The sequence below is a fragment of the Argiope bruennichi genome, chromosome 11 (assembly GCF_947563725.1).
Source record: "Argiope bruennichi chromosome 11, qqArgBrue1.1, whole genome shotgun sequence".
In the NCBI taxonomy this organism is placed as follows: domain Eukaryota; kingdom Metazoa; phylum Arthropoda; class Arachnida; order Araneae; family Araneidae; genus Argiope; species Argiope bruennichi.
This window is the reverse complement of record NC_079161.1, coordinates 56,306,666-56,570,262: the sequence shown is the minus strand read 5'-3', so window position 1 is coordinate 56,570,262 and position 263,597 is coordinate 56,306,666. Positions and strand designations below refer to the sequence as shown.

Sequence of the window (263,597 nt, the reverse complement as noted above, 5' to 3'; positions counted from 1 at the left end):
TAACAAAAATTATAAATACGAAAACTATGTAACTACAATTCACTGCTGCTCGAATTTAAATAAATGTACAAAAATTGTGCATTTATGATCATCAAAATCGATGAAGAGAGCTTTCAAAGATGTGAAAAACTAACTGCTCGACAAAATTTCTATTCTTTAAAAACTGAACCAATCATTTTCGACTTGCATAGTGATCATAAATTGCACAATCATTTGTTAAAAAAAAATTCAAAGTTGCAATGATCATTAAGATAAACATGTTGTATTCGGAAAGTGACTCCGCTCTGATGGATTTGATTTCTGCTTATATTCGGATTCGAATCCAAGTGACTATACACCTGTTATCCACAAGCATACCAACTGGAATTTGCATGCCCATGCCTTAGCTGTGAGCAGTATATCATGGCAGTAACTGTAATATGTATATGTACATATATAAAAGCTAATATTGTCAATATCTTTCAGTAACCCATTTCTCATGTCTACAGGAAATAAAAGCCTATGTTTTTAAAGTCCTGTTCGTCTTGTCTTTTATATTATCCTCCAGATTAAAAAACAGCATGTCAAAAACTTTCGAGACCTATTAATAATATTTACAAAGGAAAAAAAAGACATTCACGAGAATGCTCAAGAGAAGTGATCAGAATTCGCTAACGTTTTAATTGCAATTGGCTATACTGTGATTTTTTTTAAATCATTTTCTCATGGAAATGAATAAGTCTCTTATTTGTTCAATTGGATGCAATTACTTTTATACAAAATCGTTTTGCTCCAATAATTGTAATAACTAATTTAAACAAAAATAAATCAGTATGCAACAAGAATTATATAATCCTATTTATAGATATTATGTTTATGAGCAAGTGAAAAAATTTAAAAAAATTCCTTTAAATTTCATTGAAATTCAAAATTTACTTTTATTAATTCAATCTCTCCATTCAAACCCCTTGTATACTCCATCTCATGATTGTTGGCATTCGTCTTCGGACGAGTCCACTTCAAAATCGGTTGAAAAGAAGTGCCAGCTTCGTTATAATCATGCATTGGCGAAAGCGAGAATCATCATTGTTTGTTTACAATTTTCTGAGTGGGCTTGCGTTTATACGAAATAATTCATTTTTGATGCTTTTCTGACTTTTTAGATTTATATTTATCTAAACATCAGTGTCATAATGCCTGAGTATACCATCAACTCCGAAGAAAGGAAAAGATTCAGGAAAGTTTACAGATATTTTGAAAATGAAGAATTTTCGGAAGAAAGTACTTGAGTATTTTACTGACTGCTTTCTTTCAACACTATAATAGTATTCGATATGCAGATTAAACCATCGATATGCAGATTAAACCATCGATATGCAGATTAAAATATCACGTTCCAATATCACTTCAAATATTGCCGACGTAAAAGAAAATCTAGTAGGAGGGGTATCACACCTTAGCGATAATTAGCTCCCCCACTAATGCGGCTGTCCCATGACCTGCCACCTCGCGCATTTGGTCATAAATCTGACATCGGACGCACTGGGGGAACACACGTTCCCGTCGACCGTGGTACGTGGGGAGCTTCCTGCAAAATGCCGGTAAAATGGACAAACGTCAAAGAGCCGGAAAATCTGTTTGGGCTACGAGGGGTGGAGTTCAAAGAAACTGAGGGTCAGTTTGAGCAACCATCCGAAGCAGTTGCGTCCATCGATTTTCTAGCGGTTCATTACAATGGAGTGGAGCAATGAAACTGTAATTGAATTTTTGGATCTATATGAATCAGAATCCATATTATGGAATCCACACCATCAACGTTACAAAGTTTGTACCTAGGTACATGATGCCTGGAGGCGAATTCAGAGCAGCATAAGCATTGAATGCTCTTTAAATTTATTTAAAAAAAGAAAGAAAATTTAATGTCAACTTTCAGAAAGCTGAAGATGAAAAAAAGAGACAGTGTTAGAACAGGTTCTGCAATTGATGAAATTTATAAGCCGGAATGGTTTGCGTACCAACAAATGCAATCGAGAAAAAATTATGTGACAGCTAAATTAGTATAACAGAAAATATGGCATTTTCCTTCACTATTAGTATAAATTTTTCAAGTAATTATTCAAAATTTTCTAACAGTATTAGCATACTTTAATGTCTAAGAAAATAAATTGTAATTTAACACTTTCAGAGACGGTCATTAAAATTTTGTACAAATTTCTGATGATAATTGCTGTAACTATGAATATTTTAGGTTAATAAAGATTTTTATTAATGTTTAATGTAATTTGAATTCTGCAACGGCAGAATATGGACACCGCAGTAGTGAGCTTTCGGAAGCACATTTATTTAGTAGAGAAAAAGACATTGATAAGATGACGCAATATCATTATCTGCCCAAGTTCAACAAGAAAAAATTGCGCGAAATTGCAGAGACCGAAAGTGCTGTTATCGGAATTTCAGAAATATATCTCAGAAACAAAGTTAGATGTACAGAACATTGCTGGTAATAAAAAAAAAAAAAAAATCCCTTGAAAACACGCGACGAACTGAATGGTGCACAATCTACGGAAATGAAAGGCTTCAATGTGCCTTCGAATTCACAGACGGACTACAACGCCTCTTAAAGGGAATGGCCTTCGATGTATGAAATTATTAGCGGTGACATGAAAGGATTCTGCTATAGCCAGAGAAGTTGATCCGAATTCAGCCTGTGGGCCACCATGTAAAGAACTAATCGAAACGCGAAGAAATGATGAGTCTCCTGAAAAGATAGAGACAGTTGCCGACAAAAGCTTTGACGCTAACATCGGATTGTCCGAATCAAAAACTATGTTGAAATCGGTCGATCAGACCAATATATCCAAAAATAAAGGAGCATCAAAGGAAGAATAAATTTTGAAAAAGAAGTGTTCCAACTTGAGGCTAAGAATTGCAACTGTCGAGATGCAAAATTGACCATTTCTCCGACTTCAGATGAAACTCGGGGCTATTCACCAAAGAAAGTTAGACCTTATATAGTGTTAAGAAATACGCAGAAAGAGGCAAAAAAGCAACGGCATAATAGTTACACCCCACAAGGATATTTCGGAAGCACATTTACTTAGTAGAGAACAAGACATCGATAAGATGAAGCGATGTCATTATCTGCCCACTTTCAATGAGAAAAAATTGCGAGAACTTGTAGAGACCGAAAGTGCTGCTACCGGATGACAGAAATATAGCTCAGAAACAAAGTTAGATGTACAGAACACTGCTGGTAGTAAAAAAAAATCCCTTGCAAACCAGCGACGAACTGCATGGTAAAGAATTTACGGAAATGAAAGGCTTCAATGGGCCTTCGAATTCACAGACGGACTAGAAAGCGTCTCAAAAGTGCCATGGTCTTCGATGTATGCAACTATTAGCTTTGACATCAAAGGATTCTGATGTAGCCGAAGAAGTTGATCGAAATTCAGCCTGTGAGCCACCATGTCACGAACTAATCGAAACGAGGAGAAATGATGAGTCTGCTGAAAAGATAGCGAAAGTAGCCGACGAAAGATTTGCCGCTAACATCGATTATCCGAATCAAAAACTATGGTGAAATCGGACGATCAGACCAATATATCCAAAAATGAAGGAGCATCAAATTAAGAATAAACTTTGAAGAAGGTGTTAAAATTGAGTCTAAGAAATGCAATTGTCCAGATGGAAAATTTACCATTTCTCCGACTTCAGATGAAACTCCGGGCTATTCACCAAAGAAAGTGAGACCTTATATAGTGTTTCGAAAAATACGCAGAAAGAGGCATAAAAGCAAAGGCAGAATATGTACACCCCACAAGGAGATTTCGGAAGCACATTTATTTAGTAAAGAACAAGTTATCGAAAAGTGACGGAATATCATTTTCTGCAAAAGTTCAACGAGAAAAAATTGCGCGAACTTGCAGAGACCGAAAGTGCTGCTATCGGATGACAGAAATATATCTCAGAAACAAAGTTAGATGTACAGAACACTGCTGGTATTAAAAAAAAATCCCTTCCTAACCAGCGACGAACTGCATCGTAAAGAATTTACGGAAATGAAAGTCTTCAATGTGCCTCCCAATTCACAGACGAACAAGAACGGATCTTAAAGGGAATGGCCTTCGATGTATGCAACTATTAGCGGTGACATCAAAGGATTCTGCTATAGAAGGAGAAGTTGATCGGAATACAGCCTGTGAGCCACCATATCACGAACTAATGGAAACGCGAAGAAAAGATGATTCTCCTAAAAAGTAGAGACAGTTGCCGAAGAAAGATTTGCCGCTAACATCGGATTATCCGAATCAGAAACAGGCATAAAAGCAAAGGCAGAATATGTACACCCCACTAGGAGATTTCGGAAGCACATTTATTTAGTAAAGAACAAGTTATCGATAAGTTGACGGAATGTCATTTTCTGCCCAAGTTCAACGAGAAAAAATTGCGCGAATTTGCAGAGACCGAAAGTGCTGCTATCGGATGACAGAAATATATCTCCGAAACAAAGTAAGATGTACAGAACACTGCTGGTAGTAAAAAAAAATCCCTTCCTAACCAGCGAAGAACTGCATGGTAAAGAATTTACGGAAATGAAAGTCTCCAATGTGCCTCCCAATTCACAGACGAACAAGAACGCCTCTTAAAGGGAATGGCCTTTGATGTATGCAACTATTAGCGGTGACATCAAAGGATCTGCTATAGCCGGAGAAGTTGATCGGAATTCAGCCTGTGAGCCACCATGTCACGAACTAATAGAAACGCGAAGAAAAGATGAGTCTCCTAAAAAGATAGAGCCAGTTGCCGAAGAAAGATTTGCCGCTAACATCGGATTATCCGAAACAAAAACTATGTTGAAATCGGACGATCAGACCAATATATCCAAAAATGAAGGAGCATCAAAGGAAGAATAAACTTTGAAAAAGATGTTCCAAATTTAGGCTAAGAAATGATATTGTCCAGATGGAAAATTTACCATTTCTCCGACTTCAGATGAAACTCAGGGCTATTCACCAAAGAAAGTGAGATCTTATATAGTGTTCCGAAAAATACGCAGAAAGAGGCAGAAAAACAAAGTCAGAATATGTACACCCCACAAGGAGATTTCGGAAGCACATTTATTTAGTAAAGAACAAGTTATCGATAAGTTGACGGAATGTCATTTACTGCCCAAGTTCAACGAGAAAAAATTGCGCGAACTTGCAGAGACCGAAAGTGCTGCTATCGGATGACAGAAATATATCTCAGAAACAAAGTTAGATGTACAGAACACTGCTGGTAGTAAAAAAAAATCCCTTGCAAACCAGCGACGAACTGCATGGTGAAGAATTTACGGAAATGAAAGTCTTCAATGCGCCTCCAAATTCACAGACGGACTAGAACGCCTCTTAAAGGGAATATGGTCTTCGATGTATGCAGCTATTAGCTTTGACATCAAAGGATTCTGATGAAGCCGAAGAAATTGATCGGAATTCAGCCTGTGAGCCACCATGTCACGAATTAATTGAAACGAGGAGAAATGATGAGTCTCCTGAAAAGATAGAGACAGTTGCCGACGAAAGATTTGCCGCTAAAATTGATTATACGAATCAAAAACTATGTTGAAATCGGACGATCAGACCAATATATCCAAAAATGAAGGAGCATCAAAGGAAGAATAAACTTTGAAAAAGGTGTTCCAAATTTAGGCTAAGAAATGCAATTGTCCAGATGGAAAATTTACCATTTCTCCGACTTCAGATGAAACTCAGGGCAATTCACCAAAGGAAGTGAGATCTTATATAGTGTTCCGAAAAATACGCAGAAAGAGGCAGAAAAACTAAGGTAGAATATGTACACTCCACCTGGAGATTTCGGAAGTACATTTATTTAGTAAAGAACAAGTTATCGATAAGTTGACGGAATGTCATTTTCTGCCCAAGTTCAACGAGAAAAAATTGCGCGAACTTGCAGAGACCGAAAGTGCTGCTATCGGATGACAGAAATATATCTCAGAAACAAAGTTAGATGTACAGAACACTGCTGGTAGTAAAAAAAAATCCCTTGCAAACCAGCGACGAACTGCATGGTAAAGAATTTACGGAAATGAAAGTCTTCAATGTGCCTCCAAATTCACAGACGGACTAAAACGCCTCTTAAAGGGAATATGGTCTTCGATGTATGCAACTATTAGCTTTGACATCAAAGGATTCTGATGTAGCCGAAGAAGTTGATCGGAATTCATCCTGTGAGCCACCATGTCACGAACTAATTGAAACGAGGAGAAATGATGAGTCTCCTGAAAAGATAGAGACAGTTGCCGACGAAAGATTTGCCGCTAAAATCGATTATCCGAATCAAAAACTATGTTGAAATCGGACGATCAGACCAATATATCCAAAAATGAAGGAGCATCAAAGGAAGAATAAACTTTGAAAAAGGTGTTCCAAATTTAGGCTAAGAAATGCAATTGTCCAGATGGAAAATTTACCATTTCTCCGACTTCAGATGAAACTCAGGGCAATTCACCAAAGGAAGTGAGATCTTATATAGTGTTCCGAAAAATACGCAGAAAGAGGCAGAAAAACTAAGGCAGAATATGTAAACCCCACAAGGAGCTTTCGGAAGCACATTTATTTAGTAAAGAACAAGTTATCGATAAGTTGACGGAATGTCATTTTCTGCAAAAGTTTAACGAGAAAAAATTGCGCGAACTTGCAGAGACCGAAAGTGCTGCTATCGGATGACAGAAATATATCTCAGAAACAAAGTTAGATGTACAGAACACTGCTGGTAGTAAAAAAAATCCCTTGCAAACCAGCGACGAACTGCATGGTAAAGAATTTACGGAAATGAAAGTCTTCAATGTGCCTCCAAATTCACAGACGGACTAGAACGCCTCTTAAAGGGAATATGGTCTTCGATGTATGCAACTATTAGCTTTGACATCAAAGGATTCTGATGTAGCCGAAGAAGTTGATCGGAATTCAGCCTGTGAGCCACCATGTCACGAACTAATTGAAACGAGGAGAAATGATGAGTCTCCTGAAAAGATAGAGACAGTTGCCGACGAAAGATTTGCCGCTAAAATCGATTATCCGAATCAAAAACTATGTTGAAATCGGACGATCAGACCAATATATCCAAAAATGAAGGAGCATCAAAGGAAGAATAAACTTTGAAAAAGGTGTTCCAAATTTAGGCTAAGAAATGCAATTGTCCAGATGGAAAATTTACCATTTCTCCGACTTCAGATGAAACTCAGGGCAATTCACCAAAGGAAGTGAGATCTTATATAGTGTTCCGAAAAATACGCAGAAAGAGGCAGAAAAACTAAGGCAGAATATGTACACTCCACTAGGAGATTTCGGAAGTACATTTATTTAGTAAAGAACAAGTTATCGATAAGTTGACGGAATGTCATTTTCTGCCCAAATTCAACGAGAAAAAATTGCGCGAATTTGCAGAGACCGAAAGTGCTGCTATCGGATGACAGAAATATATCTCAGAACAAAGTTAGATGTACAGAACACTGCTGGTAGTAAAAAAGAATCCCTTGCAAACCAGCGACGAACTGCATGGTAAAGAATTTACGGAAATGAAAGTCTTCAATGTGCCTCCAAATTCACAGACGGACTAGAACGCCTCTTAAAGGGAATATGGTCTTCGATGTATGCAACTATTAGCTTTGACATCAAAGGATTCTGATGTAGCCGAAGAAGTTGATCGGAATTCAGCCTGTGAGCCACCATGTCACGAACTAATTGAAACGAGGAGAAATGATGAGTCTCCTGAAAAGATAGAGACAGTTGCCGACGAAAGATTTGCCGCTAAAATCAATTATCCGAATCAAAAACTATGTTGAAATCGGACGATCAGACCAATATATCCAAAAATGAAGGAGCATCAAAGGAAGAATAAACTTTGAAAAAGGTGTTCCAAATTTAGGCTAAGAAATGATTTTGTCCAGATGGAAAATTTACCATTTCTCCGACTTCAGATGAAACTCAGGGCTATTAACCAAAGAAAGTGAGATCTTATATAGTGTTCCGAAAAATACGCAGAAAGAGGCAGAATATGTACACCCCACAAGGAGATTTCGGAAGCACATTTATTTAGTAAAGAACAAGTTATCGATAAGTTGACGGAATGTCATTTACTGCCCAAGTTCAACGAGAAAAAATTGCGCGAACTTGCAGAGACCGAAAGTGCTGCTATCGGATGACAGAAATATATCTCAGAAACAAAGTTAGATGTACAGAACACTGCTGGTAGTAAAAAAAAATCCCTTGCAAACCAGCGACGAACTGCATGGTAAAGAATTTACGGAAATGAAAGTCTTCAATGTGCCTCCAAATTCACAGACGGACTAAAACGCCTCTTAAAGGGAATATGGTCTTCGATGTATGCAACTATTAGCTTTGACATCAAAGGATTCTGATGTAGCCGAAGAAGTTGATCGGAATTCATCCTGTGAGCCACCATGTCACGAACTAATTGAAACGAGGAGAAATGATGAGTCTCCTGAAAAGATAGAGACAGTTGCCGACGAAAGATTTGCCGCTAAAATCGATTATCCGAATCAAAAACTATGTTGAAATCGGACGATCAGACCAATATATCCAAAAATGAAGGAGCATCAAAGGAAGAATAAACTTTGAAAAAGGTGTTCCAAATTTAGGCTAAGAAATGCAATTGTCCAGATGGAAAATTTACCATTTCTCCGACTTCAGATGAAACTCAGGGCAATTCACCAAAGGAAGTGAGATCTTATATAGTGTTCCGAAAAATACGCAGAAAGAGGCAGAAAAACTAAGGCAGAATATGTACACCCCACAAGGAGCTTTCGGAAGCACATTTATTTAGTAAAGAACAAGTTATCGATAAGTTGACGGAATGTCATTTTCTGCAAAAGTTTAACGAGAAAAAATTGCGCGAACTTGCAGAGACCGAAAGTGCTGCTATCGGATGACAGAAATATATCTCAGAAACAAAGTTAGATGTACAGAACACTGCTGGTAGTAAAAAAAATCCCTTGCAAACCAGCGACGAACTGCATGGTAAAGAATTTACGGAAATGAAAGTCTTCAATGTGCCTCCAAATTCACAGACGGACTAGAACGCCTCTTAAAGGGAATATGGTCTTCGATGTATGCAACTATTAGCTTTGACATCAAAGGATTCTGATGTAGCCGAAGAAGTTGATCGGAATTCAGCCTGTGAGCCACCATGTCACGAACTAATTGAAACGAGGAGAAATGATGAGTCTCCTGAAAAGATAGAGACAGTTGCCGACGAAAGATTTGCCGCTAAAATCGATTATCCAAATCAAAAACTATGTTGAAATCGGACGATCAGACCAATATATCCAAAAATGAAGGAGCATCAAAGGAAGAATAAACTTTGAAAAAGGTGTTCCAAATTTAGGCTAAGAAATGATTTTGTCCAGATGGAAAATTTACCATTTCTCCGACTTCAGATGAAACTCAGGGCTATTAACCAAAGAAAGTGAGATCTTATATAGTGTTCCGAAAAATACGCAGAAAGAGGCAGAAAAACAAAGGCAGAATATGTACACTCCACTAGGAGATTTCGGAAGTACATTTATTTTGTAAAGAACAAGTTATCGATAAGTTGACGGAATGTCATTTTCTGCCCAAATTCAACGAGAAAAAATTGCGCGAATTTGCAGAGACCGAAAGTGCTGCTATCGGATGACAGAAATATATCTCAGAACAAAGTTAGATGTACAGAACACTGCTGGTAGTAAAAAAAAATCCCTTGCAAACCAGCGACGAACTGCATGGTAAAGAATTTACGGAAATGAAAGTCTTCAATGTGCCTCCAAATTCACAGACGGAACTAGAACGCCTCTTAAAGGGAATATGGTCTTCGATGTATGCAACTATTAGCTTTGACATCAAAGGATTCTGATGTAGCCGAAGAAGTTGATCGGAATTCATCCTGTGAGCCACCATGTCACGAATTAATTGAAACGAGGAGAAATGATGAGTCTCCTGAAAAGATAGAGACAGTTGCCGACGAAAGATTTGCCGCTAAAATCGATTATCCGAATCAAAAACTATGTTGAAATCGGACGATCAGACCAATATATCCAAAAATGAAGGAGCATCAAAGGAAGAATAAACTTTGAAAAAGGTGTTCCAAATTTAGAATAAGAAATGATATTGTCCAGATGGAAAATTTACCATTTCTCCGACTTCAGATGAAACTCAGGGCTATTCACCAAAGAAAGTGAGATCTTATATAGTGTTCCGAAAAATACGCAGAAAGAGGCAGAAAAACAAAGGCAGAATATGTACACTCCACTAGGAGATTTCGGAAGCACATTTATTTAGTAACGAACAAGTTATCGATAAGTTGACGGAATGTCATTTTCTGCCCAAGTTCAACGAGAAAAAATTGCGCGAATTTGCAGAGACCGAAAGTGCTGCTATCTGATGACAGAAATATATCTCAGAAACAAAATTAGATGTACAGAACATTGCTGGTAGTAAAAAAAAAAAATCCCTTCCTAACCAGTGAAGAACTGCATGGTAAAGAATTTACGCAAATGAAAGTCTTCAATGTGCCTCCCAATTCACAGACGAACAAGAACGCCTCTTAAAGGGAATGGCCTTCGATGTATGGAACTATTAGCGGTGACATCAAAGGATTCTGCTATAGCCGGAGAAGTTGATCGGAATTCAGCCTGTGAGCCACCATGTCACGAACTAATAGAAACGCGAAGAAAAAATGAGTCTCCTAAAAAGATAGAGACAGTTGCCGATGAAAGATTTGCCGCTAACATCGGATTATCCGAAACAAAAACTATGTTGAAATCGGTCGGTCAGACCAATATATCCAAAAATGAAGGAGCATCAAAGGAAGAATAAACATTGAATAAAGTGTTCCAATCTGATGCTAAGAAACGATATTGTCCAGATGGAAAATTTACCATTTCTCCGACTTCAGATGAAACTCAGGGCTATTCACCAAAGAAAGTGAGACCTTATATAGTGTTCCGAAAAATACGCAGAAAGAGGCATAAAAGCAACGGTAGAATATGTACACCCCACAAGGAGATTTCGGAAGCACATTCATTTAGTAAAGAAGAAGTTATCGATAAGTTGACGGAATGTGATTTACTGCCCAAGTTCAACGAGAAAAAATTGCGCGAATTTGCAGAGACCGAAAGTGCTGCTATCGGATGACAGAAATATATCTCCGAAACAAAGTAAGATGTACAGAACACTGCTGGTAGTAAAAAAAAATCCCTTCCTAACCAGCGAAGAACTGCATGGTAAAGAATTTACGGAAATGAAAGTCTCCAATGTGCCTCCCAATTCACAGACGAACAAGAACGCCTCTTAAAGGGAATGGCCTTTGATGTATGCAACTATTAGCGGTGACATCAAAGGATCTGCTATAGCCGGAGAAGTTGATCGGAATTCAGCCTGTGAGCCACCATGTCACGAACTAATAGAAACGCGAAGAAAAGATGAGTCTCCTAAAAAGATAGAGCCAGTTGCCGAAGAAAGATTTGCCGCTAACATCGGATTATCCGAAACAAAAACTATGTTGAAATCGGACGATCAGACCAATATATCCAAAAATGAAGGAGCATCAAAGGAAGAATAAACTTTGAAAAAGATGTTCCAAATTTAGGCTAAGAAATGATATTGTCCAGATGGAAAATTTACCATTTCTCCGACTTCAGATGAAACTCAGGGCTATTCACCAAAGAAAGTGAGATCTTATATAGTGTTCCGAAAAATACGCAGAAAGAGGCAGAAAAACAAAGTCAGAATATGTACACCCCACAAGGAGATTTCGGAAGCACATTTATTTAGTAAAGAACAAGTTATCGATAAGTTGACGGAATGTCATTTACTGCCCAAGTTCAACGAGAAAAAATTGCGCGAACTTGCAGAGACCGAAAGTGCTGCTATCGGATGACAGAAATATATCTCAGAAACAAAGTTAGATGTACAGAACACTGCTGGTAGTAAAAAAAAATCCCTTGCAAACCAGCGACGAACTGCATGGTGAAGAATTTACGGAAATGAAAGTCTTCAATGCGCCTCCAAATTCACAGACGGACTAGAACGCCTCTTAAAGGGAATATGGTCTTCGATGTATGCAGCTATTAGCTTTGACATCAAAGGATTCTGATGAAGCCGAAGAAATTGATCGGAATTCAGCCTGTGAGCCACCATGTCACGAATTAATTGAAACGAGGAGAAATGATGAGTCTCCTGAAAAGATAGAGACAGTTGCCGACGAAAGATTTGCCGCTAAAATTGATTATACGAATCAAAAACTATGTTGAAATCGGACGATCAGACCAATATATCCAAAAATGAAGGAGCATCAAAGGAAGAATAAACTTTGAAAAAGGTGTTCCAAATTTAGGCTAAGAAATGCAATTGTCCAGATGGAAAATTTACCATTTCTCCGACTTCAGATGAAACTCAGGGCAATTCACCAAAGGAAGTGAGATCTTATATAGTGTTCCGAAAAATACGCAGAAAGAGGCAGAAAAACTAAGGTAGAATATGTACACTCCACCTGGAGATTTCGGAAGTACATTTATTTAGTAAAGAACAAGTTATCGATAAGTTGACGGAATGTCATTTTCTGCCCAAGTTCAACGAGAAAAAATTGCGCGAACTTGCAGAGACCGAAAGTGCTGCTATCGGATGACAGAAATATATCTCAGAAACAAAGTTAGATGTACAGAACACTGCTGGTAGTAAAAAAAAATCCCTTGCAAACCAGCGACGAACTGCATGGTAAAGAATTTACGGAAATGAAAGTCTTCAATGTGCCTCCAAATTCACAGACGGACTAAAACGCCTCTTAAAGGGAATATGGTCTTCGATGTATGCAACTATTAGCTTTGACATCAAAGGATTCTGATGTAGCCGAAGAAGTTGATCGGAATTCATCCTGTGAGCCACCATGTCACGAACTAATTGAAACGAGGAGAAATGATGAGTCTCCTGAAAAGATAGAGACAGTTGCCGACGAAAGATTTGCCGCTAAAATCGATTATCCGAATCAAAAACTATGTTGAAATCGGACGATCAGACCAATATATCCAAAAATGAAGGAGCATCAAAGGAAGAATAAACTTTGAAAAAGGTGTTCCAAATTTAGGCTAAGAAATGCAATTGTCCAGATGGAAAATTTACCATTTCTCCGACTTCAGATGAAACTCAGGGCAATTCACCAAAGGAAGTGAGATCTTATATAGTGTTCCGAAAAATACGCAGAAAGAGGCAGAAAAACTAAGGCAGAATATGTAAACCCCACAAGGAGCTTTCGGAAGCACATTTATTTAGTAAAGAACAAGTTATCGATAAGTTGACGGAATGTCATTTTCTGCAAAAGTTTAACGAGAAAAAATTGCGCGAACTTGCAGAGACCGAAAGTGCTGCTATCGGATGACAGAAATATATCTCAGAAACAAAGTTAGATGTACAGAACACTGCTGGTAGTAAAAAAAATCCCTTGCAAACCAGCGACGAACTGCATGGTAAAGAATTTACGGAAATGAAAGTCTTCAATGTGCCTCCAAATTCACAGACGGACTAGAACGCCTCTTAAAGGGAATATGGTCTTCGATGTATGCAACTATTAGCTTTGACATCAAAGGATTCTGATGTAGCCGAAGAAGTTGATCGGAATTCAGCCTGTGAGCCACCATGTCACGAACTAATTGAAACGAGGAGAAATGATGAGTCTCCTGAAAAGATAGAGACAGTTGCCGACGAAAGATTTGCCGCTAAAATCGATTATCCGAATCAAAAACTATGTTGAAATCGGACGATCAGACCAATATATCCAAAAATGAAGGAGCATCAAAGGAAGAATAAACTTTGAAAAAGGTGTTCCAAATTTAGGCTAAGAAATGCAATTGTCCAGATGGAAAATTTACCATTTCTCCGACTTCAGATGAAACTCAGGGCAATTCACCAAAGGAAGTGAGATCTTATATAGTGTTCCGAAAAATACGCAGAAAGAGGCAGAAAAACTAAGGCAGAATATGTACACTCCACTAGGAGATTTCGGAAGTACATTTATTTAGTAAAGAACAAGTTATCGATAAGTTGACGGAATGTCATTTTCTGCCCAAATTCAACGAGAAAAAATTGCGCGAATTTGCAGAGACCGAAAGTGCTGCTATCGGATTACAGAAATATATCTCAGAACAAAGTTAGATGTACAGAACACTGCTGGTAGTAAAAAAGAATCCCTTGCAAACCAGCGACGAACTGCATGGTAAAGAATTTACGGAAATGAAAGTCTTCAATGTGCCTCCAAATTCACAGACGGACTAGAACGCCTCTTAAAGGGAATATGGTCTTCGATGTATGCAACTATTAGCTTTGACATCAAAGGATTCTGATGTAGCCGAAGAAGTTGATCGGAATTCAGCCTGTGAGCCACCATGTCACGAACTAATTGAAACGAGGAGAAATGATGAGTCTCCTGAAAAGATAGAGACAGTTGCCGACGAAAGATTTGCCGCTAAAATCGATTATCCGAATCAAAAACTATGTTGAAATCGGACGATCAGACCAATATATCCAAAAATGAAGGAGCATCAAAGGAAGAATAAACTTTGAAAAAGGTGTTCCAAATTTAGGCTAAGAAATGATTTTGTCCAGATGGAAAATTTACCATTTCTCCGACTTCAGATGAAACTCAGGGCTATTAACCAAAGAAAGTGAGATCTTATATAGTGTTCCGAAAAATACGCAGAAAGAGGCAGAATATGTACACCCCACAAGGAGATTTCGGAAGCACATTTATTTAGTAAAGAACAAGTTATCGATAAGTTGACGGAATGTCATTTACTGCCCAAGTTCAACGAGAAAAAATTGCGCGAACTTGCAGAGACCGAAAGTGCTGCTATCGGATGACAGAAATATATCTCAGAAACAAAGTTAGATGTACAGAACACTGCTGGTAGTAAAAAAAAATCCCTTGCAAACCAGCGACGAACTGCATGGTAAAGAATTTACGGAAATGAAAGTCTTCAATGTGCCTCCAAATTCACAGACGGACTAAAACGCCTCTTAAAGGGAATATGGTCTTCGATGTATGCAACTATTAGCTTTGACATCAAAGGATTCTGATGTAGCCGAAGAAGTTGATCGGAATTCATCCTGTGAGCCACCATGTCACGAACTAATTGAAACGAGGAGAAATGATGAGTCTCCTGAAAAGATAGAGACAGTTGCCGACGAAAGATTTGCCGCTAAAATCGATTATCCGAATCAAAAACTATGTTGAAATCGGACGATCAGACCAATATATCCAAAAATGAAGGAGCATCAAAGGAAGAATAAACTTTGAAAAAGGTGTTCCAAATTTAGGCTAAGAAATGCAATTGTCCAGATGGAAAATTTACCATTTCTCCGACTTCAGATGAAACTCAGGGCAATTCACCAAAGGAAGTGAGATCTTATATAGTGTTCCGAAAAATACGCAGAAAGAGGCAGAAAAACTAAGGCAGAATATGTACACCCCACAAGGAGCTTTCGGAAGCACATTTATTTAGTAAAGAACAAGTTATCGATAAGTTGACGGAATGTCATTTTCTGCAAAAGTTTAACGAGAAAAAATTGCGCGAACTTGCAGAGACCGAAAGTGCTGCTATCGGATGACAGAAATATATCTCAGAAACAAAGTTAGATGTACAGAACACTGCTGGTAGTAAAAAAAATCCCTTGCAAACCAGCGACGAACTGCATGGTAAAGAATTTACGGAAATGAAAGTCTTCAATGTGCCTCCAAATTCACAGACGGACTAGAACGCCTCTTAAAGGGAATATGGTCTTCGATGTATGCAACTATTAGCTTTGACATCAAAGGATTCTGATGTAGCCGAAGAAGTTGATCGGAATTCAGCCTGTGAGCCACCATGTCACGAACTAATTGAAACGAGGAGAAATGATGAGTCTCCTGAAAAGATAGAGACAGTTGCCGACGAAAGATTTGCCGCTAAAATCGATTATCCAAATCAAAAACTATGTTGAAATCGGACGATCAGACCAATATATCCAAAAATGAAGGAGCATCAAAGGAAGAATAAACTTTGAAAAAGGTGTTCCAAATTTAGGCTAAGAAATGATTTTGTCCAGATGGAAAATTTACCATTTCTCCGACTTCAGATGAAACTCAGGGCTATTAACCAAAGAAAGTGAGATCTTATATAGTGTTCCGAAAAATACGCAGAAAGAGGCAGAAAAACAAAGGCAGAATATGTACACTCCACTAGGAGATTTCGGAAGTACATTTATTTTGTAAAGAACAAGTTATCGATAAGTTGACGGAATGTCATTTTCTGCCCAAATTCAACGAGAAAAAATTGCGCGAATTTGCAGAGACCGAAAGTGCTGCTATCGGATGACAGAAATATATCTCAGAACAAAGTTAGATGTACAGAACACTGCTGGTAGTAAAAAAAAATCCCTTGCAAACCAGCGACGAACTGCATGGTAAAGAATTTACGGAAATGAAAGTCTTCAATGTGCCTCCAAATTCACAGACGGAACTAGAACGCCTCTTAAAGGGAATATGGTCTTCGATGTATGCAACTATTAGCTTTGACATCAAAGGATTCTGATGTAGCCGAAGAAGTTGATCGGAATTCATCCTGTGAGCCACCATGTCACGAATTAATTGAAACGAGGAGAAATGATGAGTCTCCTGAAAAGATAGAGACAGTTGCCGACGAAAGATTTGCCGCTAAAATCGATTATCCGAATCAAAAACTATGTTGAAATCGGACGATCAGACCAATATATCCAAAAATGAAGGAGCATCAAAGGAAGAATAAACTTTGAAAAAGGTGTTCCAAATTTAGAATAAGAAATGATATTGTCCAGATGGAAAATTTACCATTTCTCCGACTTCAGATGAAACTCAGGGCTATTCACCAAAGAAAGTGAGATCTTATATAGTGTTCCGAAAAATACGCAGAAAGAGGCAGAAAAACAAAGGCAGAATATGTACACTCCACTAGGAGATTTCGGAAGCACATTTATTTAGTAACGAACAAGTTATCGATAAGTTGACGGAATGTCATTTTCTGCCCAAGTTCAACGAGAAAAAATTGCGCGAATTTGCAGAGACCGAAAGTGCTGCTATCTGATGACAGAAATATATCTCAGAAACAAAATTAGATGTACAGAACATTGCTGGTAGTAAAAAAAAAAAATCCCTTCCTAACCAGTGAAGAACTGCATGGTAAAGAATTTACGCAAATGAAAGTCTTCAATGTGCCTCCCAATTCACAGACGAACAAGAACGCCTCTTAAAGGGAATGGCCTTCGATGTATGGAACTATTAGCGGTGACATCAAAGGATTCTGCTATAGCCGGAGAAGTTGATCGGAATTCAGCCTGTGAGCCACCATGTCACGAACTAATAGAAACGCGAAGAAAAAATGAGTCTCCTAAAAAGATAGAGACAGTTGCCGATGAAAGATTTGCCGCTAACATCGGATTATCCGAAACAAAAACTATGTTGAAATCGGTCGGTCAGACCAATATATCCAAAAATGAAGGAGCATCAAAGGAAGAATAAACATTGAATAAAGTGTTCCAATCTGATGCTAAGAAACGATATTGTCCAGATGGAAAATTTACCATTTCTCCGACTTCAGATGAAACTCAGGGCTATTCACCAAAGAAAGTGAGACCTTATATAGTGTTCCGAAAAATACGCAGAAAGAGGCATAAAAGCAACGGTAGAATATGTACACCCCACAAGGAGATTTCGGAAGCACATTCATTTAGTAAAGAAGAAGTTATCGATAAGTTGACGGAATGTGATTTACTGCCCAAGTTCAACGAGAAAAAATTGCGCGAATTTGCAGAGACCGAAAGTGCTGCTATCGGATGACAGAAATATATCTCAGAAACAAAGTTAGATGTACAGAACATTGCTGGTAGTAAAAAAAAAAATCCCTTCCTAACCAGCGAAGAACTGCATGGTAAAGAATTTACGGAAATGAAAGTCTTCAATGTGCCTCCAAATTCACAGACGGACTAGAACGCCTCTTAAAGGGAATATGGTCTTCGATGTATGCAACTATTAGCTTTGACATCAAAGGATTCTGATGTAGCCGAAGAAGTTGATCGGAATTCAGCCTGTGAGCCACCATGTCACGAATTAGTTGAAACGAGGAGAAATGATGAGTTTCCTGAAAATATAGAGACAGTTGCCGACGAAAGATTTGCCGCCAAAATCGATTATCCGAATCAAAAACTATGTTGAAATCGGACGATCAGACCAATATATCCAAAAATGAAGGAGCATCAAAGGAAGAATAAACTTTGAAAAAGGTGTTCCAAATTTAGGCTAAGAAATAATTTTGTCCAGATGGAAAATTTACCATTTCTCCGACTTCAGATGAAACTCAGGGCTATTAACCAAAGAAAGTGAGATCTTATATAGTGTTCCGAAAAATACGCAGAAAGAGGCAGAAAAACAAAGGCAGAATATGTACACTCCACTAGGAGATTTCGGAAGTACATTTATTTAGTAAAGAACAAGTTATCGATAAGTTGACGGAATGTCATTTACTGCCCAAGTTCAACGAGAAAAAATTGCGCGAATTTGCAGAGACCGAAAGTGCTGCTATCGGATGACAGAAATATATCTCAGAAACAAAGTTAGATGTACAGAACACTGCTGGTAGTAAAAAAAAATCCCTTGCAAACCAGCGACAAACTGCATGGTAAAGAATTTACGGAAATGAAAGTCTTCAATGCGCCTCCAAATTCACAGACGGACTAGAACGCCTCTTAAAGGGAATATGGTCTTCGATGTATGCAACTATTAGCTTTGACATCAAAGGATTCTGATGTAGCCGAAGAAGTTGATCGGAATTCAGCCTGTGAGCCACCATATCACGAATTAATTGAAACGAGGAGAATTGATGAGTCTCCTGAAAAGATAGAGACAGTTGGCGACGAAAGATTTGACGCTAAAATCGATTATCCGAATTAAAAACTATGTTGAAATCGTACGATCAGACCAATATATCCAAAAATGAAGGAGCATCAAAGGAAGAATAAACTTTGAAAAAAGTGTTCCAAATTGAGGCTAAGAAATGATATTGTCCAGATGGAAAATTTACCATTTCTCCAACTTCAGATGAAACTCAGGGCTATTCACCAAAGAAAATGAGACCTTTTATAGTGTTCCGAAAAATACGCAGAAAGAGGCATAAAAACAAAGGCAGAATAATGTACACCCCACAAGGAGATTTCGGAAGCACATTTATTTAGTAGAGAACAAGACATCGATAAGAAGACGAATATCATTATCTGCCCAAGTTCAATGAGAAAAAATTGCGCGAACTTGCAGAGACCGAAAGTGCTGCTATCGGATGGCAGAAATATAGCTCAGAAAAAAAGTTAGATGTACAGAATATTGAAGGCAGTAAAACAAGTGATCCCTTGCTAACCAGCGACGAACTTCATCGTAAAGAATTTATGGAAATGAAAGTCTTCAATGTGCAGAAAAGAAACGGCCGAATATGTAAAACCCAGAAGGAGCTTTCGGAAGATAGACAAAATATAACGAAGCTTTCTTTGTCTCTAGAACTTCTAGTGAGAGTCCTAGAAAACAATTGCCATTCTTTGATACATTCTAAGAAGCTTTTGAACCGACAAATACAGGAACTCAAACTTTCTCCTATAGTAAAGAATCGGTAAAATATTGTGAAAAAACCGTAAGTCTTTACCGTATAGTTGAAAGTGACTAAAAGATTATTGCTACAAATAAAGAATTTGTAATGGAACGTGCTTCAAGACAATTCTTATCCAGACATTTACGTTTTCATACGAAAGAAAAGCCTTATTCCTGTGAAGTCTGTGGCAGAGCATTTTCGGACGGAAGCTGTTTGAAAAAACATTTACTCATTCATTCAAAACAAAAACCTCATATATGCGAAGTTTATGCCAAATCGTTTTCGCGCAGATATTCTTTAAAAATATATTTACGGTCTCATACGAAAGAGCATGAAGCGGCCTTGAAGTCAAAGAAAAATATAAAAGACTTGATGAGAGAAAATCTATTTCAGTGCGATTGCAAACGATTAGAATCGAGTAGAAAAAAAAATATGTGCCAAGGCTGAAGCTACGGTAATTCTTAAAAATGGTAAGCGAGAAATTTTACTAGAAACATGATCTGATTTTGAATGTTTAATAAAAATTTCAACAAATTTCAAATTATTACGGAAATTTTCCAGTCTCCTCTAATGGCAGTATCTGAAGGTATGGAAGAAAAATTACTTCCATTACTTCTTGAAGATAAAATAAAACGCATTAAGTAAATAAAACCCATTAATTTTCCCTCGTAGTCTATAAGAAATCCTCTGGCAACTTTGTCGAGAAATGTTTTATGAAGGACTGATTGTACACTTGAGATGTTTAAGATATATGCTGATGAATATTATGGGCTTTCCTCTCGTGAGATTATACAGAATCTGACAGAAGATAACGAAGCTGTGTTTGTCTCTAGAACTTCTAGTGGGAGTCCAAGAAAACAATTGCCATTCGTTGATACGCCGAAAGAAGCTTCCGAACCTCCAAATACAGAAACTCAATCTCTCTCCGATAGTCAAGAGTCGGTAAAATATTGTCAAAAAGCCGTGAGTCTTAACCGTTCAGTTGAAGGTGACTCAACGGTAATTGCTACAACAAAAGAATTTATAATGGAACTTGCTTCAAAACATTACTTATCAAGGCATTTACGTTTTCATACGAAAGAAAAACCGTATTCCTTTGAACTCTGTGGCAGAGCATTTTCGGACGTACGCTCTTTGTAAAGACATTTACGTATTCATACAAAACAAAAACCTTATATTTACGAAGTTTGTTCCAAACTGTTTTCGCGCAGATGTTCTTTAAAATCACATTTACGTTCTCATACGAAAGAGCATGAAGCGGCAGTGAAGTCAAAGAAAAATATAAAAAACTTGATGAGAGAAAATCTAGTACAGATTAAATCAGTCAATAATTAGACAATAAGGAAAAATAGAAGTAGAAATTAGCATTGATTTGCTTCATTAGCTCTTCACAAACTTATTCAAAGAAGCTAAAGAAGATTCTGGTTCCACTAATCGCCCAATATAATCGATATAATTGTTTTGAAAAGTTCAAAAAAGATGTAAAGGACTTTTCTAACACTATGTTGGACTTGATTTTCGTTGTAGAGACGCTTTAAATCGTACAAAAGAAGTACTTTAATGAAGATCTTAAAAAAACTGCGCAGTAATCTAATAAATGAAGCTCAAAAGATGCATCTGAAAGTCGAGTAGTTAATGATGGAAGCGGGTAACGACATGGATATTTGGAAAATGTGTATAAATAAAATTTAAAACCTTGAATACGATTGTGGCCTACTTCTTTCCTCAAAGTGTGAGTCAATTCTAAATTATCCTGATAACTTCGAGATGAAATGCTCTCACACAAAAATCTTCCCCTCAAACTTTATTCTTGAGGACATAATTTCCTTAAAACAAGAATGCCAACCTACAAACAAGACGGATATTTTCACAGATGGGTCCAAAATCGAGGGAAAAACCAGCTTTGCCTACTGTGTATTCCAAACGAACAAATTACTTATCAGTGGCTCAGCAAACTGAACGAAAAGAATTCTGTCTTTCAGGCAGAGCTGCTGGCCATTAAGGAAGCATGTAAATGGGCTAGCAAATACGATCATAACGCTAAAATATGGAGTGATAGCGAGTCCAGCTTAAAAGCGATCAGTTTATTCTCCACCTCAAGCCCAATTGTTCAGAAAATTCAAGCCATTCTGCTCCCCCAACCTTCTATTAAGTTAGGATGGGTTAAAGCACATGTAGGCCACAACGGAAACGAGGTTGCAGATTCCCTAGCCAAACAGGCCATTTCTGCAGGTACGCCCGTTCAATACCTAGCTCCTAGCAGCTATCTGAAAAGTATTCTAAATGTATTGAGCCTACAGCGATGGCAAGAAGAATGGGACAATGGCTCAACTGGCAGAAACATCCATCAAATCATCTCGAAAGTGTCCTTTAACCCATCATCTTGGAATAGGCTTGACATTATCATTGCAACTGGCCATGGCTCTTTCCCTTCATATTTCATGATATTCCGTATTAAACGATCTGATCAATGTGGCGGCGGCGAAGTAGGCGATCCCCTTCATTTTGCCACTAGCTGCCCTCTCACCACATCTTTTCATCTCAAAAAACCCATCCACGACCTAGAAAATATCTGGTGGACCAACGTTATGAGAAACAAGATGTCCAAGGTTAAAATTAGAAATCTTGTGCGGTTCCTACAAGAGAACGAGGAATTGATTTCTCCAGACCCAAGCCCAGTATAAATTTTCGTTTCATTTCTCAACCAAGCTCTTCTCCAGAATATATTACCTTCAATAGATTTCATCTCCTCATACTCCCCACCGAACACCTCCTTGATCATTATAATATTGTATATAGTTACTTTTTATGTGTATTGATGATATTTTGGTTTTTTTTTAAGTATATATTAATATTTTATGTCTTTTTATGTGTATTTCTTTTATCTTAATAAATACTCCCACTTATATCCTTTCAATTGACCTGGAATCCTAGAGATTCCAAGTTCGGGGATATTCTGTGGCAAAAGAAAGAAAGAAAGTCAATTCTAAATTTGAGCGAGAAGAAACGATTAAAATCGAGTAGGAAAAAAATATGTGCCAAGGCTGAAGCTACGGTAATTCTGTAAGATAGTAGGCGAGAAATTTTACTAGAAATGTCATCCGATTTTGAATGTTTAATAAAAAATGTAGGCAAGTTTCTAATAATTTTGGAAATGTTGCAGCCTCCTCTAATGGCAGAATGTGAAGGTACGGAAGAAAAATGACTTCCATTACTTCTTGAAGATCAAATAAAAAGCATGAAGTAAATAAAACCCATTAATTTTCCCACGTGGTCTATAAGAAATCCTCTGGCAACTTTGTCGAAAAATGTTTTACGAAGGACTCATTGTATATTTGAGATGTTTAAGATATATGCTGATGAATATTATGGGCCTTCTCTTCGAAAGATGATACCGAATCTGACGCAAGATAACTAAGCTGTCTTTGTCTCTAGAACTTCTAGAGGGAGTAAAAGAAAACAATTGCCATTCGTTGACACGCTGAAAGAAGCTTCCGAACCTCCAAATACAGAAACTCAAACTCTCTCCGATAGTCAAGAATCGATAAAATATTGTGAAAAAGCCGTAAGTCTTAACCGTTCAGTTGAAGGTGACTCAACGGTTATTGCTGCAACTAAAGAATTTGTAATGGAACTTGCTTCCAGACATTACTTATCAAGGCATTTGCGTTTTTATACGAAAGAAAAACCTTATTCCTTTGAACTATGTGGCAGAGCATTTTCGGACGGACGCTCTGAGTAAAGACATTTACGTATTCATACAAAACAAAAACCTTATATTTACGAAGTTTTGTTCCAAACTGTTTTCGCGCAGATATTCTTTAAAATCACATTTACGTTCTCATACGAAAGAGCATGAAGCGGCAGTGAAGTCAAAGAAAAATATAAAAAACTTGATGAGAGAAAATCTAGTACAGATTAAATCAATGTCAATAATTAGACAATCAGCAAAAATAGAAGTAGAAATTAGCATTGATTTGCTTCATTAGCTCGTCACAAACTTATTGAAGGAAGCTCAACAATATTCTGGTTCTACTAGAATAACTAGCAGCCCAATATAATTGTTATAATTGTTTTGAAAAGTTCAAAAAAGATGTAAAGAATTTTTCTAACACTTGTTTGGACTTGATTTTCGTTTTAGAGACGCTTCAAATGGTAAAAAAGAAGGACTTTAATGAAGATCTTAAAAAACTGAGCAGTTATCTACTAAATGAAGCTGAGAAGATGCAGCTTAAAGCCGAGTCATCAATGACGGAACTAGGTAACGACATTGCTTTTTGGAAAGATTGCATACATCAAATTGAAAAACAAGATTGTGGACTACTTCTTTCCTCAAAATGTGAGTCAATTCGAAATTTGAGTAATCTGAAAAGATTAGAATCGTGTAAAAAAGTGTGCTAAGGCCGATGCTCCGGTTATTCTGAAAGATGGCGGGCAAGAAATTTTACTAGAAACGTCATCCGATTTTGAATGTTTAATAAAAAATTTCGTCATATTTCTAGTAATTACGGAAATGTTGTAGCCCTCCTCTGATAGCAGGATATTAATTATATCCTTTTTAAGTGCATTTTCCCTGTAGCTCTTATTTGATCAAATATTTCCATCAATAAAATGTGATATTTTTTAAAAGATACTTTTTCTTTATTCGTCTTTTCTAAAAGCTAATTTATCCAGCAAAGAATAATTGCTAACGTGTTTACTGACTTAATTCGTACCACTATCTAATAAGGTTCTTATTTCTTTGTGATACCTTAATTGTAGTAGACAAGAAAATCTTATAAGATGCTCGGTATTAACTCTTAACTGGGGAGTACGGTATCTCAGACCGCTAAGGATGGACTTTTAATCACCCCTATTTTATTTTTAGCTCAATCGAATGGATTGATGCTGTAGCTTCTTGTTTCGTGGCCTTCTCTACACGATCACTTTTTAACCGGTTTCAGCGGTTGCTTTTATAAATACAGCAGCTATTTCTTTGCTTGACATCTGTGAGACCGCACCTCCCTTATAGTGTTCTAGTATTATTCATGGGTTAGCAGTTCGCTTTAAAACTTGGTCCTCGAAATATCATGCAACCTACAGATGCTCTTATGAAGTGGAGCTCCGGAGACTTAAATGAAGCAGAAAGTGATTTTAGTGTTGTGGATAATTGTACGGAAGATTTCTTTGATGAACGTTCTCATTAGAGTAATTCTAATATTTATGTCGAAATGTATTTAATTTTTCTACTTATAATGTATTTTGAAAACTTTTCAAAATATATTAATATACCAAGAAAAATATCTACAGAATTTACAGGCAGATTTTTATACTTGTACTTAACTTGTATGTTTAAAAGACCCTCGGAATCCGTTCTATAAATGTTCCCAAGTTTCTTCGTAGAAATGTTGCCGGTAAAAGAGGGTCAGTTATACCCTTGTCAATTTTAATTTTTTATGTAATTATTGAATTTTACATTATATTGTTTTCCATATACCTTTGGAACTGGAAACATACTGGAAAAATAAATGTGATTTGAAAAGAAAAAAGTAATGTTTTTTCAAGAATATTATTTGTTGTAACTTGTAATTTGAGGATGAAAGCGTATATTCTGACGCAATTACTTTTTTCAATGATAATATATTTTGAAAAATTTCTAAAACATATTTACATATCAGAAAAATACCTGCAGAATATATTGACAGATTTTCATACTAATACTTTTAATAGAAAATTTAATTTGAATGTAACGAAAATGGAGTCTCCTAGAACGCACCTCCGCAGTTAAGTCCAAAATTTTCACCTCCCCATTAAAGGGTTAAAAGTTCAAAAGAAATGAATACTGATTAAAATTGTATTGGAAATTATATTATATCATGTGTTCTATATATGCATAATACCATTTTAAAATATTTGAGATAAAAAGACGTGAATGTGAATTTTGCATTAAAGATCTTGACGCATCTAGATTGCAACCAAATCATTAAAATATAGTTTTAAAAAATTCAATCTATGGCTTTAATACAGCCAATGAAAAGAATACTGAATGCCAAATATCATTATAAATAATCTCAGGTCCATTTTACCACACACACACACACACACACACACACACACATATATATATATATATATATATATATATATATATATATATATATATATATATATATATATACGATATAGCATCTTAAAATATCTTTGACAGTATCTGCTTTTTTTAAGATCAAACAGAAATGAATGTGAATTACAAGGCAAATTTGAATCATCTAGATTGCATTCGAATCATTGAGTTATACTTTAAAAAAAAAATTCAATCCATGCCTTTAATATTAATGTGAATTCTGAATACCAGATCATACTGAGATTATATTATGCTCAGTAAACACTATAACATTTTCAAACATTTGCATCAAAAGAAATGTGAATTTTGAATTAAAACACTTGGCATATCTATATTGCATCCGAAAAATTAAATTAGCTTTAAAAAATCAGTTGGTCTTTAATAACACCAATTAATTGAATCCTAACAGTCAAACTTCATTATAAGATATATTAGGCCCGTTTTATTATATGATCGCCATAACATCTTAAAATATCTTTGACAGTATCTTCTTTTCTTTAGATCAAACAGAAATGAATGTGATTATTGTGTTAACACCCTTGAAACATCTAATTTACGTACGAATATCTGAAATAGATTTTTTTTTTTTAATTTAATCGATTTTTTTAAAAACGAATTTTGACTACCAAATTACATTGCAAATTACATTATGCTCGATTTTTACATATGCGCTGTAATTTATCAAAATATTTTCAGCAATATCCATTTTTCTATGAATCAGCGAAAAGTTAATTCACATATAGAAGAGATTTCGAGATATTTAGCTATTTAGAACTATCAGGAAATCAATAAATTCTTTACCAACTGCAGTCTATGTCAATAAACAGGCCAAAAGATTGGACTATCATTGCAAAATTAGTCTCATTATAAATTAAATTATGAACATTTTTTTTTTTTTTTCATATTTGTGCTACATATATTCGCATCGTTGTAGCATTATCCACTTTTTTTAAAATCCAAACTGAATTTCAAGATTTTGGAAAACTCTTGACATATCTCACCTATACAAATATAAGGTCACTAAATTATATTTAAATAACGAGTTTTCAATATAATGCGCTATACGTTATTTAAATATTTATAGCACTATATATATATTTTTCATATTAACCAAAAGTGTCTGTGAATATTGTAGAAAAACTCTTCATGCATTTAGATTGTATCAGAAAATATGAAGTCGTAAAAATATATTTTAACTCTTTAGAACGTTATAGAAACGAATTTATACATTGAAATTCAAAGCTTTGTCAATTATACTAAGCACATTTTTTCAATGTATGGCTGGCGAATGGCAGAAAAGTTTCATTTTTATATTGTGTTCAGAGGATTCTACAAAATTAAATATTTAATGTAGTGCAGAATACAAGAATAAAATGAAATAATAAAAAACCAATCATAACAATCACAAGAAGGCCTTTCGCTGGATTAAAATGATTGAGGAACCGGTCAAGCCAAACTGCATAATGGTTAAAGAATCACAATCTTACAAACCCTGAATTCGAATCTTGGAAAAAGATGAACTTAAAAATGAACTGTCTTCCGGGCTTTCATGAGAATGGCTCCAATAATATAATACTAAATATTTTCACCAATTAAATCATAATAACATATATAATAAGTTAGATAAGCCGAAAAAAATCATTTGAGCATATTTCAGTTTTTAACAATGTAAATGAAAAATAAAAATTACAGCTCCGCTCCGATAAAGGGTGTGTTCGAAATATAAACCGCAGTTAATCTTAATTACTTTTCACTCGACTTTGTGTAAAGGTGTGTGGGCGCGCAAATTCTGTAAACGTGTAGTCTAATTAGTTAAAAGATTTTGAATAGTTCTACCTGTCATAATATGGAAGATACCACGAATATTAGAGATTCCGCAGATAATGAACAAGAAAATTCAGAAAAGCAAGATTTTAATAATAAAAACGATAATGGAAATGCAAAGCAGGCATCCAAGATTGAAGTATCTGATGATCCAGACACCGAATCTTCGAAAATCGATCCAAGGGCGAAATCCATTGATGAACCGGAAAACAAGTCTCCAAAAAGTGACATTGTTCAGACAGAAATTAAGAAGAATCCCAATGAGAATCCTCCAAATAATAAAATACAGTCACCGGAGTCAGTTGAGGACTCTGAATCTCCAAATATCGAAAATAAGGATAGTATTTCAACGGAATCCATTCGAGACGATTCACTAGAAAATCTATACAATGCTTCAACGGAAGTTTCAGAAGATTCACTGCAAAGCCAGGATAAAGAGCCAGGCAATGATTCTTTGAGTGCTGAAGACACTCAACGAAGTCCGAGAGCTGGATCATCAAAAAAGCGGAACCTAGATGATGATGACACGGATACTTCACCTTTGACAGAGGAGAACTATAGACCACGCACAAGTCAAACAGACTTCGCCGATGTTTCAGAAGCAACAAGTGATATAGTAGACACCACACTACGAGTACAGAGAAAGAAAAAGAAAAAACAGAAAATGAATGAAACGAATGAAAGCGAAAACGAATCTATTGAGGAAGGTCCTGTCCGGAATTCTAATCTGTTCTTCCCCATTCGGAATGAGAGTACTACAAAAGAAGCTGAATCAACAACTACCGATGAGTTGAGACTCACCCCATTTGAGGATACTGGATCAGAACAAAATCAGCAAATATCTTCACGGTCTTCAAGTGAAAATCCTTCCTCCGCGGGTGAAAATCGAGATTCAGCAAATCCAGAAACTCCTGATGATGGATCTACGTCTCATAAATCGGAAGAACCGAACACCCCAGATGACGGATCTACGTCTCATAAATCGGAAGAACCGAACACCCCAGATGACGGATCTACGTCTCATAAATCGGAAGAACCGAACACCCCAGATGACGGATCTACGTCTCATAAATCGGAAGAACCGAACACCCCAGATGACGGATCTACGTCTCATAAATCGGAAGAACCGAACACCCCAGATGATGGATCTACGTCTCATAAATCGGAAGAACCGAACACCCCAGATGATGGATCTACGTCTCATAAATCGGAAGAACCGAACACCCCAGATGATGGATCTACGTCTCATAAATCGGAAGAACCGAACACCCCAGATGATGGATCTACGTCTAATAAATCGGAAGAACCGAACACCCCAGGTGATCAATTCCCGATGAACAAATCTGACAATTCAGAAGCACCCGGTGATCATTTTGAGTCATCAAATTTGTTCTGTGGGGAAACACTAGAAGATTCTATAAACAAATCAAATTCAAATCCAGAAACACCTGATGGATCTATGCCCAATAAATCAGATAATCCAAAAACGACAGACGATCAGTTTTCGACGAACATATCTGATGCTTCAAAAGAAACGGATGACCAATTCTCACCGAAAAAATATGATAATCCGGAAACACCAGATGGATCTACAAATAAATCAAAATCAAATCCAGAAACGTCTGATGGATCTATGACCAGTAAATCAAAAAATTCAAACAAGCCAGATGATGAATTCTCGACGAACAAATCTGATACTTCAGAAGGACAGGATGACAAATGTGATGACCCAGAAACATCAGAAGAATCTTCAACGAGCACATCAAAATCATCTCCCAGTCCTGAAAATCGGGATAATGAATCAATAATGAACGAAACATCTGATGACTCTGAAAAGTCTGTTGATGAATCTACAAAGAAAGACCAAGAAACTTCTGATAATGAATCTCCAATGGATATATCTGATGAAGGAGAAAAATCCTGTAATCCTGAGAGTGAATCGGAAATTTCGCTACCTGATGTGGAAGAGAAATCTCCAAATTCACAAAAAAGGAAGCTGAGTACTATATATGAAGAAACTGAAGAATCTAGAAGTGCAAAGCGACAGCGATCATTCAAAAGTGATGAAGAACCAGACATGACTGGTTAATATAGTGTATTGCGAAAAAGAAAGGATTTAAATGTGAAAGACGAAGACGGCAATTCGGTCGACTAATCTTTTAAACTTAAACGTAATTTATTTTATTGGAGTTATTTGAAGTGGTTATTTCTTTTATTAACTCTTAGTAATATACCATTTGTAGGAAATTGTAGCCTTGTTGCATTTCACCTTCAGCAAGCAATTGTATTGTTCTTTTCTGATAGATTTACTAAAATGATATCGAACCAAAAACTTTGTTCCTTTTTGAAATTAACAGCTGCTTTCCTAATTTTTAAAGTATCCTTTAAATTGTATTTTAATATATAACTTTTATGCATATTTTTTTTTCTCGTTATATCCATTTTATATTTTACAACTAATTTTTAAGAAATGTATTTTCGTAATTTGCAAAACAGGAGTGAATAAGTTCAGTGATATTCATGAATTCTATCCAGAAATCCTATGGTATATTTTTCTAAGATTATGCTCTTTGTGTTTGTATATTTTATAAACGATTGACTGAGTCTTTTTAGGCAAATATTGTTTTCTATTTGAATGCATATTTACATCGATGATATTAAAATTGATTTTTAAACTGAATATTTTATTTTTAGTGTAGTATACATTCACTTGATTCTTATTCTGATAGAAATTGAAATGTCATATTTCGATGTTGGACATATTAGTTAATCATTTATATGTAATATTTTATTCATTTAGAGAACTGCGTTATTAAATTTGCATAATACTTCTATACGCGCTAAGTTTGACTGAAATTCAATATAATTTTAAGACAAATTTTAACTAAGATAATAAATACCACTATAATTTTCTCAACATACATATTAAAAGATTCGAAATCTTGGGATGAAAAAGAGTTGAATCTTATTTATTGTTCATATGTTTTTAGCATTTAGTCGAAAGTATGTATAGCTTACTTATTTCAACCTTATGTTAGTTTTCCCTGAATCATTGTAAAGCATCGAATCTGATATTTCTGTTGCAAAATATTAATAAAAATTTAAAGCTGCGATTTCGAAACTTGCAACCCTTTCAGTGAATGGGAATTAACAAATTAAAATTCAAAAATTTGACAGATTACGTGCGTACTAAATATCATCTTGATAAAAATTTATTGCAACGAATTCACTAACATTGGATTCAAGAACAAAATCCAATTGCCATAAAAATAGTGATTGCAACAAGATGCAGTCACTATTTTTATGGCAATTGGATGAATCTCTAAATAAACACGATTACCCCATTGCACTCGTATGGCGATTTTTCAATCACCATTCAAGACGGTGAACCATTTAAGCTTTATTTATTTAATTTTGATTGATAAAAACACCAGCAGAGTCGTAAGAAGTTGCAAATTAATTAAAAAGAATTCAGCTCAAAACAATTATACTTAGTTTTCGGAGCAATAAACAAGCCCTTGTATTAGGTGATTTTGCATCGAATTACTTTTACGAGTGCTAAGGGTTAATATACTAACTTAAAAGTTTCTATAACTCACTTTAGCAAGAGAGACAATTCAATGCAAGTTCAGTAAATGCATATCTATATATTTTAAAGCGCCAGGAAAGAGAAATTAGTTATAAATTGAATATTTTGCGATCAATCAAAACAAATCTACTGAAAATAAATTGTGTGACATCATGGTTGCATGACATATGCTATTTTAAACAACCGAATTTTCATTTTTTATCCGATCATGAGTTGATACCATTCTTGGGTGTCTTGGATTTTATTCCTTTAATACATTAATTAGGGGTTTCTTTATATATTAGTTACAATTGGCGCTCAAATACAATATGTACTGATATAAGTATTTATGGTAATATTTACTAGCAATCGCTCCAATATCAAAAAAATTAATTTCCATTATCTGAATATATTCCATACCTCCTTTAAGAAGTAGGTAAACCATTGACCGAAAGGTATTCATGAGAATATTGATATTCATATGTATATATCGAGAATAATATTGTAGATTATTAAAAATTTTATTTATCTTATATATTGCAAATTTAAAAAATGGAATTTCAATCACCTCCCCATCCCTTTTATAATGCTGAATAACTTCTATTGAATTTTGATGCATGAAAATTAAATATATTGATGTAAGTTATAAAGAAGTTCTCGAACTTTATTCGTCAATGATTCTTTATGAAGACTGCCGTTTCCTCAAATATATACTAGAGTGCCATTGTATTCATGAAATTGCATACAATCGAACTGAAATTATATGGTTCGTGCTTTCTGTGCTTTCCTATCAAAGATCAAAAAGATTGAAACTTTTCCAGTTTGAAAGAATTTTTCCCCATTTCATGCTTGATCTTGTTTATCTAGCATGTGCTTGGCGCAGTGTAGTCAAACATGGCTCTTGCACCAATAAAATCAAATTAACCAACCAACCCCCATTTCATGCCACAATAAGATTTGCTTGAGCAAAACCCAGACATTTTAATTTATAATATAGCTTCGATGTTAAACCAATCAGACAATGCAAAGCACTTAACAATAAGATAAATATTTATCACTTCAATCTTCATTGCTTTACTTTTAAAGAATTACCATTTTTACTTTCTTTTATACCAAGTATAGAGAAGGCATTATAATCGTCAAAAGATTTGACATCGAGCTTTCGATGAATCCCTGCGTTTCAAACATACCCGAGTCCACATTTTTGGCATTATGTCTGTCTAAGTCAAAAAGCTTTAAGCTAGACGGTTGAAATTTGGTATATGGTAATAAGACATAATTTGTAGATATCTATTAATTTTTCAAAGAAGAATTTTCACAAGAAGTCTGTCCGAGTCAAGTGAATTCATTAACCAACACATAAGTAAGAAAACAAAATTTGGAATGCAAGTTTAGCATTTAAAAAACAGATGTTTGTCAAATTTTGAGCCAAACCAATCAAAGAGTTGCCTGTTTGTACTTTGGCATGCATGTAAATGCGGAAAAAAAAGAAAAAAAAAACACCCGCAATGACTTAAATCAATGAAATTCGGTACTTTTTTCCTGAGATTGCAACTTTAGTTTCGAATCAAACTTTGGCTTTAATAGGCCAGCGAAAAGGGTTCAAAATATATATTCTCGAAATACTGTTCACACCAGAAACCTATATTTTGTAACGATACTCCAATTCTGCACCCCAAAAGTACTCATGGCATTACCTGAGGTCAGCAATTATATGCAGAGGAAACATGAAATATATAAATTGAAAAGTTTGCGAGAAAGTTTCAAGGAGACCACTCCAATCTCATTAGTTTCAATGCAGAAATAACCGAATTCTGCTGTTCTAGTAAACGAATCCTTTATCATAGGTAGATTTCAATGTAAAGTGTTTTTTAAGTTTGGGAGTTCTTTTTATAAGCCCTAAGAACGATACTTAATCCAGCAATGATTTTTTTTTCTTTTTTTTTTTTTTTTTTGCATTTGTAGAAATAATGAACCGAATCCATGAATAATCGATGGCCAAAGATAGCTCTTGTGCCATAAAACTAAACCAAACCATAAACAATCGGCTTTATAACTCTAGATTGACCCATATCATCATGATAAAAATCGTAATCTTAATCGACAGTCTTAAGTTTGCTCAGTACATACACTCAAGATTAAGAGAAGGAAACTCGACAGTTAAGCCCTTTTATCGTATTTTAAGGTACTTTCATCAATCCTGATTTTAAGATAACGTTACTATTACTTTTTTTACCAGTTCTTATTGAATAATTTATATAAAGGCGAGATATAGTAAGATAGTGATGATACTTGTATAGACTGAATATTAAATGGATCTATTATTATATTGACCAATATTATTTTCATAGACTATCATTGCAATACAATTTATTTTTAATGTGTAACGAGAAGGTAAAAGTTCATTGTCATTGATACTATCTTGAAGCATGGAAAGCTTTTCACCAGACAATTCAAATCAAGACACATCGTCTTCGAGCATTGAAATCATCGACGTGCCTAAGGTCTGTCCTCCACTTATTGACATGGCAAGTTCTGACTCTGATCCAATAAATGGGAAAGAAGACACCTGTGACAGTACAGAGGGTGAAGCGTCTTCTCAAGCAGTGCAGGACTCACGTTTACAATATCCTTCATATATAACTGAATCGTCCGATTCTGAATCGATTTCAAGCCCTGAAAAAATAACAAATGAAAAGAAATCGAACGCCACAGCCTATGAAAAAGATATTACAAAAAAGAAAAAGGCTGCAAATAAAACTGCAAAAGAACTACAAAAAGATAAATCAACCATTTCAAATCAAGACACATCGTCTTCGAGCATTGAAATCATCGACGTGCCTAAGGTCTGTCCTCCACTTATTGACATGGCAAGTTCTGACTCTGATCCAATCAATGGGAAACAAAACACCTGTGGCAGTACAGAGGGTGAATCGTCTTCTCAAGCAGTGCAAGACTCACGTTTACAATATCCTTCATATATAAGTGAATCGTCCGATTCTGAATCGATTTCAAGCCCTGAAAAAATAACAAATGAAAAGAAATCGAACGTCACAGCCTATGAAAAAGATATTACAAAAAAGAAAAAGGCTACAAATAAAACTGCAAAAGAAGTACAAAAAAATAAATCAGTCATTTCTAAGGATGCCGATCCAGTCAAAACGAGAATTTTCAGATCTAAAATATGTTCAAAATTAGGTAAAAATGAAAGAAAATCTAAAATATCTGACAACAAAACCAATTTCAGGAAGAAGAAAAAGCATGTCAGTGAAAAAGCAAAAAAGATGAAAGAAAACGGAATTTTACGAAAGTCAGAAGTGCAGAAAGTTTATCAGCGTACTACCACTGAAATGCCATTTCCAGAAGAGGCAAACGACAAATCGGGTGCATCTGATAAACGTTCTCGAGCAACGAAGATTCATAAAATAGAACCTCCCAAATATCCAGTTTCAGCAAATCCTTCAAGATCAAAATCTTCCCAAATTGAAAATTCAAGTAATAATGTATTATTGGGCCTGACTAATAGAAGTAAAAAGCGTAGTGTCCAAAGAAATTCTACACATGAGAAAAAGAAAATGGCAAAATCAAAAGGAAACTGCAGTGGAAAAGCAGAAAGCTTTTCAAAGAAGACAAAGTCATCGAAAACCAAGAACTATTCTAATGAAAGTCTAGTTTTACAAAACTGTGATAACATTTCGGATATTCCAGAAACCGGGAGTAAGTCTAATATTGTATGTGGAAAAAAGATGAAAGCAAACCGGATTTCACGGAAGTCAGAAGAGTCCACATACTATCAGCATACTTCCATTGAAATGCCACGTCCGGAAGACGAAAACGACAAATCAGATACATCTGATAAACGTTCTCGAGTTTCGAAGATTCATATAAAAGAATCTCCCAAATATCCAGTTTTAAGAAATCCTTCAAAATCAAAATCTTCCCTAAATAAAAATTCGAGCAATAATGTGTTATCGGAAATGGCTAATAGAACTGAAAAGCAAATTATCCAAAAATCTACAAAGATACGAAAGAAAATGGCAAAATCAATAGGAAACATCTCAAAGAAGACAAAGTCATCGAAAACCAAGAACTATTCTAATGACAGTCTAGTTTTACAAAACCGTGATAACATTTTGGATATCCAAGAAGCCAGGAATAAGTCTAATATTGTATGTGGAAAAAAGATGACAGAAAATCGGATTTTACAGAAGTCGGAAAAGTCCCAATTTTATCGCTGTACTTCCACTAAAATGCCATTTTCAGAACAGGTAATCCAAAGTAATTCTGCAAAAGTGCAAAAGAAAACGGCAGAATCAACAGAAAAATTTAGTGGAAAGACAAAACACATTTCAAGGAACACAAAGACGTCAAATGCCAAGAAATATTATAAAAACAAGTTAGTTTCACAAAACTGTGATAACAATTTACGAAAGTCAGAACAGCCACAAATTTATCAGATTATTTCCACTAAAATGCCCTTTCCACAAAAGGAAAGCGACAAATCAGATGCATCTGATAAACATTCTCAAGGATCGAAGTTTCATAAAAAAGAATATCTCAAACACCCAGTTTCAGCAAATCCTACAAAATCAAAATCATTCCTAAATAAAAATTCAACCAATAATGTGTTATTGGGAATGACCAATTGTAGGAAAAAGCAGAGTATCCAAAAACATTCCCCAAAGATGCAAAAGAAAATGACAGAATTAACTGAAAACAGTAGTCGAAAAACAAAGATTGCAAAGAAGACAAAGACGTCGAAGACCAAGAAATATTGTAGAAACAGGTTAGTTTTACAAAACTGGGATAACATTTTGGATATTCCAGAAGCCGGGGATAACTATGATATTATGTGTGGAAAAACGATGAAAGGAAACCGGATTTTACAGAGGTCAGCAGTGCCAAAAGTGTATCAACGTATTTCCGCCGAAATGCCACTTCCAAAAAACAGCAAGTCCTATGTAACTGATAAACGTTCCCCAGCATCAAACATTCATGAAATAGAACCTCCCAAATATCCAGTTTCAGCAAATCCTTTAAAATCAAAACCTTCCGAAACTAAAGATTCAAGCAATATTGAATTATTGGGACTGGCTATTATAAGAAAAAAGCATAATATCGAAAGAAATTCCATACATGAGAAAAAGAAAAAGCCAAAATCAGCAGGAAACTTTTGTGTGGGAACAAAAAACATTTCAAAGAAGTCAAAGAGGTCGAAAACCAAGAAAAGTTGTAAAAATAGACTACTTTTACAAAACTGTGATAACGTTTTGGATATTCCAGAAGCTGGGGATAAGTCCAATTCAGAATATAAAATTCTAGACCATGAACATCCATTTTATCTGGAAACACCGTTAGAAGTGTCCAAGAAGCTACATACACATGGCAAAAGTTTGAAAGAATATGAAAAGAAAAGTGGCTTTCACAAAAAATATAGTGAAAAGAAGACTTTTCAAAAATATAAAATTAAGAAAAATGAATGAAATGCAAACAAAATCTGAAACCAATAGAAATCGTCAATTCGAGAGGACCAGCATGATTGTGACTCTTTTGCAGGAACAAATCGCATCACACCAGATTCATAAAAAATAGAAATTTCGAAAATACAAGAATTCTGTATAGTCCCAGCTAATACACATATGTAATCAAAGAATAATAAAGAAAAGTAAGATGTACTAGAACTGAAAAAGTTTAAAAATATAGAAAACAATTCATTCCACGAAAATACTATAAACATTCCTAAATTCGAAAAAAAAAATAAAATCGGAATTGCATCACACCATTCTGGAAATTATAAGGTATCTTTAAAAATAGAATTGCTTGATAGTCAATTTTTGATTATCACAGATTGAAAGTAATGACTGGTGTTGAAATCTTAAATCATAAAATATTTTCTGGCATCATAAACTGTTTTTATTTTTTGTTGTTTGCATTTTGCATTTTAATAAATGTTTTTATTGAAATCTATAGCTTTAGAGCAAGAAAGCAAATATTTGAATCAATGTCATGCAGTAAGTCCCATGATTTGTAGATAAAATTTATTGAAATGGTAAATATTATTAATATTTGTGAATGGATTTATTTAATTTACAATATTTTTGTAACCATCATCATAAATGTCAATTGTAACAAATTTGTTCTATAATTCGGAATGTCAGGATAGGAATTATTGTAGTCTTAATTTCCTCTATTAAATTATATTCATAAAATAACTCATTTAAGTCTAAAAGTTTTCGAAGATTGTTTTGTCAATGAAAATACATTTTATTAAGAATGAATAAAAATCGCACAATAATGGAGTGTAAAATGAAATAATATGAAAGGTCCTGTTTTGAAAGGGGGGGGATAGCAGTTTTGCTACGCACAAAATATCAGATATATATCCGAAAATATAAAATTTGGTAACTGAGAAATCAGACGAGGCTGATAATGATTGTAATGGTGATAAATCCCAATATGGACAAATTGATTCATGGAATCGTAAAGAGCGAAACAGATGCTTGTAAATTCATTAATAAGGGCCAATACTGGTAGTTCGTTTTCTCTGCATTATAATCACGGCCCAAATACAAAACTTTAATCAGAATATATTTAAGTGGAAAATGTGTTTTCCCATTAATGTCGTTAAACGACTTTTATTTTAAGATCACTAAAATGTAAGACCAGTATTTTTACCAGTAGATAATTTATTTGGCTGTAGCGAAAGTGGGAATAAATTTGATGTACACCCTGGAAATGAGCCGAAAGTTTTAGAGCAAACACATATTGTTGCTAGGAAAAAATAACATAATCGGAAATACCAAATTAGTAATCAGATGTTATCCAGATACTAATTATACGTATTTTACTCATCATCATTTACTTAACTCAGAGCCAGTCCTAGTTAGCTCCAAATATAATGTAGATTTTACAGTCCGTCATATTTTAACCGAGTGTGACAATTTTAAAAATCGTAGAAGCAAAAGGTTTGGAGATTCCCATTTTCATTTGCTTCAATTATTAGAGTATACACCTCATCCTCGTCTTTTTTTATCCATAAAACGGATTTATGAAAATCATCTAATCAGGTGCCCTTTTGGTTCACAAGTGCATTGAATATTTCCTTTATTATTTTTATTTTTAAAATCATAAGCACTTCTTTTAGGTTCATACATTTTGGGGAGGGGGGGCATATGGCGTATCATGAACCTTATGCACTAAAACAATAACTCAGTCATAAACTAGATATTAAATGTGAAATATAAATACGATAAAAGGAAAAAAATATGAAAAGTCTTGTTAACTTCTAGACAGAAAAAAAAAGGAAGTAGTAATTTGATATACATGGAGAAATATAGAATTTGGTGACTGAAACATCAGATAGCAATAATTTCAAACTCCATTATGGTCAAAAATCGATACATGGAATTATGCAATGATGAAGAAGAAGGGGTTAAAAAACAGGTGGGCATATAAAACCCTCCGTCAATCTTGCAAAATCATGTTCCTTAATGTATAATTATCAAAATACAAAACTTTGTTCAAAATCAGTTGCTCTTTCCTTGAGTTTTGAATAATGAATTTTTCCATGATTAGTAAAATGTTCCAAAGTGATTCGTTTATTTGGATGCGGCAAAGATGGCAACAAAAATTATGTACATGGTAAGATAACCCAGGCGACAATACAATACTTTACTGTATAAATTCGTCTGATGTAGTATGTTTAAAGAAGAACTAAATTAAAACAATGCACGAAAAGACTGTGTGCGCTGATTCATTAAGTTGAATTTTGTTTCGCTGAATGTTTTGCTGTAAAGATGGTTTCTCAATACTAATAAAGATTAAACCAGAATTATGTTCCATCTACTTATCCCAATAACAGTCATTTGGAAGAAAATAGTGAAGCAGCATTTCCTCTTACTGTGCCATCATTGAACAAAAACGGCACTAGTGAAGCAGCATTTCCTCTTACTGTGCCATCATAAAACAAAGACGGCACTAGTGAAGCAGCGCTTACTCTTACTGTGCAATCATTGAAAAAAGACGACCGATAGGTAACCATATACTTCGGAAGCAAATAAAACAAATTCTTTTTGTCTTGCAATTAGTAATATTGGTGTTACTAATATTTAGTATATTTATCTTGGGATTAGTAATATGTTCCTAATCATCAGTACAGGAATAATAGATTTGGTGTTTAAATTCGTTAATTCAAGATTACTCCTGTTCCAGATAATTTATGATCAAGATACGGATGAAGCAAAGAATAGTTCTTACTCTTCAGCCAGATATATCCCTAAACTAATCGTAATGCCATTTATCGATGCATTAATATACAGCATCCGGTAACATACCTATTAACGCACGCTTCTCATGGATCATTCGAAGTTTCGAATTTTGAACCTAGAATCTTTTCCCGAAACCGATAACTGGTGGAAAAAGAAAAATCACACTGAAGGTACATAGCATCTTACTACCAATACTTGTTCTGTCGAAAATGCATCCTTTATCAAATTCCATCATGAATATTTGAACAGTATTGAAAGCAGAACAAGAATATGTACAGAAAAGGTTAATAAATTGATGCGATAAGATATCTTGCCACACAGAGTTCAAGGCTTTTGACTTACGACAATCTATTTCATATAACTAAAATGGGCATTATTTAGTGATATTAAGCGTAACTGAAAATTAGGAATTTCATTTCAAATACAGGATTCGAATTCTGGTGGCACAATAATATTCTTTAAGATCGAGCTGATTTGAGGTAAGAACGTCAATTTTAATTATTTCGTTGTTTAAAACCAATTGATAATTATAGACAAGACTCCCAAATTCAGCATTTGACTAACATGATATAATACGCTATGTTTGCAGGACTTGTTCAGTTGTCAGATAAATTATATGATTTGATGTCTTAAGATCCTTTCTATAAAATCGTCTGGTCGAGTCATTAATGCTTTGCGACACACAAAGATTCGTTCATAAATTTTTGTCATTGTGAAACGCAAAATAAAAATAACTTTTACTCAATGACAGGATTTTTATTTTTACAGTAGCAAAAATTTACTACTTCCATTACATATAAAAACGCAATTTTTTTATTGCTAACTAATATGCATAATATATGTAAACAAAGCTTATATAAAATATATATTCTTACGCGAAAATTCCGATGTTTTTTTTTTATTTTATTATTTTTTCCCTCATAATGTAAAAAAAAAACAATGCTCTCAGTACAACTAATATAAATTAATTACTACATAGAATTATAATATATGTTTCGATATTTTTATTCGATAATCGCTTTTAAAAAGTAGAACTATTTTTTGTATAGCCAGTTTCGGATGAGCAGTGGTTTTTCAACCATATAAAAGGAAAGATACATTCCAACTTGTCACTTTTTGGTGGCTGTTGATTTCTATGACATATCAAAAAACGATTTTAGCCTAATAGCTACTTCAGAATGAGTTCCCACGATAATGATCCATTTAAGAAACAAGATACTCCATCCGAATCCAGTGAATCGCATTCCGATAGTGAAATAGATCAGACTGAAGAAAATCTGGAACATTTGAAGATACAGGAGCATCGAACAAAGAGGGAAATTCAAGATGAATCTAAACCATTAGTATCACGAAATAAAGAAGGGATCTTAACTAGTGAATACAATCCACTGAGGGAACCGATTGCAGGACCAAGTGGACTTCAAAAACCCAGCTTGGCGAGTTCTGATAGCAGCTCAGATCCAATATGTGAGAAAGTCCCTCACTTTATTCCTGAAAAAAATGCCGAGCTGCAAGGTATTGATGAAAACCAACTTAAAATGGTACAAGATACAGATACTACAGACAGCCTGCCACAAAGTAGCCTGTCTTCTAGAGCAGTATTTCCCTTCGAAAAGAAAAGATTGGATGTCTCACCGAGCGAATTCCAACATGAGAAAAAATTGGGACACGACATACAAAAGCCTATTCGGAGGGAGATTTTGAGACCTTACTTCGGCTCTTCACAAACAAGTTCCAGTTCAAGACGTTATACATATGCAGCTGATAGCGCGAACACATCCTCGGATCTTTCCGAAATGCCTTCTGAAATAGCGGACGTCTCCAGAGAAGGCAGTGTGTATCATGATGCATTAGAAACCTTCGAGAGAGAGGAAACTCCCAGCTACAGGTCTGCCTTAGAAACGCAAAGTTCTGAAGCTTCAGATACAAATTTCAGTGAAATTCTAGAAGATAGTTCTCCTCCAATCCCGCTAGGTTCAAGTGCCTCCATTTCTACTTCTGGTGAAGGTTATGACTTTATAGCGGAGTGCCTTAGAGAAGCTGAAGAACGAAGTGAACCACCGAGTACATCGTCTGGAATCGGATCAACGGATCAGTCCGAACTCGCAAATTTGCAACAGTGGGGATTAGCTGGAGAAATGGGAATCCATAGGCACAATGTCGATAACATGAGAGATTCTCCGATTGAAGAAATCGCCGAACATGAAGGGCAGGTAGAGCAGCCACTTACCGCATCCGAATCCGAGAGTGATCATCCCATTCCTGAACATCAAGAAATGCAAGAATTTGACAGATTGTTTCAAAGAAATGAGGAAATTGGGGAGGAATTAAATCTGCCTGAACACGGTGCAAGTGGAGATGCAGCATGCGGATTAAAAAAATTCGAGGACGGAATGCAGGCTTCAAATACAGGAACAGGATCTTTTCGAAGAAAACCAGCGAGTTCAAGCGATTCTAGCAGCGCACCAAAAGAGGCGGCAGTTCGATTGAGGCCAAGAATTAGACCAATTCTGGGAAAGAAAACGAAGATGGTTGCCAAGAAACCGATAAATCCCATGCATTCGTCCAGTTCAAGCTCCACAGAACCCAAAAGCACATCCAGTGAGGATTCGCATCGTAAGGAATCTCCAGAAATAAAAAGTTCGAGTGAATCTTCCAGTATTGAGATTGATAAAAAACCATGGCAAAAACCTGGTCTTCTTCGTAGACAAGTTTCAACTATGTCATCAAAAGACTCTGTTATAGCTGAAGAAGACGAATATCAGATGCCACCTGAAATTCCGGGAACTACAGACGAATCTCCAGAGAAAATGGAGACAACTCCTGAAAAAAACGAGGAATCTAGTACAGGAAATGTGGAACTACCAGAAGCCAAGCATCTTGTTCTGGTATCCAGCGAGCAAATCCCTCTATCCGAGATTGAAGGAGTGTCAAAGAACGAAGAACAGAGTTTTGAAATTGAGGAACCCGGACGGAAGGCTGGGAAGTCGAAGCGTACAGACGCCAGATTGAGTAACTCGCCGCCATCGGATGAAATAGTGGCCTCTTCACCAAATGCGGCAAGACGCAGGCCGTCGAAAAAAGCAAGACCTGATAAAGAACCAGGGGAAACGCATGGAACTAGAAGCCACGATTCTCTTTCAAAAGTGGCTTGCCCCGATTCAGCGAAGCAAAATAATTCTAGCACATCTTCAGAGAGCGAGTACGAATCGTCTGATGAAAAACGAACTAGATTTTAATTTCTAGAATTAATGAATCTATTGCAACGACTACAGCCACTAAAGAGTTCAACGAGAGATTAGCCAATGTCTGTTTAAACCAGTTTTCAAAGAAAATCCTCAATTGTTGAGATCGAAATTTTTAAAGACACGACTTTTTCTAAGACTCTATATACTGCAATCGAATCTTACTAGTACAGAATTTACTTGAGTAAATCTAGTATGGATCTTCTGCAGGATTGTTAAATTTATTCAATTAAGTTTTTATGTTGACTATTCGACAACTTCGTGTGGACGTAAACTGTTTTTAATCTTATAAAATTTTATAGAAATGCTACAGAAACCTGATGTGCATCTTACTGAAACGCGCGAATTTTTATTGACGCTTCTATTGTATATCTCATGCACGAAATTGTTAAAATTTAAAACTGCAATATTCAACTTTTTATTCTTTTGACATGAACTTGAACAACTGAAATAAATTATTTTTAAATGTTGCCATGTCTGATTTTGTTTATACTCGACACACACCCTTTGAAAAAATTCAGATATTTGAATTTTCATTAATTCAAATTCAGCAATAATTCTTTTTAAGATGAACCTACTACCTTGATATATCTTGGAGTAATATAATATTTAAAGCTCTTAATAACGTGCAGTATAAATAAAAAATATAATTAGACTGCAAAAATACATAATTAAGAGTGTAATACTTAGTCGCTACATATAAGATAAGTTACTGAATACGTGCTGACATGTGAAAATGATCTGCCCTATCAGATAATTTCCAGGTTAGTTCAGAGACAGACGTCGCCTAGTTATTGTTTTTCATTCAGTTGGTAGCCGATTACTAAATTAGGCTTCTGATTATATCATTGTGCTTTTCTTCGGCCGTTGTTATAAAAACCTACAATATTTAGATTATTTAAATTTCTGGCATAATATCTTAAATATTCATGTACTCTCAGGTTCCGAAGGATGACTGATCGTATCTCTTGATACAATTTGAGCTCAGTCTGTTGCTATTTATAAAGGGAGATGCGTAACTTCTACCTATAAAGAGAGATGCATAATTTCTACCTTTCTGTTTGGAATTATTCTATTTAATGGTTACATTTTAGTTTCTTTAACCCTGATAGTGAAATAAATACCCGCATTCCTGTTTGATAATACAAAAAGATCCTATTGGTCATGACGACAATCAATTTGGGTACAATTTAATAACTAGCATACGCTTTCAAGAAAAAAAAAGGGAACGTGGCGGTTTTGATGTTAAGAGTACCCTTGATTTAAGTAGTTATGTTGGTTTTGACAATTTTAGAAATCAAATCGATTTTCTTCAATGGACAATTATCAAATTACACAAACGTAATTCCTCTTTTCACAACGGTTTTCAATGAAAATCGCTGAAAAGTCGTGCAGCTGCTTTAAAAACGCGAAATTTGTATTCAGAAAAATTCCTCCCTGGTTTTTTTTTTTTTTTTGCAGGACGTCTTTCATCCCCTAGAATTCATGAACCAGTAAGGATGACTAGGTTTATCCTTGATCAAAATTGAGCATTAGACCTCCCTCATATGATCTTCTAAATTGATCGGCTTCTGCAGAAGTGACTACAGTTTTTGTATAAGAATCGTGTATTTGAACCATCCAAACAAATTCTACTTGCTTTCAATCCCCCCCCCCCTCTCATAAATACTGTAGTTCTTTAATGGATTTTATTATCAAGCAAGAAATCTCCCTCCCTAAAGTCAACAACTAAAAAAAAGACAACCATATAATTGGAAAGCAAATAAAACAAATTCTTTTTCTCTTGGATTTATAATATTGGTATTAGTAATATTTAGTATATTTGTCTTGGTATTAGTAATATGTTCATAATCATCAGCACAGGAATAACAGTTTTGGTGTTTAAATTCGTAAATTCTAGATTATTCCTGTTCCAAATAATTTATGGTCAAGATACGGATGAAGCAAAGAATAGTTCTTCCTCTTCAGCCAGATATGTCACCAAACTATGCTTAACGATATTTAGCGATGCATTAATACAGCAACCGGTAACATTCCTATTAATGCACGCTTGTGATGGATCGTTCGAAGGTTCGAATTTTGAACCTAAAATCTTTTCCCAAAAACGATAACTGATAGATGAAAAATCACACTCAAGATGCATATGATCGTACTACCAATACTTGTTCTATCAGAATTGCAGTATTTATCAAATTCATCATTAGTGTTTTAACAGTATTGAAAGAAGAACAAGAATATGTACAGAAAGCTTAATAAATTGATGCGATAAGATATCTTGCCACACAGAGTTCAAGGCTTTTGACTAACGACAATCTATTTCATATAACTAAAGTGGGCATTATTTAGTGATATTAAGCGAAACTGAAAATTAGGAATTTCATTTCAAATACAGGATTCGAATTCTAGTGGCACAAGATCGAGCAGATTTGAGGTAAGAACGTCAATTTTAATTATTTTGTTGTTTAAAACCAATTGATAATTATAGACAAGACCCTCAAATTCAGCATTTGACTAACATTATATAATACTCTATGTTTATAGGACTTGTTCAATTGTCAGAGGAATTATATGATTTGATGTCTTAAGATCTTTTCTATAAAATAATCTGGTCGAGTCATTTGTTTTTTTCGACCCAAAATGCACCGTTTATAAAATTTTGCCATTGTGAAACGTATAATAAGAATAATTTTTACTTCATGACAGAATTTTTATTTTTATAGTAGCAGAAATTAACTGTTTTCATAATATATAAAAACACAATATTTTTATTGCTAAGCTATATGCATAATATACGCAAACAAAGCTTGTATAAAATATGTATTTTTACTCAAAAATTTCAATTTTTTTTTGTTATTATTTCTACCTACACAGAATTATAATATATATTTTTATTCGTTAATCGTTTTTTTAAAGGTAGAACTGTTTTTTTTTTTTTTTTTTTTTTTTTTTGTATAGCTAGTTTTGGATGAGCAGAGGTTTTTCAATGCATATAAAAGGGAAGATGCATTCCGGCTTAACACTTTTTGGTGGCTGTTGATTTTCATGATACATCATAAAACACTTTTAGCGTAATATCTTCGTCAGAATGAGTTCCCGTGATAAGGATCCACTTAAGAAACAAGATACTTCTTCGGAGTCCAGTGAAACGCATTCGGATAGTGAAATAGATCAGACTGAAGAAAATCTAGAGCATTTGGAGATACAGGAGCATCGAACAAAGGAGGAACTGAAAGATGAATCTAACCCATTGGTATCACCAAATAAAGAAGAGACTTTAACTAGTAAATGCGATCTACTGAGCGAACAAATTGCAGGACCAAGTGGCCTTCAAAAACCCAGCCTGGGGAGTTCTGATAGCAGCTCGGATCCAATATCCAAGAAAATAACTCATTCTATTCTTGAAAAGGATGCGGAGGGGCAAGATATTGATGAAAGCAAAGTTAAAATGGCAGGAGCCGATACCGATACTACGGACAGCCTGCCACAAAGTAGCCTATCTTCTAGAGCAGTATTTCCCTTCAAAAAGACAACATCAACTGTCTTATCGAGCAGATTCCAACACGAGAAGAAATTGGGGCATGATATACAAAAACCTACTCGGAGGGAGATTATGAAACCTTTCTTCGGCTCTTCACAAACAAGCTGCAGTTCCAGACGTCGTACATATGCGGCTGATAGCGCGAACACATCCTCGGATGTTTCCGAAATGCCTTCTGAAATAGCGGACGTCTCCAGAGAAGGCAGTGTGTATTATGATGCATTAGAAACCTTCGAGAGAGAGCAGACTCCCAGCTACAGGTCTGCTTTAGAAACGCACAGTTCTGAAGCTTCAGATACAAACATTAGTGAAATTCTAGAAGAAAATTATCCTCTAACATCGCTTGATTCCAGTGCATCGATTTCCACTCCTTCTGGAGAAGGAGGTAACAGGGCCTTTATAGAGGCGTGCCTTAGAGAAGCGGCAGAACGAGAAGAGCCACCGAGTTCATCTGGAATACGAGTAACGGATCGGTCTGACCTCGCAAATTTACAACTGTGGGGATTAGCTGGAGAAATGGGAATTGATTGGGACAATGTCGATAACGCGAGCGATTCTCAGAATCGAGAAATCGCTGAACATGGAGATCAGGCAGAGCAGTCGTATACCACATCAGAATCCGAGAGTGATCGCCTAGTTTCAAAACTTCAAGAATTCGACACATTGTTTCAGAGAAACGATGAAATTTTGGAAGAATCGAATATGCCTGGACACAATGTAAGTGCAGATGCAGCATGCCGAATAAAAAAATTCGAGGAAAGAATGCAAGTTTCTAATATAAGAACGAGAATTTCATCTCTTCAAAGAAAACCATCGAGTTCGAGCGACTCGGGCAGCGCGGCAGATCCATTGAGGTCCAGAAATAGACCCGATCCGAGGAAGAAAACCAAGGTGGTTGCCAAGAAACCGAAAATTACCACTCAATCATCCAGTTCAGGCTCCACAGAACCCAAAAGCACAACTAGTGACGATTCGCATCGTAAGGATTCTCCAGAAATAAAAAGTTCGAGTGAATCTTCCAGTATTGAGATTGAAAAAAAGCCATGGCAAAAACCTGGTCTTCTCCTTAGTAGGCAAGTTCCAACTACGTCATCAAAAGACTCTGTTATAGCTGAAGAAGACGAATATCGGATGGCTCCCCCAAGTCCTGAGATTCCGGAAATTAAAGCCGAATCTCCAGGAAAAATGGAGACAACTTCTGAAAAAAACAATGAATCTGATGCAGGAAATGTTGAACTATTCGAAGCCAAATCTCTTGATCTGGTATGCAGCCATCAGATCCCTCTATCCGAGATTGAAGGAGTATCCAAGGACGAAGAACAGAGTTTTGATATTCAGGAGCCCGGACGGAAGGCTGGTAAGTCGAAGCGTACAGACGCCAGATTGAGTGGTTCGCCACCATCGGATGAAATAGTGCCCTCTTCACCAAATGCGGCAAGACCTAGGCCACCGAAAATAGCAAGACCCGACAAAGAATCGGGAGAAAAGCATAGAGCTAGATTCGAAAGCAATGATTCGCTTTCAAAAGTTGCTTGTCCCGATTCTCCGAAGCAAGGTGATTCTAGCACATCGGAAAACGATTACGAATCGTCTGATGAAACACGTAACTAGATTTTATTACGATTAAAAAACATCTAGATTTTAATCTCTAGAATTATTGAATCTATTGCAATGGATACAGCCATTAAGAAGTTCAACGAAAGAGTAACTGATGTCTCTGTTTCGCCAGTTTTCAAAGAAAATCTTCGATTGTTGAGATATCCAAATTATTGAAGATATCACTTTTTCTAAGATTCTATATACTGCAATCGGATCTTACTAGTACAGAATTTACTTGAGTAAATCTAGTATAGATCTTCTGCAGAATTGTTAATTTCATTCAATTAAGTTTTTAAATGTTGACTCTTCGACAATTTCGTGTGGACGTAAACTGTTTTTAATGTAGATCTAAAATTTTACAGAAATCGGATTTGCATCTTATTGAAATGCACGAATTTTTATTGACTCTTCTATTGCATATCTCGTGAACGCAGTTGTTTAAATTTTAAACTGCAATGTTAAATTTTATCCTTTTGAAATGAACTGGAACAATTGTAATAAACTACCTTTGAAATGTTGCTGTGTTCTGATTTTGTTTATACTACACCCCCCCATATGAATAAATTTGGATATTTATCAATTCAAATCCGGCAATAATTGTTTTAAGATGAACCTACCTTAATTTATCTTCCGGGGTAATGAAAGTAATATAAAGGTATAATATTTATAGCTCTTAACTAGGTGCAATCTAAGTCAAAAATAAGAAATCAATAATCAACCTGCAAAAATATATAATTAAGAGTCCAATGCTTAGTCGCTACATATATGATTAGTTACTATTTGGATGTGAAAAAGGTATGTTCTATAAGAGAATTTTTAAGTATTCAAACTTAGTTGAGAGACAGGCGCCGCCAAGTTTTTGTTTTTCTTTCAGTAAGTACCAGATTACTAAATTACATTTCTGATTGCATCGTTGAGCTTTTTCTTCCGAGTTATTAAAAGAGTTCTACAATATTGAAATTACTGGCATAATATTGGAAATATTCATGCAGTGTCGGGCTCGGAAGGATGACTGATCGTATCTCCTGATACAATTTGAGCTCAACCTATTGCTATCTAAAAGGGACTCGGTTTCTGGAAAATCGATTTTCGGTTTTTAGTGAATAATGATCTTTGGACCTTTTGACTTATTAATCTGAAATATTTCAAAACAATCCGACAATTATTTAATGATATTTGGAGTTATTTTTCTGTGTTTACATCAAACATATTTCATGTGCGAGTAGCCAATCCATTTAATTTTTTCCATGAAATAAAAAGTAGGGAAGTTGTTTGTAACGGTTAAATCCTTGTTTGTTTATGGTTTTACCGTTTCGTTGTTCTTTCCGATTGAATTTCTCACTGATTGTTGCAAATTTACAATGCATAGAGAAAAAAAATAAACGCAATGAAATCGGGCATCCTGCCTATGTCTACGACTTTTTAAATTGTAATAGAAACTTGGAAGATTGATATAAAATTATAAATTTTGAAAATGGCGTGGAATGTTTTGGAGATTCCTGATATAAGTTTGATTGAAATAAATGACTTTTACTGACAACAAGCTAGCATTAATAGTTAGTGAACATCATTACAACGATAAATGATTACGAAACTAATAACAAACAATACGCCGATCTACGCTGAAGAACACGTAAAAAAAATGACCGTAACTATGGCTGAGCCCCAAGTTAGACAAAGCAGAAGGTAAATGGCTTTACTGTTACTATTATTTATTCTATACTATATTGTGTACCTGCTATGTAATGAGTATTTGTAATGTTTAAAATACTTTGTTTAAACAAATATTTAATTTAATGTATTACCACTGCATATCAAAATAATGGAAACTCTGTAGTTACTGAACAACCCACTGATTCCAAATCTGAAGAAAGAAATATGATACATATGAATGAGAAATGTATAAGGATTCCAATTTGAGATTTATAAATTATATTTCCCCAATTAAACAATTATCAATAATTTCCCTATTTCTTCAAAACGAGACAAAGTAGAAAGGAAATAATTATATATGGGAAGTATTCTTATAAAATGATTGAATATTGCAAAGTTTTCATTTAATACTGAGCAAATGTTACAGTACTGTGTTAATCCAATTCTATAGAATGAAATAATGCCGCATTGAAAAGAGGTAGTGGACTCTCCATGGCCGAATGGTCATAGCACTGGTCTCTTAATGAAGAGATCGTAAGTTCGAATCCTGCTAGAGACAATGCGATTCACAGTCTGTGTAAATATTTAATTCCTTGATTTTATGTTTTCCTTTATTTCATGTTCCAGAAGATACTGGACATTTCTTTAGTTTACCAGACAAGAGTTCTGGACTTTTCTTGCTGTCTCCGGAAAAGTATTCTAGAGCCTTCCCTGCTAGTATAAAAGCAGATCTGTCACTCACTGTGTTCTGAGTTGAGTTAATAAACTGGTTTAGCTCTACTTCTTGTATGTATCATTGAGTTCCACACTAAAGTACCCACGTGACAATATGTATGCATATACACATATATATGTACTTGTAATATACAGTGAATAAATAAAAAAATTCGTCAGCAAAAATAATCCATTTTGTTGCTCAATATTTTTAAGTTTTGCTTTCAAAATGAAAAACATCTTTTTTTAAAGAAGTTAATTTCTTCTCAAATTAAAATGGCTTTTATCTAATTCAATAAATTATTGCATTTAATTGTAAGAGAATGTAAAGAAGAAATTTTGAGGTTTTCACTGCCAAAGAAAAACGAATCCTTGGAAATTTATTTTATTTGCACTGTATGTTCGTTCCTATATGTAAAATTTGTGCAAAGTTTAAAGACGCAAAGAGTATTTTTTGGACTCGTACCAAAAATTTGTATTTTGGGGGGCACGAGTCCACATCAAAGATTTGAACTGGATTTGTTTTGTTTGATTTAAATTTGTGGATTGTGAGGTTTAGTGGCGCAAGAGCCATACCTGACCATACTGCTCCAGGCCTATGATTAAAATATTAAATACTTGTGCGTCGAAAATAAAATTGAATAGCAGTGAAAATTTATTTTCGGAAGATGTGGAGAATAGCGGTGATTTATGCTATGAACAAAATACAAATGTCATAGTAGACATAAATATTTTGAGAACACTTTTGAATGCAATTTCAAAATGTAAGCAGTGTAATAGTTCAAATTGCTTTGATGTTCTTGAGGAAGTAAACAATCGCAAAGGACTTGTTACTTCTTTACATTATATTTGCAAATCATGTGGTTATTCCACTAGTGCAATGACTTCCAATATATCTAAGACTGGGTATGACATATATACTCGCTTAGCATATGCATTTAGATGTATTGGAAAGTGTAAAACTGCTGCTCGTGCATTTTGTGCAGTAATGAATCTGCCTCCACCACCTGCAAAATTTGAACGCTTCAATTCCTTGTCTACTGCACTTGAAAAGGTTTGTTCCAAATCAATGATGAAAGCTGTTGAAGGGGCTGTGTCATTAAATGATAATGTTAGAGATATATAGGTGACATTAGATGGTACTTGGCAAAAAAGAGGCATTCATCTATGAATGGTGTCATCACAACTACATCATTGGATACAGGGAAAGTGATTGACTTTGAATGTTTATCAAAGCACGTGCATAAACAAATCAAGTAATTGTGAAAACTGCCAAAAAAATTATGAAGGTTTCAGTGGTGGAATGGAAAGCAAAGATGCTATGAAAATATTTCAGCGTTCTGTTTCTACGAGAAATATTCGCTATGTGAAATATCTAGGGGATGGCGATTCTAAAGGATACCAAAAAATTAGTGATTCTAAAGTGTAAGGGGTGGAAATAATGGTCGAGAAGTTGGAGTGTATTGGTCATGTCCAGAAAAGAATTGGAGCAAGGTTAAAAACCTTAAAAAATAAGCTCAAATCAACTAAGTTAGCAGATGGAAAAAAAATTGCAGGACGTGGTCGACTTACAGATGCAGAAATTCTGCTAATTCATAAATATTCTGGACTAGCAATAAGAAGGAATGCTTCCAAGTCAGTGACTGAAATGTCCAAATCAATTTGGGCAATATATTTCCACAAGCTTTCAACCAATGCCAAGCCCCAACACGGTTTGTGTCCTAGAAGCTAGAACACTTAAAAGACATAAAAAAAAGGGTATCTGAAGCTCAAGAAATGCTACAGCAAGATGAGTATGGGCTGCGGAAACCGTGTAGAACTGTTAATCGTATAAAGCGGGAAGTAAAGAATACTGGCAATGCAAAGTCTCCCTCGAAACGAAGACACATCGGAAAATTAATTTGTTCAACCAGTTTTTAGACTACCAGACTTTTATGTTATAAGACAAACTGTCAGCGAATTTTATGCCAGAAATGAAGTGTCTTCTTTACGAACTCTTCTGTCAGCTGTTAAGGAAAAGACCAAATTTCCCTGGAAAGTGGAAACACTAAGATGTGTTCTACAGAAAATTGGATTCAAATGGAAGCGATCTGTAGATAAAAGGAAAATTGTCATGGAAAGGCCCGACATCGTGCAATGGAGGTACAGGTATTTAAGAGATATTAAAAAATACAGGGATAGCAAACGAGCTATTATCTATTTAGACGAAACTTGGATAGATAGCAACTTGTCATTTGGAAAGTGTTGGCAGCTCGAAAAGATTGGAGCTGTCACCAAACTGCTGGGAAACGCTTGATAGTTGTCATCCAAGAAACCAGGACGGTTATATAGAAGGAGCAAGCTTAGTTTTTCAGTCCGGAACAGCCAAAGGAGATAATCATGGCCAAATGAACTATAATAACTTTTCCAAGTGGCTGCAAGAAAAGCTTCTTCCTAATATTCCTCCACATTGTGTGATTTGCATGGACAACGCTTCTTATCCCACAAAAGTGTTAAATCCTGTACCTTCAAAATATTCCACAAAGAAAAAGTTATCAGAATGGCTAGAAGAACATAATATTCCATTTGATGTTAATATGCGTAAGCCTGACTTATATGATTTAGTTGTATCCGACGTCCCTCCATCCAAGATGTTTTGTGTGGATGAAATTTTAAAAGCAAATGGACATGACGTCTTAAGAATTCCGCCATATCATTGTGATTTAAATGCCATCGAAATGGCATGGGCATCCACAAAAAGGTATGTGCGGAATAGAAATGTGAATGGCGAGCTCAATATAACAACGCTAAGAGATCCGACCATAAATGGACTTTTAAATGTGACAAAAAATGAATGGAAGAGTTTTTGAGACCAATGTAAAAAGGTTGAAAAGAAATATTGGGAGATTGGCAATCTAGTTGAACAAACTATCGATGAGATTAATTTCGTTGTAAGGGATGATTCAGACGATTCAGAAGCAACTGTCTCAGAATTGTTTCGAATATGACAGCGAATCCACCTTAATCGGCACTGAAATAATATTCTAGACACAATTTCTTTTAGAGCTTCAGTAATCTTGTCGGTAAGGAATCCGACTAGTCATGAATTCACATTCCATGACAGGTTTCAAGAACACTATGGGATCTTTCCTCTTAATTTCAGGATTAACATTTCATTGCATTCGTAACTTACATTGAATCAGCGAATCTAATATTAGTATTATTTTCTAGCCGACGTTTAATAATCGAAAATTTGTCCAATTTTTCGTATTTTGATGCAATTAATTTAAGCTTATACAAATCGAAAATTTGTATAGTTTAAAGACAATAGAAACTACATTTATGTAATAAATTGGAGAAGCAACAGCTTTTTCTTTCGATTAAATGATTTCAATAAAGTTGCAAAACATATTTCTTAAAAAAAAGAAAGAAAAAAAAAAAGACTTGAATTACTTTTCGGAAGGAAGTACTTGAGTATTTTACTGTTTTCTCTTAACAATGTAATCGTATTTATCCAAATGTCATCGATATTGCAGAATAAAATATCGCGTTCGAGTTCCTTTCAAACATTACCGATTTGAAACCAAATCTAGGGGGAGCGGTGTCACCCCTCATCGCTATCCTGATGATTGTGTCAAAACTTTATCAGCCAGTGTCAAACAAAAGTATTCTTACAAAACATCAAAAAGGCTGCTTCGGCGAAACTTACCGTGTAACTGAAAATGTACAACACAACAGTAATGAAATTAACTGAAATTTCCTTATTTTCATCAAACCGAGACTAAGTAGAAAATAAATACTTATATATTGGAGGTATAGTAGAAATATTAAATGCTGCAGTTTTCATTTATTACTGTGCAAATGTGAAATAAGCATTAAAAATGCAAAAGTGAATTTAGCAAGCCATCAAAAGTATCGTCTTGATCTGAGTGAATAATCATATACAGAAATGCAAAACCCGGTTGCATAAGACTAATGTTTCACTAAGCATCAACATCCTTAGCAGCAAACCAATATTTCCCTTAGAATCAGGTCTGCTTTCGGAGCCATCCATATTAACAGTGCTGTTTATATGGGATAATGGTGTTCGTTGCATGCCAGCCCCTTCTAGTTGTCGTGGGTTCCTCTTAGTCTGGTATCTCCCCCTCGACCTGTCCGGCTTGGGTGACCCTGCCAGTAGCTAAGCTACCGCCGGCATAGCTCTCGGGATCGACAATACACGCAAACCACAACACCTCGATAAGGTGGGAACACCAACGTTGTGGGAAAACTTCATATTATTACAAACATGTATTTCTCTCATATAATTTTAGAGTTAGAAGATAAAGAAAACACACTTGTGCATGTTTGAGATGATAAAAGCAAGTGCAAGTTAAAAGAAAGTTGACAAGGTTTTTAATTGTGCAAGTTACAAGATATATAAAAATGGCAGGAAAGAAGGAAAAAAAAAGATCCTAGGTACCTCGGGGTTGTCCTTGAGGTGTCTCCACATCTCATTTAGTGTGACATCAGAATAGTAAGCAATTTTAATGATGACTTTACCAAAAATATAAATTTATTATAATTATAAAAACACTTGAGTATTTCTTTTTGAGTTTGCAAAATAAATTAGAATTAGTTATTAAATTTTACTTTTTATCCAATTTAATCAGTTTATTCTATCAATAACAGCAAAGTAAATAAAAATGTGTATGAAATACCTTTGCGAGAACTCTCCTATTTCAGATGCAGAGCACGCTGCAAACTACTTTTTTACAATAAAGTTATAATACACAAAAAGGAACACGGGAGAAACAAATCAATTGGATTTAATTTTATTGGAGCTAAAATTTACAGAGTTCACTTCTTTTTGGCGGCCTTTTCAGCAGCTTTGGTGACTTTACCACCAGACAAATCCTTGGGTTTTACAGATTTGATGACACCAACTGCAACAGTTTGCCTCATGTCACGAACTGCAAACCTTCCAAGGGGTGGGAAGTCAGTAAAAGTTTCGACGCACATAGGTTTAGTAGGGGTAAGGTCGACTATGGCGGCATCTCCAGATTTGATGAATTTTGGCTCATCTGAAAAGATTCAATTATATTCAAGCCAACTTAAAATAAAGGCAGTTAGAAAAAATGGGTAGGGTAAATATAAACAATTACCTGTCAAAAAATAATAACTACATTAAAAACAGTGGGCATTTTTTTAAAATTTGTACGTTATGTCTAAAAAACATCCCAAAATTGTGTAACAATTCTTTTGAAGAGGAAAATAATTGTTTGCAGTGAAAATTAATCTACAGTAACTGTATCTGCAAAATTTGAAAAAAAAAAAAAGCTGGCCGTTTTTATTATTATTATTCATAGGAAATTTGGAATTTTAGAATTTTTATATTTAAATTTATGCTAGGTGCAATCTTAATAATAGCAATCCTTTCTTATTTTATTTATGAAAGTTTAAGGATGGAAACAGTTCAATGTTCTGAATACAGAAGAAGAAATTGAATTGAAATATTTAAGATAAAAATAGAAAACTCTCATGCTCCTTCATGCTCTTACTAATGTTTTCATCTGAAACCAAATCATTTTGAAATATTGCAGTCATTTTCTTTCTTTCAGGAAAGTATTGCAATCAATACCTAAAAATTTTAGAGCGAAATGCAACAAGATGTAAATAAAAATTATAAATGCATAATTCAAAATCTGCCAGCAAAAGCTTCTTTAGCAATTTATTCGTGAAATTTAACACTTGCATATGAGACTACTAGCGATATAATTTTGCATTCATTCGCCTTCTAATCAATGAATATTAATCTATCTCTTTTAAATTATATTAAAAAAACATCAAAATTACACTGAAATAAGATTTAATTATTAAAAACAAAGAATTTTTTAAAGAAAAACTAGTAGGTTAGAAGTAGTAGGAAAAAAAGAAGAAAGAAGATAAGATAGAAGTAGTAGGAAAAAAAGAAAGTATAAGATAGAAGTAGTAGGAAAGAGGAAAGTAGAAGAGAGTAGTGGGAAAGAAGAAAGTAGCAGACAGAAGTAATTAAAAAGAAGAAAGTAGAAAATAGAAGTAGTAGGAAAGAAGCAAATATAGGAAAGAAGTAGTAGGAAAATAGGAAAGAAAGTAGAAGACAGGAATAATAGGAAAACTAGTAAGATAAGAAGTAGGATATCATTCAACAAAATTGAGGTGTACATTAAAAGTATTTAAAATAATTTTCAATATATAAAATAAATAATGATGCCTTTTCAGAATCTATTTTTATTCCAAAATGAAATAAAAAAATAAGGATGTCACAAAACATCACAAAAGGTTAGTGGTATATGCCAAACGAAAATTGTTTAGTAGATATTTTGGTTGCCTCAGATGGAGGGGGGAGGGCTAACAGTGGCCACATAAAAGAAATACAACTGTTATAAATAGGACATTAGGCGTAAACTGTTAGCACGAAATATTCTACAGGGAAATTTATTTTCAAATAAACTTTTTTCCCGAAACGCCCAAATCTTTTGTTTACAAACAAAATATTATGAAATGGTCAGTCCAATTTTAAGTTGTTTTTTTTTAATAAATCATGTAAAAATTTACATTTCCTAATTTCAATCTCATTTTGGAATAAGAAATAACCTACATAAAATTTCTTAAGATGACTTACGGTTGAACAAATAAAATCTTTATTTGCTAATTTATCAATATTTTATAGATTCTTACATTCGACGCTATGAAGCAACTTTTTGAGCACTTCATTTTTAAAAATCTCTCCGAAATTTGATGCAAGTTGGAATTTTTTTCACCTTATAATAAAACATAAATCGAAATGCATAATACGCCTTATCAGATAAGAAGAACATACCTTCCAATTTCTTTCCACTACGTCTATCACACTTTTCCTTGATCTTACTAAACTTGCAGGCAATGTGGGCGGTGTGGCAATCCAAAACGGGGGTGTATCCATTGGAGATCTGACCAGGGTGGTTCAATACGATGACCTGTGCTGTAAATTCTTCGGTGGCCTTGGGTGGGTGATCTTTGCTGTCTCCGGCCACATATCCTCTCCTCAATTCTTTAACGGATACGTTCTTCACGTTGAATCCGACGTTGTCTCCTGGGACGGCTTCGGTCAAGGCTTCGTGGTGCATTTCAACGGACTTAACCTCAGTGGTAAGGTTGCATGGGGCAAAAGTAACAACCATTCCTGGTTTGATGATACCTGTTTCAACCCTTCCGACAGGCACAGTTCCGATTCCTAATGAATAGGGCGAAAGAAAATATTATGAATGGGCAAATGTTTTCCTTTTCGCAATATAAATCAAACTAAGTGTATAAATAATAAAAAGTTTAATAATATAATTAAAAATAAATTCGTAATATTCAAACTAAGTTTAAGCAATTTTTGGTAACGTTATTCTTTAAAAAAATTGAGTAATAAACAATTTTTTAGAAGAAGCAAAACATTTTAATCGATAAATTGAATATTATTTACAATGGGTAAAAGAAAGCAAATGATTTTAATTGGCGAATTAAATGAATTTATTATTTACAGCAGGCGAAAGAAGAACGCAAACGATTTTAATAGATGAATTAAAGGCATTTATTATTTACAGTAGGTGAAAGAATATAGTAAAGGATTTTAATCCGATGAATTAAAGGCATTTATTATTTACTGTAGGCGAAAGAAGAAAGCAAATGATTTTAATCGATGAACTCAAGGAACTTATTATTTACAGTAGGAAAAAGAAAAAATATTTTGTAAAAACTAAGAATTGCGCATTGAATATAAAAGATAAAAAAATTAAACGAAAGCAAACTTTTAATTGATGACCAGAAAACATTATTACCTCCGATTTTGTAGACATCTTGAAGAGGTAGACGTAGAGGTTTATCCGTTGGCCGAGTTGGTGGCTCCATGGCATCTAAGGCTTGGAGAAGGGTTTTACCTTCAAATTTGGTTCCCTTCTTTTCGATGGACCAGCCCTTATACCAAGGCATGTTGGAACTGGGCTCCAACATGTTATCACCGTTCCATCCTGATATAGGAACAAACGGAACTGTGGTAGGGTTGTATCCGATCTTCTTAATGTAGGTGGATACTTCTTTCTTGATTTCTTCAAATCGAGACTAAGTAGAAAGAAATTTATTATAGATTTGAGATATTCTTGTAAAATTATTAAACCATAAACAATTTACTGTGTATCCGCCAGGAGAATGCTTTCCTTATATGTTTATGGTAGTCCCCTAAGAAACAGGTAACTGTAGGAAGAGTTCATTTCAGGTAGAAGTTTCTTACATTGGCATGTTTAACGCCAATCTGGCGATATCTCGAATTATTACATCTAATTTTTGAAAATAAATTCAAAAAATGATTCCACTTAACTCAAAGTTAATTGAGTTCTCGTAATCTTGAAAATATCTGCCATATGTATAAAAAGAATAATAGAAATCAAATGGAGAAACTGAATAATACGTATCTAACGGTTGCACAATAAGAAAACAATCAATTAAGAAATCTAAAGTAAAATCATACGTGACAAAAAAATTAATCGTTTTTATTTCATTTGTTTTAAATTTACGTAAGTAATATCAAATTCTCCGGAGCAACCGCGAGGTAATCTATCTAATTTAAATAAAAATAGTAAGCTATTTTCAATATGCACAAGTTTTCTAGAAACATAATTAAATTCAAAATGTTTATATGTAAACTTGTTCTCAATTTGAAAATAATTCAAATATCCTCTCAGGTGCTCAGATTTTAAAGTCTCCCCTTTCTTAAATTGAAAGGGCATTTTAAAGGGTGTCAAAATTTAAGACATGAAAAAAAATTTAAAATAATGAAATGCGGCTAATGTAAATTAAAGAAAAGGCCAATAAAATATAAAAGAAGCATGATAAGCGAAAAGACATGTGCAATTGCGATTAAACCGAGAAGACGAATGATCAGCAGTTTTTCCCCCTTTCTTTTCTCTTTAAATTGACGCCATGAGAAAAAAAAAAACCCTAGACTTCCATCCAATTCCACCAATTCGAAATGGATCTACATACTGAAACCTGTTTCTATAACAACCGTCATAAACACAGAAATTTGGCGAGAAGTGTTCTCCTGGCGGACACACATTACTAAACATTCAACATTATACCAAGGGATAAAAATAAATATCTGGGAAATGAGTTTCTTACTTCACTGAAAGGTGGTTCAGTGGTGTCCATCTTGTTGACTCCCACAATCATCTGCTTAACACCCAAAGTGTACGCCAACAAGGCATGTTCTCTGGTTTGGCCGTTCTTGGAAATACCAGCTTCAAATTCACCAGTTCCTGCTGCTACAATGAGTACGGCAACATCAGCCTACATAAAAGAAAGATAAAAATGCGAAATTAAATTTATGCGTTGAAATTTTTTTTAAAAATCTTAAATGCGAAAAAAAAATGGAATTTTGCAGATAATATTCATTCTAACCGTTTCCAACAACCATTGTGGGCCTTTGTGATTTTAGTATTTTAAATTTTTCTAAGTTAAAAAAACACAATCAAAATTTTCATTCATTATTAAGAAATGTTGTGTCAAAGAAAATAAAAATAATGTTTTTAAATTTTAAAAAATCAAAATTTTAGAAATCAACCCATGTGTTAATTTTTTTAACATTTTTTTCACTTTAATTTGTGAGAAAAGATGCATTATTGCAAAAATATTTAACTTTAAAAAAATGATTTTTAACGGAAAGCCCCCCCCCCTCCCTCTCCTTTCAATTCTTAAGTTTTTAAGGCTAAGAAGGGGAAAGCTAATTATTGACTTATGACCGACTAGGTATAGAATTTAGAAAAGCATTTGAACACTAATACAACTTCAGTTTGCGATGAAATTAAACATTTAAAAATAAAAATGGAAAATATTATTAAAAAGGATGAACGGAAGCTTCCGGTTATCTTTAAGGAACTAAATATATCATAAAGCTTATCAAGAGAAAGCTGTTACTTAATGTTAAAATAACAGATTATCACTTTAATTATCTGCAAGTTAATAATTATTAATTTTATAACTTAGAAAAGAGAAACTCACCTGCGATGTTCCCGTGATCATGTTCTTGATGAAATCCCTGTGACCAGGAGCGTCGATGACAGTGGCGTAATATTTGGAAGTTTCAAACTTCCACAAAGTAATGTCAATGGTGATACCACGTTCTCGTTCTGCTTTAAGTTTATCCAAAACCCAAGCGTACTTGAAGGAACCTTTACCCATCTAATAAAAATAAAAAAAATACTTGATCTTATTAATATCTGCAAGTTTAAGTGATTTATAGGAATTGAAAGTAATATTAAATACTTTTTATAAATTAATGAAAATTCATGAATTTTTACGTATTTGAGCCAATGATAAAAAAATTTTCAAATTTAATTAAATCGTGCGTTTGTGTAAGAATAAATGGACCAAAACATTAAAGCGACAAATAATTAAAAAAATTTACAAGACCTAAAATTTATCTTGTTTCTGTTTTAGTGAATAATTACAATTAGTTATAACAGCTTAATGTTAAGAAAATTTGTGTTATTGACCAGACCTTCAATATAAGCACAACAGAAATTTTTTTAAAATAACAAAATAAATATCCTTCGAAAATAATCGCTTTGACACCAAAACAGGTATAATTTGTGAAAGTGATGCATCATTATTCAGATTTTCGTTGTTTTTTTTTCCCCTAAACATATTAAGTTCAAAAATATTGTCTCCAGTTTGTATCAATAAAAGTTGAATTAATACCATTAAGAGAGACAGAAACAGAAAAACTGTCAAATAAAAATGAAATGAATAATTTTAATTTTTAATTATGAAATGTACATTTTTGATTTATTCAAAAATTGCCTATCATTTTGTTTGGATTCTTGCATTTGAACACTAAATTACGAATACTTTTAAGAAACTAAAAATAATTACCATATTTAATGATTATGAAATTTCATACTTAAATATTAATTACCTCTTGGGCTTCAATTTTTAAAATTTTTCATTAGTTCTTTTGTATTTAAAAAGTATTGCCATATTCAATAATTATAGCAATATTTATTATCTCTTGGGCTTCAATTAAAATTTTTCATTAGTACTTTTGTATTTAAAAAGTATTGCCATATTCAATAATTATAGCAATATTTATTACCTCTTGGGCCTTTTCTTTTCGAAACTCATCGATTCTTTTATAAAATTAACACTTTTAAATATTAATTACCTCTTGGGCTTCCTTTTAAAACTTTTCATTAAATCCTTTTGTATTTAAAAAGTATTGCCATATTTAATGATTGTGAAAATTAACACTTAAATATTAATTACCTCTTGGGCTTCCTTTTCGAATTTTTCGATGGTTCTTTTGTCGATTCCACCGCATTTGTAGATGAGATGTCCTGTGGTGGTAGATTTTCCAGAATCTACGTGGCCGATGACCACAATATTGATATGGGTCTTATCTTTAGGCATGATTTATTCTGGAGAGAGAGAGAAAAAAAAATGGCAATGTTACTCTTTTTTTTTTTTTGAAAAATAGGATTTAAATTGAAAGCAATTACAAAATTGGCTTAAATAAGTTGACAAGTTTTACCACTATCCACAAAAATACAAGCTGGAAATAACTAAGCTAACTATCGTTTGCTTTTAAAATTACATTCCTGGTGAAAAGGAATCAAATGTTCTTTATATTTCAATTAACTGATATTTATTCAAAAATAGAATAGAATAGAATTCTTTCTTTAACTCTACTGATGCAAAGAATATTCACTGAATCAAACTTAATCAAATAAATTGATGGAAAATATTTGTGTCATTTACAGATCGATTTGATTAAAAGCTAAATGGTATAGATTATTCTTGAGTTCTGAACTACAAATTGCAATGAGCTTGCAGTTTAATATTACAAATCGATACCAATGACCTATATATCATGTTGAAGGGAAATCCTGGAAGGGTAAATGGATAATAAATTCGTAACAAATCATAAATCTGTTATCCAACAACGAAGCATTTCAAGACTGGCGCCAAAGGCGTTTAAAGACCTCATTTATGCTACGCCATTTCTAATTCCTGATTTTTAATTTCATATTTCGAAGATTGAAGTCAGCAATGCACATTTACATATCTAAGAATTCATAAATTAATTTAATGCAAAGAATTTAATTTCGACAAAATAATTCTTAATTCGTTAGAAATACTTAAATGAACATATTTTGAATGAGGGCTCAAGGAAAATTTCGAAAAAAATTGGAAATTAAAAATATTTACAAAGTGTTTGCATGATTTTATTTGCGCTTAAACCCTTGATTATATACAATATTTTTTGAAAGTAATGTTTACGAATTATTTGAGGGCAATGCTAATGAATTACTTGAGGGCAAAATTAATGAATTACTTGAGGGTAAAATTAATGAATTACTTGAGGGTAAAATTAATGAATTACTTGAGGGTAAAATTAATGAATTATTTGAGGGTAAAATTAATGAATTACTTGAGGGTAAAATTAATGAATTATTTGAGAGTAAAATTAATGAATTATTTGAGGGTAATGTTAATAGAGGAAATATTAATATTGAGGAAAATATTAATATAAATTTAAGGATTAATATATTATTTAAATTATGCAACTTGAATTATGCTTTTAATTATGCATTCGGAAAAAATTTCATTACATATATTGTACATATATCATTCAGTTATTTTATCTGTGCGCCTTTGGGAGGGTCGGAGTGTCAGTGATATTACTTGCATATATTGTACCAAATAGAATTATAATTGATTCTGCCGTATTCAAGCTCATGTTTTTATGACTATATATTGATAAGTTGTTTAAATTCAAGTATAATATCCAATGTCAAAGTGAAAAATAAACTAAGAAAAATGTGAAAATGCCTAGTAATTTTTTAATGAACGACTAGTCATAATGAAACGACTGAGAATAAAATTCATATAAAATATTTATAAAGCACAAATTGTTTTTAAAATTAAAAAAAATGGTCAATTCAATTTGTAAAAAAGTAAAAAATGGCTCTCAATAAACTAAGGTCGAAATTAAAATATCCTTATATTGGTGAAAAAATAAAAGCAACAACCAGAAATCTCCAAAAATGCCAAGTAAATAAATAGAATATTAAAACAAAATTTTACTGAAATTCTATAAGAAAATACTAGTGGCGATAAAATTGTTAATAGCATTGTGCTCCAAATTGAAAGTTTCAAAACGGAAAAATCTAAAATTTTAATTTAATTTATGTAAATGAATACATGATTTTTTAAAATCATAAATGAAGCTTTCATACAAAAGGATACTGGGATTAAAGGTTTAATATATTAAACTAAACATTAAAATTTAATTATAAAATAAATCATATTGAAAATAAAATTAACTTAAGCATTTTTGAAATACCAGTAAGCTTTTTAATGAAGATTCCTTTGTTGTTTGGAAGAATTAAAAGTTGTATTTAAAAATCAAACGTATGAAAAACAATATTTTTTTTCATATAATCATTCAAATAATCAATCAAAAAATTATCGTTTATCGTTATGAAAAATTATTTTCTCAAAAGTCTTTAAGCACCACATGTGTTTAAGGGTCAGTGTCAATGATTAATTTTAACTTTTTCACATTGCTTGCCTTTTTATTAGGAAGATTCATAATAAGGATTTTCTGATTGTGATTAAAAACATCAACAAAAACTGAAAGCGGTATATTTAAAGATAATCGGCCGTACTTTTATAAAAAAATATTAGATCTATAAATAAATTTATATTAATGTAATAGGTGTTTCGATACTTGTATTGTATTAAGTATTTGCTATTGAAAATAGTTAATTTGATTAAGAAAATGGAATTATACTTGAAATGTGGGCTTTATTTTTAGAAAATTACCAATTGCGAGATTTAAGGCATCTTATGCACTTATAACTCATGTTAAAAAAGGGGAAAATTGAAATAATATGAGTCACTTTTCTATTAATCATATAAAAATATAGTAATTAGATAAAAATAAACCTTTACAAAAAAAATTTAATTTCTTGGGTTCTGTGATACACTTAATAATTTTATTAGTTTTTTTTTTTCAAATCATACAAAAAAGCAAAAGGATCACTGATACCAGTCACTGCCAAGAACCACATTAATCTTAATTAAGCACTAGCACAGCAAATACACATTAACATATCAAGTATTTATAAAATAAATTGTATAAAAAAATGCACTAAAACTGTTGTATCAAGATGTTACTCATCTGTTCTAAATTGAAGGGTTTTTTTTATTATTGATTTCTATACTTAGCATCAACTAAAAGTCATAGTTTCATGGGAAAATGATGAGTCATAGTCTGGTGTCAGAGTTAATTTAATAATATTTAATGACTTCAAGGCATGTAAAAAATGTTGTATAAAATATGCTTATTTAAATTATAAACGTTTAACAACACGTGGGAAGATTAAATTACCTATACAATATAATTAACTTTTAGGCAGTTTTAAAAGTAAAATAAAAGGGCAAAAATAAAATATTATCTGAAAATTGAAACGATTAATTATAGCTTATATTCAATACTTTATTCAAATAAATAAATTTGAAAAAATTATTATTCGTAGGAATTTAAAAACGACTTTAAATCTTAAAATAAAATTATTTCTGTGCCAGAGAAGTAAAGAATTATAACAACCTACCATTATTAAATTATAAACGGTTAAATTCCAAGTGGGAAGATTAAATTACTGTGGAATATTCAGGTAATTCAGGTAATTTTAAAAATAAAATAAAATGACAAAAATTTAATATTCAATTAAAACTGAATGGGTTAATTATAGCTAATTATGTTGCGACAAATTCCATTATTAAATTATAAACGTTTAAACACCACGTGGGGAGATTAAATTACCTATACATTATAGTTAATTTTTACAGTTTTAAAAGTAAAATAAAGGGACAAAAATATAATATTCACATAAAATTCAATAGATTAATTATAGCTTATATTCAAAATTCAATACTTCATTCAAATAAATAAATTTGAAAAAAAAAATATTATTCACAAGATCAAAAAAAAACCATGATTTTAAATCTAACTAATTTTTTTTTCTGCGCAAGGCATTTAAAAAATTGTAGCATAAACTAGCATTATTAAATTATAAACGTTTAAACGCCACATGAGAAGATTAAATTACCTGTACAATATAATTAACTTTTAGACAGTTTTAAAAGTAAAATAAAGTAACAAAAATTTTCATATTCACTGAAAGTTGCATCGATTAATTATAACTTTTATTCAGCTTTTTTAAACAGATTATTTTAAATTTTAATAATCCACATAAAACGATTTAGAAAGACTATTTATACACTATAACAACTTCACGATTAAAAAAAATATAGAAATATAAATTATGGGGGTTTATATATTTTAAAATTAAATCAATAAGGAATTTTTAAATAAAATAAACTATGCGATAAAAATTATTAAAAGACTGCAAAATAAAAAAAAATGAGAAAAAATCAAATGGCTAAATTAAAAATTATTTCAAATTCAGAAGCATCCAATTTTAAGATTAATACTAATTCCGATTTATTATTTTTAAACCGCACATATCTAAAGAACAGTTCTTAAAATTAACCCTAGCTTTAGTAAATGTAGTACGTGGGCTCGTGTATAATTTAAATATGCTAAAATATCAAATTAAAATGTTTAAATTAAGCAAAAAAATTATATAAGGAATTGCCTAAATTATTTTAAATAACTTACAATAAGAAAAAACATCTCTTATGAGTGTATTTCACATGCGCAGAAATGTGAACAATTTTTTTTCAAAAAACTTATTGAATCAATAGAAGACTTCGATATATAGAATGGAAATGGGTTACCACGTTGTCAAAGTTCCCTAACAAAGAAAAAATACTAAGAATTGAAAATTATTCCAAATTAATATCGTGACTTCACATTAAATGATAAATTCTACTTATTATTTTTATAAATACAACTCGGTGTATTATTAAATTAAATAACATAAAAGGAAGAAAACTATTATAACTAACCCTAGCATCTACAAATGCACCACGTGGGTTCAAATACAACTTAAATAAATTATAACTACCAATTTAAACATAAAATGACGATTTACCTCAAAAGAAATGTGTAATCGGCGATCATAAGTTTAATTTAAATTGATGTCAAACAATGATCCAACTAAAAATTAGGGCTAACACGCCAGCATTCAAAAAAGTGCCACGCCACGGCCGGCAAAAGCGGATAACTTTACATTAGCTTATAAAATCACTCTTAAATAAGAATATTAATAAAATAATTGTTTTAATCTATAAGTGTAAATTAAAACTATACTTTTACACATTGATTAGATTACGAATACTGCTGAAATATCATTAGAAGTATACTCACATGGCAAAATGGCGAATTATCCCTGACACGTCTCACACTCACAGTAGACCAGCAAAGAACGAAATGAGACGATCAGCTGAAAGTTGAACTGACCCCAAACCCCTGAAGTTGCAAGACAGGTTTCAAGGTCGGCGGGGAAGGAGAGGGGGGGGGAGGTGTAGAAGGATCGTCTCTTTTCATAGCGCAGCGCTCAGTGAAGCGTGAGCTTCGACCTGTCTTCCTCATATTAACCGGCGAAAAAATCAGAAAACTATTCGAATTTTGATTTTTATTATAAGATATTTTCAGCTCCGGAAGTCCAATGTGTCTTTGAAAATTTCTTGAATGAGAAATCGAACGATTTTAAATTGTTCATATAAAAAAAATTCTCACATTTTTGATCGTGAATATACTAGTAGATTCTCTGGCGGCGCATTTCATTAAGTCTGACATTCGGTTGAATGTCTTAAAAAAACAATAGACATTCAAGTTTTATTTTAAGCAATGCATTTCCTTTGACCGGAACATTTTTTTTTTTTTTTTTTGCCTTCTAATATTCTTTACCGCATTTTGAGACTTTTTACGTTTTTTGTTCTTTAACTGAAGGAATACAAGTTTTCTTTTCTTTCTTTTTTTGTTAAATATAGGATTACAGTTTTGTTCACTAATTTTGAATTATTTTTTTAAATAATGCTTCAGGAAACGCGCGTTAGTTTTATTTTCCTTTCATAATGCAAATTACGAAATTTTTAAATAAAAAAATTGTATTAGTCTTCAAATAAACTTCTCGTATTTTAATATGTGAAAAATTGTACATCCAATGAATTAATATAGAAATTTCAAATGATACAATATATTAAATTTTTTTAATTTAACTCCCAAGAAATTTTCCTCTAGCAAGCAGTTTAAAAGGTAGGTGCTTTTTATTTGAATTTTTTTATTTCGTTTCAAAATATATATTTATTTACAGATATAGATTTATAGATTGGTTTCAAAAATAGAAAAATTCTTATTGTCGCTTAGTTTACATGAAATTAGCAAAAAAAAAAAAAAAAAAAAAAAAATCAAAACAGCAAACCTAGTTTGGTACTTAAAATACTCATTAGCAGGTGAATAGTTGTAGAGTTTTTATTGTGAACTCACTTTTAGAATAATAGATTTAATTTCACTTTTTTTTTTATAATTTCCATGTTATCTCTAAAAATTTCTGATTTTTTTTGGTGTATTATCTGAAGTTGAACTTATTTATTAAGTTTTCGTTTAATGAAAAATAATTCTTAAAAACCAAAGCTTTACACCAGAGCTTTTTTTCGTTTTTTTCTTTAATATAAAGCTTTTTTTTTAAATAAAGTTTGTTTACTAGTTCTAGAGTAAATTTTTAACATTTTTTTTAGAAAAACGAGTTATTTTTATATTCTATTCATAATAAAATTTACCATTTCTTTAACCCTTTCTAGGGCCGTGTTAAGTATGCTTCCCACCAAATATATCACTCTTTGTATGAAATTATGTAGGTTGGCCTAAGTTTTGAAAAAAAATTTTTAGTAAATCAGAAACTTAGATGCTTTAGTTCTTTATATCAGAGAAAATGATGTGTCTTGATTTGTTACTTAATTATTAATTAATCAAAATAAATTTATCTAATAAGCTAAATGAATCCCTTTTCTTATTCTAATTTCAAGCCTAAAAATATTTTAACGTAATATGACTAGAAAAAAATGGCCCTTTAAAGGGTTAAATAAAAACAATGTATTCATCCTCCAATGAATTTTTCATGTTCTCAATCTTATGTGAATAATTTTACATCCAATGAATAAAAATAGCAGAAAATTTTAAATTCTCCCTGAAATTAATTTTTTATTAAATTTCTTATGATACAATATACCAAAAATTTATAATTTAAATTTCTTACATTTTCCACTATAAAGCAACGTGAAATTAATCTTAATCTTATTTGAATCTTGAAATTTTTATTTGAATTCATTATTTCGTTTTAAAATATTGAGATTTTGATTCCACTTTCTTTACATGAATTTAGCAAAAATGTTTAAAAAAAAAACTTATTTGGTTCCTAAACCATTCATACAAACGAAAAAGCAGATGTCTAGGTTTTAATTTTTTTGTTGTAAACCCATTGTTTTGGAATTACAGATTAATTTCAAAGGCATTTTATAATTAATATAAATTTTACTAGTAAAAATTGTTATTATTATCACTATGTTATTATTAAAAATTTTGCCTTTTTTATTATTATCTGAAGTTTAGACTTTATTTATTCAATTTTTGTTTAATGAAAAGTAATTTTTAAAAACCGAAGCTTTACAACTTATAAAAAGGTTCTTTATTCCTATATGCATTTATATAAATTACATTATGAAATCTATATTTATTGTTACTTACTTAAATTATAAACTTACAAATTTTAATTTAATTGAAAACAATTATTTAAGAATGTAAATTAGGAGAGCAATAAATTTTCTAGCAGTATTTGAATCGGTTAAGAAGTATTTTTCTATTCTGTTTTGGAATAAACCTCTCAAAATCTGAAAAGCCTAATAGATTTATAATTCCGTTAAAAATTGCTTAATTTAAAAAAAAACGAAAAAAAAATATTAAGTAGTTAAAATTTAAGATTTGAATATCTATTTATTCTTATATTTTTATGAATCTAAAGCGCAATTGGTATTTGACTTATTATTTCTAATCTTAAAATTATAGCCATAGAATATTTAGTGCAAATTTTTATTATTTTGTTTTCGCAAATAAGTAATTTAGATATTTCAGTTTTATACAATTTTATATATAAAATAAATTAGATTTTCCACAAAAATCTAAAACTGCCATCCAGTGCAAGATTTTTATCATTTGTATTAGTTTCAAACCCACAAAAGCAAGATTATAATTCTGAATTCAATTATTTATTACGCAATTTTTAAAAAAAAATCAAGAAAAAGAAAAGTTCGAAAAGCAAATTTTCTTTAAATCATTAATTTAGAATTTACTTTTGGCACATACAACACTGTTATCTATTGATATATCTATCTCTACTTATAATAAAACCCAATGGCACATCTGGTGATTTTTTTAAATTTTTAATTAGAATTTTAATTAATTAAAAATTAAGGGAATTTTCGGTATTTTTTCGCGATAACTTCCGAAAATATAATCGTACGAAAATGATTTTTACATCATATTGAAGATAAAAAAAATCTTTTCAGTAATTCTAATGTTTTAACGAACAAATTAAATTTCTATTTTTAATTAATTAAAAAAAATTTTAATCACATTTTTCAATAATTTATTTTGCGCAAAATAAAAGTAAAATTTGAGCTGCATGAGCACTTTAAGCGTCAATCACAAAGAATTAGCTCTTACCAATGTGGTGCCATTACATTGACAAAATATCAAATTGAAAAATAAATTAATTATAATTGCAAATTAAACATATAAAAGTGTAATTTTCAGCACGCGTCTGCATGGAATGAAATAAATATAAAATATATTTTCTAAAAAGTATATGTAAGAAAACGTTTTCTATGATAATGTCTATATTACTGATTCAATAAAGCAGTTTAATTTATGGTTTAATATTTACCATATATCCACTATTCTGGGCCCAATGTTAATTTGCAAACCTTTAATAATAAACGTACATCTGCTGGCAAAATGGTCTAAATGAAATAAATAATCCTATTTCATATAATCTGAGTCAATAAAGGATCAATTTTCAAATTTTTACATATATTATCTGCCCTACGAAGCTCATTTAACAAAATATTCTTGAGACGCTTATATTTTTAATAAAAAAAGTTGCCAATGCAATCACTAAAGCTGGCTGATTTATGAAAATTTTAATATCACTATTTTATTAAACACGGGTAATTTTAAACCACATCATTGACCGTCTCAAAAAAGGAAATTATCACCCATGATCTCTCAAGTGATTCGTCTAAATTATGAAAATGATGATTATTCTAAAATTTTAATAATTAAAACTTAATAAATCGGGCCGATTTGATATCAAAAGATTTTAGTTTATTTAGTTATTTAAAAGTTTAAGTGTCAAAGGAATAAATCATTATTTCATTTTAATACTTTTGAAAGTAAAACAAAAAAAAATGGACTTTGTGATTAATCTGATAATTATTTTAGTAATTCTTAGAGATACATAAATTATGAAAATAATTATGTAGTTCACGTAAGACATCACTATCGAAAGATTCTTCTTCCAGTTCTCATATTTAAAAGAAGACATGTTTCATTAAAAAATGTTTTATATTAATTCCAGTTTAAGATTTCTACTTAAATTTAAAGTTGAATTTTCAAGGAACGCTGATTGAAAATTAGAGTGAGATCCGTAGTACATGAACAGAACGGTTTAAGGTTTACATAATAATACGAATGAAATATACGCCTATCAAAATTTTTAGCTTAAAAATATTTAGCTGATAAAGAAATTAAGAGACCAAGTCATATAAAGTATTTACTTGAAAATTTTGGCAACATTAATGTTGGCTAACTAGCTTGTCGCTAAAAGCGACTAGTAAAAAATAACTTCAGACATTGATTCCGTTTGTTTCAAATATACTAAATTAATCATTAATCGGCAATTATCATTTTACTTAAGCATACTAATTGCTAGAAATGTCTATTGCATTTTTATGAGCATTAAGTTTTATATTATCTTTAAATTTACTTCGCTTTTCAAATATTGCCACATAAGCCTAAAGTTTTTTATCAATTAAGACTTATTATTTATAAAAATATCTTATATAGGCTTAAAAAGTCTTGAAATAATTTTTAAATTCAAAGAGAGGGTTGCCAACGATTTAGCTCAAGATTGATCTTATACGAAAGTTGTTCAAAATAATAATTTAGAACATTTTGAATGTCTATTCTACATATATACAAAATTATATAATATGTATTCAAAAGGCTTTCTAAAAGTAAAGCTACTGATAGACCCACCAAGGAATCGGCTCAAGATTAATGTTACTTTTCCTTGCATAAATTCGATAAAATAATTATTTAATATATATAGAAACTCAAGAAATACTATTTCAATACAAATGCAATTTTTGAGATGTAATCTTATATTCAGAACACTTTTCTAAAAATGAAATGGCGCTAATATTAGTGACTAAATTAACTCATTGATTTTAAATTAAGATTTATTTGGGTAAGGAAAATAACCAACTACTTATATTAAAATTGGCAATACAACCTACCCTATGCAAGAGTTAAAATTTGCAAAGAAATAGCAGAAAAAAAAAATAGAAAATTTTCAAATATTACAGAGCACGTGGTCAGAAAACTATTTATTCAAAATTTAGCACTCTCAAGTTAATTTCATTTAGAAAATAAATAGAATTTAGTCTAAAATCAAATTTAAAAGCAATAATAATCTAACTTAGCAGTTTTAAATATAAATTTTACTTACCTTAGAAATTTGAGCAGTTAAGAAGCAATGAAAAATGGCTCAATGGTACGTCTCAACAGGACGCTGCTAGAAGTGCAAAGAAAAAGATCTTTCCCGAAGTTGCACTGTGCCTATAAAGGGGGGGGGAACCGGTTTGAAGATGGCAAGTCACGAACTACGTTTTTGATAGGTGGGTCGGCTTCATGTGAACTCTGCCCCCCTCCCCCCTGCAATTCCCCTTTCGCAGGATGGGTTCAAATGCGAACTTCCGTAGTGTTTAGAATATTAGAAAAGTTTAATAATTTTGTATCGAGTGACTTGTCATTAAATTAAAAATGACTTTTTTAATATACATTTTCTTCTTTTTTTTAAATGAAAAGAAATTATGAGCTACGTTTTTTTGACCTTCATCTTTATTTTTTCAAATAATTGTTATTAAATACAAATTCTTTTTATACAAATACAATTTTTTATACATTTTTTTGCTAACATGAAACCTTGTATTAAAAAAAGCCTTTGATTTTATATAACGAAACGATTTTTTTCTTATTTTTGTTATTTAATTTTAAAATAATTTGAATATATATATATATATATAATATTTTGTGGAATGATTTGTTCCTTATTATTTTGTTTTCTTAAATAAGGAAATAAACTGATAACTGCTGCATTAGGTGAAAACTAAGCCAACATCCCCACCCCCATTATTCTTTATTATTTTATTGAAAAATATGTCAGTGTGCCTTATTTGAAATGTGTGCCTTATCCTTTTTTTTTATCTGAAGGGAAATATTATACCAGCCTGATAACTATTTCTTAACTCAGTAACTTTAATGGTTGCTTTAAATTTCTAAAAAATCTTACTAAATTACTTTTAATTTTTAGAAAAGCGGTTTTATTATTATTATTTTCTCCCATTCATTTCTAAAAATCCTTTATTTTATTCTGTTATTTTTACCTTAATTTTGCTATTCTTTATATATCATAGAACCATTTCAATGTTTTTCCTCTTTTTTTATCAATTAATTATGTCAAATATTTGAAATTTAATAAATAAAAAGATATTCTACTAAAATGACGCATGACAGGGTTTTAATTCAATTCCAGAAGAATTTCTGAAAATATATTTTTTGAATGTATTTGTGCATATAAAATTGAGATTCCTAAAAATGCAATAGTAATATGTCAAAATTATCGCATTCCAAAATACGGCAACTCCAAACGCAGTGAATTAGTTATTTCCATATGGTTTTTTTAAGAGTTAGTTTAGTTCAGATATATTAAAGAAAAGTCTATAGCTGTTTTGAGAGGGATCTTGTAATTTTGAACGCTGGCCACAGGATGAGGACGACACATGAGCTGACACCCCCATCTGATAACTACTGCACCACACCAAGGGCCTTTTATAAAGAAAGTTATAGAAACGAGCCAACGTTTTAGTCAAAGTAGTCAACGGGGTGATTGCTTATCAATGAGCGAGCATATGAATGTGGTAGCTCAAAGCCGTAGTATGATTATAAATATGAAATAGAATTCGTATTCTTGACATTATGCATAAGCTATCGAATTTCGAGTTCAATTCAATCTTTTTCATCTTGCTTCTTAATATTATTATTATTATTATTATTATTTTTTTTTTACTTTCTTGTCTGTGTAATTTCCATGCGTGCTTATAATAGGTGTAAACAATATGTAACTAATCTCATAACAATTTGAATTTGTTATGTCTTGTCCGAAAAAAATCATTTTCAGAAGTATATTCGCCTGTGTGCATGTAAATATGATAGTTGTAAATAGAAAAGAATTATATAAATGAAATTTGCATAGTTTTTATTGATAAAATTTTAGACATAGGCCAGATATTTCATAAAGGCCGACAACAAATCGATTGCATGACAATGTATGAATTCAGCAATATACGAACGCGAGTACTGAATAGCACAATTCTTAAGATAAATAAAATTTAGTATAAGCTCTTGAATCTATGTATAAGCAATATCGAATTTTGAAGCCAACCGGTTAACCCTTCAACGCACACACTCGTTTTTTATACATTAGAACATGCTCGGGATCATTTTAACTAGAAATTGTCAGGTTATATATATATATATATATATAATCTTTTGAACAAAAGTTATTTTTGGGTTCTAGAGACCATGATCGGTAAAAAAACTGAATTTTTTCCCCCCCCAAAGTCTTGTTATGCGAACATGCAAAACCAAGTCTTCTTATAGGAATGTACCTAAGAATGACTCTTTGCTTACTTTTTACTTTCATTTATCAATTTCTGGGTTTAAACACGACAAACACATGAAAAATATTGCTTTCATGGCTTTTCTATAGACCACTGCTTATATCTCTCTTGTCATCCCCCTCTTATATCGCTATCACGTATGAATAAATTTTGAAGAGATCTGAAAATGGATTCATAATTTTGATGCTTAGGACAGTGAGACATCTCATACACTGAGGATATCTTACATACAATTAAGAGTAATTTTATTATTTATGCTGACAATATGAGTACTTTAGAAACAATATCTCGTTTCCACAATCATATATACCTGACTTTAATGGGGTTTTTTTTTTTTTTTTTTTTTTTTACCTTTCTAATTTTACAAAATAGGTATATCGTTGTCATTTTTGTTGTTGGGTTCCGAGTCATGCAGGCATTTCTAACAATGAAAGGGAGATTTTGCTGCGTAATCTGCATCTGAAATAATCATTTGTTTGACTTGACAGAATCACATGCAATTTGCGACGAAACATCTTTTGTTTGTATGTGAGAATACGATGACTTAAAAACACTTTCAGCCAGAAGAATGAAATTTACTATGTGATCGCTATTATAAATTTATAAATTTCTACAGTTTTAAGGAAATACATTCACAGAAAGTCTGCTTCTCCGGATGTCCGAATACAAGTGAAAACGATGACTACAAACGATACAAAGAGCTGAATGTATCAAATTTGATATACAACTTTAGCAATTATATTGTAGATAAAAATCAAATTTGCAAACCAAATTCGTCAAAGGGTGGATAATCTGTCTGTTTATATTTTTTTATTCATGCAATGAAATTTGTTTCACAGTCTTAAAAATTAAATTATTGGCCTCAATCAAGTTTTGAACAAAATTTATTGGAGGATTGACCGTCTGTCTATTTGTAATAAACTCATGCATGCAAATGCGGGATACCGAAATCCAATGACGTAAGTAATTTAAATTTGGTACCAGATCTTTTGACTACAATTGTAGGGAATATCTTTAAGGGGTTAAATTTTGCTTTCAGTAGGTTTGAAAAAGGTTTTCGAAATATATAATCGGTTTTTAGATATTTATGAATTAATTATATATCGGCGATTAATCGCCGAAAATCGTATGCTGAGGTCAAAAATTGACATTTTGTAAAATTTTTCATCAATAATATGCATTTAATACACAAGTCCTGGTTTTATTTACTATACAATAAAGGATATGCCTTCTCATGAGGGGGACTCTGAAAATAAAAATCTGAGCACTCATTTCCTTCAAGGCCTTGCCCAAGGTCCACTATTTTAACCGAAAGGTGGCGTTGGATAACATATTTATTAATGCTGGAATTACTCCACCTTGTTAACTACATACTGTAATATAGTAAAGTAAAGTTTCATGATTAAAAATTGATAAATATGGTTTATTGTATAAATTTGACAGGATTTTAGTAACTGAAGCATTTATTCTTACTCATAGTGCACTTCTGACACAATTTTCTAAATATAAAATCCACTAGTAAATTACTTTTTTTTTCACACTTCTTCCCATTTTTACAAAACTATTTTGTAAACATTTTTAGTTATTTTTTTTATCTTAAATAATAAATTAAAGAACCATATTTCAAGTGCTTTATTTAATAAATTGTTAAATGAAAAATTCTCTAAAAATATTTACATATCATTAGTCCGATTTAAAATATAGTGTGTTCATTAATTATTGTCGGGGTTTCCGTACCTCATAACTTTCGAATAAAAAATATTACGCAAAAACCGATTACGTATTCGTAAATTACAACTCAAAGAATTTTATTAATGATATGAAAGTGTAAAGCTTGCACAATTTGTACTTTGTAGGCCTTCAGCGGAAGGCGATTATGTATTCGTAAATTCGCTGAACAAATTTTGACTCGAATTGAGGATGATGAAAATTACCTTCGAAAATGGTTTGTCAGTGACGATTAAACTTTTCATGTGCCAGAAAAAGTGAATAAACATAACTGTAGAATATGGGGCTCAGAGAACCCGCACGATTATCAAAAGTCAAAATTTGTTCAGCGAATTTACGAATGCATAATCGCCTTCCGCTGAATGCCTACAAAGTGCAAATTGTGCAAGCTTTACACTTTAATATCATTAATGAAATTCTTTGAGTTGTAATTAAAGAATACGTAATCGGTTTTTGCGTAATATTTTTTATTCGAAAGTTATGAGGTACGGAAACCCCGACAATAATTACTGAACACCCTATATATTCTTGATGCATTTTAAAAGCAATTTCCTGTCTTTGTAAATTCCTACAAATGAAACAGAGAAAAAGAAGGGGAAAAAAATCAAGATATCTTGATCTTCGGAAAAAGCGAGTCAAATAGCAATCCATTTGTTGGAGTATAAAAATAAAATGCTTCCCATTATTCAAGAGAGAAATTGAATCTATAACGTTTATCTATTTGGCAATCAAGCAAAAATTATTACTGGAAAGAAAATGATTTTGCCATTGTTCTAAACGGAAATTGTGAAATAAGGAAATATCCCATACTAATGATTCTATATGGCACGTTACACACTATCTAACTCCGTGGAATTTATTTTAATAGAATAGGTATTACGTTGAATATTTATTTCTTTATTCCGCGCGCATCTTTTTGAACTCCTGCCTCATTTTTATGCTTATTTTTTTTAAAGAGTCATAATACAATTTTATTTTATTTTACTAAATAGTTTTTAACATTGCATTATTTTTAACGCTTGCATAAAACATGGCAATCACACTTCTTTTTTTCTTGTGAGATTCAGTGAAACCTCGCTGTGATTACGTTGGGAAAAAATTTTTTTTTTAGAAATTATGAATTTATTTTATTTCATATTCCTAATCTTTGAACACATTTCTTAATAAAACTATTAGAATTTTCTTTCTAAGTCTATTTTTTGGGAAGTTATACTGATTTTTATCTTTCCATTTATATATGCTTTAATGCTATTATATGTGTATAGATGTTATTTAATTAAATTCCAATCTCTGATAGAATTCCCTTACGAAAATCTTATAAATTAAAATCTATACTCTGTTTCACCCTAACTTGGCAGTAGTGTATATTCTAGGCATGCCGAATCGCAGTCGTTGTCAGGGGAACTGGGTTACTTTAAAGTACAAAGTTACTAGAAATGCAGATCGCTGGCGAAACTTTATCTCGCAAATTTTTCGCCAAATAGTAAATATATATTTACTTTATTATATTATCATTTTAAATCGGAGAATTAATTTTTTCCTTATTTTCATTATTTTTTACATATTATTGATACATTATTTTAATAAATCATTAAAGTTATTTCATTTCGTTTCATCGTTTTTCAAAAGAAAACCCTAAATCTTTCAATATTCTGTAAAGGGTAGTTCGGCTAATGTTTCTCGAAAAGATATCTGTATCATCATTCACATCTTTTAAAACTTTTTCTAATGTTGGAATCTCATTTCTACGAAAAAATGCACGGATTTTTCGTCAAATACAGGATAATGTAAAATCATCATATTTTACAAGACCTGAATATTTACCTACTGAGCCTGGTCGCTTCTTTCCAGAGGTACTTAAAGGACTGGCTGCCTTTATTTCTTTTTTCAAAAGGATAACTGCTCATTGCGAAACACCTGTAGGATGCGAAACTTTATCGAAGATTTGATTGACAGAATCTTGAGGGTCTTCTCGGAGTCGAGAATAAACATTTAATATGTTTCTGCATGCTGCACTTTTTGTTGGTTTCGCTCGTCTTGAAGGTGTGCACAGCGTAGTCGGTGATAACACTTTTTCTTTTTCAGACATTTTAGAAGTGAATAGAAATGACGAATCGAATAAATATTCAACAATCAAAAATAATATCTACTAATGTGATTAATAGTATCAAAAATATCAGCTGGTAAAAAAGCGAGAATAAAAAAGTGCGAAATATGATAATGGTGGCGAACTGAATGAAGCTGAGTTGGCGGAAACGTAAAAGAAAAGCGCGCCAAATATTTGACCTTGAAGACCGGTTCTAGCCAAAGTGGAATTCATTATGTCAATCTTTTAGTTTTATTCGTTCGCTTTATTTACAACATACTTAACAGATAAGCACTTCTAACTTGAGAATAATTTTAAATACATACTGATAAAAAAAGGATTTCAGTAATTTATAATATTATTTGATAAATTTCTGCGCATTTTAACTATTTTAAAGTCGGAATTGATGGGGAACTCTTTCCGAAAGCGGAGCGTCACATTTTCTGCCTTTTACAATACTGCCAAGTTAGGGTGAAACAGAGTATAATACATACATATATATATTTTTCGAATTTGGTCTAGTAATTTCGCAATATATTCTAGAGTTCTTGAATTGAAGAATAAGTAATTTAATCATTTGGAAATATTTTATAGTTGTTTTAATGCTTCACAACGTGAAAAAAATTAAAAATTTCGCATTATTCATCAGTCAAATCCTGATATTTTAAGAATGAATGGAAATACAGCTTATTTTTTTAGTTCATGAACTAGATAATATACTTCTTATCTTATTTATCTTATCTTATTTTATTTTATCTTATTTATCTTATCTTATTTTAAGCTAACATCCTCTAAACTAGAAGATTTTTGCTTAAAGGTGGGTTCACACGAGGCTAACAGTTGCGCGCAATTGTTGTGTATCTGCTATTGTCCCTGTATTGTCCCCGTGTGAACAGTTGAGACAACGTCGATGGGACAATGGCTAATAGTTGTCCCGACTGGACAACCATTTGCCATTGTCCTGTTGCAGTCACGTGTTTTTCTGAAGTAGGCGTGATCTTCTGTTGCGCGCAATAGTTGGCTTCGTGTGAACCCACCTTTATACCTCTTTTTTGGTCGAAAAAAAGCCATTTTTTTTTTCATTTATTAAAAACTTTTTCCACTTAACTGGTATATTTTGTTTTCATAGATGTTTTTTCAATCTCTTCTCTAAAAATATTTAAGAATATAATCATTTTCAAATGACCTCACATATTTTAAAGAAATAATTCGATCCCGTATTCTTATTCATAATACCAAACATTTTTCAAATGAAATAACTTTTTCAAAGGAATCCATGCAAAATAGTGTAATACGTTCAACTGCGAAAAAATACTCAAACTGATTTTATAATAAAGCAATTTATTATTTACAATTCATGTGTTTTTTAAAAAGAAATAAAGACATTTTTGTAAAGAGACATTCCTCTTAAATTAAGATTACAAATTTGGCGGTAATGATACGCAGAATTATCGCTAAATACATTTGTAGTGTGCATAGGTACTACCTATTGACTCAGGATAGTTATAATTATTTCTTACTCGATCAAAATGGCAAACTTTTCTATTGCATTTAAAATTACGTAGAAAGTTAAAACTAATTTAAAAGATTCAATAATAATAGATTATATTATTATAATTTAACAGACAGTATAGATACAGAATTTTAATGAAATGAGACACAGCATTATCGTAAAATAAATTTGTAGCTCGCATGTATCTCTGCCTTATCAGCCCAGGATAGCTATAATTATTTCTTACTCGATCAATATTGCAAATATTTTTATTGCGTTTAAAATTGTATAGAAAGCTAAAAATAAGATTCAATAATAATAGATTATATAATTTATGTTACTATATAGGTTATATTATTATAGTTTAACAGACAGTATAGATAGATAATTGTATTATACTCTGTTTCACCCTAACTTGGCAGTATTGTAAAAGGCAGAAAATGTGACGCTCCGCGTTCGGAAAGAGTTCCCCATCAATTCCGACTTTAAAATAGTTAAAATGCGCAGAAATTTATCAAATAATATTATAAATTACTGAAATCCTTTTTTTATCAGTATGTATTTAAAATTATTCTCAAGTTAGAAGTGCTTATCTGTTTAAGTAAGTTGTAAATAAAGCGAACGAATAAAACTAAAAGATTGACATAATGAATTCCACTTTGGCTAGAACCGGTCTTCAAGGTCAAATATTTGGCGCGCTTTTCTTTTACGTCTCCGCCAACTCAGCTTCATTCAGTTCGCAACCATTATCATATTTCGTACTTTTTTATTCTCGCTTTTTTACCAGCTGATATTTTTGATACTATTAATCACATTAGTAGTTATTATTTTTGATTGTTGAATATTTATTCGATTTGTCATTTCTATTCACTTCTAAAATGTCTGAAAAAGAAAAAGTGTTATCACCGACTACGCTGTGCACACCTTCAAGACGAGCGAAACCAACAAAAAGTGCAGCATGCAGAAACATATTAAATGTTTATTCTCGACTCCGAGAAAACCCTCAAGATTCTGTCAATCAAATCTTCGATAAAGTTTCACATCCTACAGGTGTTTCGCAATGAGCAGTTGTCCTTTTGAAAAAAGAAATAAAGGCAGCCAGTCCTTTAAGTACCTCTGGAAAGAAGCGACCAGGCTCAGTAGGTAAATATTCAGGTCTTGTAAAATATGATGATTTTACATTATCCTGTATTTGACGAAAAATCCGTGCATTTTTTCGTAGAAATGAGATTCCAACATTAGAAAAAGTTTTAAAAGATGTGAATGATGATACAGATATCTTTTCGAGAAACATTAGCCGAACTACCCTTTACAGAATATTGAAAGATTTAGGGTTTTCTTTTGAAAAACGATGAAACGAAATGAAATAACTTTAATGATTTATTAAAATAATGTATCAATAATATGTAAAAAATAATGAAAATAAGGAAAAAATTAATTCTCCGATTTAAAATGATAATATAATAAAGTAAATATATATTTACTATTTGGCGAAAAATTTGCGAGATAAAGTTTCGCCAGCGATCTGCATTTCTAGTAACTTTGTACTTTAAAGTAACCCAGTTCCCCTGACAACGACTGCGATTCGGCATGCCTAGAATATACACTACTGCCAAGTTAGGGTGAAACAGAGTACAATATCATTTCGCAAAATTTGCAGAAACATGGACATCCCCTTAAAAACATGGACAGGAAAATTCCCATAAAATATTTCCAAATATTTCATATTTTTCACTAGTGCTAAAAGTAAAGCTCTGTCCTTTCATGTTCAAATCCTAGCAAATCACCCCCTTTAAAACCCCAGCTGGACGTTTCGGCCCATTGAATTTCCCTTTTCAAGGCCACACCCGTCAATCAGTCTATTGAGGAGGGAGCATTACAATACGTATAGCATGGGTATCTGAATCAACAGATTGTAGCTACTCAACAGAATTCGGACAGGCGTATGCCTTGTCCCTTTTCCTTACAAGGGCTAGCTGTTTTTCCTGGCCACCACCTGACACAGTTCTAGGAAAGCAAGAAGGGGAATTTTCTTCCCATGCTTGACAATAAAGAACAGGAAATTGTTCGAACATAAAGGGATAGAGGGATCTTGTTTGAGAATTTTCGTGAAAAAATTGGCTGTATTGCGGTTGGAAGTGAGGAAAAAAAAATGTGTTTTTCCTTATTTCAGGATTTTAAGTTTAAAAAGTCATTTAATTAAAGGAAATAATTTTCAAAAAATAAAATATTTTCTGAATTTTTTTTAATTTTACATTTTAGTCATTTTCAAAAATGTTACTTCATTTAAAAGTAATATTTGAATGAAAGAAGCCGATTTTTTTTTCTTTCAAGATTGAGTTTTAACCTTTATATCACTTAATTAAATGAAATAATTTTCAAAGAAAGATATTTTCAGAAAGTTTTAAGACATTTAAAAAAAAAATATTCCTTTGTTCAAACAGAAATCTATTTTTTTTTTTTTTTTTTCAGAATTTGGCTTTAACCTTTATATCTTTTAATAAATGAAATAGTTTTCACGGTAAGATATTTTTTGAAATTTTTAAGACATTATAAAAAATGTTCCCGCATTCAAATAGAAGCCGATTTTTTTTCTTCTTTTCTTCAGGATTTTGTTTTAACCTTTTTATCACTTAATTAAATGAAATAATCTTCAAAGAAAGATCTTTTCTGAAATTTTTAAGACATTTTCAAAAATGTTTCTTTCATTCAAATTAAAACCAATCTTTTTTTTTTCTTTTTTTTTCTTTTTCCTTCTGCTATTTTTCCAGGAAGGAAAGACATTTTTATTATTGCTCACAAACCATTATAAATCCAAATTGCTGGTTAATACGGTTTCTACAAATGATATTTTGCTCCTTCTTTTCAATAAATTTTTAATTTGAAAAATCCTGAGGAAATTTTAAAAAAATAAATAAATAAAGAGCATGCAATGTTTTAATGAACTAATTTCAATTTAAAAATATATCCTAGAATTTATTTCTGCTACTATTTATTGTTCCTCATTAGCATTCGTTGCTATTTTTTTTTTTTTTTTTTTTTTTTTGAAATCAGTGTTAGTAAAAAAAAGGGGGAGGGGGACAGAAGCAGTTTCCAAGAAATATTCTCCCACTCTCTTTAAAAAAATATGTTATAACCCCCCCCCCACACACACACACACACTCATATACATTAAACTGTGGATCTTGGTGAAAGTGAACAGCTCCCTGAGTGACCAAATTTTTATTTTCAGAGTCCAACACAAGCGAGTTTCTTGTATTTATTATTGTATCAAAGAAAGTCAAATGTGCATTTGGAATGCCCCCCCCCTCCCCTTTTTTTTGCCGGTTGATTTTAAAATTTACCACAGGAGTGAAATTTTAATAACATGATTACTGACCTATTTTCATTGATTTAATACAAAAAAATCAAAAATTTGGTGTTCATTCCGTGCGCCAAATTTCACCCATCTTTCTGTCTGAGTCAATTTCATGTTTGAGTTACCGTGTTTACGGATGATCCGAACAAGAGATAGCCATTTTTGGTAAAATTTACTATTTAGACTCAGAGAAATTTGCAACGAGGAGACCTGTCAAAATCTCGGCTTCTTCTATGCAAGAAATTAAAAAGGTATATGCTCTCATAACAAAATGAAAATATTCTCACATATAAACAATTCAACTCATCTAGGTAATACAAAAGATTACTTAGACAATAACTATTTCAATCCTTGAAATTCATTTGTAAAAGAGCGATTAAAACTTTATGGACAGAAGCAGTATAACATTTAAGCCATATTGCTTGATGCTGCACTGCTTTTGTCAACTATTCCTGCCTTTCAAAACTCCTAAATCTGTCATTATAAATAATATCAAGTTTAGGAATTGTTGCCACTTCTTTTTTTCCCCAAAAAATCTTTACTTGAGAATTTTTAATTTATTTCTCATCAAGAATTTTGAAATTTTGGAAATAAATTATAGAATTTTTACAGAACCTTATTTCATTTTAAGCCATGAAATGAAATATGTTCATTACCAGAAGGCCACTAATTAGTTTCGTAAGATATCTAAAATTGAAACGAAGAAATAATTTTAAAAAAAAAAGAAAAGAGAGGTAATTTAGTCTTTTATCAAAAGTATAGAATCTACAGTTGTTTTTTCATATTTTTTTTTATCATTAGTTATTCATTTCCAATGCAAAATTATAATTTAGACGTAAAAAATAAATAAAAAAAAATATACAGCATAATAAATATGAATTTTGTACCATTTTATTTAACACAGACTAGAATAGAATTTCATTTAAATTATTAATTAATGGAGGAGTTTTAAATTTAACTTCATAGTCTATAATTTATATTTATGTTCTTAGTGTGATTCATATTCATGAATTAATAACTTATCAAACGATAAATAAACGGTAATTAAATACTTGCACCAAAAAAGCAACATTTTACTCTTTCTTGTTTGTTTTATTTTTAGGTAAATTTCGTTCTATTTTACAGTTGTTGATTCTAAGGAGGTTAAAGGAATAGAAGACTTTAATGTTTAAAGGAAACACTGCAAGGGCAAATAATAATAGAAATATTTTTATCTCGGTTTTTAGAGCGAATTAAAAAAACAACAACACATTGTTGTTTCCTGTGTTTTTAAGAAGCAACAATATGAAGTTGTGTTTTTTAACATAATATCACAACTTGTTTTTTAAAATAACTTGTTATCAGTTCTGTTACTCTTGAAGCAACACTAGATTCTGAAAGTTATAAGAAGGATTCAGAACAAACATTGTACCTTAATTATTATTAAATTACTTTAATATTAAGACATTGCGAGATTTCTCCTTTTTACTGGCCGAATGTTGTGTCCAGATCACGAGATATCTCGTTTCATGTTTTTCAGCAAAATCGATGCATAATCAATCAGAGATAATTATTTAACACATTGAGGACCGTAAAGAAATCTGTAAGACATAGCCTAGGACAGTACGTTTTTATCAAACTTGTACATTATAAAATCATCCTAATTTTGTTATTTATGAAGCAATAAACAGACGGGACGCGAAACACGAGAAAATTCATGAGCGGTCCACTGCTCAAATCGTGCCGAAAGCCATTGCCAAAGGGAATAAATAATAGTTAAAATAAAAATAATAAAAATCTTATATGATAAATGCATGTATAAAATATATGGCAATATTTAAGAATACTTTATGTAAATATAATACCAAATACAAATTAAAAATGTGCATATATGCATCCTATTGCTTGCCAAGCATGCTTCTAGAGCGTACAAAAATGTGCGCAAACTGAGCGCCGTACGCAGTGTGTTAAAATTCGAAATGCTAAAATGTTGCTAAGTATTTAGTTAAAAAATAGATTGTTTGTAAAAGGTTAGGAAAACAATTTTATTTTCTACTTTCTTTAATATTTTCTATTCGCATGTTTAATTCAAGCCTAAAATCTTATAATGATTCCTACAAAATACTTAAAATAACTATGGCTGCTTATCGCCCTATTTAATGATGCCTGTACTGAAATGCTTTTCAGTTGAAAACACGTGCATTCGTACCAGCATGAGTTCCATTGCCTTCAGCTTACAATTGAACATCCTAATTCTCCCTGGAGCACCATGACCGAGGCAGCCATCTGTCAATTTAACGACTTCAACTACAATGGAATGAGGAGGCAGTGAATCCGTTTCCTGGCATTCGAATACCACCCCTTCTGTTGTGATCAGAGACAGCTGACCGTCCCCCTTCATAGTTAAGGAAGCGAATGTCTAATAGCTAAGCAATGTCTTGATTCAAAGGCAATGGCACTTAAAGCGGAAGGGGTGGACAAACGACATACGAGGGCAATTAAAATAAGTTTCCTATTTCGGGTTTTGGGGATTGACGATTTCGAGGCTATTAAAATGCAATGAGGTGGGTTTTATAATAGATAGGGTCTTCCTCAAGAATAGGATTGTAAATTGGTTGTCGATTGCAAAAGGAAAAATAATAATACCTCCTTTTTTAATCTAACTTCAGACGACCAGTTGGGATTAAGGATTGCTACGTATTTCAATTAAATGTTTTGCATAATTTAGTCTTAAGGCTTCTTCAGCGAAGTATTTAAAATTTCAACTTTTGATGTATAATTTATATTATTTTAGGAGCCTTATACATAAAATATTATTTTATGTTCAGTGCATTTTCCAGATTTGAAGACAACAACTTTATATTCCAATTATATTAAAAGGAAAAACGACATTGTAAAAAATGATGCATTTAATTTTTTTTTTCACTTAGTATGAGTGTATGTTAAATTTTTATTATAACTACAATAAAATTTCGGAAATTTTATGAAAGACATATCTTATATTAAAAATTATTCAACGTAGAAAAATGGGTCGAATTTCAATATCTTGAATAAACTGTACATAAAAAAAAATTACCAAAATAGAATATTACTAGCAAAATTAAAAAAAATATGAATTTTTCTTCAGTAGTAATATTGTATAATGTATTCAAAGTGTTTTAAAAAATTAATGAAAAATAGAAAATTTTTAATAGTAAAATTGGTATCATTAAACATATAATTTTTTGAAATTTAAATTCAAGTAAAATTTATTTATTTCGATAAAATGCCAAATTTTATCGAAATTTCTTAAAACTTAAATTACTTAAAACTCTATTAATTACTTAAAACTCTAAATCGAATTTCAAATATATATATATATATATATATATATATTGCTTTTAGGGGCACATCCCACTTTTTAAAAAAAATATGCTCGAAATATGGTATCTGTAGATTAAACAGTTTAGCATAAACATATAATGATTAATTCTTCATTATTAACAGAGATACATATTAATATGACATTTTATTAAGCACATTGCTATCTGAGACATATTCGAGATTAATTATCAATTTTAACAAATTAAGTTGTTAATGCGAAAAGAAACAATTTTTGTTAATCATTGCTCTTTCTTAAGAAATAATGAACCTGATTTTTTTTCGGAGGTGTCAAATCAACGGTATATCTTTGCAGTCCAATAAACATTATAAAACATAAACAAAAATAATAAAAAAAAACCTTTTCATTAAGTTAAAATTTTAATAAAATAGTTATATTGACACAATTTAAAAAAATAGTAATTGTAAATATTAATACCATTATTCTCGACAATATTGATAATGGAATGGAACATATGCTGATATATATGAAAATAATTATCAATTGATAATTTAATAATGACAGATCATATGATTTATACTAATAAATTTTTCTGCTTTCTTTAATGAATTAGATACTGAATGTTCAAATTTGTCTTACTATAACGAGTGCATTGACTATCCTGCTCTTAGGTTCTAATTCAGTTCTACGAATTGAAAGAAGAAATATGCCTATATCTACTAATAATAAAGGTGAATCTGTGATTGCCTGTGTTTGTTGACGCTTTACAAGCTTGAATATTTGACCTCTAGCAATCAAATTTGCTATAGGTCATGCACGTATTATGAAAGCTATAAATTTGCACACAGCTTTTTAAAATTTTTAATAGAACTTTAATTAATTAAATGTTAAGCTGAAATGGGACTTTTTTCGCGATAACTCCAGACTAATATTGTACATAAATGAATTTTATATAATTTCCAAATTTATAAAATTGTCTATTTAATGCCAGTTTAAGAGTCGTGCAATTTTTTGTGAATTTTGGCATTTTTTTTTTTTTTTTTTTTTTTTTTTTTTTATGTGTGTGTGTGTTTAGTTTCCAACAACAGAATACACTGTTCTATGAAGTTCAAATCATTTTCATTGTTCTATTAAATATTTAATTTCGTGTTTTTTTCTTTCTTTTATTATTATTGAAAGCTAAGGAAGACGGATTATGTTTAATATGTGTGAAAAAACGAATTTTCAAAACGAATAAAATAATGAAGTTACAATACCGTGAAAGTTAACAGATAGATGAACTGGCTATTTAAGTTTTAATTTTGCGTTACTATTTAAGGATATAATTGGATAAGATTGGTCTTAATCACAATGGTTCTTGTGTATAGCGAGGGAAAAAAAAAAAAAAAAAAAAAAAAAAAAACCATCTTTTTAAGTCAATGAAAACAGTGCGACTTTTAACTTTTGATCATTAGACTCAGCTATTTAACTGAAATTTCAAATTTCATGATCCGCCCATATAATTGCTAAAGGGGAATAAATAGTATTTACTAATCATCTGTTGATTTCTCTTTAACTTTTTGTGTCTTTTCTTTTAATTCTATACAGGGATAATTGCAATTTCATTTTAAATATCCAGGAAACTAAAATGATGTAAAAGTACAGGGAGAACGTCCAATAATTCAGATTGTTAAGATATAAAGAAGCATGCATAATTTAGCAAAACAATTGAATTCTCATTAACTTACATAGACAAATTACTCCTATAAACTTGCTATATTTTCTTATAATTATATTAAATATATTTATTTTAAAACAAAATTTAAAATAGATACTGAATGAGAACACCAAATCCTATTATTCCGTACCACGAAATGCAATAATAATAATAATATAGATTATTATTAAGATAACCATTATAAAAAAATAATAGTAATAATAATAATTTACGAGTTGCTATGACATAAAAATCGAAATAATAAGTAAGCTATCGGTGGCTAATTAATAGCCTTAGAAATCATTTAAATCAAAATTTATTAACATTAAAATTAAAATAAATCTATACATCATTTTAATAAACCCTTTTGTTCAGTAGTGAAATTAATGCTGGAAGTTAACAAAGTAGAGGAGGTATGCTGTTGTTTTTGGAAGGAAAAGTCTTAAAATCTTTTGGTTAATAAGATAAAATAACGCGTTGCGTAGCCGCATAGAAAATATTTATGAAATTTTAAATTCACTTTATTTCATTCCGGGATGCATAATTGATACAGATAAAAAAAAAAAAAAGTTAAAGGTCAGTCTATATTGCGACATAAGAGCAGAAGAGAAATAATTTCTTCTCCTCAGTAAATTTACTATGTGATTTTGATTGGGATTTCTTTGCCATTTAGGAAAGGGAATCTTAGGTATTTTTAAAAGGTATGTTTAAGCATTAGGAATTTTTATCCCTTCGCTCGGAGCTTGTGAAAATAATGGAGCCATCAGTGTTCTAGATAGCGTGTAAAATTAATTAAATAAAAAGTAAGTGGAATTATCAAGGAAACAAGAGAAAATCTTAGAATGAAATTAATATGAGCTAAATTAAGATAAAAATTAGAAAATTAATTAAATTAATTAGATTTTAAAATATAATTTTACACACACACATATAGCTAACATGATATTTTTTTTAAAAAAATACTGAAAGCATCTCTATCAAATGGTTGAGTCATACATCTAGATATGATCAATTCCCAACTGAAAAAAAACAACATTTTCATCCAGAATAGAGGAAAAAAAAAAAAAGGAAGAAGTTTATGACCACCCACTCGGTAGTTGTACAGTATTGAATAAGATTTGAAACAGAGAACTTCTATGTAGTATAGATTCAAATAGGATTAATTTGGACCGGCCTAAAAGACAATCTTTGGCTGTAACAAGCTATAGTGTTTTAGAAGAAGATTAATGAAAGTTAATTGTTCATTTCATTTTAATTTTTTACATCTTAAGATCAAATATATGTGCGATTTGATCAACACCTTTTCAATACAAATCTAATCTTTAGGCATTGGTTCAACCCATTCAGAATTCAGGAAAAACTGAAAAAACCCGACGCGCCTTACCATATAAAACCCTCAAGCGAATGTCGAACGACAAGACCACTTATACTTCTAGTGACGGTTATAAACAACAGTACTAGTTGAAAAGGATAATACTTGACAAAAATATAGATGGCGAGTATGGGACATCCCTACCAATATTGTGCTTTTCATATGGGCAAGATATACAAATGTCTCTCAGGTGCATGCATTTGAGGTTTTATGTTACTTGCAAAGCTTCGGACAGAAATTTTAAGTAGATTCACATAGGAAGACTACCTATTGCAATGGTTCTCATGACAATACTTGCAGAGAATTTGTTCAGTTCTCCACCGATCATGGTCACTAGAACCCAAAACTCATTCAAAAGTTTATATATATATTTATAGAAAGAGTTAAGTCACTTTTCTTTTGGATTGCTGATTGCAGAGCGAACTATCGACCTGCAATCTGAGACATATTTTGTTGGGTTGCTATCTAATTAGCGATTAGATGCTTATGCACTGTTATTTTCTACATGTAGTATCTTTGCGCTCGTTTCTCCTATGTTTTACTACCTGTGTTTCTTGCAGATTAAAGCGTTGATATATGTTATCTATCTCGTTGGAATCTCCGGGCCGGCCATCTAGGGGGAGGGGGGTGCGGCAGCTGCTATGCACGGGCCCCCAATACGATCAAGAACTAAAATAATGTTCTGAATGGTAATAGCGGGATGGAAAAAAAAAAGGAAGAAATTTAACTGGAACAATAGATGGGTTTTGAAATATAAGAAGTTTCCACATATATTACAGTTTAGTGCAAGTGTACAACAAATTATAAAGTACGGTCATTTACCTCACCTACTAGGTTAAATTGCATTTATAAATTTGATAATTCACACAATAAAATATTTAATATTGTTAGATATAATCATGTCCATGCCAAGGAAGTATCCCTCTAGGTGTCGAGACTTGACTTTAAAAAAAAAAAAAAAGCTAAATTTCGGAAAGTCATGAGTGTGCCTCTTTTCTTATCTACGAAGTAATTCTGGCAATGAAATAGCGTCGACTTCAGAAGTTACAATTCAAGCTTCAACTGGCGAAGAATGTTTCTCACAAACTACACAATCTTGCGATGAAAGAGTAGAAACTGTGAAAACCTTTCAAGAACCATATGTTTATACAAATATGATCAGAAAATAACGACGAAAATGGCATTAACAAATGTGATCAAGTGCCTATAAGTGATTTAGATTTATGATCAAGCATTATAACTGTAAAGTTTAAAATGTTTTCTGTTAAAAAAAATCTGTGTGATGCAAAGGAGTTTTTGCTAAGAATACTGAAAGTAGAATATTTTCAACTACCTGCTACTTTTTTTTTTAAGTTCCAAATGGTTCCACCACCAAATCCACCAGCAGCTTTGCAGCTGGTGGATTTATTCAAAAACGCAAGACTCGGTATTTTGTTTTTGCTGTACATTATTTTCCAGGGGAAATGAAATTTCTCTATTTATAGGTTCTACGATTTATAAGTGTCTATAATAATTGGAGATAGCTATCAATTGTAATTAAAGATCATAAGCGTTCCATTTATCACTTAATTCATTTATTGCTTGAAAATAATTACTGAAACGACTAAATTTACGCTCGACTATTGATAAAACAAATCAAGTTAATATAAATAAGAAAACGAAACGACTTAAATTGTTATCTCAAAGAATTGTAGATGTGATTCTATTTTTAGCATATAATAATCTTCCAGGAAACCAGGAAATAATAGATACGTCTAATAATGGAAAATTTTTATTCGAATTATTAAGTAAATACGACTCTGTGCTTATGGATTATATTCAAAAACAACAAAAAATTCCAAAAATAGAATTGTGCATGATTTAGCACATACATTACAAGAACAAATTATTCATACGTTAGGAAATGAAGATCTTAACAAAATTAAAGACTATGCAAAAGTAGCCACATATTGCAGTATTCAGATGTATTCTACAGTGGATTTTTCCTGTAAAAAACAAACTTCCGGTTTTATTAGGTATGTAAATTTTGAAGAGAAAAGATTAAGTATAAATGAGACATTTATAAGGTTTATTGAAGTTACTGATGTGACTGGGGAAGGACTAGCAAAAGCTATATTAGAAATATTAAGTGAGCTTTAAATTATGGATTGTAGTGGACAGGTATACGACAACGGTAGCAACATGAAAAGGAAATATAAAAGTGTACAATCTAGAATAATTGCTCTAAACCCTCTTGTAATTTATGAGCCTTGCCAATGACATTCTTTTAATTTATTAATTTGCGATACCACTTTCAGCAGTAAATATTGTAATTTTTTTCGGATATTGCAGCTTTTATATTGCTTATTTTCTGCTTCAACAAAAGGATGGGAAATTCTACAAAAGATTTAAATATTACTCTTAAGCCATTATGTGACACTCGTTAGAAAGCCAAAATAGATTTGGTTAAAGCAGCGTATATACAGTTTGAACAAACTTGTAATGGATTTATTGATGCAAAGGACAATAATACAGTGGTATCCGAAGATAAAAGTATAATCAATTCAAATACAAGAAATGACATTTATTTTATGTTTAATAGTATGGGTTGCTATATTTTCCAAAATAGCACTATCAGTAAACTATTTCAAGTAAAGACAATTGCTCTCGACTTGGCTTTTAATTTAACCAATAAAATTAAAACTAAAATACAAGATTTAAGAACAAAATTTAACTCATTTTTAGACGAAGCAAAAACGATAGGACGTAAATTCAATCTTTCAGAATATTTTTCTGAAAAACGAATCTGAAAAAGTGAAAAATTATATTTTGAAATAGCAGAAAATGAAATTATAGCAAACCCGGTTGAGGAATTTAGATGTTTTTCTAAACTCTGTAAATGATACTGCTGTTGTATAGATTAAAGATAGATTTTAAGGTATTTCCAGTTATCACTGATATAAACACTCTAGAAAAACATGAATTAGAAAAATGTTCCAAAAAACTTTGTAACGTTTTATGATATCAATGTAGAAGAAAACCTAATCCAAATCATTGTTTTGCTACGGGATTTGATTTTGAATGAAAGATATTTAAATAACGCTCAACACGTTTTGCAATATAGACTAATTAATAGTTATAATAATTTATTTCTAAATGTATTAACTGTGTTAAAACTTTTTTTTACATTGTCAGTTACTATAATAAATGTTGCGTGCTTTTTCAACAAATTAAAATTAAGAATTGTCTTCAATCAAGCATGTGTGTATAACGCTTAAATGAACTTGCCACACTAAGCATCCAAAAAGAAATTGTAAAAAATGTAATTTTCTGGAAATAATAGCAAAAACAAAATCACGAATTAAATAAACATGCAATAGTAATATGTGTTCGTATTTGTAGTTTTTTTTTCCCCAAAAAATTTAGGGCTCCAAATGGTTTCTTGTACCTGGGCTCCTTCGTAGAGAAGGCCGACTCTGTTTCAGAACTGCATCTAGAGAAGGAACAAATAGTTTCTGAACAATCATTTCTCTTACCACCCTGGAAATCTTATGGTAGCCAATACTGGAATTCCTTCCAATATTTTTATAAACAAAATACTTCAGATATCATTTATCAGCAAATCTTTGCTGATCATCGTCAAAAATATCGTCAATTTAAACCTATTTTTACAGATGGCTGTAGAGGTTACGATCATATTTCTTTCGCTTGTATTATTTGAAATTCTACAATAGCTTATATAATTGATTCATTTTGTTCCATTTTTTTTTTTTTTACAGCAGAAGTAACTGCTATTTTAAAAGCTTTATCGTTTATTTCAGATTGTTCTGCAGATAGCTATAAAATACTCAATGATTTACTGAGCACTCTGGAATTTGTATCATCTTTACAAGCTCGCAGTCGTCTTTTGCTTTTCAACATTTTAAACTTGTATGACAAACCTATCTAGAAGGGCTTTCAGATTATTTTATGATGCGTCCTCGTACAAGTGGGAATTTCGAGAAATGACAAGGCTGATATAAAAGGCTGGCTAAATTGGCTACTACTTTCTTGACAACCCAGATTCCTCTTTCTGATTATAAGAATACTATGTCATATACTATGCCACATTTTGCATTCCAAATGGCAAACTGAATGGCACGTACAGATTCGTAATAAGCTCCATACAATTAAGCATATAATAAATCTCTGGCCCATTTTACACAACAGAAAACTGGACACAATTTTAACTAAGTTGAGGATTGGGCACACTCGATTTCCCCCACCGACATTTGTTGATGGAGAACCCAACACCATTTTGCTCAATTTGTATCAGTGCTATGTCTCTTTTAAACATTCTTGTAGAATGTCTATGGTTTTCTTTTCAGTGTCTTACATATTTTCAGAAATTTCACCAAGATTTGGGAGAGTTGCTTTCCAAAACTTCCCATGTTAACCGTTTTAGTTTTCTAAAAAAAATATTGGTTTTTCTAATCATTTATCAACATTAGCCGTTCTTTTTAGTGCAGTACCATTTCTTACATCATTGTTACGTTTTTTCATGGCTCACATATTTACGCGTTTATACATTTGGATTTTGTAGTGATTCCATGTTTAGAATTTATTATAAATTAATACAAATATTTTAATTTCATGAATGGGACACAGCTTAGGCAAAGATGGCTTTTGGGCCATAAAAATAAAATCCAACTCAAAGCTACTAACAGGTAAGAAAAAGGCTAATTCTCATAGATGTTCTATTAGTTGAAAAACCATTTCGTACTGACTGCTTAACGCTGATCGTACCATAGTAGACAACAGATAATCCCCGACCAAAACTATTCCCATTTGTCTTACTGTTCATTCAGCTCCATACCCTTCAGGAAGGCAACATATTGACCATAAGGCCTTTAATCTGTTTTGTCATAACCGGCTATAAATATATGGCGACGAATTATGTTATGATTTTGCAAATTTTTGTCACTATAATTTTTCAAATTCAAGTCATTATAAGATTCCTCCATCAGATTTATTTATGATTGTCAACGCTACTGACTTTCTGTATGTGTAAGTTCTGCAACAATTCTTTGTCAAATACATATTTTAAATTCCTTTTTATTTCATTTTTTGTGATAAAAAATATATAATTCTTATGTATATCTAAAAAACATTGTAGTTGTTGCTACCATAAATACACGTTTTGCATGTTCTGAATTTGATGCTTGTAATGAAATTTTGTGGTATTTAAACGCAAGATCAAAAATTAGGTGTGCAGTTTTGTCAAATTAAATAATAAGCTCATTGTTTATTTGTTTTCACTCTTAAGTAGCCTCTTAGCCGATGCAATTCCAGAGAACTGCACCGTTGCCCAGGGAACACCACGTGGAGGTGGGCTACTTTCGTTCCCCGCCCACCCACCCTCCATCGCTGCATCCGAAGACAGTTCTGATCTGAAAACTGCATCGGGCAGCCGACGACAGTTTTGATGTTAAACTGCGTCCTTCTGCGACCGGTATCTCACTGGAATATCCTAAATCCAAATCCTAAATACCGTGTAGGAGCGAACCACTGGGACGGATTCTACTCTAGTCGCAGGTGGATCAGATGATGTAACAACATCTTGATCCGAATCGGGATCGAAAAACAGATCTCCGATTGAGGGTAAGTGAGGGAACATGTAATATTTCAACAGTTCCAAGATCGTCCATAGGACGATCCATCCAATGATGGCCGTAGCCTCATTGAAATGTTCAAAAAACGCACTAAGCATAGCTCAGCAAAAAAAGTCACACAACGATCAGTTGCAAAAAGAGAAATGATTCTTAACAGAGCAGCAGAAGGTGGATTCATTGTTTCATCTATTATATTGTTTGTATTTTGTGCGTTTGTTTAACATTAAACAGTAATATTTCTGCTAACAACAATAATAAAGAATGATTGTTGAAACCTTCTGCATCCAATAACAACTGAAATATAACCAATGATTATTACCAAGTTAACAATGGAATAAATCTAATAATCAAGCATCGAATTCTAGAGGGGGGGGGGGAGGTAAAGAGGGCAGTTAATATTTAAATAAATTATGTGGGGTTTAATTTATATATATTTTTTTCGAATGTTAACTAGATTTTTCATGAGGAATTTAAAACGAATACTATCGGTCGAGATTGAAAATGAATAAAATTTGTAAAAAAATGTACTGAGTAAAATTTGAGAACAATATTTCCTTTTCACTTAATAAGTTGCGAAATAATTTTCTGCTCTATGCTGTTTTTCTATACTTTTAATATGAATTATCATCTCATATTAAAAGTATAGTAATTAGTTAGGTAAAAGAAAAGTGAAAGTAAAAAGAAGAAACACAAATATATATACTGAAAAATAAAATACACACGAAACTAAAACACAAAACGCTGCAAATTTTTAAAGTCTCGTACATGAGCGTTTAGTGCTTCGTTGTATAATGGAGAAAAAAGAGTATGCATTTTGGACACACACTTGTCAAGCAAATGAAACTCAAAACTCAACACCAAACTATTTTATTAATAAGATCAATTATGGGATTTAATTTATCTAAGTGGATGTTACCACGCTTAGACACTTATGAACGTGCAGACCGACAGACGGCCAACCCTTTAGCGGATTTGGCTCCAAATTTGAAACATATCTATACTTTAGATGTTAAATCTGTGCACCAAATATTACTCATTTAGCGTTCTTCGTTTTGTTGTAATCGTGTAAATTATATTCGGACCACGGGGTTGACAAATTTCCTCTGAATGCATTTCTTTCAAAATTTGATAGAAATTTAAAAATCTGAAGTAGAGACCATATACAAAATTTCACTCATCAAGCTGAAAACGCTTTTGAATAATTGGGTTCACTCATAGGAGTAATTTTTTTAGAAAAATTTGATTCTCGGATTTTGAGAGATCTAAAACGTAATAAAATATGGAGTTAGATTTTTTTAAAAAGAAACTATTATAAATGATTGCTATATTAACACCTATTATTACTACTATATTATTACTACTATAAAATTATATTTAAACTATTATATATAAATTGTATTTTTTAACTATTATAAGTGTGGGCTAGACACCCCGTCCACCCATTTTTATTTGATTGGCTGTTGACTTTTCAATAAGTTGGCACGATTCTGTCGTGTTTGACAAGCAACTGTACATTTATCTTAAGTCTTACCGAATCTATAACTACTGTGTCTTAGTATAAACAGTACGAGGCCAGTATAGCCTGATTGAACGGGTGTTGGATTCGCATCCGCACGGTTATGAGTTCGAATCCTGCCTGCCGAAGACCCTCCGTGTGATTGGTGTAACTATGTAATCCATGTGCAAACTGATATCCATGTAACTCTGTGTGCATGGCATAAATTTTTCATAGTCACAAAGTTCTCCAAGTCGAGTCAATACCACTGGAGGTCTTCACTGATCAGAGGTGATTATTCTCTAATGCAGGTCTAAATTACGGTCTGAGAATGAAATGTATGACCCATGGAATGGGCTGTGATGCATGAATAGCTCAGACGTATTCTTTGCCCTAGATGGCGCTACTCAAACAAGAGACGCTAAAACTCGGCTTAAAATCGTTGACTTCGTCAGCTGGCTTACCTATGACACGTGCCATACACAACAACACTGTAAAAAGTATCCAGAAGCTAAATTGAATTTTCAAGTATTAAAGTATTTCAAGAATTCAAAACCTGGAAAATGAAATGTAATTATCCATTTTATTAATATTTAATAATATCGAATGTATTAATTTAATATAATTAGTATTTTGTAACCTTTTCTGTCAAACTAATCTTTAATTAGAAATCTATTTTATACGTTAAAAATTAATATTTTGAAAAATGCTGATATAAATAATTTATATACCTTCTTCCTACAATTACCCTTTAAGCTTTATACATGAATTCAGTCTTAAACCCTTGAAACCACAAAGACGTCAGAAAAATTGAAATTTCTTCTAAGTAAGAGATTGAGAGGTATGGAAGGTGTTTGTATAGCTGTTGTCAGGCTTTGTCACAAGAGTTTTAATCACTGACTTTGTGAAATGTTTCTTGAATTTCTTTACCTACGAAATATAATCTTCATGATCCATTTTACCAGAATTCGTATTTGGCGATTTTTCTCTGTTTGTAAAGACATGTGCAAGCACATTCTTTGGCGTTATATATCCGATTTTCCACGTGATATGAATGGCGAGGCATACTTCGTGTTTGGCGATTTTTCTCTGTTTGTAAAGACATGTGCAAGCACATTCTTTGGCGTTATATATCCGATTTTCCACGTGATATGAATGGCGAGGCATACTTCGTGTTTGGCGATTTTTCTCTGTTTGTAAAGACATGTGCAAGCACATTCTTTGGCGTTATATATCCGATTTTCCACGTGATATGAATGGCGAGGCATACTTCGTGTTTGGCGATTTTTCTCTGTTTGTAAAGACATGTGCAAGCACATTCTTTGGCGTTATATATCCGATTTTCCACGTGATATGAATGGCGAGGCATACTTCGTGTTTGGCGATTTTTCTCTGTTTGTAAAGACATGTGCAAGCACATTCTTTGGCGTTATATATCCGATTTTCCACGTGATATGAATGGCGAGGCATACTTCGTGTTTGGCGATTTTTCTCTGTTTGTAAAGACATGTGCAAGCACATTCTTTGGCGTTATATATCCGATTTTCCACGTGATATGAATGGCGAGGCATACTTCGTGTTTGGCGATTTTTCTCTGTTTGTAAAGACATGTGCAAGCACATTCTTTGGCGTTATATATCCGATTTTCCACGTGATATGAATGGCGAGGCATACTTCGTGTTTGGCGATTTTTCTCTGTTTGTAAAGACATGTGCAAGCACATTCTTTGGCGTTATATATCCGATTTTCCACGTGATATGAATGGCGAGGCATACTTCGTGTTTGGCGATTTTTCTCTGTTTGTAAAGACATGTGCAAGCACATTCTTTGGCGTTATATATCCGATTTTCCACGTGATATGAATGGCGAGGCATACTTCGTGTTTGGCGATTTTTCTCTGTTTGTAAAGACATGTGCAAGCACATTCTTTGGCGTTATATATCCGATTTTCCACGTGATATGAATGGCGAGGCATACTTCGTGTTTGGCGATTTTTCTCTGTTTGTAAAGACATGTGCAAGCACATTCTTTGGCGTTATATATCCGATTTTCCACGTGATATGAATGGCGAGGCATACTTCGTGTTTGGCGATTTTTCTCTGTTTGTAAAGACATGTGCAAGCACATTCTTTGGCGTTATATATCCGATTTTCCACGTGATATGAATGGCGAGGCATACTTCGTGTTTGGCGATTTTTCTCCTTGCTTAACACTTTCATCGCGAGACACGAGATAACTTCTCCTCTGCTCAAGGTTTTTATATATTATTGCAGAGTTTTGTACATTATATAGAATTATTATATATAAGAAAGGACGGCGCCGACTCTTAGCGCAGATGGTGGGTTAAAGGCAAGGCATTGCCGAGATAAAAGTGTTAAAAATATATACTTGCACAGTTTTTTTTTTTTTCAGCATTTCGATTGGTCCTATGATACACGACAGTGTAATAGAATTTTGTATTTAGCCAATTATTCTCTAGCATGTGTAAAAGCATATGCATGCACATTTCTTGGCTGCAGATTGTTAGCTGGCCATGCGATAACGGTAGGGTTACATGATAAGTGCATGATAACTTGAAAGTTATTCCAATGTGATAATATAAGAAATAGATATTGAATACGGTCCACATATAAGCAAACAGAATGCACTCGAAGCTTAATGATCGACAGCATTGTAACATGGTATTGTTTTTTTTTGTTTCCTTTATTGTTCCTTAATTTAATAATTACATTGTAAATGCGTATATTTGTAAAGGATTATTGTAAAGGTATTTTTAAAGGATTTCTTGTTTCATTTTAGTCAATTGACTACAAGGATTTAAAATATTTTTTTCCCCTGCAAGAATTTCGTCTTATTAGCAAGAAATGACAAACAAATATAGTTAATCTCTAAAAGAAGTTTTGATTTTCAAGATTTAGCAACTAATAAATATTAGAGAAGTATTATTTTCTAAATATTGAAACGTTTCCATTCAGAGACTCAAAATACTAATTAAAAAGAAGACTCCTTTTTCGATTCATTCAATGAAAACTATTTTGAACTTCAAATAAATCAAGAAGTACAAGAGTTATAAAGGCTGACGAAAAACAAATGACTGTCGAAATGGCAAGTCTTTGCTTGTAAAATTTGATCTTTCATGTGTTATTTCCATAAAAATGGTGTTTATTTCAGAAAATAATATGATCTTTAGTTAACATAGTCAGGGCCGGCCATCTGGGGGGGGGGGTGAGCAGATGCAATACATCGGGGCTCACGATTGAGGGGGGGGGGCTTCATGATCAAGAACCAAAATAATGTTCTGAACAGTAACAGCGGGATGAAAAGAATAGAGGAAGAAATTTAATTGGGACAATCGATGGATTTGTAAATATCCGAATTTTACAGATATATTACAGTTTAGTGCAAGTGTGCAACATATTTTAAACATAAAATACCGTCATTTACCTCACCTACTAGATTAAATTGCATGTATTATCTTGATAATTTATACTATAAAATGTTTAATTTTGTTAGATCTAATCATGTTTATGCCAAGGAAATATGTCTCTTGGTGTCAAGACTCTAGAATAATTGCTCGAAACCCTCATGCATTTTATGTGCCTTGTCTATGACACTCTTTTAATTTATTGTTTCACCACTTCCAGCAGTATGTATTGTAATTTTGTTTGGACATTTCAACGTTATTATTTTCTGTGACTACAAAAAGGTTGAGAAATTCTACAAAAGCGTTTAAACATTACTCTTAAATCATTTTGCGACACTCGTTGGGAAGCCAAAATAGATACGGTTAAAGCAGTGTATAACAGTTTAAACAAACTTGTTACCCTAGAATTTATTGATGCAAAAATTGGCGGTATTTGAAGCTCAGACTCTATTGGATTCAATAGAAGAAATGACATTTTATGTTTAACAGTATACAACCATACCGTTAAACATACAATATTGTCAGAAATTAACACTATCAATAAACTATTTCAAATGAAAATAGTTGTTCTCGACTGGGCTTTTATCTTGATCAATAAAATTAAAACTGAAATCAAAAATTTAGGAACAAAATTTAACTCATTTTTAGTGGAAGCAAACGCGATAGCATGTAATTTGAATTTTTTCAGAACATTTTCCTCAAAAACAAATACGAAAAAAAAAAAAAAATTAAAAAGAGAGAGAGAGAGAAATTATATTTCGAAACAGCAGCAGAAGAAATTATAGAAAACCCGGTTGAGGAATTTAAATGCTATTTTTTTTTAACTCTGTAGCTGATATTGTTATTCTACAGTTAGAAGATAAATTTAAAAGTATTTCAAATTCATCGCCGATATAAAAACTTTACAGAAACATGAATTAGAAAAAAAAATACCAAAAAATTGATAAAATTTATATTAACGATGGCGATGAAAATCAAATCCAAATAAATGTTTTTGCGATGGGATTTGAGTTTTAATAAAAGGTATGTAAATAACTCTGAACACCTATTGCAATATATATAAATTAATAATTATAAATACATTAACTGTGTTAAAACTTTTTCTTATACTGTCAGTTACTATAATAAATACTGAGAGTGCTTTCAGCAAATTAAAATTAGTAAAGAATTGTCTTCGGTCAAGGATGTGTACATAACGCTTAAATGCGCTCGTTATACTAAGAATCAAAATAAAATTTCAAAAAATTGTAATTTTCGTGAAGTAATTAATAGCGAAAACAAAGTCATGCATTAAATAAACATGCAGTAATAGTATTTGTTCATATTTTTTTTTTACTTTTCAAAAAATTTAAGGCCCCAAATGGTTTTTAGCGCCTGGGCCCCTTCATAGAGAAGGCCGGCTCCGGGACTTCTCACTGTAAGTCACCTGGGCAAATTTTCCGCAGCAATTTTTTTTTAAATCTTTTCTGTTAAAAATATACCTTAATACTTTCAGTTTTTTTTTTTTTTTTTTTTTTTAAGAATGTTTGATTTTTAAAACTGATTAAGAGTTTTAACTCATTTTATCTAAAGTAAATGTTTAGAGAATAGCTATTCCTTCAAATAGTTGCATTTCGTTTTGATTTATCGATAACTCATTCTAGAACTATTTCGATATTGAGACAACGAGCTGATTAACTTTACCAGATTTGAAATTATGACGTAATAAAAATGTCACGTGAATCACATGCATCTGATAATATTCTATTGTCATGTGATAATAGTGTTTTGCATAAAAGGTCAGTGATTTCTACTAAAATGGGTAGGGAAACAAAGTTTTGAAATAAGGAACTAACTCCAAAGTAACATTCTAAGATATAGTTGTTATCATAAAGAAAATTAGAGAAAAAATTCTAACGCTTTATTTTTGCAAACATTTAATTCTATCACATTCAAATAATTTTGTGTGCAACAAATTATTGCTCTTTCGACTTGGTGCAAATACGCGATGATTGATACGCTTATGAACAGTGAATCGGAGATATCTAAAAAGTTAGGTAGTTCTTAATCGTGGAATAACTTCAAAACTTGAACCAGACTGAAGCGCTTTGAAACAAATGAGGTCGAGAAAGAAATTCTATGAATTCTACGGTTTTATAATATTAAGACTTTGTCAAGTATAATTAATCAGGTTTCTATGTGGTTTAGTTTAATTTAGTTACATTAACATCCTGTTTTGTTGCAACGCTAGGGCTATTTTGGGACAGATCTCGTTATTTTGAACCGCGATCAGAAGACGAGAACAACACTTGAATTGGAACCCCCTCGCCTGCATCACACCAGCGGGGGGATATTTGGCCCCGATGAATTTACCGTTCACCAGACTCACTTATACGATGGCTCTTCGGTGGAATTGAGTCTCGAATCTGAAGCCCTCTGGTTCCGAAGCCGAGACCTTACTACCAGGCCACTACGGCCCAGATTTCTGTGTGTTAACTTAATTTTTACAGTATTTAGTAACATGATATGTTTGTTTAATTTTAATTGTGTACAAATGTGGATACCGCTTAAGTAATAATAAAATAATAAATAAAAACCTATACAACTTAATAAGTCTCGGAAAAAAAAATTGATGAAGCCAAAATTTTATTGTGATATGAAACTTAATTGAAGAGTTCATTTAAAGAGGCGCCTTATAGTTCATTCCTAGTATCGCAATATGCCTGAATCCCTCACTTTTTTTTATCCGACGAATAATTGTTCCTCATTTACTAAGAAGTACTCTGTTCATAAAAAACAAAATCCTCTCTGCAAGATAGAAAACAAAGGTACATTTCTTTTCATCGGAGTTAATATTTCCCAATTTATTTATTTTTCCTTAGGAAAGAGCAATGAAATATTGCATATTGAAGTAACCATATATAATGATTATGTTCACTTGCACTACTTCTTCTTCTTCAGGAGCACAACAGATCCTTGCAAACTTTATCTGCCTCAACCACGCGCAGTTTCTATCCTCCGCAACTCCCTTCCAGTTCTTTTCCACGTCCTTCAGCCATCTAGTTGGAAATCTTCCTCTGGTCCGGGATCCTATAGGATTTTTAAGAGTGGATATTTTGAGGGCGCTGTTTTCAGGACTTTTCCAGATATGGTCGTGTCATCTTAACCTATTTCTCTGGATAACCAGTGTTATCTGTGGTTGCCTATAGAGTTTGTATAATTCAAAATAGAATCTAGTTCCCCAACAATCTATCTCTATAGTCTGTGTATTTTCTGTAGGCGGTTCAAGGTCACATTTTCTACCTCGTTGCTGGTTGTCTGCCTCGCAACGCTGAGGCAGATAACAGTGTCACTCTTTTTTTTTTACACAGCTGTTAAGGTATTCCAGAGGTAAGGTATTCCCGAAACGTACTGGCGTGGAAAAAAAACAACAAGCTTTTTCGAAACCATAGCAACGGAGAAGGAGAAAGAGTGAAGAGTAGAAAAAACGAGTCTCCTTGAAATGCCTACAGACTATAGTACTGGGCCAAATATAGTTCTAAGGATCTTTCTCTCGAACATGTTCAGAGAACGCTGAGTGTCCAAGTTTCACTTGCAAAGAGTAGAACAGGTATAATAAGAGTCTTATAAATTCTTAGTTTAGTTTGTTGACTGATTAATTTGGATCTTAGTTGTTTTTTCATTCCAAAGAAACATTTATTAGCTCTGAGTTTAGTATTATCATTAATCATAATGCCAAGGTATGGTGATGTACGCAATGAATAAATATTTAACAAGATTTGTATTACTACATTTAAATTAATAAATGTTTATAATCAAGTACATTCAGAAGTACATTTCAACTTCTGAAATATTCTTAAGCTGATCATTTTTACATAATATTGCTAACAAATATTTCAGTACCTTTATATTTTTAATTATGCAATCTTCTTCTAGCTATTAAATATTAATTCACGTATATTTAAATTATTTTAAATTAAAAAAAAAGTAATCATAGAATTATTTTCATTTATTTAGATGCGAGAAAAGCATCAAGTTAAAAATAATCTAGGTTAGGGATCGGAAATTACTTTTAAAGTCCCAATCTCTAAGAAATTGCAGCTATCGAAAAAATTAATACATAAAATTTTTATCTTAATAAGACATTAATTCATCTAATTTTATTTGCTTTTCTATCTCCGATAATAAAAAAAGTTGTGATTTTTTTTTCACTCTATTTGCCATTTCTTTTCTATATTCTCAAATTTAGGTATGTTCATCTTTTTTTTTTTTTTTTTTTTTTTTTTTTTTTTTATCTGGCCATGTTTTTTTGTATAAATATTCTTCATTTTAATACGATACGCAGTGAAAAAGAAAAAATCGGGGACGCCAAAATGGCAATTTATAGCCAAGCATGGAATATCGGAATCTATCTTATGAAATTGTGGCAAACATGAATGTGTCCCTTACTGCGCATGCGCTACCTACTGGCCATCTTATAACTGCCCGAGTGTAAACCTGGCATAAAATCTAGTTCTGTATTTGGGATTTAAAGAAAGAAAACGGTATGGAAGATTTTATCAAGAAAAAGGAAAAGGAGTTGTCTCTTTGTAAAATGCTGTTAAAAGTTAGAAGCGCAACCAAGAAGCTGAAGGGAGAAGAGTTTAATGTGAACCATGGATTAATTCAATCCGCTGACGCAGCAATCGCAGAATGCAAACAACTGTGGGCCGCATACATTGCTGAACAGAGTTCTGGTACTAATTTTTTGTTGAGACTTAATAACAAAGGAAAGATTCTTAATAAATTGATTGAGGATTTAAAAAAGCAGACTAATTTTTTCAATAGCAAAGTATACGAAGAAGATATTTCAGCAGTTCTTGAAAAAGCTGCAATCAAATTCAAAGAAATTGCTGGCTAAATAAACTACAATGGTTTCATGCAAGCCAAGCAGAAATTCCGTTTTAACCCACCGGTACTTTTAATTTCTTGTAGATGTTTAAATAACAAGTCACAGATGTAGTGTTAAAATTTTTGGAAATTCCGAATCGTCAGCAAAGAGACGTTTCTTTTCGCCGATGAGTCCATTGAATACTTTTCATGTATTAACATTTCGAAGCATACAGATATGAATCTGTGGTATATATGTGATTTGTTTTCGGATATTTTAAAGGACACTAAATGACGAATCGCCGATGAATCATGAAAAAGCTACTAATAAATTCAAAGAAACTGCTGAACAATTAAGCTACAATTGTTTCATGCAAACCAAGCAGAAACTTCATTTTACCCCACAAAATTTTTTTAATTTCGTATAAATGTTTAAATGACGAGTCATTGACGAAGTGATAAAATTTTTAGTAATCCTTAACTATTAGCAATGAATCATTTCTTTTCGCCAGCGAGTTCATTCGAAATCTTTCACTAGCTTAGTTAACATTTTGAAGCATATGTAGATGAATCATGGTACGTAACTGATTTATTTTTGGATATTTTAAATGACGATTCACTGATGAACTAAATTATATTTTTGGAAATCACTGTAATGTCATCTATAAGATTACTTTTAATGTGTTCAGTTCTATTGGATCCTTAGTGTGTTTTTATTATAACAAAATTATTCAGATATCCAAATTATAACTCGCTTATTTTAAATTGCATTATGAGATTAGTCTTCATTTTTATCCCAGAATTGCATTTATAACGATAAATTGACAGAAATGTGTCATGAGCATTTTATGTTTTTCTTGAATTTTGATTGGATTCTGTATATATTGTTACTGATTAATAAAACTGCAATCATTTTAAGGAAATCTTGCAGATATCTCTAATTATTTATATTTATATATGATTTTATGAACTTGCTTAAGCGAAAAATCATTCTTGGGTTTTATTTATTTTGGATAACTTTCGATGACATGTTCGGATAAATTTAGATTTTATTTCAGTGACATATTTGAATAATCTACTTATCAGTGATCTCTTTGAAAATTCTTTCATAATATCCAATACTCATAAATATATTGTCTATAATGTTTGTGATTTAATTTTTATTCCATGGGTTTTATTTAATCTAGTATTGCACTTTTTCTTCATTACTTTATCATATCCGTAGTATAGAGAAAACTTAGTAATCGTCGAAAAATTCGAACTCGAGATTTCGACGAATCTCCATGTTCCACAATGAGTTCGAAAAACACATTTTTGGAAAATGCCCATCTGTCTATCTGTAACACAAAAATGATTTGAGCTTGAAATTTGGTACACGATCGTTACATCGAATTTGCAGAATTTTTCTCGATTATTGAATAAAATCTGTTTAGAGGAAATCCGTCTGTTTGGCTGTTCGAATATAAATTAACTCAAAAATAACTAAATGAAGAGAACCAGATAGATAAAATTCGGTACGCAGATCTAACATCTATAATACAGACACTTGTTAAATTGTGAGCCAAATCTAACCAAGGGTTGTTTGTCTGTCGCTCTTTACTTTCAGAAATAAATAAACGAGATGATTTAAAAACGAAATGACTTAAATATATCAAATTAGGTTTGAGATTTTGTGATTATAAGTGCAGGTATGTGTCAGTTTTAACCCTTAACTGGGAACGTGCGGTCTGTGAGACCGCTAGCGATGGATTTTCTGTCACCCCTATTCTATTTTTAGCTCAATTGAATGGATTGACCCTGTAGCTTCCTATTTTGTGACCTTCAATACACGTGCATTTTTTCAACCGATTTCAGCAGATGCTTTTTAAAATAATTCAGTTATCTCTTCGAGCGCGGTCTCTAAGACCGCATCTCCCTGTTGGTGTCCCAGTGATAAACAAGGCTTAGCAGATGGCTCTAAAACTTGGGCTCCGAAATATCATCCAATTTACTGATCCTATTATGAAGCAGTGCTCCAGACACTTTAAATGAAGTAGAAAGTGATTTTAGTGATAAGGATAAGTGTACAGAAGAGTTTTTCGATGAGAGTTCGCATTCAACTGATTCTGATATGTATGTTCAAACATAATTAATATTTCTAGTGATAATGTATTTTGAAAAAATTATAAAATATATTATATATTAAGAGATATATATACAGAATTTATAGGTTGATTTTTATATTAGTACTTAACCTATATGTTTAAAATGCCCTAGAAAACCGTGCTGTGAAAGTCACACAAGCCAATAAAAAAAGGGCCAATTTTACATATTGTAATTATTTTTATTTTTCATGTAATTGTTGAATTTTACATTATATTGTCTTCTATATACCTTCATATACTGTAAAAATAAATATGATTTAAAAAGTAAAAAGTAATATACTTTTTCAGTAATATTATTTATTGTACCATGTAATTTGAGAAGAAAATGTATGTTCCAACGCATTTAGTTTTTTCAATGATAAAGTAATTTGAAAAATTTCTACAACATATCTATATATCAAGAAAAATATCTGAAAAATATATTGGCATTTTTTCATACTAATACATTCATTAGAAAATTTAATTTGAGTGTAAATGAAATGCGGTCTCGAAGACCGCACCTCCCCAGTTAAGGGTTAAACAATTGATGGAATGTTGATAATGATTAATTATTAATTAATTGGGTTGACCAATTAATGATTAGCAATCTGATTAATCAGAAATTCGATTATCTGATATTATTATCCATATGCCAGGAATTAATCGCCAAATAATTCGCCAAGGATGAAAAGATCGATTCAGTAAAAATACTAAATTCGTGCCAAAAGTTAATATTTAACAACTATTGCACGCCAATATTATGCAAGGCGTTTTCTGGCATGACAAGTTTATTAAAGAGTATAGAAAAAAGTTTTGGGGAGGCCATTCCCCCCTCCCTGGTTTTATCTAATGCCGATTAAAATTACAATAATTTTTCATCAATCTTTTATATGCCCTATGCATTATTTTAAATTTACCAAAAAAAATCTTGTATTTATTCTATGTATTATATATTATTATTATATATATTTAGTAGTTTTAATTTTAAGCTTGACATTAAAGCTTCTTAAAGGCCGCGGTGGTAGTAAGGTCTCGGCTTCGGAACCGGAGGGTTTCAGGTTCGAGACCCGATTCCACCAAAGAACCGTCGTGGAAGGGGGTCTGTTGCACGTTAAATCCGTCCTGACCAAACGTCCTCCCGTTGGTGTGTCTGGAGAGGGGGGTACCAGCTCAGGTGTCGTCCTCGTCATCTGACCGCGGTTCAGAAGTACGAGGTCTGTCCCAAAATAGCCGTAGTGTTCCTTCAAATGGGACGTTAATCTAACTAAACTAAACTAAACTAAAGCGTCTTAAGTTGTTCCGCCTTTGCTCTGTATTTTAATGGTAAATTTTCTGATTCCATGTCTGTCTGGAAATTTTGTCACATGCTATAAATGAATTGATTTAACAATTAAGATGATTTAAAATGAAAATGAATAAAAAATTTAATTCGAAAATTAAAATAATTCTTTGAAACGACGAAAATTTTATTTACAAAATCGAAGAATATGTACAAAAATATTTTATGAACGTTTCTTGATCCTCAATATGTTTCTGTGTGACCCCACTTAGTCATGATTTACGTTTTAGGAAACTTTATATATAAATTTAACTTAAATCCTACTTGATTATTGCTCAACCGATTGCAAATTCTTTCTGCCTGATATATTTATAGCTAGGAACAAGAAGTCCCGTCTTTCTGGCATGTTCAATGCTAACTAGAATTTGATTTGCATGTCAGTTTAGATAAATTTATCATTTTAATAATTGTTTGCACAGTTCATTTGATATAGAAATTGTTTGGAGCAAGTACACTTACTATTTTTCTAGAACTTGCATCTAATTCGTGCACTGTAGGTAATGTGTGCAGTCAGAAATTCGTAATTTATATATTATAATGGCAATGTTTTTACTGAAGAATACTTGCTATAAAATAATTTATTAAATGAAACCTATCTTTTAAAACGTTGAGTAAATAAAGAATAAATTCCTCAGGTTTAATTACAGAACATTCGACAACTATTCCTTACTAAAGTAAGTAAAGTTGTCGCGTAAAGCAGCAAAAGGACGTAAAAACGCATAACAGAATTAAAAAAAATATATATCTTAAGATTTTGTTGGCTATCCAAAACAATCCTCTAAACTTGCACCCGAATATTGTTTGCCAGGGGATTCTAAAACCCTCCGAGTTTTTGCACATGCATTAGGATGGTTTAATTTGACAAAATAAGGGTGAGAGGAAAAAGAAAAGGAGATGTTTATGTTTAACAATAAAGCAAACTCCGGAAATAGCGCTCATTCTTTCGTGTGTCATCACTTAGTGAGATAGAACCATCGAAAATTGGTCGTCTCAAAATACTGAAGCGAGCAGTATGTTATGGATAACGGAAGGGAAGGGGAAGTTGAATCACCAATGAATTAGCTCGTGTAGCGTAGTTAACAGCTACACCACACGAGCAATTGCTTTTGTATTGTGGTTATGTTACTGGGCTGAGAACCACAAGGTCCCAGGTTCTATTCTAGCTCATACCAATTCGCCACAAGTTTAAATAGAGACCTGATAAGAAAAATTTAGATCAAAAATTTTTTGCTATTCAAATATTTATAAAAATGGGTTAAAGAATATTATAATAGCTTTATTAACCCGTCTTTGTATGATTTTTTTTGTGTGAAATAAATCTAAGCGATATAATTCATGCTCAAAATTAAAGGAAAAAAAAACGTGTTAAAAAAATTCCTATTATAATATAATATATATAATATAAATTAAGAAACAGCATGTTGGGAATATCAATCATCATACAAATTTACATGCTCCCCAGCTCGGTGTTCCCCAGTTCAATGTCTCTCTCTTCTCATTATCGCTTTTGTTAGCAAAAAAACAGATTATTTATAAAAATATATTCAAGAAGTCGTACGTTTCTTCCAATCACAACAAACAGCGGAATGGCAAGTTCAAAACCGCTACAATGATTGGGACATTTGATTTTTTTTTTTTTTTTCACAGCTACATTCCTTATTACGCAATAATTGTGAAAAAAGTTGCCAACAACAGCAATTTACAGTACACCTGTTTTGAGTACAATTTTTTGTTCATTAAATGTCATGATGGAAATTTCCATCGTCTTGCAAAAAAGGGTTAAATTACGTATAATTTTTTTAAATAAGGGAAATTTTGAAAAATATTTTTAATTTTTAATGCAAAAAATTTATTCGAAAATTTGGAATTTTGCTTAAGTGCATGTTATATCGAAGGAAATAGATGATAAATATTTCAACAGCAGTATAAATTTTTGAAAATTTCGAATTAGTTTTAGGAAATAAGGTCATCTGAAAATACCTCTAAAAATTTTATCACGCAGAATTTGAAGACCGAATACATTTTATTCTAAAAATGCGTTTATACGATATCAAAAAGTTTCATCATAATAAATTTTCCAGAAAGAAAATTGGTAATTAAATTTGAAAAAATAATCTTCATTTTTGGCATTATTTATCGAAAAACAATAAAAACTAGGATTTACGAACGTAACGTCTTCGTAAAATGAATTTGAGCTTTATAATTGACACAACATTTATTTTTACTTCATTTACTTAGTTTTACTTAATTTGCAATTCTACTTCAAATTTAATTTTCATTAATTTTTGAAAACTACAAAACAAATTACTTTTCGATTTCAAATCGTAGAGCATTTTTTTTAGAATATTTTTTTTGGTTCAATTTTTGAATTCTAATTGATAAATATCTAAAGATGTATACGCAGTATATGTATATTAATGCATACGTAGATGGAGAACGTGAAAAATCATGGGGATAAAGTTGGATATATACTCAGCCAATTATAAAATTTTAGTATGATCGCGGATGCACTGAAAATGTAGATAATAGCCTCAATGTGACAAGCATTTGCTGCTGTACCAATATCTCTGTTTTTTCCTGATCTTACTGGATTGACAGAAGCTGACTTAATGTAAACCTTACTTAAATACTTCTCATTGTTGAAAGACCCCCGAGTTTACTCATTATAACAACTATTTGCCATTGTCCCGATCACGTTATCACAATTTCTCGGTATCAATTTTTGAGAGTTCAATATTGTATGTCCCTCTAAGGCTTTTGATTTTTGCATTTCATTGTGTCAGGATTCCAATCCTGATGACCCATTTCTGTCGAAATGGCTTCAGAAATTGCCTCAAGGACATTTCTTTTCAAGTTTTTATTTGTGTAGGAAGTAGTATCTGTGTTCCACAGAAATTTATGTTCCCGATATAGGGACACAATTTTGTAGGTTTCGTTATCCGACAACTTCATTTTTAGAAATCTGAAATGACGAAAAAAAAATTCTGAAAGTTAATTACAATCTGAATAAAATATAACAAAAATCCAATAAAATAATTACACATTAAAATATTACTTTATATTCCTATTATATTACTAAATTTTTTTTCTCACGTAATTATTAAAAGAATTTGAGTTGGTGGTAAAATTTGAGACTCTAAATTTTTACTTTCTTGCATGAAATAAGAAAAAGCGCATTTAATTTTGTATATTTTATTTGTAAGCATATATTTTTAAACTAAGCTTATTCATAAAATTAAAATTGCAGGTGGTAAAATGAGTTTAAAGTTAATAAATAAGGAATCATTTCTACAAAACTAATTTGAATTCAATTGAAAATATTTATTATACTAAATAATTTATAAACACATGGAATGAGCCACCTTATGATTGTACAAACTTTTATAGTTTTCATTGCTATTTTTATAAATGTGTTTAAGAAAAAATTCACAAGGGATGGAATTAAATATTTAATTCAACAAACATTATTATTAAATTATTGTAAACAAATAGTTAAAAAAAAAAAAAGAGCTGCACATTCAAAACCTTTCTCCTAATTTTATTACCAAAATCTAAATCTACAATTATTGCTAACAACAAATGTAAAAGCCCATATTTCATTAAACTATTTAATAAGAATAGAAATGCATTAGTTTATTAAAAAAATGTAAATATTTTAATCAATACAATTTAGTCTATCTCAAAATTTTAGCAATTTCAAATTTTATAAAATAATGACCATGCCAAAATATGGTAAACATTAATTGCAGAAAGCATTAAATATTTGATTTAGTGCAAGTTATATTAAATGACTAAAGAAATATGGTAAAATGACCATTTACATGCAAGACAACAATCTGAAAAAAATCTAGAAATATTGATTGAGGGGCTGTCTCATGCCTCTACCACATCTGACAAAATAGATCGATTATATATTTTATAACAAACATTTTTAATAGCATTGGAATATTTTTTTCATAAAAAATAGGCCAAAATAAAATTTACGTAATAAAGAAACAAAAAGATAAAATGAAAGCTTAGGGAAAGCTAAAATAAATTTTGATTGGGGGGGGGATCAAATTAACGAAAATTGAATAGCGGAAAAAAGAAACGTTTAAAAACAATCGAAGTGTAAGGAATGGCAGAGAAAAAAAAAACCCTCCATGTTGTTTGGAGATTAAGGGCCTGTGCACTTCTTCATTTCTATTATGCCAAATAAATTTTGTTTTCACGCCAAAAAATTTAATTTTTTAAGCCAATATCTACAAACGCTTGTGCAAATAGAGGAAATGTTGGGACAATGGCAAATAATTATCCCGTAGAGACAATTGTTTGCCATTGTCTCAACTGTTCACACGGGAAAAATACAGGTACAACAGCAGAGGAATAGCATTTGCGCGCAATAGTTGGCCTCGTGTGGACGCTGTTTCAGGACAACAGAAGAACAACGACAAGGAGACAACCATTCGGCGGAAAAGAAGGCTACCCCATCACAATGAAATCGCGAAAAGCCGTCAAACAAGTAATCATTTTCGCACTCTTCACTGCTCTTACTGTTTGCACTCTACCTCCATTTTTAAAACATCCTCTTCTCTCTGAGGGATCGAAATGCCACCTGTTCGAAGAAAACATCTCACCAGACGTCAAAAGGCTGTACTAAAGAAATGTCTTCTTTTCCTTGTTAGAACTGTTGCTGAAGAAATTGAAAAGGAAATAGAGTTTGAAGGAAAACATTCGATGTCAATACGCGCAAAAAAGGAATAGGCTGAACAGGTCATTGTGGTATCTTTAATCTCCAAAGAATTTTTTTCGTCTGGATGCAGTTAATAGCATACATTTTTTTTTTAATTTTGTCGTCAAAACAATGTAATAATTATTTTCCTAAAGATTAAATGAAATGATGCAATTCTGTAAGTAGATTGCATGAAAGTTTAGAAATATATTTTAATGGAATAAGAGATCTAATCATTCTTATATTTAATTTGTTCAAAGTATTTTGTGAATGATTCCACAATTAATGTTTTAAAGAGAACTTTTTTTTTTTCATTTCTTTAAAATGAACCATATCCGTTTTTTTTAACCAGTTATTTAAGGGATATTAAAAGTATATCTATTTGAATATAAAAATGTATTGCGTTATAATCATTTTTACTAGCTCTTTTGCAGTTAAAAAATTAAATTCATTAATCTCATTGAATGAATGCTTTAAAAGTTATAAATAACCTTTTATAAATAATATTTCAAGCCACATTTTGCATCCTGATATTATAAGCAAAATTAATATATTTATATGTGTATGTATATTCAACAAAATAAACATATTTAAAATTCAATTTTGCTTCTAAGAATTTTGTATTTTCATCACTTGACATTTTTTTGATAAGGTTACTTTATGTACAAATAAAAGGTGTGAGCGGCAATGTTTGCTTACAAAACTGGGTGGCGACGTTTTGACGAAAAAACAGTCATAAAATTTCTTTTGTGATTGTAGTAAATGCTTGCATTAACCCAAACTTTTTTTTAATATTAGATTCGTTTACTTATTTTGTATTTATTCTAAATCACAAAGAGTGATATTTTTTGCTGTCCTTTATTCCAATTACCTTTTGATTTATTAAAAAAAAAAAAAAAAAATTGAGGGATAAAATTTTACAATTTCATTTCTGTAAATACTGACTTTACAATATCTTAAAAATACTTTTTTTTCTATAATAAACGTTTTTTGATGTTGTCATATTCTCTGAAGAAACAAATTTACAGATCTCATTTTCAAATTTCTGATAAAAAAATAATTTTTAACTTCCTGAAAGTAAGAAATTATAATTTTAAAAAAATGAAATGGATATAATAATAGATTTAACGTATTCTTTTGTAATTTTTTTTTTTTGAAAATGCTTAAAAAAAAAAGATCTGTTTGATAATGTGGAGAGAAAGAGTTTTGTTTTCTTAATATGAATGAGTTCTATTGCATATGGAAAGAATATTACAACATAACTTGAAAAGTTCTTAAGAATAAAATATGCTTCAAATAAATACCACAAAAAAAAGATCTTTGATTACATCTTGTAAAATAAAAATTTTATTTAATTTCTGATATAGACGACATCTCTCAGAATTGAAATGTTTTCAAATTTTTTAATAATATTAAAGAGCTTTATTTATATCATATTTCCTGTCAGCGAAATTTGAAATATTTAAAACCTATCAAATACATATAATTTAATGAACGCCACAATTATTTTGTATTAGAAAAGGTGACAGTAATATAATATGAATATCTAATACGAGCTTATTGGTATATTTAATAATGGCTCACAACAAAATATTGATCTGTATTTTTTAACACATAATTACAAAAAACATTTTTAAATAAAATAATGATTTCGAATAATACGCTAATTCATTTTGTTATTTAAAAGTTTAATTTCAAATAAAAAACAAAAATATCGTTTGCACAAATGATTTTAAATCGCACTCAGAAAAATACAGATTGTTCCAAACGATTCTTAAAACAAGGATTCTTCTCTAGCTTATTATTGTACAAACTGTCAGTTTCATTTTATTAACATTTTTTAGAAACATTTTGTTATAAAGTAGATGAGGGGAAAAATATTTTAATTACATTAATAATCATACAGACGTTATGTTAATGAATGCAAATAGACAAAAATATTCTGTTCATTCAAAAAATTAAAAAAAAATTTTCTATTTATTTTATTATTATAGTATAAAGACAAAAAAAAATATTACAAATAGTAAAAACAAATCTATGAAGTAAATATATCGTATATGAATGAATACAAATAGATTTAAATAATATGAAACTGCATAAGCATATTTGAAATCATAAATAATTTTTAATGCTTATGAATGATAAAATTATCTTTTAATTATTAAAAATGATAAAATATTGGTATTTCAGCTCAATTTAGGAATAAAGTAAGAATTTTGAAGATATAATTATTTTTCGATTTCTTGCGAAATGTGATTATTCCAACATGTTGCAAAGCATGATATCCTCGGAAGTCTTATGAAAAGATAGATTATCGGCCAGCCGCGAAAAAGACACCTAATTCTTGAGTCTTATCATTATTTTACATATTATAATCATAAACATGACAAATTAATGGCTGAGATTAAAAGCAAATGTAAATAGCATAAAATATTTCATTTATCGAATAATTTATCAAAGAATTATGCCAGAAAGATCTTTAGGATGTAGGAAAATTAGAAGCAAGTAATAAGAATGTAAATTGAAAGATATAGAAGTCAGATATAACACTACGTTATGCTCCAGCTCCTAACATATAAAGGATATATTATGTCAGTTGATATTATATACTTCAAATTTTTACCTCAATTAATCAATACTCTTTAATGAATATTAACCTTTAGCACTTGGATGGTGACTTTCACTCACCATTCAAGAAGGTGCATCATTTTGAGGTTTTATTTATTTATTTAATTTTGATTGTTAAAAATACCTGCAGAAGAAGATGCAAATTAATTAAATGGAAGTTTTTAACTTATATATATATATATATATATATATATATATATATATATATATATATATATATATACTTTTCGGAGCAATGAATTATTGCGAATTACTTTTTCAAATTCAATGGGTTAAGAATAAGTAAAGCAAAACTAAATGTCAAGTAAGAAGAAATTGAACAGCAGAATAAAAAGTAGACATCATACGCAAAATAGAAGAAAATTATTTAATGTCAGGTAGCTTTTTGGAATACAGGTTATTTTTTAATTCATTTCTTTTAAGTCAGAAAGAAAAATCATGACTTTCCAGCCAAAGAAAGAAGGCTCATTTTTAACTCCAAATTTTACAAACGCATAGGTTGAGAGAGAAAAAAAAGTTGCATTGTTATGTAATTGTCTCATTGGGCCACTATTTGCCATTATACAATTGTTTTATTCCAAGTTTTTACATTGAGACAATAAGAAGAAAGAGAGATCAAGATTTTGTCTAATAGTTACTTAATGCAAAAATGCTCATGCCTTTATGTTCATTAATCACTAAATCTTCATTATCGTCGACTTTTTTCTTATCCTTTTATTCTACATGCAAAATAAAATAGATATGCTTGCACACATTCTAATTGATGGTGGGATCAACACAGCTACGAAAATTAAATATGAATACAAGGATGATAATTCTTGCATCGAATTGGGGAGTAATAATTTCAGCTTTTCTTTTGAAATTGTTCATGATGAAATTGATTTCAAATTCCTTATGTTATTTTCGTTAGCATAAACTTTTTTTTAATTTATATCTTCCTAAGTATATATGTCTGTAATGACATTTTTTAATTTAAATTCAAATTGGTTCCCTAATTTTTATCTTAAATTAGTCCATGTTAATTTAATTCTATTCGAGTATTCTCACATTTTTGTTATCCAATTCTTCCCACCTTTTATTTAATTATTATTAACACGCGCTCCAGAAAAGTGATGACTTATGCATTTTCTGACCTCCCCCCTCCCAAGGGAAGGGACAAAAATCCCTATAACTCACCCATACTTTTCAAAAATACCTTTTTTTTTTTTTTTTTTTTTTTTTTGCCTCATAGCGGCTTTGGCTTAGAAAAGACCAAACACATTATTAGTATAATTCCTTTTTCTTTTATTTTTTATTGTCAAAATTTAAGCTACCAATTTCTAAAGTCTTTAGAAAGCATAGATTCAGACTATTTTCCACAAATGAAATAAGAAAAAAAAGTTCCACTTTTGTATTGTTTTCGTCTTCTTCCTATGATTTAAAATTTCGAGGTCAGTTCCGAAATACCCTTTGCGATGCCTCGAAACGGGGTGCTAAAATTGTTGAAGTTGTACAGTAGGTACATAATCTTTCTAAATAGACAGATGAAGAAACATATTAAAATTTTAATCGAGTTTACTGTAAAACATTGAAGGCTTATTTCCGAGTATATCGGAAAAAATAAACACCATTTAATATTAACTTTATCTTAAGCAATTTCAGTAAACATTTCAATCTTCTTACATATTAGAGTCCCTTGGGGTGGGGCATCTCGTAATTGTGGATAAGAAGCTTCCAGTATAGTTTCGTATACCCTTGAGGGTATACGAAAGGGTGGGGGTGGTTACATCCCATCGATGATGGGACGTACTTCCTTAGGGAAGGGTTGTACCGTGGCCGGTGATGGAGCCCTTAGGACTCACCCTCAGTTCCCACCAATGTTACTGTCCCGGCGGTCCGGTCTTTCAATTTTTCCGTGTGCTTTCGGACAGGTTGGAGTAGTCAGTCTATGATTCTTACATATTCGAAGATCATCGAAATCACGAATTTCAAAGACTTGCCTCACATATAAATCTAATTCAACGTAAATCTGTCAGCAAATATTTTCATCTTTGTATGGTGTAATAATTTGAAGAGGTAAATGACCCCTTGAGTGCCATATAAGCTATTCGGCAACAGATTCAAGTCTTGAGTTTTGTCAGTATTATTTTCATAGAAAAGCAAATCAAGATATTTTTTATGGTTTTATTTTACTATAAAACCAAATCAAAGATTGACTGATCCTCGATTGGTGTTGAAAATCAGGGATCAGTCATCTAATTACATTGAAAATTGATTTTAGTAATGATCTGTTTGTTAAATTCGCTTGTTGTAAAGTGGGTTAAAATTACTATAGAAAAAGAACAGATTGCAAACATCGAGGTCTTTCAGTGATTAATTAACTGTTTAAATTAAGTTTTGTAACTATCTTTCGGTCTCAACAATATCCACCCTATCTTGAAGCTCTTGAGACGGATTTCATAAATTTGTATCATGATTAAATGTCGATGACGCCAGTCCAGATACATTCCTCATTATCTGATCATGGTTCGAAATTACGAAATTCATTTTCAAAGAGCTCTCAAGCTGTTTCGAAACAGGAATTATTATAAATATAGCTAACTCATTCAAATTATCAGCGCTATTCAAAAAAAAAAAAAAAAAAAAAAAAAAAAAATCGCTAGATCCCGAAATAGCTCTAATGTTTTTTTTTTTTTTTTCAAATGAGAAGTTATTATAATTAAACTGAACCTAAACGTTGAAGATTTCTAACAGAATCGAGGTTTTAACAACAGAAGAACACTGATTGCAGACAAAATTCCATCAAAAATCTGTTGTGTATACCCACCACTGGGTGTCTAACATTTTAAAAGCGCTGTCCTAAAATAGCCCTCATTTAACTAAAACATAATTCCTGCTTTGGTTTGGTTTAGTTATATCAACGTCCTGTTTTTAAGCAACACTAGGGCTATTTTGGGACGGAATTTTGAACGTGGTCATATGACGAGGAAGATACCTGAGCTGGCTTCCCTATCAACTAGCTTCCACATCACGCCACACCAGAGGGAGGACGTTTGGCCCCGACGAATTTAGCGGGAAGCCAGGCCCGCTTACACGTTCTTCGGTAGAATCGACTTTCGAACCTGAAACTCTCTAGTTCCGAAGCCAGGCCTTACCACCTTACCACCAGGCCACCGCAGCTCCCTTAACATGATACCTACAAACAAAGAACTGAAAGACACTGCATAGTTTTAGCGCATTTGCAAACATTTGAAAGTGACTACCACCTTCCTATGTAAAATACTTTATAATTTACTTATAAATTCAAATAAACTGGATGTTTTATTTGTCAGTAATTAATATTTGTTTGGTACTTCTTTTCTACGCATGCATTATCTATTAAGGTCACATTATTATTATTATTTTTTTTTGGTCATAAAGTCCGTGAGTTCAGAAGTGACCACTTTAAAATTATGTATGAAACGTTCAGTTCATATTTATGATAAAAAATTATCTATATAATGAATTGAAAAGAATTTTTTTTTTGTCCACATTATTGGTGAAGAACACATTTTGTCCTGCACTCTTTTGACATTAGGGGGTAACGGCTTTTGTTGCCAAAAATCCATTCTCATCCCATTTCAATCAATCAATCACATTTTGTCCACATTGTTTTGCTCTGTTTGCAGATCCAGAAAATGGAGCAAAAGCTTGAACTTGGCTAAACTGCGCCAAATGTTAAGGAATAACATAGACGCACGGGAGTAACATTCATCAATAGAGTATCAAATTAATGACATTGGCTTCGTAAAATGATTCACTTTTAAAGCCAATTAGTTACAGATTATGCTGATTATGATATTTAATAGAACTGGAATCTTCCTTAGTATGTGTGATAAGTGTATACCATCTACTTAGTTAAATGTTGAATTGCATAAGTTTATTTAATATTGTAAGATAGTGAAAGAACATTAAACAAGAATTTCAGGGGAAGTTGAAAATATAATAATTTTAATTGGAATTGTAAGTACAAAAGTAAACGCAACAAGATTATAGATTGTGCATGTCTTAGGTATTTGATGTTTTATACAGTGTTTTATTCGTAAAAAAGACTGAACTAACATACTCTGAATTTCGTAGAAAAGATTTAAACAGACTCAATGGCATCAGTAGTGAAAAAGCCTTTGCCCAAAAGCCTCAGCAACTATATTACATTCATCAAAGAAATGACAGATTACATTAGAGCATTGCAGCAATTCGTTTCCGAACTTCTGCCAAAACTTGACGAAATTAAACGAACGCTGCTGGAGAAGAAGTCCGCCGTGGAAGAGCTCCAAAAGTATTTGAAACCAAGAAAATCCAAAAATAAATTTAAAGCCAAAACTTTTCGTTCCTCACGTGCAAGAAAAGGACCAATGGAAGACTTAAAACAACTTGGACTCAGTGTGTTTGCTGCCATTCAGATGAAAAGGAGATCGGAATTTTTGATACGCCGAATTCTGGGACTTATTGGCACATGGAGTTCTCCAGGTATTGTTACAGATTTGCTTAATAATTCTTAATGGAACATTGACTATCGCTTGAATCTTATTCCTTGAAATAGATTCAATTTTAAGCTGCAAAATAATTGTTTATTACTGTGTATAAAATTATCCTTTGTTATGCTTGCGATTTAGGTTGTTACGATATTTCATTCCTACATTATTGAGTTTTGCTATTTATTACATTATATAGCTATATATAAATTTTCATTTTCCATCCTATTCTGTAATATTATTGCCCCTGTTAAATTTGCAGTAGTACATATGTGTATGAACATGCATGTGTTATTTACTTATAGAACGATTAAGTTAACAATTTCTGATCAATGAGGCTTTATAATTATTTTAAAAGAGAAAATGCTAACAACAACTGAAAAGTTTTAAAGGTATTTTTAAGATTATTTACATTTATTATACAAATCAATTAATTAATTTCGAGTATTTGAGAATTATTGTAGGAAATTTAGTTGCTTATTCTTGATAATTGTCAAACCAGGAATAAATCTGTGAGTTTTAATAAATGTCTATAGTAAAAACAACCCAACGAATTCAAAAATTGTTTTCCTTCATGTGTGTAAATGTTTTATCAAAGTTCAATGATACTGTATTTTAGCCATTAAAGCAAAGAATTTTAGAAAATAAAAAGGCTTAGATTGAACTTAAATTTTATTTATTTTTAAATTATTTGATTAGAATATTAGCTCCTCGTATTGAAAGAGGAAGTTTTGCAACTGTCAAAAAACAAATTGAGGTCAAGATTTTAACGAATTTTCTCGTTTTAGATCTTCTTGACTCCGAAAATTAAATTTTGGAATTGTCTATCTGTTAATAAGATAATTCAAAGCCTTTTTGATGATTAAAATTTGGATCTTTACACCAAATTTGCACTTTCTATCAAATTTTGAACGAAATCATTAAAAGGAAACTGCCTTTCCAGCTTATTACTAATCAAAAAGAGCTTAATAGATAAAAATTGGTGCATAAATTTAACATTTAAAGTGCACTGAATTTGAAACCAAATCCTTGAAGAGTTTTATACTTTTGTATAAAAGTTTAAAAGTCGGTTTATACTTTTGTATGGATATAAACCGATAATTAAAAAGCTCAAAAATTATGGTAAATTAAATTTGGTTCTCAATTTTAGCATCTGAAATGTATATCTATCAAATTTTGGAACGCATCTATCAAAGGGTTGTTATGATTCTATCGGTCTTTATTTTCACAAATAGGAAAGAGCGAGGATTGAAAAATGCAAGGATTTAATTATATGGATTTAGTATGAGATTTTATGCCATCAATTATGTTATATCAAATTTTCATTCCCACTATTTGAAGGAAAGGCGTCCTAAAACCAAATAGCACAAAATGCCGAACAACATGGTTGCGAGATCTACATGATGTTGTCGGACTTTCAGAATATCGGACAACATCGTGAAGATAATATATTGATTTAATGGAGAATCTTTAATATCTTGATTTAATGGAGAATACGTATTCGATTATCTTGCACTTCTGTTTTAATCGCAGCAGCAGTTAATGTTTCAATCGCATACCAGCAATTAATAGTCAATTATCTCACGCTATAACGCTCTTTCGTAATTATTATTCGTCAGTGGAATGCGGTTAAGAACATTTCGAGAATACCACACTTGCTAGTTGCATTTTGAGCGCAAAAATCTTGCACGATATTTCAAATAATGAATAACGTAGTAAGGATAATTGGCGCCTGTAGTATTAGAATTTTTCATTCCATTTTCGCGATAGCTGTTGATTCGAGTCGAAAGAAAATTTTCTATATTTTTTTCATCTGAATCAACTTTATTTAGACAAGTGCCCGAGCACCAATTATCCCTTAGCATTTTATTACTTGGAAGATGGAAGCCAGTGGCATAATGACTGAAAGACAAGGGAGGAAAGAGGGGGGGGGGAGAGTATCCCTGGGAGCTACAACGATAGAGTGCCGTAGGGACGAATTTCAATTTTTAAAATGAAATAGCATGCAGAGGCTAAAGAAAAATCATGTCCTGGGAATCTATCTATATGTATTAAATTGTTAATTTGTGAAAACATTTTGCTATTGTATGAATAATAGGCATCTATTATTTTTGTTATTCTTTTAATGGACTCCTAGCTATATCTTGTCTTCGGGATCGGATGCTCATATTCAACACTCGATTTCTGCTTCCATGAAATCTAAGGTAAAATCTAGTCGATGGTCCAATATCTTTTCACTTGAATGGTAGGGAAGTACGTTAACACTTTCAACGCTACCAACGAGATATCTCGTCTTTCAGATACTTCCAATTACAGGTTTCTGTGGGCTAAAATTTATCTCTTATGCCAGTTTGAAAAAAGTAAAGGCATTCTTCAGATATGTATTAGAAATTTTGATCTATCTAAACTGGCATAAGAGACAAATTTTAGCCCACAGAAACCTGTAATTGGAAGTATCTGAAAGACGAGATATCTCGCCGGAAGAGTGGAAAGTGTTAAAGAGGGCATCATCCAATCTGTCTGGAATTATGAGATCTGTATGAAAATCGCCATCTTGGTTGGTTTTTCAAAAAGAAACTTGAATTCAATTTAAGAATATTTTATAAGCTTTCCTATCTCTCCACGTTTTTTGATCCGATTACACAACATCACAAATGAATTTATTTTATTGCAAATTACTACGAAGACTGATCTCAGAAATTTATAGAATAATAATTGCTTTTAAATACATACTTTTATTAGTAAATAAAAATAAGTTTTAAGAAATATTTTCAACTATCAATTCTTAATATTTAACTTAATCTAATGCAATTTAAAAATATTTCTACCATCAGACCCTGAAATGAAGTTTAAAAAAGTTGTAATCAAACCTTAAAATTTAGTCGTAATTGAAGTTTAAGTTCGTTGATTAAAAGTTAATGAAATTTTGAAAATGTTAAAATTCTCTATCGAAGCGTATTGTTGTGGAAGACATAAGTGTACGAAATTCCGAAACTCCAGCATATAAGGAATTGAGTAGAAAATCATTTAAGTAATTTCCTTCTTAGGAACCTTAAACAAGCCAAATTAAATAAAAGTGGAAGATATTACTTTCTAAAATATCACTCATTTTTGGAAAATTAACAAATGTGTATGGTCATTTCGATCTAAAATTATTAAATATATACTACTTGTTTTATTAAATCTTTTAACAATAACAAAAGAAAATGCCTTTAATGTCTGATTATTTAATTTTTTCATGTAAATAGATTTTATTTCATAAATAATTATGAGTTTGATTATTTAAATTTTCCCATCATTGGAACGCTTGCGAGATCTCTTCACTTTCATATATCGTGAGCTATAACATAAAAAGTTTGGAACATTCATAAGAATAGGACGGTAAATATCTACCCCTATCTTCAATAACAATGAATCACTACATTCTTCTTAAATCTGCTTCTTTCCTTCCTTTCTTTCTAGACCACCCATGAAGCTACAGGAAGCAACAGGTGCAGATTTTAGAAATTCCGAGGATTTCTCAACAAAGGCGGTACAGTGGTGTTCTGAACACCTCTTGCGCATGCTTCATAATTAAGGCGGGTTTCATAGTTGCAAGCGAATATTTTCACTATATTTTTCCGTTTAAAAATAATTCTTCATAATACTGCAACCTATTTGCTATCCAAAATAGGCTCGAAACAAAAGTATAAAGCAATAGAAATAATTATTTCTAGTGATAATTGACGGTGATATCCAGCGCTTACCTATCTAAATATTGGTTGAAAATATTTTCTAAGATTTTTTGCTGGCGCCATCTATCGACAAAATAATTCATATTTCAACATTGTATTGTATCTGGAAACAGATTTATTTGATTATCTGGAATTTGAATCGCTCTCAAAATATGAAATTTTCTTTTCATAAGAATTGATAAACTAACTGATAAGTCACTTTTATATTACTTTTTGATTTTTGAAAATATACGCCTCCAGAAATAACCGAAAATATTAGACAATAAAGGTAACAGGGTTTGTTGTGACCAAATTAGAATTTTTTTATTGTTTACGGTGTTATTTGTATTGGTACTATATATTTTCAATAATTAATAAAGTGCGTATTTTAATTATGAATTTAACTTAAATTAAATAACCATTAGTAGGATCGATTCTTTATGCTAATCTGATATATGAATTAATGCCAGTATACAAATGAATATTTTGGGAAAACTATTGACAGATAATTTGCAATTATATTACATATGTTAATAATTGATAATAGAAGTTAATTGACAAGGATTAACTTAATGTCTATATTATTAACATTGAAACAAGACAAATTTCACTTCGTTGTAATTCTATTTTCAGATTTCCTAAAAATTTAAAAATAATTTGTAGCAAAATCTCAAGCTTTGTTTTATAATCAGATATTCCAAGAAAAATAAATGTATAATCCAATCTTAACCCTTCCTAGGGCTGTAGGAAGTATGCCTCCCACCAAATTTATCAATCTTTGTATGAATTTATGTAGGTTAGCATAAGTTCTGGCAAATTTTTTTAGAAAGACATAAACTTAGATGCTTTAGTCCTTTATTTTACACAAAAGGATGTCTTTATTTGATACTTAATTATTAATTAATCAAATTAAATTTATCTAATAAGCTAAATAAATCCCTTTTCTTATTCTAATTTCAAGCCTAAAAATATTTTAATATGACTAGAAAAAAAGGGCAATTTAAAGGGTTAAAATTTAGAAATCAGCTTGTTAGTCATAATATTTTCCCCCAACTTAAAAATACGTTAAAATTTATTTTAAAAAAATACCCCAATAACCTTTTTCTTTTATAATGAACTGAAATGATTCTCATAGTTCAGTTAATGTTTTTGACTAAGAATATTTTCGTCTATAAGATAGAACTCTTTTATAGAAGTCCCGTAGCAAGGCTTAACTGATTTTATATTTTTTTAAAGCTTCAAAATATCCTGATGCATATTTGTATAAATAACTTAAAAAAATCAATTTAAAAAATTTAATGTCATTATTGAATTAATTTATTAATTATTAATTTGAATAAATAAAATTTATATATAGCACCTAATTTTGTATTAAACCAAAGCAAAACATGTTAAATATTGATATGTCAGAAATTTCTTAATTTGGCTAATTTTGATATATACAAAAGAGGATAGAGAAAAAAATTTGTCTCTTAAGTTGTATTATTTACTAGATTAATATTTACTAATTTAATATTATTAATATTTACTAGTTTAAATAAATGTAATATTTATATTTATTACTTTCAATGTTTATTAATATTTATTAGTTTCAAAGTTTATTAATATTTACTATTTTAAATAAATATTAATAAAGGAAACTGAATGGCATAATGACTTAGAAAATTGATCCATTCTTTGAATTCAAAAGAAAAATCGTTATTGTAAAAAAGTTATATGGATTGAAATAGGTACAACTTAACAACTTAGGGAAATGTTGACAATATGCGCAATTTAGTGAGTTTAAAAAAAAATAAAGAATAACTTTAGGTAGAAATTAAAATTTTAAAAATCATTTTTCATTTTTATTTTATTAAAAGAAACATAATATTATATCAAACATTATAAACTCTTCATAAAACGCATTTTTGTAAATTTTTTAAATGTAGTATTCCAGTAAGTATAGCATTCATGTAAACATTATAAACTCTTCATAATGCTCAATTCTTCAAGTAAAATATTCATTTTTTTTTCTTCCGGGAAAAATTTCGATGTTAAGGTAGATAAAAACAGACCATTATATTTTACTATCTAAATGGATCCATATTGCAAAAAATCTGACATTTTTTACGAAAATTTTTTAGCATTAGATGAATACATTCAAATTTTCCCTCTCATCTTCTAAGTCTTTATTTTCACAAACAAAATCTATATAAGTTCAGCATCGATATGTTGTAGTCCGAGGTATAGTGTATATTTCGTCGAAAGTATCGTAGTAGAATATTGCTTTAAAGATCTTATATTTTTATGCAAGAACAGGGATCACATCTCCATGCATATCTGATCACTTGGTATCCCCTTCTCCTATCATTTTCAGTTTGTATTATAAAATATTCAATAACTGTTGGACTTAGTTCCCCTTTCAATTTGGTAGGGCTATTTTGTTATGTACAAAGTGCAGGCTAAAGCTTCTTCGATAACGGAGTTTCCAAGGTAAAAAAAAGGACTTTGAAAACTTCAAGTAAAATATTCTTAGTACGCATTTCTTATCCGAGGAAAAGAAAAATAGTTTTTTGCTTACCTAAAAGTGGATGATTCTTTATGATAGATATCTCTTAAACCATTGAAACTTTGAACGTAAATAATAGATCCTGGATGAGAGTTAGAAGAGCAAGTTTCTTGAACTATTTTTTTGCCAAGCATAACACTCTTGGGAGATAATTTTCGTATAGGCTTACACTATCAAAAAATGGGTTGCAATAATAGTATTGTGTCGGCAAGGTTGCCAGATTTGGCATGAAATGAGCTTTGTAAATATTCCACTTTTGGCCATTTTAAATAATATTTTCAAGCAAGTTTGAATTTAGAAGATATGTAATTCAACATATGAATTGCATAAGAAGCATACATAAATAATACTATATATAAATAAAAATTAGTATATTGGCCTTAACATTAAAGTTTGACCAATATCAAATATTGAAAACAATCGATCCTTCCTTTGTTCGATTCCTTTCATTATAGTACGAAGTTAAATTTAAAACATACCATCTGATGTAAGCACATAAAAAAGTAATGGCGAGAATGCTTTATTAATTAACCATCATCTATTTGTTTGTATGGAAACTTGAAAAACTGGAATAAAGGTGTATAATTTCTCGTAAGTACAAAATAAAAATCAAAGTTAAAAAGTAGAAATATGCTCCACTTTAAGTATTTTCTACTGTGTATATTAATCAATAATACATTGGAAACCAAGACTATGAAATTGTGCAATCAACCTTTCTCAGATTCATTAACAGATGGCACCACTCACATTGAACCAAAATTTATATTTTTTTATTGTTATATGATAATTAAATTATGAAAACTTTATAATATTACAATGTAAATCAAAATATAGAAATATACAAAATTCAAATTTTTTAATTCATCAGGAAGTGAGTATAATTTAGAGAAAATAATTCAATTACTATAAACAGGAAACTAATCAAATTAAAGTATTCATCTATAATAATTTTTCAGCGCTCTTTTAATAGACCAACAATACATTTATAGAATTATTTTGCACTAGTTCTCTTGCCATTTTTTTTTGTTTTAATTAGAATACTTGTAAAATAAATATAATTATTTAGTGTATGGTGTATAATGAATGTGCAAGGGGAATATGATGGATATACAGAGGCCATATGATTGTTATACAAGGGCGGACTAATGAATACAAAAAAAGCATTTCTTTTTCCAATAATACAAAAAAAAAAAAAAAAACATGCATATGGAAACCATTTTTTTTGTTGCTATTTTTAGATTGAAAGCAAATGGTGCTAAAGAATATATAAGAAGGAAACAAACATTTGGTAAAAATGTTCATTTACTTTAATACTCATAATCTTAAAAGTAATGCTTATCAGAATTTTGTTTCTTAAACATTTTTGTATTCCGTTTTTACATATATATTTTCTAAATCCAATTCCTTTGAGCTATTGTTTTTTATTAAGACTGTTTTTATTCCTGCTAAGACGTTTTTAATTTGATATATCTATAGATTTTAGTACCTATATTTCAATGACTATTTAATTTTCTCTTTGGTTTAGGGTTAATGATATTATATCTAATACTTTTTATCTGCTTCATACAAGACTGCACACATTAAGAGTATCAAATATTCGGTATCAGTTTTTGGATTCGATTGATAATTCCATGATCTCATTTGTTTTCGAGCAGATTGATGTAGTATCAGCTGGTCGAAAACAAAAGAAATTCTGGAATTATCAATTGTTAACTCAACTAATTATATTGATTAACAATTATTACTCAATTAATTGTACTGATTTAATACATTGCTGTCATGTACATCAGATTGATATATAGGTCAGCAATGTATTAATTCAGTATAATCTAGCCACCGCTCTGCCTCGGCGATGATATTAGCATGCGAGATTTTTTTTTTAATTATGTATATTTTATCACCAGTCATCAGTGCCCTTTACTGTGTTTAATGCACATACCACCTGAAGAATCTCTACTTTCCTAATCTCTCTGTATACTAATTGCGTCAAGAAAGCATTTTCTTTCCTCACCTAATCCATCCGTCATTCATTGTCAAAACCAATGCCACCGGCACTTTGTAATTAATCCCAAGATAGAATCATTTTCATTTCGTATTAGTTAAGAGTCTCGGCGCAAATGCAAGAACACAACTCATTGAATACTTCGTTTCATTCGGAAGGGAAAAGAATCGATTATCAGGATCAACAAGTACCTGATACAGCAAAACCGGTTATCAACCCATCCTTACTTGGACAACAATTCCGTCAGTAAAGGAATAAAATGAAAATATTTCTATCAGCTATACAAAACTTTTTTACGTAAACATTGCGTTTTATTAGCTTCGTGATTGGTAGATAGCGAGTCATCTGACCGATGGCATTTCAGGTTTGTTATGCCAGTATTATTTGATGAAAATTGTTATTACGTTGTAATAAGTATTTATATATTGCACTTCATGGTTAAATGGTGACAAAAAAGGAAAAACAAAGCTTTAACCAACACCAAATTGATAGCAAGTGAGTTTAAAATATTATTTATTAATTCTTTTAGGTACACCGTTTGTGGCAACACAAAGGAATAGCCTTCTGGTTTGTTCCTTTTTTTGGAAAGTAAATTTTTCATCAAATTTAAATTTTTAAGCAATCATCAAATACCTTAGAAATACATGCTCTAACCCTTCATTGATTTTTAAAATAGTAATAGGGCATCCAGCGATATCAAATGAAGAAAAAATGCAAAAAAAGACCGAGAGAGAAAATTTGGAAATTTGAAAAGAAAAGCTTATCGTGTAGCTACTAAGTTGGCAGCAAAATATGGGAAAATTGATTCAATATTTAGATAGTGGAGGAGTGCAAAAAAATGCTCTCAGTGGGGGGTGGGGGGTGCTTCCAGTTCTGAATCGGAAGTAGGTCGATTGGAAAAGGTTCTCATCATGGAAAGATTCCAAAATTGCACGAATAGCCAATGGAGTTTAAAAAATCTGCTAATTGGAACTGATGAATATCAGGTACAGTGTTTGGACAACATCGGGATTGACGAGCGAAAGCGAACAGGGATCGAATCCTCCAAGTCTCCATTATATAGCATGCATTATCGCTTTACGTGATATATTATCCAGATAGACTCCCTGATTTAAAATAGACATTTGTGTTTTTATGACGATGCTTGTATTGTAATGAATTCTTACGCTCTTTATAACTCTTAATATGAATCAGATTTTAGTGCAAAAACTGCATATTAAATTTCATTCGTCTAATTGGCTCTGCTGTTGGTCAGATGTTTTGTTGATTCCACAGCATTGTTTCATGCCCCTCCAACTATAACTTACTTGTTATTTAAACAGTGTAATGAGCATAAAGGAGGAGAGACATACAAAGACGTGCATGTGCTATCCATCGCTGTGACTGTCATCCAAATTGTTTGGCGTCTGACATTTATTGATCAAAATTTGGTAAGGGGATTTTGATGTTGGATAAAAAAAAAAAAAAAAAAAAAAAACCGAGAGCAATACCGCTGGGGGTACTGGATTAGGAGTGATCGTTCTCTGATTCAGGTCTAAATTATGATCTGTGGATGAGTGAATGAAATGCGTGAACGAAATCCGCCCCGTAAAAAGGATTGTGACGTGTGCGTAGCTAAGTCGTACTTTTGGCTCTAGATGGCGCTATTGAAAAAACAAGTGACGCACACTTGGTTTAAAATGACTGACTTCTAATTTGAGTGGGCTTGTCTATGACAAGTGCCATCAGAGAAAAGAACAACAAAAAGCCGGGAATAATGAGCTGGTTGAAATCCAAATGGGAAATAGTATTCGATTAGTAAGAAAACTATCAAAGAGAAACCGAAAACTTATGCTAATCTACATAAACCGACTTAACTTTGTTTGTGATTACAAAATTCAGAATAATAATAATAAACTTTACAAAAAAAAACACAAAAAAAAGTCGCTAGAAATGAGGACATAAATAATAAATAAAAAAAAATGAAATCTACGATCTAAAATTTCAAGTTATCATGCGAGAACATTATTATTTTTTAAGTCATTATTTGTTTTAATTAATTTAAGTCATTAACCAGTTCAAACCGGTTTACGAGAGCTCAAAACTTTTTTGCCTGTCAAGAAAAAATTGAAAATGAAAATTGCCATTTATGCTTTATTCATTGCTTCCGCGATTTCGAGCTACAACCCCCTAACCAAAACATCATGTTCTCACATGATAAAAATAAGAACAGGACAAATAAATAAATAAAAAAAAATACAAATACGAATAATCGCTATGTGCAAACACGAAAATAATAGAAAATAAATTTATATGTGTATATTACTACTCTTGGAAAGAACGTTCTTTAAATCTGAGCAGATCTTGATATTCTTCGAGATGCCAAATCATTCTCTAAATTTTCATCCTGGATTTTTGTGAAGAGACAACACTATGAAACCAAACTTGTTCTAGTTCAGATGTTTGCTTGATCATGTGAAAAGAGGAAGTCAGGATATATTCTGTTGCGTAGTGGATTGAAGTGGCATCAAGACTTCCACAAGGGTAGAATGCATTTGGTATCAGATTAAAACGGCGAAGATATGAGAGGAATGGACCATGGAATGTTAAGAAAAGAATATCTTTTCTTTTCCAGTCATTTGAAGATTACAACACTTACTCTCTATATGTTGCGTAAAAGATTTTAAGTTATGAAACTTTGATTCATGAAATAATTGATCCATTTAATGTTTGAGATTGATAGTTTCAGATGTCATTTGAAAGAAAATGCACTAACTATTGAAACAATCAATCCTTTTTGTATATCTATGAGAGCAGGTAGCCAGATTTGGCTCTTGTGCCACAAAATCCAAAACTAACTAACTAACTAACTAACTATGAGAGCAGGATAAAAATTCCTTATTTATAAAGCACTACTTGAAGTGAATTGCTTAACCTTTTAAAGGGCCATTTTTTTTTCTAGTCATATTATGTTAAAGTATTTTTAGGCTTGAAATTAGAATAAGAAAAGGGATTCATTTAGTTTATTAGATAAATTTAATTTGATTGATTAATTAATTTGGTTAATTAATAACAAATCTAGACACATCATTTATTGTGAGATAAAGAACTGAAGTATCTTAGTTTCTTTTTACTAAAAAATTTGTCAGAACTTATGCCAAATTAAATAAATTCATACTAAGATTGATAAATTTGGTGGGAAGCATACTTCCTACGACCCTAGCAAGGGTTAACTCCTTTCATACTCTATCAATTTGATATCTTTCGATCTTATCAATGCTACACCAACTTCGAAGACTACTTACGGATTTTAAATCGACAATTTCACTCCCTGGTGGATTCTACCTCGGAATTCTGGATCTAATCTCATAATGCCTTCTTGTGGCCGACCTTAATTCTCTTAATTAACGCCTGCAGACTTAATCAAAGTTTGAGAAGATTTCCCCTCTCTCCACACAGGAAGGATTACATCACCGGTTCTCTCGCAATTTCGCCAAGTTGCGTCTCAAGACAGGACTCTTCTTTGCTTTCACGCAATTTCCGGTTCCGGACGTGATCAGAAAACTTCCTGTTCTCTAGCGCTTGTTAACCGTAAACATATACATTACGTAAATTAGATAAAGTTTGAAAGTGATTGCAAAATGTTACGTGCGAGGGATCAATCGCTCGAATGATATGCTAATAGATTCAGCTGTTTTTAATTAATTTGAATACTTTGTTGGGGGTAATTATTATGTAACAGATTAATAGTTAATTCTTATCAAGAAAACTTTCAGAGTGAAATTTTTATTTTTATAAGATTGTTTTCTGCCACTATCTACTGTAAACGTTTCTTAAAAGCTGAAATTTAATATTTAAACAGAAAACAATCTTATCTCACTAATTTTTAATGTTGTATAGACTCATTCAAATACAGAAATTTTAAAAGTGGAGTTTTTACTTATGAGTATTTAGTCATTTAGATTACTGATATAGAATATTTTGAAATTTATTTTAATAGTATTGTCATTTTTATTATATAAATATATATCTTTTATAAAGTATATATATCTTTGATCTATAATATAAAGTATTTGATCTAAAGTATATATATCTTTGATCTATAATATAAAGTATTTGATCTAAAGTATATATATCTTTGATCTATAATATAAAGTATTTGATCTAAAGTATATATATCTTTGATCTATAATATAAAGTATTTGATCTAAAGTATATATATCTTTGATCTATAATATAAAGTATTTGATCTAAAGTATATATATCTTTGATCTATAATATAAAGTATTTGATCTAAAGTATATATATCTTTGATCTATAATATAAAGTATTTGATCTAAAGTATATATATCTTTGATCTATAATATAAAGTATTTGATCTAAAGTATATATATCTTTGATCTATAATATAAAGTATTTGATCTAAAGTATATATATCTTTGATCTATAATATAAAGTATTTGATCTTAAGTATATATATCTTTGATCTATAATATAAAGTATTTGATCTTAAGTATATATATCTTTGATCTATAATATAAAGTATTTGATCTAAAGTATATCTAACATTTGGGTATAGCAGTCTTTGTTGTTGCACATCCCATACTGTTTACATTCAGTTCTTACCTTTGGGAATACTTAAACTGTAATGCAAGTATGATTAATGGTTCATTGCATTAATTTAGGAGGTATAATTTTCATCCAAAAGATTTAAAATGTGTAAAAAGGGAAGTCTTTTAAAGTTCTTGTTGAATTTCTTGAAAAATGCTATAAAATACTTATTTTTAAAACTACGTAAAATAGACAAAAAAAAAAAAAATCAATGTAATGAAAATATACCCTGTTAAACTTGAAAAAAAAAAATGTGTTGTTAAAAAGATGTATAAAGCAAGACGCTTCTTGTTTAGAAATTTATCAAACAATTAATTCAGAAATTTGCAGATAATTTAATAAATATATATATGTAATGATATTTTAATATCTAATTTAATCCAAATTTCCTAAATTTTTTTTGCCTAATTCAGCCCATGTCGAGGTCATTCCAAAGTGTTCTCTTGTTTCCCGATTCCATTTCACGTATGAAGCTATGTAAAAATTACTGCGCTATCAGTTTCACTTGTCAAGCGAAAACGATCCCTCCGTTGCCCTTGTCAAAGGTCAACACGTGTATTCAATCGCTACGTGGCCGGAAATCCCATGTTATATAAGAATAGTGATTATTTGTTTCTGCCCTTCCTTACTTCTATTTTTGTGCTGCGCTGTGGCGGACTTACTTTGCCCACGTCTCTGCTTGTAAATAATTCTGCCTTCCCGGTATGGATATTAAAGAGAATTAAAAAATCCGAATCGTCTTCCATGTCTTCAAACCTGCCTTCTACTTTTCAGAAATATGCTTACATATATTTCCCAATTCTTGACTTAAAAATGAAGGTCTCCTTCAATCCAGTCTTGAAATAGTAGAAATTTATCAAATAATTCGTTTAGAAACTTGTGGATTGCTAATAAATATATTTCCAAATTCCTGAAATAAAAACATAGCCCACCTTGAAGCCAGTCTTTAAATAATAAAGTTCGACTGATAAATGACATGGAATTAAAATTTTTTGGTATGTGGAACATTAAAACCTCTATAGAATATTTCTAAATGAATAGAATATTTCAAATTCATTCAATTAAGAACCTCTGAACATATTGAAAAATTATGATACCAAATTTGAATAAAAAATGTATTAGATTTTAATTTGCAATATTTATCGTAAGAAAATTCCACCAAAATTTGGAATTCGTGAAAATCGGAATTAAAGATGTAACATAGTATTAAAATATGTATCATGTAAATTTAAAAACAACTATAACTTCCCAAAGAATAAGCTTTGATTCAAAATTTAAACGGTTTCGTGAAGAAGACTATTCATAAATGAATGGTATTAATAAAAAAAATATTTTTTTTTGTTAAAAAATCGACTTTTTAATGTGCGTTTCTATCTTAAATTGGTGTAGTTTACATATTGAATAAGAGAGTAACGCTACAATACTGCGAGTTACACGACTGATGAGCTAGGTAGATGTGTTTTTAATAATTTTATAATATGGTAATTGACTTTATTAGATTGGTTCATATACAAGGGGTACATAATAGATATAAGGCTATTAAAATAACATAACTTGAATGACTATCACAATTTAATATTTAGAATATTTTTCCTATCAGAAGTCACAAATATCAAATTGTGTATAAGAAATTTAAATGAAAGCAAACATAATGGCATTTCCAGCTAGCAACTAGTCCCCAAAGACGACTACATAGATCGCTATCAACCAAGAGTTTAACTCAGATAAGTCAGAATTTTAACCTAGTGAATTCAAAATTAAAAATTCTTTAAGAATCATCATAATAATTAACAGAATTTCCTTCAACAAAGATCTGAATTGCTTACAAAAATATTGATTGGAATTTTCACTGATATTAACCCTCTGGCTGCGTAATATTTTAAAATTACACTATTTAGATGCGATGTTTGCAAATAAGTTCAAATATTTTTCAAACAAAGTGAACTGATATTATATGTTACATGATAATAATGTGATATAATAAAAATCTGTAATCATAAAAATAAACATACTAAACTGCAAAAAAACGCGGGTTTAGTTAGTTTAGTTATATTAATGTCCCGTTCTAAAGCAAAACTTGGGCTAATTTGGGACGAATCTCGTAATTTTGAACTTCAGCCAGATGACGAGGACTACACCTAAGCTGGCACTACCCTCGTCACACCACACCAGCGGGAGGACGTTTGGCCCGGAAGGATTTAACGTGCACCAGACCCGCTTGCATGAAGGTTCTTCAGTGAAATCGGGTAACGAACCTGAAACCCTCCGATTCCGCAGAAAGAGCATTATAAGCAGCCGGAGGGTTTATTTCGAAATAATAGGAGTCATACAACAGAAACAATTCAAGACTAATGATTTCACTTCAATATGGTTGATCATGAAATCTTATAGGCATGAATTTTATGAATGGTATTTAGAAAATTGTTATTCAAAAATTTTACTTTTTAACAGGTTTTAATATTTTGTTGGATTTCCTTTTACTTTTAAAACATGATTTAATCTTCTTGGGATGGGTTCGACTAATTTTTTTGTGATTTCTGGAGTGATTTTACCCTATTCTTCTTGAAGCACCGATTTTAATTGTTGTTTTGAAGAAATGGTGTGTTTGCGAATTCTTGATTCCAATTCTTGTCAAATATTCTCTATGGGATATAAGTCTGGAGATTGTGGTGGTGTTTTTATTATTTCAGGACAGTTATACAGCAGCCAGAGTCTAACGTTCAAAGCAGTGTGCTTGGGGTCATTGTCCTGGTAGAATTTAAAATCGTTATGAAGGTTCAATTTTCGTCCTGAAGATTTCAAATTTTGCTATAAAATGTCAATATACTTGTACTGATCCATTATACTGTCAATAAAAACAATATTACCAACTCCAGCGGACGACATACACCCCCATACCATAACTCCTCCTCCACCATGTTTTACTGTTGGCACCAAGTTCTGTTTGCGAAATTCTTTCCTGGGTTTTCTCCAGACCAAGATTCTACCATCAGAACCAAATATATTAAATTTACTCGCATCAGCAAATATAACTTTATTCCAGTAATCAGAATTCTTTTTTATGTTGGATTTTGCGAAAGCTAGTCTGAGTTTTCTATTCTTTTCACTTACGAAGAATTTTTTCCTGGCTACTCTACCGTGATATCCAGCAGATCGAATTACTCTTCTAATAGTCTCAGGATTAACAATTATTCCATATAATGCTTGTAAATCCACAGCAACTTTAGGAGCACTCTTTCTTGGATTTTTTTTTTTAATATTTCGAACGATAATTCGCTTTATTCCATTGATGATCGGCCAGGTCTTCTTTTATCCTGAATAATATGATTCTTTTTATATCGTTTAACGATATTGAAAACTGTTGAATGACTCAAGTTAATTGTTTCAGCAGTTTTTCTAATAGATTTTCTACGTTCAATATGCAAATTAATAACTAATTTTCGAATTTCAGGTGAAGTTTCTTTTCGTTTAGCATTCATGACTGCACAGAGATAAAAAACACAAAAATTCCAAAACAAACTGGAGAGAAATACTGCAGACGATTTTATAAATTATTGCCAATTGCTTTTGAGTAAAAATAAAACCACCAAAAATATTTTTATTGCTTATTTCAGACGATTTTTGTTGCATATCTAATGGTGTCCCATCACTTATGTGAGCCATTTTTTGCACCGTTCTAAACAATTGTATTTTTATTAAATTAATATTTTAATATTTTGACAAAATGTATTTTATGCAATAATTGTTACTAAATTTAAGTATGAAACACACACCCAAAAAATTTTTAAACATGTTTTTTTAATTTATTTTATTACAGTTTCCTTTTGTAAAGCACAAGTGTCCCATCACTTTTGTGAGACACTGTATATATAAACAACCATAGAAATTTCTAAAAAACATTTTGAGCATATACTATTTTTCAAAATATAGCTTTTGCAACTTAATTCGAAGAATCTGTAATTAACGCCAATTATTGAAATTCTTCTAATTTAAAAAGAAACATATTACTCGTACGAAATTGCGATAAACCGATAATTACGACAATTAAATTCAGTATGATTATTTAAGGAATGGTTAATTAAGTTGACATATCAAAAATGATATTGAATTTCTACAGTTAATAGAATAAATGAGCTATGATTCAATAAAAACAACTTTTATTCATCCACGGAATACCAAAAAGGCTTACCATAAATTTTATTAAAAGATTGTCTGGAATCTCTTGCCTATGGTTAGATTAAATTACTGTTGTGACCCTGTAATTTCTGAAAATGAAATTGAGCGTTAACATCTAAACTCTGTAATAAATAAATTCCTGTAATCCGTTAATTACAAAGCCTAATCGAGTCAAACCTTCCTTCAAGAAAAATGCACACGACCAGGACATCGCAATCCTCAAATTATCGGGGGCGCGTCTTTCCCGGGCTCGTTTATCCGGAAATCTCTTAATCCACTCAGAGGCGGGTCGACCCGTCTATTAAATTCACTTCCTTCCGCCCCTCCTATCTCGGATTAATTCAATTTCTATGAATTAATGGAATAGCCCGGGAAGTTCTCAGGCGCCGGATTCATGGCCAAGGAAATGGAGAAGCTGAGATGGAGGCTGATAAACATCGATATTACGCTGAATCGATGATTGATGGTGAATCGTTTTTCCGTCCATTCTATCGTTTCCATGAAGGGTAATGGAATTTATCTTTTTTGATTTATTCATTGGTTGTTTTGTTCAGTCAGGTGTGGGATATGGGACTTGATTTGCGCTATTAGGGTTAAAAGAAGTGATTGGTTTTAGGAATGCTGATGCTCATACGTAGACAGATATTCTAAGATACAATAAGTAAAAGAATTAAGGCTTACAATAATTTACTTTTATTACGAAAGTGGACTTTAGTACAATATTAATGGATCTTACCCCATTTATCTTATGCTCATTTAGACTTACTGGGCAATTTAGTTTCTATTTGTATTTCCATATATATTCTAAAGAAAAACTGTTAATGAAAAAATAATATCATATGTTTTAACCCGGAGCTGCAGACACGAATTTCCTCAGCAGGTCAGGGACATGTAGTCAAAATAATCCCATTGTTATTTTTCTTTTCGTTTTTTTTTTTTTTTTCAAACAGCATTGGAATTTATTTTGGAAATATAATACGTTCTGGAAATCATGTAATTACCAGAAATATTAAAAATATTAATATCAAAACTGTTAAATGTTAAATATCAAATGTTGGAAAGATGTTATAAGAAAAACCTAAATAATCTTTTAATGAGCATCTACTTCATTTATATATTACTGAATTAATAACTGTTAGAATTTAGCAAGCAAAAAATGAAGATTAAAATATTTTAAAATATTATTTTAAGAATATTTCTTTAATCTTTTTGCATTATTCAAATTAAGGGCAATTTCAAAGAATGGAGTCAATGACTCCAGAAATAGCAACGAAAACTTTGAAAAAGAATAACTCGGTTATACACAAGTGTTCATACTTAGATTTTTGCCAACATACTGCTGAAAGAACAACTTGAAAGTACTGAGGAGATGATTGTATTCAAGGATAAAAAAAAAAAAAAAAAAAAAAAAAAATGTTATAACCAGAGCTAATGAACAACGCGGAGTCATTTTAATTCCAGTATCCAATTACAGATTAATAAATAATTTATTTTTATCTGTTTTAAAGCAATTTAGGTTTTTAAAGAAGAATTATCGTTTGGCTATAAGCCCAAAATCCTAATATCACTAATTATATCTTGCTATTAAAATTTATCTGCAAAGAATCACTTAAGATCTTGTTATATTTCCACCAAACATTTTTTTTTTACTCAGGGTAAATTTATCATCACAAATGTCAACCTATAAGATTTTTTAAATTATTATCTCCACCTGTATTTTTTTATAATCATTCAAAAAGATGTTTTTACTTTGCACATGCATATTGTGAAGGTTCAATTGGATATGGACAGCTGCAATAGGAGGCATGATTCTGTCAGAATTTCATCGACTGTCGACAATCTTGCGAAAAAGATAGTGTTACGAATCTGTAATGCGGCTTCCCAGCATAGTTGGTTCCATAGGAGGTCCCAGAGCTTGGCGACAAACTTGGCGACCATTTGGAGATTTTGGCGCCAAAATAGATTATACCCGAAACATCGAGAATTTTCCCGATCCGTCCAGTAGGAACGGAGATACGCCTCGAACGTTCCTGATTGGTTGAGAGGCTTCTAGCCCCGCCTCCTGAGACCTATAAAAGAAAGCAGCTGCCGGGGTCGTGAATTGAGTCGCGAACCAGTGGAGTCGAAGAGTAGTCGGAAGCGACGGTGAAGAACTCGTCTTCCAGGGACTAGCGGAGCAGCGATGGAGTAGAGCTGCTGTGTATTCTGTTGTGTGCTGCACGTCTCGGCTGAAGATAATCGTCTTCTGTGCTGTATATAGTTGTCGTCTTTGTTCTGTCCTGTGTGTCTTCGTGTAAATAAACGCCGTTGTTTATTTTCTACTGCCGTCTGGTGATTGAGCGTTCTTCACACCATATAACCCCCACTATCCAAACGAACCCCGGGAAAATTTCGTAACAATAGATTCATGAATAGGAAGGGAAGATGAAGAAACAATTGATAATATACATTTTTGGGGTCTATTGTCCCAAAGATATATGCTTTCTTGAATTTTTCCCTTTCGACGAAGGACAACATTCATTGCTGATTACGAAATTTAGCTGGATCACGTGAACACCATTTGGGACTAGCGGCTATTTTGATATTATTACAGTATAAATCGTTAGTTTCGAATATCACAGAATAAATTGCTAGTCGCAACAACCTATCGAGTTGTTTTGGAAAAGTTTCATGATGTTGATAAAATACACAAAAACAATTTTGCTTTCTGGCATTGCAATCTTCCAAAAATTCGATCTCAAGATTTTTACGAATATCTTCACTTTCAAATCTCACCGAGTCTGAAAAACAGTTTTTTCGGAATTATATGTGTTGCTATATCTGACAGTGAATACAATAATTCGAATATGCTTTGAGACGGACAGACGAAATGAAAATCAGTATATGTGTAATAGATATATCGATTTCTAACAAATTTTGAAGGAAATTGTGGCGAATTGTGATACGTGAGGATGGAACCTGGGACCTTGTGGTTCGCAGCCCAGTAACATAACCACAATACAAAAGCAATTGCTCGGGTAGCGTCGCTGTTAACTGGCCTTCACCACAAAATCCAGTCAAATGAAATCTGTCCATGCGGCTTTCCTAATACAAATAAATAAAATAGCTGAAAAATACAAAGAACTAGATGGATAAACATTGATATATAGATTTAGAGTTTAAAATATAGATCCATATGAGGTTGGAACTGAATGGCGTTAATGAGTTGCACATTTGTCTGTTTGAATTTTCCAATGCATGTAGATGCGACATTTTAATAACGAAATGACTTAAGATCACACAACAAATTTCATTTTATTGCGATTACGATTTTAGTTTTGTGCCAAATTTTGTTTTTAATTTGTTGTTAAAATTTCATCCAAAGTACTTATTCGATTTTTAAGTACTTTTGTGTCAGTCGCATTCCAGTGATTAATAGCCACCCTCTCCACCACCAAAGAAAGCCAATGATCGATATTTCGTAGTTATTTACCGGCAATTAGACTAGAAATAACAGTTTTCTTAATTACGCTACGAAGTATACAACTCTCATGAGTCTGATCTGACACATGAGACAACTCTGATCATGTGTCTGATCTCATGTGTCAAATCTGAGCCTTCTGTTGGCATTGTCAAGAACACAAAATTATATGCTAAAGAAGGAACCAAACACATTGGAGAATTTGTTAGAATGTTTTCGGGGAGACGATTTCTATTAGTTATTGACTGAATTTATTGAGCTCACCATTTGAAACATATTGCCATCACGATCTCTGATATCAGATCGGATAAGTGAATACTATTTTTTTTGTATTTAAATAAAATATCATTAATCTGAAAGGAAAGTTTGTAAATAAATAATTGGTGGTATTAAAAATGAGCCGTGGAACATTACGATAGTTTAATTTGATCAGCAGCAAATTTAGTTAAGTTATTTTTAGATCAATATATAATCTGAACAAAACTTTTGCATTTCTTCTTAATTACAACTTATAAAGAATAGTATATCTGGTAAAAATTTCAGCTGAATATCTGAATTATTTTTAAAGCAAATCAACTTTGTAGAGAATCAAATATTGTCAAAAACTGAAAATAAATATTTTTTTTATTGAAAAACTATTCTTATTGAATGAGCGAAATATAAAAGCAGCCAAAACAGATTTTTCTACATTTTCAAATAATTTCAAATTCTTCTACTTTTTTTTTTTTTTTTTTGAAATAATTTTTTAAGGTAGTCAGTTCTACATTTTCTCGATGAAATTTTGCATTTTGTCAATAGAGTTATGAGTATAAAAATATTTTCAGTCAATTAACTTTGCATTTTTTTACAGCTACAAAGAACTATTTAAATTTCATAAGACTAAATTTTTTTAGTCTTATGTAACTCTTCAGAAATGGAAATTTGATATATTTTTTTTTTCTGCAACTGGAAGTACTGAATGATAGTAATAATGTTGGAATACAAATATATTGTTTTTTGTGAATTAAGTCTAATGAAATGCAAAGAAGAGTGGAAATCAAGAACATATCGCATGCACCCGATGAATTGTGAAAAAAGTTTCGCTAAGTGACATTCATATTTCTTATAATTGACTTATAAATAATATCAAGTGCAAAATAAATATTTCCAAAATTCTTTCAAAAATTTTATAAAAAAAAAAAAAACATCCCTCCTCATCTGCATCTGCTCTCGGCCTGGTTGCACACCAAGAATTCCTGCTGTTTCAAATCTTTCTTCGTAAGTTAGTTATGGTCATGGGTCTTTTACGTAACTGTTTTAACCGCCGGTATTCACGAAGAGCAGCACTGGCATTTTCATTCCGCTGATAAAACAGCTTGACTAATAAGGCACGTTCACGTAACGACAACGCCATCTACGGGCGAATTCTTGCAGAATGACATAAATTCCCGCAACCCTTCTTTTTATCTTCGATGTCATGTCACAAAGTACCTGTATGAGCAAATTACATAATAAAGTTTTTATCGCAGCGCCAGGTTTCCCCTAATTGGCATTTTTTGGTACTAATTTTGTTTCTTGATAAATTGAAACCGCATATATTAATATGTAAATTTTGTTATATTTCGTCCAGTACATACACAACCTCGGGGGTTGTCTATCGGGGATTGTGGTACATAGCACGCTACAGGGCTTCGAACACCTCTTGCTATTTTTTGATCACCCTGTATATATCTGCAATTGCTACAGATTTGTCAGGTTTCTTCGTCTTGAATATATAAACTTTAATATATTCTATATATTTACGCTCATTTATTAAAGTAAGCTTTTCATTAATTTCCACTTTTTATTCTTTAAAATTTTGAATAATTTATCATAAAATGTTTTCAGTATTTCTCAAATTTACCACCAGATGGGGCATGTTGTGCTGAAACAAATCTAAATAAAGTAAACGAATAATTAATAATTAAATGTTGTAATAAAATCAAGAAATTATTTTGATAAAAAAAATTAAACATTGTGTTCAATCAAGGACAGAAGAGGTCAATAATAGTAGCAATAAAAAAAATGTCTTCTTGTTTCATTAAAAAAAATCTAATATTTTTATAAAGCAGTAAGTCTTGTACTTAAAGTGATTCTGAAAGCTATCTTATCTCACAATATTATTTGTTTGATATATAAAAGCTATAAAAAAAGATAGGCGAACGAAAAGGACTTAGCGTGCCTAACCAGAATATTAACAAAGTAGCTATAGAAAGTACAGAATATTTTATCAGCAACATTCTTTTTGGCTTTATGCCCGAAAGATCACCAAAAGTTTTGTGCCGATGTTTTTGACGTAAATGATTTAGATGTATCGTTTCCGAGGGAAAGATAAACAGCAAAACATGATCTGCAAGCCTAAAAAAAATCACCAAATCAAATAAGTATGAGTTAAAGATGTGTGTTTTTTCCTTCGTCCATTAGTTTTTTTTTGTTTTTTTAAATTAGTTGACGTTGTTTGCCTTCCACTGGAGTCAAGTTACTGCTGTTATATAACAGATATCAATCTGTTCATTTGAATGATATTGAAATAATGTTGTATATATCAGATGTGATTCTTTTAGTAAATCTCGTATTTTTCAAATTTAAATTCAGATTTCTTGAATTACATTATTGTTCTCTAATAAAAGATTTTTTGCTGTGAGTTTCTATAACTTCTGTTTTTTTTTTGTGTACGCCTTGGCTGTAGAGTATCCATCTGCTCCTCGTGTTTTCTGATATAAAATATTCTATTTTTCATTATTCATTTCATTTTACTTCGCTCACACACCTACACATCGAACGATTTTCCTACTAATATATGAGCGATAAATGGTTATGTTTGGTTGCACAGTTTTTTTTCTTTTGTCTTTTTTGCAAACGATTTTTTAACTGCGTATTATTTTTTGGTTACTCTGTGTAAGAGATTCTAATTATCAATTCTAAAGAAATAATTTATAAAAATCATTGAAAATATAATTTTGGATGAACGTTTTAATAATTTTAAGGAATAGAATTAATTTTTTTCTAGCATGTAAAAGCTATTACGATAAATTTAATAAAGATTAAATGTAAAGATGAAAAGTATTACGATACATTAGCAAAGATTTTGAATTAGTAATTTAACCCTTTCTAGGGCCGTGGGAAGTATGCTTCCCACAAATTTATCAATCTTTGTATGAAATTATGTAGGTTGGCATAAGTTCTGACCAATTTTTTTAGTAAGTCAGAAACTTAGATGCTTCAGTTCTTCATCTCAGACAAAATCATGTGTCTTGATTTGTTACTTAATTATTAATCAACCAAATTAATTAATTAATCAAATTAAATTTATCTAATAAGCTAAACGAATCCTTTTTCTTATTCTAATTTCAAGCCTAAAAATATTTTAACATAATATGACTAAAAAAAATGGCCCTTTAAAGGGTTAAAATTCTGTTGAATTTAAATGAATGCTCTTTATACAAGTTTTATTTATAATAGAGATTGATTTTAACAATAAATAGCCTTTAAAATAAGCACAATAATAATATTCGAAACTCTAATATTCCACCTCCATTTTAATATGCGTTTCTAAAATCAACGTTATTCTAGAATCATCTTTCACTTAAAAAAAATAAATAGGAAATGCGAACCGGCTTTTTCGTTTTTCATTAACACACACACACAAGCTCATGCATAAATATAGGAGAAAAAAAATAATAAATAAAAATTCCCGAGCTCCAATGGGAATTTATCCTCGAATTTACCCGCTTAAGCTTTTAATGGCATCCTAAAGAATCATCTGAATTCATTAAATGTGAAAAAGGATTATTGATATATCGATTGGGCTGAAGTAATCGGACCACAAGAGGATACTCCGTGCAAAACTTTTCTTCAAGTTAATGCGCTAAATAAGCATACATAATGGGGCCGAATATCACGGTAATGTGCTCATGAATATGTAAATATACCTCGATAGCAAATGCTTTGTCGCTGTCTTTAATGCATTTTGCTTCTCTAAATCTTTATGTTTCGGTCGGTTTGTATTGAATGCGGCAAAGGCTTATTCATATTATTATTTGCTTTGGCTGCCCCCCTCCCTTCTCAATATTAAACATGCATTCGCTTGTCTGCAAAGGGCCTCTGCTCAAACATATTACAAGCTCCAGGCTGTCAGGATACTATTTCCAGTTGCATAATAGAGATTAACAGGATGGCGTGTAATTAGAATAAATTGGATATGAATGGTCGGCAAACACTGGAGCTTGGAGTGTTACCCCTCTTGCATTCATTAACCACTATTTGAGGTAACGGCTTCGCGATCGTGGGTTTCCCATTACGCTGAATGGATTAGTTATTTAGTCTGCGGTGGTTACCGAGACGGCGTTTCGGTAACAAAGAAAAGAGATGTTTAAACAGCTCTTAGCTAATCAGCCCATCACTCTTTGAGGGAAGGAGAAGTCAATGAGAGGGAATTGATGGCTACCTCTTTATGGTGTCTATAAGAAGTCTGCCCCGAACGGCGGGGTTTAATTTCAGAACACATGGAGATCATTAGCCAAGAGTCTTAAAAATAATATTATTTTCACTTAATATTTAAATATTTGTCATCGGAGCCACTGATTTTCATAGAATGCCTTGCTGTTTCAGCCATTAGTTTCAATATCTCTGTTCTTACATATTTGACCCAACATTAATGTAGGTATGTTAGTAATAATTTATTTCAAGTAACAGGATATTAAGAAAGAGGATAATTATAATGACAATACGAAGGGAAGTAATGCTAATCGTTAAGGTTATTTGCAGCAGTTTTCATAAGATTTAGTTTTGGATATCAATAATGTAACTCTTTATTATTGACTTAGCCGATGAAGGCGTATAAATTTTTTAAAAGCAACATCCATTTTTCTTTTATTAACCTCTTAGTTATACAAAGGGGCATTTTATTCGTTCGCCTTATTTCAGATATTTAGATTTGTTATTAAAGTAATACAAGCAGAAATTAAAAATACTACTATTTTCTTACTATTTAATACTAATTTATACTAATTAATTAATTTTTAATAATTTATACTTCTTAATATTTAAATATTTTTCATTGGAGCCCTGATTTTCACAAAATGAATTGTTATTTCAGTCATCAGTTTTAATATCTCTGTACTTACATATTTCACGCAACATTAATTTTGGTATATTAATAAAAATTTATTTCTGAGATTAGGATGAAAACATAGTTCTAATAACACTATGAAGCGAAGTAATGGTAAATGTTCAGAATATTTGCAGCAGTTTTCTTAAGATTTAGTTTTGGATACTAATAATGTAGCTCTTTTTTAGTAACTTAGCCGATGAAAGAGTGTAATTCTTTTAAAAAACAATATTAATTTTTTTATAAATCTATTAGCATATAGTGGGGGATTTGATTCTGGCACCTTATTTCTGATATTTACATTTTCTATAACAGTAATCTGGTAGAAACTATTGTTATAATGACACTATGGCGAAGTAATGCTAATCGTTAAGGTTATTTTCATTTTTCATAAGATATAGTTTTGGATATTAATGATGTAGCTCTTTATTATTGAAGAAGCCGATGAAGCCTATATTTACATTTGTTATTATAGTAATCTGGCAGAAATGAATTACCGATTTAATAGAAATGCCGGATGAGGTGAAACTCTTTAAAAATTAATTTAAAACAAGCTTTACACAAATTATTAATATTAGCAAAAATTCAAATACATATAGTAAGTATTATGAAATATAATTCCAAATTTCAATAACAGTTAAATATTTTTTTTTTGATTCACGGTCATTGAAATGAGCATGTAGTGATTACTTCTTCTTTTAATACGCCCTCCCCAATTCTGCAAAATGCCGGACAACGTTGATGCAATACCGGAATACCAAAATTCTACTTTAAATAGAAATAGCAATTAATTAAAATGATAAAAATCACTTGTATACGCTTTATCTGAGGTATCCATATCCGAGATAGATCAAGACACATAATTAGGCGATTAATTAAATTCACATATCTAGAGTGTAAGCAGTAATTTTGTTAAATTATGTATATTAATTAGTTTGGTATAATAATATTTATTTTGATTTTCAATCCACTTGGAAAATGAATATAAGTGATCGAAAAATGAATACATGAAATGAGTGATTTGAATACTTTTAAAGCTTAGATATTATCCACATTTTCTGAGTACTTTTCTATGATACATAATATTTTTAAATTTTTGCACTGTTCCGAATGGGGAATAAATTAATAATTCAATTTCAATGTTAAATTCAGAACGTGGTCTACAACTCTCTTATTACAGAAAAAAAATAAAGCAATGGGATAAATAATCATTACTTCTTTATTTAGTACTGTATGAAATAGAAATAGAATGCAATACCTTCATAATCCAGGGTGTTCATTAATTATTGTCGGGGTTTCCGTACCTTATAACTTTCGAATAAAAAATATTACGCAAAAACCGATTACGTATATTCGTAAATTACAACTCAAAAAATTTTATTAATGATATTAAAGTGTAAAGCAAATGCGCTAAGATCGCATTGTTGCCAAGTAAAATTCTTTGAGTTCTAATTTACGAATACATAATCGCCTTCAGCTGAATGCCTACAAAGTGCAAATGGTGCAAGCTTTACACTTTAATATCATTAATAAAATTCTTTGACTTGTAATTTACGAATACGTAATCGGTTTTTGCGTAATATTTTTTATTCGAAAGTTATGAGGTACGGAAACCCCGACAATAATTAATGAACACCCTATATTGAAGACATAGATCTTTAATTTCCAAAACAGTTGAATTTACTTGACGGGGCAGAAATCGAGTGGCAAAATAGTCCAATAGGCAAATAGTCCAACTATTTAGGACTTCAGAAAAATGATGCCGTGGACTTCTGTATTTTGGAAAATGGTGACTAATGACACTAGCTAAATGCTAATGGAAAGTTCTTATCAGTAGACCATTCTAACTACTAAGAGTAATAAGCATTCTGAAACCTTGGACAAAAGAGGAGGAAGTAATTTTGACCTGTGTATTGTCGAGTGTTGAAATGAATTACTGGAACGTGAATTAGTATGATCCAAGGATTGTGCTGAAATTAATGCCTGGTTATGGTAACGAGAAATCAATAAGAGAAGAGATTATGTACTGGATACAGTGAGAACCAGACAAGTGTCGAATTATCGAAGAGTGAGTGGTTTTTTTTTTCCAGTATTGTGGCAGTATTTCCTCAGAGTATTCTCCAAATCTGCAGGTCATTACGTACGCTTAGAAATCTCCAAGAGAGAGTAGGTTTGATACACCTAATGATAATGTTGCGAGAAAATGAGCCCACTTCTTTGCATTGCGTGAATAAAACGTTTTTTTTTTCTTTGAAAGAAAGACTGCTTCTAAAATTCTAGGAAATTTTATTTTTCAATTTCTTTTATATTACTCAGGATCATGATCTACTCAGCCCAATTTAGTAAATCTGTTAAAAACCTTAGAACAAATTAAAAAAATAAAGAACACCTTTATATGGAATTGTATGTGACACAGTTACTGAGTTATTGCTTTAAGAAGAAATCGTTTTATGGAAAAAACAAAAATTCCTCGTTGTTTAATTTCTTTTGTATGCACTTTTAAAAGAAGTTATCAAAGAAAGGGAAACATAATAAAATAGATGACCTCGAAATAACTTTTTCCGCACCAAGACATATTTTGAATTAAAATTTTGATTATTACTCGAAAAAATTTAATTGGGATATTAATCAAGGAATCAGTAATTAACATCACAATGTAATTGAAATATCACATACTTAATGTCATAGTCATTTATATATTTTATTTATCATATTATATTGAACGTTAATGGCATAGTTAAATGTATTAATGTACACAGAAGAGAAGCATAGATGCACATAGAAGAGAGCAAAGCAAATTTAGCATTTTAAAATAGATAACTTCATTTTAATTGCTTTCAACACTATTATACATCCAGCATCTAGTCTTTTCTCTCTAACCTTTTATAAACCAAGAAATAATAGAATTCTAAACACTACACCGAAAAATATATATTATCACTCTAAATGAAGAAATTCTTTTATTTCATTATATTTTAAAAGTAATTTAATCGTGAGTAAGCCACAATTCATAGGACAAAATGCAACGGGAACTTGAATCTACAATTGCAGATATATTTCGATAATCAGACAGATGTTATGCCCTTGATTTTAGGATGTTTCCTCCGATCCATCATGACCTGAAGATGGCATCTTAGTTTGAAAATGGAAATTAAGATTTCGAGTCCGGGTACAACCAGATATCCATTGTATGCATACGTGACAGACAATGAATTCATGAGTCAAATTTGCACATTATATAATGGCATTGGAACATTTGAGTGACTCATATCGAACGCATGCTGTAGTTAAAATTTTTTTGATTTTAAATTTGTTTCTATCTCTTTAATCCTAACATTTTTTTTTAATTGGCTCAGATAAGGAGGTGGAAGTCTGTGCTGCAGCAGCTGATTCTTCATTTTTTTTTTCACTTGCCGCGGTGGCTGGTAGTAAGATCCCGGCTTCAGAGCCGGAGGGTTTTAGTTTCGAGACCCGATCCCACAGAAGAGCCATCGTGTAAGCGGGTCTAATACATTTTAAATCCATCTGGATGAACGTCCTAAAGCTGGTGTGGTATGGAAATTTGGAGAGGTGCCAGCTCATGTGTCGTCCTCGTCATCTGACCGCGGTTCAAAATTACGAGGTCCGTCCCCAAATAGCCCTAGTGTTGATTAACAACGGGACGTTAATATAACTAAACTTAAACTTAAATTCACAAGACCTCCCATAATGTGATGCGAAGAATTTCTTTGTTATTTTAATTTCACTTGGCAGGCAAAAGGGAATGAGCTAATTTATATCAAATTGCATACCATCGAATTTTTCATTGGAGTATGGCCTGTAATTCCTATACGGGAACTGGATGTTGAATTCACACGCCTCCGTATAGGATATACAAGTTTCACGTATAAACCTCTCATTTGTGGAGAGAGGAACCCATGTGTCCTACATCCTGTATTGAGTTTTCTGTTAAGCACATTTTTATTGAATGCCCAACTTTTAAATCTCATCGTGAGGGTTTTTTCCAATCATCGTCTCTAACCGGCCACGACTTAGTGAGCGAGAAACACCACCCAAATATTTTTAATATCTTAAAAGATATTTGCTTTTTTATTGTATTTGTGTGTATATCACCCTTTTTGTCGCAATTCTGTTCTGATATTCTCTAATTGCGTTTCTTTTTTTGGTTTTGTTTCAAATTGTATACTTTGTTTTATAAGTTTTGATATAATACTGTCTTGATTAACATGCGGTTTTAATTTTTAAATTTTCTTTCCTGATGGTCTATATTTTTAATTTTTTAATTTAATAAATTTTTTCTCATGGTCTATATAACATTTATAACAAATGTCAATATACATACATATATAAATATTTATAATATTAGCAGTAGCGTGGCTAAATAGAACAAACCTTAGAAATTTTAACTTTGATTTATTTCACCACGGGAGACATAATTTATCTACAAGGAATAATTGGTCTGAAATATGTCAATTTACATCACCACACAAGAGCAGAAGAGACAGAAAGGTTTCCCTTCAATCATTTTACTACGAGATTTTGTAGAGATTTATTTTCCACCTGTCGATTTAGGAAGCGAATTTTAGGTATCATTAAAAGAAAGTTGTGAGCATTTAAGGTTTTTATCCCTTCACTCAGAGCGTGAGAAACTGTTGAAGTGAGAAGTTTTATAGAGCGTATGTAGACAACACATACAAAACATTAAATAAACACACACACACACACACACACACACACACACACACACACACACACACACACACACACACACACACACACACACACACACACACACACACACACACACACACACACACACACACACACACACACACACACACACACACACACACACACTTCAACAGAAAGGATTTGAATAAAGTTCTTTTAGATATAACCGCCCTGCTTCTCGTTTTCAATTTTTTTTTTATTTTTTTCAGTTTTCAAACGATAATTTTTGAAGTGAACGTACAGAAAAAAAAAGGCCTCATAGATTAAAAGGCTTTTAATCTTTTTATGATAGAATAATCATCAATCTTGAAACTATTATATAATCGAAAAAAAAAGCATATTCTTAAGAAAAGATCAAAGATTTAATATTACAAAAATAAAACAGTGTTTCTATAATAGATACTAATAATTTATCTTCTTATATATATAAAATAAAAATAATAAATCCATTATTCAAATATTCTTCAGCTAAAAAAAATCCTTTGCTTCCAGTTTAGTAAATATCAAAGAAACAGATATGAAAAAAAAAAAAAAAAAAAAAAATTATCTTATATCCCCTCCATAATCCCGCTACGGCTAAAGTAATAAAATTCTTCTACCGAGATTTGGCTCTCGTGAGGTTTTCGCTGGATCTTTCGTTTTTATTCGTCTTTTCTCTCCAGCCCCAAATCCAAACACACAAAAGACGCCGGAGTCACGCTGGAACTCTTTATAAGAAAGACTAATATTGGAGCGAGGACCGAAATATAATGACCGCAACATCGCTAATAGAATTAGGGCTGAAGATTTTACGTCAGCAGTTCGTCCTCCTCTTTCTGCCAGACTAACAGATTCGTCTTCTATGAAGGGCTTTGATCGTACGACTTTGGGGGACAGGGGGTCGGCTACAAATTAAAAACATTCCAAAGTGTTTGGTTGTTATTTTATTAGTCGCCTTGTTTTAATAGTTTTATGGGATAATTAAACTTGGAAAGGTTTTAACCCTTTAACGGGCCATTTTTTTTCTAGTCATATTATGTTAAAATATTTTTAGGCTTGAAATTAGAATAAGAAAAGGGATTCATTTAGCTTATTAGATAAATTTAATTTGATTAATTAATAATTAAGTAACAAATCAAGACACATAATTTCGTCTGAGATAAAGAACTGAAGCATTTAAGTGTCTGACTTACTAAAAAAATTTGTCAGAACTGATGCCAATCTACATAATTTCATGCAAAGATTGATAAATTTGGTGAGAAGCATACTTCCCACGGCCATAGAAAGGGTTAAATCATATTTATTAGTGTGAATTCGTATAAGTGAAATAGTTTTAAATACTCCGCTATTAAATATAAAACAAATATTTGTTTGTATAAAACGGTAGAGATATTATTTACAGTTTCCAGGTATGCATTTTCCATCAGGGACCAATTATGAATAAAGAAAGACAGCAATTGCCTAGGGGGCCACATAACTTCATGCCCGCCCTCGAATATTCAAGAATTTTTGCCGTGTTTTGTACATTATGTAATTGTGCTTTCATTTAATTATTTAATTATGCTTATATATAACTGTATATAATTCTGTAAAAAAAGTTATGAAGTCAAATGTACAAAAGCGATAAGATAATACGCACATTTTCGATGGAAAAGTTACTAATCGGTTATTTGACCGGTTATGAACATAGCCTTTCATTTCAAGAAATTAGTTTTGGATTAGAATAGGATTTTTCATCAGTGTTCGACCATTTCATTGTTACAAATAGAGAACTTGTACCAAAGCCACAATTATTTTGGTTGACACTTGCTGCTTTATTTTGAAATTTTTATACTGATATCCGAAGCAAGAAACAAACGGTAAATTTGAATGATAATGCGCATAATATTGGTCTAAATTTGAGGATTTTTTTCTCATATTTATTGAAGTATTCTTTCGGAGAAATCAAAACCAAGTCTATTCCTTGTAAAAGAAACTAGGAAGAATAAAGTTTAACCTGTTAACTGGGTATGACGAAATATTTCACAACAAAACGAATTAAATATAAGTTAATTACCCTGTTAACAGGTAAAGAAGTTCTTGTTGTTTTTTGTTGAAATTTTCATGCTTTGCAATCCTTTAAAAGAAAAATGATTTAAAATAACAAATAAGAATAACAAAAACAAGAATATTTATATGAAATGAATCAATCGATTCTTGTAGTTACTTTGCCCTCACTTATGATAAAAAAAAACTATTCTCATAAGAAATGTGTTTGCATATGAAATATTTATTTGTAACCTTATTTGTTACAATAATACAGGCGCTCTATCAGCTAAGTTTTTACTTTCTCGAGCACAAAGTATACAGAGAGAAAGAATTGTAATCGTCAAAAAATTCGAACTCAAGGTTTTAACAAATTTCTCTGAGAACTAAAAAAACACATTTTTGGAAAGAAATTATGCCTGTTTGTGAGCACGACTAAGTCTTATGTTCTTATACTATGTCTTATGCCTTATGTTCTTATGCTAAGTCTTTATGCCTTATGTTCTTATGCTAAGTCTTTATGCCTTATGTTCTTATGCTAAGTCTTTATGCCTTATGTTCTTATGCTAAGTCTTTATGCCTTATGTTCTTATGCTAAGTCTTTATGCCTTATGTTCTTATGCTAAGTCTTTATGCCTTATGTTCTTATGCTAAGTCTTTATGCCTTATGTTCTTATGCTAAGTCTTTATGTCTTATGTTTTTATACTGTCTTTATGTCGTATGTCCTTATACTAAGTCTTTAAGTCGTATGTCTTTATACTAAGTTTTTATGTCTTGTGTTTTTATAGTAAATCTTACATTTTTTATCAAAAATTAAGCGAAATCCATTCCATGGAAATCTTTTTGTTTGGCTGTTTCAGTAAAAGTGAACACGATTATTAAAGAAAGTAAAAAAGCTAGTTAGATAAAATTTGGTGCACAGATTTAGCATCTGAAATGCAGATCTGAAGCAAATTTGTAATTTAATCCGCCAGAGATCCGTCGAGCTGTACTTTACAGGCATATATTCGCAATAATTCAGGAACTTAACAACTTACGTAAATGAAATTTGGTTCGCTATTTTAGCACATAAATTAGAGATTTTCATCAAATTTTAAATTAAATTTCTCAAGGTGTTGATCGTCTATCCGTACATTCTCATGAATGTAAAAATGATGATTCAAAAACGAACTGACTTAAATAATTGAAATTATATATGTGATCCTGTGACTACAATTGCAAAATTATGTTAAATTTTAGTACACATCGGGGAAGAGGAATATATATGATATTTTAATTCTAATTTCAATTTAATTAATTTCCAAAACTTTAATTTACCCATACTAACTTCATTCTTACATATTCTCTTATTTCGTGATCCAATTCCACTTTCAGTTTAATTAATTCCTTTGTAAAACTAATGCGCCATCAGTAGTACGTATCAAATGAAAGTGATAATTTTGCCCTTGTCAAAGGTCATTCCATCGTCACGTGGCTGGAAATCCTATCTAATATAATACTAGTGATCATTTGTTTGTCCCTTTCTGCCTTCTGCTTTGTGCAGCACTGAGCCTTCTTGTGAATAATCATGCCTGCCGCTCGGAATAGAATAAAACGAAATTAAAAATACGAAATCTCTTCATTACTTCGAACATGCATTCTACTTCAATCAAAATAATGTTACATATTATTTAGTCGACAGGATTAGAAAAATGCATTAAATATATAATATAGATTTTTATCTAAAAGATTTATTATTATTATTTTTATTATTTAAGGGAATTAATGTTATCTAAATACATATTCGATATGCTGCTGCTTGTGTTTTAGAAGTCTGTCAGAAATTAATCGCCAAAAATCGCCAGAAATTAATCGGCAGTAAAAATCTTAAATTTTCCATATTTCCTAATTATTATTCATCGATGGTACGCATATAAGATTCATATACTATTTTTTATTATACCATGACGCACATAACTCTCACGTGTGAAAATGAAAGCCTGAGCGCTCATAGTTTCGATGACCTTGCTCAAGATCAGGCTTTTCTATGAGGGATAATTGGAAACCATTTCCTCTGGTTTCCTTTGCAATCTGAATGATTTAAAAGCTTTAGGAACAGTGCTTAAGAATTTCATTCATTCCGCATATTTAATTAATTTTCTATTTCCTTTGCAGACGCTTTTACTTTTCTTCCTTATTTAATTCTCAATGTGTGAAATCTGAAACTACCACTAGGAAAGGAATATAAAAATAGGGGTGAACCACAAATTTATTTTCAGACTGCTTATAAAGAATGGTAAATTATTTAATGTTTTTCAGTTTATATGTCATAGCTCGGTATTCAAAACCCAGTTTTTAGGGTTGTTTGAATATTTCATTCATCGACATTATCAGTTATTTAAATATTAATAAAGCAGGGAAGACATATTCAATTTACAGCACATTCTAGATAGATAACATAGTTTCAGATAGCTAATAAGGCAAGGTAAATTATTTACTGCTTCTCGCCCAATTTATATATCCAAGTTCAATACTGAAACAGTCCAGTTTTAAGGGCTATTTGAATATTTCATTCATCGACACTATCAATTATTTAAACATAAATAACACAGAGAAGATATATTCTATATAGATTATACTGCTTCAGATCATTAGGTTTTATTTATGATATTCATCAATATATTACTATGTTTAATATGTTCCTAACTAATTTAGCAAAGATGAAATTTAATAATTTCACGATTGGTTTACTACTAAAAATGACAAAAAACTGTGAAAATCTATTATTGCTTTACTTACATTACTATCAAATTATCAAGTATGGAATGTTTATTCAATATTATTGAAGTTACATTCCTTTAATCTTTCTTGTAATCGCTAGAAAAGAAATTTTTTAAAGAAAATGATTTTCTGGTTCCCACCAAGATGCAGATGCTTCTTCCAGATTTAATTTGATCTACGTTTTATTCAAAATATTCTTTTTTGAATAAAATAATATTATTTAACTGTACATCAAGTTAATAAAGCAATATTTTTTTTTTAAAAAATTATTTTTAGATTTTACCAATTTGAGAATTTTTTACCTTTCACAGAAACAGATGTGATCCATTCATGTAATGAAAAAACATTTTATATAAAAACGAAGGGCGACATAGACTTTTGATTATATTAGTTTTATATAAAAACATGCATTAAATAGGAAGATAATTGCAGACGCAAAGCAAAAGTGACAGATATCAAAATCGCAGTTGAAGCCTTTTCTCAAGAAAACTTTTTGGGAAAAATTACTTAAATCCCCAAAATTATCCAAATTCATTGGATTTCAAATAACATCCATATGTCTTATGTTCGTTGAATTCTAATGTGTAGAAGCAAAATTGAAATTCTCATTCGTGAGTGCATGTTTCAAGAAACATTGACGCAGCACAAGATTTTAAAAAAAAAAAAAACCCTCTATTAGTCAGTTGAAGGAAATTCTTATTCATTTATAAATTTGATAAACTGGAGAATGTTTTATATCAATAAAATGTATGAGATTTTGCACGAGGATTATGGAAAGAATCTTTAATAAATGGCTTCAATGGCAATATTGGATTAAAAGAATTATTGAATTTTAATTAATATTCCTTCACATCATTTCCATGATAACAAATTCTGAATTACAAAGATGAACTATGATTCTTATTTCTGTAGCTTCAATAAATATTGATTCGACACAAGATTCGTCAAAGAATGTTATTGCCTTTATTACTTGTCAAGTTTAAAAAAAGCTTGACATGTATTGACTCTATGTATTCCAATCCCTATAATCTGATTTATGATGCAATGAGCGAGAGTAGTCTCTTCAAAACTTTCTCGCTAACTCTCTAATAAATTTATCATGCTAGAGATCGCCTTACATGGACTGGCGTATGATAGTTAGAAACCATTAATTTTTGGCGTGAATTTAACACTTTTATTGAATTTATAGTGTCATCCTTGGCGAGTTATTTGGCGATTAATCCCTAGCACGTGGTTAATAACATCTTAAAATTGAATTACGGTTATAAACATGTTTTCCTCATCAGATTGAGACAAAAATTTGACACAAAATTGCACTTGTAATTACAAAATCCTATACCAAATTTGATATATTTAAGTCATTGCGAATTTTAATTATCTCGTTCAAATATGTCTGAAAATATAGACCGACAGACTTTCAACCCGTAGTTGGATTTGGTTTACGATTTAATTGCAAACCAAACAATTTTTTACAATGGCTTTCTACACTGTAGACTTTAAATCTGTGTTCCGAATTTTATCAATCCAGATCTCTTCCTTTCCTAATTATCGAGATAATTTATATTCGAACAGCCAGACAGGCAGACTTCTTGTGAACAAATTTTCTCAAAATTTTAAGAAATCTTCGAATTTGGTGAAAAACCACATACCAAATTTCAACCAATTGGTTCAAAGCGTTTTTGAGTTATCTTTGTCACAAACAGAGGACCTTTTCTAAAAATGTGTTTTTCGAAATCATAGAGGTCTAAAGCATGGAGATTCGTCAAAATCTCGATTTAGAATTTTTGACAATTGCTAAGTATATGAGAAAGTAAAAAAATGTCATCTATTGCAACAATTATCAATCTACGAAAACCAAATAAAAAAAAATTCCATTTCAAAAACACACATTCGGGAATGCTTTCGAATCCATTTTAAATACGTATTCGTTACGTAGAATGCATTCATCATATTTCTACACTGTCTTAGCATTTTACAGCATTCCTTAAGCCACTATAGAAATTCGTCGAAATCTCGAGTTCGAACTTTTAACGATTACTAAGTATATGAGAAAGTAAAAAAAAAAAAAAAAAAAAAAAATGTCATCAATTGCAACGATTATCAATTTACGAAAACCGGAAAAAATTCTATTTAAAAAAACACAGATTCCGGGATTCTTTCGAATCCATTTTAAATATATATTCATTTCGTAGAAAGAATTCGACATAAATCTACACTGGCTAAGCATTTTACAGCATTCCTTAAGCCACTATAGAGAATCATCGAAATCTCGAGTTCGAATTTTTGACGATTGCTAAGTATATGAGAAAGTTAAAAGATGTCATCAATTGCCACAATTATCAATCTATGAAAACCGAAAAAAAAAATTCCATTTCAAATAACACACATTCCGTAAGGCTTTCGAATCTATTTTAACTGCATATTCGTTACGTAGAAAGCATTCAACATATTTCTACACTGGCTTAGGATTTTACAGCATTCCTTAAGCCACTATAGAGATTCATCGAAATCTCGAGTTCGAATTTTTGACGATTGCTAAGTATATGAGAAAGTTAAACGATGTCATCAATTGCCACAATTATCAATCTACGAAAACCGAAAAAAAAATTCCATTTCAAAAAACACACATTTCGGAATACTTTCGAATCTATTTTAAATACATATTTTTAATACAGTAGAAAGCAATTAACATATTTCTACCCTGACTTAGCATTTTACAGCGTTCCTTAAGCTCCTAAGAAAATTTATGTCCTTTGTTGGAAAACCTTTACTTCCACTTTTGCAATATTGATCAATAATTTTAAAGTCTTCTGCACGGACGAGTTCTAAGCATTATAAAAGGGGGGCGATTGTATAATAAAGTAATAATTTCTCTCTCCAGAGGTTTGAACTTCAACAAACTATTCCTCCTACCTAACCTTATCGATGCATAAATTACTAAATTTATAAAGGACTGACTGCGGTAGGAATATGCAGATGCGGGCTTTGTCAATGCTGGAGTGGTAATAATTTATAAGCAGTTTAGTGGAAGGGAGATTTTAATCACAGAGTGAACTAAATCGTAATTTCCGTTTGATTCGCGAATCCCAAATTGGAATCGGAGGAGTTTTGACTTAGAGGTGCGTCGTTTATTCAAATGCGAGAAGGAAAAGCTCTGGAGAGTCTCGTAGAGTGGGTCTACGAATCTCTCTGGTTTTAGAATTTTAAAGGCTTTATGTCTTTGCATTGGTAGGCATTTATAAAAGTTTTAGTAACTTTAGTTTGAATTTCGGGAAATGTTTTAAAAATAAATTAACCAGGTAAAAAAAGGACGTAGAGGTTTCAATATGTATTTGAATGAAATGTTGAATAACTGAAAGAGTTTGGCAGTCTGATAAAAATAAAATATTATCTGAACTAAACTGAAAATCTTAAGAGTGCAAAATAATGGTAATTGCAATTTTCATATAAAGGGTGCCCCAAAATTAACACAAGATTTGATATTTGCCACCATTCGTGCGGTAAAATGTTAGTTACCCTATCAAGAAAAATCATTTAACAGCCGATAGTTTAGGGTTAGTAAACTTAGTTATACGATGGAACGATGTGTTGGCGCAAGATTTGAATTAAATAAAAAACACAGTATATTGTCTTTAAATTGTTATATTTTTATTGAATCATAAAGGATAAGGCTATGTATGGAATAATACATAAGGCAAATGGGCCCCTCGGCTTTACTGACACATATGCATTTTTTTGTCAAAATTTTCCATGATTATTTTGCTTAAATATAGACGAATTTCGTTGATGCGGCTTTGAATTTCCGTGTGTTTGTGGGCTTGTTGGCATAGACCTTCGACTTTAAATATCCCATAAAATGAAATCCAATGATGTTAAATCACATGATCTAGGGGACCAATTCTCGAATTTTCGAACTATGGCCGACAGACCTTTTATTATTTTTGAAATATTGTTCAACAATGAAAACATGTTGTTCTGCCGTGTAAAGCTCCATTTTTACTAAACCTAAGCTATCGGCTGACAAATAGTTTTTTGAATAGGGTTGGCAGCACTTAATTGCACGAATGGTGGGAAATAAAATTTTTGCAATAATTTTGAGACACCTTGTTTATTTTCCTTTTCTTTTATACGATTATAAATTTTAAAGACCTAATTTATTCCACTGTTGTCCATTTATGATAAAGTTTTATATATAAATTTATTCGACTGGAAAAGCTTTTTGAAGTATAAAACTATCCTTAAATGTATTATTTATATATGTAATTTTAATCGAATTTAGATTCTTAGATAAAATAATATCCCTTCTTGTGTATCAAAATTGCTTTCCTATTTCGAAGTCTTCTGTCGTTGATGTTCTCTGTTATAATAATTTGATTGATTGCTTCCAATGAATATAAGATCAAGATCTTTTTTAAAGAACTCGTGTCTGCTGTAAGTTAATCATTCAGGAATTTTCCTCGATTATCGGAAACATTATTTAGATTATTTGTCTAGACTATCCATTAGAAGGATCTTACTTTCATGATGTCAATATAGATATATATTAACGTTATGAAATGGCATTGTGATTAACCAGAATAAAGTTCCTTTTTGAGGTCATGCGATTTTATATATATATCTGAATAAAAAGAATACATTAGACATAATTGATGATATAACTAATTTTTTTTCAGTAAACTTGTGGAAAGTACTATTTATAAACTGTAAATTTCATTTGATTCACCTCTTTAGAGAACTTGTATCAGTTTCAAATAGACACTAATTCAGTAAGCAGAATAGTTTTGCTTCGTTGTAATATCACTTATTCTTTTGAAAAGTATTATGTAATACGAATAATTTTTGTAATCATTCTAAAAATTTGAAACCTTGGAATAGCATATATACAGTTATATGGGCAACCTTGTTTAAGAACATTAGCATAGAAATTGATTTTCCAAAATTTAAAGAGTTATAAAAACGGTGACTTAAAAAAAATATTCTTTTTAAAAATTCCCTTTTTATTTCGATCAGCATGGTATCAAGATTAACATGCCAATTAATAAGGCAAATACGTAGCAACAAGGTTTGCCTATTATTTAGGTTATGTTTTGACAATATTTATCGACAACTGGTGTCAACATTCTTGCTTGACGATATCTTATTTCCCACTTGCATGAAACCACCTTTAACACCTGAACGTTAAGCTATTATTTATAGATAGTTAATGTCAATATTTTGTGCAACGAAATGTTTCCTCATTTTGAATAATGAATAGAATAAGTGTAATGCTATTAAAATAACCAAACACTAACTTGTATAATAATTTCATGCATACAAATATTTTAATGTGAGAAGCATGATCAATATGAAAGTTTTGAGCAAGAGATTTCATTAAAATTGAGTACAATCAATATTCCTGGCAAACGAGCGTGTATTGCAAAGGACAACTAGTATAAAGCAATACAAAAAAGTAATAAAAAAATGTACTAAAATGTAGAATTATTTTCAATAATTTTTTCATTATTCTGAATAATAATAAAGAAAATTTAGGCCTCTTAGCACTCTAGAGGTAGTTAAAAATTCTGCTCTATTTGACACAATTATAAATTTAGCACATAAAATTTTGGAGGGAAAAAAAATGTGCGTTTTAGATTTTTTTTACATTTTAAAGGAATCAAAAGTTAGGTGACATTTTGGCGTATCTCTGCGGCAACTTCCAAAATTATTGCTCCAGAAAAATAATTATTTTCAATATTTTAAATAGCAAAATGTTGTCTTTTTACTTATGCGATTTTTTTTCATAGATTTATTTCATATATTTTGATAACTGTTTTATAAACATGTAGTTAAAAATTATAGAAAAAAATATTTTTTCCGTTGCAATGAAATTGTTTATTGATTAATCGTGGTTAAATGGTTTTTACCAATGTTGAATGTCACAAAAAATATACTATTATGTGAAAAATGGCTTGCGGAATAGTGCTATTGTTGCTAATCTCCATGACCTGACTTAGACCAAATTCAAAAATCCGTTCAGAAGAAGAAAGTCAAAAACGAGGAAGGGAGAAGAATAAATTTTTCCCTAAGAAGTCCTAAACAGTCTAGAAAATGTTCAGCAGAGGCCTGATGTTGGCTTCGTTTCGGGCAAAGAGGGTAAGATTAAAGTGAGATAACGCGGAGAGTAACATTATTAACGATATTGTAATGTCAGGTGACTATATACTATTGATAATGTTCATGCTAGTAGCAAATGGAACAGGTTTAAGGCTACTCAATTAACACTACTACAATCTCCATCATAATGTGATGCTTAAAAACGAATTTTTCCATCGTCATCGTTAACATCAAGTCTTAGAGAATTAACTAAAACAAATTTCACTCAATAGTTTAATTAACAATTATGTTTCAACTAATATATGTTGACCTTTACAGTTAAGACCATTTTGACATAGGGCTCCAAAATTGATATGGACTTTAAAGAGTAAGATTGTGTCGAAGAGATTTTTTTTTTAAAAGGTTAACTTAACAATTAATTTATCAAAATTTGATTTTTTCTCAATTATTTTCCAAAAATATTACTGTACAATAATATATTTTTTTTTAAATATTACTAAAAATAATAAATTTATTAATGTACACAAATAATTTTTTTCATCTTAAAATTTATAAATATCTAATCATATCAATTTATTTATCGCATATTTTTTTTGTAGTTTAATTAATTTAAAAAATAGTTTAAATGGATTTCTCAAAATACATCATTGTTGAAGTCGAATTGGTATCTTTTTTACTGTGGATACTAATTTTCCACTCCTCATATAATATTTTGGATTATTTATTTAATCGATTTTGATGATCAAGATTTGAATATTTGGTTTATTTTCCCATTTTGAGCAAGTTTCAATATGAGTCATGTTTTAAATAAAATTTTTGAAATTTTGTTGCACTTACAATTCAGAATTAACTTCAAAATCGAGTTACGTAGGAAAATTTATAAAGTGTGCCCATTTTCTAATTCTACTGCTTCTTCTTGATATAATTCGATTTGTAAGGATATTGATAGAAAATTAGGGAAATGCGTAGAGCAATGAATAGAACGACATAAATTTTTTAAAAGCTTACTAATATTTATAAAAATTTAAAGTTTAAAGGAAGGAAAGAAAGCCAAATTACGTAAATTATTAAAATGAAATTTTTAGTAACTATTAATCTTGGTGGAATCAACTGATTGAAAAAAGTGGCAAATGACCAATAAATATATTATTATAGCTGATCACCAAATATATCTAGATAATAAATAACATAAAATCAATTTTTCGAAATAAATTTTTCTCCAACATTACTATTAAGTGAAACTTTAAATATAATTAAATCATTTCGATTAACTGACTAATAGTATTGAAAACATCAAAATTTGCATTGTTATCGAAAAAATATAAAAATGTACAAAATTTGAAGACTTTAATATATTTAGAAGTTAACGAAAAACGAAAATAAAACTCGATTTTTGTAAAGTTTAAATAAATTACAATAAATAAATATCTGAATATGAAATGCTGAAGTATAGGTAAAGCGCACAATTGAGATTTTTGCTTCCGAATTTTATTTTTATACTAGCCACCTTTGGCGACCAGCCGGTTCGCCAATCTTAATGTTCGTTTAAATTTTCATAATTAAATAAGTTGAACCGGAATACTCCGGTCGTACCATTAAATATTTTACGCGATTCCTACTTTAATAGATTCTTCAGCAAAATATTTTAAAACTTCAAATTTTGATAGTCATATAATTCAGTCATAATATTATAAAGGCCTTCAGTCATAGCGTGGTATGTATCTCTCTAATTTTCTGTTACCCCTCGTAGAAATTATGCTTTAAATTAAAGTGTAAATGATTAATCTGCAATTAATATAATAATATTTTTTACTGAAACAAAGCATTTTTTTAATAATATGATTAATGATAATAGAGTCACTGAGCGTTTAAACTTTATGGTCACTAAAGAATATCTTTCTTAATTTATGTAATATCTCAAGAATTTGTCAACAAAAATTTCTCAGGTTCATCATGAACAGATCGATTCATTAACAATGTTTCATTTTAAATGCATCAAACAATACGAAAATAAAATGAATCGTTTAAAATAATCGGTAGAAAACAGGTTTAAAAAAACTACCAAAAAAATGATGTACTTAAAGCTATAAGCATATACAAAAATATATATAACTAACATAAATACAATTTAATTACAAAAGCATGCAATTAACCTAAAATAATTTAAATCATTGAAAACAGAATAAAAAGAACTACTTAAAAAACGATGTACTTAAAACTATAAGCATATACAAAATATATATAACTAGCATAAATACAATTTACTTACAAAAGCATGCAACTAACCTAAAAATAATTTAAATCGTCCGTTGGTTGTCATGGCAACAATCAGAACATAATGCGCATGCGTGAATTTTCTTCGCCACTTACGGTAACGCAAATGCGTGAATTTTTCTACGTCAGTTGGGGTAACGCTATGCAGATTATACATTTTTAATTTCCTTTATTCTGTGTTATTTTAATTCAAAAGTACTTCAGAATGAATCTGAAACATGGATTAATTAACAATGTTTAATTTTAAATGCATCAAACATTAAGAAAATAAACAGAATCGTTTGAAATAATACGCCGAAAAATGTTAACCCTAGCCTTATTACTGTTGGGAGAAAAAAAAAAAAAAAAAAAACTAAAGCCTTACTGATTTGGCGGTGGGGAATATGGAAGATTTTTTTGGCAAAAAAGTTGGCGGTGGGGAAAATGGAAGATTTTTTTGGCGGGAAAGTTAGTTTTTAATTAATAATTAAAATTTCAAAAAAAGGGACCCCAGGTGCACATTCCCGACCTCTAAGGTATACATGTACCAAATTTGATAGCTGTATGTCAAATGGCCTGGCCTGTAGAGCGCCAACACACACACACACACACACACACACACACACACACATTGAGTTTTATTATAAGTATAGATTAATATATTTTAATGCAATGATGATTATATTTTTATGGAAAGAATCACTGTTGAGAAATATATAATATGAAAGCTTCATTTAAAATACATCTATTATAGATATCGTCTGCAAATATTTATCAAGTATTTTTACAACTTCCAGAAACATCTGGCGACTATAGAGAATTTATATCATTTTATCGTCTGAAAATAAATTTGTTTAGAATGAGATAAGGATTTTTCGCTCTGCTAATTTTCCTAAACGGCGAATAGTATAGAACAAAGAGCATTCTTAATTTTGTTTTTGCTATGAAATTTCTGCTATAAAAGCATTTGAAATCTTGCAAACAAATTTTAAAGACAATTCATTATAAACAATATTATTGTTTATCAAAAACATTATTTGATTATTATAAAAAATATTAAAGAAGGTAGTGAATCCATCGTAGATGATCTGTGATCTGATAGACCATGCATTTCGATTAATCGTTAAGTCAGAATATTAGTGTATGATCGTTGATAATAAGAGACATTATTGAACAAGTTTTTATACCATTTGAGTCTTGTCAGCAATTTTGAAAGATCATTTACTTCTGCAATATGTCGCTTTTCAAGTTTTTCCAAAAATTTTAAATTTGTTCCAAAACGGCAATGCGTTCAAATGGCAAAAATGACTTTCCAAAATGCATTATGACTGGTGATAAAGGTGCTGGTAAGTATGATTTTGGTACAGAAACGCTCAACAATCAAGCGAATGACACTTAGAAGTTGAAAAGACCACGCCAATATCGTGTAAACAACAAAGTAATTTTAGTTGTTTTCCTTTATTGTTGTGGTACTGTGCATATTGAATTCCCATCAAATGGTTGAACAATCGATAAAAATTATATTTGATTGCTTTGTTGTGTTTGTATGAACTAATTTCTGGGAAATGATTTGAACTATACTGAGGAAACTCATGGATTATGCAAAACAATAATATTGAAATTGCTTTCTCATATTGCAATTATTATTTTTGAATTTTTAACAAAACGTTCAACAAATGTCTCCTCAAATTCCATATTCAATTGATAATATGCAGTGTGACTTTTTCTTCTCTTATTTGAAACTTTCATTTTATGGATACCTATTGGACTCCATTTATTCGCTAAAAATTTCTCAATGAATTTTAAATGAGTTTTACAACAAACGACTTAAGGCAAGCTTTATTATTTGAAAACTGTTGGCAGAAGAGTATTGTACCCGGAGAAGATTACTGTCAAGGAGAGGAAATATATTTTGGACAATAAATTAATAATTTTTATTTTATATCCCCATTTCGGGTACTACTTAATCATAGTAGTAAGAGCAAGAAACTGCAAAACCGTTTTCCACGCTACAGTGCCAATTAAAAAATGAAACATAACCAAAAAAAAATGTTTAAAAGTTCCTCGTAATTCTCTAGTTAGAAAAGGTTTGTAATATGATCTTGAGTATAAGAATCCCTATGTATTAAGGACATTTAAAGAGTTAAATTCTAAAACAAAAAAAAAAAAAAAAATGAAGAGAAAGTGGATATAAAAAGGGAGACACCTTTATGCATAACTTATATAAAAAATGTGGAAAAGATAGAATTTGAAAACAAAACATGTTTCACCATACAAAGATTGAAAATTTCATTGAAATTATGAAGGTTTTCAAGTACCACATAATTTAAAACTCCATTATTTTTTATCTTTTTAAAATATTAATTTTTAATATGGTTTTAGAATCTAGCTTTTAAAAATCTATGCTTATGTTTTTTTTTTTTTTTTTTTTTTTTTTTTTTAAAAATCTAGAAGTCGAATTAAAGTCGTAAGCGTTATAAGTTTTTTTCCGATTTTGCAAAGTCTTAAAATTTTGATATTTTTTTTTACTTAAGCTTTTTATCATAAAATAGCAACACGAATATAGAGCGTTATATATATTCATAATGACATATTTGACTTGACATGAAAGATTTCATTCATTTCATTAAAATAGACGAAAACAAAGTATTGCTTTTTTATATACCTATTACAAGCTTTGAACAAAATGCTGGTATTCCACTGAATATCTTGACATTTTTTGGTTAAGTATGCAATATATGAACTATTTAAATAAGTCATTTAATTTCTTAGATATTGCATATAGGAAATAATCAGTTGAGGCCGTGTATAAAGAAAAATTTATAAAAATGGTTACATTTACAAAAATTCACCCTGTAAAAATATACGTTATTTCTACAAAACAATATCATTAATTCAAATGACTTTAAAGAAAATGAAAAATATACGAAATAAAAGTTATGCTTTTTTTATTATTTATACATAGTATAAAATGAAGTCTTCTGAAAGCGTCTATATGTTTGAAAGAGAAACTCGACAAATACTTAACTGATATTAGAGATATTTGTACCATTTTTTAGGGCTTTGTAGTGGCTTTGTAATTGTTTTATACTACGAATCGCGCATGCGTAAAACAGCAGTATTTGTGCTTTGGATTATCCGCGCATGTGCGAAAATCTAACTGCTCATGCACAAAAGGTAAGAGCTGTTGTACGCGATACATTTCTTTGTTTACACCTGATTTTAAAAAGTGATTCAAAATTCATTATGCCCAAAAAAGGAAATCCAACCTTGGTCGGAGCATATTAAAAGGACATTAACATTTCTCATGGAGAATCTTATGTGGCACGTTCTAGAATTACATCCAAACCAAATCTTTTTGTCTTGGCACCAAGAGAAAACACATCCAATATAATTTGCAAAGAAATATTATGAAGCAAGCTGAATCTTATTTTCATATCAGATTATACAGAGTTGATAAATAAGTGTGGAACAGTAAGTACAACGAATTATTTGTATATTTTTAAATTTTAAAACAAATTTTCTATTGTATATTTTTAGTTTATTGTTTTGTCTATGAACATATATTTTTACCTTTTTAACAGTCTAAATATTTCTGAATGTGTGCTATAAAAAATTGTTTTGTAGTTATTTTCTTATGATTTCTAAACATATTTTTATGTTTGTTTGGTGCTGCGTGATATGTCCATGTCATATCGTAAGGAGGTTAGACTTCAGTTTAAAGTAATTTTTCCTCTTGGATGTTATGCCACGGGCAACGCTGTACAGGTATTGCGTTGTACAGGTATTTCACATTTATACTACTATTATAAATGTGAAAGTTTGGATGGATAGATGTTTGTTTGTCAATCACGGCTGAACGGAAATAGATGAAATTTAGCACAGAGGTAGATTATAGTCTGGAATAGGACAAAGGATACTATTTTTTCCGGTAAATTAAGGGGTTCATTTTTTATTAATTAAAAACTAACTTTTTCGCCAAAACTCTGAGGTCAAATCGAGCCAAAAATGAATTAGGCTTCAATTTTTGTTTTTTCCCCCATGCTAATCAGGTTAGGCTTAACGTGTTTTCGACCAAATATTTCAAACGATTCTATTTATTTTCTTAGTGTTTGATGCATTTAAAATTAAACATTGTTAATGAATCGATCTTTCGGATTCATTCTGAAGTACTTTCGAATTAAAATAAAACAGAATAAAGGAAATTAAAAATTTATAATCTATATTGCGTTACCCCAACTGGCGTAGAAAATCATACATTTGTGTTGCCACAATTTGCGTTGAAAATTTACGCATGCGCAGGAGTAACAAAAGATAAAGCCATTGATGCTATAAATTCCAATCTATTTCCACGCGTTCGAAGTCGCGGGTAAAAGCTGGTATGAAATAAAACATTGACCTAGTTGTTGCATTAGGGAAGTGGATTTTTTTTTTTAATTGGACTCAGTTTTTTAATTAAAAGTAACAGGCAATGCATTTTACATTTTGCCAGATAGTTATTTGGCATCGTATAGAATGTCTAAGAAATGATGGAACTGTTGGATTTCATAATTTGCCTTAAAAAAGTATGACCATTTAATAGAAGACTATATTTCAAATTCGTCTGTTACATATGCATCATAAAAATTATTCTGCTATTTTAGAATTTTAAAATTATTTGAAGATTAAATTTTTTTTTATAAAGGTTCTGTTTAGTAGATAGCCTAAAATTTATCCCTCCCAAAACCTCTGGAAATAAGAAAAACGATGAAGCACTCTTCCAAAATACTTAATTTAGAAAGAAATCAACTCCAAATTTATATTTCATTACATGCACGAGGGAAGGGTCTTGTACGATCATCAAACTATTCTCACCAAACACACCAACCTAAGTGGTAACTCCCACAGTTCACAGGGAAGTCTGGCCATTTCCTTCCAACAACAAAAATGCTTAAATCGAATTTCCTCTAGCGCTACGATACTCCAGGCCCAACTCTAGTACGTGGAGAAACAAGAGAGTCGTTCGGGTGCATAATTTAGTACACCATTCCTCGGTAATCGTTGAGAAGGGGATCTCTCGTGTAGCCTGAGAAAAATGGCCAACAAATCGGGAATGACGTAAATGGAACTTCTTCGCACCTCTTATCCGTCTAATCGCTTAAAAATTTAATGGAATTCGAAAGTGTGCCCACCGAATGCTGCTTCTTGCAGAAGAATCCTGCTTTTACCTCCATTGGTATGATGGGTTGGATAGCGCACGGGTTGGGAAGATCCCATCAATTTGGGAAGGCGATAAGGTTTTTGACTCCATGGAGAGGAGAAAAAAAGCTTATTCATTCTCTTTTATTTGCCACTTTCTTGAAATAGTTTGTAGGCTCATTTATGGAAGTTATCAATAAGATAAAGAAAAAAAAAGGTTTTTTTTTGTTATATATTTATTACAAACTATTGGTTTTTGTTATAAAACTGATTATATGTGAGTATTTTAACTAATGATCATTTTGTTTATATTTAAAAGAACACTACATGATCTCATGAGGGAGTTGCTGCTTTTTGCTTTTTAAATTTTGGGAAGTCATGTCTTACTATTTGATGCAATGAGTAGCTCCAATTCTATTTAATGAACCCAAATAAATTTGCGATGGCATGAATTTTTATTTAAAATTCTGGGAAGGCATGCATTACTATTTGAGGAAATGAGTAGCTCCAATTCTATTTAATGAACCCAAATAAATTTGCGATGGCATGAATTTTTATTTAAAATTCTCTGAAGGCATGCATTACTATTTGAGGAAATGAGTAGCTCCAATTCTACTTAATGAAACCAAGTAAATTTGTTGCGAAATGAATTGTTATTTAGAATTCTGAGAAATCAGGTATTACTATTCGAGGAAACGAGTAGCTCTAGTTCTGTTTAATGAACCCAAATAAATTTGCAATGAAACAAGTTGTAATTTAAAAATTTGGGAATTCATGTATTACTATTTGAGGAAACTAGTAGCTATATTTTCTACTTGATGAACACAAATACGTTTACAATGAAACGGATAACTTCTAATCGTTAAAGTTTATGGAGTAATTGCAACGTAATTACTCTGCCGTTCGAGTCAAGAGAATTTAAAAAAAAATTAGAGCAAATTATGGTTCCTTCAGATTTCAACATATATATTTTGATTGTAACGAAACGTGTTTAAAAACTTATATAAATTTATCTTTATTTGAAACATTGTTAAAAATTTTTTAATACTTTTTGCATCATTTTGATAACATTAAAATGAATAACTTAATCACATATAAACGTGATGAAATGTAATTAATGTAAATAGTTGTTATAATAAATGGTCTCCAAAAGTCTTTATAACTAGTTCTATGACTCTCAACGAAATATAAATTTAGTATCATGTAATACAAGTTTATTTGTATTGTGATACATGTCTCTGTTTAAACCGAAAAATAAAGTAGTTCTATTCTTTGCCGATACGTAGCGCTGCATTAATATCTAAGCCAATATTATCAAATTCGTTGTTAAATAAATGTATTAAAGCGATCAAGTGGACAGAACTAGCTACCGGATTTAGGCGAAAGAGAATCCTAATGTGGTGCAACGAGTTCCATTGTACGCAGCAAAAGTGATAATATACTATGGTTTTAACTCTATTTTTATGATAGGTACGTATTGTATTTTTGAAGAATCAACACCCGCTGGACACAGTACATGCTGATTAACCCTTATCGTGGCAAGATTGCTTTTTTGAAGAAAAGCAAAAAAATGTATATAGGTAGCTTCTTTACGCTATAAAAAACATCAAAAAATAAATAAAAATCGTGATATGATATGATATAAAACTAAGTTAAAAATTATTTTATAGTGGTAGTATATTTTTATAAAGTTGTATGTATGGTATACTATACAAAATGAACATAAGGGTTAAATGAGATCAGATGCTGCAATATGTTAAGACTTTTGATATCGGAATTGTAATGACAGGGTCGCCTTCAAAGTATACTGCTTTTATGTAAAATGATTTCATCATCTCACATTAATCACTCAGTCCAAATTTTTAACAAAACAGTGCAATAAACTGTTATTTTCAAACAGTATGGTCTCTAAAATCGACTGACTTTACACTATGCGGTTTTTGGCTATAGGTCTTTTTTTAATCTCTCATCTATAGGTCAATAATGCAGATCACATCCGCTCAATAACATGTGACACTTTGAGCTGTGCATTAGAAACCGGTTTTCAGAATGGAATGAATGATTGAATATAATCCTTGTTCAATAAGTATGTCTAAATACGTTTTTATTTATTTCTCACGTATTGCTTTTATTTGCCACTTTGACTTTTTTTACATGTTTCCATTTTTGTTTGTTGATATAGGTAGCTTCATGATATTATCTCTTTTCAATTTGTATTCTCTGGGACAAAGATACAGCTTTAGAGTTTTCTGAACTAATGAACAATGAAAACTGTTTTTCTTTATTTATTTAGCAAATAATCTCTTTCTTTTGCATATATAATATCATAACATACATGGAACGAAATCGATTTTATTACTTACTGTCGAATGACAACAATCAAATATAAACAAACCATCGTACGAACTTTTCAGGCAACTTCATTAATCACTTTTACAGCAGCACTTAATTCAACGTTTCTCTAAGTTAATTAATGAATCTGCAAAATATAATCAGAAATGCTAGAAAGAGGGTTCGCCTTGACACCAAAACCTCCATTTAGTCAGATGTATAACCAAATCTGTTAAGTGGTCGACAATCTCCCGGCCTTTACTTTTTTAAGAATACAAATGCGATAACACGGAAACGCCAAGACTTAAATGGATAAAATTACGTTATGCGATTTTCTAACTGTTGTCGTAGTTCGATCAAATATTAGCTTTAATTCACAGGTAAATATTCTTAATTCGATTTTCTTGTGTTTTTGTATTAATCACATCCCAGTGATTAATCACCAAAATATTATCGATGATACCTTGTTAGGGTGTTTCGTAACTATTGTATGCAAATGCTCCACAGTTAATAATTTTTTTAAGTGCATTTATTAGAAGGTACAAGAAAAAGCTTTGAGGGACCACTCTCTCTGATTTCTATATAACCATAAAATTTCAAAAATATTTTTATTTCTAAGGCTTAGAAGTCAAACCAGGCAACAATGTACATGGTAGCGATAAAATAATTTTTCTTGTTAGGCGACATCAGCAGCTAAAACGAATGAACAAAATGAAACTACATTCCATATACAGACTATGGAAGACGTGGGAAAACATAAAAATTAATACCAAAAGTTACCTATATGAGAAATACTGGCGCTGTGGGAGTACAATTACGAATTAATTCATAAAACTCGTAGAAAATAATCTTATATTCATCTATATTAGGGTCCTCTGGAAGTCGTACAAAAATCTTCCGTTTGCAAACCTTCCTTGGGAACAACTTATTGCATACGATGTATGACGTTCTCCACTGTTGCATGTATATGGTCAAAGATATTCATAACAGCTCGTTTTATATTCTGTGCATAAGACTTGCAGGTTTCCTTAAAAGCAGAGACGGCATTAAGCTATCAAGTGTAGAACAGTTTTGCTAGCAAAGTATACAGCGGTAAGGTAGGGCCTTTATTAAGAACACATCAACAACCAATCACGAGAAATAGTCCAGAACACATGAATAGTCAAGAACGAACTACTAATAGGTCGTTTGCTCATCCCTATTTACAAGGAACGTACACCCGTAACCTGGCCTAGGGCTAGCGTGTCTTTCCCGTGATCTGGGTTTCCTGGGTTCGGGCGTGGTTATTCTTTATTATGTTATGTTTACGTGTTCTATCTGTGAGATGTGTGAAAGAACCCGCCCTGTAAAAAGGGGTTGTATAAGCAAATGTGCGAGGTCATTTTTATACAAACTAGAAGTCAGACTTCTGCTGTCGGGTGCTGAACGGCCTTTACCCTCAGAAGCTACTGCATAAACTCGGCTGAAAATCGTTCACTTCGTCAACTGGCTTGTCTATGACAAGTGGCATAAGTAATAACAATAACAAGGAACATACTAGGAATTTTACGTTATCCCTCGCGATATGCAAATTTTTTCGTTCGTAAGTGATAACAGCACCAATATTTCTCCCATTGGCAATTTTTCTAACTAATTCATTCATAGCTAACTAATTACTAATTCATTTTTCCATGCCTTCCACAATTTGTATATGAAATCTGGTTTCATTCCGTCTCATTCGTTTCAGCTGTAGATGCCGCCAAATGGGGAAAGTTATTTGATGGCCCCCTTGTACGATCAGAAATCAAATTAATATAAAATTTATATTAAATTCAAATTTTAGTTTTAGATGGATTTTTTGGATAGTTTTGACGGACCTACAAGCGCCCATCTACTTTAAAATAATGAAAACACCACCGATAATTTCTAACTTTAAACTCATCCAGGGAAGGTGGAATTAATTTTTTTCATTCAGGAGGCTTCTGATCGTAAATTCCTGAGGGGAAAGCAATAAGTAGGATTTATTTCAAAACATTCGCTATTTAATTTCATTTGAGCGTTTCCCCAACAAAGGAAAAAGAATGATTCAATTTTGTTTTTATCCCTTTCGTTCGTCGACAGTCGTAGAGAACAAACAGGCAGAGAATTACTTTTTTTTCGAGTTTTGTCCTCGCTTGATTGGCAGAGGTTGAACCTGAAAATGAAACTTTGTGTCAGGAAAAATAAAGTAAAAAAGAGAATCCCAAACTGGGAAAGTTTTACCATTAGTAAAAACGATAAAGGGGGTTATTGGTGAAATCTTCGTGTCGTAAACCTTGAAAACTTTTTTTTTGTCTCGGTTATTTCTATTCATAAAACGTAGCAATAAAGTAATTCAGTTTCTATTGTCTATTTGATAACTGCAACTTACCTTTCGATTTTTCTTCGATGGACAATCGAATATAGCTAGCTCAATAAAATGATTTTCATTCGGTTTTTTGTACTGCATATTGTTCGACCATTCCAATGTATTTTGCTGTATTAACAACAAGTTAGTAACAGAATAAATTAGTTCCTTGAAATAGAAATTATATGTAAGCTAAAATGTTTTTTTTCCATCAAATAAACAACAAAAAAAAGATCATCATGGTTATGTATCTATTTATGTATGTAAAGGTTTTGCATCATTTCTAATAACTGAACTGAATACATTCGAACTTTCAAATTAAGACGAGAGGAAGAATTCTGCTAACTTTTCAAAGTGCAAAAACTAATCAAATATCCAATTAATTAGAAATTTACCAAACGTTGCCATTTGTCCACATAACTTCAAATCAGATTATTTCACAAAAATATTTTGAAGCTATTATAAGATTTAAAATTTTACCTTTTCAAGAATGCCAAATTATTAGTTTAGTTTTTGATTTTTTTAAATTAAATTTTAAATTTATTAATTTAGGATATTAATAGGTCATTAAATATATATGCAGATGCTTTTGAATTAAGAATTGTAAAAATTCCATTGTTAGATAATGTTGGGATTTTAAACAATTCTGCATTTAATTTTTAATATTCCTTTTTTTATTTTTAAAAATATGCTTGGCAAGTATTTAATTCGTTTGAAAAGACAATTTGTACAACTTTTGTAATGTCAGGTTTACATTCGGCTAGTTATAAGACGACCATTAGGCAGCGCATGCGTAGAAAAACTAATAAATGCTGCTCGGTCGATGGCAAGTAATTGTCCCGACTGAACAGCAACATGCCGATGTATTGTATTTTTTTCTTACTGCGCATGCATTTGTAGAATTTGGCGTTTTTGGGTAGGGAGGGGGGTGGTGGTGAAAAAATTGCTCATTTATAAATAAATTCTGACATGTTTTGCTCTTTGTTTTTTCTGATGCGAGTTTTTTTTTTTTTTCATTGTATTTGCCATTTCTTTTCTATAGTTTTCCAAATTTAGGTATGTGACCTTTTTTATTTTACCAAGATTCATTGTGTAAATATTCATCATTTTAATACGATACGCAGTGAAAAAGAAAAATTCAGTTATGCCAAAACGGCAATTTACAGCCATGCATGGAACACCTGAATCTATCTTATGAAATTGTGGCAAACATAAATCTGTCCTTTCCTGCGCCTGCCCTGCCTACTGGCCGTTTTATAACTGGCTGAGTGAAAACCCGGCAGGAATGTAAACGAAACTGTAGTTGCCAATATTCTAAAAAACGCTAGAATAAAAGTTTAAAGCACGTGATTTAATTTATTGATGTGGATAAAAATAATAATCGACGGTTTTTAAAAATCGTTTGGTTTAATCAAAATCTTTATTTTGAATAAAAAATATTTCTGACGATAAAAAGTTTTCGCTTGTCATTATTTGTACTAAATTAGTTATTATGTCAAAATATTTTGGATATGAAATTATTTTAATACTGAACTAAGTCAGGCATATTTCTAAAACTCCTTAAGTAGATTTTCATTTGCATATAGGTTTTGGACGTATTAATACTTGGAAATACATTACTATTCCTGAATTAAAAATAAACATTTTTTTAACCCGCTAATAAAAGAATATTTATTTAAAATAAAAATGTTTTTAATAATAAAAATATTTTCTTTATTAATATTATAAAAGTTAAAAATAAATTTTTCCGCTAAAAGTATGAACATCAAATTGGAATCACTAGATCATCAAATGCTGACTGTGATGCATACGGCAATGGTACTTTTAATCATAAATAAAATTTATTTCTTTAATATTGCAAGATTTAATAATTATAAACTTGTATTATTTAAATATTATGAAATAAAAAAAATGTTTCTCAAATTATAATTTTTTTTTTTTTTTTACCAGTGCAAGGCGTTGGTAATATGGGAAATCAAAATTTATTCGAAATAATCAGCAAATATATTATAAATAAATAAAAATATTGAGTTGAAAAAACGGGTATTTCTTTTTCAAAGGAATCATATATTCTTTATTAAATATTTTATTTGAAAAACTAAATCTACTAGAATAATTTTGAATTTGAACGAATTTGAAAGTTATTTAAGATGTTCTATTTTTTTTATTATTTTGATAAATTTATTTATAATTAATAATTTTTAAAATATACTATATTTGTATTTCTCGTTTTAATAAAATAATATAATAATCAAATAAAGATTTACCGTTTCTTTTAATGAATATAAATATCATTGCTGTAATCATGTCTTAATTGCAATAATTAAAATAATGAATGTAAAATATATTTTAAAATATTTATGAAATTGAATAAAATCATAAAAAAAAACTTCATGGAATAAAAGACATGTAATTAAAATGCTGATTATGAATTCAAAGTGATATAAAAAGGTTTTGTGCAATTATATGCTTATAAGTTATAATAGAGAAGTAGAAACATTTTGTTTAATTTTTAATTGAGAATCTAGTTAAATTTTTTCTTTTATTGATCGTCTATTATTCAAGAAATAATTGTCTGCAAAATTTTGAAACACAAAATTCAGTAATCTGTTCTACAGAGCATTTAAATTGAATTTGCACTTAAATGCACTTTAAATGATATTTAATTGATTTACCAATAGCTTCTTTCTTGTTAAATTCTTAATTTTCAAGAGAGCAACTATAATTGTACTTACTTTTCACTTCATCTCTAAATATGCTACATTTAATTTGTTATTTTTTATGAATTAATTAAAGTTGAGATACTTTATAAATTAAATGCAAATTTCATTAACTGATATGAAATTTTAATCCGATACAATTTTAATGAAATGATTTATGCTCATAAAAGGAAGTCATCGTGTGGTGCTTACTGGGTCCAGACAAATCTATTGTACTTACAACCTTGAAATTCGGCACACAAAGAATCGTAAGACATATATTTGACTCGCATTTTAAAATTTGTAATAGAATTATTTAATTTTTAGTTTCTCTTACACGAAGTATTCAGGAAAATAATTGTAATCCTCAAATAATTGAAATTCAATATTTTGACGAATTGCCACGTTTCAAATTTCTTTGAAACTCGCTTTTTGAATTATGTTTCCCTGTTTGCGAACACTAAGTTCAAAACGCTTTCAATGATTCCATTCACAAGAAGTTTGTCTGTTCGTCTGCCGAAGCCCAAGTGATATGGTACATAAAATTCCTAGATAGACAAAATTCGGTTCATAAATATAGAAATCTTAAGTATTGATCAATATCAAATTTGAAACCAGATCTGTCTAAAAACTGATTGTCTGTCAGCTTGTAATTTTGAACGAAAATTAAGGCAATAATTCAGAAATGCATTGGTAATAATAAAAGAAATTTGTTGTGTGATATTATATATTATACATCTGAGATAAATTTTTCCTTCATTTAATAAAACAAAAGACGTCCCAAATAATATTAAGTTTTTTTTTTTTTTTGAAAATTTAGTGGGAAAAATTTACGTTGTTTTCTTTGATACAGCAAGATGCCAAATTAATAAACTGAAGATACTGAAAATTGTTTTTATAAGGCTGTCTTTTTAGTTTTAGTAAGTTTAAGATGTTTATTTTGTTTTTGATCATCTGAAGCTCAACAGACAAAAAAAAAAAAAAAAAAGAAAAAAAAAAGCACCAAATTTAGTAAGGATTTTTAGTTTATTTTTATAATTTTATTTCAGGTTTACGTGGTTTTGATTTCTTTGACATTTATTATGTAACGGACAAATCCACAAGATTTCTTCTAGCTTCTTCTAAAATATACTATGTATATGACTCTAAAATGCAAGCCATCATTCTACTACAGGACATGCAAATGTAAGTAGAAATTTATAATAGCAGTGTGTATAGTTGTACATTTAGTTTAAAACAGATAAAAAAATGCAGCTATAGGAGAAAATTTAAAGTCTTAAAATTAAAATCTGCAAAAATTTTATTCAACTTAAAAGGTATTTTTTTTTTATTTTCTAGATTCTTATTTATGTTTATACAGGAGAAATAAACTATATTTCCAGAAATTTTTCTTAAAAATCTTGTTATATGATGTATCTGGTTTATTGCATTCTAAACAACGAATTAAATTTAATTTGTATGAAATAAATTATTTGTAAGATGTTGGCTCAAAAAATTTCTACGTCAAAGCTAAGAGGAAATGCATCTTATTTACTTTAATACGTATGTAAGACAAATTTTTGAATTATGAGAAAAATGTCAACGATTTTAAAATATGCCTAAGAAAGTTTCGAATGATAACCATCTTATCTAAACGAGCCCTCTAAATTATTTATCAGAAAGACCAAGAAATGAAATAAAAAAAAAATATTTTTGAATAAGAACAAGTAAAATATAAAGGAATATTTTCTGCTACCGAATTAAAATACGACCATCCTAAAACCTCCATTTTCATTTCGTGCATTTCATTATTTGTATCTAACAGATTAAGCAAATAGCAGAAGGAAAATTATTTCTGAAATTTTGACATAATAATACATACATATATAACACACCCGATAATGCGAAAGAATCAAAGCAGAATACAACAAAAAGTATAAAATAGATTATGCAGAAACTTAGATTTTTTTAAGGGCAATGTGATGTCATGGGACTCGACTCGAATACGAAGTTTCCTCTACAGTATTAAGAGAACAGGAAAAGGCAATTAAAATAACATGCTCTTGATATCTACCAAAACTTAGACTATTACAGAAAATTAGAATGCTGACAGAATCGGAGGCAACAAATTATTTATATAAGATTAATTGAAATGAAGGTATGCGATTACGTTGGGAATTATTTTGAAAAACGTTCGAAAATAGTTATATTTTTTGCATAAAAAAAGATCGAAAAAATATCTATGAGACCAAAATCTACGAGTTAAGTAGTAAATGTTTTTTTTTAAAAATTGGGGAAAAAAAACCCGTGGTAAAAAGCAGAAGTCTTTAAATAAATTAAAGTTTTAATTAAAACATGAAATTTTAAATTTCGTTTTACATTTTGAAGCCCTGAAACAATTATAAGATTTTTCTAAATGAATAGATTATTTATTTCTGGAGCTGCAGGACAATATCGAGTATATATTATATCAAATTTGAATAAAAAAATATGCTTTAGATTTTAATTTATGAAGTGTTCCTTAAGAAAAATCTATGAAATTATTAAAATAGCATTAAAACATCTGCAAATGCGAATTTAAAAATCAGTGTAATTACCCCCAAAAAATAAACTTGGAAAAAAAAATTTCTAACGATTTTATAAAGAAACCTGTTAAATCTTTAAGAGTTTTAAATAAAAAATAAATCATAATTTCTCAAAAAAGCGATTTTAAAGCGTAGTCGCCTACTTAAAACACAGACAAAATTCAAAAAGTGATGCAGATGGTCAACATTAGCGATTAGTTTATCGCAACTACGCAAATGCATATCTACAGGAATAATAAAAATTCTAAAACCGTATTATCTATAACGATATATTGATAAACTCAACGTATCTAATGATAAATTGTTTACGCAAAGACCGTTTCTTTTTTATTTATTTCTTTATGTGAATTTTAAAAACTTTCACGAGACAGAATTTTTTACGATTAGATTTACAATTATTTTCCCCGAAGTTGCCAATATTATTTTTCTTGAACAACTAAGCTTTCACTACAGACTTATATATTTGAAATAAACAAGACGTTTGATGAAAAACAAAATCTTTTGTTAAATTCTTTGTTATATATTTTCAAATTCGCCAAATATAGAAAAAAAAATCGTTTGCATAATCACAAAATAAATGCTTGAATATTTGCGAATAAAAATATTTATTTACATTTTCTTGGATTAATTATTTTTAGTCAAAAAATGAGGTTTTTCATATTATTTTATTATTTTATTTTTATCAGCTTTTATGTATCATTTGTCTAATTATGTATCATTTTCTTATTATTTGAGATTTAAATATAGCTCATTTTATCATTTTCCTTAGTATTTAATTAACATACATCAAAGAGTTTGAAAACTTTCAAATTTGATGCTACATTTATAAGATTAAAAAATGTATTTGCTATCATAAAACAATTATGCAATTACAAATCAGTGTCTACAATCACAATTAAAGTCTATTATGTTTTTTTTGTATGTCCCAAATATATCATATGATCACACTTTGATCATATGATATTTATTTGGAACTTACATTTGTAGTCCTATTTAATTGGCAGCCATAGGAGCCAGTTTAATAGAGCTACTCATAATGACAAAATATATAAAAGATGTTCACTTTAATTGTGATTTAGTTACTAGTCTCTAAACCAAAGGCACAATCATGTAGTAATTCCGTTTGGACAAATTCTTTAAATAACTATCGTTAAAATCGTTAAATGGATTACTTAAAAAATAACGGAATTTAATTTTTTATGCAGCACATTCGGTCGTGTTAGCCATATTTTGTGAAATATTCTTGGAAAAACTATCATTTGGTTCACCAGTTTAGAATTAAGTGGATAACTTGCATAAGTTTAATTGATAAAGACGAAAAGAAAACAATATCATAATAATTGTCTGGTATGTGAACAGTGAAGGAAATCAAGGAAATTCGACAATAAGAAATGCGCTTTATTCCAAAAAGAAATTACGAAACACTGGAAACAAAACATAGCCGATGTGTACGTAAAGAAAATATTTCCAGAAATCAATCATGCAAACAAACAGTAAATCACTAGTTAACTGACAGCACAAAAGCGCTTAGCACATACTTTCTCAGTTCAATAACACTCTAAAGAAAAAAAAATCATGCTCGTCTGAGTGCCTCCGTTTATATAGTCTTCATTATTGAGGATTGGACTTTTCCTGAATTACCACTATATTTCAGATTATAAGAGTATTCTTGATTTTTCCAGACCGTTAAGTGTTTTTCAAAGTCATAAATGTCGATAAATAATTGATTTCGCATCCATTCAAGATATCTGTAAACATTCTTTTTCAACTATAATTCTAATTTTGTGGGAAGTCATCATTACATATTAAATATTATTTATAATAACAATGATTATATTAAATGTGAGAAAGGAATAAAAAGGATTAAAAATACTAAAAAGGGAAATTATTTAAATTCATTTAAATCATTTGTTTCATAAACGCTTCATCGAAGTTAATGTAATGAAATTTCAATGATTTCTATATCATAGTTTGAGAAATCTAATCGTAAAAAATATTTGCTATGAAAAAGAAATCATAATAAATATTTTTATTATTAATATTTTATAATAAAAATGTGACAGTAAATTATAATATTTATATAAAAAAAAAAAACTTTTCAAAATTAGCATTCCAGAAAAGTTATTCTACATCATGTTTCAATTTCAATAATTAAAAATTGAAGAAGTTTTAGAAGATGCTATGAAACGAAAGGGAAAACTTTTAAATCAAACTTAAGACTAAATTTTACTCAACACTTAATAATAAATCTCCAAAGCATAAAAAAGTAAAAAAAAAAAAAGTTTTTTTTTATGAAACCCTTTTTAGAAATTCAGTATTTACGAAGCAAAAGAAAACCGCCTTATTTCTAAGTAAAACACAACAAACAATAACACAGAAGAATATTAAACGCGCCAAATTATAAGAAGATAGTCGCCAATTTGGAGTTCATTTGAATTCTTAGCAGCAAATAAAGAAAGTTCAAATCACTTTCTAGCACAGGAAAATAAAAATGAAAAAAAAAAAAATGAATGAGAAGAATTTTAATGACATAACCATTCAAAAATTCAAGATATTTTTATTACTTCCTGGCCGCAACTTCAATTTGGAAAATGGTAACTTAACAAAATGAGACATTTAACATTCCGTTTTCACTTAACTTATTCTTTTGAAAGACAAACATTTTATAACTTTTTCTAGTGCATTTCGAGTATAATTTTATTTTAAAACTGAGATAATTGTTAAATGAAAGAATAACAATAAAAAATTCTTTTCAATTTCAAATCAGAGTAAATTGTTTATTAAAAAGAATAAACAAAATCAATTATTTTTAAACGCACTTTTATTAAGCATTCCATTTTAAACAATTTAATATTTTTTCAAAAATATCGATATCAAAACATGGCTGTAATAAAAATTTAAAAAAAATTCAAAGCTTGCTGTTATTGATGTAATAATTATTAGAAATATTAAAATTTTTTTAATGAAAACTGAAGCCCAAAATAAACAATAAATGCATGAGTCACTGTTACTAATTAGAGTTTTGAAATTAAGTTTATAATTATAGAATTTTTAGTAAATATTCATTAACCCTCTTTTAATGATACGCTTTGAAGCTAAATTTTTCTTTTAGAATTAGGTTTAACTTCTCAAGCTTTTACTTTTTGCTTTCTAAATATAAAAATAGAAATTAATGCAATCAAATAAATAAATATTCCAAATCTAAATTCGAGTTCTAAAATTCGAATTCTATATTTTGATGCATTTTTAAGTTTCAGAAGTTATGTATTCCGAAAAACAAAAGTTCTGAATTATGGCTATCTGTAAAAAGAATAACTACTAAATGTTTTGAGCTAAATGGATGAAATATGGTATGCGATCTTTGGGCCAATCTTGTAGATTTTAATCCAATTTTGATAGAAATCCATTCACAATTTTTTTCTATTCCTTACTCTATTTGTTCACTTTCTCATCTGATATTGATATAACACGGTAACAAAAAGCTGTTATATAAAATTTGACTTCAAAATTTGGCATTTAAATGCAAATCCGCTTCAGATTTTTAATCAAATCTGTTAAGAAATTCGTCCGTTAATATTACTTTTGCATACATTATTGATGCGATAATTAAAAACTCACCAACTTTGACAAATAAAAAGAAAATTTTGAAATAAATTCTCTTTCTGGATTGATGATGTCTTGCGAGTTCTAAATTGTGTGCTTCATGCTGTTGCAATTGCGTAGTAAGAATTTGGTACTTGTATCTCTCTTATTTTTAAGAGTACTGAATGTCTGAGAGTGCTATTTTGATGTATAGTATTAAGCCGTTACTCTTTTATTGAGAAAATTATGCTTTTCCCCGTAAACATACTAAACAGATTTCTCCAGAACAATGTTTTTTTTTTCCCCTAAACTTTCTGAAAACAGTTAACTATAAGCTGCTATTGAACAAATTATTGTTTGAATAGAATCAAAGTTTGAAATTAACTATTTTAATTACAATAAGAAACCCAGTTCTGTATTCTTAGGAAATACGGCAAATAATATATAAACCTTGCAATAAAAGAAAAATTGTCCTTCAATTTTCTAATTAATTCTTTCCTATTTTAACATAACTTATAATTAATTTCTTACAGTAAATATATTTATTATTTTTTTGAGTATAATTTGTCAATATAAATGAAATGTTAATCAGTTGTTTTAATAAGTTGTAGTTAACTAAAAAAAATAAAATTTAATTATTTTAATAGAAAAATGTAATTTAATTTGCAAACAGCGTTTATTTTAAAATGAAAGTTGCATTCTTTGAAATTCTAATAACTAATGTCATGCAAAAATTAAAACAGAATAATTTTTTCCCCATAATATTGTACTACATCTCAATATAATTTTCATTTCAAAAATCTAAATAATTCATAAGTGCTATTATTTGGAAAAGTTTAAAGACTAAATTTAATTAATAATATGCATATTGAGAGAAAAGAAACAGTTTTTTTCACTTAAAAATTTCGATTACTTCATATATAACTGTAGTTGAAATAATATATTTATATATAATTTCTTGGTATCGTAGAGAAATTAAGAGATTAATTTGGAATAAATTAAAAAGATCCAATTAAAGAAATGTTTTCACAGTAAAAATGAGTTTTACATGCAGTTTCATTAGTAAATTTAATCTATATTAATTAAAATCCCACTAAAAACAATTACTCCATTAATAACTATTTTTGAAATGAAAAAAAAATATGTATACCTTTGAATATCAGAAAAAATATGGGAATAGATTAGATTAATCTTTTAAGAACTCCAATTAAAGGAATATTATTAGAATAAAAATGGGTCTAACATATATTTCCAGCAGTAATTTTATATGAAATAATTTCATTTTTAAAATCTCACTGTACCGAAATAACAATAAGAAAAGAATCATAATATTTCTTTGAATTCTTAATCGTTGGATTACAATAAATTTTTAATGTGTATTTCATAAATTGAAAACAGTAAAAATCAATATCTTAAACGTATACTACACTTTAAGAAGAAGGAAAAAAAATCTTTTTTTTTAAATAACATTATGTGAAATAATTAAATAATTAAGGATATTTCATAATAATTATAAATCGATGCAGTTTGATTCGATTAAATTAACAGTTTTTAATGATGTTTGAAGAGGATATAGAATGGGAGAAGGATTAAAAATTCTAAATTTTTTGAGAATTTTTTTTTTATAATTCTTTTTTAGAAATGTAAAGGGGTCGTATAAATATCGTATATTATAGGTGACATTTCTTTAAACATAGATATTAAGAATATACAGATATTAAGAATACGCATTATATGTTGACTTTGCATATTTTAGCTAAATTTATGAATTAAATTATTGACATAAAAGTTTCAAGTTCTGGTTGGTGTTTAAAGAAACCTCACAAAGATAAGATATCGCACACATAGACATAGATATTGATGAAAGAAACTTATTTTCTTCAAAACAGGAAAAACCGAGGAAATGTAGAAAGATTCTAGGCTCAAACAAAGAAGAAAAAGAAACCATTCCCTACTTCCAAATCACAACCCTTATCCAGACATATGCAATGTTACCACATGGACTCATTGGGCCAGAAATTTGGAAAAATTCAATTTCAACTCCATTCGCAATGTGCTAAGATTCGTTCCTAGCCTAATTTATAGATTTCCCAACCTCTTTCAAAAGATTCTGCAAAGAATTTCTCATATTCTCTATGGAATATTCGAACTGGCCATTGTCAATATTGATATTTTCCTTCTATTCTAAAACCTTCTTCATAAGAATCTTCGCTTTTCTTTCATATAATTGTCCTCGAATATTTCCAGACGCATTCCTCCATCCAATTCAGAATTTCCCAATTGTTTTGAGGACAGAAAATTTCATTTTCTTGCAACTGTATACAATTAGTAAGATTTAGTAGGAACACGCGATATTAAATTTAACTTGACTTGACATTATAAGTAATTGTACTTCATACAAAGTTTGTGCCACAAAGCCAGAAAAAAAATTACGATTAATTATCGTTTGAGAAATTTCTAAATAAAAAAACAATGAGACCGGATGTATATAATTATTTTACATTTCTTTAATTTGAAATTGTAGCAATAAAGATTAACAAAGTGTTTATATTTAATAGTTTATTTATATTGTTACTTCCTCAATTATGTAATACAGAGAAAGTGAATTAATGGTTAAAAAACTGGAATTCGAGATTTTGACAAATATTCGCAAAATTGTGATAATAAAGTTGTTTGTTAAAACATGTTACCATAATCCTAGAGCAAATTCTCGTAGTTTTTTTTACTTTCTCGTATGCGTAGTATTCTGATGATGATTAGGTGTGCGTCAAATTTGGTGCTACAACGGTAATGTAATGTCCTGATTTAGACTGATCAAATAACGAAGCAGAATTTCCAGACAATTCTTTATTTTACAGCTCTATATATACAAAGAACAATTTGTTCTAATCTTGGTTAAATAAATAGTTATTTACACCTGTAGTAGGAGATACAACAGTCAAAGTCGAAGAATTTCTTGAAACTCAGTTGGTTTACGGACTCCGAACTCGTGGGCATAGTCCAACAGTCTCCAGCAATTCGTTTCTTCTCTTCTCCTAAAAAATAAAAATATCTGCACTTTATTTCGGCGACAATCTCCGCCTCTTAATTTACATTGGTCATTTGAGCTCTATTTCGGCCAATCGGTGTTCAGCAATATGCTCTCTCAGCGGCGCCAGTGGGTCGTGGGAAGGTCCTTTCACAAAAAGAAACATCTAGCATCCAGATGTTTGAACACCCCTTTCTCTTTGAAGGTACTATCAATACCTCTTGGACGAGGAATTCCACATGTGGCCTTTCATTGTAGTCGTTAATGAACAGATGCGAGACCACTTAGGTGAAAAGATAAACCAACTGGCTATCTCGAGGAGTTTAGTAAGTAACAGCGACGACACAGCTGGCTGTAAATTTCTTATCAGTACTGGGAAAAGGGGAATGTTACAGTAAAAAGCTCATAATTAAAGTAGAAAAACAGAATTTAAATAGTTATCAAAGGACTAGCTATACGCAGTATAAACCTCCTTGAGTTCGAAAAACATACTTTTGGAAAATCCGGCAGTCAGTGACGAAGATTACTCAAAAACACTTTAAGCTTGACGGATGAAATTTGGCATACGGTATTTGCACTGAATTTATAGATTCCTATCAATTTTGAGCAAAGTCAATTTAGAGGAAATCTGTCAATCCGGCTGCTCGAATATAAATAAACAACTACAAAATGAAGAGATTTAGAGGGATAAAACTCAGCACACATACTTAACATCTACGGTGTACACACTCATAAAATTTTGAGCCAAATCCAACTAGGGGTTGACCATCATCTAGGCGTTGACCATCTGTCATTATACTTTCAGAAACATATAAACGTATTAACCCCTTGCCTGTCGCGGGCGTATATATACGTCTCCCTAAGTCAATGTGTTAACTGCACCTAGTGTATATATACGTCTCCCTAAGTCAATGTGTTAACTGCACCTGGTGTATATATACGTCTCGCAACTATATACGTATAATATATACGTGGCACTGGGGACCGAATCTCGCAAGTTATCCTCGGCAGGTAAGGGGTTAATTTATAAACGCAATGACTTAAATACATTACATTTTTGTTGACTATAAATGTAGTTTTGTGTTAACTTTTTGTTTCAATCAGTTTGAAAAAACGAACTAGAAACCCAAATTCCATTTTCTTATACCATTAATCGCCTGCCAGGGACTAGTCGCCAATGAACTCGCCAAGGAGCGTACAATAGATCCAGAAAAATTACTGAACTCGTACCAATGTTTTTATTGTAGCCAATGCGGGGCATAGAGCTCTCTGGGATACATCGTTATTAGAGGGTATGCTAGAAAATTTTGTGGAAAACACTCTTGCTGGTTAAATAGGTGGAGAACTAATTCTATCGATCCAGAATTCTGATAAGTTTTCAAAATTTCAATAAAATCTTACGTTCAGAGACGTTATTGCATAATAATCATATTTTCTTTAATCCTTTCAGTACAAAATAAATGCCACGGTGATAAGGTATCGGCTGGTGAGTTGTAGGGTTTCAGATTCGTGACCCGATTCCACCGAAGAACCGTCGTGGAAGGGGGTCTGTTTCACGTTAATTCCGTCAGACCAAACGTCCTCCCGCTGGTGTGGTGCGTTGTGGAGAGGGGGGGGGTGCCAGCTGAGTTGTCGTCCTCGTCATCTGACCGTGGTTCAAGATTACGAGGTCCGTCCAAAAATAGACCTAGTGTTGCTTTACAACAGGACGTTAATATAACTAAACTAAACTTCAGTACAAAATAATGATATATCGTAACAACGATACAACTCTTTCCAAAAGTGTCAACAACGATGTACCGTCCCAGATCTGATGGCATATATTGAAATACAAGTGGTAATAATTTATTTTTATTTTTCGTAATATGCTCCTTTTTGAATTGTATAAATCTTATTCTTATTTTGTATTTATGAACATTTCTCCTGCCTTAGCATATTCGTGAAGTTGGTGGATTCATCTCACTGTTACGGTACTTTCGGTCAGTATAAAAAGGGTTAAAAAGTAGAAAATAAGCAATGCGTCGACTAAGAAAAAGGAAGTCCTCGGCTTCCAGTTCCCAATCTCAGAGAAATAAGTAATGTATCTAGAAATACACATTGCCACCAAAGTTTGTTCAACAGCGTAGAAATTCGAAAAAAAAAAAAAAAAAAAAAAAAAACTTCACTTCACTTTGCAAGGGCAAAAATTTCATTCGAACCCAGATTCCTTTTCTACTGCCGAAAATTTCTCATATCCTTTCTGCAATATTCGAAATGACAAATGTCACTGTTGACATTCTCCTTATTGAAATACCCCAAAACAAGTCTCCATAAGAATTTTTTTTGTTTTTCTTTCTAATATTTTTTTTTGAACAATTTTCAAGCACATCCCTTCTTTCCCTCTGTAATCCAGTAGACGATTATGAAGGTGGATAACTCAGTTATCTGACCCTGTGGGCCATTGGTTGACGTACTCTGTTAATGACAGGTATTTTCACGTCCTGGATCGTGATCTTATTAAGTTAACCCTTTAAAGGGCCATTTTTTTAGTCATATTATGTTAAAATATTTTTAGGTTTGAAATTAGAACAAGAAAAGAGATTCATTTTGCTTATTGGATAAATTTAATTTGATTCATTAATTAATTTGGTTAATTAATAATTAAGTAACAAATCAAGACACATCATTTTGTTTTGAAATAAAGAACTGAAGCATCTAAGTTTCTGTCTTTCTAAAAACATTTGTCAGAATTTATGCCAATCTACATAAATTCCTACAAAGATTGATAAATTTGGTGGGAAGCCTACTTCCCACGGCCCTAGAAAGGGTTTACATACGGTTAGAATGAAATGCAATTAACTATTAAACAACTAGTACTGAAGAGGGTTGCTGGTGTGATGCCTTTAAAATGCGGAGTTATAAATATTCTTCCAAATAAATTTTGTATGAGTTTTAAACCTGGTGTTTAATATGACATGAAAATTAATCGTTTTCCAGTTGCTACTAATCCTACCATTAAAATTAAGCTTTCCATTAAATTTTTGCTGGAATAATAATAATGTATTTATACTTTAATGTATTTATACTTATAATGTATTTATACTTTATATGAAAAACAAAAATTATGAAATGGAAAATAAATTAATATAACACTTGAGGAATTTTTCTTTGAAAAGTAACTTACATTTTATCCATTTTAGTTATCTATTATATTTCCTGTGATAAATTCTTAAAATGATATGGCATGAGTAACTTGTATATATTACTATGTATATTTCTTAATCGATTTATTTATATATGTTTCGTAATCGATTTATTTATGTATATTTCGTAATCGATTTATGTATATTTCGTAATCGAAATGTGAAGACAGGAAGTAATACTACATACTATTCGCACTGCGTGTGTTTATGCAAAACCACATTGGCATAATACTGTCAAACCTCGACCTCGACATTTTCTTTAACATTCGGCAGATTTGATTTAAAATTTGAAAAGAATCTATATTTCAGAAACTAAACCTGTGTATCAAATTTTATCTGTAGCAATCTTTACTGTTTGTACATCACTTGTATTGGTTTAGTCAGGCTTAGACTTCCGCCATATGGACTTCCTTCAAAACTTGACAGAAATCTAGAAATTCTGTCTATAAAGACGGTACACTAAATTTCATCCGTTTATTTCAAAGCAATTTTAAGTTACAGGGTGCTCAGACGAACATATAAATAGACTGACAGACAGATAGACATACATAGTGTCAAAAATGTGTTTTATTTCTCAGCACAGATTTTCTCACAGAGAACTGCAATGTGACGAGTTATTAAAAACGCGAACTTCGAGTTTCGAATTATAATACTTTCTTTTTATTTCATAAGCAGGGATATAAATAAATAAATAAACTGTATACCAAATTTTAACTATATAACTCTTTACTTTTGTAGATACTTGTGCTCGAATAACCAGGAAGATAGACCTCCACAGAATAGACTTCATTTAAATTTCAATAGAAATCCACTAATTTTGTTCGAAGCACTATACTAAATTTCATTCATTTATCCCAAACCGTTTTTGAGTTATAGTATTCGTAGACAAACAGGTAGACAGACCGACAGAGAGACTGACATACATAGTGTCAAAAATGAGTTTTATGAACTCGCAGACATCTGAAATGTGAAGATTCGAAAAAATCTCGAGGAATTTTTTTAAATTAATTTTTTTAATTATAATGCTTTCTCTACATTTCTCATACGAAAAAATAAATAAAAGAAAAGGCCTGTATACCTAATTTTATGAATATAACTCTTAACTTTTGTAGATTACTTGCTCGAATAGACCGGTAAGTAGATTTTCACCAACAGGACATCCTTCAAAATTTGGTAGAAATATACAAATTTTGCTTAAAGACAGCATATTGAATTTCATCCGTTTATATCAAAGCGTTTTTCAGTTATAATATTCATAGAAAAACAAATTGAAATACTGACAGAGAGACAGACATGCATAGTGTGATTCTTTTTTTGAAATGAGATATCTGAATCATGCAGTCATCAAAATCTCGAGCTCGATTTTTAAAAAATTGAAATACTTTCTGTATATTTCGTATAAAAGAAAATGTTTTTAAAAATTAGGATTTGAATGCCTTTACCACGAGGAAATGGAAATTTTCCTCGTGTCATTCCAAAAGTCGGAATTGGAAACTATATGAGAACGAGGCTTCAAAATCAACAGAGTAATAAAGGTTTTAACTAAGTATAACGTATAACAAATCAATATCAGTAAGAAATAATCTGTAAGAGCAATACATTGCAAATGATAAATCAACTACAAAACGATGACAAAACAAACTACGATGAAAAAGCAAACAGACTAATAATTATTTTAACTAAATCGACGGTATAACAAATCAATAGCAATAAGAAATAATCAGTAAAAGCAATGCACTGCAAATGGTAAAATAACTGTTTATTGAAAAAAGAAGCGAAATAAAATTAGAATATGCAATATAATTTTAATACCAATTGAAATATTTTAGAAGATTTGGTTTTTAACTTGTGTTGTAATTAATCACTTATTTCAATGTTGTGTGCACGTCACTTAACGATTTCTGAATTTTATAGAAAATGAAACTGTTTTATTTTAATTATTATTATTATTATTAAGAGATAATATAGCGGAAAGCGAAAGCTTCAAATTTTCAACCAAGATCTTTTTCCCCTTCCTGAAAAAAACTTATGCTTTTCGCTCATGGAGAAATTTAAAAGATTTTCACTTACTATCCCATATGACAATCTATAATAATTACTTTATAAACTTTCGTTGAAATTAAATAATTATCAAAGAAATCTTACAAATTTTATGGTATAAACTTGTCCGAAAGATAATGGTATTCTTCCAGTTAAGCATTTTTTCATAAATCCTTTTCCCTCTAGAGGAGTTTGTTTATTAAATTATTTACCTTGATAACTCTTAACCTAATCATCCAGGAATTCTTAATTTACTTCAAAATACTCAAGATGCAAGTGCAGTAAAACTTTCTTAAATATTCGTACCTTCATCCATTTTGTAAAAGAATTAAATTCCCTGAAGTTCAAGCGACATTTTCTTGTTTTACTGATTAAGAGTGAAAAATTGTGATTCGTTTCATCAAAGGTTTGAAGTCAACTTTGATCAAAACGAAGAGCTGTTTGCGTATCCTTAAATGCTGAACATAAATTTTTCCGAAAAATTGTAATTAGAAATCGAGTTTAAAATTATGTTATGGAATTAATATTTAATAAATAATCACCCTAAGGTCTTCTGAAAAATAGATAGAAAATATTCGATAACAATCAATACTTGAAATGTTCTTTGGATATTCACGTGATAGATTAAGCTTTCAATGGCGTATTGCGAAGAAACAAAATATCGAAAAGAAGAAGAGTTGATGAATTGAGAAATTTCATTAAGTATTAATTTGTGCTTCCCTTAAGCTACTTTTTATACCTTTCAATTAAAAAAATACATTAAATACACATTATTACAAATTTATAACAATATCCTGTGCGAAAGAGAAAGTCAGAGATATTTTTAATGGATATTGAAAGAAGGTAAGTTCAGTGATTATTACTTTTGGATAACAATAGTGTCGAATTTCTCAAAAAAAAAATATATATATATATAATGTTCTAGAAAACATAAGAATTACGGTGATATCTGGTTGAAGAAGGAAGATCCAGATACCTAGAGAAGATTCCTTACTCTATTAGAAGGCTATATGAAAAGTGAAGTTCTAGCTGTGCACCTCGGGCATTATTACTGTTTTCAAATTAGTGATTTGCTGTGTGTTTGTTTTATGAGTTTCTATAAATTATTCTTAATATGCACACTTCGGTTAGTTTTGCTTCGTCTGCTTCTTATTTACTGAGGATTATTTCAGTTAACCAGATTGTTCTACTGAATTCCTCATACAACCACCGGATCATTTCCTTAAGAATATCGTTGGTATACTGAAAAAAAAGGGATTAAATCGAAATAGAGAAGCGAGTTAATGCTTTTTATTATTTTCAAATGCCGTTTTGGAAGAAAAACAATCGAGTGCATTTATCGGTCGTCAGTGTACAGGGAAAAAAAAAGATTTTGTACCCTACATTTGCTTGGGTAAGCTGTTAATTATTAATGGAATCTTAGTGTTATGTACTGTGACCATGCAATTAGAAGGTTATCTATTAGACACAGTTAAATAGCTTACAGCGTTATCTGGGGGTAAACAACAGAACTGGAGTTCCTATCTTTAAAACGATACAAGGTATGGGAAAACCAATTATGAAAGGATAGCGTTTTCTACATAGTACGTACACCTTAAAAGCATTTTTTTTTGTCGTGTGACTATTTTATACCAAATTTTACGCAGTAGCTTCTGACGGTGAACACCCCTGAGAACCCGAGGGCAAATGTCTGAAGGGGAGCTCATCCACGCACCTCACAGAGAGAACACAAGGAAGAGAACAACCATGCCCGAACTAGGACTCGAACCCGGAGCGCCTAGATCATGGGAAGACGCGCTACCCCTAGGTCCGAACGTCAGCTTGAAAACAATAATGCTAAGAATAAAAGCAGGTAAAAGGCTCATCTGTTTGATCGTTATTTTTCAAATTTGGGATTTAAAAATTCGCGATTTTGCAAAAAGAGTGAAAAAAAAATTTGATTACTAAACGTCGACCTAGAGATGAAAGAGAGCATTTCGAACACCGAAAATAGGACTATCTAATGATAATCAATCGTTTTATAACGCTTTTCTGGTGAGAGATAATTTGTTTTATAAAAGTTTTGGGAAAAGTGACCAAACAAATGTTTGTTTTATGCGTTTCGTTTCTAGCACTATTGCATTCTAGGCATCTTTTCGTACCGAATCCAAGATGCTCTATAATTTCGTAATTTAACTTTCTCACCGCATCTTGAAGAGTTTCTGAGATAGAAAAGCTATTTTTGGTGCTTGTAATCCTGTGGTGTAGTTACCAATTTCACCGTATAGTTCATTGCCACTTTATTATACTGGAGATTCAAGTGTATGGCTGTAATTTTCACTGTTCTGAAGTTAATTTAGGATAGAAGAATTTTAGTGGACACCGTGTATAATATACACTGAAAATAACATAATTGAAAACATAGTTACGTATGTGTTCCTCTGTACTTATAAGGTTTAGTAATTAACCAAAAGTATAATGCTACAAGTTTTTTAACTGACAGAAATTTTTTTTTGAAACATTAGGAACACAGTATACCAACGATATACTAGCGATATTCGCATAGGAATGTCTTCGAACAATGTGAAGGAAAAAAAAATAACGACACTATTCTTTCTGTTATATAATTTCAAAAATGATTTTCAAATCTTTGATTTAATTTTATGTTTCCAGTTTCATTTTTCTTTATATGTCAGCAGAATCGCAAAACAATGACGAAAAAAAAATGTTAAAAACCTCAAATATCATTATTATTTATTAATTAACTAGCCGCCTTTGGCGACCAGCCGGTTCGCCAATTTTAATGTTCGTTAAAATTTTAATAATTAAATATTTTATGCAATTCCAACTTTAATAGATTCTTCAGCAAAATATTTTAAAACTTCAGATTTTGATAGTCATATAATTCACTCATAATATTATAAAGGCCTTTAGTCATAACGTGATATGTATCTCTCTCATTTTCTGTAACCCCTCGTAGAATGTATGCTTTAAATTAAAGTGTAAATGATTAATCTGCAATTAATATAATAATATTTTTTTACTGAAACAAAGCATTTTTTTAATAATATTATTACTGATAATAGAGTCACTGAGCGTTTAAACTTTATGGGCACTAAAGAATATCTTTCTTAATTTACGTAATATCTCAAGAATTTGTCAACAAAATTTTCTCAGATTCATCATGAACAGATCGATTTATGAACAATGTTTCATTTTAAATGCATCAAACAATAAAAAAATAAAATGAATGGTTTAAAATAATCGGTCTAAAACAGGTTTAAAAAAACTACTTAAAAAACGATGTACTTAAAACTATAAGCATATACAAAAAATATATAACTAACATAAATACAATTTACTTACAAAAGCATGCAACTAACCTAAAAATAATTGAAATCGTCCGTTCATAACGGTTGTCATGGCAACAATCAGAACACAGTGCGCATGCGTGAATTTTCTTCGCCAGTTACGTTAACACAAATGCGCGAATTTTTCTACGCCAGTTGGGGTAACGCTATGCAGATTTTACATTTTTAATTTCCTTTATTCTGTGTTATTTTAATTCAAAAGTACTTCAGAATGAATCTGAAACATGGATTATTTAAAAATGTTTAATTTTAAATGCATCAAACATTAAGAAAATAAACAGAATCGTTTGAAATAATCCGCCGAAAAATATTAACCCTAGCCTCATTACTGTTGGGAGAAAATAAAACGGAAGCCTTAGTCATTTGGCGGTGGAGAAAATGGAAGATGTTTTTGGCGGGAAAGTTAGTTTTTAACTAATAATTAAAATTCTAATTAAAAATTCGAAAAAAGGAACCCCAGGTGCACATTCCCGACCTCCAAGGTATACATGTACCAAATTTGGTAGCTGTAGGTCAAACGGTCTGGCCTGTAGAGCGCCAACACACACACACACACACACACACACACACACACACACACACACACACACACACACACACACACATTGAGCTTTATTATAAGTATAGATATAGATGTATCGTGGAATCATGATTACATGAACATGATCCGTTTCTTCAAAAAGTTATACATTTTTTTAAAGATAAATTTCATATTAGAGGCATAGTTTGCTTATTCAGTTAATTTCAGAAAATGAGAGCGAAATCAGTGGTTGCTAACTATATTTTAATTTATTTTTAAAGACTAAACTTTTCCTTCAGTACTTAAAAATCATTCCAAACTTTTTTAGTTCATGTCCGGAAAAAAAATAGACTTTTATATTGGTTTCCCACATGTATCTTATAAGGGTACTGCATCTGAAAAAAAAAATTATGATTATTTCCGTTATTGATTGCTGTATGTCAATCTTTCGAAAATAAAAAAAGCTATACAATAATTTAAGCTGAAAGCAATTTAAATATTTTTTATATTCTCAAAAGATATCTTACAAAAATGTATATTTTATGATGATTCATAAAAAGAAGAGATTCTCATGCTTCACATATTTTTGGCAAAGATTTAAGTAGGTCACGTCTTTGTTCAATCTACCTCATAGAAGGCTGCTATTACTTTCTGAAAGATTCTGCAGTTTTTACATTATGATAAGAGGGTATAAAAGTTATAAAGATATAGATGCCTTTTATATATTTATTCCCTTTGCATATTTAAAGTTGCCTACATTCTTTACATTTATTACAGTTTGCAAGAGCCTCTGCGCTATTTTTTTTATAAAGCTTTTATGTTTATAAAGATTGTGGCAAGATAATTAAGCTGTCTGCTAGTAAAATGCAATCTAGTGCGACACGATAAGTGTAACAAATCTCGGTTTCGAGTAGAAAAAAAGTAACAATACGGTTTTATCTCAAATCTTTATTTACTTATAAATAGAAAATGATTTATGTTTATGAATCATTTTTATCGTATAATCAGAACTGATTTACTTATAAACAGAAAATTATTCAAAAAAAGGCAAAGGTAAAAATGATTTATAAATGTAAATCATTTTTGACATTGCCCTTTTTTTTAAAAATAACCTATTATAAAAAAATACGTATTAGTTTTATAAATCTGTAGATTTATTATATATTTCATAGAATAAGAAAATTTAATTATTAATGAAAATTAAGACAATGAATTCATGTAATTAATTTTAATAAGATTGATAATAAGAACAAATAAATAAATATTTTATTTAAATTTCTTAGCCACAATTATATAATTCATGAATATGGAACATTATTAAGTGTTTTAATTAAAGTAGGCAAGGATTTTTAACAAAAAAAATAATTAAAAATTTTAAGAAATACTCGAATTTTTAAATGTTTTTTCCCATTTCTTTTTTTTTTTAATTTACAAATGGATATAAAATCTTTTGCTGAAAAATAAATGCTTGCTATTAAAAAGTTGAAACATTCTTGCTAAAGAACATTCCTTATTATCTCTTATTTTTAAAGAAACTTTTATATAATGAATAAAATAAAATATATGCTTAGAACTATAATAATTAATAATTTCTATAAGGGAAAATAACTTATTTTTGAAATCTTCGATTTTATTAAACTATGAGGAATAACCAAAATAAGGGATTTCTGAAAATGCTTTTATCTTTTACATTTTTAATGGATAATGTAAGTTTTATTCTTTACATAGCTTGGATTTTTTCCCCTCATCAATGTATATTTAATATTAGCTGTTAAGAAATTAAACGTTAGGACCCTATTAGAGTGGATATCATGCATAAATAAACCATGTTTGCTTTTAAACTACAGAACTATTGAATTAATAATGTAAATGCTTCTCAGAAATATTTTGTTGAACTTTTCTTCTTAGAAAGTACATTTCTTACAACATGTGCTGAAAATTGCCTTTTTCTGGTCTTAATTTGAAGTAAGAGCTAATTTAATGCTTGATGTTTGTCAAAGTAATGGCAACACGTTGATAAAAACTAATTGCACTAATGCATGCGTAAGTTCTTCACGGGAAATTAAATTTTACTTAGTGTGAAATGAAATATCGAAAAATATTCTTAAAATATTTTTTTAATTAATTAGAAATAGAAGCAATTTATGTAATAAAGAATTTGATATAATCGAAATGATAATAATTTATTTTTTTAAGATGTCGTAAAAGACATTTTTATATTATAATATTTTTAGATTTTTAATGTCGGAGTAAACGCTATAATAACTTAATTTAATAAATTAATACTCTAATTAAAATTTCAAAAACATTATTCCGAGGTGAACATTCTAATCTTCCAAGGTATATTTGTGCCAAATTTGGTCCTTATAGTTCAGTCTAGCTGTGCATTTCTATTTAAAATAATTCAAATATAAATTTGAGTAATTTCAGTAAATCTGAAACTATCGGAAATGTCACCATAGAGGCTACTGGTCAAAAAAGTTTTGAATATATCCCTTCCTCCTTCCCAATAAACACACGCACGAGCACACCACTTGAAAAAGTGTTTGTGATTGACATTAAGAAGATTCACAAACAATCAATTGTTAACTATCCTTTGAGATTTTTCTTAAAATATGAATTGCGTTGAGAAGGATTAATCATATTAAATTCCTTTGAATTCAAGTAGTTGCAAAGGATACATCAATTATCTACTTATTTAAATTTTTAAAGAAATGATGGTTTAAAGTTAGTAATCACCTTGTGAATTTGGAATATCAAGCTTTATATAGAGAAATATGTCCTTCAAAAAGAAAAGAAAAAAAATATTTTCTTCAAAAAGGGCGAGCTATAAGAAAAAGCAAATATTCTTCTACAAAATTAAAGAAGAAAGAGAAAACGGGTTGCCATTCGAAATCGCAATCTTTACCCAAAAGTATTCAATCTCACCACTTTGGTTTACCGAACCAGAATTTCAGAAAAATTTGATTTCACCTCCCATCTCAATGTGTTAAAATTTCCTTCTACAACTTTAGGAATTCTCCGCCACTTACAAAAGATTCTATCAAGAGTTTCTCATATCCTTTGGAATATTCGAAATGGCCAGTGTCAATGTTGACATTCTCCTTGCTCGAGCCACCCCAAAACTTACCCCATGAGAATTTTCCATTTTTCTTTCATATGTTTGTCCTCGAAATTCCAGACGACCCCTCCTTCCTTCTTTTCTCCAATCCAGCAGACGATTCAGAGGGTGGAAAATCTGATTATCTCACCCTTTGGGTCACTGATTGACATACTCTGTTAATGAGGGGTGATATTTTCACACCGTGGGTCGTGGTCTTCTTAAGTTAATATAGCGAATGGAATAAATCGTGGTTAATTATTAAACCATTAGATTGAAAGGGTTATTGGTGTAAAGTCTTTGAATCTTAACGCTGAAATGACGTCTAAATTAATTTTGAGACACGCTTAAACGTGGATTGTAATGTAAGGATAAAAATAAATCCTTTTCATATAGTTCAAAAAACAATGTTCTAAATTAAATATTTTGATAAATTTACTGTGGAATTATTACTGTGTCGGTGGGAAAAATAATCTGATATGAAAAGTAAGTAATAATAATAAGTTGTGATTATAAATTATTAGAAAGAATATGTTAAAATGATCATGTTAAAATAATTTTAATATTGCAAAATTAATTGCTTATGATGATGTATAACCGGGTAGGAACCGTTTTAAAATTATCTTCTAATCAAAGTTTGAGGAAAATAAGATAGATTGCATGTAGTGTATATATTTGTATGAAAACCGTGTTATTCAGAAAAGTTAGAATCTGAAAAGACAGAATTTAGCATATTGTCATTCAACTCAAGTATGGATTCTTATTGTATTTTAGAAAAAATCTATAAAAGTCTCTTAGAATCTTTGGCTGATTTTGTACTTTATTTTTTTAGTGACTTTGTTTTAATTTTATAATTCTGTTGCAAATTCCAAACCTTAAACTATGTTAGTTTTGCATGTTTTTTTATATTGTAATACATATACAAGTGTTAATATTGTTACGAAATTTATCGGGGGTTCGTTTGGATAGTGGGAGTTATATGGTGTGGAGAACACTCAATCAGCAGGCGGCAGATGAAAATGAAACAACGACGTTTATTTACACCAAAACACACAGGACAGCACAAAGATGACAACTATATACAGTACAAAAGACGATTATCTTCAGCTGAGAAGTGCAGCATACACAGTAGCATACAACAGTCTCTACTGCAGACAGAAGCGCACAGCTTAATTCAGCACTAGCTTCACTCCGTCGCTGCTCCGCTTATCTCTGGAAGGCCAGTTCTTTACTGTCGATCCCGACTACTCATCGACTCCACTGGTCCACGACTCTCTTTGTCGCTTCCGACTACGACTCAATTCACCTCCACTCCCCGGCAGCTGCAGCTCCTTTTATAAGTCTTAGGAGGCGAGGCTAGAAACCTCTCAACCAATCAGGAACGCTCGAGGCTTAACTGGGTTCCTACTGGATGGATCGGGAAAATTCTCGATGTTTCGGGTATAATCTATTTTGGCGCCAAAGTCGCCAAGTTTGTCACCAAATGGTTGCCAAGTTTGTCGCCAAGCTCAGGGATCTACTATGGAACCCACTATGCTAAAAGCCGCATCAAGGATTCGTAACAATATTATACTATATCCACCTTTGGTGACCACATGGTTCATCGAGATTGTTACTAAAATTTTCGATTAAGTATTTTATGTAATTTGGTTTTAATAGCGTCTTCAGCAAAATAATTGTAAGCATCAAAAATTGAAAGTCATACTATTGCAGAAGCCTTATGACATTTTGCTATGAAATTCCTTTATTTTTAGACAGGTCCGTACAAATTTCCAAAAAAAAAAAAAAAAAAAAAATGCACTCTTCTATTTCTAACTTAGTTAATTTCTGATCTAAACACTGTATAAGTCGCATTTTCTAATCGTCTTAGTATTATATTTTAAATATAAAGTGAAATCTTTTACAGATTCTTCTCAGACTGGAATGAATAATACATTGCTTGATTTCCTGAATATATTAATCTTTATTGTCATTAAAAATTTTAAAAGATCAAAAATTCGTCTTTTTAATATTTTAAAAATTATTCTTGTATTGTTATCAATGATGCATCAAAGTCATTTTACCTTCGACTAGCAATGGGATTTGTACCCAATCAGTTTCGATTAAAAGAACAAGTTATTTACACGATTCAATAAGTTTTGAAAATTTTGTTTCTTTTAAAATATACAGGGTAGTTTTAATTAAAGTTCCACTTTGAAATGGTCATAAAAGGAAAACTACTGGACAAAATGTTACCAAACTTGGTAATAGTTAAAAAGAGATAATGGAAATTTCTTTTGAGCCAAAAAAAAAAAAAAAAAAAAAAATGTAAAATAATTAAGAGAAATGGCGCTGTATGCAATATTGTTAAGCAAAATAGGACATGAAGACATTGGTTTAAAATGTATTTAATCATTTCTGAAATATGTTTCAAAGCATATTCAATGTGGCGTCCACCATTTTCTGAAAGCAAGTAAAATCGCATTATTGCATTTTCAGCAGTAGCTCTTAGCATATCAGGAGGAATGTTGCGCACATGTCGATGTATTGCATATTTCTGTTCAGCTGATATGTTTAGATTATCACCATAAACAGTGCTTTTGAGATAACACACATTGAACATGCTTTGTAACACGTTTCAGAAATGATTAAACGCATTTTAAACCGATGTCTTCATGTCCTATTTTGCTTAACAATATTGCATACAGCGCCATTTTACTCCTGATGGTGAGGATAGTTTGAGTTTTTTTGGTGGAAAAGAAATTTCCATGACCTCCTTTAAACTATTACCAAATTTGATAATATTTGGTCCAGTAGTTTTCCTTTTATGATCATTTCAAAGTGGAGTTTTAATTATAACCACCCTGTATATATTACTCTACAATTTATTGTATGTGGAAACTCTTTTATCAGATTCATCGTTTGAAGAAAATTCTATCAGCATTTTCAGAATCCATATTGTTTAGAAAGTTAGAAGAAAATTCGAAGCTATCGTTTCCTTCTACTTTTGTTGACATACCATGATGATTTTATGCTTTTTTATTTGCAATAGCGTCCGACACCAAACAACAGTAGCAGCAGTAATAATATCGAAAAGAATATCTTGTATTCCTATATATACAAGTAGTTTATTGTTTTGTGAAATTTTTGTTAGGGCTAAGTATTTTTAATTTAATATTAATTTGAATATTCCATAGATTAAACCATAGATTCCATTGATTAGACCATAGATTCCATTGATTAGACCATAGATTCCATTGATTAGACCATAGATTCCATTGATTAGACCATAGATTCTATTGATTAGACCATAGATTCCATAGATTAGACCATAGATTCCATAGATTAGACCATAGATTCCATAGATTAGACCATAGATTCTATTGATTAGATCATAGATTAAACCATAGATTCTATTGATTAGACCATAGATTAAACCATAGATTCCATTGATCAGACCATAGATTAAACTACATATAATTAAAATATTGCTCAATCTCATCTATCAAACTGTAGACAGAAGTATGTTTAAAATTCATAAGTATTTCAGTTGATCATTCTTTCAATCTTCTGAGAAAAAGAGAAAACATATTTCTGATTTCCAAAAAATATTCACAGATTTTCATTTTGCTGATTATAATGGAAAAAGTGTCTACAGAAAACTTATTTTCAGCTCATGGTCAAGGTAGACATTTTATCACATGTATTCCAGTATGCCAAGCTGTAAGAATAAGTGAATAAACATTGAATGAAAATAAAATAAATTATCAAGGGAATGTTAGAAACATCAGCTGTTCAAACTTATGCATTCACCACATTTCGTGCCATAATATTATTCTTTTGGATGTGTATTTTTACTTGAATCCTTTTTATTCTAGGAGACCCTGCTTTATTAAATTATTTATTTTGATTACTCTTAATTTAATCATGCAAGAATTCTGAGCTCGCATCAAAACACTGAGGCGACGATGACAGTAAAACCTGCATAATCCTTCTTCAAAATATTCCTGCCTTTAATCTTTTCAAGAAGAACCGAATTCCCCAAAGTTTATACAACATTTTGTTGTTACAACAATTAGTAAGGAGAAATTTGTGTTGTTTTTAATCAACGAGTTGAAGTGAAGTGAAGTGAACTTTGAGCCAAAGGAAAATTTTATTTGCATATCCCTAAATGCAGAATATATAATTTCCGGAACAGCAATAATTCGAAAAAAAAGCATTTTTGTGACATTTACAAACTTGTTATTGGATTAAATGTATTATTATTTAATATATATTTCCCTTATTGTTTTCTGTTATATATAAATAATTTCATGTTAACCGAAAGTTAAAATGGTGTATGGAAATTCTCTTTATAAAGTAATGTTTTGATGGCAGATTTAGAAAGAATTAAATAAAACGGAAAAATATTATTTGTAAATTGACGTAATATATTAATTCTTCGGAAGAAAATCGTATACAGAATATATAATTTCCGGACAAGGAATAATTCGAAAAAAAAAAAAGCATTTTTGTGACATTTAAAAAAACGTGTTACTGGATTAAATGTTTTATTATTTAATATATGTTTCTCTTATTGCTTTCTGTTATATATAAATAATTTCATGTTAACCGAAAGTTAAAATGGTATATGGGAGTTCTCTTAATAAGATAATGTTTTGATGGCAGATTTAGAAAGAATTAAATAAAACGGAAAAATATTATTTGTAAATTGACGTAATATATTAATTCTTCGGAAGAAAATCGTATGCAGAATATATAATTTCCGGACCAGCAATAATTCGAAGAAAAAAAAAGCATTTTTGTGACATTTAAAAAAACGTGTTACTGGATTAAATGTTTTATTATTTAATATATGTTTCCCTTATTGCTTTCTGTTATATATAAATAATTTCATGTTAACCGAAAGTTAAAATGGTATATGGGAGTTCTCTTAATAAGATAATGTTTTGATGGCAGATTTAGAAAGAATTAAATAAAACGGAAAAATATTATTTGTAAATTGACGTAATATATTAATTCTTCGGAAGAAAATCGTATGCAGAATATATAATTTCCGGACCAGCAATAATTCGAAGAAAAAAAAAGCATTTTTGTGACATTTAAAAAAACGTGTTACTGGATTAAATGTTTTATTATTTAATATATGTTTCCCTTATTGCTTTCTGTTATATATAAATAATTTCATGTTAACCGAAAGTTAAAATGGTATATGGGAATTCTCTTAATAAGATAATGTTTTGATGGCAGATTTAGAAAGAATTAAATAAAACGGAAAAATATTATTTGTAAATTGACGTAATATATTAATTCTTCGGAAGAAAATCGTATGCAGAATATATAATTTCCGGACCAGCAATAATTCGAAGAAAAAAAAAAGCATTTTTGTGACATTTAAAAAAACGTGTTACTGGATTAAATGTTTTATTATTTAATATGTTTCCCTTATTGCTTTCTGTTATATATAAATAATTTCATGTTAACCGAAAGTTAAAATGGTATATGGGAATTCTCTTAATAAAATAATGTTTTGATGGAAGATTTCGAAAGAATGAAATAAAATGCAAACATATTATTTGTAAATTGACGTAATAGATTAATTCTTCGGAATAAAATATTAAATTATGGCCAGTAAAATGTTAAATGAAATGTCCTTCTATTTTGTATTTCATTTATGATATGCTTTGGTACCAGTTAAAATGCGAGCTTAAATCGATATACTCATAAATGCGATTAATTCGTATAAAAAATGGAAAAAAAAGTTAATGGTTGTTTATATTTTAAAAATGTTCATATATGTGACAACAAAAAGAAAATCAACATATAAATATTAGTATATAATAATATCATAAACAACCAGCGGAAATTGTCTCCCCAAAACTTTCTCGCATACTCTCTAATAAACTTGTCGTAACGGAAAATGCCTTACATAGCATTGGAGCACAATAGTTGCTAATATTAACATGTGGCGTGAATTTAGCATCTTTACTGAATCTAACGTTTGATAGTTGGCGAAACTTTTGGCGATTAATCCCTAGCATGTGTTGATAATATCCAAAAATCGAATTTATCCTTTAGACATGTTTTCCTTGATCTTAAAACAAAAATTTGATGCAAAAACTGAACTTGTAGTCACAAATTCTCATAACAAATTTGATATATTTAAGTTATTGCGTTTTTGAAATATCGCATTGACATATTTTTGAAAGTACAGACCGACAGACAGTCAACTCGTATTTGGATATGGCTCAAAATTTTGCAGGTGTCTGCCTTACAGATGTTAAATCTGTGTACCTAATCTTATACATCTTGCATGTGCCATACATATAATTTTGTAAATAATTTTAACAACTATGTTTCAGTTTTAAATAATACCGAACAAATACATAAATTGAATAGAATAATAGAATTAGTTTTAATTCTTTATTTCTGTGTTACAGCAATAGACTTATAAGGGTTCTTGGAAAATTTTAACATGGAAAAAGAAATTGAACACATTTTTTTTTATAAAGGAACAAATTTCTCTTATTATATAATAAGAGAAAATTTAAATGAAAATGTCTACAACAATTACCAATATATTATTACATTTATACAATAATACATATTATTTGATTTGACTAAATTAAAAATTTGGATTTATATTTCAAAAAGATGAAAAAAAATCTGCCCATCATTGTTTTTTGAAAATTTTTCACAAATGAAATATGATCCTAGATGTACATAGCACGGTTTTTTTACTTTTGAATTGAAGTAATGGCAAGGGAAATAGTTTTTAAATTGTATAATTTATATAAATATTTTAATAAAATTAACATTTTTAAGCAATCAAATCTATTTGACTTTCAATTATCAATGAGCTTTTATACAAAGAAATTCATCAATGAATAAAAATAGACTTTCTAAAAAAAACTGGCAGACAAAAGAAAAAGTGAAATGATATTAAAGCTGAAACAAAGAAGAAAAGTTAAACGTACACCCACTTGCAGGAAGCAGACTTTAAAGGAAGACATGCAATGTCACCACGCGGACTCATCGAGGCGAAAATCGGAAAATTTCAATTTTACCTCCAGATGTAACGTGCTAAAATTTACTCCAAACTTAAATTCGAGAATTCCTATTCATCCTGCAAAAGATTCTGCAAAACGTTTCTCATATCCTCCATGGAATATTCGAACTGGTCTGCGTCAATATTGACATTCTCCTTTGCTCAAACCACCTCGAAAGTTTAACCTTGAGCATTTTCCATTTTCTTTCTTCTTATATATCTTCTTGAGCAAGTTTTGGATACGTTCCTCTGGCTCCCTTCTCCAATCTTTCAAACGATACTGAAGAGTAAATACTTGATCACCCTAGCTCTTTGATGATTGGTTGACAGAATTTGTTTATGAGACATATTTTCCCACCCTGTTCCACTTTATTTTTGAAAATTAAAACGGAGTTTGGCTGAAACATGGCAATTATTGAGCCATTACAAAGGAAGAATCTTTTTGGTGTAATGTCTTTAAAAGTTGATGATGAAACATCGCCGACATAAATTTTGTGTTTGAAAAAAAATTCTAAAATATATTAATATATCAAGAGTATAATCTACAGAATTTACAGGCTTATTTTTATACTAGTACTTGTTTTTTGAATGTTTAAAATACTAGTACTTGTTAATACTAGTACTTGAATGTTTAAAATGCCCTCGAAAACCATGCTGCGAATGTTTACAAGTTTCCGCTTTGGATCAATTTTACACATTGTAATTTTTTTTAACTTTTATTTTTCATATAATTGTTGAATTTTCCATTATATCGTTTTCTATACACATTTCTATACTGGAAAAATAAATGTGATTTAAACAATCAGGTTTTTCCAAGAATATTATTTGTTGTAACATGTAATCTGAGAAGAAAATTTATGTTAAAACGTAATTACTTTTTTCATTGATAATATATTTTCAAAAATTTCTAAAACATATTTATATACCAAGAGAAATATCTGCAGAATATATGGGCTGATTTTCATACTAATATTTTTATTAGAAAGTTCCTTTGAATATAAAGGAAATGCTGTCTCATAGACGGTACCTCCCCAGTTAAGTCCTAAAATTTCACATCCACAGTTAAGGGTTAAGTCAAAGGGGAAAAGAAGAAGAAAAGAGACTGCCTTCCACTTCCAGATCACAATCCTTATCCAGAAATGGGCAATGTTATCAGATTTGCTTATTGGGACCGGAATTCCTAAAAATTCGATTTCACTTCCAGTCGCAATGTGATAAAACTTGCACCGAGCAAAAATACAAGAATTTCTTTCTTCCTGCAAAATATTCTGCAAAGAGTTTCTCATATCCTTTCCGGAATATTCGAACTGGCCAATGTCAATGTTGACTTTCTTCTTGCTCAAAACCATGCCCAACTTCTCCGAGAGAATTTTCCATTTTCTATTTTTACGTTTGTCCTCGAACAAGTTAGACTCGTTTCTTCTGTCCTCCCCCAGTTCTTTGGATGATTTTGAGGATCGAAAACTTGATTACCCTACGTCCTCGATCATTGATTGTCTATCTATTTTCCACCGTTTCAAGTTGTCTTATTAATTAACCCCTTTCTAGGGCCGTGGGAAGTATGCTTCCCACCAAATTAATCAATATTTGTATGAAATTATGTATTTTGACATAAGTTCTGACAAATTTGTTTCGTAAGAAACTTAGATGCTTCAGTTCTTTATCTCAGATAAAATGATTTATCTTGAATTGTTACTTAATTATTAATTAACCAAATTAATTAATTTATCAAATTAAATTTATCTAATAAGCTAAATGAATCCCTTTTCTAATTCTAATTTCAAGCCTGATAATATTGTAACATAATTACTAGAAAAAAATGGTCCTTTAACGGGTTATAGTAAGGTTGGGATAAAATTGGGTCAATAAATAAGCCATTAGTATAAAAGAAAATTGTTTAAGTAATGCTTTAAAAATGGAACACTAAAATTTGGTCGAAATTTATTTTGGATTAGCTACAAACATTGGGTAAAATTCAGAGAAAAGCACTGATCTTTTTATTATGTAGCTCACGATTTCATTATCTTAAATTAAACGGTTTATTAAACTGAGAGAAGAAATGTTTATTAATAATTATTTGTCTTAATGAAAATGAGTTTATTTAAAAAAGTATTTTATAACAAAGCATTTTAATAATAAAATATTTAAAATATACATAAAAACTTGAATAAATTCTAATTAATGTTAATGTTAAAAGATTATTTGTTTATGAGGAGGTAATCTAAATTAGGTGTCATATTTAAAACCTTTTTTCAAAACGATTTCAAAATTGAAGACAAAGAACAACTATATAAATTTGCCTGTAAGGTTATATGAAAACTTCAGAATAGAGATGTAATCTGTATAAAATAATATATCTGTATATATATAAAATATCAAATTTAAAACAGTTTTTAATCGCAGTTTGAAAATTAAAGATAAAATACAACTATATAAATCTTTCTGTAAGGTTGTACAAAAGCCTCAGAATCTATGAAACGAGATGGATGGAATCTGAGATATTGTCCATTCAGCCATATTTCAGCTTTGTATCAAGAAGTTTAGAGAAAATAGATAAAAAAATTATCTTTGTTTGTCGATATATATATATATATATATATATATATATATATATAATATAATATGAGCATTTGAGCAAGGCAACTCAGAAGGAAATGATGAATATCTAAATTGCAATACATATTAAAATTGATCAAAATATATCAATTGGAGAATTCGTTTAAATTGCAAAACATCAAATTTGAGCAACTATAAGCAAATTACCTTGAGTGTATGATATTCCTTATTTCTTATGAAATTGTGATGGATGTAGTAATGTTGAAAAAGCTGAAAATGCATTGTTTTCAGTACTATTTGTATCTGAAATTCGGAAAGAATTTTGCTTAAAAATTTTTCATTTCCAATTTTAAAATTTTGATTCTTGAAAGTAATATAATCAATCAACCAAATATGCACGGTCGTATGACGACCGTGCATATTTTTGGGTAGAAGCCACGACCTGGAAGTGGAACCCGGTTTTTTATTTATTTTTTTATTTTCGCACTGGAATCTTTTCACCTTTCTTTGGCTTTTCCTGTATCGAATAAAATAAATCTCCTTCTTCTTCAAATGATATATTTTTCTATGTAAAATTTCACTGATATTTGAAAGTCATTTAAAGTTTACATGTTTTAAGAAAATAATTTATTTAAAAATGTTATTATTGGTCATACAATTTAACCACATAATTTACCTTTCAGAAAATTTCCTATTTTTAAAAAAAATTATAAGTGTTGACATCTGTAATACTTCAACTTCTATTTAATTCCGAGATATTTATCTTTATTATTTATGAATCATTTTATAAGCATATCATTTTCTTCAAATGTTTCTAATGACATTTATTACATCAAAAATTCATACAAAACGATTTTAAATATTTTTGGAAAAATATTGGATTTATATTTGTCTTTCATATCGTCTGCGAAATTCCTATCATGCTATATTAGGATTTTAAACTACAATTCTAATATTTTTGAAATTAAATGTTTGTTATATTTTTTGTTTTATTACATTAAATTTTTTTACTATTGTAATTTTTTTAAAATCAGTTTTTGTACGCTGAACCAGTTAATATATAATTAGTTTAGAAATAGGATATAAAAAGCTAAATTTATTTGAATTTACTAATTATTGATCAATCCTAGTGTAACAGAAAACGTCTATTCTTAGATATAATATTCTTACATATGTTTTTTTTTCACAAATTCTACTGAATGTTCTTAATAAAATGCTGAATGATAATTTATCATATTTATAAATTGCCAAATAAATTTTATACCAAATAAATAAGGTTTGCGACAATTTGGTAAATTTAAGATGATCGCTTTCAAATGCACAGGCTGGAAAATAAAATATTTCTCTTTAAAGCTGAATAAAATTTTCAAGTTTAAAGCTTAAAATTTTCTTTTTCTTTGAAACAATCTATAATAATACATAAATCTATAAATCCTTAACAACTATCTAACAATCTATATGAAAACCAGGAAATGATTTAATTCCAAATTTTAAGAGGCAAGGTCAGGTAAAACGTTTTTTTACATTAATAATTAGTTATGGAAAATTAATTTCAAATAATAAAAAAATGAAATAATATGTACAGATTACAAATAATAAAAGTAAAACAAAGTCTTAAAACAATTTGCATAAGTCTGCATTCAAAAGTTCCAGCTCATCAGTATGCTTTAAAACTGAGTGAAATTCAAATATTTATAATCAGTTCTATAATAAATTACTTAAAATACATTAATAATAGATAATTATTGCAAACATATTTCTAAAAAAAATTGGAAACTGACTTTTAATAGTGTACTAAATGGTAGAATTATTTTGATTTCTTTCCCATTTTTAATCTTTAATTTGTACTTTATGCAATATAAACGGTCCAGATTTTTGAAATTAAGATTATATCCAAGATAAAACCTAATGGCGTCACATATATGGGATAAAAATTTAATTAATGTATCAACCGATAATTCAGATTTAAAAGCTTTAAAGTGTTGCATTGTAATTGAAAAATACTATAATTAAAAACTTCAAATAATCAGAAACTTTATTTAAAAGCATTTTAAAAATGTGAAAGAAAAATCTATTTAAAATTTCTCTTTACAAACACGAAATAAGTAAGCCTAGTTAAAAAGAGTTTTAGAATTATATGAAAATAATAATTACTGCTAATATATGCGGTGAAACAATAACACAACGTTAGTTTTTCAATCGTAATAATATTTTCCACTCTATGATGACTATATTAGACTTAAAAAATCATTTAGTAAAATTTGATTATTTATTGTTATAGAAGAATCCATCCTATAGGTGCACAATAAAAAGTCTAACAACCTCGAACACAGATAAAAATACTTTGTTCAACATGGAAACATTAAGACATGGGTAACAAAACACAGCTGAAACATACACAAAAACAGTACTAACAAAATTAAACAATATATACTCAAGCAGAAACTCGTTAGTAACCAACTGCAGCATCACAAAGTGCTCAGAGAAACTCCCTGGAAATCAATACTCTAAAGAAAGAATTCACTTCACTATTCCATCTCTTGACTCATCTAATTGTTTGTCTGTGCGCTCTTGCTTTTATAGCTCCCGTGGCAAGGCATCGAATGCTCTAGAAAAAAAAAGCGAAACTCGTGTCCTATTACAGATAACTTGAAAAGACTCCAATTTTCGGGATCCATCATTTTTTTTCGCTAAAGTCTCCGAAAACATCAGCAATGGTCAGTTAGTTTTCCTCCAAAGTCGGCAGTTACTAACCCAACATCTATTCAGCAACCGTAAGAGCTATCTACAAAATTGTTTTCTTTACTAAGAACATATGATTGAAATATTACGGATTCTTAACAATATTAATAGAATAGTGAAAATATTTTGAATGATTTTGTCTTATTCAATTTGAAATTTTATTATCATAATTGTTTTTTAAACATTAAATATTCCATTAACTAAATATCTTTCAATTACTTATGCTATCAGTTCGACTGATTATATTTAAAAACAAAAATTTTAAAAAGTGCATCATTTTAATCAAAAACTTAAAAAAAAAAAATAATTTTTTCTACTTAAAGAGATTTTCTGAAATATATTTATTGTTATTTCTGAGTAAATATTTTTTTTTGAATGAAATGCTTATCTTTCGCAATACTTATAAAATGATTTTCAGTTTATTGGAGTAGTTCTCCTAATTAATACACGCTTGCATTGCTTGCAAATTGAAGCAAATCAGCAAGAATCTTTTTAGTTTTTCAGTTCTAAAATATTAAAATAAACACTATACACTTAATTTCGAAGTGTTTACTGCTTAGAAACTCTATTTTATAAATTGATCAAAATATAATTAGAATAAGAAGTCTTGAAACAAGAGCTTTTAAACAACGTCTCCTGAGATTCTGCTTATTTCTCTCACGTAAACACGTTTTTCATCTAAAGAAATGAATGAAAATTGTTAGAAATCTGATATTGTTTTTAAAGCAGTTTCGCAATTTTTCCATCTTTAAAAGCAGACGATATTAATAATATTTTTAGATCTCTGAAAATCATTTTTAATTATAAACTTAATTGGTAATCAGGCAACATTTCAAACTGTTTTTTCCATTTCCCGATGAAGCGTCTTATCATATAGAATAATATTTTGATGTTTGATTTTAAAATTGCTAATTTGGTATACATACTCTCTAAAATGTTATATAAAAAAACTACCACTGAATGTAAATACATGTCTAGAATTTTCTTGTTGATTATCATTAAAAATTTTATTTCAATCAAAAAAAAGTCTCTTAAAACTTGTAATTTTCATTTATAAACAATATTTTTTCTTAAATAATGTAAATAAAAAGATTTAATACGGAAAAAGATGAAAAATATTTTATTTACTCACTTTTATACTCTCACTTTATCTAAATAATTGAATTTCTTGAAAAATTAAAAAAATAATTTTTTAAGAATAATAAGTTTAAAATTTAGGCAATAGAATATCCATGGAAAAAAATACAATTATTTTTCTTTGATTTAATAATTCTGATAAAGAATAACAAATTTATTAATGTTATTTGTAGTAAATTTTGATGTCTTTAAAATTAATCCTTATTTCGCCTTTAAAAAAATTGAGAAATTCTGGAATAAACTGATCTAGATATCGGCGATGTTATTATTGACTATTTAGTTATATTAACGTCCCGTTTTAAAGCAACACTAGAGCTATTTTGGGACGGACATCGCAATTTTGAACCGCGGTCAGATGATGAGGACGACAGCCGGAGCTGGCACCCCCTCCTCTCTACACCACACTAGCGGGAAGAAGTTTGGCCCGGACGTATTTAACTTGCATCAGATCCGCTTACACGACGGTTTTTCGGTGGGATCGGATCCCGGACTTGAAACCTCCGGTTCCGAAGCCGAGAGCAGTCCACTAAGGTCCTGTTTACTATGTTATAAATTTCTGAATAAACAGCAGGAATGCCCAAATTTCTTTTTGAAGTGTGAAGTGTTTCTTTTTCATGTGAATTTTGTTCCTGTAGAAAAATATAGGAAACAAAATATGCATTTGGCGAATTTTCCATACAAATGGAGTGCAATTAATTGGTTGAAATATTTATTTAATATCAAATTAGTTGAAATAATAAATAAATTGTTTATTTTTTCAAGTTGAAATATTGATTTAATGCCAAATTAGTCGAAATGATAAGTATTTACTTTTTATATTCATTTTTATTTAAATAATTTTTAACAAAATTAATTTAATTTTTAATAAATGTAATTTAATAATGTTTAATAATTGCGATTTATTATTGTTATTTATTATATATTAATTTTTATATTGAATTATTTTTATCATATTTTATCTCTTTTTGGATATGAATGCAATATATTTATGGTCTATAGATAGATATGTCTGAAAAATTTATATTACAATTAAATGAAAAAGAGCCAAAATATTTTATTTGTAGAAAGAATCATCTTTCTTATTATTGCTTCCGTTTCAGAGTGATAGTACATTTTTAAAAATGCTGACTTTAAAATAATGAAATCTTACAAAACTGCTGAACAATACGTCTTAAGAATAGTCTGAAAAATCACTTAATAGGTTTCAGTTGAATTGACCATGGGTGAAAAATAGAGACATCAATAGCGATTGTAGAATCAATAGTGAAAGCCGAATTTAGTCTGTTGCTCTCTTTTATAAATAGAAAGAACCCAGACAAAAAAAGGGTTTCAGTGCCTGAAAGACGAAGATCCCACCAATAACACTTTTATTGTCTTTGCTAATGGTAAAACTTTCCCATTCGGAACTTTTATTTTTCCTTTTACGAAGTTTCATTTTCAGGTGGAATCTCTATCAATCAAGAAATGACAAAACTCAACAAAAAAACAGTTCAATTGCTGTGTGTTCTCCGTGACCATTGGCAAACGAAATGGCTAAAAATAAAATCGAATCATTTCTTTGTTGGGTGAAAGGCTCAAATGAAATTAAATAATGGATTTTTCTAAATAAATCCTGCCTGTTACTCGTCCCACCGGAATTGACTACTAGAAGCCAGTCACAATAAAGTAGCTAAGCCTTCTCTCTTGGGTGAGTTTAACGGCCGAATTGACCATTGATTTTTTTTTTCTGTACACCAAAAGAGGTTGCAACTATTTTGTAACGTCAAACATTTTTGAAGGTTTAAAAACTTAAATTTTATTTAAGGTATAATTTTAACTGAACTGGATGTTTGATCTTATAGTTTCTTACTTAGCTAATCAGTCTTAAAAACTAAAACCACTTTTTAAAATAATTTTTGTGAAATGTAAATTTAATATTATAATAATTTTGGAAAGAAAAAGAATAGGTGTCGTAGACAGTATTTTGATTTTAGCAAAAAACAGAATCATTGTTGAAAAATTTAAAAAGTATCATCTTCACTGCAATATTGTTAGTTGAACTGTCACGTGATTCATCGTAATAAATGATAAATTATCATTTCATTCATAAACTATCGCACATTATGTCAATTGATTTATAAACGTTTGAAACTGCATACGTCAGTAAGTAAAACCTTTTTATCAGTTAAAGTAACCATGTCTTGTCGGTCATCTATACTTATAATAAAGCTCAATGTGTGTGTGTGTGTGTGTGTGTTGGCGCTCTACAGGCCAGACCGTTTGACATACAACTACCAAATTTGGTACATGTATACCTTGGAGGTTGGGAATGTGCACCTGGGGTTTCTTTTTTCGAATTTTTAATTAGAATTTTAATTATTAATTAAAAACTAACTTTCCCGCCAAAAAATCTTCCATTTTTCCCCACCGCCAACTTTTTCGCCAAAAAAAATCTTCCATTATCCCCAGCGCCAAACGAGAAAGGCTTCAGTTTTTTTTTCTCCCAACAGTAATGAGGCTAAGGTTAACATTTTTCGGCGGATTATTTCAATCGGTTCTGTTTATTTTCTTAATGTTTGATGCATTTAAAATTAAACATTGTTAATGAATCAATCTTTCAGATTCATTCTGAAGTACTTTTGAATTAAAATAAAACAGAATAAAGGAAATTAAAAATTTCTAATCCGCATAGCGTTACCCCAACTGGCGTAGAAAAAAATCACGTATTTGCGTTACGTAACCGGCGAAGAAAATTCACGCATGCGCATTCTGTTCTCATTGTTGCCATGACAACGTTATCAATGGATGATTTAAATTATTTTTGGGTTAGTTGCATGCTTTTGTAAGTAAATTGTATTTATGTTAGTTATATATTTTTTGTATATGCTTATAGTTTTAAGTACATCGTTTTTTAAGTAGTTTTTTTAAAACCTGTTTTCAACCGTTTATTTTAAACGATTCGTTTTATTTTCTTAGTGTTTGATGCATTTAAATTTAAACATTGTTTATTAATCGATCTGCTCATAATGAATCTAGAAAATTTTGTTGACCAACTCTTGAGATATTACATAAATTAAAAAAGATATTCTTTAGTGCCCATAAAGTTTAAACGCTGAGTGACTCTATTTTCAGTAATCAGATTATAAAAAAATGCTTTGTTTCAGTAAAAAATATTATTATATTAATTGAAGATAAATTCTTTCCACTTTAATTTAAAGCATAAATTCTACGGGTGCTAACAGAAAATGAGAGATACATATTACGTTATGACTGAAGGCCTTTATAATATTATGAATGAATTATATGATAATCAAAATTTGAAGTTTTAAAATATTTTGATGAAGAAGCTATTAAAGTAGAAATTGCATAAAATATTTAATTATTAAAATTTTAACGAACATTATGATTGGCGAACCGGCTGGTCACCAAAGGCGGCTAGTTTTTCATAATTTGAAAGATATCAAACTTTTGTTTTACTTTCTTGCGCGTTGGCTTTATGTTTTCTATAGCTAATAAGAATAGGAAATATCTTAATGTTTTCATGGTAACTCATAATTCGGATTTATCATTTGACAGCTATGGACGCATATGTGCGTCCAGTAAAAATAATCGATGTGTCCAATGAGTTCATTTGTGCGTCCAGCTCAAGTCATGAGTTCTGTCCGCAGTGATCGCTACCGCTGGTTGCAAATAGCTCAAGCGAAGCGCTTCAATTTAGAGCAATTAGCAATCAAAGGGTCGATAATAGGAAAAGGATATTAGTTTTAAATTTATTACGGACAATTACATTGACAAGTCAACAATATGTTGCAAACCAAGTAAAAAAAATGTTTTGTTGACTTGGGTGATGAAACAAATTATTCTGTGAATGCGAATTGAAATATTATATAAAAAGGTAAAAATATAGTAAAAACTTTTTATCTTTTATAGCATGTTTTAAAGTATGCTAATAAGGTTAGACGGATAAAATATTTGGATTATTTAAAAGTTGTTTTGAAAAATTTAAGGGAAAGTCAAATGCACTGAATCATGAAGATTTACTTTAGAATATAACGCCATTAGAAAATGACACTCCATATAAAGTGTATATCAGTGTTTTAAGGGAATGCACAATCACAAGGATTTAATGACATACTCGGATCAATAATAAAATGAGAAGCATGCATAACTTTCGAAAGCATATCTTTTAAATATTTATTTTATGCATTGAAACTATCATTTGTTCATAATGTTTTGAATTAGTTATTGTATCTGTCTTGTTGTATACGTTTTGTAATGTTTGTTTTCATAAAGATGTATTGTCGTAGGGCTGATTGTGATTATATTATTTTGATTTTGTTGTGGTCACTTTTCGTTTCTGAGAGCTGTTTTTATATTGCGAAATCTTCTACTGTATATTAACTAGCCACATAATTTCTAATAAAATTTTCGGATATACAGTTTACATTATCCATTCAGGATATTTCTATTTCAGATATTGATATTAAAGCTTTCTTTTGTCTGAAATATTATACTATTGCAGGAGATTGTAAGGTATAACTTATTTTGATAAAAAAAAAAAGAAATGCATCAACAAACATTCGTGCTAATTTTTTAATCCAAGCGAATATTTTTTTAAAAAAATCGTTCATTTTTTTTAATGTTTTTAGAACGCAGAAAGTATTCTGCGTTTCATTTCTAATCACATTTCCAATTATCTTTTCTTATTGAAATTAAATGTATCTAACAAAAATATATATCATTCAAATTATAAAAATTGGTAAAAGCATAGTAAAGAATTGAGAATTAATAATAAATAATAAAGATAAATTCAAATAAAAAGATCTTGGTAGCTGTTTGGAAAAATTTAAAAAATATGTAAAATTTTATGAGTTTTCATTATATATATTCGTAAATATATCGCTATCGACTTATGTAAACTGCGAATTTGCATTACGTGTTAACTTATAAATAAGATGAGAAAAATGTTTTATAGTTTAAAGAATATAATTTGTCTTAATACAAATCGTTTGAAAGTGGCAAGACAATATTCTACTCTTTTTTTTTTTTTGCAACAAAATATAATTTGATTTATCACTACTATAAATAAACGTTTATCTATGATCTGTTTTAAAGTTTATTTAAACAATTCTAAAACGATTTAATAAATTTTGATCAGTATTCTGAAGTCTTTTAACATCTAATTATGTTAAATGTTGTAAATCATCAATCGTCTTTTCATACATCGGATTTAATTAATGAATTGGAGTAACATTTATTTACTATTTGGCATAAAATGTTAAAAGTGCAAAAGAAATTTTCATATCCAACTTAAAAAAAAAATAAACCTCTTGAATTGGGTGTCGTGGTAATTAAGTCTCAATTACAATGTAAAGTAAAGCCGATACCGCTGAAAATTTGCATATAATTAAAATTTTGTTATATTAATAATCTATTTGAATTCAAAAGCGTGTGAATTTATTCATCACTCTAATTATTTCTATGTTGCCCCCATTTTTTTGTATTCATTGTTATATCAATCTGTTTAAAAAGCAAAGGAAACTTTCTAGAGTGTATCGCAGTTGCATATAAATCATTAAGTAATTTCTGCTGACATGTGGCTTTAAAAAAAAATAAAACTCGAGGTTCTAATGCAATTTCCCTGGGCTTCATCTTGGTTTACAGTTCTATGTATTTCGCTTTTCATTTTATTTTCGTTATTAAAATTGTAAGAATTCTATTTTTTGGTATTCAAGTAGTGATATTTTAGAAAGACGTAAGACAAGAATTAAGTGAAAGAAATCTACAAAATGCAATTGTTTCAGGGATTTAAATTCAGGTATGCGTATTAAAAATTCTATAATTTAAAGCATTATTTATATAATTATTTTTTATTTATCAGGGATAGAAGTGACGATGGTCTGATATCATGATCTAGATATTTCGCCAAGTCCACCACAGACTTAAATACTTTCATTGCAATTTATCTAAATCCTTTACATTTTTTTCCATTGTTACTGACAGCTTTTCAGTAAAGCAACCAACGAACCATTCCAAAAATTGGCCAATAAAAGAAAATGAATAAGGCTATTTCTGTTCACCAAGGAGTCAAAAGCATTATCGTTTCGCCAAATTGATGGGAACTCGCCAATCCGTACGCCATCCAACCCATCACACTCAGTAGAGAGAAAGGCAAGGTTCCATTGCAAAAAGCAGTAATCGCAGGGTGTACTTTCGAATTCCATTAAATTTTTAAGCGATTAGACGTATAAGAGGTGCGAAGAAGCTCCATTTACGTCATTCCCGATTTGTTGGCCATTTTCCTCAGGCAACGCAGGATACCCCTTTTGTAGCGTGACCGAGGAATGGTGCACTAAATTATGCACACGAACGACACTCTTGTTCCTCCCTGTGCTAGAGTTGGTCCTAGAGTACTGTATGGCTAGAGGAATTCGATTTAAGCATTTTTGTTGTTGGAAGGGAATCGGTGGGCTTCCTCGTAAACTGTGGGAGTTACCACTTAAGTTAGTATTTCTGGATGTGTATCGTGAGAGTAGTTTGATTATAATTTGCCTTTTTTTTGGACGTATAATAGATTATATATTTAAGGTATACTTTTAAAGTTTTAGTGCAGAATGTAGGCACATTTCTTTCAAAGGTGACTGATTAGCTGATAAACTGGTGTCATAAAAAAAAAACTTAGAAAATCGAAACATTTAAAATAAACTATGTTTTTATGATTGTATACTTAATGTTTTGTGTAGGATGTGCACTATGTGCTTGAAAAAAAATATTGTAGTCGTCAACAATATATTATCAAATATATTTAATTTATTGGTGTCTGTTTACATAAAATCAAAATAGCAAATTAAATAAAAATCTTAAAGCCTCACTCGAGAAATGAATAAATATGAAAAAAAGTAAGGAAATATTTTCTAGTTCTTTTTCTTAATGAATAAATATCGGTACCTTTTGAATGAACTTAGCAACTTGGACTTTGTAAAACTTAAGCATGGATATTTGTTGTTATGTTTAACAAATTAAAAAAAAATTGCAATTTTTATTTTCTTCTTCTAATTTTTTTAAATTGGATTTATCTATCATGTTATAATATACCTTTTACTGGATTTACTACGTATATGGTTTATCATAATCAGAAACAAACGAAAATTTCGGAATGAAATACGATTTCAAATTGTATTTCTTTTAGAATAACTTGTAATAGAATCTCTATTATGTAATTTCCTCATATGAATAATAATACGCGAGTTTTTAAGAATTCATGGAAAGTTTCATAACCGTTTAAATTAAAGTATTGGAGGAAAACAATTTTCAAAAGATCATTCGTCTTATTACCTTTTAATCGAATCAACAATCTTAAATGTAGAAATCTATACTGATAAAAAATGGGAATTTTTATGTTTATGATGTATAGATTAGACCAGACCAATTTATTTGCTATTAAAAGATAATACCACATATGCATTGGAATTTAAAAATGTGACCCTTGAAAAAATTTCTTTGAAAATTGGATTACATTTTAAATTAATTTAGCATTTGTAAGATGATTTTTATTTTGCAGTAGATTTGAATCAGATTTTGAAGTTTTTTAACAATAAATTTCAAAAATGTTACGAATAATTTTTTTTCATTATTTAAAAATTATAAACATTATCTTTTTAATTATATGAATTTTATGTGACATTATTTTTTTATGAGTTTGATAATTTTTTAAACTTGTCTTTTTTGTATTATTTTTACTAACATATTACAATTTAAGAAAAAAAAAAATCCTCATCTTATTTTTCTTTATTTAATAGATTTCTTTTAAAAGAGGGGTTAGTTTAGTAAAATCTTAGAAACCTTCGGCAATTACAGTTAACTTTAAATTTCGAAAATAACAAAAGATGAAATTAAAATTTTTTTTCTAGTTTTAAACAATCTTTTCCTGTAATGTAATTATATGTACAGATGATATATTGATTGTTTCCTGTGACTCAAAAATATGTTATATCTTTTTAATTTGACATATTTATAATAATGTGCTTATTTTTATTGAATCAGCGAATTATCTATGGAATAATCTTCTGAGACATTACATAAATTTTGGAATACGTTCTATAATACATAGAATATGTTTCAGAATGATTTTTTGAATCTTTCTGTTTTTTATATTAATATTTTTCAATTTTTCAGAAAGTTATAGATTTGTTGAAATTTAATTCCTTTTCCAATTAAAGTTTAAACTTTAGATGTTTTGACAAAAGAGGAGCATTACACAATTAATAAAGTGATATAAAATACTAAAAAACATCTAAACTAAAACATTAAACTATATACATTTAAAAAACAGTGACTTTCAAGCCTATTATTAATTAAATTTTATAAAATTTTGTTGGAATAGCCATTTACCAATTTTTATATAAAATTTAAATTTTTATCAAACATTAATGCTAAAGAAAATCCTGTCAATAATGGCGGCTATAACAAACAGGAAAAAAAAATACTCAAGACCGAATAAAAAATCTTAGACTTTCCTTTAACTACTTTCAGATAAAAAATAAACCTTTTTTTTGTATAATCCTTTAAAATTATTGCTCTAAATAAATTATCTAAATTAATTTTATAGTTTTTCTATACTAATATTTTTCTCCATTATGTGCAAATAAAAGATGTTAATCAATTTTTATTCAGTTTTATCTTTAGCACAAAAGAAAAAAAAATGTTTTTGAAATCCTTTTTATCTAATTTTTAAAAATATCGTTTTCATTTAACTAAAAAAATATTCTTATAAATGATAATGTTTTGGCAAAGTGAATAAAAGCCGTTAGATCTTTAGTTTAAACAATTATGTTATTTTAATGCAAAAAAAAAAAACTATAGAATAAATCATTGAATTTAAATAATTTATTCTGTATATAAACAAATGTCGGCGTCTTTTTTTCAGATGGCGATTTCATAAATTTTTCTTTAAATACATTGGTAAAAATCGTAAAACTTTAAATATTAAATACGTATATTTGAATAAAGGTATAGGTATATTTGAAATTTAATTTTGAATTATTTATTGAGCAGTGGCTTAAAGATACTGCCATAGGACCAGATAGTCAGGAGGAATCTATCTTTTAAGTAACTATACAGAAAAGAATATTCATAAATTTTAGGATAATTTAACCCGTAAATGAAGGCATTAATTTTTTCACGCTGCCAGAGGCATTGAGTCAAAATGACTCCATTGTTATTTTTCTTTTTTATCTTTCGTAAACAGCATTGGAATTTATTTGGGAAGCAATACATTCTGGAAATCCATAAATATTAATATTAAAAATGCTAAATGTTATAATATTAAATGTTGGAAAGATGTTATAAGAGCTGTTATAATAACTAACAAATTCTCCTGCTGTCATATTCTATTACAAATAAAAAAAAACTTTTGGTTTATATTCGTAGCATTGCAAATCATACCATTAGCCCTATTCAGTTTCAAATTACATATTAATTTTGACTTCTGTTGAGAAAACTACGTACCAAATTTTATTTGCCTAGATTGCTGATTTCTCTCATTTACATATGCACGAAAGTACAAAATGATGTTTCACTACTTGAAGGATTAGTTACTGGTTTCAACTACATAAAGATGTATAAAAAAATGAAATGATTAAACTTTGATATATTTGGTACACAATATAATTCAGAAAGTAATTTAATTTTTAATTTATTCGTTTATGCTAATTCTGTAAATTTTTTTGTGAGTGATCTTTTTTTTTTAAATACAAGTTGTTGTATTACTTGTAGTTGAATTCATTATAGAAATTGAAGCTAAAAATGCAATTTTAATCGAAAAATCACATTTAAAAATTTATATGCTTTATATTTCTGTGCCTATTTAGTACGTCGATACGCATGATACTTCTTATAAATATTTTCTCACCAATTTTTTAAAAATAAAATTCATTATTTTAAGTTTAAAATCCACATTCCAAATTTTGTTGAAGCAGCATTTCCCATTTTAACCCATTTCTTTTTAGATAGTCTCATACTTTTTAAATGAGAAATTAAAAACGATTTTAGGAGAACTACCTGTTTGGTAGATGTATAATAAGGGGAAGAATTAAAGAAAAATGATGCAAGCATAATTTGTTTCTGCTTTATAGTATATGAAGTATAGAAAGTGTTAAGGAAACATATTATTGCAATCCTAAAAAGAAAACTGATCGGTATATTTTGTCGAATTCCTATGTTATAGAACTGTCTGAATCTAAAGTAACTAATTTGGGAATCATTTCTGCCACTCTTTAAACGTGCTAATTTAAAAAAAAGGATAAGATTTACTAATGAAACAAGGTTAACTGATTCCTTTTTACAATTTAAATTAGTTATATAATTTTGAATGAAATATGTGCATGAGAATTCGTTCTATGTCTTGACCTACGTATTTGCACAACACTGTAACTCAAAGGTATAAGGAAAGAAAGTTTAAAATTCACTTATGATCTTCACAAAAAAAAAAAAAAAAAAACCCAAATAAAACGTAGAATAATGAAATATATAGAGATTAAATGTAGACTTATTTTATAACTGTAGAGATTTGGGAGTAATATAATTAAGGAATTTACCTAGTGTATCCAGGAAAATGTAATAAATAAATAAACAAATATACAAAACTGAAGACAGATTAAAATGAAATCTACTATCGCAAATTTCAAGTTATCAAGTGAGAACATTATTATGTTTTAAGTCATTATTTGTCTTAATTAATTTAAGTCATTAACCAGTTAAAACTGGTTTGAAACAATCATGATACTTTTCTCTCTCTCTCTCTCTTTCTATATATATATATATATATATATTAAGCTTTCATTTTCAATTTTTCTAGCTGCCAAACAAAATTTTGGAGATCGACCGATTTTGAGATGGAATAACAGCTATGATGTCACAGTTCTACGTCAGCCTTTTAAAAACGCATCTGCAGTCAAAGGAGCATACATAATAAAAAACAGGTAAAAAATATATGCTATTAAAACATGATGATGAAAATTGCCATTTATGCTTTATTTATTGCCTACGCAATTTCGAGCTTCAAACCCCCCCCTAACCAAAACAACATCATGTTTACACATGATAAAAAAACATAAGAATCCAAATAATTGTATAATCAATAACTAAATTTTGAATATTGAATGCATTTGGACTAGGAAAGGTATTCAAAATATATTTGAAGTCCTATTTAATGTACTAATAATCAACAAACATCAAGGTTTATTTTTTGGATCTATGCAATAAGGTCAATGATAGAAAAATTCCAGTTATTTTTGTAGTCTTACATTAACAACTAAGGACTGAGATGCATTAACAGATCAATTTTTAATCCAAAGGAACAATACATTTCATTACTTATTTTATTTGCCCTATTTTTTATTTTATTTTTTTATTTCCTCTGTCTTGTCATTCTTTATTTATTTTATGAATGGCAAATTGTGCCTAGTATTTTAAATGTGGTTTAAAATTCCTATGAAGTACTTTAAAGTATGCTCTCAGGTAATCAGACCGTAAATAATAAAGTATATCAATTCAACATAAATGCAACTTATTGCATTTATTTTTAAATTGTATTTTATTTGGAAAATATCTATTCATTTGTTAGAGATATGCGTATAAATTTTCCCTCAGATAAATGTTAATTTCAACCGTTGATTAAACTAAATAAAAATTACTCCTCGTAGTAGTTGAAACTGTAAAGCGTCGCACAAATAAAGGGATTTCAGTTCTGAGCTAAAAAAGATAAGGTTGAGGTATGTTCAGAAAGGATAATCAAATTTTACCTTCGGTAAGAGTGTAATGATTCGATGTGAATTATGAATTCTTGTATGATAAGTTTACCAGAATTCGAATTTAATGAAATAAAATATTATAAAAGATAGAGGATTTATGTATGAATATTTGCCTACTAGAATAAAATTATCGTAGGAAAGTTGAGATGCTGGATTTTGTTTGAGTAAATAAATTTTTAGGTGATCCCCGGATAAATATTCTATTTACATTTAAGAAATTCTTACTGCTTCTCATATGTAATATGCATATCTACATATTTTCTAATAATTTTTGGTCTGATCATAAGTTTGGGACACATTTTTTTTTTGTTAAACGTTTTCTCATTTATATTCCGGAGATTTCAAAGTGAAATATTTGAGAATGAAAATCTTCTTAAATTTCGGAGGAAACAATGAGTATTATGATTTTCAATTACTTCTAGTGTTAAGTCATAATTTTTAGTTTGTTAAATTTTTGGTAAAATTATTATATATTTTTAAAAATCTGATTTGATATGTTCTCAATTTCATGCCTAAATTATATTAAAAAAATTAAAATATTATTTGTGTATCTATTGTTATCTTCTTTATTTTTTTTTATCAAAAAGGAAGAATTTAGAAAATAGGAAGAATATATTTGTTTCAGCAACCCATGCTTACCTTTTAGTTATGTCTTTAAGTTTTTAGTTATATTAACTCCATGTTTAAAGAAACACTTAGGCTATTTAGGGACGGACCTCGTAATTTTGAACCATCGTCAGATGACGAGGACCAGCTGGCATACATAGCTTTACATAAATAGTTGGCATAAAGATTTTACTTACATAGCTCTTTTGCGTTTTATAATTATTGAGTTCATTTGTACTCAAACATCTGGATAGACAGATTTCCTCTCAACAGATTTTGTTCAACATTTGATAGAAATATGCATATTTGCTGGAAAAACTGTATATACAGTTTCATTTGTCTGCTTCAAAACATTATTGAGTTATCTTTGTAAGATACAGATTAACTAACAGAGAGCCATAATAACAAATATATTTTTCGGACAGGAATATCCGAAATGAAGAGTTTCACCAAGATCTTGCATTTGCATTGCATTTTGATGTATTGTATTTGTATCTTGTACTTTGATGATTAGATAATATTCTCTATAATTCGCATACGATAAAATAAAAATGAAATATCACATATTGAAGCTATCATATGTAATGCTTATATTGCTATCAAGCAATTTAGTATATATTTCGAAATAAAAAATGTTATAAAATAATGTTAATGAAATAAAAAAGTACAAATGTTATAAAAATAATATATAAATCTAGGTTTATTGCAAAGCCTATACTATTGAAAAGCTTTGTAAAAGTTTTAACAAACGATAAAAGAATATATTATTCTGCAAGAACTGAAAATTTATATCTGGAATTTAAACATATTTGAAGAAATTAAATATCGTTTGCAAATTTCTTCTTTCAATTAAATGCGAACAATAATTTTTCATGGTACAAAAAATGAATCTACAGTTTAATTTTTCATTTACATTGAAGGAAAAAAAATCGTCTGCTTTTCTTAAATAATATTGGATGTTATCCGAGACACATTTGACTATTTCAATAATAATTGATAACTGGAATAAAAATAAATTTATCATAAATTAAAAAAAATATTCTCTGACAGTTGTTTATTGAATGCAACCTTTAGGTTTAATCACATGTCTTTGGCGAACATAGTCAATAGACTTATATGGTATATTTGGCAATTAGGTGCTATTAAGTGGTTAATAAAAGCATCCATACATGAATTGAAGCCATAGTTATTGTGTATAATTATTATAATATTTTTTCATACAGTTAGTAATGTGACAAACATCAAATCATAGGACCATGAAATTAATAAAAACTTTAGAATAACAAAGCTTTATTTTTAAAGAATATATATATATAATGAAATTAAAAAAAAAAAGGAAATTTTTAAGCTTATCGTTTTCACATAATGTCGCCATTAAATCTTTCTCTTTTTTTAACTTTTATTTAATAAATTTCATTCACGCATTTAATCTTTACTTCATGTGCAATTTCAAATTATAAAAAAGGAAAAAAAATAGTTTTATTTAATTTATTTTTCAAAACTGGCAACATAAATTGTTAATGCTAGAAGTAGTCAAAATTATGTTGAAAAGTGAATTGAAAATCACTTTTTAACCACTAATTTCTAAGATACTGCAGTTATCGAAAAACTTTGAATACAAAACTTTTTCATTTTACTGACACCTTAATATGGCTAATTTGATTTATTTTTCTAATATTGAGAAAGTTATAGCAAAACGAACATTTTAATCCCCTAACATTTCAACCCCTTTAGTACTAGAGGGCTCATCTACGAACTCATCCGAGGTTTATACATTTTTTACAACACATTCTAAGCAGATTAAAATTTAAACAAAAAAATTAAAAAACAAAAGTTTAAAAAAAATTAAAAAAACAAAATGTAAACAAAAAACAAATTTAAAAAAGGGAAACAAAGTTACATAATGATATTTTAAACTCTAATTTCAATTCTAATTAATTGCCAAAGTTTTATCGAAATTCAGCCCATATTAACTTCACTCCAAAATATTATCTTAATTCCTGATAACATTCCACTTTTTCGATTTAATTAATCAACAAAAACCTCTGTAAAAATACTTTAGTCAACAGTTCCCACGCTCCGAGTGAAGGGATAAAAAATTGCCGACGTAAATAAATTCTTCTAAAAGATCCTTATGATTCCCTTGCTTGGGACGACACGTATAGAGAAATCCCTATCAAAATCTCACAGTATGTAATCACGGGAATAAAATTTTCATTAGCGTTTCCTAATTTTTCGTTTTGTGTCTATATGTGTTGGTATTCTTTTCGCTGCTGCTTGTATATATATATGTATATATATATACAAAAGTATTAGAATCAAGTTAAAAGGAAAATCAAAAAATCAAATAAAAATTAAACTAAAAAAATTATAAAAAATATAAAAAAAGAATCCGGCCTAAAGACTTTTTCAAGGGTCACCCTCAGGCAGGGATTCAAAGAAAGGGATTTTTCTGTGAGGAAATACAGTCATTTGTCTAATAATGATTCCTCGTGACCCGAAAATCCCCTGAAATTATGCTCAAGAGATATACCATTTTAACGGAAAGGAAATACAAAACAACAAATTAGAAGAAAATAACCACTAAAAGTAAAAATACAATAACAAAAATAACAATAAAAACAAAAAATAGCACTAAAATTAAAAACGAAAATGCCAGAACATACCATCAACAGTCAAGGAAATTTTAAGCTATCGATTGTGATTCCCGATTTTTAAAAAACTAACGGTAAATTATGTAAACAGATGTAGGCTCCCAGCGCCATCTATTGAGTGATCCAATATGCAAGGAAAGTTCTATTTTTATTTAAGCCAAAGGATTAATCCCAAACCATACCTTGTTTAATTAAAAAATTGACATTACAGTAATTTCTAGGAAATTCATTTTTAATTAAATTTTTAAGGAGGTTGTTTGATGCTTCAATATAGGAATTTTTATTATTGCAAACCCTTTTGATCCTGTTAACCCTGTTGATCCTATATATATATATCATGCCTTCCGGGATGGAATAAAACGAAGTTAAAAATTCAAAGTGTCTTCTCTGTGTTCGGTCAAGGGGGCCTGATAATAAGGTTTCAGCTTGTCAGCCGTAGGATTTGAGGTTCGAGACTCGATTCCACCGAAGAACCGTCGTGTAATGGGGTCTGATGCACTTTAAATCCCTCAGAGCCAAACGTCATCCCGCTGGTGTGTTGTGGAGAGAGAGGTGCCAACTCGGATGTCGTCCTCGTCATCTGACCGCGGTTCAAAATAACTAAACTAAAGTAAACTGCCTTCGGTCTCGATTCTGCTTCAAAAAATTATGGTTATATATATATATATATATATATATATATATATATATATATATAATATGAATGAATGAATGATATAATATAAACTTTTAAACGAAGGGTGGCTTTAGGTGCTAGGATCGGTGAAGTTCTGCAAAAATTTTCACAAAGTCGTGTCATGAGAACCATTGCAATAGGTTATCTTTCACTCAGTCATAGGAATCCACCTAATAACCTACGTAAAGGCGAAGGATTTTTTGCGCCAATGCAGTTGTCTTTCTCTTTAAAATGTTGATCATGGAGCATGTCCTCTAGTTGCATTTTGAGAGTTGTTCTTAATTCTTTTTTTTTTATTTTTGTGTTTGGTTAATGACAATTTGCTGATTGTGCGTATGTTGTTAATATCTTTAAGTTCCAATCTCTGTGCATTATTCCAAAGTTTTTGCTGATGGTACTTCCTAATTTCTTTTGGAGTAATTTTTTTTTTTTTTTACTTTTTACATTATTGAGTTAACTGGATTTTCTTGAAAATATTCATCAAAATATTGTTGTAGTATTTTATAACAAACATTTCTGTATATGATTGTATTAAAAAAATTGAACAGAATTATTCATCAATTTCAAATTCTAAAATCTTCTTTACAATTTCATTAACAGGAATTTTTTCTATCTGTTAGAAAATATAAGCTCTTCTATAAAATCTTTCGCATGTGATCCATGATCTCGCATAAATTGATAACTTTTGTTAATGAATACACTTGATGTGTTGTGTTAAAAAAATTAAATTCAGTTATAAATGCGAAAGGAAAAGGCTTGAAAAGTGCAAGATTTTATATGCCATCTTTCAATAAAGAACTGAATACATTTAAATATATTCGCGTTTCATCTTTGAACTAAAAAATAATTTCACTTAGAAAATTATTTCAACCTGTCATTCATCATATCATTTAGAAAATACGGTGAGTAAATATCCCTTAGTGTTATTTTATTAATCTTTCCTATTTCCTATCTTTCTACAAATTAATTAACATCAATTAATCAGAATCTGATCCACACTATACTCTGTTTCACCCTAACTTGGCAGTATTGTAAAAGGTAGAAAATGTGACGCTCCGCGTTGAGAAAGAGTTCCCCATCAATTCCGACTTTAAAATAGTTAAAATGCGCAGAAATTTATCAAAAAATATTATAAATTACAGAAATCCTTTTGTTATCAGTATGTATTTAAAATTATTCTCAAGTTAGAAGTGCTTATCTGTTAAGTATTTTGTAAATAAAGCGAACGAATAAAACTAAAAGATTGACATAATGAATTCCACTTTGGCTAAAACCGGTCTTCAAGGTCAAATATTTGGTGCGCTTTTCTTTTACGTCTCCGCCAACTCAGCTTCATTCAGTCCGCAACCATTATCATCTTTCGTACTTTTTTATTCTCATTTTTTTAGCAGCTGATATTTTTGATACTATTAATCGCATTAGTAGTTATTAGTTTTGATTGTTGAATATGTATTCGATTCGTCATTTCTATTCACTACTAAAATGTCTGAAAAAGAGAAAGAGTTACACCGACTACGCTGTGCACACCTTCAAGACGAGTGAAACCAACAAAAAGTGCAGCATGCAGAAACATATTAAATGTTTATTCTCGATTCCGAGAAAACCCTCAAGATTCTATTAATCAAATCGTCGATAAAGTTTCGCATCTTACAGGTGTTTCGCAATGAGCAGTTTTCCTTTTGAAAAAAATAAATAAAGGCATCCAGTCCTTTAAGTCCCAATGGGAAGAAACGACCGGACTCAATAGGTAAACATTTAAGTCTTGTAAAATATGATGATTTTACTTTATCCTGTATTTGACGAAAAATCCATGCATTTTTTCGTAGAAATGAGATTCCAACATTAGATAAAGTTTTAAAAGATGTGAACGATGATACAGATATCTTTTCGAAAAGCATTAGCCGAACTACGCATTACAGAATATTGAAAGATTTAGAGTTTTCTTTTGAGAAACGATAAAACGAAATGAAATAACTTTAATGATTTATTAAAATAATGTATCAATAATATTGAAAAAATAAAGAAAATAAGGAAACAATTAATTCTCCGATAAAGTGATAATATAATAAAGTAGATACATATTTACTATTTGGCGAAAAATTTGCGAGATAAAGTTTCGCCAGCGATCCGCATTTCTAGTAACTTTGTACTTTAAAGTAACCCAGTTCCCCTGACAACGACTGCGATTCGGCATGCCTAGAATATGCACTACTGCCAAGTTAGGGTGAAACAGAGTATAACAATTAATATAATACATTTATATTAAACTATTTCAAAATTCCCTCATTCAATGACTTTTTATATTCCCTCATTTACATATAAATACTCTAAAGAGATGCAACAGTATTCTAACTAAATGCATTTTTTAAAAACGTTTAAAATAAATGATTTAATAATTGAGTTACATGGAGAACTTTTATTCCATAATGTAGCCATCGTTTTATCTACATTGCAAAATCAATTAGGTCGGCATTTTAGCATCACTTTTAAAGGCATGACTGCCATAATTCATTTTACTTAAATGGCTTAACAATCCACCACGTTATATACCAACCGTATAGAATCTCATTAACTCAATTTGCCAACGAATAATATGGATTTGGGAAAATCAGATTTTCCACCCACCGAATCGTCTGTCGGATTGAAGGGGGTGAGTGGGAGATATCTGGAACTTGCTCGAGAACACACATATGAAAGAAAAATGAAAAATTCCCATGTGGGAAAGGTTTGGGGTGGCTCGAGCAAGGAGAATGTCAACATTGACACTGGCCGGCTCGAATATTCCAGGATGGGTCTGAGAAACCTTTGGCAGAATCTTTAGGAGCAGGAAAAGGAATTCTTGAAGGTAGGCTCGGAGCAAAATTTGGCACATTACGACGGGAGGTGAAATCGAATTTTTCCAGATTTCTGGCTCCATGATTCCGTACGATGACACTGCATATTTCTGGGTAGGGGCTATAATCTGAAAGTGCGGATCAATTTCTTTTTCTTCCCTATTTTCTAAGTGAAATCTTTTTGCTCTTTCTTAGTTTTAAGTGCATTGAAGAAAATAAATATTTTATTAATTCAGTGATATCTTTCTTTACTTAAACTGATAATTGACAGTTGAATAAAGTTTACATATTTTTTTAAGAAAATAGTTTATTTAAAAAGATTAAAGTACATTGCACATTGCAGAATTTGATAATAAGATATACCTCTATTGTCTTGATTTCAATTCAAGAAATTATGTAGATGAGAATTATTTGATGAAAATTCCTTTTTCAAAAAATAAGTGAAAGTAGCACCGTCGATAATTTTTCTACCAATTCGCTAAGGATTGCATTTGTGACTGATCTAATAAATCATTGTATAAAATCAATATTTGCTTTTTAAGTGAATATTAATTGCTAATTAACTTTATTCTAAAATTTATGTTAAATGATTTCAGAGTTTTTTAAAATCAAACATATTTGTTTTGCACTCATTACTCCTGTAATTTTATGTTAGAACTTTAAGCAACAATATAATTTTCTTTTAAAGTTAAACATTTATTTCTTTGTCTATATTAAATTAAATTGTGTTATTATTGTAATTTTTATAAAATAAATAATCGGCATCTATATTCTGGAGCTGTAAATACACATATGACTTACTAAAATGAAGAAAGCAGATTTTATTTGAAATTAGCACGTAAATGCAATGTAGGTAAAATAGAAAGTGGTGTAAAGTAGATATAGTCTGCACTTGTTTTATAGCAGGATACATTTTTTGTGTGCATTTATCAACAAACCTTCTGAGTACTCTTGAAGATACTGGGAATGAAGTAATTTCTCAAGTTTATAAATTGTATTTAAGTATAATTACAGCACAGAAATCTGTTGTTGCAAAATTTTACGATAAATAAGTAACAGTTTTGAAAATTTAACGATTTGCAGATAGTCGCCCTATAAGGTACAGAGAGAAAAATTAAAAAAAAAAAAAAAATCGCTCCAAAACTAACTGAAATTTTCGAATTCGAAGATTAAATACTTCTGTCCGAAAAGTTTTATAAAAATTAACCATTAATTATATATTACTGGTTGAAAACTACGAATGGTTTAGGTGCAAATTTTCGATCACAGATTATGAGGTTCAATTCAACATGAAGCATGAGAATGCAGTTAACAAAACATAAGCAAAGTAGTCGCAGAGATTGAACTTGCAAAATTTAAAATAAAACATTGAAGCAGAAAATCGTCAGTAAATAACCTCTGCAGCACAGAGCGTTCCGAGAGATGTCACTGGAGATCCACGAAGAAAAAATGTACTCAACTATTCATTCATCTGTGTACCTTAGATTTTGTAGTTCCTATGAAAAAGCTTTGAACGCTTTAGAACAAAATTCAAAACTAAAGCCCTCCCAAAGATATGGCCAAGATTCTGAAATATTTGGAAATATTTATTTTTTAAAATCAAACCCGCAAAATTCGTTCCCAAATGTTTGCCAAATTATTCACCAAAATCAGCAATAATTGATCCGGTATCCAATCAACATACGTTAGAGCTACCTGCAAACATTTATTTCTTACTAAAAGGCTTAGAGAGCAAGGAAGCAATATTAAAGATTCGTAACAATATTATAAGCTTGAATTTTTTATATCAAAATTTTGTATTTCGTTATCATAGTTATTTCACTTTTTTATTAAATAATGTCATAATAACATATTTTTCAGTTGTTTATTATTTCAATTCGATTTGTAAATAATAAAAAACAAAATTGAAAGATAAAATTAGAAGGGAAATATTTTAATCTGGCATTGAATCATAAAAGTGATATTTTTTATGATGTTTCCTACTTTAAAAGGATTTTTATACTGAAGGAACAGTTTTTATGTTTGAGTAAATATTTTTGCTTCAATAAACTGCTCATCGTTCGAAAATTTCATAAACAGATTTTAAAATTATTGAAATATTTCTAATAACTCAAGTGCATTTGCATTCCATGAATATTAAAGTAAATAACTGGAAATATTTTTTGTTTTTCAATTGTAAAACATGGAATCAACATCATTTTCTTAGTTTCGAAATATTGATTTCTTAGAAATTCAATTTTATGTAATAATAAAAACTTGCTTAACAAAAAATGTCTTGTAATAAGATTTTTAAAAAATATATCATGAAATGTTCATTATTTACCTTACGTAGGCGTGGATTAACAATTAAATAAAAAAAGAGAAAATTGTGAGAATTCAGAGAATTAAATTTGTTTTATTTTGGGATTCAAAAACAGACGATATTTTTTTTAGATTCTTGAGTTGTATTTTTATTTGTAAACTGAATGTGTAATTGTAAAATTTGCTTTTTATAAGCTGATTTTCGGATTTGATGAAGGTTTTTTCATCATACAGAAAATTTTTGGATATTTGATTTAAAAATTGAATATTTAACAATATAGATACTCTTAAATAAAATAATATATAGCATTATCATTGAATATAAAAAGCAAGGCCAAATTCTGTATTTTTTTCTCATGGAAAATTATATCATAATAAAAAAAAAATAGCCATTTTAAATTATATATAAAAAAATTCTTTTAAATCATATAAAAAAGAAAAATTAATACAAAAAATTATTAAAAACCATTTTGTGATATACATTTGGGCTAAAGCATTGAAATTCTTGAAAAATTAATAAAATGATTTTTTAAAAGTATTGGGCCTGAAATTTACACAACCTGATAACTTCTCAAAAATGTTATTATTTTTATTTAATTTAATAACGCGAATGAAGAATAAATAATTTTTTATTGTCATTTGCAATAAACGCTGATTTTCTAATAAGGAATGATAATAAATATTTGAAAATTTTTAGAGCAATTTGACTGACTGAATGGTAACGCCATACATTTTTTTAAATTTTAATAATTTTTTAAAATGTCTCAAATAATTCATACATGTATTATTAATATCAATAATAATAAATGTTGACTCCAAATCGATGCCCATTAAATATTGAAAATTCTAATTTTATTCATTATCATTGCATTTATAATTTCTATCTTAAGAATAAAATGTTAAATGCTAAATTATTGCGCAATTGATTTAATTACACGAATGTTTATGAAACATGAATTACATGAAATTACATTTATTACATGAAATTACATTTATTACATGAAATTACATTTATTACATGAATTACATCAAATTACATTTATTATATGAATTACATGAAAATACATTTATTACATGAATTACATGAAATTACATTTATTACAGAAATTAAATGAATTTACATTATTTAATTACATGAAACATTTTTTTCATAATTAAATATCTTTCAAAATAATATAAGAGCTTTTTCATTACTTTTATACATTCATGTATGCTGAACTAGTTGGAGTTGTCTTCCCAAACGTTTCATGTCAAAACTCTAACAAAGGTGTTTTTCAACCTTCATTCAAATTGTGGATTTTCTATGAGGTTTCAAATTCCATGAATGTTCAAAAATATTTTTTTTTTTTTTTTACGTTTATGCATGTGAATTTTCTGTTTCTTAGAAAAATATAAAAAGCGAAATATGCATTATGGATGAAATTTTTTTTCGTGTACACTTAGTGTGTTAGTTTAGTATAGTTATACCAACGTTCAGTTTAAAAGCAACACTAGCGCTATTTTGGGACGGACCTCGTAATATTGAACCACGATCAGATGACGAGGACGACACTTCCACACCACACTAGAGGCAGAAGTCTGGCCCCCATGGATTTAACGTGCACCAGACCAGCTTACACGATGGTTCTTTGGTGGAATCCAGTCTCGAACCTGAAATCCTTCGGTTCCAAATCGAGACCTTACCACCAGGCCACCACGGCTCAATTATTGTCTGCACAGATAGACACAGCTATAAAAATGCATTTTCGGACTCGGGAGGGGGGGAGGGGGGAGGGACTCAATCTTTTTGACGCTTACAATATTTCTCTTTGTATAGTTTGTATGCGAAAACAATTGATGGAGTTTTATGATAATATTTATTCACAAGAGTGACCAAGGACTGATTTCTAAATTGTTAAAAATAGTGAATATATATATATATATATATATATATATATATATATATATATATATATATATATATAAACAGGAAAAATGCTCGATATGATGTGAAAGAATATATTTTATTTTTGGAGTCCATAACTAAAATTCTGAAAAAAACTAAAAATTCCTAAATTTTTATAGTTTCCTCTTCAAAATATTGTTAAGCCTTAAAAAACATACTTTTAAAGTTGTTGGCCTTTTGAAATTTGACAAATTACTTCTAGAGCATGTCTGTTCGTCCGCCTGTTCGTTTATATTAGAAACAAAAACTTAATGGGCATAAAAAAAATGGTGTACGGCCTTATGATCAGGAATGTAAATGTGCATTAAATTTTTAATCAATGCCGTCAAAGAGTTGGATATTTGTCTTTATATAATCCTTTATATTTGAAAAATATAACAAAAAAAAAAACTACCACAATTTAGATAAAGGAAATTTGATAAGCATTTTTATGACTCAAGTTGTAATTTTAAAGAAGCATTTCTACCCAAATAACTAAAAGTAAAACAGATATTTTTAATTGTATTTTTTCAGCATACAATACATTGTTCCTGTGGTACAGAAGTTACGAATTTCATTTCAAAATGGAATGGCGTTGCTTAAAAATGGAACTAATACAAGTAATTTAAATGAAACACATTATAATAGGAGATACGGAACGATTTATATTGTTACCGCATGCAGTAGTTGGAGGTAGGGGCATTTCTACAAAAGGACTTGGAATGATCTTTGGGTATTTTTTGAAACTTTACACTCGATATATTCAGAGGGAGCAGTGAACTTCTATAAGTTACATTTTATATTCAAACTATATCCAGTATCAAATAAGCTTTGTCACATTTAGCTACTATTTAAGCAGACGAATTTCAGTGGTTTTTATAGACTGTAAGGGAGTTTGAATTCTGCTGAGATAATGAAAATAAACTGCTTTTCCACTTTTCTATGGTGAGATTTCTATCACGGGAATTTTAAATAATGTTGAGTATGTCCTGGTTAAACGAAAAGTTTAATTGGTCAGGAAATTAATTATTGCAATTAAAGACACTTATAACGTGCTTCTAAAGTTTAATAAAATAAATGGAAGATTAAGAGATTATGCAAATTTTGGAGTACAACCTGCGGAATTAAAATCTTTAGTTTAAGAATAATTTTTTACCTCAGATTGGTTTTTATAGATTTTTTTACAAACCAGATCATAAATATTAACCCTTCTTTGCATGATGTGGGAATTTCCCTTCATAGCATTTAGTGAACAAAAAATTGTACTCAAAACAGGTATAAAATAAATGGGTTGTTGGTGGCAACTTTTTTCACTACTATTGCGTAATAAGGAAAGTTGCTGTCAAAAAAAAAAAAATCAAATCTCACCATTATTATAGAAGGTTTGAACTGGTCATTCCACTGTTTGTTGTCGTTGGAAGAAGCGTACGACTTCTTGAATATTTTTTATATCTATTCTGAGATTTTTTCCCCCGATAAAAGCGATAATGAATGGAGAAATGTAGAAGAGAATGACATTGTACTGAGATTAAAATGCAAATTTGCATGATGATGGATATTTCCATAATACTGTTTTTTAATTATTTTAAATTATATATTCATATTATTATTTTTTGAAACATTTTTCTTTTAATCTAGCACAGGAATTATATCATCCTGATTTATTTACCAAAAAAATCATGCAAAGAAGGATAAATTAATCTGTGTTTTATTTATGTTTTATATAATCTAATTTCTTTGTAGCTCTAATACATTCTAGCCCTGTTTTAATTTATCGCCTGTTATATTTTATAATCGATAAATTGTGAATTACAGTAATACATTTATTTTTATCTTATAACAAAGCGTTTAAATTCTCATTGTTTATATTTAACTCATTGAGAAATAAAGTTTTAGCAAGAATTTTAAAAATGTTGGAACATTGTCAATACTTTATTTAAGTGACTATCGAATCATACGAATATCATTTATCATATTATATTTCCATTTGCAAGAGATTTGGAATTCGGATGAACTTAATTGTACTCATTGAAGATTTATACACTGGGACATATACATATATACATACGGGAACACTACTTAAATATTAATGAATATTTAATTAATGAATTGTTAATTCAAATTACTTTGGAAAAATTTCATATGAATTTGATGAATTCATTGCGTTAAGTTCCTGACGTATTTATAATTATGGTGAATTCTACTTATTATTATGATGATGAATTGCGAACCCTTCTATTATTATTACGATGAGATTGTGAACCCATTTTATTATCATTTCGATGAAATTGGAAACCATTTATTATATAACGTTGAAATTGTGAACCCTTTCATTATTGCGATGAATGTATTACGTAGCGTTTCTGACGCTTTTTTTTTGAGACAAAGAAATAAAAAATGAATCGCAATACATTATTGGGTTTTCCGCAATATTTTTTTGCTAAATTATTTTCCACATAAATGGAATATATACATACTATAATTATTGAAATATTTGTTTCCCTGTTTATAGTATCTAAACAGTAAGTTTTGAAAACGTATACAGTATTATTTTCATGGTTCACTGAAAAAGATGTTTTTCTCCAACACCTATATTACAATCAATTATGAACAGTATTTATTGAAAGGGATTTCATTTGTTAAAAGAACCATCTTTCTTATTATTGATTTTCAGTTTCGTCTGGTAATATGTTTTGGAATTGCTGACTTCAGTAATAATGAAATCTAGTAGCTGAACAATACTCCTTAAGAAGAATAGCCTGAACATAATTTTATAGGTTTCAGCTGAATTGACCGAGGGTGAACAATAGGAAGACCAATAACAGTTCTCGAATCGATGGTGAAAGCCGAATTTAATTCGGTGCCGACTTTTATAAATAGAAACAACACAGACAAAAAGAAGCTCAGTGCTTGGAAGACGAAGATTTCACAAATAACCCTTTTATTGTCTCGGCTAATGGTAAAACTTTTCTTTTAGAGTTCTCTTTTCTATTTTATTTGCCCTTTCACAAAGTTTCATTTTCAGGTGTAATCTCTATCAATCAAGTAATGACAAAACTCAACAAAAAGTGTAGTTCTTTGCCTTTTTGTTCTGCACGACCATTGGCCAACGAAATAGATAAAAATGAAATTGTATCATTTTTTTTCTCATTGTTGGGTGAAAGGCTCAAATGAAATTAAGCAGTGGATGCTTCTAAATATATACTGCCTGTTACTTGTCCCGTTGGAATTTACTATTGGAAAAAAGCCAGAATAAAGGGACTAAAGCCATTTTTCCTGGGTGAGTTTAAAACCAGAAATGAGCACTGATATTTTGTATTTATAAAAGAAGGCATTAATTCTTTTGGAACATGTATTTAGGATATTTAAAAATCTCTTGTAATTTTTGTATATTAAAGTTTTCTCTTCTGAGAATTAAAAGCACACAAAAATATGGAAAATTCTATAATGCAACATCTCATTAATGTCCATTCAAGTTTTTTAATAAGCTTCCGATACTTGCTTTTCAATCTATGTAAACATTTCACATTTTCTTAAGTTACTGACAACTTCTCTCTAAATTTGCTAACAATCAATTCCGAGAAGTGTCTAATAATAGAAAATGGAATAAAGTGTTTTTTGCTTTCGAAGGATTCAAAAGTATAGGGTGTTCATTAATTATTGTCGGGGTTTCCGTACCTCATAACTTTCGAATAAAAAATATTACGCAAAAACCGATTACGTATTCGTAAATTATAACTCAAAGAATTTTATTAATGATATTAAAGTGTAAAGCTTGCACAATTTGCACTTTGTAGGCATTCAGCTGAAGGCGATTATGTATTCGTAAATTACAACTCAAAGAATTTTACGTGGCAACAATGCGAAGAGGTGGACTAATCCCATAGCCTTTGAGATCACCAGATATAACACCGCTGGACTTCTTTCTATGGAAGTTTGTCAAGAACATTGTGTACAAGACCCCTGTGCCCTCCCTTGATGAATTGAAGCGCAGAATTGTTACTGCGATCCAAAATGTTACCCCACAAATGCTGGAGAACACTTGGAGGGAAATTGGAATTTCGTCTCGATGTGTTACGAGCCACGAAGGGCAGCCATGTGCAAATTCATTAATCTTTTTAATATCATTAATAAAATTCTTTGAGTTGTAATTTACGAATACGTAATCGCCTTCAGCTGAATGCCTACAAAGTGCAAATTGTGCAAGCTTTACACTTTAATATCATTAATAAAATTCTTTGAGTTGTAGTTTACGAATACGTAATCGGTTTTTGCGTAATATTTTTTATTCGAAAGTTATGAGGTACGGAAACCCCGACAATAATTAGTGAACACCCTATATTATCGCCAAATTGATGGGAACTCACCCACACTTACGCTATCCAACCAATCACACCCAGTAGAGGTAAAGGAAAGATTCTGTGGCAAGAAGCAGCACTCGCGGGGTATACTTTCGAACTCCATCAAATTTTTAAGCGATTAGATGGATAAGAGGTGCGAAGAAGTTCCATTTACGTCATTCCCGATTTGTTGGCCGTTTTTCTCAGGCAACGCTGGAGACCCCCTTCGTAACGATTATCGAGGAATAGTGTACTAAATTATGCATCCGAACGACTCTCTTGTTTCTCCAAGAATTAGAGTTGGGCCTGGAGTACTATAGGGCTAGAGGAAATTCGATCTAAGCACTTTTGTTGTTAGAAGGAATCTGTACTACTTGGGTTAGTTTATCTGGATAGTGAGAACAGCTTGATGATCGTACTAGGTCTTATTCTTCACGCGTGTAATGAATTATACATTTGAAGTATAATTCTAATGCTTTGGCGAAGAATAATTGTCGTTTTTCTTACAGAGATGACTCGGTGATAAAATCGGCCTTATAAAATGAAACCACATTAAAAAATTTTAGAAATTTAAAATAAATTATGTATATAATGTCGATATGTGAAGTTTTATGAAGGAAATAATCACTGTCTGTTTCAAGAAAATATTTTTTTAAAAACATATTTATTGTAGAAACTCATTTTATTTATTAATGTCTGTTTATAACAAGTCTGTTTGTATTGCATTAAATTTAGCACATTTAGTCTTTCAGACTGATAAAATATGAAACATCGAAATATTCGAAAAATGGATAAATAATAAAAATAAGAAAAAATTACAATTTGTAGTTTTTTTTTTTTCGTAATTTAAAAATGTCGTATGATTTATGAATGAACGTAAAATTTTATTTGATAAATTTCTGAATTCATGAAATATTTTAGAAAAAATATGTCTTTATAACCGGCAAAATATAAAATTTTGAAATATTTGATATCTGGATGAAACTGTTTGTTTTTAATCGGATTTATTTAGTATCTTAGAATGCACGTTTCATTGATTTACAGATTTTGAAAAAGGAATAGAAAACAAATTCAGATTTAGATTGCATTTTTGGATTAAAGTAAATGCGCAATAATATATATATTAAATAATATTCTCATATAAATAACCATTGTACGATCTTAGGTTAAATTTTTATACATTTTGCAAAATTTTTATACTGCATGAATGAAAACAGTGATTTCTCAAACAATCAACTCTTTCTTCTTATGGTCTTTGAGATCGAACAGCAGTCGTCAGTCGATAAATCTCTACTAATAATAGAGCAGAATATGTGTGCGTAGTGGCGCTGTAACGACTCGAACGTTTTGTTTATAGCTCACCAACTTTGCACATATTCTTTGGAAGATGTAAATACGCATCCTGGAGAAATTTCTCTGAGAATTTTGATATATTTTTGAAAAGGTAAATGATATTTGAAGCTTGATTTTTATTTTGACTTAGATTTCGAAATTTTCTGCACGATAACTTTCGAAAATGTTCGAAATCAATAAATAATTTTTATTAGCATTTTAAAATTTAAAGCTAAATAAATCATTAATAAATTTAAAGTTAAATAAATCATTTAATAATAATGATTTATTTAAACATTTTTTTTATCTTTGACAATTTTTAATTTTTTTTTATTTTCTTAATTTACAGTAACAATTTATATTTTTGAAAAAAAAAATATTAGGTTTACTTTACCATATTTTATTTACCATTTATTTTTTTATTTACCATATTTTTAACTTTTTTAAGGAGTGTTTGTTTAGTGAAATCTTCTAATCATAAAGCAGCTACAATTAATTTTTGCTTTAAAAATAAGCTACGATGAAATTTTTTTTTAAGATTACGCAATTATAAATACTTGTTTTTCTGTCTTGTAATTGTATTTAGAAAAATATAATATCGTTTATTTAGCATAGCATTTCTCTTTCTTGTTGTAGTGTGCTGAATTATGTTTTTAATCAAAGAATTAGTTATAAATTGGTCTTCTTCGATAGCATGTAAATTATGAAACACATTCGATAATACATAGAAAGTTGCACAATGTTCAATGCAAAATAAAATATAATATTCAGTGATTCGAATATTAGTGATTTATAATATTCATCGAATCGAATATCATTATTGAATAGTTTTATTTTCAATCCTTATATTTTTTATGAACATATTTCCTTTTAAACAGAAGATATTAAATTAATAGGATTTAATCCTTTCCAGTTTAAAAAAAATTAAAATTCAAACATTAGGGAATATAACAGAATTAAAGAAGCATATTGTATAGTTGGTAAAGTGGTATAATTCTTATAAAATAGAGTGATTTTCAAACGTACAATAAATTGAGAATTAGAAAATTTTGCTGGCGATAGGATAAAAGTTTTAATTGAAATTTTAATTAACTGTTAATCCTCGTAAAAATTATGGTAACTAACAATAGATAATAATAAGCAGAGAAAGAAAATCTGTATTAACAACAGCAAGAAATCTAATATTAAAAGAAATTCTTTTGAGATAAAAAAATATATTTTCGTAATCTCTTAAAATTATTTTATTATTAGCTCTAAATAAATTATCTCCTTTTTTATTTTTACGGTTTTTTTATATTAATATTTCTCCAAGTGTATGCAAGTAAAATCTGTTAATTAATTTTCATATAACTAAATTTTATCTTTGTCACAGAACAAAATAAATGTCTTTGAAATTCCTTCATTTAATTCTTGAATACATCTTTTACAATTAATAGAAAAAAAATTCTTTTAAAAGATCATATCTTTGGAAGTTGAATAAAGGATATTAAAGATTATAAGCTAAAAAATTATATTTTTAACTCTACATAACTTTAATTAATTCATTTAAACCAATTTATTCTGAATATCAATAAAAGTTGAAGCCTTTTTGTTCACTATATGATGAATGGGGATTTTATTAATTTTCTTGAAAATACTTTGAAAAACTTATTAAGCTTTAAATATTGAACGAAATAAGCTCTATTCAAAATATAGTTTTTAATTATTTGCTGAAGAGTGATTTAAATTTTCTGAAATTGGAAGAAGATAATCACGATGGTTTTACTGTGAAATTACTCAACATTTACAATAAGAAGGTGCTCATTATTTTTTGTTATTTAAAATAGCCACAGCTTTTAATTTATGTGACAGAAATAAAACTTCTTTAGAAAAAGTCAAAAGCATGATTTATCTAATTTCAGTGAGTAGCAGGATTATTTAGACTACAATATTTAATTTCTGGCTTTACAAAAGAAAAGAAAAGAAAAGAAAGGGAAGGAAAAGAAAGGAAAGGAAAAGAAAGAGAGCGAGATCATATTATTTTTAAGAGTAGAGGAAATTTTCTGCTGCGTTCCAGCAAGGATAATTATAACCAATGCAAATAATCAATTACCAGAGAAGATTTGACTATCAAGTAGAATTAAGAAAAGTAAAAAAAAAAAAAGCAAATGTGGCTATGAAATAACAGCTCCCTTTCTGCAGCAGATACAATCAAATCAATAATAATGAAAAATAAATTATTTCTGTAATAAATTTTTAAATTAAAATTTATAAATACAAAAGAATGAGATGATGCATGCAGGATGTTTGAAAACTCATGCAACACGTCTTGAAATTCGTAAACCATGTATAAATAGATATTTTTTTGCCCAAAATTGCAGTATTGTTAATGAAGAAATTATGTGCTTGAAAACTCTTTTGATCTTTGTCACACTCAGTTCGATTTGAATCAACATAAATCTTAAGTGATTATTTAATAAATAATTATTTAAATAACTTTTTCTATGAGACCATTGCAATTTAGATGTATTAAAAATGTTTTGCATTATAATTTCAATTGCTTAATCTTTTCTTTTATGATTTTTTTTAAAAAACTCAGATTTGATACATATGAATAAAAAAAATGAGCTTCAAAATAAATAAATAAAATGCAATAAATAAAAAAAAAATAGTTATAATGTATTCATTTCTTTCCTTAGAGTTTCATTATTCTTAATCTATAACTTTATCCCTTTTATTTGAGGTATATATCACATTACCTTGGAAAAGTACTTACCATTATACCATTTCTAATACTCAATACTATATTGATGCTCAACGTCATTTAATACTTATTGGCGTATGAAAGATAGAAAAATATTGATGGACAGTCTAGACAAATAATCTGAATACTAATGATGAAGTATTCAGATTATTTGAATCTGCAAGAAAGCAAAATTACTAAATGATGAAGCAACAATGTATTTGAACTCACTAAATTGAAGCATCTCATCAATCAAATTATTAGAGTGTAGCCTGTCAACAAACAGGAAAATAAGAAATCTGAGAATGTCTTTACTCGACAAATTTTTTCTCTCTTCTAAATTCGTTAGACAGTGAAGATGTAAGATGCATATTTTTCAGCAGTTTTAAGTTTCTCTTTCGAAATAGTTTTTTTTTAAAATATAAATTTTTTTAAAAATATAATCATAAATAGAATGATGAATAAATATATGAAAAAAAAATCTACAAGTATGTATGTAAGCAAAAAAGTAAAAGTATGTATGTATGTATATAAGTAAAAAATCTACAAGTATGTATGTAAGCAAAAAAGTAAAAGTATGTATGTATGTATATAAGTAAAAAATCTACAAGTATGTATGTAAGCAAAAAAGTAAAAGTATGTATGTATGTATATAAGTAAAAAATCTACAAGTATGTATGTAAGCAAAAAAGTAAAAGTATGTATGTATGTATATAAGTAAAAAATCTACAAGTATGTATGTAAGCAAAAAAGTAAAAGTATGTATGTATGTAAGCAAAAAAGTAAAAGTATGTATGTATGTATATAAGTAAAAAATCTACAAGTATGTATGTAAGCAAAAAAGTAAAAGTATGTATGTATGTAAGCAAAAAAGTAAAAGTATGTATGTATGTATGTATATAAGTAAAAAAGCTACAAGTATGTATGTAAGCAAAAAAGTAAAAGTATGTATGTATGTATGTATATAAGTAAAAAAGCTACAAGTATGTATGTAAGCAAAAAAGTAAAAGTATGTATGTATGTATATAAGTAAAAAATCTACAAGTATGTATGTAAGCAAAAAAGTAAAAGTATGTATGTATGTATGTATATAAGTAAAAAATCTACAAGTATGTATGTAAGCAAAAAAGTAAAAGTATGTATGTATGTAAGCAAAAAAGTAAAAGTATGTATGTATGTATATAAGTAAAAAATCTACAAGTATGTATGTAAGCAAAAAAGTAAAAGTATGTATGTATGTAAGCAAAAAAGTAAAAGTATGTATGTATGTAAGCAAAAAAGTAAAAGTATGTATGTATGTAAGCAAAAAAGTAAAAGTATGTATGTATATAAGTAAAAAAGCTACAAGTATGTATGCAATGTATGTAAGCTTTATTAATAATTTATATATTTGTCATAAATTCCATTAATTGTAAGTATTTTAGATTATAATCGAAGTTTTGGGTTACAAATGTAATAATTTTGTAAAAGACTAATGATATATTTGAAATTTTTTAGTGCCAAAATTTGCGCCCATTTTGTAAAAATTCGAGTGTATTCTGAGAGTGACCAAATTATTATGACTACTTCTTCAATACAATATAGGACACACTTTTGTCTTACATCCTGCGTGGATTCTATGAGATGATCATCGATGGTATGGCGAATTTTTGACTACATCTGAGGAAATGCATTTTCCAATTCCTTCAAAAATGATGATAATGGATCTAGTTGCCTAATTCTTCGTTTGATCTCATTCGAGATATTCTCAATTGGATTAAGATCTGATGATTGTGCAGGTTAGAGAAGCTATTTAAATTCTTTTTCGAGTATTTCGAACTATTTACAGAGAATGTCAGTTTTATGACAAGAAGCATTATCCTACTGATAGTATAAAGTCCCGTCAGGGTACATCGTTAATATTACAAGATGTACATGATCTGCGATAATACTTAAATACCTTGGGCACTCAGACATTGTTCCATACTAGTCATTGGACCAAACAATGGCAACAAAGCCTTCCTCAAACATGATATTGTTACAAGCCTGTAAAGTTGCTTCCCAGCACGATTATTTCTATCACTGGAAAGACTGATTTACAATCATCTGTATTGGATGAGCTTGGCGACAAACTTGTGAGCCATTTGGCTACTTTGGCGACAAAATAGATAATGCTGGAAACTTCGTAAATTTTAACAATCCATCCATTAGGAACTGTGATACGCCTGATTGGCCTAGAAGATTCTCGGCCCAACTTTCGGGAGCTATAAAAGGCTGGTAGTCTCAAGCTTCAGTGAACCAGATCGGAATTGTAGACAAGTAACATGTCTTCAAGAGGATAGCGAAGCAACGGCGGAGGACCAGAGTTGTGTGGAGCGCAAGCTAGTGCTGAACGGAGCTGTTTGACGGTGTCGTGTGTGGAGTAGCCAGTCATTTAGTAGTAAATTGGCGGTTGGAAGCAGCTAAATGGAGGTGACAGTGGAGTGATTCAGCCGTCTGGAGAGACCGTAGAGCGAAGCTCCAAGGATTCTCCTCTCCTGCTGGATTCTGTCTGGCCGCTTTGTGTGCTGTAGTCGATTACTACTTGTGGGCTACTGTTTGTTGTAGATAGCTGCTGTGTGCTGTCCTGTGTGCTCGTCTCGGTTGTATGTAATTGTCGTTTTTGTATTTGTCTCGACTGTGTACTCTTGTTCTTTCTGTAAATAAACATCGTCGTTGTTTTCTACTGAGGCCTGCTGATTGTGTTTTGACACACACACCCACTACAAACGAACCCGGTGATCCATAACAATATTGTCACTTTCTGAAATGTTGTGGTAATGCAATTACAGGGTCTATGTTTTCTCTATACTAGGAATTTGCTCTCTGCATGATATTTTTGAAAATGCGATTTATCCGACCATATGATTTTTTTTCAGTCGTCTAATTGTGATCCTTGTAATCATTTGCAAACTGGAGAAGCTTACTTTTATTCAAGGCAGACATTTGGGGCTTTCATAGCCTATACGGAGTAATATACAGGAAATCCATCCAAAATGCAAAACTCCTCCTGAGAACGTCGCTGTTGCTGCTTGATTAAGATTCCTCATAATTTGACGTAATGAAATTCTTCTGTTGGACTGAACAACTCTGGTAAGTCTCCCTTCAGATCAAGCATTCATTAGCTTGTAACGACAAAAAGGCTGACATTGAGATCCAATTTTCTGCTTGATAATCCATTCTATGCAAACATTAATAACTGCTGCTCTCGAGCACTTCACGAACATTCGAATTCTCTAGCCTTTCAGCCTTTTTGCTGATACTGGTTTTGACATTTGGAGTATCTAAAATCATCTTTCATTCAAACTTAGCTAAATCAAGTTTTTTACCTATTTCTTCGCAAGCAACGCATTACAATAGATGTATTAGTTATCCTACCTTCACTTTTTTTAACTGTCACGCCCTCTAGAGACAGTAATGTGAAGATATTGTAGATCTACATGTAAGTGTCAAATGGTCATAACAGTTTGGCCACTCAGTGCATATGAAAGACATGACCTAATAAAAAATTGCTGTTGAATTTTCATTAAGCGAGAATAGCTTAATGAAATATATAATACATAGATACCTCACCATCATCTATGCATCTGCCCTCGACGAGATTGCTGAACTTAGCTAAGCCCATTCCTTGCAGAGCATCTTTAGTTTGTTCCATACTCTGAGAGTGACGTAATGAGTGGGTGCTGTAATCTATTGAAGATATGATTAATTTTGATGCGTTATTTGTAAATATTTGTTAATAACTGCTGTAAATATATTGTGAGCAAGAAATAACAGGATGTGTTCATAGCCTTGTAGCGTGTTATGTACTGGACGAAATTGAACAAAATTTGGCCACCATGCACATTAAAGTATGCGGTTTTGATTTATGAAGAAAAAAAACCTGTACCAAGGAACGAAGATAGGGGAAATCCTGGCTCTGCAAGCGCATAATGTGTGTAAAAAGAATACATAACTGCCAATGGAAACAGTAAATAGCAACACACCAATTACCAATGAAAAATGTTTATTATAGCAACTTACAAATTTTGCTCAAGCTGATCACCAATTAGATGTTCCAATAATTGCATGCGATACGCGAGAGTTTCGACGGTGGCTAGCTTCTTATCGGCATTTATTCGTCTGACATGTAAGGTTGTTTGATCTTTTACATAGGAATGTCAGGAACATGTACTTGATACTCAACGTCTTCTAAATGAAAAGAAGCACCTCACAACCAGAAATTGCCACGATTCAGATCAGTATCATCAGTTAAAGGGTGTTTTCTTATACGGAAAAAATTTCAGGATCTTACGCAATATCTTCTGCACCGTCGAAAACAGGATATCTGTTTGTCATGATACTGAACGTACTCTGCTCATTAGCTGTCGCTGATCCATAACTGTTTTTGCAACTTCTTCAACTTGTTCCTGCGTGATACCTTGACCTCCTCGGTCTTGAATTCTCGGCAAACTAAGCATTTATGTTGCTTCAAATCTTTCAACCATTTTTCGTAAGTTAGTTATGGTCATCTGTCCTCTACGTAGCTGTTTTAACCGCCGGTATTCACGAAGAGCAGCACTGGCGTTTTCATCCCGCTGATAAAACAGCTCGACTAATAACAGCTCGACTCGTTCACGTAGTGACAACGCAGAATGACTTAAACTCCCGCAACCCTTCCTTTTTTCTTCGATGTCATGTCACAAAGTACCCGTAGAAGCAAATTACACAATAAAGTTTTCGATCGATAACAGAATCAGAATTTTTCCTATCGACGTTTTTCGGTGCTAATTTTTTTTTTTGATAAATCAAAACCGCATACTTCATTGTGTATGGTGGCCAAACCTTGTTATATTTCGTTCATTACATAACACGCTACAAGGCTCCGAACACCTCGTGTTATTTCTTGATCACCCTGTACATTTCTATATCTTAATTAAGTCCCATTCCATTTACGAATCCACTCGAACCGCAATAATATCCAATTAATTTAAGAAAATAGTAGATTTTTATGCAATGCCAACCAAACATAATAAGATTAACAATTTCTAGATCTAGAAACAAAATATGTAAAGGAAAAAAAAAATCCTTTGAATAAAAGAATTATTTCTAATGAATTTGAATGGGAATGAGCTTTGCATAATAATAATAATAATAATTTGCATAATATTTATTTTAGAAATGATAGATTTGCAGTTTTTGGGTACAATTAGTGATAAGAGTTTATTTAGGTGTATCGAAACATACTACAAAAAAAATTTCAAATGTTGAAAAGTTTATATACTTCGGTTTTAAAATAAGTGTAAAATGTAAATGAATTATGCCATTTGATTCAGAATAAGCAAAATTAAGATATGGCCGACTGTTCATAATCAAACTAGTAACTAGATCATGATGTTTAAGCTCACTCAGCATATCAATATGGATCTTGATTAGAAATATTCAAAATTTGAATTTACAGTAAGTTCCTTGGATGTTTTCTAATATAAGGCATTTGTTGATAGAAATTTCGTTCTGCCAATTTACCTATTAAAATATCGCATTCTTCCATATTTTAAAATAACACATTTCCCGATCTCGCACCATGCGATTTCTTTCTTGAATTAAGAATTTACTTAAAAGGAACGATTTTCATGCTCCAAAGAAGTGCAGGGATAATGGTAATGGAGAAAATAATAAAAGATGACTTTGCATCATTTTATAACAAAGCTACAAATGAGTAACTGCTCGTAATATCTAATTCAAAAGAAACACATAAAATAAAATTATTCTCCGTTTCCATTATAATATAAATTTCGAAATTTTCGACTGTAGCATAATGTACGGGATAACTTTATGCTGCAGCTTTCAATATTTATCTTAGGAAGATGTATGTTTTCTTAAATTAATATTTCTCAGAAAACTTAGGTGCGTTCAGATTTTATTTTATTTAAGACACTGATGCAAGCGGAGGGTTTGTTTTTGGCATTTTTCTGTTGTATATCATAATTGTTTTATCTGTTCAAATCTTCTTCTAGTTATGGTTATAAATTGATTTTTAAGTATTAGAGACAAGCACGCACGCACACGGACCCCCCCCCCCACACACACACACATACGTATATGCTGTTACACGGTGGTTTAAAAAGATGCTCTAATTTTTGTAAAGAAGTATATATTATGCAGTTTTAGTCAATAAATTTAGCACTGGAAATATTACAAATTCTAAATTAGTTTATACACCACTCAGGTAATGCTCAACACTTAATGGTTTTAGTAAGACATTATTATCAATAAAAGTTCCATAACCAAACCTGACTGAGTTATGAAATTTAGAACGATTGTGTTTGAGACGATTTTAGATTATTTTAAAGGCCTTTTCGACGAAGGTGCACGAAATAATCCACGGCCTTCTTCGAAGCGATAATTTATTAATCTTAAATAAGGAAATACAGAACTTCATAATTTAGTTAGCTGAGCGTATGAAATTTTTAGTTCAAAATATTACAGTGTCAAAAATTTTAAATTACATATGATCATTAGAACTAGAAATTGCATAATTGTTTAGAATTCATAAATTTTTCAGCTTCACATTTATTAACTCATATCATAAAATATAAATTTGTATTGAAATCATTTACTTGTTTCTATCAGTTTTCCTTCGGCAGCAATTAAACTGGGCACCCTATGTATAAGGGAACTGCATTAAATATAAATATTTTCTATAATGTTTAAAATAATTAAAGAAAAGGACAAAGAAATGAATCTCCAATCCCATCACTTGTCTAAAACCCTCAATTTTTTTTTTCATATGAAATATCTGGACACCTAGATAATTCATCAACAGTCACCCACCACCCATTTCCGAGAGACGCTTCAAAGAAAACTACTTCATTGCCCATTCTCTAAGTAAAAAATACCATGACAGGTTTCCACAGCCACTACCATTGTACCGATTCCGCTCATTTTCTTTCGTTTGGATACTTATAACGCTTATATATATATATTGAACCAACGTTTACACTATCGTCCTTTATTTTCAAGTTACATCACAATATAAAACCTTGACACAGCCATCAGCCTCAATAACTAAAGTAGTTTCGCTGATTTATTAAGTAATTACTTTGTGATTATAGTTAAACAATTAATAAAACGTTCTACATTTTATTTTAAAAAATGAGAATTAAAATAATATTCTCATTTGGTATGATAGCATTTAATTTTTCGAAGCTGGTTCACAATAATTAACAAATTTTATTGAAATTCCGATACAGCTGTGGTGCCGAAGACGGCTAGTAAATATTTCATATTACAGAAATCAAAAGCGTTTGCAATATGAAGCCAGCAAATTATTTCAAACACTTTTGGGAAATCTGTAATTAGAGAAATATATAAGTATTACCCCTCTTTTGTTACTTAATGAAATTACTGACGAAATATTTTAGATTTATTCAATTTGTCAACAATTTTCCATACCTACGCTATTCTTGGCAAACATTGAAAATTGTTTGCACTTTAATAACTGAATTCATCGTAATAAATGAAACGATATTAAACTACACGGAGTTTCTCATGGTGAATTTTAATTTGAAAGATTCTAATTCGAGAATGTGATGCCGCTTTCACAAATCTTTTTCAACAAAATTAATTTGGTGTTTACCTTGCTTTTAGAACAAATAAAACGATTCAAACTGCATGAATGTTGATCATCATTCTCAGCGATAAAATTCTACGAAAATCCAAATAAATCTATTACATATCCACATAATTTGAAACAGATTTCAGTATTTCAATGCTTCAGCAATAATTAATTGGAAAAATCCGAGAATTAAATAAGCGAGTGAAGTATTTTCATTTCCCTTAATCGAAAAGTCGAATCTAGACGGCCCTGGGGGACAAACTCGATATCATTGCAATTCAAACACCGGAAGCGAGTTTATCCAAACACAATATTTATTTGTTGAAGAGCTGCGAGGGGCTTTCTATCAGTCTATTCCGAGTCAGGAGGCCGACTTTTGAATACCCTGGATCCTTGTAAAATTCAATGGTACCCAAATCTTATTACAGAGTCAAAAATGATTTCCCATTTTCTTGGTGGGAAGAGGCAAAAATATAAAGATTTATCTTGTGTGGTGGAACCGCTTCTCGTATAAATCCATGGCTAAACAACCCTGATGGAATCCTCGACGAAGTCGGCAGTATTAGTGATTGTATTTGGAATGCCAAGCAGGAAAGCGCCGCCATTTTTGGTCAAAAGGAAGATGAAAATCAATTTGGATAGATTTTTGAAAGGGAATTGAAAAGTTCTTGTGAAAGAAAATTATCAAAGATCGAGTTGTAAAGGCATTTATAACAAGTGAATATTACATAATATATAAAATTAAGTATATATAAATAATAAATTATTTAGATTATAAAAGAAAATGTAATTTCCCCCTTAAAATACTTGTTTTTGAATAGGAGATCAGAAATTTGGTGGGATGTGATATTCTTGAAGATTATAATCTTAGTCATGGTGAGAAAGAAAAAATAATTCTGAATAAATTTACTATAAAACAAATAAAAATTAAGATTAATGTAATTAGATTCAAAAATACAGTAAATTTATTCTTATTTAGTATACATAAAAAACTTAACATTATTAACTTTAAATTTTAAGAAATGCATGATATTTTTCTTTATAAATAAAAAAAAATGTAAAAATGTTTAAAAACAATTGAAAAAAGTATTAAAACTGATGTATCATATTTGTAGGTTCACAAAATTTCGCATGATTGCAATGAAAAAATTGTTATAAATGTATATTAAAATTTGATTAAAAAAAACTGTTTCAGAAAAACGAAAAAACTCGATGTATCTATCCTAGAGTGTCTTCCTAACTATATTTTCAGTCTATTCGATAAACTGTCAGATTTCACACACACACACATTAAGATAGAAATTTTTTCAGTTTATTTTAATTAGATTACCCATGCGTTTTGAAACTACATGAGCAAAAAACTTTACAATTTTTAGAAACAATTATAACAAAACTCCTATTAATTACTAGAAAATGTTGAGATTATTAAGAAAAACTTAATAATATTAATAAATGAAATTATTAATTAATAATAATAAGTTATGAATTAATAATTAAACTTTTATAAAAAATTTCATACAATAACACAAATATTTTTTATTAAAATATCGATTCTTTTAATGCATTATGATGCAAAAAATAAATTCTATGAAAAAGTTTTTGGGGAAAACAAATATTGTAATAGCTCACATTATATACATATCTTAGTAAATCATATTTTTATAAAATTAATAACTTTAATTTTAATCGAAACTCTATCAAAGGTTTCTCATCATATCTTTATAGTTTAATTTCCATATAGTATTATTTTTAAAATATACAGATTTTTAAAACAGATTTTTAACAAAAAATCGTTTGCACATTGCAAACTGATAAAACTTGTTTTCCAAAAAAATATTTTCACTGTATAATTAGCTTTTATTTTATTTCGTAATGTATTATTATAATTGTTATGAAATCTTCCAATTTATTTTCCTTAAATTAAATTGCTTCTCAAGTAAAATTTTAATTCAAATTAAATAATTAGTTTGTATTGAAATTATGAAGATAATAAAGTATTTATTTCTATCGGAATAACACAATTCTACAAAATATTTCATTCTGTAGCTCACTAGGAGGCATGTGAAAAATTAATTTCAGAAATTTATTAATACAAGTTTAAAGTTGCAAGTATAAAAAATAAGTGCTTTTTTTCATTCGATATTCTCGTATAGTAAAACGCCACGTTCGTTTTATCTATACTTATAATAAAGCTCAATGTGTGTGTGTGTGTGTGTGTGTGTGTGTGTGTGTTGGCGCTCTACAGGCCAGACCGTTCGACATACAGCTACCAAATTTGGTACATGTATACCTTGGAGGTTGGGAATGTGCACCTAGGGTTTCTTTTTTCGAATTTTTAATTAGAATTTTAATTATTAATTAAAAACTAACTTTCCCGCCAAAAAAATCTTCCATTTTCCCCACCGCCAACTTTTCCGCCAAAAAAATCTTCCATTATCCCCAGCGCCAAACGAGAAAGGCTTCAGTTTTTTTTTTCTCCCAACAGTAATGAGGCTAGGGTTAAAATTTTTCGGCAGATTATTTCAATCGGTTCTGTTTATTTTCTTAATGTTTGATGCATTTAAAATTAAACATTGTTAATGAATCAATCTTTCAGATTCATTTTGAAGTACTTTTGAATTAAAATAAAACAGAATAAAGGAAATTAAAAATTTCTAATCTGCATAGCGTTACCCCAACTGGCGTAGAAAAAATCACGTATTTGCGTTACGTAACCGGCGAAGAAAATTCACGCATGCGCATTCTGTTCTGATTGTTGCCATGACAACGTTATCAATGGATGATTTAAATTATTTTTTGGGTTAGTTGCATGCTTTTGTAAGTAAATTGTATTTATGTTAGTTATATATTTTTTGTATATGCTTATAGTTTTAAGTACATCGTTTTTTAAGTAGTTTTTTTAAAACCTGTTTTCAACCATTTATTTTAAACGATTCGTTTTATTTTCTTAGTGTTTGATGCATTTAAATTTAAACATTGTTAATGAATCGATCTGCTCATAATGAATCTAAGAAAATTTTGTTGACCAACTCTTGAGATATTACATAAATTAAAAAATATATTCTTTAGTGCCCATAAAGTTTAAACGCTGAGTGACTCTATTTTCAGTAATCAGATTATAAAAAAATGCTTTGTTTCAGTAAGAAATATTATTATATTAATTGAAGATAAATTCTTTCCACTTTAATTTAAAGCATAAATTCTACGGGTGCTAACAGAAAATGAGAGAGATACATATTACGTTATGACTGAAGGCCTTTATAATATTATGAATGAATTATATGATAATCAAAATTTGAAGTTTTAAAATATTTTGATAAAGAAGCTATTAAAGTAGAAATTGCATAAAATATTTAATTATTAAAATTTTAACGAACATTAAGATTGGCGAACCGGCTGGTCGCCAAAGGCGGCTAGTAATAAATAAAATAATTATGAAAGTTTTATGTTAAATCAGCATACTGAATTTAACTCTCTGAAATCTTCATCTTTCGCGAGTTAAATTTATTGAATTTTAATTATCTTAAAAATTAGCATATTTTAAACAAATGAAATCAAATAAATTTACTTAGTTAAAAATGCTTTTTGTAAGCATGTGGAAACAAACATCATAGTTAGAGAATTTTTTTTAAAAATTTATCATAAAAGGATTTTTTTTCTTTACATCCTCAATTTAATAAGGACTATAATAATATGATTATAAATATAAGATTATCTTTTACTTGGAAATTCTTCATTGAATATAGATAGTTTGAAACTTAATAAACACGATGCTATGTTTTTGAAACAATAAAATTTGCTAAAATAACACCCTATAACAATCTAGCTAAAACAGAATTAGTAATTTGTATATTGAGCTACATAATGTGAGCTCATCTTAAAAGTTATTTCCAGATTGTTTCGAATTTTATAAAATAATGTGATGGAATATAATAATAAATTTTTTTTATTTAGTTTTAAAAGTATTAGTAAAATTTTTAAACTTTTCTATTCCCATTTCACATATCAATTTGTTTGATACTTCAATTCGATGAGGATTTCGATCATCAAATTTTTTTATGGACTAGGAATAAAAAACTAAATTTAAATTATCAGCTATTTATAAATAAAATCACTGTGTTGCATGCTCTTTTTTTAAAATCCTAGAAATACATTCAAACCAAATTTCCTTGCCGTAGAGAAAAATCTCATCATTTTTTCCCCTCTGAAAGAATGGCCATCATTTTGCAATTCAAGTAGGTCATTGAATGATATCAGCTTACAAAAAGATGACCACCCGGACGATTTGGGCTTTGAATCCCAAGAGGCCATTTTTGTCCACTTCTTTCTATATCTCTGTGTTCTTTTTCTGTTCGTCATCCATATTTATATATCTAATTATTAATTGAAAAATATTTTTAATTACACTGTTGTAATAAAAAAGAATCCAAAATGCTTTATTTAAAATGCATCGATTGTATATATTGTCTTCAAGTTTTTATGAAATATTTTTACGACTTTTATAAACATTTGAAAACAGCAGGTGTTTATTTTATTTTATCGTTTGAAAATAAATTTGTTTCTAATGAGATATGATTTTTAAATTTTTTGATTTTCCAAAATGGCGAATGTGACTGATTACTAATATACATTAAAATTTGGTTTTGCAAAGAAATTCTTAGAACAGAAATGTTTGTAATGTTGATAAATACCTTTAAAGTCATTTGTTAATCAAAAATAAGTTTGCTTGAGGGTAATAAAATGTTTTAAGAAGTAGAAATCTGTCATAGCTGTGTTATGGTCTAGAAGATTATCAACTTTTTCTTTAGAAAAAAAAGTTTCGATCAGATCAAAGAACTGGCGTTGTATGGAGATCATTTTATATTTAGAAGCCGCACTGAATATATTCTATTATAGCAAATTTTGAAAACGACAAAAATTGTTGAAGAATGACTCTTTTTGGAAACGATAATGCATCTAATCACTTTACCATTATTATGAATTTTTGATAAAAAATTCCTGAAAGCAAGATGATATTTTATTATGACTGATGTTAAATAGATCATTTTATGTTGGAAATTAGCCCCTTAATTATCGTTCGGTTTTATCAGATTCAGTGATCGTTTTTCAATTTTATAATTGGAATTAATGGAAATATTTTTATAATTTGAAAATAATTTGAATTTACAAGTGGAGACAACTATAATTTGATAAAAATAATCTAGTATATAATAATAATACTATATATATATATAATATGCGTGGACATACACACACTTGATGCAAACATATGCGGAGCAGAAATAGTTTTTATTACTTATTATCAAATGGGACATTCAAATTTAAACAAATCAACCTTACGAGCATTTATGACGAATTCATTGAATATTTTATAACTACTTTTAATATGACGTTTTATTTAAATATTTAGTGGGATATGATTAGAAAGGAAAAGGGTTCGCCGTATCAACGAAACATTTTTTTGAGACAAGAAATAAAGGTACCAAGATTAGGTTAAATCGAACTTTAAAATAAGCTTAACCGCCGCGAATCGCTATGACGTGCATACGGAAATAGAAACTCATATGTTCCTAAATTATTATCTCACTTAAAGTACTTTTGTATTATCTAAAAACTAAATATTTAGATAATATCAGACAGATAATATTAGATAATATAACATCAATGAAAAATTACATTTGGCAATTACATTACTTTTCATTGATGTCAGTTTCATTTCCGAACAATTTTGGCTTTATTTTTTAATACATTTTTAGAATTCGATTTGATATGTAATCTGTAATAATACTTTTATTGCTATAATTAAATTCAAACTCATTCATCAAAGCATTCACTCGTGTGCTTTTACAAGAATTAAAAAAAAAAATGTTTTCTTTAGACTTTGATTTCAAAGTAAGATTTGCATCTCCACTTTTATTCCGTCGTATATGCATTTTTTTTTTAAATTTGGAAGCGGTGTGATTCATGGAAAATTGAGTCAAATAAATTCATGATTTGCAGTCGTATTAAATAGCAATGGGATTTTTTTTAAAGATGCATTACTAGCAATAGTTTTAAGCCCTAAAAGGCTACCCCGCCTCAACCTGATAAAAGGCATTCAGATTAAATTTGAAGACTGGACCGGCGAGACAGCATTGTCGGGAACTAAGGTTCAGTCCTGAGGGACCTCACCAGCTACGTTACAACCCTTCCCATGTGAAACACGTCCCATCATCGAAAGAAGGGAGTCGATCCCCAACCGTTTCTGTACCTACCAGAGTGGTGAGAGCCAACCACCACACCGAAAGCTTTTCTTCCTCATTTCTTAGGTGCCCCCCGGTTGGAGAGGCCTAAAAGGTAAATAATTTGGCTAGTAAGTTTGTTGCCAAAGGTAATCGGTTACCTTAAAGGATTTACAGTTAATTTCATGGATAGATTATAATTACCATAATGGATTATTAAGTATCCATTTCAGTTATTATATGATATGGTATTATATTAGTTATTATATTAATAATTATAGTCCATATTAATTATTATGGAATTAGTATGGATTTGAACAATCAAACGCTTTTCTTTGATATTGAACTAAGATAACTATTTAAAAATAGTTCGAATTTAATCAGTAAGTGATTTAATTAAAGATCTTAAAGAATTTTTATTTTCCTTTTCTTTTTTACACACTTTTGTTTCGCTCTATTTGTTTTATTTTCCAGAATATAAAAGTTTATGAAGGATTCTGTACTCAGTTCTAAAAGTAGCCTATGTTTCAGCAGTCCATGAGTTTTGAAATTTGCTTATGTGTTGTTGAATTTTATTTAAAATTTTAATATTTTTTCAGATCTTAATTTTTAGTTTGAAGATTAATTAGAGTTTATCTGTGCCATATCTTATCAGTGCAATTGAAAAAAATATATTTATGATTCTCTTATATTTGTTATAAAGAAAATAAATTGACTACAAATTATAGATAATTAAAATAAAAACTACGCTTTTATAATATTGTCACGTAGGTTCTTTAGTGTGGAATTCAATGACGCACACAAGAAGTAGAGCTAAACCAATTTATTAACTCAACTCTGAACTAAGAATACAGTGAATAACACATCTTCTGCTTTCATACTAGCAGGGAAAGTTCCAGAATACTTTTCTGGAGACAGTAAGAAAAGTCGAGAACACTTATCTGGTAAACTAAAGAAATGTCCAGAATCTTCTGGAACATGAAATAAAGGAAAACATAAAATCAAGGAATTAAATATTTACACTGTGAATCGCATTGTCTCTAGCGGGATTCGAACTTCCGATCTCTTGATTAAGAGACCAGTGCTAGAACCAATCGGCCATGGAGAGTCGACTGTTTCTTTTCAATGCGGCAATATATAGGGCAAATTGGATATTATATATTTTATAAAAAGTCTTTTAAAATTTAATTGTATTTAAATTTATAAAGTTTATCATTGAAATTTTTGATTTTAAGGCCAATAATTTTTTTAGAACTAAAGTGAAATAAATATTTAAAATATTTTTTTCCTAGCAGTAGAATTAAAAAAACAAACAAATAATATGATTCCATTACATTTGTTATAAAGAATAATAAATAAACTACGAATTAGTAAGCAATTAAAAAAACTATACTTTATTAATATATAGGGTAATTTGTATGGGATTTGTTTTAGAAACAGTTTTTTTAAATTCATTTGTATATATATATATATATATATATAATATATATATTTGTAAAGTGTAACACAGATGCGTTTGATTTTAAGGCCAGCATTTTTTTTAGATTTTAAGTGCAATAAATATTTTAAATATTTATTTCTGGCAGTAGAATTAGGAAAAAAAATTATGATTCTATAACATTTGTTATAAAGAATAATAAATAAACTTTGAATTAGTAAGTAATTAAAATCAAAACTAAGCTTTGATAATATATAGGGTAATTTGTATGGGATTTGTTTTAGAAACAGTTTTTTAAATTTCTTTGTATTATTTTTGTTGTAAAGTTTAACACAGATGCGTTTGATATTAAGGCCAGCAATTTTTTAGATTTGAAGTGGAATAAATAGTTTAGATATTTATTTCTAGCAGTAGAATTAGAATTTTTTTTGATTTTATAACATTTGTTATAAAGAATAATAAATAAACTTTGAATTAGTAAGTAATTAAAATAAAAGCTAAGCTTTAATAATATATAGGGTAATTTGTATGGAATTTGTTTTAGAAACAGTTTTTTTAAATTCATTTGTATACACATATATTTTTTGCAAAGTTTAACACAGATGCGTTTGATTTTAAGGCCAGCAATTTTTTTAGATTTGAAGTGGAATAAATACTTTAAATATTTATTTCTGTCAGTAGAATTAGAAAAACTATTTATGATTCTGTTACATTTGTTATAAGAAATAATAAATTGATTACAAATGAATAAGTAAATAAAATCCGAACCACGCTTTAATAATATATGGGATGATTTGTATAGGATATATTTATAAACAGTTTTTTTTAAATTTTTATTAAAATTTTCAAAGTTTAGCTGAGACGTTTTTAATTTTAAAGCCAGCCATATTTTTTTTAGATCTGAAATACTTTTCCCATGAAGTGATGAAACTAATAAAATTAAAAATGGTAATGGATTTTACCTTATCAGAGTACAGTATTTATTTTTCAGAGTTAGGAACAATTCAGAAAGAAGATTTTATATCTATGAAAACATTTACAAACACTAAAATAGAATTATTCTTTACGTTTGAGGTTTTTAGATTCATAAAAATGTCGTTTGCGAATAAAGAGATCTAAGAAAATTTCGGTGAAAATTGAATTTGATATTCAATCTGAGCATACTAATCATGTAACCCAAGTCATGCATCGTGGATGTTTTTTTTTTTTTTTAATATTTTACATAAATATTTTTTCAGTTATCCTCAAAAATAAAAAGTTGAAAAAAAATATTCTATTTTAAAGGAAATTTAAGAAATAAGCTACACATACTTTTTGATTAATGCAAATTTTCTTCCGCATCTTAATGTATGTTTTTGCGTTTTTGTGATTTTCAATAATCAGCTCCAAAGTAAGCTGGATGGGAAAAAAAAATTATGCTAAGTTGAAATCCGAGCATTTACGAAGCGAATGAAAAATAATGTACATTGAGTTCTTAGAATAAATCATTTATGAAAAATGTGTTATCGCATGCATGATGTTTGTTGATTTATTTGAAGAAACTGGAAATTTTTTGATCTCTCTTGCAGATATTAACTAATGATAAAATTTTTCCTCAATGTGGCATATACAATAATGAAAAAAAATGTATATTTTCATTACAGAATGTGAGTTAATGTAATGGCATGACACTGAAATTGATATAAATATAAGATTTATTTATAGATTGTTTTGATTTTGTGATTTAAAATTTTGTAAACAGATATTAAATATAGAATAATAAAGGCATGTATCATCTAAAACTAATGATAAATGTGTTCGTATATCTTATAACTTTAACCCTTTAAAGGGTAATTTTTTTTCTAGTCATATTATGTTAAAATATTTTTAGGCTTGAAATTAGAATAAGAAAAGGGATTCATTTAATTTATTAGATAAATTTAATTTGGTTAATTAATTATTAAGTAATAAATCAAGGCGCATCATTTTGTGTAAGATAAAGAACTGAAGCATCTAAGTTTCTGTTTTTTTAAAACAAATTGTCAGAACTGATGCCTACCTACACAAATTCATACAAAGATGGATAAATTTGGTCGGAAGCCTACTTCCCACGGCCCTAGAAAGGGTTAAACGAGTAATTCTTGTATATATAAATTTATTTATTTCGTATATCTCGGGATTGGCTTTAACGATTTGGATTAAATTTATATTTAGATAAAGTTTATATTTAGATAACACACACACACACACACACACACACACACACACACACACACACACACACACACACACACACACACACACACACACACACACACACACACACACACACACACACACACACACACACACACACACACACACACACACACACAAACTATTTTTGTTATAACTAAATTTTAGTATAAGTATATTCAACTTCTGCTTCGAAGCGTGGGCAGTGTGGTTTAATGGTCCAAACAGCATGATGGAGCGTGTGTTGCGAATCCTCGGCTTGAGTCGTGCTTTTTACATTATATTTTTTACCTATTTATTAATACTTGATTTTTTTTCTTTTTAAGTTTATCTGTATAAGTGTATTTCCTGAAAAAACGCGATTTCACGTACAAAAAAATATCATGTCTTATGATTAACGATTAGAATTAGAATTAGAGAGAATTATTTTTTTATTTTATTTCATGCAGACAGTGCTATATAGAGCCTTCTCGGACCCGATTTCCCTATGGTGAAACTGAGTGTAAGCACAAAATATAAAACAAAATATTGTATAAAACTGTATAAAACAAAATATGAACTTAAAATGAATGCTATAATGTAGCAGATAGTTTCGAATAACATGTTAAATTAAGTACATTCATGATTTTTTTTTAATTAAATGACCAGTACATATGTAGGTAAGATAGAAAATTTTTTATATCCAATCAGCATGTGCTTCGTATCTAAATATTTGATCAGAAAAAATAAAGGATTAAAAAAGCCTTATACCAATCAATCGAAACGGCAAACTTTTAGTGTAAAAAATTACCAACTTTTTCACAAATAAAGTTTGAAAAGTAAGAATGTTTACTTTAGTGTGATTTTTTTCAACTCTTGATTAACCGTGTGCAAGTGGTGAACACAATTTATGATAGAATAAGAATGTAATCTTTCAAATTCTTTTGTGAGTAATCTCTTACCGAGGTACCAAAAAGACGAATGTGCCAGTTTTTTTATGACTGTTCAAACTTAAAATTCGATAAAGAAATAAATATTGCAGAAACGAATTCTTATACAAAATTTTACATATTTAAATGAATCCATTTTTGAGATACATAAATATGAACACGTTTTGATGAAAGTGTTTTGAGAAATTTATATCAGTTTTTAGTTATTTAATGTGTTTCAAATGCATTGGCTCTTGCTTCAGACTTTGAAATTCATTTTTTTTCTCTTTATGGGTAAAATAGCTTTTCTTAAAAAAATTCTTCTGCCGTTGGAAGTAAAAAATTTCAGCCCTATCGTCTATCAAAGATCAAATATGCATTAAACAAGTGTAAAAAATACATTTGAAGTGGTTACTATATATTATTAAATACTTTACAGTAAAGTTTTAAAAATATATCTCTATACAAATGATTTTCAATCACTTAAATTATAATTTATTATCTGTACAAATAAATTTGAAATTATGAGTTCAATATGAAATTTACATCTTATAATCCAAAAACAGGCTTGTTTCATTTTCGGAAAAGTTTTTCCCGAAATTTAGACGCAAAGATATTTTTAATTTCTTAAATTTACTATAAAAATAGTACTGAATAATTTACTGTTTAAAATGTAAACTCTATTTATGTATAAGTTACTGTATATTTTATACTAGATAAAATAGTATGTACGTATAATTTACTGTTATGTTTTTATTACACAATTACTAAAGAAGAGTTACAAAGATAATATGAAAGAACGAAACAGAAATTTCATAAACTCTTCATTTGAAAGAGTAATTCATGCTTAAAATACAAATTCATGCAACTTTTTACAAATGGGAGAGCATGAGTTTAAATTTTACTTTGAAATCAGTACAATTGAGTTCAAAGCCTAAAAGGGAATATTTCCATGTGTCTTTGAAAATAATAAGTTTGAAATGATTAATATATTTTTTTAATACTCAGTAAAATATTCAAAAATATAACTCTATGTAAGTGATTTTTGATTATTTAAACTATAATTTATAATCTACACAAATAAACATGAAATACTGAGTTCATTTTGAAATTAATAACATGCCCTTATCCAGACACCGGTTTGTTTCATTTTCTGAAAGGTTTTCTTCAAAATTTTGAAACAAAGATTTTTTTTAATTCATAAATTTACTCTAAAAATTAATACTGTGGATATTATTTACTATAATTTTTTTTTTTACACAATTACTGAAAACGAATTTCAAAGAAAATATGGAATAACGAAACATTAAATCCATAAAGTCTTCATTTAAAATAGTAATTAATACTTTTAAAAAAAGAGAGACGAAAAATATTTTTAGGAGAATTTTATACAAAAAGATATACAATATATTTGTGGAAACAATTTTAATATTAGAAATAAAAAAATGTATACATTAAACGTGTTCCCTTTTTTATAATTTGAAATTCATAACAAATAACTACAACCTGGGGACATGAGATTAAACATTACTTTGAAATCAATACAAATGTTTTAAAAGCCTGAAAGTAAATATTTCCTATATCTCTTTGAAAATGAATTTTGAAAGGACAAAGCAATGTCTGGAAAGCAATAAATTTCATTTTCATACAAAATTTTACTATTCAATAAGATGCAGTAAGTAAGACTTATTCCTTTCGTTCCAAGAGATGAAATTCGAAGAAAACATATTTTTATTAATTTAAAAAATGATCATTTCTTAGAAAATGTTTTATAAAATATGAAAATATCTTGAATATTTTATGGCTTTTTTTTAGTCGAGAGAAGAAAATAAAAACTGCCATGATTAAAGATTTCTTTTAAAAAATTTAGTTGTGATTTTAATTATTTCTTATTTCTTATAAGCATAGTATAAAAGATACCCACGCTTGGAAAAAAGACAAAAACTGAAATTGGCTACATAAAATTACAAATTATTATATTGGGATTATTATATTATATTCACGTCTAAGACCAGTCGCCTTTGGCTACCATTTTATCATCTAGGATTTATCATTGAAAAAAATTTCAATCAAATATTTTGTGTAATCTCAATGCATTTCACAGTAAAATAATTTTGAACTTCAGATTTAAAAAAAAGTAAATAGAAACTTCTGCTTTTTAAGAATTTATTATCATTTTTTTCATTGCGGTAAGTATTTTCTTAATTTTCGGTCTATGTCTTAATATATGTAATTACATCACAGAAAAGAGTAATAATGTCTGAAAGATAATATTGTTATAAAGATACAACAGATTCATCAATGAAAAAAATTCCAATCAAATATTTTGTATAGCTTGGCTCAAAGCTTTCCTAAGTAAAATAATTTCGAACTTCAGATTTTGAAAAAGTAAATAAATAAATATATCTTAATATATGCAATTATATCACATGCAATAGTAATACTTTCTCAAAATGTTCTCACCTTACTTTACTTGACTCTTACTTTCATTGCTTTCATCAACTCTTACATTTCTTGCTCTTGAAGTTATGCTTTACTTGGAAGTAAATCAAAATGTTTAGAAGTTTAGTTAGACCATGCTTAATACAGAAACCTTAGCCGAATCTTTAATGAAAACGATTTGATTTACATTCTGACATGAAATAAATTGATGCGATATAAGATTAAAATATTTTCTAAAAATTAAATGAAGGGAAGAAAAAAATTGACCGGCAAACAATTTGTGAAAGGATGATTTTTTGTAATAATGAATTATCAAATTTATAAATGATCAAAATTAAAAATAAAAAAAACTTTAAACTCTAAAATTTTACTTGATTTTTATCTATTTAAATTGCAATTAAAATTTAAAACCTTGCACCTAGCTGCCGAATATCATCTTTCCTACCTGGGCACACATATTTTTAGAAACTATGTGAAATGATTAAACACATACATATGCACGCGTGCGCACGAACGGTAGCTCGTGCTCATGCACGCATGCACACGATCACATCTTAATTATTAGTAAAAAGGTGTTGAACACATTGCAATTAATATACCAATAAATTCGTCTCCAGGTACCTTTCGCAATACAAATCAAAATTTAACTAAATTCATGGACCTTTAGGTTATTAATTAATTAACTAAATTTTATAAATAATAAAATACTTAAAGAATTCAAAAGTGTGTTAATTTTCAAAATCACAACAGCAGTTAGTGAACGTTAAATACTTTACAAACACCCATCTTTAAAAATTGTATAATA

The 263,597-nt window shown here is 30.2% G+C and overlaps 5 protein-coding genes across 6 annotated transcripts; 4 read left to right on the top strand and 1 right to left on the bottom strand.

Annotated features, from left to right (window-relative positions):
- Positions 1-27,621: 27,621 nt before the first annotated feature.
- Positions 27,622-29,688, top strand: LOC129956564 (sporozoite surface protein 2-like). Its single transcript, XM_056068492.1, has one exon. It carries the CDS (start codon positions 27,622-27,624, stop codon positions 29,686-29,688), a length of 2,067 nt encoding a protein of 688 aa, XP_055924467.1.
- Positions 29,689-33,267: 3,579 nt separating this feature from the next.
- LOC129956436 (dentin sialophosphoprotein-like) lies at positions 33,268-37,041 on the top strand. Its single transcript, XM_056068316.1, has one exon. The coding sequence runs from the start codon at positions 33,597-33,599 to the stop codon at positions 36,648-36,650; it is 3,054 nt and encodes a 1,017-aa protein (XP_055924291.1). The 5' UTR covers positions 33,268-33,596; the 3' UTR covers positions 36,651-37,041.
- An 8,723-nt stretch (positions 37,042-45,764) lies between these two features.
- Positions 45,765-47,828, top strand: LOC129956563 (dentin sialophosphoprotein-like). Its single transcript, XM_056068491.1, has one exon. The coding sequence runs from the start codon at positions 45,765-45,767 to the stop codon at positions 47,826-47,828; it is 2,064 nt and encodes a 687-aa protein (XP_055924466.1).
- A 7,132-nt stretch (positions 47,829-54,960) lies between these two features.
- On the bottom strand, positions 54,961-72,064 carry LOC129957098 (elongation factor 1-alpha-like). 2 transcript variants are annotated; one of them, XM_056069244.1, is made up of 7 exons: positions 71,960-72,064; positions 61,467-61,618; positions 60,204-60,383; positions 59,325-59,492; positions 57,989-58,268; positions 57,004-57,396; positions 54,961-55,225 (listed from the first exon to the last, which is right to left on the bottom strand). In XM_056069244.1, exons 2-7 carry the CDS (start codon positions 61,608-61,610, stop codon positions 55,002-55,004), a joined length of 1,389 nt encoding a protein of 462 aa, XP_055925219.1. In that variant the 5' UTR covers positions 61,611-61,618; positions 71,960-72,064; the 3' UTR covers positions 54,961-55,001. The 2 variants fall into 2 exon arrangements, with proteins under 2 accessions (XP_055925219.1, XP_055925218.1); XM_056069243.1 differs by lacking the exon at positions 71,960-72,064 and adding an exon at positions 66,541-66,691.
- Positions 72,065-119,294: 47,230 nt separating this feature from the next.
- Positions 119,295-236,288, top strand: LOC129957698 (uncharacterized). Its single transcript, XM_056070159.1, has 4 exons — positions 119,295-119,404; positions 119,522-119,911; positions 221,611-221,734; positions 236,235-236,288. Exons 2-4 carry the CDS (start codon positions 119,542-119,544, stop codon positions 236,245-236,247), a joined length of 507 nt encoding a protein of 168 aa, XP_055926134.1. The 5' UTR covers positions 119,295-119,404; positions 119,522-119,541; the 3' UTR covers positions 236,248-236,288.
- The last annotated feature ends 27,309 nt before the right edge of the window (positions 236,289-263,597 follow it).

Excerpts from the sequence above, each read along its gene's own strand:
- LOC129957098 (XM_056069244.1), bottom strand. The coding sequence starts at position 61,610 with ATGCCTAAAGATAAGACCCATATCAATATTGTGGTCATCGGCCACGTA. Across the intron at positions 59,493-60,203 it reads TGATCACGGGAACATCGCAG|GCTGATGTTGCCGTACTCAT; the intron begins GTGAGTTTCTCT and ends TCTTTTATGTAG. Across the intron at positions 55,226-57,003 it reads TAGTGGAAAGAAATTGGAAG|ATGAGCCAAAATTCATCAAA; the intron begins GTATGTTCTTCT and ends GAATCTTTTCAG.
- LOC129956563 (XM_056068491.1), top strand. The coding sequence starts at position 45,765 with ATGAGTTCCCGTGATAAGGATCCACTTAAGAAACAAGATACTTCTTCG.
- LOC129956436 (XM_056068316.1), top strand. The coding sequence starts at position 33,597 with ATGGAAAGCTTTTCACCAGACAATTCAAATCAAGACACATCGTCTTCG.
- LOC129957698 (XM_056070159.1), top strand. The coding sequence starts at position 119,542 with ATGGCATCAGTAGTGAAAAAGCCTTTGCCCAAAAGCCTCAGCAACTAT. Across the intron at positions 119,912-221,610 it reads TGGCACATGGAGTTCTCCAG|CTGCCAAACAAAATTTTGGA; the intron begins GTATTGTTACAG and ends CAATTTTTCTAG.
- LOC129956564 (XM_056068492.1), top strand. The coding sequence starts at position 27,622 with ATGGAAGATACCACGAATATTAGAGATTCCGCAGATAATGAACAAGAA.